Raw genomic sequence first — 288358 nt, 5'->3', positions numbered from 1 at the left:
AGCTGGCATTAAACTAGAGACAGCTCCTGTGGTCTCCACAGATTAACTAATAATTCTCTTGATAAGAAATACAATCGTGTGGGCATTGCAAGCCCCTTAAATCATAGCCTCCGGTCCAGTACAGCCCTGCCTTCCCAGAAAAAGGGATCATGTTTTATTATCCTCCCCCCCCCGTCCTCTTCGTCCAGTGCCCTGGCATTACAATGCCAAACACCTGCACTAATTGCATTTAAATCTGCACGAGACATGATGACAGACTTTCTCCCCGGCCTGTCAGTAATTTGCAGCATGTGCAATAGAACTCCCTACAGTCCAGCTGCCAGGAACTCAGACAAACAAGCAGTTAATTTAGAGCGCCAGGGCAGCCGCGATATTGGATCAGCAGTGTTTCCAGCCTTGCATAATTAATTTAGGAATTCCTCAGTGTACAGTGCTTTACAATCTGATGTAGACCGGGAGGGGGTGATTAAATTGGGCCCCGAGGGCCTTATAATGAGCCATTTGCCCCAACGATGATTAGTGATTGCTGCTTTGATTGTTTTTCTAAATAGCTACAAAGAACCCAATACCCAGAGCTGTCAGACAAGCAGTAAATTCAATCTGCCATTCTCGTGCACTGCGCGGCCAGGCAGGCTGCAGTAAGTTCTGAGGATGTCAGAATATGGTATGCTGTTTAACATTTCAACTCTGCCAGCCTCCCTGCTCTACATGTTTATAGACAGAGAGTTGAAATGTTTTGGATCCTGATCTCAATTAGAAAAACAAACAAAAAACAATTGCAGTGTTTAATCTTGGTTTAAAAATGCAATTGCATCTCCAAAACTAAATCATTTATTTTGAAATTCTAAAATACCAAATTTCTAACTATAATCCTAATAAACACCCAAATTACCCACATGCTGGCAGTGCACAATATCTGAAACAAGAATGGCCTGATTATAGCTGGCCTCAAATCAAAAGAAGCTGGCTTGTAGGACTGTATTAAAATGTGTTTTTATAATACAGTGATTTAGAAATACTAAAAGATACTTAATAAAGTTGGACAGACGCTTTGTCTGGAAGGCTTTCTCAATGTCTTCAGTGAAAGCTATATCTGTGTAGTTTTCACAGTGCCTGATGCCCTCTTGTCAAAGCCCCCCCCCCATATACTTGCAGCCCCCTCCCCAGTTTGAAACAAAATCCAATTTAAGACCCCGGGGAGGCAGGACAAGCTCAGACCTGCTTATAACATGAGATTAATGAGTGTGGGTTTTTTAATAAGCGAGCATGTAATAACCTGGGCTTTGCCTCTCTTAGTTCTCATTAGTAAACCAACAATCTCACGCGTATTGCCTTGTTGTTTTGTTTACCAGAATATATTGAATGTATTGTCACAACCCTACAGGCCCTGCCTTCTGGGATCAGGGGGGTCCAATTAACTGTTACACAGGAAGGGAAATGATGCTAATCAGGGCTTTCAAATAAATTGCTTCTTTTATCATGAGCAATTTGACCCAACTTTCTTTGTGAGGAAAATTTTTTTGGTACTTTTATAGAAATTGTTCAAATACAAGTAAAATAACTATTAAAAACTTTAATAGTGATCCATTTAGAAATACTCAAATAAAAATAAAAGTTTATTTTTGTATTTCTGAAGAAGCTGAATGTTATACTGCTGCTTTCTGGTGTCTACTCACTTCCTGTGCTGTAGGGCAATGTGCAGCACCCTATAATCCAATGCTTTGCAATACAAGTAACGCAAAACCCAGATTATTGAAAGAAGGAACCAAAAGACAAGTGCAGATTGTTCTCTTTTTAAGAAAATAAGAGTAGCTTCCTAAGAGTAGATTCACACAGGCAAACTTGCAAAAACATCATGAAGGAAGGGTTTCATCTGGGATTTGATTGGTTGTCAGTAGAGTTCTATTCTTAGTAGTGGGTTCCTGCATATTACTAAAATCGTGCCTGCTAACTACAAAGATGTTCATTCCATGCTTAGACCTCTAGGCACATTTCGTGAGCCAATTATACGAAACATGTCTTTTAATAAATGAAGAGTTTATTAAAGTTCAGGAGGAGGAGGGAGACAGTGGTCATCAAAATGATCATGTTACCATGTCATGTTCACACTGTGTTCCACGGCTTTTCTGTTGCACGCACACCTACCCTCAAACTCTTTTTTCCATCACATGTGGTTTATGTATCACCAGCCACATATGGAGGAAGCACCGCCCCAGAATGTGGTCCACTTGACTTGAGCCACAATGACCCTTATCAAGCATCTCTATTATGCTTCAGGAATGCTTTGCCCTTGTAAGGAATGTTAATAATCATTGCAGTGTTATAAAACCTGCAGTACACCATGGTAGAAGCATAGTAAAGGAAAGAATATTTACATGCATGTTACATACATGCCAACAGTCCCGATTTCCTAGCAAATGTCCCGCGTCCCGATGCATATGAAGATAGTCCCGATATTTACCCATAGAAAAAAATAATAATTTATTCTGCACAGTAGAGTTAGTGAAAACCACATGCTGTGCTCTTCATGAGGCTGACACATCTGCTGATCACTAACTTATACAAAAGTGAGAACGCTTCATTATGTCTATTTTTACTGTCATGATGGTCGCGTCCCACTGAACAGTTTCCAAATGTTGGCAAATATGATGTTATGTCACTTTTCAGTGGAAGTATGTTAGTTAGGATGTCCCTTATAAAAGTTTACCATAGTATTTTTGCACTATAATTTTGCACTTTCCCCATGCTGTGGTCATGGTTACATGATGCATTTTCCATGGTTTGCAATGTTTTTTTATGTGCTTTACCATCCCTTTCTGGGCTTTACAGTGCTTACCTGTGCTTTACCATGCTTTCATTATACTTTGCTATGCTTTTACTACGGGAAACTTACAAGGCGTAGATTTTATAAAGGTATTATGAATTCTACATTGTGCTCAATTCAAATAAAGTGTTCTCAATTTTTGTTTGTCGTTGTCAGGATTTTACTGTGAACTACATTCTTGCAGTAGACTAAACCTACAACCATGATTTCTAGTAAATAATAACAAAACAAGTGTAGTACATGCATGGTAAAATACACTATGGCTAAACTGTGGGATTGTGGGGTACTGCAGATTTAAACACAAACCACAAACTGGGAATCCTGCACCCAGTTCAACTCACCAGCACTTCTCATCAGGTGTTAAAATGACATCCTATGTGATTCTCCCCATCCTTAGCCAGCCCAGTCAAGGTCAGTTTAGAGCTGTATTCAAAGATTATGCTCTGCTGGGATTAGACTCTAGAGCCCTTGGAAAACATGTTATTGCAATTAACCTTCTGCTCTCTGCCTGGCTTCAGCTGAAATGTACCTGATCCCCATCAAGCCATGGAGGAAGGGCTGAGGCGCTCACCCAAAACATGCCGGCCCAGCTTCCAAGTGTGCAGTAAACTGCAATCCTTCACTGGCAGCCAGAAGTATATCTTCAAACACCATCTGTGTCACCGCACACACACACGCACGCACGCAAGCACGCACACACACGCACACGCATGCACGCACACACGCACACACACACACACACACACACATACACAGATTCCTCCATCAAGTATTGGGGCAGATGAATGATGAATGAATGGTTTCGCATTGTCTGATTTCTCACTCAGACCCCTAGATCATACATATGGGACAGATTGCTCTTTAAAATATTTTGCATGTGATGTAATAATGCACAGTGAAAGCATGGTAAAGCATAGGTATGCATTGTAAAGCACTGTAAAGCATAACAAAAAACATGGCAAACCATGGTAAACTATGGTTAATGCAAAGTAAAACAATGGGAAAATCTTTTAAAAACTTTTTTAAAATAATAAAATCCTACAGTATTAATTTGTTCCAAGATGTACCTTCATTAGTAAGGGAATTCTTTTGTTGGTCCCTAGACTTAACAGCAAGCTGTCATTGTGTCCGAAGGTCACACTGATTTGATACAATAAACCTGCAGGGTGTTTAAATATTAAACTATGTGGCCATTTCTCAATGATCACTGCCTTTATTTTTCAATCTCTTCCCCAGGATTTTTTGTTATTTGTACAGTTCGTGTGGGAGAAGTTAGACAACAAGCAGTGGAAGGGTTGAAGAGCATAGACAGCTGCGCTCTACCAGGTAAACTAAAACTCTGGTGCTTTCAGTTTGGTCTACTGCCGAGGTTGCTGTGGCCACTGACTGTGTACGAGGTTTCTTTGACAACAGTAGAGAAGCTGGAAGCTTTAATCAGTTCATATATCAGGAAATGGTTGGGAGTTCCACGCTGCCTCAGCAGAGTGGGACTTTATGGTAAAGGAATACTGCAGCTACCAGTCTCTGCTCTAACCGAGGAGTTTAAGTGCGCCAAGGTCAGACTGGAAATGACATTAGTAGAGTCACACGATAAATGCGTAAGGGAGGCAGCACCTGTGTTGAAAACTGGAAGAAAGATTGGTGATATCATGGGGCAAGTTCAGCATGGAAGAGGGGGTCTTGGTTTCAGTTCAGCTCCTCCTACATGGCACAAGGCAGCCCCAGCTCAAAGGAGGAAGCTGGTAGTCAACGAGGTGCAAAAGCAGGAGGAGAGGATGAGGTGTATAAAGGCCATTTCCCAGGCCAAGCAGGGAGAATGGATGAGATGGGAGAGTGTGAAACAACGCAAGATTGACTGGCAAGACCTATGGTCAATGGAACAGAGCAGGATCAGTTTCCTCATCAGGTCAACATATGATGTTCTCCCATCACCACAGAACCTAAACCTCTGGGTAGGAGAGGATCCCTCATGTCCTTTGTGTTCATCACCTGCAACATTAAGGCACATTTTGACAGGATGTAAGGTGGCTCTTAGCCAAGGACAGTTTACTTGGCGCCATGACCAGGTGCTGCGATGTTTGGCCTTAGCATTGGAAGACAAGCGTAACATGACCAATAAGTTGTCACCTGTTCCATCAAAACATTACACACAAAAGACAACATTCCTCCGCCCGAGAGCAACCACCAAGAAAAGGTGTTAAAACCAATCCTCGCCCAGGACAACTGGAAGCTGCTAGAGACTGGAAAATGCTGGCAGATGTTGGTCAACGGCTTATTTTTCCACCTGAGATTGCCACCACTAACCTTCGACCAGATATTGTCTTGTGGTCTGGATCAGCACGCCTTGTTCACCTGGTAGAGTTAACAGTGCCATGGGAGGATGCTGTAGATGAGGCGTATGAGAGGAAGAAACTGCGGTATGCTCAACTAGCCACTGAAGCGGAACAGCGAGGATGGAGAGTTCGGGTTTACCCAGTGGAAGTGGGTTGTCGAGGATTTGTGGCACACTCTACAACCCGGTTTCTCAGAGACGTCGGATTCAGTGGCCAAGAGTTGCGTCGCACAGTGAAGAACTTATCTGAAGCAGCAGAGAGGAGCAGCAACTGGCTGTGGTTGAGACGGAAAGATTCTGGCTGGGGATCTCAAGCACAATAGAAAGAAAGAAACGCTGATGTACAGGTAAGTAAGCTGGGCTGAGTTGAGTGGGGGACGGAGGGGGGTGATGCTGGGACGCCAGAATCACCGTCGAGCCCTCTTGAGGTGTCGTGGGCACTGAGGATGGAAGGTGCCCAATTGAAAACCCCAGAGATGTACCCTACTTAGCTCAATCCAGACGGTTGTCATGCTGATGCGCTGGGGAGGCCGCACTGTGGTTGATCCCCGGAGCCAGCATTGCAGACGTTGTGTGTGCTGATGCGCCAGGGAGGCAAAATAAGCTGATCCCTGGAGCCAGCATTACACTTCAGCCATCAACACCAGACAGAAGGATATCTACATCATCATATGGAAGGAAACGTAAATGGATGGAGACACATATGGATCACATTAGTTTACTGTAAAGCGACGTCTTAGTTGGTGCTTATCTTGGCGAGAGCCGAGTTCAAATCAGCATGAAGTTTTAACATCTACTCTCGTGTAATGGAAATCTTGGATATGGAAGCACCTGCCAGCCAAGCACCTCATGTCAACCCTTTATCAGCATTTGTGAGATTTGCTGTCTTGCTGACTGAAACTGACTTGTAACAGGGCTATTACAGCAGCTATAGGAAGAATAGACCCCAAGAAAAAGAAGCAATGTGAGAGCTAGCAAGCACACAGATTAGGAGTTAATGAGATTAACACACATGACCCAATGATGGGATTCAAAATAAACTGAGAGAAGGTTTAGGAAATAATATTATTAAAAGTTTTAACCAAAGTGATCTCATGGATTGAGACATGACAGTGGAGGTTCAAAATATCAGGCTTTTCCTCCTTAAATCACACTCTTCAAAAGCTGTTCACTTGATTTCTATTGTAGTCGTGCCAGATTGCTGTAGACAAGTGCGTGGGTTCAGAAATGTTATACAACATGCCAAAGAAGAGAGCTAAGATTCTCAACAGGCTTAATGCTGGCTCATAATGTGCAGTGGTAAAGCAGGGGCTTTTTAATGTCGAAAAGTTGTGTTTGAACTTTCTGAATTGCTGGCTCTATGCCCCCAGGAGTCAAAGCAGGCCGTCAGAGGCAGGCTTTCTTACTGTCCCATTATCTGCAAGCAGTAGCGGTGCTCCCTGTTAGCCAACCCCTCTGGAAATCTCTGGCCAGAGACATCAGGGCTGCTACCACTCTTTCACAGTCATCTGATGAAGAGACAGGAATCCCATTGGGATAGCATTCTAATCCCATCCCCTAAAGAACCCCTAGCAGTAACATTCAGCAGATCACAGCAGAATGACAAAATTGATTTGGAACCATACTGCAATGGTTATGGATTGATACCATTGTCATACCATTAGTTTATATGTTAGTTTAGATTAGTTTAGATGTTTCTAGTTAGTTCCCTACACATTTTTTTTTTGTTTGTTGATGTCTGATGTGTCGTAGAATACAGGCTGCAACACGTGCGCTCTGATTGGCTGAAAGATCCTGAGCTGTCTATAATTTCATTTCTCTGTTCTCTTGTCTGCAGGGAAGCTCACAAAGGTGAGTAATTATCAAATTAGTCTCAGTCTCTTACCTTCAGTCCCACACTGATGATGCAAAAGACTCCTTGTGAGGAACTAACTAGAAGCATCTTGTAACGGTCTTCAGTAGAGAACTTATTGCCATGAAACTAGCTGACTCAAACTTTAAAAAAGTATGTTTCAAGAATGATGAATAATGGAAGCAAAACATGAATTGAAAACCAAATACCATGAATGAACCGTGAGGGTAAAAATGATTCATTGTGTACACCCTATTTATTAATGAGTCATTTAGCAGACGCCTTTATCCAAAGCGACTTATAGAGACTAGGGGGTGAACTATGCATCAATAACTACTGCAGAGTCATTTACAATAGAACCTCAGTTTTACGTCTCATTAGAAGGATGGGATTTGTTCTATCTATTTGTTCTAGACACGAGCTGAGAGGGACCATTTCATTACAATAAGTTGTAGATTTGATAAAGAAGTGGGGGAATGTATTATTACAATCTGCATTTTTTTCTATTCGAAGCGGCCAATTCTACCCTTGTCATGTTGCGTCACTGGTGATGATGGTTCTCCACTGCCCACTGATAACATCGGGCCCTGAAGCAGCTATATTTGGAGTACAGTGAGAGAGAATTGCAACTGAATGAAAAAAATTAAAAATGTATTCATTCATACATGCATTCATTGAGAGTGAAGAAAGTTTGAAGATTCCCTGAGTCATATCATCCAGGCCAGTAGCAGCAGACCCCCCCCCCCCCCCCCCCCCCACCACCACACACACAAGCAATTTATACATTATCAAGAAAAGAGCCAATTACAAATTTAAGATTGATAACACAGCTCTGGGTTGGCAAGTCTCAATGCGCCTTGTTATAACTGCTAAACATCATCATGCGCTATCAAGTGCTGCTCTGGCTCTCTTAGGTAATGAGTTAAAAACACAGCATACACCCATTGTTCACATCTGTGATGCAGAACGATAGCTTTGATAAAATGCAATAATAAATTCAAGCTTATGTTTACCATAACGAGTGCATCTTTTGTACAGGGAAACATGAGACCTACGAAATGCTGTTAAGTATTAAAGATTTACTGGAATTATTTTGCTAGCTCTATGTATTTTAATAGATAATCATCTTCAAACACATACAAAATATGTGAAGTACTGCTAGCGCAGTGGTATGCTTAAATGTTACCGCTTTTCCAGGAAATCAGAATGTCTGGGTTAAGAAGCAACTCATTTAAACCCTATAAAGGTTTACCACAGCATTTTTGCATGTTCATTTCACACTCTTGCTTTTCCCATGGTTATACTGTACTATGCAATTACTATAGTTTACCATGTTTTAAACATGCTTTACCATACTGCTTTTGGCTCTACAATGCTTCCCTATGCTTTGCCATGCATTCACTGTGCTTTATTACACTGCTATAATAAATTTTGATAAAGGAAGCTGCACCGTCCTACAGCCATGTTGGAGTTTTGCACTAAAATATGCTTCCTGTTTTGGGCAGTCCCATTGTCCCTCACCTTTCAATTGCACTAAACTAACAAAGAAAGGCCTCACATCTCCAGATGCTGATAAACAGGCTTCAAGTCCTTGGTTTTATCCAGCATGAGTTCATTGAGTTCAGCCTGGGTTAAGGCTGCATGCTTTGACACAAATTACTTCTCCGAAGAAGTATCTACTCCAGGCTAGAGGAGTCACAAACAATTCTGTCAGCGAGATAAACAAAACAAAAACTAAAAAAACTAAACAAACAAAAAAAAGCACTCCAGTTGCTCCTTTCAATAAATCTTTCATCCTTCCTCGTCTTTTATTTTCCACAGAGGAGAGATGGCTCTGCACCAAGCTGGCATCTTTCTGGGAACAAAATGTCATGCCTCTGCCTGCCAGAGCTTTCCAGGAATAAGCAAACGTTTTCAAATATTATTTATTTATTTATTTATTTATTTATTTATTTATTTGGCAGATGCAATGCAACATTAATAATAATATTTGAATACAGTATAGTTTACAGTAAGTGCAAATAATACTACTAAATAATACTACTAAAATACAATATGAAATGGGATGCAACAAGTTAGGATTACAACAAGTTATATCTACAATGACATATTAGTAGTGCAATAGTGCAAGGATAGTGCATCAGCTGAGGAACCAGTAACATGGTGCTGAGGTCAGGCGAGTCCAGTACATAGTAGGAGGGGTAGATCAAGAGATCTACAAATGCAGTCTAAACAGGGGGTCTTGATGAGGCTGCGGAAGACAGTGAGAGATGAAGGAGTCCTAAAGCTCTCCGATAGCTGGTTTCACCACAGAGGAGCTAGGCAAGAGAAGAAGCATGGGGCGATGGAGAGTGGAGAGGTTATTTTAAAAACCGTGTATTTTTAATTGTTACAATATAAAAAACTAAGGGCCCTGGTAAACACTGAGTTTTGTCCAAAAATGAGCTCTTCACCTGGTCAGTCCTGACTTACCATGTTTACCCACTGACGGACCATGCTTGTACGTTTTTTAAATACTTATCTAAGCTGAGAACACATATGATATCATTTTAAACATTATGAAAATGTAGATGATTCCATGTATCTTTTCATACGGTTCATATATTTCAATGCATTTCTTTTTTCACCTTGCCTGTGCCTTTTTATGGTCTCCTCGCCCTCTATATCTGTAGAGGGGCCAGCAGAGCTGAAAGACACCATTGCCACATGGTTTGAATGCAATAAGGCAAGCTTGAAAGCAGGTCAAGGCAGATCTAGAGAGCAATGATAAATCAATGGAGCAATAGAACCCTGAACCACTGACAAAGATGGCAGAAACCATTACAAGAGAAGAGAAAGGTGAACAAATAAATCACATTTGAAATATACTTATTAAAGACGTGGGGTTGGAACAGGGCACAGACAAGGTTGCATAGTGGTTTGCTTAGCCCCAAAGCTTTTTAAAAAATCAATTCCCAGCTGTTACTTTCTGGGTTATAAGGGAGATACCAGGCTGTGCCAATGTGCTGATCGCAGCCTTTGTTTCTTTTTTTCTCACAGAGGTACAGTATTGGGGTGAAGTATATTCAGGGTCTAGTAAGTGTCCAGTGGTCAGTGGTTTACAACAGGAGGTTACTGGCACAGTATTTACCTTCCAGATGGTGCAAAGAAAAAGCTCCTCTCACACCGCTGGGCCACTGGTAATAAGGAGGATGAATTCACAGACAAGCCCCAGGCTACTCCATCAATCCTGCCCCATTAGTCTGTTTGTCTCCAGGCAAGAAGAGTCTTGTTAGGCTCAGTGAAGTGAGTATTGGAAAGCATTGAAATGGTATTATTAAAACCTTACCTCATACTAGACTATTTGCTCCAGAACAAGAGCAGTAGTTGTTTTGGCTTTTATCTTTATAAACATTGTTGCGTTTGTTTTAGTTACCACAACTGAGCTGCAAAGCAGGGGTTGGACAACAAAAATAGAAATGAGTCGGACACACACACACTTATTCTGTAATATATAAAAGCTGCATCTCCCTGTTGCAAATCAGCAAAACAACAGATTCCACTGATTTTCACAGAAGGCTGGTAGGTGTTCGCTTGGCAGGTGCTTCCATATTCAAGACTGCTCTGTGTGAAACAGGGAGGAGGCTGGTAACAAACTCTGCATGTGTGGCTACAGAGCATTTAACCTCTCAGCTCAAAATTTGCATGGCAGTGCATCACACAACACTGTTGTTCCACTTGCAGAAGAACTGACTGCAGATTTCCACCCTTTGCTGGGCCGATTAACACTGGAGCAGTTTAATGTAAACCAATTCATTGAAACTGACTTGCTGCAATATTTATTATTACTGATATATATCTTTTTATATGAGTTTCCTTTAAGGAGTCCATCAAATTCCTATTGTGTTGAAAGAAAAGGGTTAAAAAAACATTCAAATAACTCTTAGCTTTGTGAATACAAAGAGATAACTGATTTTAACAAAAGAGATAACTGATTTAAACAAAAGAGATAACTGATTTAAAGGTTTGGTTACAGCTTGTGGAATGACCAAGCTGCTAAGAGCAAACTGGGGTTTGTAAACCTGAAGGAAGCTGAGACCTACTGTGGCTTTTATCTTGGAATGATAAATGTACCTTTAAGCACTGATGTAAGAAGTGCAGAAACCAAACAAGCCTCTGTCCTGATTACTCATTTCCTTGTCTGCTCTGAACTGAGTAAAGAAGAAATGTCTGCTTGATCCACTGGTTTGGTTACATATCAGCAGTATAGACGTCTGCTATGTTAAACTCTGCAGGCTTTATGCTAAAAACAACTGGCTAGTAAGGATAAAGATGCAATATCCCCCTCCCTGAAGCATACAATGGATGATCACAAAGCTGATACAGGGTAGCTAGAGATAAGATTGCATTTTGTTTAACTAAGGAGTTTTAAACTGTAGCAAATCTAAAGAAACTTCTTTGTCTTGTAGTAAACTTTTTAACTTAATTGTCTTTTTTAATCATGTCCCATAAACAGTGGCACCCCATTTACCAACAACTGCTATTCATTTTATCCCCAAGAATTGCTTTCTGCAGCTGTGACTTCAGTTTATACAAGGACTAGCAATGTACAAAGAGCAAGATTATGGAATTATTTTAACAGCTTTGTGAACTTCAGCTATTCCATATATACTTATTTTATTTCCTTTGCGCCTCGATGATCCAACCTATTGAGGTAATGCTTCCTGTTTGCTTGAAAATGAATACTGCATGTTGAATAACTAGTCATTCGGAAGACATTTTAGCTTGGAGCTTGCATGTTTAAGCAAATTGTTTGCAAACATTCAGAGTCCATCTGTAAAGCCTGCTGTGTGCAAATAGCTGGAACAAAAATGATAACCCAATTTCCACTTATCCATGTGTTATTCAATAGTGTATGAACTACAGAACTGTACAGTTCAATTCATGAATACTGTTGGTCTGCCAGCAAAGTGAATAGGATCATTTAAGTGTGAAAAAAACCCAAAGCTGAGCACAGCAAGCTCCCATTCCCTGTGCGTTCTCATGTACAGTACATGTGTATGTCACGCTTGTATTATCCCCCGCGGGAGATGAAATCCCCTGTGAATGGGATCAAAGTCAAGGTGGCATTCATACATATCTCTGTAATTGCCATGAAACTAGGTAATAACATTATTTAGCACCTGTTATCCAGATTTCAGGGATATGGGATATGAAGGGTGGGGGGGGGGGGGGGGGCTGTATGTCTAACCATTCATCTGCATGTCACATTTACATCTTTGCATATATCTGGAAAACGGCCTATCAAGTTGTCATGAATCTTGGTATTGACATTATTTATAAGCTATTGAGATGATCAGATTTTGGAGATATGGGGAGGGTGTCTATCTGTTCATCCATTCGCCCATTTCTATGTGACATTTACATTTTTGCATATATCTGAAAAACATTTATCCAATTGTCATGAATCTTGGTATTAACGTTATTTAGCAAAAGTCTCAGTATCAGATTTTGTGCACATGGGAGTGTCTGTCTGTCCGTACATGTTTGTAACAATTGCATTTTTGCATCTACCTGGAGAACTGCTTATTGACAGTGTGAATAAAGATTTACTTGCTGTTTCTTATTCTATACTACCCTGTACATACTGTTGATAGATGCCGTGATGACTTTTCATAATAAAAAAACTTTTCATGTTTCACGCCACTGGTGCAGAGATGATTAGTGTGTCGTTCAAGCTCACCCCATACATGCTCAATTGGATTGAGATCTGAGCATTGGAGAGGCTATTGGAAGTGCCTGAAGCCTCTGTCATGTGAAGAATGAGTGCACTATTGTCTTGAGAGTAGCCATTGCCATCTGGGTACAAGTGCAGCAGAGTAACCTAATGGACTTGCAAGTGGGAGAAAGAACAAAGTGCCCATGAGAAATCTGGCCAGATAAACTGGCTTCACCTGTGTCTAGAAAAGTACAACCTTCACAAGCAGTGCATTAGACAACTTTACATCAGTGGGTCAATGCCACCTGTCTACTCTCAACCTGACACATGTCTGCTGAGGCTCTGAAGTTATAAATAGTACTAAGATCTTATAACAAGGTTATGAAGGGGTTGGGTAGGCTATGAACCCCCTTATATTAATCATTTGACTAGAATATTATGTTTTTAATATTATTTTTATTACTTTACCTTTATTTCATCCTAATTATTTTCATTTAATGCAAGATTAATAAGGCATATCCAAGTTTATGTTAATTCTGCACAGCAGTTTGTTAAGGAATGCTGTATGCTTTATACTGTGCATTGCCATAGCTTTCCATGACTTCACATACTTTCATTATTTATGGTTTATTTATGCTTTACTACACCTCGCTGTAACCGTAGGATACCACAGTAAACTTTAAGGACTGTTAAATTGCATGAATAGTGTAAATGTTGTGGCTCAAACTGTGCAAAGCCTTATAAAATGTTCACATGGTAAAAGCAAAGTCTTATAAAATATGGTAAAGCATACAGAGATACAATAAAGCATATTTATAAACATGGTAATCTGTAGTAAATGCATTGTATTGCATAACAATAGGAAAAGCAAGTGAAAGCTGCAAAATGACCATGCAGAATTACTGTGGCAAACTTCTGGGGAATGTACCGGCAAACAAACTGGAATGTAAACGAAGACTGCATCCTGGTGAAGTTGAGTGCACAGAAAGCTATTCACATAAGAAATCAACCACAATTAGGAATTAATCACACTTCCAGTACCTGTGTACAGCACTGCGGTCTGTAATCATTATATAGGTTAAATACTATTATTTGAATCTGCTTTTCAACATTACACACAAGTGTCATTTGATATATTTAACACATCATTCCATGCCCACATTTGTGAGGACCTGAAGGGCATATGCACTTTAAATAATTTAAATGGAATTTGTAGCTTGACTGTACATACTTTAAATTTTTTTTAAAAAAAATCAGAACACAAGGACGTAGGCCTTTGCCCCACGTAACAGAACCATCACTCCCAGCACAGGGGGTGAAGAGGGCCTGCCTGCAATGCTGGAGGCCCAGGTGCATCGCCTGGACAAGCCATCACTGCAAGCAGCTTATTGACATCAAAGCACAGTTGTGGAGAATAATAAGGCAAAATATCAAACACTGAAAAAACACAACAGCAGGTGCAGGAGAAACTGAATTAGCAGGACACTAATATGTTTTTAAAGGAAGCGCTGTTTTGTTTAGAATTTTTAGACTGACAGCTCTCCTGTTCTTTTTTCATTCATAAATTTCTGCACCCGGGTGACATGGATGTGTCCTAATTGTTCATGAATAAACCGAGGCTGCTTCCGTGGAGTAGCCCCCAGGCTTCGGGTTTGATTTTTGTCTGGTCTGATTGCAGTGCAGCCTCGTCGTCAACAGCAATCAGATGAGAAAGTCCAGGCCTAGTTCAATCTGAGCAAGGGGACCTCCTGCTAAGCCATCTTAAAAGGTGACCATTACACGCTTCATTGGTGGTCCTAAGTAAGATTAAGTCAGCTTTACTCTGTCCTGATACCAGGACCTCTTAGCCCTAGCACTGTTTTTACTCTGTGTGACTGCGTTTCAATTGAATTGTAGTATTGGACAAGAAACTGGAACCCCCTGCCAGAACACTGTTAGTCAATAGGGTAAAGTCACTGTGGGCAGCGAGGATGAGTGCATGGTGTCTACATTGTTTGAGAGGGATACATGATTATTCCTCCGTGATTCTTCTAACTTCTTCAGGGAAGTCTGGGGCACAGAGGCGTCTCCATATTGCCCTCATGAAACATCAGAAACTTGTGCAGTGCTGAATACAAAAGCATTTGTAAAACCCCTAAACCTCAGGGGTTGGACACAAAATAGAAACACCTATTGTGTAAATGATAGTCCCTCACATGATTGATTAATGTGTTATGCAAATAGGATTGCTGACATGTATTCTGTACTATATAAAAGTTGCATCTCTTGAAGTTTCACTCATGATAGTTGTGACCCCAGTTGTGACAGACTTTAACAAAGGGTTCATGTTAGGTGTTCAGATGGCAGGTGATTCCATACCCTGCTAAAATGTTTCACATGGAAAAGTAAATGAAAACCGATGACTCTGAAGAACAGACTGCTTCACATCTCCACTCCCAATTTCCCTGAAGGAATTCGAGGCTTTAATCTTTGAACACTACTCACAAATTCAACAATTTAAACAACTGTGGTGTATAACCGTGTTCTAAAATGCCAAGGCAATTGGCTTGGTTGTGGAATAAGGGGATTCAGTTCTACATGAATGTGTATTTGTGTTGTTTTACAAGACACACTGTGTAGACCCCGTGGCAACCTTCGCAGAGCCAAAGGGTTCTGGGTTTTAGAAACGTTGCCATGTATCAAGCATGGACAGGCATAGGTTAAGAATAGTAAATCAGGATGGGCCATGTTAATAAATCATGTAATTAATTCATAAATAAAAAAAAAGCATGATGCAAATATCTGGGACAAGGATGTTTTTATTTTTATTTTTTTCAGGACAGCATTGCACTTTAAGAATGAGCATACAATGTGTACAGCGATGGCAAAAAGACTTGCATCACCCTATAGAATAAACACATTTTTGCTACATAAAGTCGAATGAAACCTGCTGAATAATGTTACGTTAACATATTGAATTGAATACCGCTTTGTAGTTTTCCATATACTTAACGAGAAACTGACAGAAAATTAAAAATGTGACCTTTCAAAATCTAACATAAAATACTGTAGTACTATTATGGATTCTTGTAATTTTTCCGACATTATTTTGTAGTTTTTTGATTACATGATGTTAAATAAAACATAGTTTGTTTTGTGTTTTCTTTTCTTTTTTTTTTTTTTTTTTATAAATGATGTCTCAATCCTAAAATTCTAGGTAATGCAAAGCTGTATATTCCAATTACTGATACAGGAAGTCAAATGGTCCTCAAGCGTGTTTATATAAGCCAATTACCCAGAATATATTTCGATATTCAAAACATCCTTCTTGTTGTACAGCACAAAAACAACTCTATCAAAGAGCTCTTTGTTATTGTCGATTTCAGATTCACTGAAACAGGAAGACATCTCCAGTACAAAACAGATCACTCCCGTCAGCCGTGTCAAATAATTAGCTACGTAATCAGTGGTTCTAAATAAGACTCTTGTTATTCAGTTGCGTTTTATTTAATGACTACTAGCGCTTTTCTGGCAGGAAAACACACACACACACACACACACACACACACACACACACACACACACACACACACACACACATACACACAAAACCAAATAAATAAAGTTAAGTAGTTTTGGATAGAAAGATGTCTCTATATATGGGGGGGGGGGGGGGGGGGGGTGGAATGGAAAGTGGAAAGAATGTAACATTTTTACGATATGAAACTAACAAGGAACAACTCTGCATCGAGGAGCAGATACATATTTATTTGGTACTTTTATACTGTTAAAAGGGTTTTACTAATTTCAGAAGGCCCTTGCTCAATAGGCCCCACAATTTCAACTGGTTGTCAGTAGTAATAGAATACACTTACTTGCTTTACTATAAATTAGCCAAGGCTTTGAAAAACCATACATCATTATTAAAACGAATGTAGCATGTGGGACATTACGACCCTGGGGAGGTGGCTTAGCCTTAACTAATTAGATTATTGATTAATTATCGCCTGTTTGCTTTTACCTATAAAACGCCAGATCTGGCTGTATTCAGAAAAGGCTGCTTAGTTTCTTTGATCCTCTCCTCCTGGGCTGCTGTGTTTTCCGATCGGAGTTCCATCTGCGGCTTGGATGGGCGTGTTTGTTTGTTTGCGCCGTCAGGAGAATTCTGAAGTGCCAGCCACTGTTTCTCTTACCGTTGTTTTGTATTTAATTTTATTGTTGAACTGTATACTGCTTCGTTTGACAGTCTGTTTGTTTATTTGATTTTATCTCTTACTACTGTGCTATCTTACGGTGGCTAGCTCACTGATTTAACATTAATACTAAACAATTCTCGTTGAGAATACCCTTACCAAAGCTACCGAAGATTGTTTTACTCTGGTTCCTCCGACTGCACTATCAATCGGGATAAATTGTCACTTTAAACTCCGTTTGTGTGCACGTTATCATTTGATTATTATAGTTTAAATAATTGTATTGTGGTTTGTTTGCGTTGTTTTCGAGTTGTGCTGTATTTTACTTTACACGTTCGCTTTGTTTTTGGTGTGTGTTAATTTATTCTCTATTTTGAAGTTTTCCTGATAGGCGTATGGTCAGAGGGAGTTTCTAATAGAGCCACAGGTTTACATTCTCGACACATTTGATGAGCATAAACACACCTATGTTAACTAGTTAAAAGAAGATTCTGTTTGATACCTCATTCCATTCTTGTTTCACTCGATAATAAAAACTATGTTTCTGCAGTGCTGTCTCTGTTGTCCTTCATACATTTGAAGGGGATCTGAAGGTGTTATCTTTTCAACCTCTAGCCAGAGGTTACACGAAGTTATTTTTGCTGGAGCTATTTGTGTTTTCTTAGCACTTTTTTCACTTAGGTAAAGCCCATTTCTGCCTGGTTACCTAACCATGTCCCCTCCTATGGTATAGGTAATAGTTTCCTATGATCTCCATGATAAGTGATTTGTGAGGCTCAGGTGGGGTCTGTAACATAGGCTGTGGACTTACGGGCTGTGGCAGTTAAAACTGGCTTGTTTTACAGTAAGTCACATATAAACCTTGCTTATTGCCCCTTTAAAGCCAGGTTTTACTATATGGAAGTTCCAAAGGGCATGTTGTACTGTAACCAGATCTACTGACCTGCACCACTCCCTCTACTTGCAGGTAAATCACAATATCAGCAGTAGTTGTTTTTGTTCATTGATTGTGATTGTCAGTGTTTAATTATCAAATCACTGAATCATGAGGTGAGATCGTAGTCTACTAAATATAATGAGGATCTGATCATTCAAAATCATTCGCTCTAGTCACCAAGTAATGGCTTTGAAAAACCATTCCCCCTCTGAAAGATTTCCATTCCCTGTGCATTTGCCTTGCTTTACTATAATTTACTAGACTTAGCTATGATTCTACTATGGCCATTTAACGATACATCATTTTGATGTATTATTATTCTTGATCATGAAGATTTTTAGTCATGTTGCACCAAACCAAATGAATTCACAGTAATGATACAGAAATGATATAAGAGCAGGCAAAAATGAGTTCTTCTTTAATATAGAAACCACACATTAAAAAGATGTTTGTTTCATCTCATTTTTTATGATTCCTTTAAGGTATGTGAATCCCTGAAAGTTTATAATAAATACTGAGATATCCACTTTACAAAATAAGGCTTTGCAGTTGTTAGTCGTCAGTGTCAAAACCATTATCAATCTTCTTTATAATACATACCAGCAATTCTACACATTCCATGCGTCCCTATGCTCCTGACAAGGCCAGAGAGTGTGTTGTGTGCTGGAGGAAAGGCATTTGCAAGTGTCTATCACCTCAGATTTACTGATGTTGTTTGCAGCACTAGACCATGAATGAAGAGTGACAAGCAATCCTATACAGTATGTGGCCTCTGATGACTGGAAGTATGCCTGAGTAAATGAAATCCTCCTCTACAGCACAGATCATTTTTTAATAGAAGGCTAAATAATGTTTTCCTCATTAAAGATAACAGAAGGATCCGATGCACTTTTTTCCCCCATAAAGTCCTGTAAAGGTATTGTTGGTATATTATTGGTGTGACTTGCTTTGTGTGTTACTTGTTTTACTGTGTTGTTAATGCAAGTGTCAATGTACTCCCTCCCCCACATACACACAGGAGGGGGGTGGACAGTCAAAAACACTGTCACAGTGTTGGCCACTAAACCTGACCTGATTTTTGCCCTTTTAATTTAGAAATAGTAAAAGAAACGTAATAAATTGAATGACAAACGTTTTGACTACAAGTCTTCCTCAGTGTCTTCAATGTTGAATTTACTTTACAGTCACATACTTATAATTGTTTTAGGTTTCTTTTAGTATTTCTGCTTTAGAGATTACAACTCCATTGTTTATATAATAATCTATAATAATGCAGGAAATATGATAACATTTTCCATGTATTGTATTTGTATTAAATATATGTATATGGAATTGTATCAATTCCAGTTTAATACATATTTGCTTTATTTAAAATACATGTAATAATTGTTCAACAAAAGCATATTTACAAAAAACAGATCCAATACCCCCAAATACATGTGTCGATGCCACAGCTGAATCACAATTAACTCTTTTGGCTTGACAAAAAAGATGCCAAGCCCAACCACACTGTACACATCGGGTGCGATATGCGGGGGGTGGTGTGATATATTTCACTTCTTAATAACAATGACTCACAGCCCTTAAAAACCAACGCGTACTTTTTTTTCGGTTTCTAGTGATATGACAAAAATTGGCCAAACTTGCCCCGTTTTAACTTTGTCACGCTAAAGCGTTTAATATTAACTCGTATAATAGGTTATTATTGACAGTACGGTACGGTATCATAGCACATATTATTTGGAAAATAAAATACAAACATAATAATGCAGTTATTATTTGAAACTTATTTTATTTGTGTGATTTATACCTACACCAACTACACCGCTCTACGCACACTTACGAGAAGGAGAGCAGCACTTATTTTCTTCTGGGTTTGTTTACATCAATCCACTAACCTAGTTCCCTAGTAAATACAATGATTGGTTACCAAAACAATCAATCACACTGTATCGCCTTCTGATTCGTCTAAGTGGAGATGACTTTTCATATACGCCAACCAAAATTCGATTTGTGATTGGCTTCAGTGAATATGAATCACTGTCAGAATGTACCCCGCCCCCACCGCTTGACGTCAAGGTGCTGATTGGTTTCACGACAACCTTTCGACTCATCCTATTGGGTTAACTGTTCATCAATCTGCCCTAACCCCACCCACACTATTGCTGGATTTACACCCCCCCTCTCCCGGCTCTGCATGACGCGAAGGTCACGTGTTGTTTTTGCTCCTGTCCGTAGAGATGTGTATAAGAGAGAGGGAGGAGAGAGAGAGAGATTATAGAATCGAGTGAATGCTGTTATGTAGTAACTGGCAGCATTTGTTTGCTGGCAGACTGTGTTGGATACAAATTTCATTTTAAACGGAATTACTGCAGCGAATACGCAATTTGACGAACAAGATGGGATCAACGTTGATTAAACAGAGGTAAAGTGACCTTTATTTCTCTATATACTCATGGCAAATTTGATTAATTATCGAGAAAACAACGCCGCGATGTTGATGGTAGAGGCACACCAGCGCGCTAGTATTATTGGGTCGAAAACAACAACAACAACAAGCGGCGGAGGAGCGTCCCCAGCGAGGGAACCCACTTCATCTTTAATTCATATTAACACCGCGCATTTTCAGCAACACTCACCTCTCGCCCTCCACCACCACAACCTACAAACGCACCAACAACCACACCAACACTACGCCGAGGAAAACAACGCGGACGAGTTGCTGAGAAAATCATCCTCTACTACTTTATCCCGGGTGCACGAGGAAGCTGCTGTAAATACTAGCATTACCGGTACTACGACTACAACGACTACCACTAGCAACAGTGAGGGGAGTGATGATGTACGGAAATGCGGCTACTTGAGAAAGCAAAAACACGGTCACAAGAGATTCTTTGTGCTTCGGGAACCAAGCCAGCTGGGTCCTTCCCGGCTGGAGTACTATGACAGTGAAAAGAAATTTCGAAATTGCACCCGGTCTGCCTCTTGCCCCCCTAAGAGAGTGATTCCTCTGTACCAGTGCTTTACTGTAAACAGGCGGGCCGATGCCAAGAATAAATACCTCATTGCTCTGTATACTAAAGATGAGTGTTTTGCTGTGGTCGCTGAGAATGAGCATGAACAGGAAAGCTGGTACCTGGCAATAAGTGACTTAATGAATGAAGGGAAAAAGGGGGGGCTGGATTCAGATGAGCTGGACGACGGCTACGGCACCGTCACACCTGGTACTGTATTTAAAGAAGTGTGGCAGGTGAATGTGAAGCCTAAGGGACTGGGGCACACTAAAAACCTGACTGGAGTGTACAGGCTGTGTCTCTCCAGCAAGACCATTCACTTGGTTAAGCTTAACTCTGACACCCCCTGTGTGAACTTGCAGCTGATGAACATCAGGCGGTGTGGGCATTCTGAGAGCTTCTTCTTCATTGAGGTGGGTCGCTCTTCCTCCATTGGGCCCGGGGAGATCTGGATGCAGGTGGATGACTCTGTGGTGGCACAGAACATGCATGAGACCATCCTGGAAACCATGAAAGCCCTCAAAGCTTTTGCTGAGTTCAGGCCAAGGAGTAAAAGCCAGTCCTCCGGCAGCAACCCCATTGCTTTCATTACCACCCGCCGGCACCTAGGCAACCTTCCCCCCAGCCAGACCGGATTGCAGAGGCGGGCCAGGACGGAGAGCATGGCTGGCACACCCCCTACAAGCAAAAGTGGGGGCTACCGCTTCCGGACCTCCAGCGAAGGGGAGGGCACCATGGCCAGGCCTTTTAGGTCTGTTACTGGGAGCTTAATCCACCTGAACACTGCCAGGATAAACCTTGGCAAGCAGGAGGGCAGCGGGAGGTACGTTAAGGCGCCCCCTGGATCCGCCTACCACACGCGCTCAGCCTCCCTGCCAGTGTCGCACTTTCCCTCTACCACCAGCCCTGTCAGCGTTTCTTCAAGCAGTGGCCATGGATCAGCTTCTGACACCCTGACCCGCCCCTCCAGTGCCTCTATATGTGGATCTCCAAGTGACGGGGGGTTTAATTCTTCTGACGAGTACGGCTCCAGCCCTGGGGATTTCCGATATTTCAGGGTTAGAAGCAACACCCCCGATTCCCTGGGGAACACCCCACCAATCCGGGAGGAAAACTGCTTGAGTGAGTACATGTCTATGGATAAGCACACCAATGGGATGAGCAGCTGCTGTTACAGTAGCCAGGACGATGGCTTGAGGGATGAGTACATTGATGCTGAGAAATGCTTCAGGAAAAGGACTCACTCGTTCACCAAGCCGGGTGCCGTCACAGTGTACCAGAAAATGGCACAGACTACCTCCTCACTGGATGAACCCGGTGCAGATGCCAACCCCTTGGGCAGCCACGGCCATCTGTCATACTCCGCCTCCCCTAAATCCAGCTACCTCTATCCAGAGGATTACTGTGAAGCTAAGCTTCCCTCACCTTCCATCACCCAGCGGCAGGGTGCAACTAAGGACGATGGCTACATGCCAATGATGCCTGGAGTGGCCCCGTCCTGCCAAGCAGATTATATGCCTATGCATCCTAAAAACACGGCCCCCAAACAGATCGTCCACCCCAGGGCTGCACCTCATGTGGACTCCAGGGGCTATATGATGATGCAGCCCAGTGTAAGTTGCTCACCTGTGCAAAACTGCTCCAGGGGCAGCAGTGACCGGTTGCTCAATGGCGAGTATGTGGATATGTCCCAGAGCAACAGCACCCGATGCAAGCTGTCCAGTGACTGCTATTATGGTCAGACTGCACCTGATCTCCCTAAGTCCTACAGCTCTTACTTCTCTTTGCCTAGATCATACAAGGCTCCTGCCCAGGAAAACGGCAAACACAATGAATATGTCCCCATGTGCTCTCCTGGCAAGCCTGTCAATGCTGGACCTGAGTACAGCAGCAGATGTACTAGTAGCAGCAGCATCACCTCCACCAACAGGGGGCACAGTAGTTATACACCCGCCTCTCTCAGCCTGCAAAATGGGAATGGGGAAGTGTGTGGATCGAACCGAAGAGCTGTGAGACCCACCAGACTGTCCCTGGGCAGCCGCAGTAGCAACACAGTACCCCAGACTTCTGAACGAGCCCTGCCACCTGAGCCCCACAGCCCGGGAGAGTATATTAACATCGATTTTGGAGAGAAGGGCATTCACACACCATACTGCCTGTCTGCAGAGGGGTCTCCTCCTTCCCTGGGCTCCAACAGTGACCACAGGCGGTCCCCGCTAAATGACTACATGAGCCTGGATTTGGACGCCCAGTCACCCAAAGCAGCTGATGTGTCTCTAGCATGCTCTGCCACCAGAATGGCCCCGAATTCCTCTTCCATTGTAGATGCTCTCAGAAGCCAGCCTAGCAATGATTATGCTCGGATGGCTCTCGGGGACACACCTGTCACTGGCGGAGCAGGACGGACTGATGATTACACAGAAATGACCTTTAACCTGGCGCTGACCCCATCACGGTCAGGTGCCCCACAGGAGCCAGACAGCCTTGAGGCGGTGAGCCCATCTTCAATTGTGAAGCGGCTCTGTATTGTTGAACGGTACCCTGGGCAGAGCAGCTTTCCTATCCCACCTCCTCCTTCATCAGCACCCCCCTTTGAACCCAAGGTGATCCGTGCCGACCCCCAGGGCAGGCGGCGGCACAGCTCGGAGACCTTCTCCTCCTCGCCCAGCAGCTCAGCTAGCATCGCCCCCGCCAGCGCCCTCCTGACCGACAGCAGCAAGCGGCACAGCTCCGCCTCCTTCGACAGCGTCTGGCTCCGACTGGAGGAGGGACCCGACACCAGTGCAGGGGGTGAGTGCAGCAGCCAGGACGGCAGTGGGAAGATGTGCAGGAACACCTCGGCTGGCTATCAGAATGGCCTCAACTACATCGCCCTGGACCTGAGGGAGGACCTGAGGAGCTGCGAGCTCTCTGCACCACCCACCTCCCCCTCGCCGCCTCCTCCTGCCGAGAACAGAGCCTATGCCAGCATAGACTTCTCCAAGTCGGACAGAATGAAGGGCGCGCCGAAAGGTTGGTTATGTTTCTGTCTTCCTTTACGCCAGAAGCACAAAGCCCAGGAGATAAACTGTTTTCATGAGTAGTTTCAGTTGTGTTTGCAGGGAAATGTGGGCAGTGGGGGCACATTTGTGAAGTTTAAGATGCTGAATCGGAAAGGGCAGGAAAAGCACTTGTGAGTTTAGCTAATCGAAGTAACTGGGTTTATTAGATCACTTTTTGTTTAATAATTGTGCTGGTACTTCACCAGAACAAAAAGTAGAAAACACTGGTTGTTTGCAGCCTACATCTCTTTTGAGTGAGTTTCAAAGTTGACAGTGAATGCTGTACTGTTTGAGTGTTGCTTTTCATTCGGTGAGCAGTGGTAATGAATACTAAAAGCACAATGTAAACTGCATGACAATTAGGAAGCAGCAATATCATCTTGTAACTAATGGTAGTCACTATTCCAGCTCTATAAATGGGCATTCCAGTGTCTTGTTTATGCTTAATTCTAAAGTTAAAAAGCTTCCTGGATAACTAAGCAGCTGTGAAGTTGACTGTAGTGTGACCCATTGCAATGTGCTGTGGCTTCTGTTTGTATGTGGCTATTGTGTAAGGTATGGTAAAATGAGCTCACTATTAAAATGATACAAATGCAGCTGAACTATGTTGCCTGATTTTCAAAAGTATTTCAAATGGTGTGCCAGCTTGCTCAGAATTCAACAGCTTGGTGAAAAACTGGGCAAATGTTTTTCACTTGTGACTGAGCTGCTTTTACTGTTCATGTTCTGAATCACAGTAAGATTAATAGTTAGAAGTAGAGATTTAAATGGTTCTTGAGTGCCATTTTGAAAATAGGGTGACATTACTGGGGCAGGTTAAATGCTATATGAACTTACTGCATTCAAATCTGAAACTATTCTGCAGTATATATTTATAGGGCTACTGCATACTGTATGTTTAGATAACAGGGGTGGAGATAGAAGTTCAAGGCAAAATCCATGGCTGTTTTCTTAATCCTAGAAAAAACAAACTTCCCGTTTCTAAACCCTGCTACAGTATATGACATCTTTACATCCCTGGGTAATAGTCTAAACGTCTTCTTTTAATTTAATTTAGCCATTCAGTTTGCTGTGTGTAGTGCGGTGCCCCCTCCCAGTGTAAATGGTGTCATTGTGAAAGCAGACGTGTCTGTAAGTTGGCCTGTGCTGTCGACTCTGGTCAGGTCTGTTTGTTCATGGGAAGGGGGGCTGGATGCAGAAGAAGAGCTCTGTTTTTCACTTCCCATTTTACTGTCGCAGCAGAAGTTCTGCATTTCTGCCATGTTTCGAATTTCAAGTCTGTAAACAAGTGACACAGCGTTTTTTTTTTTGGTTTTTTTAAAAGCTCTGTTCCCCTAATTAGCCCACAGGGCTGTGTTAAATGAATGCAGAACAAGAAGCCGGTTTTTAAGGATTCTTCTGTGGATGTGGAGGCAGATCTTTCAGATCTTCAGCTCTTTACTGACTTTTTTTTTTCTTCTTTTTGACCACCCTTTTGTTTATTTAAAAAGCTGTGATTCCAGCAGGATAACCTAAGTGAGTTGCCCTGTCCCCCTTCCAAATGGTCTTAATCCACCCTGTGTTGTGCAGTAGTACATAGAGATGATGGGGACTCCTTTTCATTAGCACTTTCAGCCATTCCAGATTTTAATACAAGCTTGATGGAACAAACTTAGGTGTGTCTTTTTAAACTGATAGTAAAACAAGGAATGGATCAAAGTGCTATGCAGTGGCAGTCTTATTCCATCCTGGTTTATCAAAATAATGTGTGTTGATGGGTCCTACAAAAAAATGTATATTTTCAGATTGATATTGAAAAATGATCCAGGTAATTGTCCAGTGTGTTTTGAAGTGTTTTGTTTTGCTTGGAGAACGCACTCGTTTGGGGGATGGGGATATTCTAATATCTTAAGACTGCACCAATCACATTGCTGCATGGCAGATGGTTAAACTAATTTTGTTCTGAAATGAATCTTGCAATGAATTCTACAGTAAACAGTGATGGGAGGAGGCAAGGGAAGGGGTTGTGGTCTTCTTCTGTAACCAGCTTTCCCTGTCAACAGCTTTATGGAATAATGACCTTTAAAAGCTTCAAGGATCCTGCAGTTGAAAATCAAATTTAGCATTTTGGCACTACTGTACTGCAGCACTGCTGTGTTGGGCTGTGGTTAAATTTTTTTTTTTTAATATTCAGATGTTACTGTAACTTGTTTTGGGCTATGGTATGAATATAGCGTTACCATTACAGTCTTTAAGGACATTTCAAGATTGAACATTTCTACCTTTACGTTAAATGTTGTAACACATTTCCATTTTTACATTGATTTCTATTATAGTTTACAATGTGCATCCCAATACTATACTAAAAATGTGAAAATCAATGCAAACGGTTTCACGTTCAGTGAAATTCTAAACTATTTAGGATGATCCATTATTTTGTTTATATGTTTTAAAGTTTTCCAACCTAAATTCTACATTTTAAAGATGACAAATGTATTTGGCCCCCAATATGAATTTCAGTTAAAATATTTATATGTATATCTCCTAAACTATATTAAGCTGTTTTGTTTTTTTTGTTAAAATGGGCATTCGGAAGAATACAAAGTATAGGCCTATAAGTTTATTAAATATTCCATGCATAATGAGACTGTGTCATTGCCATCTCTGAATCATGGTGATAAGCAAGTGAAGCTTATCAGTTTTGCCAGAACCGTGAAATTGCATGGTAGGCATGATTTGCTCCTTGCTGTGGTTCTGCCCATCTTTCTCAGACAAAATGTGATCAATATTTATTTTGGTACTATACCAAAGGCTATGTCCTGTGAGAGTGGCTCATTTAAACAAGTGTCTGCTGCAGGTCCCTCTTTCTTTCTCCAACCCCTGTATTTGTAGAGGTTATGCTATAATACTTTTTTTTTAACCCCAGAACATTTATGCTTTCTACTGTGGTGTTGCCCCTAAACGCACACCAGGAATACAAACGCTTAGCAGCTAATCGTTGCCAGCTTGGCTATCTGACTGTGCTGTTCAAAGGAAAGAGGACAGTGGAGTATGTTAATTGTTTTTATTGGTTGGAATATACAGTAGTTCTGAACATTACATATCTGCTTTTAAACATACTGGATTTTGTCAATGTCACTTTGTAAGGCTGCTGTGGAGGGAGGGGGGAATCCTAGCCATTTTGACGATGTTGTCTTGGCAGATCGTGTAAAGTGCCCATATCACATTAGGCAGCAGTTCCGTTTCACATGGCCCTTTACGACATGTTGTGGTCATACTGTAATACTGATGCCCATCTTCTGGCTGAGAGTGGTCGAGTTTGTATAAGCACCCTATACAGTAGCCTAGCAGTCTTCTCTGTAATGCCAACTAAATTAAGCATCATTTTATTACCATTTTCTCAAGTTCCATTCTACTAAAGAAATGAGAGATGTGATCTTTAGTTTTTTTTTTTTTTTGTTTGGGAATGGCAGTATCTTTCTTCCTCAATTCCCTCTGAAGTGGTGATTGGTGCATGACTCAGCCCCCCTGTCTCCTCCTGACTCATCTGTTTGTTGGAGTCCCACAGGGAGGAGCGGGATGTCTATAATTTTTTTTTTTTTTTTTTGCAGCTTTGTTGTAATTATTTGGTTGGTGTGAAGCTCCTTTTATTCCTCCACCTGACTTGTTTATCCAGCAGAAATGTGCACGATTGAGTCACACTATTTGTTTTTCTGTGGGTTTGAAAGTATGTGGAAAAACAGATGCAACCCAGATTGCAACAGTTATTACAGCCGTTTGCCAGCTGCATCAGCATTTGCACAATCTTCAACTTAAAAAAGCAAAACCCAACTATTCCTAATTTTGAAAAGGGGCAAAGGTCCCAAGGCGCACAGGTCTGCCGCTTATAATTTGTCCTCCTCACCTTTTCGTGTGAAAATAATATGTTTAGAAAGTTGACCGGGTACAGTACAATGCTGTTGTGTTTTTGTAGTGATAAAGTCCAGAATAACTGCTCACTAGCATCTTAGTTGGATAATGAGTTAGAGCAGGTTAATGGTAAACTTGAGACAAATAGGATAGTTGTCGCTATTACTAAGCCAAATACTAAAAACACAGGTCTGTAGAGTAGGTCTTGTGAAGGACCATAACACATTTTACGGGTCTGTTCTGTTCTAATATGTGGTGGTTGATGATCCAAATACTGTTAAAATAATTAAAATAGGCAAAAACGCCTACAGGAACAGTGCATGTGGTTCTGCATTTCAGATTTTCATCTGCAGTCGTTAAGATTGCTCTAGTAATTGAATTGACCCCATTCTATTTTTTTGTTAACTATGTTGGTTGCCCAGTTAAAGGGTACATAAGGACCTTTTTATGTTCCCATGTGTTGCTACAACTGTTTACGTAAGGTGTGTGTATTGTTTAAATGTGTGTGTTTTTTTAACTGTTAAATTACATTCCCTTCCGCAAGGTGGCTTCACATATACCCGCATGGACCTCTCAGAACTACATTTCCCATCAGTGTTCAGTCCCCTTGGCAACATAATTGCTTAAAGTGTGTTTTTTTTCTTTTTTTTTCTTTTTTTTTTTTCTTTTATAGCTTACAGAAAAATTGCGGGTACACCTTGCATTCATGTCATAATTGAGCTTTTGATGTGGGGAAATAGTTTTGGTTCCACCAGATAGGATACTTTGTACTGTAAACAGACCAAGTACTGTACATCTCTTTAGAAAATATTTTAAAAAGCAGCTTTCATTTGTCTGGACATAAATGGGATGACCTCTGTACATAGTGATTCCAGTGTACCCCTTCAGAATGTTCTGATAAACAATTATGGGGGATGCTAACCCATTTACATTTCAGATAAAGGAGAAATGTGCAGTTCTCAAGTTACACATCTAAAAATGAGGTCAAGTCAAACACATTGCAAACTTCAAGGTGACTGATCAATGCAGGAAGGAGGTTGAGTAACCAGCCTTGGTCCACGTGAGCTGGAATAACCCTGTAGCCTTTTGTGTTAAGCAACCTGCTATGTTAAACCCCACGACTCCCATTAATTGGGTAGGTCACAGTTCAGATAGAGTATAGCCCAGTCATTAAGTTTTGACGAGCATGAACGTTTTTAGCTGCCTTTTTCCCTTCTGTGTAAAGTTGGTTTTGATAAACATTTCTGTTTCCATCTAAAATGCTAGGCTTTTTCCCTCCTGCTCTAGAATCCTCTAACACCTGGGGTACACACTTGTGCATTATACAGTGTGTCCATAGAGATGGAACCTTCGTACCCCAAATTCTCAGCACTTTCAGTTTTTACTGTCGTCTCTGTATTTATCTTGTACAAGGACCTCCCCACTCTTTCCCAGGATGAATTTTAAGGTATCGCCATTCAGCTGACTGCAGTAATATACTTTATTTAGGGACCTGAATTAATCCAAACCTGTCACCTGACCTGACGGCATCAGAACAGAGGCACTCATGAATGGAACTCATGGTGCCACTGACAGCACCAAAGGTCATCAGCTGCTCCAGGGGCCAGTGTTGAAATAGAACATGTGCTCTTTAGGATTGCTCCCCACCGAAGGCTAGCCAGGGATCTATCCAGAGCGCAGGGCTGAAAAGCAGAGAGCTCCTTTCGTTTATGTATTTGTGAATGGGGAGTGCGATCAATAGTACTAAACACCACAAGTGCTAATAATATTAGAAGTAAAGTTTTCTTCTTTTTTTATTTTTATTTTTTTAAATGCACATGTCCAGTCAACACCAGGGGTGGCCAACCGTGGTCCTTGAGAGACACGATCCTGCAGGATTTCCAAGTGTCTTTTAAATCATCAGTGGCTAAAGACCTGGGAAAATTGTAGTGTTGACCAATTAAGAAAATAATTGAGAACTCTGGTAGAACGAAAACCAGAAGACCCTGCGATGTTGACCTTTATTTGCATTTTCCATTTGCAATCCAGTGAACTACATTGTGTAGATTTAACAGGATCTGGGAATATGGATCCACACTACTGTACCTTCTTGTCTGTCTGTACTTGTACTGTACAAATGCAGCGCACATTTTTATGATTATCTAGAGAGCTTCTTCCTATATCCAATGATGAAGCTTGCTTTTAGGAGTAGAAGAGTGTGTATATAATGGGGGCCTCCTATACTTAATTTTCTTTAACACCGATGTGGCAGGGGATGTTATTAACATGCAGTAAATAGTCTTTGTAATACAGTAGTTCTTATCTGACTAACCCTATGGCAGAATCCAATTTTAATTATAGCACCACTATCCGTTATTGGGACTCTTAAAATGACCAAGCAACAAAACAAACACTAACTGAGGTGTTTTGTTTTTTTGTCATCTTTCTGCGGTGTTAAAATGAAAATTCCATGCAGTAGTTTATTTTGCCACTGTTTTTAAAGGATATCGGCACCATAATTAATATGTAAACCTGCTATACCATGAATACCGCTAATTGGATGCGGTCTGACAAATCAATACATGAAACTTCAGCTCTACTACAGCATATGCTCACTGCTTATTCAAAACAGATAACCTACTGTATCAAGGCTTCAGTTCAAATACATACACCGCTTTCATTATGCCAAAAACAATTATTGGAATAAACACATCCAATAGTTCAGACAGTTTTTAATTTTACAGTTCTGATTCCCTGTACAGGTTAACTGTTCCCTCGGGCGATCTTTTGTGCAATTATGATGTTAACCACCTCGAGACCCCTCTTCAGTTTTATGACTTGAGTAAATAAACCTGAATTGCACTCGCCCTGGGAGAGATGGCTTACCCCCAGATCCAGCGTAGCCCTCCCAGCTACAATCCTTATTCTATCTGCTTCCTTGCTGGCTCAGCAGTAGGGGTGTAAATCGTTTAGAGTTTAAACGTTAGTAAAGTGTCACATGTTTTTAATTTTGCTTAATCGTTTAAACTTTGTCAAAAATGTGCATGTCAAATATTAAGAAGCGGGTGTCTGCAAATAACGGCTACTCCATTTTTTTATTTTTTTTTTATTTCCTACCTTTTGTCATGTGGCATCATTGTCATTGGATAGTCACCCAATGACCAGCATGCTTTTGGTCACGTGACTAGTCTGCTTCTACTGAAGCTGGATCTAGCGTGGAGGAGGTGGGGCCCAGATATGCAAGCGAAATGTTAGGAAATGTGACAAAATTTGGGCTCAAACATAACACGGTTGATTATTGAGATGATCGTAAATGACATACAATCAATTACAATTGTGGAAAATACAGGATTCAACTTTAATGTCGTTTGAGCCAGATTACAGAAGGCTGTGTTGATCTTGTTGTTTTTTATTTATTTATTTTTTTTAAACAGAAGATTGCTTCCATTTTATGTTTATTTTTGGTCTTTTTTTCTACTGCTGCCAGTCAGATAAGTACAAACTATTGCTATTAGTAAATTATTATTTTTTTTAACAGAATATTGATTCTTTGAATTAACGTGATACTGTACTTGGAATAAAGTCAGTTTGGTGTGAACATAACTAGTTCTTGTCTCTTATATACAGTAAGTAGGATAAAATTAGCAATTTGGATTTTAGCACTGTTTGAATAATTAGACTACATAACATTTCTGTAATAATGCAATTAATGCTTGATAATGCAATTAATCTAAAAAGACCATTATCGTACCGTCAATGCTATTATTTTTTTTCATGTTGCTTCACTGTTTTTATACATTTATATATAGGGCTTAATTTAGTAAGTTGATTTAATATTAGTTTATTTTATTCTGTCAAACAACTTAATGGGATTTGAAATAGACCAAGCCTTCATTTTTCACATACAAACGAGATCGCAACATGTTAATAAGCGATTAATATTTATTAAAGCTATAATGAAAAATAAAGTGGAAGAACCCATTTAGTGGTTTCACAGAAAAAAAAAAAATGAACCAATTTTACTATTAACACATTTTTCAGTTGTGATTGAGATATACGAATGGATTAATAAGTATCAATTGCATTTAAGGAGAGTAGAAAAGCAGATGTAAAAAAACTATTTATAGACATATATGCTGTAATTTCTAGAAAGCTATATTTTAAAATGCTCTGAGCACTTGCAGCTAACGCACTTCCCCCAGGATGGCCGACTTCCGGTTTTCTCTTGCTGTTGAGACCGCACATCGAGGGGGACGCATACTACCCCCCCCTACACAGCGTCTTTTCAAAATGTTGTCAGAGGCTACATTTATTCAATGCCATTTCCATATACACACTACTGTACAAATGTAGTCCTAAAAAATGTTGCAGTCATTTAAGACTTCTGACCTTATTTGCTTAAGACATGTGTAAGTATGTTCACTTGTACATATTTAGACCTCTAATCTACTCGGCTAATAACTTGCTAATGACATTCTTTAGCTTTCTGAGCATATAAGAATCCAGGGATATCGGCATATATGTCTCACTTACTGTACCTTGTTATATGTACCTAGAGATAGTTCATGGTGATTATTTTCATGTTACTGGTGCTAATGGTCCTGATTTTGAATTCACAAATTCGAAGGGTCTGTAAGCAGTTTCCCTGGCTCCAGGTTGCAGCTTGCCCCTGGGTCATGGATTTACTTCTATTAGGCTAAGTAAACCCCAGCTAGGGATTGAGCCCGTGGCCTTCCAATCTGGAAGAGCCTCGGCTATGGTTGAGCAGCACAGCTATTGTACAATGTGGACAGGGCTGCTTTCAGCTTTAAAAGAAGTGAATGCAAATACATTCATGAGTTTAATTGTACCTTAACTGCAGTAGTAGAGCTACAGTAAAGTGTTAATTGTTCTTGAACGCACTGCCACCTCATGATCAAGAGGCAGGGGTTTTAAACTTGCACTTCATGATCAGCAGTCCAAGGTATATCACTAATGTATAAACTTATTTTCTAGTTCTTCTTGGGAACTCCAACTCCCAGCAGTCTTTGCCAGCAAAAATAAATTGCAGCGAGTAATCCCTGAGCCAGTGATTGTGGTGATCAGCTATTACAGTATGTACATTTAGCCTGTATAAGATGATTTCAGATTTAACTTTATTAACTTGTGTGTCCAGTGGAAATACATACTGTATGTAAGCCCTTCCATGCAGTGATTACTCTGAACCAGCTTAGGCTTTCTTAAATGTAACAGCTGTTCCTGTGTTCGCTGACTGCATGCATACCCTACAGTACCATAGCACTGTACCATAGCTCACACCACCACCACGCTGCTCGCCTGCACATTCCACCCTACTCTCACGCTGCCTTCCTGTGACATTCTTACTGTGGGCAATGAGGGAACTGCAGCATTTACAGGCAGCAAGATGTGCTGAATGGATGGAAACACAGAGCACAAGAATGGAGGGCTGTCTGATAAAGCGGAGAGGGAAGAGAGTTGTTTAACAATAATGGTCATTTTGGTTTTGTTATGTACACAATACATTTCTGCTCCCCCCCCCCCCCGATTAGGTTTCTTTTTATCTGATTTTGTTTCAATATACAGTATTACTGTAATGGTTATATTCAATGTCAATTTTGGTAGAATAAACACAGGTGTGTGTGTGTACCGAATTAAGAAAGAAGGAAAAAATATATATAGTATATATATATATATATATATATATATATATATATATATATATATATATATATATATATATATATAATCTATCTATATATCATGGACAGTATTTCCTGCAGTCATATATTTGTTCTTTTAAGATTCTGTTTTCTTTTATGACAGCACATTTTTATTTTCTTTATAACAATCACTGAAGTTTAGTGGGTCAAATGTAAAACAAATTAATATATGTGCATAATAAAATACAAATAAAGCCAGCCAACGGTCAGTGGAAATGTGATCTTTCCAGATACCTGTGGTTAAGAAGACTTGTTCTACAGTAAAAACATTTCAAACTTCACCATGCAATATTCTGATTAATTTTGCAGTTGATGACGCAGACATCCGCTACAACGATTTTAAGCTGTTGTGATGTTTGATTTTATTAATTTTGTTTTCTAGTGACAGTGCTTAATAAGAGAATGTATCCTAACATGATGTACTATGAGGACCCCAAAGCTTTTTTTTTTCTCTAACATATATTGGAAAAGAAACAGGATGCCTAATTTAACACTTTTGCAATGTTGCTTTTTGGCACTGACATTATTTTTAAAGATTAAAAGTAGTACATGCTGTTTACTGACATTATGAAGATATTTAGGTGGAAACACGTGACAGCTTTGGACAAAGAGTGTTTTACTTTATTCTGACTGCCACGTGACATACCAAACTAGATAAGTCTTTATTATTTCTTACCAAGTATCAGTAAGCAATGACTTATTTGGTGGGTCAATTAATAGATTTTTATTTAAGTAAGCTAACTTAAATATGGTAGAAAAAATAGGGGTTTATGTGTCTTGTCTGGTTTAATGTATATTGATCTAAAGTTATGCTATGTTTTAAAAAAAAACAAAAAACCATTGTTTTAGAAAACAAAGAACTGGCAAAAAAAGCCATATTTTGCTAAGTTTTTAAAATCCAAACTACCACTTGCTGATCCAAAAACATCTACTGTACAAGCTTACAAACTTAAACAACAACTTTGTTTTGCACACAAATTAATGTAATAACTCGCTGTACATGAAATGAACACACAAACAACCCTCTGGAGCTTTAATAAGTTTCATTTTTTTTAAATGTTTTTACATACCCGTAGCCTATTTTTTTTTTTTTTTCCCCTACAACCACTGGCAGCACATGATCCAGATGATCAGTGGAGCTGTTGGACGGTTATCTTTGTGTTTCACAATTCCCGAATTGAGTTAATCCGCTCTAGACGTGTTTGTTTAATTTAATAAATCAGGATTTGCATCCTGGATAGATGGGCACAATCAACATTGCCAGATGAAAGGAGGTTTAGGACGGAACTGCATAGTTTTCAATGCATTTAAGAAGTGGTCTGTTATATATATATAAAAACTGTTTGCGCTGCTGGGGTATTTTGCATGTGTTTATGAAACGGCAGCTACAATACCAGCGTTTTACGCGTTAGTAGGGTTATTCAAAATACAATTGGCCTCTATTAGTATTGCAATGATTTAAAAGGAAGTGCTGTACCAGCAATTAGCTGGCAGCTCCACAGCGCCCCTCTCAATGCCCGACGCCACTCAATCTCAACGTATAGTTAATAAGTTGCCTGCATTAATGTATAAAAACGAATGAAGAACCAAAAGATTCTCTGCTCCAATTAAAAGGAGTATCCATTAGTGGACCAATTTTGAAGCATTGGCATTAGTTATTATTTGTTTATTTAGCAGACACCATTATCCAAGGCGACTTGCAGTAAGGTCTTCTTTTTAGTTTCAACAATATATGAGAAATGGGCAGTGAAATGTACTGACGCTTAAGTTAAAAAGAATAAAAAAAGTCTTCAAAAGAGCAGTACAAACTTGAGGGATCCATGTCCATTTTTTTTTGTTTTAAGTCATGAAGGGAATGTATAAAAATACATTTCTGTTTGTGTTTTAATCTCCATTCTCCATCCTCCTCCTCTTCAAACAACATGGTCAGCGGATTGAGTCCTACACACACACACACACACCGCCTTGCAAGGAAGCAGGAAAGTTTAAAGCAGCTTGCAGTCGGAGCAAGTATACACACAGTATTGCGGTTCACCGTGTAACTGTCAACCCCAAGGACTACTCCTACCACCCACTGCTAACCACAGCAAAGCATCTGCTGCTGAAAACACTTCACACTGTCCTTCCTAAATTACCGTGCGGTCACAATGCTGCGCTCCTGAAGCATTGCGGAAATAGGATGTTTCTTCCGAGTCCAGCCCTCACTCAAACCTTCCTTTTCAGCTGCAGTCCTCCAAGTAAAACACCCAGAATGAAAACCACAGCTTGCTAAGGCTCCCACATTCTATTCGGAGTGGCTGAACATGCTAATCCACTGTTGCCTAAAAGTCCTCTATCGTCAACCTGAAGTTGAAAATAAGTTTGCTCTATTTCCAGTGATTCACTGTTTGTGGTTCAAGAGTAAATCCCAGGTGTGTCCAAACATTTTCCAAAATTAGGCTACTGCACCCATTTCGAAAAAAGACACACAGTAACGTAGCAGGAAAGCTCTGTACTTCCTTTTGCACACCGCTTATCTCTCTTAGGTGTGTATTGTGATACATTACAAAACTAGGGCTATATACTGTAGCTACTTGGAATGCACAGTTTCTTTTGTCATGAATAAAGTGATTTATTGTTGGTATGAATACATGTTCCTATTTCTATTAAGTCATATCTTATTGCACATCATACAAAGTATCCTGTCGGGACCATGTGTACAGTATAGTGATCCGTATTGTAACCTATATATTGTGACCTTAATGAATTGTTATACTCCAACCAGACAGGGGTTTCACTGCTGTCCTAGAAAAACTTGATACTGTATCTAACAATTTCAGGTGAACCTTATTTAGGTTTTCTGAGAGCATTTTAAAAAGATGTAGTTGAAAAAATTGATAACCAACAAACATTGAATTAAAAACGGCATTTGTTAGATAATAGGATGCAAGGGTAGTTTAAACAAAATGAAGTTGTGGGGTATCTTTTTCACCTCTTCCTCTGGTGTGGACAGCTATTTATTTCTCATTTCAATGCTGGTTGACCTGGGCACAGTTAAATGTAAAATGCATTTAGGTTAAGTTGAATGTGCTGTAGCTGGCGAATGCCTGCTGTCTGTTCCATCTGAGCTGTAATTTGCCGTGAGGAATGCGAGTAGGGGAGAGGGAAAGATTGTGTCAAAACAAGGTCTTCACTTTTTTGTAGTCAGGTTCTGTCTGTGGAAAATCCCAACAGCTCCTGAAAAAAAGACAGGCATTTGTACTTCAGACTTTTGTCCACAACCAGAGTTTGTTTAAACACGCTGGGTCTAAGGTCACACAGACGAAACCAAAAACAATCGCCACGATTTGGTTTTAGAAAAGCTAAAGAAAAACAGTTTTAAAATTCCAGCCATTAGAGATGTTGTTGAAAATAGTACGGTTTAAGATGAACTCCCTGCTAATCGATTTGCTCCTGAATTAAAAATGGCAAAAAGCAAATGTGGTGGATAGTGTAAGGTTGTTTTTTTTACAATCGTCACTGGATTCTCACAAAACCACCTTGCAGTCTCTGCTAACAGGCACAGGAAGCTGACTGCAGCCAGAAACTTTCTCCCTCACCTTTCACCAAAGTATGGTTACAGTGTTATGTTCAATTAGATTTGCTTCAGTTTTCCAACCCAAGATCCAAACATCCCACAATAGCGATCCTGTAACTGAGCCAGATACAGATCGCTTTGTTTCCCAGGTGCAGAAACGTGTTTGAATTTCACATTGATTTAGTGCAAAGATAGGGCTTGATTTATTTGTGTGTGCATTGATCATTTAAACTTGTCTGCGTTTGACTCTTTTCATAAATAAACAATGCTGTACAATGTAATGTTTATGGGGGTGGGGGGGAGAACAAGCCTTGATTTGATAAAATGAGCTGGGCAAGTACGTTTCTCATTTCATCAGTCACTCTTGTGCCGTGAGTACAGGCTGGGTGGTTGTTGTTGTTTCAGTCCTGACATTCATGAGATTCCACCAGCTAGGCACTGCGTGTTACATTTCAGTATGTTTAGGATTATGAGATGGGATGCATATTAAAAGATTATATTTTTTAATGAGGTCACGAGCATTACAAAAAAAAATTGAATGCAAAGTAGGAAAAAATGACCCAAAAATGATCATGATTGACAAGCGCACCTACATAGGATCCGATACACGTGGGGACAAAAATAATGTGGCAACAGGCTTTTTTTGTACAAGTGCTGTATACCGTATGTAGGGCTGCAACGAAGGGTACATTTTGACCTTCGAAGGTTTGGAACACATTACCGAAGGAAGGTTCGAACCTTCGATGGTACTCATTTGCATAATTCATTGGTGATGTCACCATAGCTATTAGTTTTATATTTCATTGAAAATCCTATTTTACAGGTAAGCCATATAAATGGAATAAAACATGCACATGTAGTTTAAAAGTATGTTAATTTTTAAATACAAATGCAGGCTGTTTATGTACACGTAATTGATGCTGCTTGCGATAGACTATACAATAAACTTGAATTGCAGCAGCACCAACTGTAGCGGACATAGGCAAAACAAAGCTTTATTTAACAGTAACTGTTCCAAACAGGTTATCGGTCACAGTCACATTTTACTACTAATAAAAATAATAGTAATAGGAACATACGCTTGTCAAGTGACCCCAGAAATTGGTTGAGCCTCCATGATACATCAACAGTCGCTAGCATAGTTTGCATTCAGCTTTAACAAAAAAATCCCAAACAGCAGAGGGGTTTCGAGACATTTCTTTTAGTACAGCTTACACTATACAATGCTTTGCTGTCGAGATGGCGAATGAAGAAATTAATGCTTTGCCTCTGTATAACACGAGCTGGAGGAGGGTGGGGTGGACAGTGCTCTGTGTTAGTGTTGGTGTATATTTTGTATGTTTCAAACATATTCTATTCTACCATAGCACTTAGTTTACACTGTCTTGTACACTAGGTATTCCATACATATTTTATTGAAGCACTACAACCGCTGTAGGTACCCCCACCCAGTGCTTTGGCATAATATACCCTGCTCCAATATGGAGTTGCTACGTGTAATGATTTTTTAGTGGATTTTAATACAGCAACTTTTGTTTAAGTAATATGCATTATACAAATCAATATCTAATTTTATTTTTTTAAATTAATTAATTTATTTTTTTTAATAATTTAGTCGTTGCCAATTTAGTTTTTATTATTTTCTCCCCAATTTGAAATGCCCAATTATTTTTTAGGCTCAGCTCACCGCTACCACCCCTCCCCTGACTCGGGAGGGGCGAAGATTAACACACACTGTCCTCCGAAGCGTGTGCCGTCAGCCGCCTGCTTCTTTACACACTGCAGACTCACCGTGCAGCCGCCTCAGAGCTACAGCGTCGGAGGACAACGCAGCTCTGGGCAGCTTACAGGCAAGCCCGCAGGCGCCCGGCCAGACTACAGGGGTCGCAGGTGCGCGGTGAGCCGAGGACACCCTGGCCGACCTAACCCTCCCTCGCCCCCGGGCGACGCTCGGCCAATTGAGCGCCGCCCCCTGGAAGCTCCCGTCCATGGTAGGCTGTGGAATAGCCTGGACTTGAACTCGCGACGTCCAGGCTATAGAGCGCATCCTGCACTCTAGCGACTGCTTTTACTGGATGCGCCACTCGGGAGCCCATCAATATCTAATTTTGACTTTTTTTTTTTTTTAAACTATTCCTCACACATTTTCATTATCTCCATATAGCTGTAGATTCTGTGCTGAAACTGCTTTTTCAATGGCTTATACAGTAATTCATAAACTGATATACAGACTTTGTATTTTTAAATGTTGCAGTAGGCTACATGCTGCTGAGAGCCCATTGCTTAGCAGTTTGAACCACTCCAGGTTTTACTATGAGATGTATTAGGTCTACTTGTACTTTACCTCTTTTTATATAACCTGAAGTGGCTCATACTGCTTTACTGTAACCTGTATTGCAGTATTTCACATATACTGTACTGTAGGTCCTAAACCAACCGTGCACAGAATACGATTTGTTTATCCGGAGTGGAATGGTTAATGAATTTTCAGGGAGTGCCCATCCCTTCCATCCCTTTTGATTTGTTCCGGGGCTACATGCCATTGTCAGTCTGACCTGGTGCTATTAGCATTACAACACTGGGTTGGAATGAGCCTCTTTGTGTGTGCTAGAACAATAGCGTAGATCTGCCTTTAGACCTTTCATCCAGTAGGATTCACACTGAGCCAAAACAATGCTGCAATTTTTTTTTCCTTTTAAAGTGAAAATGCTGCAAGTTTTGTGTCTCAGGTGCTGAAAAGCATCTGCAGTTGATACAGGATGAAACAGTAGCCTCAGGGCTAGGTTTGGTGATTTAAGAAGAGTTTAGCTTTGTTGACTTGTGTACATGTTTAGTCTGCGAGCCAAATTGCTAGTGGGAGAGGTTATAAACGAGAAGGACAGAGATCACTTTTTTTCCCCAAAATGTGTTGTGAACATTTGACAGTTCTGCAGTATTTTCAGTATGGATTTATTATAAGGTATTAGCTTTTGAACCTTCTTATGGGACTCTGCATCTTCCAAAAGTTCTGCAATGCAGAAAACTGCAGGGCAACACGGATCAGGAATATGAAGGGGGGGGAACCGATTTACACTTTTCAGAACTTCTTTCACTTCCGTGATCCATGTATGGGCAGTCGCTTAAATAGTCTTCCACATAAAGTTCTGAATGCCCTAGAAAGGAGCAATGCTGTGCGCTTGATGTATCTTTGCAGCGTTGGTAAAGTAACGAGTTACTTGTAATCGGATTACTTGACAAGTAATCTGTAATGGAGATTACTTTTGGTTACCTCAGTTGGAAATCCAATTAATGCTGGTTAGCATTAATTTAAAACTAAGCTACTGGCCAGTAAAACTCAAGTGCAAAAAGTTTCATGATGTTCCTATTATCTGTGTGTTGTTATGAGGAGGATTATTGGCAAAAGTAGCGTCATATAGTAGCAATGAGTAATATACAGTATCACTTCTATTAGAAAATAACTTAATATTTAGTTAGTAATCCATAAAATCCCTGTATGTAGTGAATGTATGTAGGAATGTGCATCAGCATGGTGCGTCAGCGGGGGAATGACAGAATGAGATAGATACTGTCAAAACAATAATGCCGTGATGGTAAACCAATGAATCACTCTGTGACATTAGAGCAGGGGGTTGTCGTGTGTGGACAGGACTTTGTCAGCAGCGCAGCTGTACTGAATCGCAGTGAAGCTGCCTGAAAGCACTGGCTCACACAGAGCATCGCAGTGTGGTGCTTGGAACACGAGATTCCCGTCGTGCCGGTGGAACAAGCAGCTCCCGCTGTGCTGTTCAAGCAGCCGAATGTCACCGAGGCACAGAGCTGCCAGCATGGCAGGGTGACGGTGGCACTGTTGGGCATGGGGGCTTGTCAGTGCGATACAGGGACGGGTCCGCTGAGAATAGCTGTTCTATTTGGAGAGCGTCAGCCAACACTGGCATGACTGCCTCCAGGTTGTTTAGCAGTGTGAGGTCTGAAATGGGTTGAGTGCAGGGGAGCTTCACAGAGAGAAACAGTCAGGCGCTGAGTGCAAATCGCCCTTGACGGTCCAGTCCTTTCTCTGCCACGTTAAAACCCTGGTCAAGTGGAACAAGTCATTCTCCTGGGCCTGGGTTTATGGGTTAAATAAAGTTGTAATTGTCTGCAACTTTGTTGAAAGCATTGTGAATAGAGCCCTCTTTGATAAACTCAAAAGTAAACTAAGCAGACCCTCTGCCACAAACACAATCTTTGTTTAGTAGGAATTTGTCACTTGGCCTACTGTACAGTAGGTTCCCCCATTCAGTTTTCAGGTTGTTGCATCTATCAGCTCTATGCTGTAGGTGTTTGCAAAATTATAGAGCTTGGGTGTGCAATACCTCCACCTAAAACCTCTTGTTGGGAATAAAAACTGGACAGTCAACAGGGTCTGTTGTAATGAGTGGATTACTGTATGGCATGTATTGGATATGCTTGTGGGACAGTGTTACTGTGTAAGAGGATTTAAAAAGGGAGCAATGTGCTTGTAATAAATAAACAATCCATTGTATTTATATAGCACCATTCATCATCTCAAAGTGCTTTTGTCCCGAGGCTAGGGCCTATTTCAGTTGGTGTTACAGTATATGACACAGTCAACATCTGCTTTAGGAATAAACATCCTTCTTAGGAAATAGATGAGTCTGATGTCAAGTGTCCTGACTTGTATTTAAACAAAAGCAATGTAAATGATCCGTTTCAGAACCCGTCTGTTTCCCTGAACTGCTCTGTTCCGCAGTATAATGTATCCATTGTTACCTCAGAAACGTCTCTGTTTGAAAGCTTGGGGGTATTCGGAAGCTCTGTGCGTTTTCAGGCAGAGGTTACAGTCGCACATAGAATTCATTAGGTTGTTTTGTCAGTGATATGGTGTTTGTTGTTGTTTCCCAGAACAATGCTAGTAGGCTGGGGTTATTCAGAGTGATTCCAGGAATTGATAACTCGCTGCTTTAACTGCTGTTGCATATCGGAATGGAGGAATATAGAAACAGGATTACTGTCAGCCTAGTTATTAACCCTGACCCTACCTACAGTAGTACACGGTAAGTTTTTGTTTCAGCCAGTGTTTTGAACTGGTTTCCAGTGTACACAAGACCGCACTTACAGAGAGCCTCAGATTTTAAACAGCAACTTCAGTGACTGCTCTGTGTCCCTCGCTAGATGGAACTGGTCTAATCCTGGGCCGGTTTGGTACGTGAGGACCAGGGTTTCAAAGCAGATCAAGAATTGCAAAATGGCTGATACAGGACTGCCAAACAAGAAGCAAGGCTGCTCAATTTATTAAAACTGCAGTTACTTGACTAAGATTGTGCACAAGGCCTACTGTAATTATCCGCATCTGACAACGTCATCATCCCTGTTTGTGTCAACTGTATTAGAGAAAAACTGAACTAAATTTTGGTGTACAACCATTGATTTATTTATTTTTGCTAAAAGAACACTGTCCAGCACAGAGAGCATTGGGAGACTCTTAATACGAACACCTGTGGACCAACATGTGTAATGCCATGCCTTATGAAAAGTTGACAATTCATACAAAAGGAAAAGATGAATTAAAAATAAATAAAATAAGAGCAGAAAGTGTGTCCTGAAGCTAATTCAGTTTGGGGGAATTGATTTAAAAGCCCTGCAGTTCTTCAGAGGCAAGGATATGTTATGCTTTGTGTGTGTGTGAGGCTTCTGATCAAATGATGGATGCAGTTTTACTTTTTATTGGACTGAGGAGGGCAGAGAATAGCGCTATTTACATTTACACTATGCATGGTAAATGGTTTCTATTTAAATGCAGTTTTTGATTTCCAGCCAGTAGCCTTTCAATGGCTTTGCAATAGAGAATCATTATTTTGCTATTAAGAAGTCCAATTTTGAATTTTCCAAATACAGTAGATGCCGGTTATTAGCAACCTTGATAAAAGACGACTTTCGGATATTAACAACGTTTCCCAGGAACCAATCCCATCCCATCTACTTTAATGTTAATGGAATTCTGATATTGGCAACTGCACACCGCTTATTGACAGCTTTATGACTAGTTGCCAGTGCTACAGAGCTCACTTGCATGATTTATGCGCATACTTCATGCAGCTTTTGTAACACACTGACTTCGCAACTGAGTATTTCTGGCGGACTGAGGCAGAATCGTGGCTTCGAAACTGGCTACGAAGCTGCACGTAAAATTTAGATGGATTTACAGCGGGAGGTGGCACTTTGTCCAACGTTGTCTACTTTTTAAAATTTCTTATTTTAAAATTGTGTTCTTCAGAATTGATTTTAAGTACAATACATTTTTTGTTTGCTTTATTCATTGTAAGGACAATTGTAGTACATCGTTGTGTAGTACTGTTTAAGCCAACTCCCTTTTTTGTTTTACACACTCATGAAGTAAACAGTTCTATGTTTGAGTATTTTGTGTTTCTCATGTTAATTTAACACCAACATTTAAAACATTTCAGTGCCATATTTGTACGACGACAGTAGGCCTATATCGTTGTTCCATATAAATACACTTAACTGGCGCTTCGCTTATTGGCAATTTTCGGTTAATGACAACTTTTTGCTGGGAACAGAGAGGTTGTTAATAAGCGGCATTTACGGTACATGTAAGCATGCTGTTACTGCTCCTACTGTCAACAACTGAAAACAGGTATTTGCAGAAATAACGCATGAGAAGAATGTACTTTACCAGTAAGTGATATTTACCTCCTATTCCTTCAGCAGAGCTACAGTAGATAAAGGTTGCCATATGTAGTGACCCCCAGACTTTTCCCCAGGGATCAAATACGAAATATAGCTATCCAAGGTGCAGAGAGGAGCTTTTCTAGAATAAAGAAGAAATGTGGCTCACCTAAAGCCATCATCATGGGTTTAAATAATTCAAAATAACTTCTGGAATCCTGGCAAAATATGCATTACTAATGGCAGATGAGCTGGGGTAAATCTATCAAAGGGGCAGAGAATTTTTGTGACTTTAAACTGTCTTTCAGCACCGTTGCGTTTGGAACTCGCAATGCAACAGTAGTTAATTCCTCCTCCTCCTCCTCCACCACCATTGCCATTTCCACATGAGACACACTGATCAGCTCCACAGCGTCTGGAGTGAGTGAGCAGAAAAACAACAAAACAGTTTCCAAACGTGCTCGCATTGTGCCTCAGCCGGTGTGCTTGTCACATTGGTATTACAGTATTTTTTCTTTCTACTGCGTCGCTTCCCACGTGTCCGGTGTGATGAGGGTTTGATGCAACCATGCTGGTTCTAATTTACTGTAATTCTGGCCTGTAAGTGACCTCTGCATTAACTGTCTGTGGGTGCCTGGAGTACAGTTTTAATGGGATGCTGTAAACAACTTTGTCTAGGTATTCATAGCCACTGACCCAAACAAACCGCTCGAGCTGGTACTGTAAATACAGGATGGCTTTGTATGGCTTACTTCTGCTATTTGTTGCATGCTTGGTGCCCGTTAACTGTGTTGGGAATGGTATGTCAGACTCCCTTTTAAAAATGATTTAAAAACAACATTAACTAAAATAAACTTTGTAAAATACTTTTATAGTTATGGTTGAGAATTAAACATTGTTTTAATTGAATTCTATACTGTGAACCAAGTTTAGTTTTGTGCTGCCCTTTTGCTCTTTATTCACAGTTCAGACCTAGAAGTTACAAAATGAATTTAACATTCGGCATCCCCACCATATTTACTTCTCCAAATTGAATGAAACATCCTAATGGCATTCTCTAGCACAGGTTACTAATCAGAATCTTGTGGTACTGTCCATACTGCCTGTCTGTCTCTAGGTCACAGTTAGAGAATAGAGAATGGTCCCGTATGTGCAATTGTTATTGGGTGTCATAACTTTTACACATCTGGAGAACTGCCTAGCCAGTTATGATGAAAAGGATATTCTTTAGCAAAAGTTTTTTAGAGTATCAGAATCTGTGGCCATACGAATGCATCTTTCCATCCTGTAAAACTTACTTTCTTACCTCTTATGATTTAACTTTACACTATTTCGTTTGGGTCAGGAGAACAAACCGATCTCTTACCCATCCTTTTTGGCACCAAAGTCAATGTCCCTCCTCCATAAAACCAGATGTCATTTCCTGGTCATTGTCCAAATTTCTCTTGTATTTGCTTGGGTTGTGTAGGCGTTCGAGTTTCTGTTTTTGGTTCTTGGTTTAAAAACAAAACATCTAGCTTTTAGCTAGTTACTTATTTCTGGGTTTCTCTTTTTCTTATTTGTGTGTCTGTCTGTACTCCTGTGTGGTTCCCCACTTTCACCATCTTGTAGTAGGGATCTGTGTTTAAGGTATGTCAGGCACGCCAGCACAGAGAGGACGGGCTCCATTGCCCTACATTTTCATGTTACAGATAGATCTAAGAGTCATTGACAGGCTTGCTTTTATACAATCAGGTTTTGTTTCCTTTTAAGTTGGCAGTTGTGCATGTTTACTTGTTCCTGTGATGTGGACATCCTTAAGAGGAACATTTCTGTTAAGTGTGTACTGTAATTTGTTCAATGGCTTATTGATTAAAATTAGCTGTCCTGGTCTAGCGCCTTATTAAACTGCTGCCGTCATACTGTCCTCCTATTAAATAATCACAGTACATTACAAATACCAGTAGGTTTTTAATAACTGGGGTGGATTTCACATTTCCATTACCTGTCTGTAGCGGTGACACTACAAAACAGCTTGTTGATCAGCGTGATTATTGTGGATTAGCTGTCCAAGTATGGAGCAGCTCAGGGGAATGGACAGATTACAATTGTAAATGGACAATCTGTTTGTACAGGTGCTAGGGAAGATACAGCCGTAGATCTCACGGCTCCCATCAGTAGCATGTGCGTTTTGATTCTAACAATTAGAAACTTAATCGTTAACCAGGTAAATGAAAAATAGCTTGGGAAATGGACACTGTACAATAGTTCACAGGTAGATCGCTGCAGACACAGTACAGCAGTACTGTATTAGATTTACAACTGTAGAGTTGCATTTCATTTTTGGTGGCTGATGCATTTATTTAGTAGTTACTTTAACTGTGCCGTAAGTAAACTTCTTAGTTGGCTGCTGTTTTCATGTTTTTGTAATTAAAGTCCCACACAGCCAAAAAAAAAAAAAAAAAAAACTACTACAAACTTTCCAGTACTACTTCTTGCATGGAGAGAACAACTACTACTGGCACAAACCATTTCCAACACAGTAGTGAAGTTCTAGCAGACTAAACTCAGTTGTTATAAAGTACTTTTTCTAATGATTTTATACACATGTACAGTTGACCCTAAGTGCACACTCTGTCCATATTAATAAATTGGTGTTCTCCAGTCGATTTGCCTTTGGGAAAGTACAGCCTTGACTTACTGTAAGAGGGGTGTTGTGTTCTGCAAACTCAGTGGGCAATTACGGTGGTCAGTCTTGGAGATAATGCTGCTAGGATTTGTTTATGTAACAGCATTTTTTTTGCCCCAGATTACCCCACAAATTCCATGTGATGTAACAGTTCTACTGTGACAATACCTGCGTCAATAAGCCGTCTTAGCCTTGTGCTGTTTACTACAGCACACAGAGTGAAAAGCTTCCATATTACCATTAAACAAATACTGCAGATTGTCAATATAGTACTTAAAGGTGCAATACCTCCGTACCCCACAATCATGTATCCGGGTATCTGCAGCCATTACCTTACACAGACAACACAGGCACTGTCAGTATGAGTATAAAGATTTTAGGCATTTTTAAAATAAAATTTGCAGCAGCACGATCATCCAGGTTTCCTCTTTTTAATCCCTCAAATAAGTGTTTAGTTATTGATAGGTTGGCAATGAACAGAGCTACAATTTTTTTAAATTCCAATTTGTTTTTTCACGACTGCCAACACTTCATATCAGCAGTGCTGCAAAACTGTGCATTGCTTCCGTGTTGATGTTGTTTGTTGCGTTTAATCAGATTAAGCATTGGCACTGTACAAAATCCTGTTTCTGCAGATGTTTTCCTGCTGCAGTCCTGCACGGAATCTGTATTATGTACAGTATTCGCACCTAATAAAAACAGCATGACCCAAGTTACTTAATCTTGTTGACAGGATGTATCTGATATAAAAGATTCTGCGTCTCTAAAGTTTTACCCAGGGCATGGCCTGACTTTTTTATAATAATGCTATTAAACTGTTAGTTCCCCTTTTTAAACTAATTACCCCCTCTTTATTCTTGTAAACCGGGAAGGTACGGTTTGTATTCCAATGCTGGTTATTCGGAGCAGATACCTGGAATATGGAAGCATTTGAGAGGAAATCTTCATTGATTTCCATTGATCTAGCACAGCCTTTGTATTCTATGGTGGGATGAAATGGCAGTTAATTTCCACTGACTGTCAGTTACACCTGCTAGGGTATTTCCAGTAAGCCTGCACAAGAGGTAATGGCATTAGGTATAAACAAGAGCTTTTGCCAGCAATAAGAGTTTGCATCAGGCTACTGTAACAATTACAGGATTACAAGTTCTTTGCCAATTAGGAAGGGAGTTTCTCTAATGAAGAGCAGGTGAGGGACCTTCTGGTTTAGACAAAGCAAGCAGCATGGTGTAAACACAGATCACATTGCAAGACCTACTGTACAGTATACAGGGTCATTGGGGGATGCTCAGTGAGGTTTGCTAAACTAAACAAACTACTTTAACTGTAGCACAAGTGCAGAGCTGTATGTCCAATGCTAACAGGAGGACAGTTTCTATTGAGAATTGCAGATACATTTCAAAATACACGTGTAACTACACTGAACTTCTGTTGTGTTATTTAATACAAGTACTGTAAAACCAAATGATATGGTCGGGAAAGTAACATTTTTAATGTATGAAGTTCCACTGTCACAAACACATAGTGCCTATAGAAAGTCTACACCCCCTTGAACTTTTTTCACATTTTGTTGTGTCAGTGCCTCAGAGTTTCATGCATTTAAATGATTTTTTCTACTTATCTACACACCATACTCTACACTGTTAAGGGGAAAAAAGTTTTTATTGAGAAAGATTATATATTAAAAATACAAAACTGAAAGATCATAATTGGATAAGTCTCCACCCCAAGTTAATACTTGGTGGAAGCACCTTTGGCAGCAATTACAGCTGTGAGTCTGTTGGGATAGGTCTCTACCAACTTTGCACACCTAGATTTGGCAATATTTGACCGTTCTTTACAAAACTGTTCAAGCTCTGTCAAGTTCCTTGGGGAGCATTGATGGACCAAGTAATGCCACAAATTTTTGATTGGATTTAGGTCAGGGCTCTGACTGGGCCACTCAAGGACATTTACCTTTTTGTTCCTTAGCCACTCCAGTGTAGATTTGGCTGAGTGCTTTGGGTCGTTGTCATGCTGAAAGGTGAACTTCTGTCCCAGTTTCAGCTTTCTTGCAGAGGGCAGCAGGTTTTCATCAAGGACTTTTCTGTACTTTGCTCCATTCATTTTCCCTTCTATCCTGGCAAGTGCCCCAGTCCCTGCCAATGAGAAACATCCCAATAACATGATGCTGCCATCACCATGCTTCACTGTAGGGATGGTGTTCTTTGGGTGATGCGCTGTGTTGGGTTTGTGCCAAACATAACGCTTTGAATTTGGGCCAAAAAGTTCAATTTTAGTTTCGTCAACAAAACTTTTTGCCACATGGCTACAGAATCTCCTGAGTTTCTTTTTTTTTTTCATACTTCAAACGGGATTCAAGGTGGTCTTTCTTGAGTATAATACAGGCCAGATTTGTGGAGTGCTTGGGATATTGTTGTCACATGCACACTTTGACCATTCTTGGCCATAAAAGTCTGTACCTCTTGCAAAGTTGCCATTGACATCTTGGTAGCCTCTCGGATCAGTCTTCTTGCTCGGTCATCCAGTTTGGAGGGATGGCCTGATCTAGGCAGGGTCTTGGTAGTGCCATACACCTTCCACCTTTTTGGTGTCTAGTGAATCTCTTCATTTGGAACACACTCATGCTTGTACAGTACAGTATGTAATTGATTTAAAACAAATTGTGCCAGCACTGCCTCATTGGTTTAGCATTGCCTTCAGGGGTTTAGCATTGCCTTCAGGGGTTTAGCTTTTTCACTGTGATGTACAGTATTACTATATTAATTAAAAGCATTCTATAAGCTTGCAGAGGTGTTTTCAGCCTGCTGTGATTTAACTGTAAACTGGTCCTGTGGATTACTTTTTCCATGCTGCTAGTTGTTGCATTTTGAATTGTGTGTATTTGATTTTGTTGTGAGTGTCAGGAGTTACTGTATTGTATGTCAGTTGAAGAACTTGGCTGGAGGCATGTTTACACAAGAAGTGTAAAAAACAAGACAGGCCTAGAACTGTCTTAAGGCATAGTTCTGTAATAGACTAGGCTTTAATGACCTCACATTATTGCAAGCTGAAAATTGTGCTCCAAAAAAGGTCTGTCCTTACCCAAAGGAAATGTGAAAGTTCTAAGTGGGTTACTCAAAAAGAAAGGGGAAGACCTAACCACCTGGGGGGGGAGCAATTTCAAAACTGCGAATCCAATCGGAACTGGTGAATTCTGGGGTTCTTTTTTATGTTGTCTCATGGTCTGGCCCACATTCGTGGAAACTCGCTTTGGAACATCTGCTGTGCACATGCTGTATCGAGTTTGATACACTGGAAAAACGTGGTTGTTGCATTTCTGGACTTTTAATGAGAAGTGAATGAGACTTCCCCAACACCCCTACTGGGAATAGAAATGCTTTTCTAGTGGGGTGGGTTAACACGGCAGAGCAGCTGTTTTGCAACCCTACACTATGGCTTGTGCTTGGGCTGTCCGCGTGTGTACGTGTGTTACAATATTAAAAACGCTAGTTGTACATCTTTATCAACATTTCCTCCTTTTAAACAAAGATGACAGCAGTTGGCAGTTGAAGAGCTTTACACTTGGGCTGTTTAATAGCTGGGGGAGCTTACAGTGAGGCCAGTGAAAGGTGAGGAGCGAGGATGCTTCCGTTTTACAGCAAGTAAGTGAATTAGAAGATTTCATGAGGCATCCTCTGATTAGCTGTGCATGGCAGAGTGAGTCTTCTCTTCCGTAAGAAGCCTGCGGGTTGAGGCAGTGCAGGATCCAACCCGCAGGATTGCACTGCACCACAACCACCATGTGAACCTGTGACACATGCAGGGATACCTTCGCATGGAACCAGAGTTCAAAGACATGAGGGAGGAGGTGGGAGATCACGAGCTGGGATCATTGGCAATATAAAGCCAGCTGTTAGATGGCAATCAGGCACAGCAAGCTATGTGTTCTGTACCTGTGCTGAACTTAATAAGGGACTATTGTAGATGCATTACTGTAGCAATATAAATCCATACTGTTATTTTACATTCTTCATAAACCATAGTAAAACCCATACTTGAAATGCTTATTATTCAGTTCAAGATATTTGCTGACTGTACTCCTTTATCTGAATATTTTTCACATGGAAACATTTCCAAAGAAGCCGTCAGTCAAGGAAATGCTTTTCCTTGTTTTGTAGAGGACGTTTGGCACAGTTTGCTGACTGCTGTAACATATTGTACAGTACCTGAGGCTCATCGCATGCTTGTGCATGCACACTACAATATCTGTCTTTGATCGGGAAAGACACAAACATTAGCAGGTGATGTCATTAAAATCAGCTTTCCGTAACTCCCCAAAGCAAGTATGATTCAGAACTGAGCATAGTCATCATTTTTCAATGGCTGAGGCACGTTGATGCAATGGTGGTGTATTTGTCGCAGCACTTATATTTTCCATATGTAATTAAAAGCTATACACAGTCTTGTACAGAAATATAATACAAAAAGTGATGGAGGGCTTCTGATGTTGGCTTTTCCAATTGATTACAAAACCATTGTAATTCTTTCCATAGAACTATTGAAACAGATAGTTCCACAAGTCCATGCTCCCCATAATCCAATTCCTGTTTTAAATATCAACTAGAGCACACAATTCCTTCTGTGGCATTACTGACCTACAAGGAGATTGTGTGTGCCAGTCCTGTGCTGGGATTTAAAGAATGCTGCAGTGTTCCCCTGTTAGTAAACACAGCCTGGGAGTTAAGAACACTGCTTGTGCAGTTTCATCCCAGAAAAGGGGAGAGAGCATTTCTTGGCTGCGATTCAGACACATTGCAGAATAGCTTTGCAAGGCCAGAGGCACAACAAGGCATTTCTTAGCTGTGCTCTTCCATCCCAACACTGAGATTGTTCTGTGTGAATAACACTGGACACAGAGTCTTTATCTTCTTTTAAAACAATAATGTTACAGGATGTCTCAAGAAAAACACCACCACTGTTTTCCAAACTTGGATAATGTTGTATGTTTGGTTTTTTTTTTTTGAAATTTTGAAACTCTTGGCCAAGTGTAATGAAATCAAAAGTACATACTAAAAAAAGATTAACAGAGCGCAAGCTTTGACATTTTGTCTTTTTGCATTATAACAAGTATCTTTAAAGTTTTGTTTAGTATTTTCAGTTACCCATAATGCCTTCCACGTGACTGAGTTACAGTTTGAAGTATACCTGCAGTTACTGTATTAAAGAAGACGCCCCGTTTTTAAGAAATCAAAATCAAATGGAGAACATGGTTTTATTCAAGGGAGAGACAAGTCTTAACCTGGTATCATCTGAAAGTTCAAGACGCACCCTGGGTTTGTTGTTGAATTAATGCCTAGTTTATGATGTATTTCCTGAGCATCCATTGAAGCTATAATAAATCTAGATCAACCATATTAACCGTTTTTGAAACCGTGTTTCAGTTGAATGAACTAGCTGCTTCATCACTCACTCCATTCAAAAGGTCAGAAGTCGTGTGGGTGCCTGTATCCCTTTTAAACTGCATTGTGTAATAATTTGATAAGCAACCCCTTGAAAGATTCATGATGTGTTTTGAGACCGTGTAAACCCTTTTCAAGCACGGCCTGTGTGTTCCAAGTTCACTGGTACAGGACATCACTCTGCCACGGTGCTAAAATAAGTTTGTGAGCTGCGCTGTGGTGTCCTTTTGCTTTCTCCTTGTGATTACAGCAATCTGCTATCTGTGTCATGCTGTGCTGGCAGAACTTTGAGAGTTCTGAGATTCTAAAACCAACGCTTCCGCACTGCACGGTACATGATGCTGTCCTCTTTAGACTTTACAATTTAAAACATGTGATGGAAAAACAGCATTTCCAATGCGAGCGTGACACGTGGGTGCTTGGTTGAATGTGATGCTTCAAACACACTAGACAAACGAATTTTACTCAAGAAAAACAACATTAAAAGATCTCACCTCAACCCTCTGAGGCCATCGGTCCACATCACAAAACACATCCAGGGTGGGGAGCAGATCTGCACGGTGCTCCACTCGAGAGGCACCCAGGACTGCTGTAACCGAGGGGGTGTGCAATACAGAGGAAGTGCATTTGCTTGCAGAGTTGTGAGGGAACGCTATCACACAGAAAGGGAATCTATTCATGGCTGGGACCTAGGTTATAAACCAAATGCGACAACCATTAAAACAGAATTGCTTTGTCTTTTGTAACTAAACTTGTTTTTGTATCATACAGGGCAAAATAAGGGCTGGTATCTCAGGGCAGAGACGTGACAGGGCCTTGAAATCAAAGTGGCTTGCACCCGTACCAAATTGAGATTTGTTACCTGAACGATCAAACCTGTGCTGCATCCCCTATGATTAACTAATCAGACTGATAACGTACCGTAAGGTGTCCCACCAGTAAGTCTTTTAAAAATGGACTGCTAGTGCTCCATACCATATGGTCTAATAATGTGAAACTAACCCCCAGTGTTTAGTTTAATTTTGTAACTTTGCTAATGCCCTGTGATGGAGTAGACTGGCATTAAAAGGAGGTTATCGTAGGGAACAGCACAGTAAACGGGTGAGGAGTAAGTCAACTGTAATCCATTCAGAGTGAACGGAAAGGATTATTAAAACAGTGCAAGGAGGGGCAGAGACGCGCCTGCCACCCACTGTCATTGAGATTACAGGAACACACACACGCTGCACTTAGCATGGCTCGAGTCGATTCCAACAAAAACTGAAATAAGAAGTACATGAAAGTGATACAGATGTGCGCAATCTACTGTACCTGTTGGTCCAGAGCATGCCCCACCCAACACCCCGTACCCTGTTGCTTTCGATTTGGAAATGCAGGTTGCGTTGATTGGGATGAGCTAAGCTCCTGAAGCCAAACCTGAGCATGTGGCGTGTAGCTAGTCGCATCCTGCTTTTAGAGCAGTTTTTGGTGGATAAATCGGAGTTTCATTTTGATTTGGGGTAGCGGAAGGTAGCCGACCCCAGCCCCTCCGCATCCTTCACTCTCCCCCTCCAAGGTATTTATTATGTGTACTGAGCCCCTGGTTTAGGCACCCTGCAGTACAGAGATTTGAGGTGTTACCCAACTTAACCCTTTAATCAATAGTGTGACCATATGGTGACAGCTCATTTCATAAATGAGTATTTATGTTATGTTACAGTGAATATAAAGCGGAGAGAATGCTACTGTAAAATACATTGTATACCATAGTATTCGTTAATTGTTGTTCTAACATTTACAGCTATAGGTTATATTAATACTGTAAGTTTAAACAAAGTTTAGAATTGTAAATTGTTTAATGAACAAATGAAATGCTGTGCGTTTTATGAAGATCTGGCATCAAACTTGTTATTTGACCATACAATAGTACGCCACTGAAGTGGTATTCTTCAGTTGAAGAGAATGTTCACAAAAAATGTAATGTCTACCTAACTTTAGATTTACAGCCTTAATTAACAGAATGGAATGTTTTTTCTAAAGAATACAGTTTATACAGAAATTGCTGCGCTACGTTTGTTCCTTTTTAGTCGGTCCCTTAGAGGCACTGTAACTGTATTGTAAACCCACTTTGCTTGCAGTCAGTGTTTTTAAAAGTTTATTCTAGCAGTATTTTGTTCCATACAGCACACCTCAATATAACAGCTTGACAACAGAAAGAGAAAGGTCCTGTTTACAGTGCATCCAGCTAGCATTATACTGTCATTCGTCTTGCCTATATGATTTCAGTTGTAAGAAATCAGTGATCTGTGCTGAATGCTGCCTGAGGACATGGAAAGCAATAGCCTCAATTTGGAGGACACTCCCCATAAGAATGGCTTGCTCAGATTCTTTATTGTTTAGGACTGGGAGGGGTAACCATATCTGTCATACCCAACACTGGAACAACTCAGTCATCTAAAACTAAAAACAGAAATTAGGAGTGCTTACTGTTGTGTAAACTTGCACAGGGAACTTCTGGGGAATTTCTTTGGGAAAATTCCTCCACACAGCATGTAGCTGGTTTACTCAACGACTGTAGAGCTAGCCTTCAATTGAATTCTATTGTAAACAAGGCATTAAAAATGACTGGATCTGTTTAAGCCTTTTCTACACAGATATGCGGTTTTGACTGGAATTTCAATTGCATTCCCATGTAAAATCCTGTTTTAAAACATATCCAAAATAAATACTACCCTTGTCCTGTGACATGTTTACTGTTCTAGAATGCCTTTGTTCACTTGTCACATGAACGGCTGTTTTCACAGACCCTGATTAGCACTAATCCCAGACTACCTAAAGTTTGGCCCGTTTCAGATGGTCAAGATTTCAGATTATTGCCAGTGGAAACTATATGATTACTGCTTGCTATTGTAGATAAAACATGCCATAGACTAAATGTTCTAAATTGCAATACACGGCTTGCTGTAAGAGTGCAAAGTCTGGTCTCCCCAGAGATCGTTTCATTTCCAGACCCCTCGGCCTGTGATTGACCCTGCAGTACTCTAATCCCTCGCCCATTTGCTCAGCTCAGCCCACGTACTGTAGCACACGTCTGGAGCAGTTATATCCCACAGCAGTGCCTGCACTGCCTAATGTAGAGCTGACAACATGAGGGGGTGGAGGCTGCATCCTGCTTTATGGGTTTGAAGTTCACTGCAGTCATGTTGGAGCAGGTGCTGGGGAAATAGAAGGGCTTCTAATGGGAGTGACTAGGTGCATACCAGCGTGGTCATTCAGAGGCAGGATTCACAAGAAGGGGAGCATGACCTGCCCCTTACTGTAGCTTCGATACCATGACTTTGTTCTATTAAAATATGTCCTTGTTATTGCCATGCACGCTATCAATTGAAGGTGAGGTTTCTTATAGTAGATTTAGCAGTTTAAAAAAAAGTTTAGTCGCCTAAGATTACTGGTCACTTGAAAAGAAAAAGTTGCCCAGGTTTACAGTTGCCAACCATTGCATTGAAGAATAAGTCATGTTCTAGATGGCACCCATAAGGGGCCCAGTATATATATATACTTCAACACTGTCAGCTTAAACAGGCCAGCACACAGTATCACTTATTTGTAGTTTGAGAAAGGCCACCTGTATTAAGCAGCTACAAAAGTTCAGTCTGTTTGGTGAACGGTCATTTCAGCTTTCACAATCCTGTGAGATGTATTAGATATACATGTACAGTGCCAAATCTCCAAGTAAAACCTGGAATGGCTGGTTTTCCTGAGAAACTTCAGAAACTATTAACATCAGTGGTGTAAATTTCTCTGGACAATATATATTTCTCCTGTCACCCTTCCAATCAGCTAGCAAGCAAGCAAGAAAAAAATAAATAATGCACATTCACAATTTTATCAGCAAATTCAAGCTGCGTTTTAGCTACACAGTTTCTCAGAACAGGGATTTGAATATTTTCCAATGCAGGACCCACCTAGTTCACAAGAACTTTAACACAGCTGCAGTTCTCCTACATACACCATATCTGTGGCAGTGCTTGTTTCTTGCTAAAGGTAGTCTGCATGCAAATTACTCTTCGGGGGAGGCGGGGTGAGCCTGCACCCAGAAGATAAGAGAAAGGTCAGCTTTGCATTGTGACACCAATGAAGTGTAAGTTAGTTTCCATTAGTAAGTAAACTGGATTCTGGTGTTCAGGGAAGAAACTTCCAAAACAGCACATTGCAAAAAACAGCAATGTGTTTCATAGCCTGCTGTGTTTTATATAATGAGGCAATAAAATGGGTATAAAGCAGCCATATATGCTGCGTTTCCTAGAATTAATAAAATAACGACTTATTACCTTTTACATTTGTTTTTTCTCTCTCAACAGACTGAAAATCAACCAGATGAAGAAATTCACAGCATCTGGAACAGCCAAGAATCAAAATGCAGCAGCAGTTTAATGCAAGACAAGTTGCCTCACTTCCCCAGCAATGGGAGGACAAACCTTTTTTTTTTTTTTTTTGGTATCTTTTATACCCCTGCAAGCAAAATCAGCATCATCACCAACTATAACTATTTAAACTGAACTGGACATAAAAAAAACAAAAAACAAAAAAAAAACACACTATTCATTGAAGCAAGTGTGCTGGCTTATTTGAAAGAGGTTTTAAATTAGTCATGCAAATGTTGTGGGTTTTGTAGCCCACAATCAATTCAGTCCACTAGCTTTGAGTGTGTGTCAATTTGACAAGGTTTAAAACAGTTCCGTCAGCTTTTATTCTAGGGCTGTGCACGTAAATCCATGTCCCTGTCTAACACATGGCTCCTGCAGTCTCTATTACTACAGTCCAAGGATGCTTGAGGCCGAGATGACGTTGGGAGCTTCTGTAACCAATTATCAGGCTCAGGTGCAGCATGCCCTGCATTCCTGAAGCTCTGGACTAAGGGACAGCAGCTACTAAGGGGGCTGGGTAGAGGGTTCTATACTTGGCCTTGTAAAATTCACCATCAGCCAAAATATCTGTTACTCTATCCTGCTTTGAGCGTGTGCCACCTTGAGCTAGGAGCTACCCAAAAACAGCTCGGAAAGGGCAGATGTTGGGCCATACTCCCATGACATAATGGCAAGTAACGCACCACACTACATTTACACAAAGCATGTGAATGCTAATTAAAAGTATAGTGAAGAAATGAGCTGCTGCTGTGGAAACTTCCATACCTTGCGTTACAAAGTAGCCAACAGGAGCCTTGCTCATATAAATTACCTAATTATCAAAATCAATGGAGCTTTAACAGCAGAAGTCAACAGTTAAACTGGGGTTTCACTGTGTGTACTGATTCTGGAAAATATGTTTTCAGTACAATTCCAGCTGAATGCACCATTCACTAGCATCCTAAATAATGCCACTACTTATACAGGCTGCTGGCAGAAATATATTAGAAAGCATATGCAAAATCGGCATCCTCCAGAAAACATTGTGGAAAACTTTGAAACATTACCTCACATACACTTTTGCTGATAGTTCTCTCAACAGCAAATTAGTCTCAACAATTTTATACCATGCTTTTTAGTGCAAAAGCTTATATTAAAGTTAGTTTGGATTAGCCACTTTTATTTACCAAAATACTTTAGATTGAAATAGCCAAATGCAACTATAGTACTGTTAAGAGAAAAAAATAAATCTTTTAAAATGCAGATCAAACCATTCAGCATAATGAACGGGGTTTACCCTTTATTACAAAACAAAGATGAGTGAATCCTTGTTTAGAGTTATTTATAATAAAGGAAGGCAATAGTTTTTGTTTTCAGATGCATGCTTCATGTCATTCATAACGTTATAAATAGGTTACACATTCAGAAGTAACCATGTTAAGAAAACACACCCTTCATGTACGTTTCAGCATTACAACTGCACAAGTCTCTTAGTGTGTTCTTCAGAATATTGGTACAAGTATCAAGTATCACAGTGGAAACAAATAATAATACGCAGAGCTAGAAATGTAATCACTTACAATCAATAGAACTCTGGCTCTGGGGGGGTATTTCTTAAGTTTGTTTTCATACATCAAGATCCTATTTGTTGTTGTAGTGTGGGCGAGTTGGAATTCCCTGAGCATTGCCGCTGCAGCTGTACAGCTGTGTGGTGGAAGGGTGTCTCAGCCCCGCTCCTTAGAGGCAGGCATGACTCAGAGCAATGTGTGCTGCGCTCCCACAGGACAGCGTGAATGGGTATTCACATTTTTATTTGGACTGAGGTTATAAGGCAGAGGCTGGGATTTCTGGCCAGCACATTATTAAGAAAAGAAATGACAGGTTTCCTGTACAAAATCTGTCATTTCTTGTTAATGCGCCTGTGATCATTAAAAAAAAAAAAAAAAAAACACATACAAGCGAGAAACACATAGCATCCAAACAGTCATTTATATGCAGTACATTTCCACATGCACAGCTCACACAGACTGGGGGCAGGTTGAGCTGGAAAATGATTGGGATCAGTGCTGTTTTGAAAACAAAACAATGAGAATTGCTGCAGGGTGAATAATTCTGGCTGCACACAATCAGCTGTGAGTTTATGAAAGGTATATGCAAGTTAAGGTACCTCTAATGCTGGCTTGGATTTCAATAAGATGTGTTTTGCTGTGATTTTTTTTTTTAAATAGAAGTCTACACAATGAGTACTACCTCCCACACAAAAAAACAAACGAAAACAATAACCTACAGTACTATTTCACCACAATCTTCCCAGTCCAGCATTTCAGAAAAACAAACACTCAGAAGCATTCTTGGTGACTGAACTGTGGCTTCTATACTTTTTCAAGACCTCTTTGTTTGACCACAGAGATAAGAGAAGTTAACAACATACAGGAACACATCTGCCTCTAAAGTACCAGGCACCACTTAATGCAAGACAGGGGGCTTGCGTGGCACACAGAACGATGAAGGGCAGTCCAGCCGAAATGGATGCTTCAAACATTTGCTCATGATAACAGCGTCTGTTTGCAGGGAGAGCTGCAAACACGACAACGAAGGACACAAGGCAAACAAGCTGGATAGCAAAAGGTTTGCACAGCGGGTGTAGACAATTTTGTGATAACTGCTATGCAAAATCAAGTTGTGTTTTGTATGGGACAACAGCATCGTATCTGAACTGTGCCATGCTTGTTTTAGGTGGCGACAGTATTGTGTTTTGCAGTATGGGTGATTTCAAAACGGGGTAAAGTGTTGTAATTTGTGGATTATGACACTCGTCCCGAATGCAGTGTATCAGTGATGGGGTTTTATGAACTAGCTTTCTTTTCTGATAGGACTAAAGAGGGACTAACAAGCTTTTCCTTGGGTATGCCCACAACCAGACAATTAATCGGATATGAAATAATGTGGATCAAGGCCGACAGAGGGTGAACATGCCAGCGGTACACAAGTTTGTCAGCAGCTGAACGCCAAATCCAATAGAGTATGGTTAATAGGATGCACAATAAATGGTTTGAAGACCAACTTTAAATCATTTACAGTTCGTGGTACTGAAAATGCACACTTTGACCTTTACATTTTCAAAGCCTAGTACTAGGCAGACTGAATTATTGAAGCAGTGAAAGTCTAGTGTAACTTCTCACTTTAGCTTTGTAGCTGAAGGTGATCTAATGGAAATCAAACAATGGTTATTGTACATGACTGGGAGATATAGAAAGAAAGGGAATGGGTATTGATTTAAAATGAAGCAGCTGCTCTGGAGGCTTGATATAATTTGTTGAGCCCTTGCCTGGCCTTTGAGTAAAACAATACATTGCAATAGATGGATCTGTGTGTGTCTGCCTAGTCATTGCAAAGTATTTTGGTGGGTATGTTGGGTTGTGTTAAGGTACTTTAATAACACCTAATCTTATTTTAAAAAGTCTTCATTAGCGTTAAACATATCGGGTGAGGGTTTTTCTTTTTCCTTTTTTGTTATGTTTAATTTTTTGCATTAAATTATGGTGTCGATTTGTAAACTAAACTTTAAAAAGCTGCCATTTTGTGGGATAAAGCACTGATTTAGATGAAAGAAAAAAAAATAACCTCAAACTACTACTACTACAAAGGCTTACAGGTACGGCATAAAAGAATATGCAATCATTTTTGTTATTAATCTGTGTCTCGTTTACAGAGCAAAACTACTTTGTTTCAGTATTGTGCCGAATGGGTATTTAAGAGTACAATAATAAAACACAACATATTACTAAAAGAAAAAAAAAAAGTTTTGCAGGTTTCTAAAAGGATGTTGTTTTTTATTATTTTATTTGCTGCTGTATAGTATAAATAACAAATGATGATGATGATGAATGGAAGGCTGTATGTTATGTTTCTTGTACAGTAGATTTCATTTGATAAATGGACATTGTTATTTAGACTGTACAGATGGAAGTGTACACGGATGATAGCTGTTCATTAGATTTGCTATTTCTGCCACAAGGGTGGGTTTTAAAGAGATGAAACGTGAGCCGTGTATCTGGCTGCGTCTTCCACTGTACATATTGCTGCAATGTTTCATGTTAATTGTGCCCTTGTTGGCATCGTTGTTTTCTTTTGGGAGACTGGCTTTGGAGCTCTGTATAGTGTTTATTTAAAAATCAGACTTTTTTTGCTTTCCATAGAGCTACTTGCAATAAAATGTGTTAATGTACCCACTTGCTTCTTTTGTTTTTGATTATTATACTTTTATTAAAGTCTTGGACAAAAATAAACCCCTGCAAATAAATATGTAAATGGCCTGTCCCAAACATGACTGAATCCACTTCAGGACAACAAACACAACGTTTTTATCATATCAATACATAGACTTGTTTTTTTTAGCAAGTAAATTGTAATCCCCATATTTCCCATGAATCATTTTTTATGTTTAAAATCTATTTCCTTTTAAATCATTTGCAATATTGTCCCTGGTTCCCCTTAGATAAACACTGCTTCTTGTTACTCAGCCCCTTCTTGTGATGTAGGTCAGTTTCATTCTAATGGAGTGACATACAAAATAGAAATTGATACCAATTGAATTTGATATCTTGGATTAAAGTAAAATGCAAAGAACCAAAAGATTTTCATTACAATAATAATCCTGTTAAGTAGTAAGAAAATTGGTTTCAAAGCCCTGGCTAGCATTTCTTTTAGTATGAGGAATGAAGGAGTTGAAAGGTTACACCACCAGCTAGAGCTGAGGAAAAAGATGGGATCTACTGCTGGGCCAACTGTACTATCTGACAGGAAACGGAGAAATGCAATACCCGTAGTAGCTTTTAAATATTTTAGTAAGGATGCCCCCTTTTTATAAGCATTTAAAATTGGATTAGGAGGAAATGCCACTTAAGCGAGAACAGGAGGGCACACCTACCTCGATTTGGAAAAAGGAAACTGCAACTGCAAGCATGGCTCTGTTTGCAGGCCACATTCGATGCACTAAGGTTTTTGCATACTTTTTACAACAGACTACACCGTTAATAGCAGTCCAATTCTCTACTGCTTGTAATTCCTGCTGAATATCGATACTTTACTGAACGGTGACCTCTGGTGGCAGACCTTGGTGGTGCATTAACCAGTAGAGTATGTATGCCTCAAAAACATTTTTAAAGAAATAATGTAATGAAACTCGATAATGACATTTAGCACAAGTTATTAGGAATATCATAATCCGAAGATACATACAGGCACCCTCTCTGTCGATCTGTATGCCAAAGTATATTTCTGCATTACAGTTAAACAATGAAACAAAAAAGGGTAGCCACAGTTCCTTCTAAAATTTATCTAGGTTATAAAAGGCAAACAAATAAAAGGTTTATTAATGTAGAAAACAAAAATAAATGTATTTATTCTTACATGTTTAAATATTTAGGATGAGAATCTTAACAGTTTGTATATTAAATCAAATTCAAACAAATGTCCATGCAAAGTTTGATCTTTTTCAGACAAACGGTTTGCAAGATGTAGACTCAGCCATTTACAAAGTAGACCTCAGGAATGACCTGAACACTAGTTTGAGCTAAACAATGTTCCTCAGTCTTGGATATTTAATTATTTAGCATGTGACAGACAGACAATGATGTCTCTTCTGTATTCCCATGTCTAAGGACATACAGAGGAAATGACAGATGTTGCCAGTGTACAGTAGACATGGTTACTAAGCAGAGACTATCAGCTCTGGAAGTTCAGAGGGAGTAGTTCATTTATTCTACGGTATATAGTTTATCTGTTGATTTAACTCTAAAGGTGTTGCATCTAACACAATACTTCCCTTACACTTACCTGTTGTGCACTCTCCTTCACTTTATACTGTAGTTATACTAAAGTTCTCTGTTGGCTTACCTTCCCAGGTAGGAATGTGTTACACCAGCACTTCCTTGGTCATTTCACCTCAGCAGAGCACCGCCCAGGGGGGCTGGGGGAGGGCTTAGGTTGGCCAGGTGTCCTCGGCTCACGGCGCACCAGCATCCCCTAATGACTGGCCGGGCGCCTACAGGCTGTAATTTAACACAGGGATTGGACGGAACAATAGTATCAAGCCCTGAAAGTATATTCTGCAGCATTTCCCATGACTTTAAAGATTACAGGTGCCAAGAATGCTGGTTATTTTTATTTATTTAACAATTTAAGAATAGTCGATTTACATGAAAGTATGTGCTACATATCCCAGTACTGGGACCACAGCTTCTTGTATCATCAAATTTCGCAGAGTGATTTTACTATGGATTAGCCCAACAAGAAGCATGTAAAAGCTGTACCCCACGAGCCTGTGTTATCATGAGGAAAGCCTGTACCAAGTTTCACCTCAATTGGATGACCGTGTGATTGCACAGCCTTTCACGCGATCCAATATCCAGGCTTGAGATGACAGGTGACACCTACTGCTGTTCTTCAACTGGAATCCATTTCCGATCCCTTTAGCAGGATCATGGAACGAATACCATAGAGTTGTTTTAGGCGGGTGTGCTTCATTTAAATTCTTCAATAAAATGTAAAATCTCATGATCACTGTCAAGAGATGCCTGCTTCATGAAAAGTAAACGAGTCAATGTTGCGATTGAATTGTTCTCAATGCAGTAGGGAAGAAGTTCTGTATACAATTAGAGAACTGCACTGAATCCCCTACGTTAGAGCATCTCAAAGTACAGTGCCTTGCGAAAGTATTCGGCCCCCTTGAACTTTGCGACCTTTTGCCACATTTCAGGCTTCAAACATAAAGATATGAAACTGTAATTTTTTGTGAAGAATCAACAAGTGGGACACAATCATGAAGTGGAACAAAATTTATTGGATATTTCAAACTTTAACAAATAAAAAACTGAAAAATTGGGCATGCAAAATTATTCAGCCCCTTTACTTTCAGTGCAGCAAACTCTCTCCAGAAGTTCAGTGAGGATCTCTGAATGATCCAATGTTGACCTAAATGACTAATGATGATAAATAGAATCCACCTGTGTGTAATCCATATAGTCTCCATATAAATGCACCTGCACTGTGATAGTCTCAGAGGTCCGTTTAAAGCGCAGAGAGCATCATGAAGAACAAGGAACACACCAGGCAGGTCCGAGATACTGTTGTGGAGAAGTTTAAAGCCGGATTTGGATACAAAAAGATTTCCCAAGCTTTAAACATCCCAAGGAGCACTGTGCAAGTGATAATATTGAAATGGAAGGAGTATCAGACCACTGCAAATCTACCAAGACCTGGCCATCCCTCTAAACTTTCAGCTCATACAAGGAGAAGACTGATCAGAGATGCAGCCAAGAGGCCCATGATCACTCTGGATGAACTGCAGAGATCTACAGCTGAGGTGGGAGACTCTGTCCATAGGACAGTCATATACTGCACAAATCTGGCCTTTATGGAAGAGTGGCAAGAAGAAAGCCATTTCTTAAAGATATCCATAAAAAGTGTCGTTTACAGTTTGCCACAAGCCACCTGGGAGACACACCAAACATGTGGAAGAAGGTGCTCTGGTCAGATGAAACCAAAATCGAACTTTTTGGCAACAATGCAAAACGTTATGTTTGGCGTAAAAGCAACACAGCTCATCACCCTGAACACACCATCCCCACTGTCAAACATGGTGGTGGCAGCATCATGGTTTGGGCCTGCTTTTCTTCAGCAGGGACAGGGAAGATGGTTAAAATTGATGGGAAGATGGATGGAGCCAAATACAGGACCATTCTGGAAGAAAACCTGATGGAGTCTGCAAAAGACCTGAGACTGGGACGGAGATTTGTCTTCCAACAAGACAATGATCCAAAACATAAAGCAAAATCTACAATGGAATGGTTCACAAATAAACATATCCAGGTGTTAGAATGGCCAAGTCAAAGTCCAGACCTGAATCCAATCGAGAATCTGTGGAAAGAACTGAAAACTGCTGTTCACAAATGCTCTCCATCCAACCTCACTGAGCTCGAGCTGTTTTGCAAGGAGGAATGGGCAAAAATTTCAGTCTCTCGATGTGCAAAACTGATAGAGACATACCCCAAGCGACTTACAGCTGTAATCGCAGCAAAAGGTGGCGCTACAAAGTATTAACTTAAGGGGGCTGAATAATTTTGCACGCCCAATTTTTCAGTTTTTTATTTGTTAAAAAAGTTTGAAATATCCAATAAATTTTGTTCCACTTCATGATTGTGTCCCACTTGTTGTTGATTCTTCACAAAAAATTACAGTTTCATATCTTTATGTTTGAAGCCTGAAATGTGGCAAAAGGTCGCAAAGTTCAAGGGGGCCGAATACTTTCGCAAGGCACTGTAGATATCTGGCTTCACATCCTAACTGGCCAATGCAAAACTACCCATTCATTGTGTAAAAAACTGCTGGGTACATTCTTTATAGAATGTCTGGGGATCAAATCTTGATGCTGAAACATACATGCTGGCTGCAATGCTAAAGCTGCCAGGCTACATTTGAACAGCACAGAGGTTCAGCCCTGGGGACCACAACAGTTGCAAATTTCCTCACTGGGTCTACTGCACCTCAATACAGCAGGATGAAAGCTGTTCGTTCAGGTCCAGTAACATTAGGAAAGTCACACAAGGATCAATAATGGGGAGAGAATACTAATGCTAAAAAGTACACTGTAGGTTGCAAATGCATCCTTAAAATATACCTCTCGTTTCTTAATTCCGCAGGGCCCCACAAGCCTTGTTTTATGTACATTGCTGGTAAGTATCACATCTACTTATTTTAATGTGATTTGTCTTTTCTTCAGTTTTCAGTTGGGGGTCCCCATTGAAAAATGTTTTTAAATAGGAGGTCCTCCCAACACAATGAGGTTTGAGAACCTCTGCTCTGTGACATTTGAACACACATGCATGCAACCACCTCCACTGTAGATATACAGCCCCAGTAATACAGTCTTAATAGTGGCCCCCTTCTTGGAACAGATTAGGCCACTGCAGTACTGTACGTGCATAGTAGTAAGACAGAGGGATCTAAACAGCTTGTTTTTCTCATGGGTTAACATAAGGAACCTACTCCTGATAAACAAAGCCTGGGAACTGTGTTTTGAGGAAATTGGAACTGGCCTGGGAGGGAAAAAAGCCAAACGTTAGCCTTCAACAATGTGCTGCTCATACACTCTCCATTCCTCGATGTCGTAGAACACGATCCCTGCGGCAAACAGTGGGAATCTGCACCTGATATTCACGTCACTCCTCGCGCTTGCTGATGGAAAATGTCTACGCCATTAGGAGATGTCAGAAGAGGTTTCCCAAATCCTTGCTGACAGATCCGGATGGGTTAGAGCACTGCCAACCAAACTGGCGGGAGGAGTGGCGAGCTACATTGAACACGTGTTTGCTGAGTTTCGTTCCTTAATTAGAGCCCCCCCGGAGACAGTGTATTTACCACTTACTTGAGTTTCATAACAGTGTACTAGAAAGCACATTTTAAAGATGTAGCGTCTTACGGAGGTTAAATTCTTCCAACAGCTGGGAGCATGACAAATGAAGCTGAAATGGGCAACTTGCGTCTAACATTCTTGACCTGAAAAGAATACTTGAAGAGGAGGAATGACATGACTTGGCGAGGGTCGAGAGAACCGTACACCCTCATCTGTTGTATTCACTAGGAACGTAGCACAGAGAAGTGACCCTAAAAGGATAACCGCAAGCTTCAAATCCTTTTAAAGGAGTGCTAAGCAAGTCTTTAAAATGAATTTGCTTGCGTCTTATTAGCAATAGCAACACTGTAACTGGCCCCTTTAAAGTAGTGCTTACCAAAGCTTTTGAAATACATGAACCCTTATTAGAGCTAGCAACATGATCACTGCTTCTTTTAAAACGAGTGATACCAAGGCTTTAAAATTGACATTTTAATTATAGTAGCACTACTACATTATACAGTTTTAGGCCTTGTGCAGTGTGCCCCCGCCCATGTGTGTATAATGTGTTCTTTGCTGTGTGTGATGTTAATGTCGGTGTACATATATTGGTGCATGGGATATAATGTGGGATATTTAGCACAAGTTGTTAAAATATATATTTGTATTTAGGCACAGGGATTGCACTTCACGTGCAGATAAAATGTGTATTAATATGTGAGCACAGGGATTGCACAGATTAGTTCACATGGTGGGGTTCAAGTGAATAAGTAATTAGTAATTGAATCCCAGCACAGCTGTATAAATATCTGCACAATTCACTCTCTCGGGGTTGTGTGTTCGAGAGTGGAGACTAAAACCAAAACACGCTACTTGTTTTGGGGTTCAGCCACCGTTTGTTAGTCTATTTGTTTTGGCCACCGTGGTATTTGTTTTGTTCAGTGTTTGTGTTTTGTTAAACCTTTTTATTTTACAATAAACCGGCGCATCAGCACAATTTCACCACTGGCCAGTCCTGTCTGTGTCCATTACTTCCTGGTCAGACATCACCACTACAGACTGCTCGTCACAGGCCTATATTTAACATGTGACACCTACATGGCTGAGAATACATATTGGGTAAGATTTACTGTTAGCTTGCTGTGCTTTACTATTACATGTTACAAAGTTGCTGTCGTTTCCTGGTAACTATTTCACGGAGTTGCATTAGATTTACTCCAATGGCCATGCTGCCATCAAATCACACCATCTACAGCACTGGAAATGAACCCAGTTCTACATCTGAAACAAATCCTTAAATATCCTTAAAGCACAACAACTCTTACAGCTGTATTTTAATGGATGCTTCGTTTCTGCTAGACCAGCCCAGAATCAGAAGCTTCAGATTCGTTTCTGCTAGACCAGCTCAGAATCAGAAGCTCCAGATTCGTTTCTGCTAGACCAGCTCAGAATCAGAAGCTTCAGATTCGTTTCTGCTAGACCAGCTCAGAATCAGAAGCTTCAGATTTGTTTCTGCTAGACCAGCTCAGAATCAGAAGCTTCAGAGTCGTTTCTGCTAGACCAGCTCAGAATCAGAAGCTTCAGAGTCGTTTCTGCTAGACCAGCTCAGAATCAGAAGCTTCAGATTCGTTTCTGCTAGACCGCCACAGATTAAGAAGCTTCAGATTCTATTCTAATTTTTCTGCAATTCATTCGGAATGGTTCTATTTGCAATGACTCAAATATTTTTTAATAAGTCTGTGTTCAGGATTGTTTTTTGTAAGTCTGTGTTAGTGTCTCAATAAACTAAGAGAGAGCGTGCCATCTAGTGATCTGCTACGTTTCCTTTGGTTTTGCTCGGTACACTCCTGTGCACTAAATGGTGCTGGTGCTTACGAATATAAACACACTTTGGCTAATCTAGTCTATATAACATATGTCTATGGCAGACAACTTGAACTAAAGAGCAGCTCCTGAATCAAGAATGTGTGTGGTGGAGTACTTCCAGTGTAATCACTTTGTTACCACACATGCAAATACAGCATTGTCAGAGACACCTAGAACACATTTCCACTTCCAGTAAACCTCACATTATATGCATTGCCATCACTGTATTGGTCTCACATTTCACGAGATGTTCCGCTGAAGTCCTGAAATATCCCGCTGATGTCTGATGGATGGCTCAGTATTTGTGGTAGAAGGACAATATAACTGGCGCATTTTACGTTTAAACCCCTCAACACTGACTACTTGCTTGAGACTTTCACCACTGCCTACATGTGCTCTGAACATAGCTGGGCATAGTTCTCTGCTGTTTCAGAGCCATCAATCTGAAATCGATGGACATGGAATACCCTTTTATGAGAGACTAGAGTAACTGTGCATCTCCAGTGTGGTTCCTTAAACATCGATAATCATGGACTACATCTTGGAAATGTCTTCAAATGACAGAATTTTGCAGTGCTAAAGGGTAACTAAAAAGGACTATTGTAGTGAGTGCCACACCTACGGCGGTAAACTAATTAGGAGACTTTTAGATTATTCTTCCCGTCATATAAAAATACCTGGTTCACACTTCTTCGGAAGCTGCCTCTCTCAGTATAGATTCAAGGATCTCTTACTTCTGTTTCTTCACTAGCTAGGAATCATCCCATCATAGATGTAGGGAATCAACATACAGCAAGCTTGCTGACTCCAAACAACTGGGGCACGGACAGAGACAGGAAATTGTGAAACAATGCAGCTTCACATCTTAGCTATTGCCAGTAACCTCTATTTCCAAACTAGCGGGACCAAGGGGTGTTCAGATAATCGAATTATTTGGATTATCAGACTACATTTGTAAACTGTTTATATGGGACACAAAAAAAAAAACCTCCTAAAAACAGATAGTACACCATGCACTGTACAATGGAGGACTGTATTAGAAAAGGAAACATTTTTATAACTTGACAAATCTGACTTGTTTTGGCTTGACTTGAGGCACAAGTGCCAGAGGGGGGCTCCCGAGTGGCACATCCAGTAAAGGCGCTTCGCGTGGAGTGCAGGATGCGCTCTATAGTCTGGATGTCGCCGGTTCGAGTCCAGGCTATTCTTTTGCTGACCGAGGACGGGAGCTCCCAGGGGGAGGGAGGGATAGGTCGGCCAGGATGTCCTCGACTCACCGCGCACCAGCGACCACTGTGGTCTGGCTGGGTGCCTACAGGCTGCTCTGGGTGGCTGCATGGTGAGTCTGCAGTGTGTAAAGAAGCGGTCGGCTGACGGCATGCGCTTCGGAGGACAGCATGTGTTCGTCTTCGCCCCTCCCGAGTCAGTGCAGGGGTGGTAGTGGTGGGCTGAGCCTAAAAATAATTGGACATTACTAAATTGGGGAGAAAACAATAAAATTAATTGGCGACCACTAAATTAAAAAAAAGTCATTCAGTTATCAATGTATTGAAGAATGTTAAGTAATTTAATAACTGGTTATTTTGTGTGAAAAACCCCAGTAAAAAAAACTCTCCAGTCTCGAGTACAACGGATTATCAATGACGTTTGCGAAATCACTGCTAGGGCTGTGTCAAAATCACCAACACCAGCCCTTTTTGTTCAATAGCAGAGTTGAAAGGTCCCATTGCCATGCTCAAATGGTAAGGGTGTTCAGTGCCAGCATTTAGGATTCATCAGTAACCACTTACAAGGATTACACTTCACTTAGTTTTGTAGGATTTTTACAAAGAATCAATAAAGCAATTAAATTTTAAAATATGCACTCTTTAATGCTGGGATTATTATTCAGGGATCCATTGTTAATGAACAAAACAAAATATAAATAAATCAATCAATAAACGAATCAATCAATCAACCAATAAACAAACACACAAGAGATCTTCCAAGTTTTATATATAAAAAAGTAGATTACTTGAAATCAATTAAGTACTTAGGGATGATTTATAGATTTGATTTTCTACCAATTATGCTATTATCCATAACTTCAAAACATTCAATTAATATGAGGTAAAAGTATCCAATTAACATTCTGGCTAGTGCCTTCACCAGTGACAAACGGACACATCCTCCATTTACTGCCATCTCATACTATCAATAAATTATGCTAAAGAATGTCCTTGCACGTTTCACCAGAATTGGACAAGCAATCCTCTGGATTAACCCACTTCAGTCACGTTTATTTAATTTCATTTTTAGAATAAAAAAAACAAACAAAAAAAACAAAAAAAGAAAACACACATTTAAACTTTATGGGGTTTGAGAAGTTGCCCTGAAAAAACATGTATGCATTATAAAACAGATTCAGAACTTAATTCTACACACAGTGACTGAAGGTGATATGGAAACACGTAGAGTAAATGTGACAAAGCCACCATATATCCCAGAACGACCTCAACGAGCGTCAGATTTCCTTCAGTGTACCGAACGTTAATACAAGAAACCTGGTCAATACCGGAGCCTCAGACCTCCACTCTTCAATTAAATAAACCACTAACATGGTTGTTCTTTTATGCAACAGCAACACAGATCGATTCAATATCTAATTTAAAACGTGTTGCATTGCTGCGATTACTTCAAAACACAGAGCTGAAACAACTAAAAAAGAATGAAATCGGGTGCCTCAGTAATTTGGCTTCTTCAGTCACACCTCAGTACTTTACTACTGCTATGGAACAAGCTCTGCATTTCTCGGAGGACAGATAACTAAACACAGTCTTTGATTTGAAGTTTGCAGTTTAAACCTGGGGGAGAACATGGGGACAGGAGAACATTTATAAAAAACGAGAGGCCCGTCAGTTAATAAATGCTGGTCCGGTTCCTAGCAGCCGATTGATCTTAAAAATGAGTCAAGTTGGTTCTTAAAGGATCCAGGTGATTGTGCCTAGGTAACCCATTCTACATCCTCACCACTGTGTGGAAGAGTGCCTCCCCCTCTCTGTCTCAAGTATAAACCGCCACTTCATTTCCAGCTGTAAGTTTAGTAACTTTATTTAAGCACTTATTATTGAAGTGTCTTGAACCCACGTGAATAGAGGTGAAATATACAACAGAAAATCAATAGTGGGCTTTTTCATTTCACATCACAGTGGTATCAGAGTGAAACAGCACTATGACCATACAAAGTCCAATCCCAACACCAAAGTGAGTGCCCCGTATGGCACTAAACCCCTCCCTCTAGTGCTGTATGGGCACAGCCTAGAGAAGCAAGTTCTCGTTTACCTGCGTGTCTCCATCCAGAGACTTGTCTGTCCAGCCACACGACCTTCATAACCCTTCAAGCAGACAGAAAAGGTCATATTAGAGTCTGTATTCGAGAGCCAAGTTTACAACACACACTAAGAATAGCGATGCTTAACAAGCTCAAGAAGGGCAGTTTATTGAATAAACAATGCACCTGTGATTGGTCCGTACAGTTCAGGTAAAATAAGGGGACAGGGAACCTGTGAAGTGTACACAGTATAGGACATTAAAGTGGACTATTCTCCATCGGTGCCCTGTTGAAAGGGCACAGCCTATACTGTAAACTGCAACTACAACCAACACCTGACCTTGACATTTTTCCAGTATGGTTTCTTGTTTGGGATTATTTTTTTATTACAATAAAATACACTTCGAAAATATATTTTGCAACAAAGTAATGTCAATTTACACTTTGACATTCAGCCATTAACAAGTTTAAGATACTGTCGTTGATAAAGAATCTGGATTACAATTCTTCAAAATGCAAACACAGACACTCCCAGCTATAAGATTACTCCGGTACCCTCTACTGGCCATTGCTAGTCACTGCATTGTCTGGTGCAAATCATAATGTGGTGTGCTTTACAGTTGGTGGACTTCTGTCCTGCTCTGAAAATCATCCAACGAATGTTTAATCCTAAAGGTTACATGGAAACATTCTGTACAAAAAATGCAAATAGCGGAATACAACACAAATTGAACAAACCGAACACTCCTTTTTGGTAATCCAACTGCTCTGCTCTAGCTGTCAGTGGACAATACCGATCACAAGAATATAAAAGGATCATTAATGACGGACTGCAGTGTTAAAAGACAAAGGTAAATCAGATAGGGGGAACAGTACTCCTAGCAACTATACATCTCTGTATTCAAGAACCTCAAGTAACAGCACGCAGAGCTCCTGAACACAGATCATGATTCACAAACTGTCACAACACGATACTGTTATACAACAGACTTCCTACGATAGGAGAGCTCCATTAAGGATGTGTCAATTACAAAAGCACCCCTCTGTGAGTTGAAAGGTCCCATAAATGACTTGAATGGAATGGCTAGTCAGTGTAGGTACTAGCAGGCTCAAAGCAAGACAGATAAACAAACTCAGAATGAGAATACTTCAGCAGCAGAACGTGGAATGATTGCAACATTTCTAACAATGTAAAGAATCACTTGAAATGACATCTGAAGATTGAGATTTGTTTTTTGCAGGGACACTGCCCATCTCCTCTCACAGAGCGATCACAATCACTTCGTTTTTGTTTTCTTTATTCAGTCTTTTTTAAAAGTTTACAACAACTTCTGAATAATACACATACAAAAACAACACAGATTTGAAATTATATATATTGATCCTTTGGTGACTGAATTTATTTAAAAGGGCTAGTATGGAAGTTAAAAAAATAATTTGCCAATTTTTTTGTGTTATATAAAAACCTAATTCAGACATTTAAAAATGTTTATAGTATGGCTAAAGCCATGGTTCTACATTATACCATTTAGGAAAAAGGATCAGCCCCCTTTTATAAAAATACATTAGTAAAATGGAGTACAGTATCTTAAAACCCTGAAAAAAAAATTAGACTACTATTTAGAGTACTATTTTATAATAAATTTTCAAAATTATTATGATTATTTATTTCTTAGCAGACGCCCTTATCCAGGGCGACTTACAATTGTTACAAGATATCACATTATACATTATTTCACATACAATTACCCATTTATACAGTTGGATTTTTACTGGAGCAATCTAGGTAAAGTACCTTGCTCAAGGGTACAACAGCAGTGTCCCCCACTGGGGATTGAACCCACGACCCTCTGGTCAAGAGTCCCGAGCCCTAACCACTACTCCACACTGCTACTAATAGTGGGATTTCTTGTGTATGTACTTGTAAAATCAGTAGTTATTTTTTACGATCAGAAAGTTATAAAAACCCTCCGTTGGCAATTACAGTTTACACCATTGAATATAAAATACTGTTTCCTTTCTAGAACGTTCACTTTGTACAGGCTGTGTGTGAGCGAGAAGCGTGATCCTCGATAACAATGCAAGTTGTTGACACTTTTATACTAAAAAAGGTGTTTACATAATATACACATTGTATTACTTACAATAAGAGAAGGGTTACATTTGAGTCGGAGATACAGTAGTGTTAGTAGCACCATGAGAGGAAAAAAACAAAACAAAATGAAAAAAATAGAACGCAGTCTCACTCTCGAGTCTTCAGTGCATTACTTCTCTGCGAATCGTAAAACAAAGTGCCGGTTCGGTAACACGGAGATAATTCCTGCTCCTTAAAAATATACCCAATGCACTTCTTTGCAAATGTGTTGCAACAATAAAAATAAAATGTAAAAACTTTTCAATTTTCTCTCAGCCTGTCTGAGAAAATGCACCGTACACATCTCCGCTACGGCACTTTGAGGTACGTTTTGGGTTTGTTCACTTGAGAAAGTCTGTGTTGAGTTGCACAGTAGCACCTTGTTTAGTTGAACTGGAAGACAATGCAACTGGGATTAGCACCCGGTTGCTCGTGTGCTCTGAAGGGTTACGTTCTCTTCATGCACACGTGACAGCGGCTTACTCGGGAACCCAGGTTTCCTGCTTTCAGAGTCTCTGACTGAGGTTTACTGTTGAGACAAACAAAGACAGAGACTAAATATTCCACACACAGTAGGAGAGGCTGAAGGGAATTCAGATTATAGTACAGCTACGGCCAAACCTTTTGCATCACCTAGAATTTTAGGACTGAGAATAAAAAAAATATATATATAATTTTAATCTTGTATTTAAAATCACGTAAAATCAAAAGAAAACTACAAAACAATATCACAGAAGTCTACGGGAAGCCATATTGGTGGTACAGGATTTCACGTTTCAGGATTTTCATGTTTCAGGATTTCAATTTTTGGAAATGTCAGTTTTTCATCAAGTACATGGAAAACTACAAAGCAGTATGTAATTCAATATATTAACATAATATTATTCAGCAGGTTTCATTTGACTTATGAAGCAAAATTTGTTAATTCTATAGGGCTGTATGGAGGCTGTGTGGTCCAGTGGTTAAAGAAAAGGGCTTATAACCAGGAGGTCCCCTGTTCAAATCCCACCTCAGCCACTGACTCATTGTGTGACCCTGAGCAAGTCACTTAACCTCCTTGTGCTCCGTCTTTCAGGTGAGATGCAATTGTAAGTGACTCTGCAGCTGATGCATAGTTCACACACCCTAGTCTCTGTACGTCGCCTTGGATAAAGGCGTCTGCTAAATAAACAAATAATAATAATAATGATAATAATAATAATAATAATAATAATAATAATAATAATAATAATAATAGCTGTATACAAAACCAGTGTCTCATTTGCTTGTGGTTAGCTACAAGATTGCTGGCTTGTTTCCCATATTGTATATACAATTAATTTCCTACTGTGAATCAGCAAATTAAAAAAGTACAGTGCAGTGGTCGAGGGGGTAGCAGAATTTGGGTACTAAATGCAACCTATCTAAATAAATATTCCTTTCACATGCCGTTTCTAATGTCTTCTTACCTGAACATTTCTGACAACTCGACAGTGGCCAGCCAGAAGCTGTAGGAGTTGGCGTAGTAGTTGCAAGTGCCGCGGCCGTGGCACTCAATGAAAGGGGCGGAGCGGAACTCCTCCAAACAGGAGCCTGGCGATGCCAGGGCCTGCCCGGAGCCCTCCGCGCCCGCACTGGTGTGCTGCAGAAACAGCGAGAGAGAGAGAGAGAGAGAGAGAGCGAGAGCGAGAGCGAGAGCGAGAGAGAGAGAGAGAGAGGCATGGCTGTGAGACACGCAGGAGGACTGCACTAGAACGCTCCCGAAGCGTCTGAAAGAATCAGTGTGTTCAATGTGTGTTTATTCACATGTGTACAGTATTGCATTACACTCATTGTTTTGTTTCTATGGCATGTTGTTTTTTGAGGAATTAAAAGTGTCGTTTCCCATTTCACTTTTGTTCCGCAGCGTTTATAAAAAGATAACTGTCTGCACTGTATTGCATGTTTCACTTTCAATGAATTGCTTTGTCCAACCTGCTGGAAATGCTAACAATGAAAACTACTGTGGGGTTTGAACATTTTTTGCAAGCTGGGCCGGTGTGATATTCAAAGCAGTACCATCATGAAGGAGTATCCGATCCAGAGTGAAGACCAGCCCTGAGGGCAGGAGGGGATCTGGATGGTCTGGCTGTGTACAGCGATCACCATGGCGGGGGCTTCACACACCGAACACCTGGGGGACAGACGGACACCCACAGACAAGGGGGGTGAGAAGAGAGCTCACACACAATGCTTGCAACTAAACACTCAGTCACAAACTGTGACAGTTATGTTTTGCACCAGTAGACGTTTGTCTACTTTGTGAAGGAACTAGGATAATGAGATCAGATTATGAAAAGGAGAGGGAGAACATTTTTGGAGCATTATTGCCAAGCGTATCTCTCCAGCAGCCTCACTGTCCATGCTTAAAAAATAAAATGTGCTTACAACAAATGAGGCTGCGTTAGACATGCAGCTATGCAGGTTATAAAAAGGAGGAGTCTGGCTGCAGCCTGCAAAAGGTAGGGCAGATTGCCTCCGCTCTCTCCCTCACACTCTCACCTGCTGATGAACGGTTGGATGCTCTCCCCGGTTACAGGTGCCATGCTCATCGGCATGGGCTGGGGGGTGGAGAGCCAGTAGGAGTAATCGTTCCTGGAGGCAAAGTTACACACGTTGTTGATGTTGCAGAACATGAAGGGCATGGTGCTGAAGCGACGCAGACAGCTTCCTGCAGTACCTGTAGGATAGGAGCAGTACTACAGTTACACAGGTGAAGAGCAGTCTACTGTGCTCCTGCACAAGAAGCTCTGAAAAGGAGACCCCCCCCCCCCCCCGCCCCCGCCCCCGCCCCCCATTACATCGTCTCCATTAACATGGCAAGACTGTATAATAAGACCTTATTATGATCATGCTCAACACACAGTTCTGTATATTATTGGTTCCCTTCAAAATGCAGAGATAAAACTAGAACACTAAGCAGGAGAAACATTGCAGCTACCATTTATCAATGTTGAAGGCATAAGCCAAAATCTTAAGGGTAGATTCAACGACAATTACAGCACCCGCGTTATTCCCTTGTTCTATGGCGCCATTGAAAGCATAATAGAAGTTTAATACACATTTTGCTTATGCAGTGGTGTGTTTTGATTGAATAGCGCCATAAAGCAGGTAACAATACGGCTCAGGGCATTTGAACGGAATCTCCCCCAGTTAGATGTAGTTTGGGTTATGAAGCCCAGCCTCACCCAGGTCCTGTCCATGTGCCCGCTCGTTGCCCTGCACGTACAGCAGGGAGTAGCCGTCGTAGATAGAGCTGGTGCCGGTCGGGCACTGTGGCACGTCCTCGCTCTGGCTGTGGCGGGTGATCAGGAAGCCGTGGGCAACAGAGGCGGACCCAGGGGGGCCGGGGGGACCCTGTAATCCATCGGGACCAGGAGGGCCATTGAAACCTCGCTGACCTGGGGGGCAGGGGCAAAGCAAAAGCGGTCAGTCACAATCCAATAGGCAGCACTGTATCTGCCCTCTAACACACGAACATGGAATTCCTGTGAACATTGCATAGTGTTACTGCATTGTAACAATTACACGTCCCCATTTTTTATCTGAGAAAAACCTGGTTTAAAAAGATCCTTACTAGGTATCATAAACCTGTTAATTAACAAACAAACAAACAAACAAACAAACAAAGGGATTCAATTTGAGTTATGGCTTGGCAAATATAACTAAATTATAAAAAGCCTTCAGTTATCTTTCTTACGGTAATTGTTATGTTATTCTGTATTTTTTTAAAACCACCATATTCAAAAGAATCCTTTTTTAAATGCAGTACATTTAGACAAAGTTCTTGACAAGGCTTAAGGCTTTTCAGATTTCTAAAAGACTGTTTAAAGACATTAATGAAATATTTCTTGTTGAAATGTCAGTCCAAATGGACCCTGGTACCACTGAACCTCAAATACAACTGCCATCAAGTCTGCTACTCAAGACACAGCATTATGATAATGCTAGACATACAGTTCAAGACAAACCCAATCTGAACCTCCACATTTATATGCATCTATCAATCCTAAAGAATACTGATTCTTTTTCCATGTGTAATATGGAACTACAAGATGCCATTGGCAATACATGACATTTTGCAAAAATAAAAGTTATGATGCTTCCATGGAAATGCCATTCCAAACATAATATTTTTTTAATTCAACAAGGAAGAACAGATAAAGAAGTACATGTGTTTTTCCCTACTCTGGATTCATGAAACAGACTGGTTGGGTTCTGATAACTATTTTGGACCCACACCATGCTGCACAGGGTCCTGTCCTCTAACCTGGCTGTCCAGATGGACCGGTGTCTCCTTTACGTCCTGAAGGACCATCGAAGCCAGGGAGACCTTCTCGTCCGGGATCTCCAGATTGTCCTATCGGTCCTGAAACAGAATTCAGATGCACATCAACAGTGGGCCAGCATAGCCTGTGAAACCTTCCCACAATTAGAAAGCCTCTTTATACAATGTGGAGATGGTGTTTATAGATTGACATTTTGGGAAAAGAGTGCAATGAGGAGAAAAATGAATGGCATTAGGTAGTACAGTACTGTACTTAAATAAAAATGTCTCTGAATGCGGTATTCAATTCTGCATCATTGGGAGTATAGAAACTTTCCAGAAGTGTACCTGGCAGGCCTGACTGGCCTGGGGGTCCTGGGGGCCCGCGACTCCCAGGCTGGCCTGGGGGCCCCGGAAATCCTCGCTCTCCCTTCAACGTTATGGGGGCGGCGGCTGGACCAGGAGGCCCTCGGGGACCTGGACACAGGGAATGGAAACAAAAATAAAACACACCACTGTTACCAAGGCAATTCAAGTTTAAGCTTTGAACAGTGCAAAAAATGTAATTGTACATTTTTGTGCTAAATATTGAATCCAATATGAACCATTTTAGATGTTTGCATTGATCTGGATATTGCACAGCTTTCTTTGTTCTTTCAATCCAGATTTGAAGATATGTATAAAATTTGAAATATACAAAAAGTAATACATGAAGTGTGTGTGTAATTAGTTTTATTATGTGTTTATTTAGCAGACGCCTTTACCTAAGAGGACTTAGGAGACTACAGTGTGTGAACTATGCATCAACTGCAGAGTCACTTACAACAATGTTTCACGCAAAAGACAGAGCACAAGGACTTGCTCAGGGTCACACAGTAAGTCAGTGAGTGCGCTGGGATTTGAACGGGGGATCTCTTGGTTACAAGCCCTTTTCTTTAACCACTGGATCACACAGCCTCCTAATATATTAAAGAGCCAGCTTCCGGGGGCTCCTGAGTGGCGCATCCGGAAAAGGCACTTCGCGTGGAGTGCAGGATGCCCCCTATAGCCTGGAGGTCGCCAGATCGAGTCCAGGCTATTCCACTGCGGGCCATGGATGGGAGTTCCCAGGGGGAGGCGCACAATTGGCTGAGCACCACTCGGGGTGGGGAGGCCTTCGGTCAGCCATGGTGTCCTCGGCTCACTGCGCACCAGCGACCCCTGTAGACTGGCCGGGCGCCTGCCTGTAAGCTGCCCAGAGCTGCGTGGTCCTCCGACTCTGTAGCTCTGAGGTGGCTGCATGGCGGGCCTGCAGAGTGAAAAGAAGCGGACGGCTGACGTTTTGGAGGACGCGTGTGTCTGTCTTAGTCTCTCCCGAGTCAGTGCAGGGGTGGCAGCTGTGAGCCGGGTTGAAATAAGAAAAGAATTGAGCTTTCCAAATTGGGGAGAAAAAACGAGAAAATAAAAAAATTGCCAATTCTAAATTGGCAAATTACAACACAACCCCCCCCCCCCCCCAAAAAAGAGCCAGATTCCTAATGCTTCAGTATGGTTTGTAGGTCTGGTTGGGAGCTCAGTTGACTTACCTTCAGGGCCAGGCCTACCGGGATCTCCTGTTAATCCGATACCACCAGGGGTCCCAGGAAGACCCTTCATCCCTGAGGGGGAGAAAAATAACTCACGGTTTTACACTTGCTACGAATTCATGACAATCTGAGAAAACCTCTTATTGCACAATCGATCCCTTCACCCTGAATGCATTGAAAAACATTTTGAATAAAATATAAAACAGTACATACACAAAAAATTTCAGATCTGCAATAAGGACATTGTGGGTTTTTTTCAAATATTGTAAGAAAAAAAGATCAAGTATCTTAATGAATATATAACTAGAATTGTTCACACACAAACATATGGCCATATTTGTATTTTGCAAAATCACTAACTTACCCAATCTCTCAATCATTGCTGCTGTAACCAACAAATATAAATGTTCGACGTTACTGACCTGGGAATCCTGGCACGCCTGGGAAGCCGGTGTCTCCTTTTTGACCACTTCCTCCGGGAATACCAGGGGTACCCTAGAAACAGAAACCGGTTACCTACCGCCCCCCACACCCACACCCACCAAAGGATCTTCACCATTACTGTGAATACAACTCAATTTACATAACTCTTTGGCAACCTATACAAATCAATAAATACTAAAGGAAACTCAATGACAAAACCATAAAAAACAGCACTGCTCTGGCAAGTGGCAGCATGGACTATTATTAGTCCCCTGACGGGGAGATGCAGTAACCTAATTTGGGTTCTTTCAAGAACCACCTTGTGTTTCTTCACGGACCATAGGCTGGGAACCTCACAGGTAGACCAAGAAGCCCACCAGTATTTCTACATCGCAAACACTACCACCTGGTGGACGGATGTGGAAGTCAATGGATCTGAACCCTTATAAAATGTTAATGGATCTCACTTACTGAAAATCCTGGAGGTCCAGTCTCTCCCTTGAGGCCTGGGAATCCAGGCTGGCCAGGACCGCCTGGGTTGCCCTTCTCTCCCTTCACTCCACCGCTGCCTGGGGGCCCGGGGGGGCCTTCTCGACCTGGTTGACCTTCACACGCCAGCAAGACACATGTTCGTCAACAAGCAAGCACACAGCAACAATGAAGCAGTGGACAAGCAGTGCAGTCAGACACACCAGTGAGCTAATGTGCCGAACCTCACTGCATCACTGTAACCAGCTGAACATTACCAATGGAAACTGTAAAAGCTAATTGGCCTATAGATTGAGCCATTCAAATGATGGCTGACATATCAATCTTCCACAGACCCATCTCCCACGAAGCAGACTTTAAAAGGGGGTGGGGGGTTAAGGGCCAATTATTAGGTTGGTAGACTAACACAATATCCAGTGTAATATAGGACCAGCATGGTTTAGAAGAAGTACATCAGTGATATTTCAGTTCTGCTGGCCCCTTAATACAGCATGAATAATGTGGGGTCAGGAGATCTGAAAAGACAGATCATGTGATTTCTTTTGGAATCAGGATATAGTCAATAGATGCTGGCCACTAGAATTCTTCAGGCACATATATTAACAGGTGGATTCCGATTCAGACAAAAATACTATATCGGAGCACAAGAATACATTAAAAAAGGGAAGTAAAAAGTGAACAAATAAGGTTACATTTTTACTGGTGAATGGCCTTATAAAAAGTTTATTTGTGAACGTGTGCGAGAGAGAGAGAGAGAGAGAGAGAAAGAGAAAGCGAGCGGAGAGAGGGGACAGAGAGAGGGAGTGTAGTTGTGCAAGTATATGTTGTTATTATGTCTGGTCAAGAGCCTTCCTAGAACAGGAGTGCACAGAGGCAAGTTTAAAGGAACTCTCTGCATCTTCAGGAGAAGGAGGAGATGAAAAAGTGCACAAAGTATGAACGTGTACAGGATATTGAAGGGTCTAACCTGGATGACCTAGTAGGGATCAAAGTTCACCAAGATCCAGGAGTCCCCGTTTAGAAGGGCCACACACAAACAGTATAAAATAAGATGGGTAGTTAGAATTGCATATGTAAAATAATTCAAAAAGCATACTACTTAGTAATGAAAAGCACAGACTGGACAACCGTTCATTAGTATTTAAAGAGCCAAACCCAAGCAAGACCACATCAATAGGAAACCCCTCCCCCACCACTATTTAGAAAGCGGTCCACTCCCATAGAAACAAAATAACATGCAGCTGACTCCTGCGGCAGACAGTCTTCTCATGAACACTTTGAGTAGCTAAAAGAAATACAAAGCGGCAGATTCTCAAAGTGTGCTGGAGAAGATGGTCTTCCAGGTAATAAGAAAAGGGAGATGAACAGACTTAAAATCAGCAAGAATTATAAACCCTTTATGTATGTGTGTCATGGGAGTGGGGGGGGGGGGGGGGAGCAGTACAGTATAGTTATCCTTCCTGCAATTTATCACACGGCTAAATAAAGCTGGTCCTTAAGGGGCTAATCTACAACGCAAACTAAAAGTCTTCAGAAAGGTTACTCCCATTTGCTCGTACACTTTAAATATATAGGTCAGGGTTAAAATGGAATGACCCAGGCTTTCATTAGCATTACAGTCTATTAGTGTTTGCTTTTGATCTCCATTTTCACGGCATTATTTTCACATTGACTCAGGTGAAATGTTCCAGCTGTAACACTACAAGTTTGATGAAAGCGTGACTAGGGGTGAAATGTGGACCTGCTAACATGGTGTACTGTATTGTGGGAAGGGTGTGAATTGTGTTCTATGAACAGGTTGGGTGTAGGGTGTCTTACGGTATAATAGCAGTCATCTCGTGCAGTTTGGGTGCAGGTTCTGACAGCACAAACTGTGAGACTCTACCACAATACAACATCTAAGAAAGCCCAGCATCACATGCTTCCTTAGCTGTATTTGCAGTCTATAGTATTGTTTACAGTATTCTATAGACAGTCATTGACAAATCCTATCCATTTAAATGGATCAAAACACAACCACTTTCCAGGGTTAGCAAAACCTAAATAAAAATGCATGACTACATTTTAAATGACTTGGTGTTCTCAGAAAAAAACACACTGCTCCACACAACTAAGAGGTATTCAGAGTACATTATATCATGTCTATTAAATGTACCAAGTTCCACAATCTTGTACTGTTAGAAAGGTGTTGATTATTATTTCAACACAGGATTTCGGGAACTCTTAATACCCTTCAGCTGTCTGGAGCAGTGTATATAAAAAGTGGTTTCCAAATGTCAGTTTCTTCACTTTGACTTGGAATATCAATATTTAAAACATGCTGTAGACACCAGGATTCCTGAAAGGACGCACTGACTATTGCTATTTTTGGATGCAGTAGTATTTTAACAAAGCCAAGCACAACAATACTGAACAGCCAAAAGATGGAAATCGCAGGACTCCCGTTAACTTTCTGGCTCGAGAATCGCTGGTTAACATACCGAAAACAAATTTTTATTCCTAGCACAGCACTGCAGCTCAGAGGCAAGCAAGTAGGGGTTCTGATTCAGATCTGAACTGTTCTCTGGTTTAAAAACAAACGTTAATTCTGCACGCACACAGGAAGAGGAAGTGGGATCTTATTTTCTGATCAGAATATTAATAAACTTTGATGTAATACATTAGAACAATTAAAATGAATTACCTGTAGCATCTACAAAAATGATCGTTGTTTAGGAAAAGTATCCTTTTAGAATACTCTGGAGGTATAGAAATACTGAAATTCAATACGCCAAGTCTTTCATTGTTTTCGGGGCTTTACCCTTCCAATCAGATCCCCTACGTTTGCACTGAGCTGACAGTAAGACAGAGTTCCCTACATTGTGTTCCTACAGCTCCTATTCTACAAGCATGCACAACGAGGTGGATAAAGCTGACCTGGAGAACCTGTAAAGGGTCAAAAGTCACCAACAGCCACCATTAGAAGGGTCAAAGGGCACACACCATGAAAAAAAAAGTTACAGGTTAAATAAAAAAAAATTAAACACACATGGCAGGTATTTTACGCTTAACATTACAATTGAAAATGCAATACAAGTAGCTCTTGAGTTTTCACAGGGTAAGCAGATTAGTCCAAAACCAATGTTTTTGTCACATACTGAAGCATAAACAATATCCATTCTGGGTTTAATTTGATAACAGACTACAATTACAGATTACACTACAATTTTCACCCTGCCAATATGCAAAACGTTGTTTGAAATGTATTAAGATTACACCAAGAGCTCGGAGTTTGAGAAGGTGAAGTCTTCTCGTTAAGCATTATTTGTAAGCGACAAAACCAAAAGTTCAGACTAAAGGTGTTAGTGATTGAAAAATTCAGGAAGATCGCAAACATGCAACTAAAGACGAACATATGAGAGATGAAATGGCTGGGCAGATTTTAAAAGTGGACACTTCTATCTTTGAAATAACAAAAGCAGAAAACACAGGGCATTCCTGCTTGATAATTGATCTGAATGTAAAATATTAGACTGTAAATCATTGCTACAGAGGATATCAAAGTTATGATGGATAGGGTTATAAGTCTATTTGGTTTAATTGTGGCACGTCTTTATTGGGAAGTACTGCATTCATCAGTAACCCTGTACAAAAGTTACATTTTTTTTATAAATGGATTCAAGGAGGTATTTCTTACCCATTTTACACTTCCACTTTTCATTTTGAAACATGCTATCGGGTACTACTTAAGGTTAAAGAAAGTGGCTTGCAAACTTTAAAACAAGTGTAATACCAGGTATGTTTTAAAATAAATATTAGAACATGCAATTCTTTCTAAACTGGACATTTGAGACCTATTGAGGAATATCCTTCACAGGCATGATTTGTGGAATTATTTTGTTGACTACAAATCGGTTTAACCACGCTAAACGACATTGTAAATCACACACCGAAATGTTCTGGAGCCTAAAGTATTTCACATCAAGGATTTGAAGGGAATAACTGATGCGCTGCCCAGGAATTCCATCCTCTCATAAAACGAACAAACTTGAACACACAGACAGACACATTCCTGGATTGGGACAATGGTGGTGAAACATATTGATCATTCTGATGAGGAAGAAGAGGAATCGGAGGCAGTGAAACCGTGAAGAAGTGACCGTGGGGATGAAGACACCAATATATTTCCATGCTGTGGAGGCAGCAGGCTGGGCCTCTGTGAGACTGATTTGTGTGTATGTTGTGGGCTGGATTTCAGTGCGTACTACATTCAGTGCACGCTAAAACATCACAATGATTTCATTCATGTGCTCAGTGATTTGTGCACTGTAAAATGAATGCATAAATAATAAAAACATGTTGCTGCCAGGCTTTAGTTTCTACATTTGGTTGTCAAAGATTCATAATATAATTTTCTAAAAAAAAAAAAAAATCAGTCTTAACACTGATGGCTGAAATATTTGTCTACTACTTGTCTTAAATATTACACCTCAGAGTTTAATGAGGTAATTTATGATACTGTTAAAATGTACAGGTCATTTTTTTTTCTCCACTGTGAATTTCTAAATGATCTTTAAGGGGTCTACAAACATTTATAGGTCTTCAGGTACAGCTGGGGTTTGAAAAATAGATTAGCTTCACCATGAAATGAACGAATATCTGAGAAAGAGACCAAGTAGGCAATACTGTTTTCAATAAAGATTTGTGGTAGTTTCAGCCTTGCTATGAGTGAGGCTCTAGTAAACACACCACACCTGTACAATATTGTATAGAGAAAGCCTGACAGCAAAATAATGAGGAAGGTGCAGATGTGACCTGGTTGTACTTACCACTCCTCCCAGGGGGGCCCAATAATCCTGGGTTCCCCTTGGGTCCTTCTCGAGGCTGGCCTGGGGGGCCAGGGGGACCAGGGGGGCCTAGCGGACCAGGCAAGCCTGGGAATCCTAGTTCACCTTTCTGACCTGGAAAGCCATTGCTACCTGGGGTGCCAGGGAAACCAGGATCTCCCTTTGAGCCTGTTGCACAAACACAGGAGAGAGAGGAAAACAAAACAAAAACACACTTCTATGAAACAAGTCATAGTCACAGTCATTTCAATTATTAGACCATATACACATGAAGTAAGATGAGACGGAAAATAAATAATGTTTGCTTTCTATAGCTTACTTCACGAAATAAAACATTTACAGAAAGATTACCAAGGTACATATTAGATTAGTTTACTGCTCTGTGGTTTTATATACATTTTTTCTAGACTTGCACAGGTCTGCTAATAAAAAATGCATCAAGAGAAATGACTCACTTTTTTAAATCAAGGTGATGTGCATATGGATTGCTTTGCTCCTGAATGAATATCAGTTTATTATATAATCCTTATTGCTACATATACAGTTTTAATGAAGACTATGTAGAAAGGTTACCTGGTAATCCTGGGAGACCGGGGGATCCGGGACGTCCGAAACCGGGCGGACCTGAAAAATAAAAAGGAAACAAACCGCTAAAGGGGTGACCCTTGTGAGCGCATGTGATCAAGGCATTCGCGGAAATGCTGGTCTGCTTCACTTAGCAGCAGTATACAGTTTTACCTCAAAATACCACAAACACCAAAATTACCCTGAAGACCGACAACCAACATTGAATACGAGGGTGCAAAATGAATGGTCAGTTTAAGGAGACAATAAACAAAAATCGATTTTTTTTTTTTTGCAGCGTTGGAGTCAGGATGCTATTGACAGGGCTGATCTGTGATTGGCAGCAAGACGAACCCATTTGAAGTCTGTCACTAGGAGTGAAGCTCTTGCTCTGCCTGAGTAGCAGTGTGCCGGTACCTGGAGTGTTTGATACCTTGTGTGATACTTCCACGTCTGCCTGTGATGAGCAGGGATATCACTCCCAGCTTCTGGGCATCTCAGGAATGTTACCAGGGCTGACTTACTGCTTTCGATCCAAACCAGCATGGGCATTTAAACTGAAGATAGCATGCGTTTACTCTCATGGCTTCACTTGCATCAGTGTGTGTGTGTGTGTGTGTGTGCATGTCTTGTTTGAGAGTGTGGAGTCGTGAGAGGAGCAGTTCTTACCGGGGTCTCCTTTGTTTCCAGCGGGCCCTGGAATGCCATCCCGTCCAGCTTGTCCCTTCTCTCCGGGGAGACCTGGACTTCCTGGGCTGCCTGGTGAGCCAGGCCGTCCAGGGGGGCCACCGAGACCAGGGGCACCCGGAGCTCCATCAAGACCCTTCGGACCAGGGATCCCAGAGGCACCTGAACACAAGCACAGCAGTCAGCACTCACTAACACACACACACACACACACACACACACACACACACTAACACACACTCATACAAACACAAACCCACACAAAAACACAAACCTCAATGTAAAACGGTGTCCTGTAAGCAGGATAGTCACTGTTTATGTTAACCAAATAAAATACCCAAGATTAAAAAAAAACAAAAAAACAAAAACAACAACATTCCTTCATGCTTTCCTGAATATCATATGATGGTTGAAGTTCTATTTTAAAGTGCAGGAGGAAAGAGCAGCATACAGTACCCTGGAATCCTGGCAGGCCGGGGTCTCCCTTCAGCCCGGGGCTCCCTGGCAGTCCTGGCAGACCAGGGGTGCCCGCTGAGCCCTTCGACCCAGGGGAACCAGGGAATCCGGGCTGGCCTGGATCACCCTGCAAACAAAACACGAGAACAAAACATTACTGCAACCGGGATGGCCAACAGAACAATCCAAGTTACTCACACAGAGAACAGCAAAGCAGTCATGCAATCAGAGAAATATATTGTTATTGATTATTACATTCATAAAAATGCAAACAGAAACCTAATTCAATGTCTTTATTTTGACTGCAACAGCCCAAGAGACATTGTTAGTTGTGGTTTCAGACTGCAGATTACCCAAAACACACCTTTTACTGTAAATCGATTTTAAGTCGGATCATCAACTGGCATGTGTTTCAATGTCCATTTGCCACTTACCTTGGGGCCTTGAAAACCTGGCACTCCCACACCGGGCAGACCAGGGTCCCCCTTTTCCCCTCTAAACCCAGGGCTGCCTGGCTGTCCAGGCTGGCCTGGCCTTCCTGGTCCTCCAGGAGAACCTTTAGTACCAGAAGGACCTGCGGAAGAGAGTGCACAGCTAGTTCAGCAGGGGACTGCAGCACCGAACAGCAGCACGCACACACACACACCTGGGAGGGGGAAAGAACATTCTACAGGTGGTCATTTAATGTCGCAATTGTGTGAACAGTTATTGTAGTTCAGTCTGTGCTAATCCTTCCTGCTTCATTTGATTATATATATCAGAATAATAGATGGGCTTCAGTGAGTTACAGGAAAATAATTCCATGTAGGGTTTCTGCGACGTCATAAATTACATGGATACCTTGTGATGCTAATATTAAGAAGATGAGGTTCAGCAGTTTTTTGTTTTTTTAACATAGTGTTTCAGTGCTGTACAGATGTTCTATGTCGTTATCTGTTGGTGCTTCAGCTTTATTTGGATGATTGTTTTGATTTCCCATTCCTCTCCAGTTTCTCTTTACATAAACTCACACATACACACACTCACACATGCACTGATGCACAATGAAAACGCAACAGTCTAAATTTCACATCAATAGCTCATTGGGCACATACATAATGTTATTTACATTTTAAATAGTGAGCAGTTAGGTTTGTTGGTTGTTTGAGTACTATGGTTACTTGGGATAACAAAATATTGACCTCAAGTCATGTCATTTCATAAACGCCAGGTTTGGTATTTGAGTGGAGTTAAAATTGCCAAAAGAAGTTGATTAAGAATCTGTATGAATAGCCATTCGAAAAGACACAATTTTAATTAATGCAAAAACAGCGAAAGATACGACCATGCCCCGCTTGAGTAATGAAGATCACCTGGTTGCTATTGGCATGATTGAAGGCGGGATAACGCAAGACCACACAGTGCTAGGATTACAATTAAGTTGTTTGCAACTATTAGCCAAGGGAAATATCTACCAATTAGAAAAGTTAACCAGACATTTGGAGGTAAAAGTACATAAATGGGTTTGGTATTTCTAAACTGCAAAATTGTGAATTTCAGCTGGTTGCAATACTACAAATTCACACACACTTACTCCTACATATATTTTTTGATTGTATTAGTTTAACCCTATTGACCAGAAAAAAAATCATAGTACAGTTTGCCTTTTGTTCCGTGTTCCATAAATGCCGGTACCTACCAGGGAAGCCCATCTCTCCCATGACACCCTTCTGTCCTGGAATGCCACTGGATCCTGGCTGGCCGGGGTTTCCTGGGTCTCCTTTGGGACCTGGCGAAGAGTCGAGGGTAGAGGAGTTACCACGGGGATAAAATCATGCTGAAGTTCTGTGGATGATGCCAAGAACTGTTCATTTAGAATGAAAGGGGTTCTGATGATAACTTACCTCCTGGACCTGGTAAGCCCGGGAGACCATCCTGCCCTGGCAATCCAGGGTCACCAGTTAGACCGGGGAAGCCCTTCTGACCAGGCAAACCAGACGAGCCTTGAGAAAGAATAAAACACGTGAAAAAATATCCAGCCTAGGCATCTGCTTTGGTTATAAAAATGCATAGGAATGGATAATACTTCGGGGTGCTTCTGTGAGACGATCGACTCAAAATAATTAGTACCCAGAATTGAACACGCAAATATTTGACAGTGAAGCAGGAGGATAGAATCTCACCTGGCAGGCCCGAGTCTCCTTTCTGCCCCTTGTACTGCTGACCGGGGTCCACTTGTGCAGGAGGGCCAGGCAGGCCTGATTCACCCTTGTCCCCTTTCCCACCAGGGAATCCAGGGGTTCCTTTCTGACCGGGATAGCCATCGTCACCTGAGCAAGGAGGAGAAATGAGCCGTAAAACCCAAACAACGACAACAACAACCACAACATTACACACTGCAGCTAGCACTATTCTGGGACCTGTAAAACACACTCAAAATGTGTACATGCTTCTGTTTAGTTTACTACCACTAAGCATCATACACTGGCACTACACATTGAAACACATATATCCCACCTTATCATTCTGCATTGGTAGTGAATGGATAACAATATTACCATTTAATATTAAGCCATTCACTTAATATTTAGCTAAACTCATCCACTAAATTCATTCAGTAATGTACCAGTTGTCTCATACTTCTTGAACAGTTTATTTCTAGTACATGGTACTAAAACAGGGAGTAGTGCTTTAAATGGAGAGAACTGTTTTACCAACTCTTAGCTAGTTGTCCCCTAAATCATACGTCTTTGTGAATGTACTATACTGGACAACAGCAGTTACTTTACATGTCCTGAGCAGACCATTGTAAAGCTGTTTTTGTGCATCAAGACTTTTATAATGTGTTTTCAGGTTATATTTTGGACTGGACCGCTTTGAGTTCTTTAAAATGTATGCTGCCATTAGAACAAGATTCAAGCTTCTAGTCTTGTCCCATGAGCTTCTAGTCCTATTAAGGAATGTACCAGTTCTCTACTAGAAAGCTGATTGGCCCAGAGGGTTACAATGACTTTGAGACTCACCTTTGGGTCCGGGGAATCCATTGGCTCCAAGGTTGCCTGGGGGTCCCTGTGGGCCTGGTGTTCCCATCACACCCATTTCACCCTTCGCACCTTAGAGGGGGAGAAATCCCAGGTCAGTCCACCCATTCCTGGGACACGCTCCAGCCTCTTTAAATTACATCCTGCACTACAGCACTGCTTACTGGCAAGGTCTAATCTAGACAGTGGCCCTCAAGTTTAGAATTGAAACTGAAGAAACATTCAAGCAGCTGTTTGTTCAATTGCTTCAATTGAATTAGCCTAACCATCATCTGTCACACTGCTTAATGTAAATAGATTAATCCAAATAATCAGCTTGTGACACACTACTTCTTTATAACATACGGGAGGCAAAACAAATGTATGGACAGTTTGGAAATGCTGTGAAGCCCTGAACCATTCTAGAAAACCAAAAAAGTATAGCGCAAAATAACTAAGTATACAGGATATATTACACAAAAAAGATATTTTGATCATCATCATCAATAATAATAAACAAAACCAACAGAAAGTAGAACAACTACATTTGTTCATTGTGAATGGGCTGAAATAAAAGTGGTAAATGAACGGAGATCTTAAAAGGGAAAGATCTTTTTAGCCATAACGTTGAGGTTCCTCACAGTGGAGCTGTGAGCTTACCTGGCAGTCCCGGCAGTCCGTCTCTGCCGGGCGCGCCGGGCGGGCCGGAGGATCCCAGCTGGCCTGGAGCTCCAGGGAAGCCGGGGCTACCACGGTCACCAGGGGGGCCGGGGATGTCCAGCCCAGGGGGGCCGGGGTCGCCCTTCTCTCCGTTCCTGCCTGGAAATCCTACGCAGATTAGAAAGTGTTTGTATTAGCATAGCAGTGGAAGACTTAATCTTCATGCTTCTATGAAACTGTCTAAAACAGAAGACAAGACTGTTGATAAAACTGCATGTCAGTAAATACAAATCAGAGAGATTTAAAGGCCATCGCTGCCTACTGTTGTTTCCCAATCTGCTGTACGTTGAAGCGAACACCAATATGATGTACTGTAGGTTGGCGAGTGTGACTGAAGTTGCTTGACTGAGCTCCATGTACTGAAGTTGTAATTAATTCCGTAGAGTACTTTGCACACCTGCATTTTACCTGTGGCGGACTGTCAACAGCGTGAAGAAATGCTGTACCCACTCCTCAGAGGAAATGTATTAACAGAACCAAGTACAATAACAATCTGATTTATAACATGCAATGATAGTATGCAGCCACCAAGTGGGGCTATGCACACAAAAAGAACGTAATTAAAAGGAAATATTTAAAAGGGAATATTTTCCCCTCAAAATACATGCATGTATATTTCTTTGTTCAATAAAAACCTAGCTGGATAAACCACACAGTACCTTGATCACCTGAGGGTCAAAGGGTCAGCAATTAGGGACCACCAGGAAGTTGAGGCACCAAGAAGTTAGGAGTTTCAAAACAGGCCAGAGAGCCGACAAAGGTTATAAAACAGGGTAAAGCACATAAAAGGTTATAATATTATAGAACTACAAATCTAAATATACTGTATAGTTTAAATATTGGGTCTAGTTAACCCCTCAAGGACCGGGAATATATTTGAAAATCTGCTATGCCAATTATTGTATACTGTGCATACCGATTCAGTCCTTAAAGGGTTAACACTTTAAATAACACCAAAATATTAGTGGATTGTTTTAGTGAATCATGTAGTAGAAAATAAGGGTGCACATGCTCATTAGAAAGCAAAACCCCTAATTTTCATGGAGTGAAGACAAATATTGATATCTGAAAAAGAGGTAAACTACTTGCTGTAACACGGAGCTTCCATGAAAATCTGATTCCAAAAGAATGTGTGTAAGCTTGAACTACAACTCATGATTGAGTAGCAGGGAGCAGCAGACACTTAATTTATATCTGATGTATCTGCATGTTCCAAATTGAAGTGGAGAACCAAAAATATCTGGAGATAACACTGCAAGTGCTAATAGGTATTATTGGTTTGGCAGGGGGCATTTAGTAAATATCTTGGCGTCCCATATTTAAACACAGGTACAAGTCAAACATTTTAAATCCGATTTGTCTGAAATGCTTGCTTTTGTTTGTTTAGTTATGCAGAAAATTCACCCAAATCTGCTGAATTAGTGTATATGCTTACACTAAAATGTGCGATAGATATCAATATTTAAACTAGCAGTTTCCAAAACACACTGAGATGTAAAGTCTGTAAAAGAAATACAGAACATGCAGAGAGAGAGAGACAGAGAGAGAGAGAGTTAGTAGCAAGAGGTGGTTAGAGTATATATCCACTCAAAAGTTCATAGTTTCTAAGCACAAGGCTATATGTACACACACACACACACACACACACACACACACACAATCCAGTATACCACAGAAGTGCATGTTAAAAGGATGCAGTTCATTCTCAAAGCCCTTGTGAATGCTGCTCAAGTGAAGACGCGTCATTCATGTGAGCCAGTGTGCCATCCTGTAGTGCATGTGCTTTTGTGAAGACGCGACACAGTAAAACACCAATAAGTAAATTAAATTCTCCCAGGCCATATTCCAAAATACGCCAGTCAAATGCTGAGCAATTATAATGTAATCTTAAAACATTTATTAAAACACACACACATTTATCAAAAGGTAATTTCTAGCTTGAATTTGTGATGTACAGCTTCCTGCATTCAATAGAATTTCGACACACGAGTCGGTTTGATCAACCTACCCCTGGATAAGACTTAAGATTTTACTGGAGCAATGGAGGAATCCCCCTGGAATATGTGGCTGTTGGGTGCCCAGTGCTGTCATTTTAAATGTTTTCTTACACCATTTACATGTACAGTATATGATTAAGGATATGATTTTCACGGAAATCGTGAAAAATGTGAATTTGAACAAAAGTCTGTGAAATCTTGGAAATGGATGCAAAAACACATTGGTTAGGCACTTCCTTTAAAAATGCAGTGTGTCATGCACTGAAAGTACAAATCTGTGAGTGTGTAAAATGTTTGGTTGTGTATGCACACAGCATTTACGTGTAGCTGTGTAGGTCAGCAAATGAGATTTGTATTTTGTAGCTGAGTGAGCATGTAAATGAACACAGATCGTATGTTACTGTAAACTCTTGGTTGTGATCTTCACATACATACGCTTGTTTATTTAATTTTTTAAACAAAAAAAGTGGGCTTGCATCTTCAAAAAGTATGAATCAATACATTATTTCTTTCATACACTGTAGTGCACAAGTAGTCTGTTGAAAATACCTCACCTTTCTCTAAAGCTAAACATTGCTAAACAATACTTCAGACTGCCGCTGAACATCCTTTTTTTATTTCTTGCGATCTGTAGATTAAAACGAGAGGTTGATCTGTTTTGTAGTCCATTTTTCTGATCTTTGTGATGTCCCGCTTCTTGGACACGGTGCCTGCCTGTGTGATTTGACTATCTGTTTTTTTTTGTTTGTTTTTATTTTTAAAAGGGGCAGTGCTCTGTAGGCTACTCAGAAACATGTTGTTCTTATTATTGAAGAAAATATATATACCGATTCATTTTAAACATGGCAATAAAAACAAATTGCACATGTACATTTAAGCAGGACACGCACAGAGAAATAGGAACAGTTTATTTTAGACACCGTCTGTTTCGCTTCGTGGCCTGTGTGAAAGCCTGAATAGTACAGTATTCTAAAAATCATTCATATATATATATATATATATATATATATATATATATATATATATATATATATATATATATATATATATATATATATATATATATATATAAACTTTGGTGTGAAACTACCTTTAACTGAGTTTTGTACTCTAAAGTAACATTTTAACTTGTCAAAAGCAATAGTCTTTATATTATTGGTTTTGGTGTACTATTTAAAAGCTTGTGTATGTTGATGTAGCTAAAGCTACATTATTTGGTGGCCTTTCCGTTAATTCTTGTCCCCCCCCCCCCCACCCCCACCCACCTCAACTGTGAAATGTACTAGAATCACCATGCCAAAATCATAGCCTTATGTATCATGTACATTGTAATGTATTATTGCAGCTGTTCTGTGCGTCCCCTCAGAGAGGTGAGCCTCGCAGTTTGAGACCCCCTGGCAGAGGTTAATCAGATTGACTCCTGTTCAAAATCCAGTTAAAACCCATTGGATCCTGACTGCTGTACAGGTTGAAAAACAAACAATCTACAGGTTCAGATTCTAGAGCCTCTTCGTGCCCTCCTTTAGGGAGTCCTACACAAGTTACTTCATTGAGAGGTACCTGGTGGGCCGATAGGTCCGGGGGGCCCTGAAGGTCCGGGGGGGCCCTGAATACCAATCCCTGGGGGGCCTGAGGGGCCGCGGGTTCCTGGTGTGCCAGGAATGCCACCGTCACCTGGGAATACACAAACAGAATTCAGCGTGGATGAATCATGCATTCCGACGGCATAAGACTGTTCACAGTGAGTTTGTTGTGCATTTGTTTGTGGACCAGCTTATCCTATTTATGGGCTAGAGCAGGTAGAGCTTCATCTTTCTCTGTGGTTTGCAGTTTTTATAACTCTGTGTACAAGCGTATATAATATAACACATAGAAATGAAGCACTCACCTATTCATTGCAGTTTACATGGTCTGGAGCACATACAGGACGTGCTCAAATTTGTTGGTACCCCTCCACAAAAAACGAAGAATGCACAATTTTCTCTGAAATAACTTGAAACTGACAAAAGTAATTGGCATCCATCATTGTTTATTCCATATTTAATAGAAATCAGACTTTGCATTTGATTTTTTATTCAACATAATATTGTAAATAATAAAACAAATGAAAATGGCATGGACAAAAATGATGGGACCCTTAACCTAATATTTTGTTGCACAACCTTTAGAGGCAATCACTGCAATCAAACGATTTCTGTAGCTCTCAATGAGACTTCTGCACCTGTTAACAGGTAGTTTGGCCCACTCTTCCTGAGCAAACTGCTCCAGCTGTCTCAGGTTTGATGGGTGCCTTCTCCAGACTGCAAGTTTCAGCTCTTTCCATAGATGTTCGATAGGATTCAGATCAGGACTCATAGAAGGCCACTTCAGAATAGTCCAATGTTTTGTTCTTATCCATTCTTGGGTGCTTTTAGCTGTGTGTTTTGGGTCATTATCCTGTTAGAGGACCCATGACCTGCGACTGAGACAAAGCTTTCTGACACTGGGCAGTACGTTTCACTCCAGAATGCCTTGATAGTCTTGAGATTTCATTGTGCCCTGCACAGATTCAAGGCACCCTGTGCCAGGTGCAGCAACGCAGCCCCAAAACATAACCAAGCCTCCTCCATGTTTCACTGTAGGTATGGTGTTCTTTTCTTTGAAAGCTTCATTTTTTCGTCTGTGAACATAGAGCTGATGTGACTTGCCAAAAAGCTCCAGTTTTGACTCATCTGTCCAAAGGACATTCTCCCAGAAAGAGTGTGGCTCGTCAATATGCATTTTAGCAAATTCCAGTCTGGCTTTTTTATGTTTTTCTTTCAAAAGTGGAGTCCTCCTGGGTCTTCTTCCATGGAGCCCACTTTCGCTCAAAAAGCGACGGATGGTGCGATCAGAAACCGTCGTACCTTCACCTTGGAGTTCAGCTTGTATCTCTTTGGCAGTTATCCTTGGTTCTTTTTCTACCATTCGCACTATCCTTCTGTTCAATCTGGGGTCGATTTTCCTCTCGCGGCTGCGCCCAGGGAGGTTGGCTACAGTTCCATGGACCTTAAACTTCTTAATAATATTTGCAACTGTTGTCACAGGAACATCAAGCTGCTTGGAGATGGTCTTGTAGCCTTTACCTTTACCATGCTTGTCTATTATTTTCTTTCTGATCTCCTCAGACAACTCTCTCCTTTGCTTTCTCTGGTCCATGTTCAGTGTGGTGCACACAATGATACCAAACAGCACAGTGACTACTTTTCTCCATTTAAATAGGCTGAATGACTGATTACAAGATTGGAGACATGTGTGATACTAATTAAAGGAACTAATTAGTTTGAAATATCACTATAATCCAATTATTTATTATCTTTTCTAAGGGGTACCAACAAATGTGTCCAGGCCATTTTAGAATATCTTTGTAGAATCAGCAATAATTCATCTCTTTTCATAGCTTCTTTGCTTTATTCTATGACATACCAAAGGCATGCAAGTATACATGATAAAACAGCTTTTAATGTCATCACTTTTCAGGAGGAATGAAGCACTATTTCAATGAGCTGTAAGGGTACCAACAAATTTGAGCACGTCTGTATATTCTTATCACAGAACTTATATACTACTAGGGTAACAATAATCATCATCATCTAAAACATTCAGGTGATCCATCTTGTGGGTAGGGGAATTTTTATACATTTGAAACACATTATAATGGTGTTTTGATTTCATATATGTACTGTATCTATAGGATTAATACTAATCGATTTTTTCAGTGCATTTTTACCTTTAGGCCCTGGTGTTCCATTGAAGCCTGGGCCCCCTGGCTGGCCAGGGGATCCAGGGAATCCGGGGTCTCCCTTTGGTCCTGGGAATCCCTTTGATCCTGGAGTTCCTGGGAGGCCTGGAGGTCCAGGAAGGCCAAAGCCTGGCTCTCCCTAAAAACAGACCGTTGTCAGAATCAGCTTTGTCTTGGAGGCAATAGCTTCAAAATGACTGCAATAAGTGTTTGTTTTTCTTGTACAATATCAACAATCAAATAGGACCTTAATAATAGAATACAGTTGTGTGCCAAGTATGAAGCCAATAATGGAAAGCGTTTTTTATAGTGGGGATACTAAAGTCACATGACCAACGCAGAATATATGAAGCTGGCATCTCAAATGGTCTGTGAGATATCAGTAGTTAAGATTGTTGCAGTGAAGTCATGTATAGGCTGTTTAACAATCAATCAAATTGATCAAGCAAATAAAAAGATTAAATAAGTTATAGCCTGAAAATATGTAGATCTGCACAGTTAGACTAGGTTTCTGTACCCAGATAGTCAATGCAAAGAGAATTTGAAGACGTTTATTGCAAATGTACTGTATAGTTCCAGTGGGTCACAGAATGACAGAGAGCTGTGGAGCAGGTGTCTCTCCCTTACCTTGGGTCCGGGGGAGCCTGGTGTCCCGGGGAACCCATCGAGGCCTGGTCTGCCTGGGTTTCCTGGTTGTCCAGGTGGGCCGGGTGTTCCTGGGAAGCCTAAGCAGATCACACAACCTCTTGTATTTCACTCAGCTCAATGTTTGTTCAATTAGAGCAGGGGTATCCAATCACAGCCCTGGAGGGCCATGCCCCTAGGTTTAAAAGGTAATAAACTACTTCAGGGTCTGGAATGAGATGTATTTGGTTCAATTAAACAGTTTAGGACAGGATGGGAACAAAGACCAGGACTGGAAGGGCCAATTTTGCCCAACTCCCGTATGCGGGGGTCCAAATAGCATTTTTCATAAAACACATTGTCAATAGAACTGGAGGAGCTTTTTTCTATGTCCCTGAAGGGATTCTTCTGTGAAAGGTTACCATGGCAATAGATTGGAATTTCATATTTGGGTCCAGCCTACTGGAATGAATAAGACCTACAGAAGGCGCGTTGCTGTCTTGTATTCTTGCCCACTGTCCCACTCAATGTCTATCAAACTGTTACCTTTTTGTCCGGCGAGTCCTGGAAGACCTATACCCGGGGGGCCGGGGTCACCCTTCTGTCCTCCCACGCCTGGGAATCCTGGCTGTCCTGGCTGTCCTGATCCACCTTGACCAACACCACAAAACAGGTCTTTAAAACCAGCTCCCAAGCCTTCAAACATTACTCAAAACAGTCAAGTAGACACTAATACATTGATTAAGTCATGGAACCAATATGATAAGTGGTTTTACACATTCCCCTTGCTATTTCTTGCTGTTTGCCATCATGCTGAAGTTGTCTGGTGTTCTGGTGCACCAATATTGAGTTGCCATCTAAAAGTCCACCTGACTAAGTTGTCTATTAAAGTGCCAGGACTAAACACACTTCCCCATTCCATTCAAATCATTGGACAATAGGACCATTCAACTCTGCCACCCCTCCCTAGTGTATCATATACAAAGACTATGACAATTGGCCATTCACTTATGAAGTCTCTGTAATCATGTCTGACAGAAAATATTTTTTTGCACTGCTATTGTTCTCAAATAGGACATGCTCTCTTTATACAGCCATTAGATTACATTTGTAAACATGAACATTTGGCCAGAGACTAAAACAAATGTGGCACCGAACAATGGAGAATACTGCTAATGAAACCTTTATTGAGGTCCACATGAACAGGGTCTGGAGATTCCACAACACTGAAAATACAAAGTCTGCATCTCAAATAGTTTATGAGATATTAATGGCTGAAGTTCAATACATCAGTACATAAGCTGGAGCAACAGAACCACTCACAAACCTGTTTCTCACATTAAAAAGTGTACAACAATTAATCCAACTGGTCCCAGGGTTCAGGAGAGGTCATCTTACCTGGACTCCCTGGAAACCCGGGATCTCCTGGCGGCCCTCTTGGCCCAGGAGAGCCCGGTTCTGACACTGTTTGGCCGGAGTCTCCTTTAGAACCTGGCAGGAGTCAGAACAACACTTTAAGTTATTTTTGATGCCGGTTGTGCATCATCCAGTAGAACCTATAATGCAACAAATGACATTATATTCTAAAAAGAATTCAACGTTCTTCCTTTGCCCTAGATGGCAGCAGCAAGCATGAAGGTTGTCCTGAGACAAAGCTGCGTTTGCCTGGGACCGATCTTTATGAACCATTGCATGGCAGTCTGAGCCAATACTGGTTTAATAAGACATACCCGAGCTTGTTATTTATACACTGTGGTTAATCAAGCTGGTATCAAAACCTGGAATGGGTGAAACTGCAATGCAATAGGTTTATTATTTCCATCCCTCGGCTGGAGAAATTAGGAGCCAGCGCTTATGAAAAAGCATAACAGTGAGCTACATGCATGACACATACAGTACATGTAAAAGGTGTGAGATGTCTAGCAAAGAGGAACACATCGAGATCATTTGGATGTAATCTATAGGGTGTGGCCTCATTTTAACAGAGCATTCTTGGCATAACATATGATATTGCCTATGGTGCCTGACATACCCTGTATGTAAAAAATATGACATATATGTAGAAGCAGTCCAAATCTGAGGGAATATATGCAAAAAACTGAGTAAGATATCGGCGGAGTGTTTGGCGAAGCATCTTGTGTTTAGTATTTGTATTAATAATGGCTTATTATTATTATTATTATTATTATTATTATTATTATTATTATTATTATTACTACTACATTTCTTGTAAATCAAGTAAACAATCAAATCAAACAAATGTATGGGTTAAGTCCTTCAAATTTACTAGATCAAGCATTTTTAAAATCAGTCAAATCTTTACAAACTTACAAAAACTTACATGAGACCTGAGAATTAACGCCTACTTTTTGTAGGAGACAAAACATCTGTTAATTTTACAAAACTAGAACCGAACCACTAAGTTCTATATTTCAGGTCACTTTAGCAGTCTGTTTATGATAATTATGATGATGACGTAGCTGTAGAATACGGTGACTCTGTGGAAGACTGCGAATTCCGTGATTTCCATTATCCTCAGATTGGGATGGCCTATACATATGTAGGTTAGGGCGTGTTAATAGTTTAAAGTTAAATGTTAAATGATTCAATTTGTTTCCATCTGAATGACACATGCTAAAGAATGTTCAACTGGATAAAGTATGCACTAACAAAGATGTATCACAACTGGATAATTGGATGACTAGTTCTTTATATGTATATAAAATTCATGTCATACATATGTAGACAGGCAGACAGCCAACTCTTTATAAATCCATATTCTGATACTGAATAACTTGTGCTAAATATACAAACCACCTGGATTAACAGTCCAAAACTACTATGAAAAACAGGTTTACTTTTTATTGAAAATGTCTGTATATGACACTTTATACATTTACTCTTCTAAAACGTAGATATACAGCTTCCATTTTACTGCCCGGATCATTCAGCTAAACAGCATCAAGTGAAAATCCTTCGGACAGGTTTTCTGTTAAGCAGGGTAAGTGTTTGAGCAATGAATAGGAAGAAGGTGTTCCTATTCATTTCTTGAGTGGGGGGGTCTCCCCTGTGTGTGTCTCACCTCCCAGACCACCTATAAAGCTCCTGCTATAGTAGCTGTCCCCAGCATTGGGGTAGGGGAGGCATTCTCCAGGGGGTCCTGTCAGCAGTGTTAAACACAGCGTCAGCACCCGAGCACAAGCAAGAGCCATCAAAACCAACGAGAGCAGCGCCAAGACAGGGGACACCACACCCGAGTCACAAAGCTTTAAAAGTGCGAACCAGCATTTTCAATTCCATTTCCTTTACCCCCTTTTCATCTGTCTTTGCTTGGATTTTATACTTCAGTGTGGGATATAATTCAAAAGACAACGTCACAGAAGTATAAATGTTGCTTTTATTTCCTGGTACCCATCACTTCCTGTGCTGTAGTTCAGTCACGTGTCCTACCACACAGGAAGTGACTTGATACCAGTTCAGGATAGTACCTTTTTTTAAATTACAACATTGTAATTTTGTACATGTATAACCTGAATTAAAGTATAAAAACGTCAAATCAACAAGAAAACAGGCTACCAATGACAATGTTATGAATCGAATGCTGCTAATACTATTAAGGGGCAAGGCAATTATTTGTATTACCTTGGCTAACGTTCTTCTGTCCGTTTTGATTAAATAAGTACTGTTTGAAATACGGTGTGATATTTCTAAACTGTTGACTACTTTACCACTTAAGACTACCAAACTTTCTCAAAACAGACATTACGTTCAGTTACTCATGAAGTTAAAGCTTTGTGAACAGGGCCTACTGCAGCAAAAGAACAAACACACAAGCAAAGACATGAATTACAATGAGAGACAACACTTAACTCAACAACCACAAACTGCACAAAACAGGACACACTCATTCTTAATATCAACTTCGACTCAAATACAGCTCTGCAGAACGTCCTGGTGACTGTAAAAGTAGGAGAAAGTGAACGTACAGAAATGAGGACGCTGCAATGCAATGGGAGTGAAGCGCTTACCTGGAGCTCCGGGAGAGCCCGGACGACCAGACACACCCTGGACCCCCTTCTCTCCTGGGGAACCCTGGGGCCCGAATCCTGGAGGGCCCATCGGACCCCTCTCCCCAGGGAAACCTGAAGGTCCTGGGTCCCCTGGAAGACCTCTTTCTCCTTTGAATGCAACGGAACCCTTCAAAAAATATTCAAATATTCAGTGTGTATGTTCAGAAGTTTCTCCCCTTACCCAGAAACTCTCTGAATCCTCAAAAGCAGAGGCGTAGAACACATGAGCTGGAAACCAAGAAAAGGCTGCTTGTGATCCTGTGTCAATTGGCCCAATACAACACTTGTACACAAGTTAATTGGCAACGCATTCTGGATTTCTATTGACTACAGGACTTGTTTTACTGCATTTTCTTAGACAATTTGACATTTTAAAAGTGGTTGGGTTAGGAATTGGGCTGTATTTCGGGCTTGTTTAAATTCTCGGTTTACCAAAAAAAGATAAATATTCTATCATGTAAAACGCCTACCATACTCCCCAGTAAAAGACAAATAAAACTCACGGGATCCCCTTTGGCCCCGGGACTTCCTGGCTGGCCGTCCCGACCTGGTGTCCCATCCAACCCAGGCAGGCCCGGTGACCCCGGGAATCCCGAGTCTCCTTTGTCGCCCTTCATCCCAGGGAGCGCGATGGCAGTGCCGGGATCACCTTTAGGACCAGGAAAACCAGGAGTGCCTGGCATGCCGGGCAAACCCTGAAAACAAGCAAGAGAACGTCTTAGAACGTCTCAAAATCAAAGCCTTGCAGTGCGTCTGATGAGAGATCCCACCTTCACGTGTGGTGTAGTAGGGTGCCTAGAGGCCATGCTATTCGTGTTCTGCTTGATACCGAGGAGGACGGAGCAAACAGAATGGCATTATGGGGTAAATGAAGATACAGCCTTATATCCTTTGTATAAGAGGGTGGTCTTGTATCAAGTTAGCTCTGAATTGTTATATAAAGGCTGTAACAGTTGAAAGGAACTGTGACGCCTGCTCCGAGCGCTCTGCATCAGAAAGCACTGAAGACAGAGGGGTATATTCAACTGATCTAAAACAGTGGCAGATCTGGTGTTAAAGTTAGTAAAATATCAGAAAAGTTTAAATGGTGACGGAATTTAAATCCAATTGAATAGTAAGTTCAACCTTTAGAAATCTATACAAAAACCCCCGAATTCTATTTTATACTGCTTAATTATTAAAATACAAGCAAAAAATCCAGCTATTTGTTTTCTGATCATTACCAGCCTGTATTTAGTCCATTGTCAATTAGATCACAGCAATATTTTGTGCACTTGTGATTTGCTTAAAACAAACAAAAAAAAATGTAAAGTTGCCATTCTTACAGCGGCATAGCAGGATAAGTAGTAATTCTCTTATTTACGTAAATGAGAAGATACAAGGTAGGCCTGCCAGACACTCCAAGGCATCGCTTCAGCATTCAAAAGAATGAATGACTTACTGGAGGACCCATAGGCCCTGCTCCACCTGGGAACCCTCTGTCTCCTTTCTGCCCATTGAATCCAGGAACCCCTAAAATAAAGCAGCAGAGTTTAACATTCACACATGATTCTCGTGACAGTAGTGTCAATCTGCATTTACTCAGTCTTCTGTCCTTTGCTTAACCAACAGGCCATTGTTCCAAGAGAAAAAGCGACAGCTGTTAGGTTTCCACACTGTTGCCCAACCTTCCATATTAAAAAGATCATAGCTGTAGTGTTCCAACCCCCTTACCCCATATCATAATATTCCTCTGACCGACAGCTACATTGTTCCAAAGTACTTACTTATTAATGTATTTACAGGGTCTACCAGGTGACCCCAGGAAAAAGATAGTAAACGCATCTACAACTATATTGTATGGCAAGACATGCAGTATTTTTTAGTATTACTACAAGACAAGCTCTCTTTAAAAAGAAAAAATGCATATAAAACTTGCTTACAGTAACCCATGCAGTCTCCATATCTCCAGTCTAGTTGTTTTGGTCTTTGAATAGAGTTAGAGGTCAAAGCACCTGGCTACGAACAGGGCAATGCAGGGATAGTTGTTTATTTTGCTTTACTCAATCCTAAACTCTAGCCCTACTCAGCCGTAGAACCATTACAAGTAGATTCTCTGTGAACCCAAGTTGAGTCCCGCAGGCGTTCAGCAACCCTGACAGCCCCGGTCCCTCCTCCCGCCTCACCTGGGGTCCCTGGTAGTCCTCGGGGTCCTGGGGGACCAGGCACTCTTTCAGAGTCCCTAAAGCAGTCGATGCAGGTATCGCCCTTTACACCTGCAACAATGTGCACATGTTCAATAAATCACAGTACCTATACACCTTTAAATTTAAGAGCTTGCTAAAAAGGTAAAACATTTTCAATTTTCAATCAATCATCTATATATATATATATATATATATATATATATATATATATATATATATATATATATATATATATATATATATATATATATACACATACATATATACACACACACACACAGTTTAAAACTACAGTATAAATATTTACTAAATAAAACCAGAGGAAAAAAAAAAAAGACTAATGTTTTCTCTCCGACTTGAAAGTTACAGGTAAATGGAGCCTTACAGTTTAGTGCCATCATGACAAATGGGGTACTAAAAGACATAAGGCCATATTCAGAAACACTTGTGTGAATTCTCACTTTAAGTGTGTTTTCTTAATATGGCAAATCATTATTAAAGGGTTGTTTCAGAATATGGCTATCTGAGTGTACGGTAGCTGTGTGAATATATCTGGTGATACTGTACCTTTCTGTCCTGCCTCTCCAGGAAATCCTCGCTCCCCCACCTGCCCAGGTAAGCCAGTAGGACCGGGCATGCACAGGACATCTATAATCACAAGCAACAGTCGTCAGCAAGGAACCACTGAACAAAGCACAAGACACTGAACAGTGCAGTGCAGGGACTGATTTCAGAGCCTACTGCATCGTCCCATCAACAATGCAGGGGACACCGTTCACAGTTACAGGCAAACCTGAAGTTAAACAAACTTAAAAGGAAAAGTGGTGCAGTCTTTTTTTTTTTTTTTTTTTTTTTTTAACAGTTTACTTTTAATAAAACTAAAAAATCAAAGCTAATCCTTCTTGTGTGCCCACTGTTAATGCTTCAACAAAGACATTCAGAAATATTTTCCACTGTACCTATGCAATACATTTACTAGGGCGTGGTCAATATGCCCCAGTGGACATTACAGGCCATCGATTATTGATTAAATCCAGTCAGAATTTGGGACGACTGCTAACTGGTGATGATGTCATCATCTTTCCACTAGAAAAGTGATTTCTTGTGCAATTTCTTGATTTCATTGTGTACATTTTATAGTCATACACAAATTTGTTCATACAAATGACGTCATTTTTCCCTTTTGCTCTTTTAGCCCCCTGGTTTGTTCTGGGGTCTCAACTGATCCGTTTCTGAGGGAGGGTGGCACGATCTACCTGGAGTGGTGCCTGCAGTCCCTGGAAGGCCCGGCGGGCCAGCAGGGCCAGGATCTCCAGGTCTCCCATCGATCCCAGGAGGGCCGGGACGAGAAACTCCAGGCGGGCCCTCATCTCCCTTCTGCCCGCGCTCTCCGGGGTAGCCAGGCGGACCACGGTTGCCAGGCAGAACTAGGCCTACATCAGAGAACACCACAGACGTGATTAAACGTTCCTGTCTGCGTGTCCCACTACATTTGAATACATAATTCTGTGTTCTGTATTGTTTCTGATTAGAATTATACAGAACACGAAGATAATTAAACAGGCAAAAATATGATATACAATATTGTCAAATGATGAAACCAAAAATCCCTTTAATTTGATGTATTCACACATTTCTAAGAGAGAGAAATAAAAAAATAAAACTAATAGACAACTGTTTGGAGTAATGCATTCTCTGCTAAAGATACAACAACTTCTAAAGAAAGTGATGTGAGAGTTTTAGGTTTAGGCAGCCCTTGAGAATCTGAGGCACTGTATCACAGTGAGCCAGAACTAGTCAAACCCAATGAGGAAAAAAAAAGAAAAACCCTCCCCTCACTGCTGCACCTTACTGGGAACCTTATTAATAGTTTAGAAATTCTTCTTACCAGGAGAACCGGGCTGACCAGGAGGACCTTGCAAACCTAGATTGCAAAAAAAGAAAGAAGTTCTAATATTGTATATAAAAACACCATGAAACCATGAAGGGTAAGATACAGTATATCATTGTTTCTCACAGAAGCATTGCTGGCACACCTGTCAGCACTGCCACTAATGCACAAAGCATCCGACTCCTTTCTCGTAATTGAGGAAGGACAATGAAACTTGCCTTTCAAAAAAGTCTGGTGTCACACACTCAGATTGGTACCAATTGTGGACTGCAATACCTAAGGTAACATTGGGTAGTCCAAGATTAGAGCTAGCGGTGTCTGTGAAACCAGCCCATAGGGTTTAGTACATTAACACATGCATCACACACACACACCACCCAGCACACCACCCAGCACACCACACAGCACACTTCCTAGGCAGCATTGAGAGTTTAAATATAGAAATTATATATAGAAATACAAAGTAGTGGGCAGAGCCAATGGTGGGCTTATCAAGACTCACTCATACTTTGACAGTGTTTAAATGTTTCTTGATTTAGTGCATCATAAGGAAAATGTACTGTATTGATAAAAGTTACACGGTAAAGTACAAATAGAACAGCTAATAAACTAATTACCAAAAAAAAAGGAGAAAGAATGTAAGGGGATGCAATATCTCTAGCCATGCATAAAATAAAAGCAGATATTTACCAGGCAATCCACTTTCACCCTTCTGCCCAGGGAATCCTGGGAATCCACGATCGCCTTTCTGTCCAACTCTATCTGAACCAGGGTCACCGACAACCTGGAAGAAACAAACAGCACGGCGTCAGTGTGAACAGCCCCTGCACAGACTGCAGGACTGGGGTGAAAACAAGAAATCCACAGATAATACATTCAGGCAATATACTTACAATTCCAGGAGGGCCAGGGTAACCACGGTCACCCTTCTCCCCCTGAAAGAAAAGATAAACATCAATTAGTTAATGTGCAAACATACGAGACACGGCCTTTTAATAGGACTTCAGAGGGACAAAGAACAATAGCACTGAGCTGACGATCAGGAGTTCATCAATAAGCTTGTCAAGCGAGCATTAAAAAGCACAGAAATGTTCATTCAATAAAGGTGCACGTTGTGCTGTGGCACTCTAAACATATTTCTAGGTACCAGAACAGCATTGTCTACAACAGTGTTCATTAACAAAATACATGTTCAGTCAGTACAGTACTACGCCACACAATTCATTAGCCGTCAGCCCTAAATCAAAAGCAGCAGATTTATTGTGGTGCTCAATGACGGCACATGAAGCAAGCGACAGACAGCCCAGAGTCTCAGCTCTGTGAGCAGGGCCATGCTGCTGCTGAAAGAACCTGCCAGCTGAAGTAAAGAAGTCTGCTGGCCCAGCAAATGAAGCCTGGCTTATCAGGTAAAGCAGACAGAGTCCCTGATCTCAGTCACTATCACCTATCTAACGCGAAGGGCGCCGACATTCATTGCCAGCAGTTCATGATGCTAAATTGAGTCTGTGAGATTGTTTAGTAAAGAATCTATACTATACACCACAGCCACAAACAGAGGCGAGTTTACATGGTTTAATAATCAGTTGGGATCATTGAAATAGCAAGACTGTTTAAAACAACATCTAACATTGTGTATGAACGGCTCCTGTTTTAATGATTTCAAATCAAATGAAAGCGCTGTGACTAGGGCTCACCAGCTCGCCGTCTCTTCCTGGTAGCCCAGGTAATCCAGGATCCCCCGGCTGACCCTGTGCGGTTAAAACAAAGAAAAACATCAAGAAAGAAACATGAGCTTGGTTGTATTCTTTTGCTGTGTGTGTGTGTCTATATATTATTATTATATATATATATATATATATATATATATATATATATATATATATATATATATATATATATATATATATATTCAAGTGTTACATCATAGAAACAAACATCCAAAACAGGAAAACAAGTACATAATCTGAAAAACAACAACAATGTCATTGCTACATTAGGTGGTGGATACAACAGGGAAACTCCAGTTGCAATGATAATGCAGTAGATGCAATTTGTATTATTACAAAATGGATTTGAGAACTCACCGGAAAACCTGGTTCACCGGGATCACCATCTTTGCCAGGCTTCCCCTTTAAAAAAAAAAAAAAAGAAATTAAATAAAGCAGGCTTTAGACTATAATATATATATATATATATATATATATATATATATATATATATATATATATATATATATATATATATATATATATATATATATATACACAGACGTGCTCAAATTTGTTGGTACCCCTCCACAAAAAACGAAGAATGCACAATTTTCTCTGAAATAACTTGAAACTGACAAAAATAATTGGCATCCACCATTGTTTATTCCATATTTAATAGAAATCAGACTTTGCTTTTGATTTTTTATTCAACATAATATTGTAAATAAGAAAACAAATGAAAATGGCATGGACAAAAATGATGGGACCGCTAACCTAATATTTTGTTGCACAACCTTTAGAGGCAATCACTGCAATCAAACGTTTTCTGTAGCTCTCAATGAGACTTCTGCACCTGTTAACAGGTAGTTTGGCCCACTCTTCCTGAGCAAACTGCTCCAGCTGTCTCAGGTTTGATGGGTGCCTTCTCCAGACTGCAAGTTTCAGCTCTTTCCATAGATGTTCGATAGGATTCAGATCAGGACTCATAGAAGGCCACTTCAGAATAGTCCAATGTTTTGTTCTTATCCATTCTTGGTAGCTTTTAGTTGTGTGTTTTGGGTCATTATCCTGTTGGAGGACCCATGACCTGCGACTGAGACAGAGCTTTCTGACACTGGGCAGTACGTTTCGCTCCAGAATGCCTTGATAGTCTTGAGATTTCATTGTGCCCTGCACAGATTCTAGGCACCCTGTGCCAGGCGCAGCAAAGCAGCCCCAAAACATAACCGAGCCTCCTCCATGTTTCACTGTAGGTATGGTGTTCTTTTCTTTGAAAGCTTCATTTTTTCGTCTGTGAACATAGAGCTGATGTGACTTGCCAAAAAGCTCCAGTTTTGACTCATCTGTCCAAAGGACATTCTCCCAGAAGGATTGTGGCTTGTCAATATGCATTTTAGCAAATTCCAGTCTGGCTTTTTTATGTTTTTCTTTCAAAAGTGGAGTCCTCCTGGGTCTTCTTTCATGGAGCCCACTTTCGCTCAAAAAGCGACGGATGGTGCGATCAGAAACTGACAGACCTTCACCTTGGAGCTCAGCTTGTATCTCTTTGGCAGTTATCCTTGGTTCTTTTTCTACCATTTCGCACTATCCTTCTGTTCACTCTGGGGTCGATTTTCCTCTTGCGGCCACGCCCAGGGAGGTTGGCTACAGTTCCATGGACCTTAAACTTCTTAATAATATTTGCAACTGTTGTCACAGGAACATCAAGCTGCTCGGAGATGGTCTTGTGGCCTTTACCTTTACCATGCTTGTCTATTATTTTCTTTCTGATCTCCTCAGACAACTCTCTCCTTTGCTTTCTCTGGTCCATGTTCAGTGTGGTGCACACAATGATACCAAACAGCACAGTGACTACTTTTCTCCATTTAAATAGGCTGAATGACTGATTACAAGATTGGAGACATGTGTGATACTAATTAAAGAAACCAATTAGTTTGAAATATCACTATAATCCAATTATTCTAAGGGGTACCAACAAATGTGTCCAGGCCATTTTAGAATATCTTTGTAGAATAAGCAATAATTCATCTCTTTTCACAGCTTCTTTGCTTTATTCTATAACATACCAAAGGCATGCAAGTATACATGATAAAACAGCTTTTAATTTCATCACTTTTCAGGAGGAATTAAGCATTATTTCAATGAGCTGTAAGGGTACCAACAAATTTGAGCACGTCTGTATATATATATATATATATATATATATATATATATATATATATATATATATATATATATATACTGTATATACAGTACTGTGCAAAAGTTTTAGGCAGGTGTGAAAAAATGCTGTAAAGTAAGAATGCTTTCAAAAATAGACATGTTAATAGTTTATATTTATCAATTAACAAAATGCAAAGTGAGTGAACAGAAGAAAAATCTACATCAAATCAATATTTGGTGTGACCACCCTTTGCCTTCAAAACAGCATCAATTCTTCTAGGTACACTTGCACACAGTTTTTGAAGGAACTCGGCAGGTAGGTTGGCCCAAACATCTTGGAGAACTAACCACAGTTCTTCTGTGGATTTAGGCAGCCTCAGTTGCTACTCTCTCTTCATGTAATCCCAGACAGACTCGATGATGTTGAGATCAGGGCTCTGTGGGGGCCATACCATCACTTCCAGGACTCCTTGTTCTTCTTTACGCTGAAGACAGTTCTTAATGACTTTCGCTGTATGTTTGGGGTCGTTGTCATGCTGCAGAATAAATTTGGGGCCAATCAGATGCCTCCCTGATGGTATTGCATGATGGATGAGTATCTGCCTGTATTTCTCAGCATTGAGGAGACCATTAATTCTGACCAAATCCCCAACTCCATTTGCAGAAATGCAGCCCCAAACTTGCAAGGAACCTCCACCTTGCTTCACTGTTGCCTGCAGACACTCATTCGTGTACCGCTCTCCAGCCCTTCGGCGAACAAACTGCCTTCTGCTACAGCCAAATATTTCAAATTTTGACTCATCAGTCCAGAGCACCTGCTGCCATTTTTCTGCACCCCAGGTCCTGTGTTTTCGTGCATAGTTGAGTCGCTTGGCCTTGTTTCCACGTCGAATGTATGGCTTTTTGGCCGCAAGTCTTCCATGAAGGCCACTTCTGACCAGACTTCTCCGGACAGTAGATGGGTGTACCAGGGTCCCACTGTTTTCTGCCAATTCTGAGCTGATGGCACTGCTGGACATCATCCGATTGCGAAGGGAACTAAGCATGATGTGTCTTTCATCTGCTGCAGTAAGTTTCCTTGGCCGACCACTGCGTCTACGGTCCTCAACGTTGCCCGTTTCTTTGTGCTTCTTCAAAAGAGCTTGGACAGCACATCTGGAAACCCCTGTCTGCCTTGAAATTTCTGCCTGGGAGAGACCTTGCTGATGCAGTATAACTACCTTGTGTCTTGTTGCTGTGCTCAGTCTTGCCATGGTGTATGACTTTTGACAGTAAACTGTCTTCAGCAACCTCACCTTGTTAGCTGAGTTTGGCTGTTCCTCACCCAGTTTTATTCCTCCTACACAGCTGTTTCTGTTTCAGTTAATGATTGTGTTTCAACCTACATATTGAATTGATGATCATTAGCACCTGTTTGGTATAATTGTTTAATCATACACCTGACTATATGCCTACAAAATCCCTGACTTTGTGCAAATGTACCTAGAAGAATTGATGCTGTTTTGAAGGCAAAGGGTGGTCACACCAAATATGGATTTGATTTAGATTTTTCTTCTGTTCACTCACTTTGTATTTAGTTAATTGATAAATATAATCTATTAACATGTATTTTTGAAAGCATTCTTACTTTACAGCATTTTTTCACACCTGCCTAAAACTTTTGCACAGTACTGTGTGTATGTGTATATATATATATATATATATATATATATATATATATATATATATATATATATATATATATATATATATATATATAAAGCATTATAATGTCATTTTCCATTAATTTGTCCTAAAATTGAATTCTCAAATATCAATTAGTTCAAGGGGAATCCAAACAACACAAACCTTCTGGGTAGCAAAAGGAGATTCCCTACACCTGTACACAGCTTTGCAAAATACACCCCTAAAAAAGTGGGTCTCAAGGGTGGGGGGGGGGGTTTAAAAACTGGCATTTCAAGGTTTGACCCCCAAAATTCAGAGCCAGCTTCTTCTAGATGTGAAGGTCAAAGCAAAAAACTATATAATACAGTGATTTAAGAGATTTAACCGATGCTGTTACAATTTTATTAGCTTTACCGGTATTACTGGTCCCCATTTTCTCATGCTGATTATATATATTTTTAATTCAAGGTTAAGCAAATATTTCAAATACAATGCCATAGATAAACTGCTACATCCTGGTACTTTTGCTGTAGGTCATATTGTCGGATTACAGCTAGACCATTGGCGTGAGTTTGAACTACAACACAGGAAGTGATTAGGTACCAGGAAACTGCAGCAACTCCATTTAACTGTATAGAGAGTCTGAAATATCTGCACCAGAACTTATGAAATAGAAGTCCAGTGATACTGTTAGTGCCAATAAGAGGAGAGAAAAGGGATTTCAAAACCTTAACACTCGTCTGAACCCAGCAATGCCCAGTTTACCTACCCTCTTTCCTGCTTCACCCAGCTCCCCTTTCTCACCCTTTGGACCACCGGGGGGACCCTAAAGATAAGAAAATAAACTGAATTAATGAATTGAGGAAGACATTTAAATTGAGTTCAAGTCATCGACATGGCAAGAGGTTAAACAAGGTGGCAGTGAAACTGTTCATGTGTAGAGAGCATTGTCTGTAACAGAGTAGGAGAATCATAGAAGACAACCGTGTACCAACTGTGAAGAAATTCAAAGTGTGCGGTCTGTATCATTGATAAAGCCAGTATGATCTTTCAAAATCCAGATTAATATTTCATTACAGCCTTGACAAGGAAAACTGTATCATTTTAATATAGCAATGGCTGGTTTAACAGACCTTGGTGAGCAGTAATCTTGGACTTGGAAAACCAGCCCTTAATGTCTACAAAGTCTGATTCTTCAGGCAAACACAAACATGCAGCAAATCCATGCCTCCGCTGCCTAGACAGCTCTGTTGACAGTGTTATGGCAGGTGTTGTTTTGGTGTCTGGGTTCTCTGTGCTCTGCTGCCCCCTACTGACCCAATCTAACATTACATATTCATTTTGTAAATGGGGGAAACGTCCTAGACAAAAGTAAATGGAAGTGTACTGAAGACACCATTGCACTGATCCACAGTGCTGCTGTTTTACTTACTGGATAGCCTGGTTGCCCTGGAGCTCCCGGTGGACCAGGTGACCCAACATCACCCTGAAATAAAATAAATTAGGATTCAAAATACAGTCTGAACGACTACATTGAAAAACATATTTAGATAACCTCCTTTATTACATTTGTTATTTTTTTGTTCAAATTTCAAATCTGCTTAAAATTCAAATTGAATTTTAATGTGCGATATCATCCGTAAGAATTAAAACGCTGAATTTAATAGTTAGAAATACTGAAAAAAACAACAAACATTTTCACTAGAAGTTTTTCAATGTCTTACTGCACTAATGTGAAAAATAAAATCAGATAAAAAGTGGATTGTGTTTCTGAAGTCTCTGCTTCCAGTCTGTCAGTAACATACATTCCCCACCACATCTATAAATAGGTGAAAATGGCTGTCAATATCAGTTTTATTACACATATCAAAGTGAATAATCCAGCGAAATCTGTGATGCTTTCTGTTCATTGTGAGGTGGTGTCAGAGGACACTACTGTAGAGCAATTTTTGGACAACAGCAAAGGGCAGTTGGGAGGATATTCAATCTAGGGTTTAATAATGATTACTCCATCATTTGGATAAGCACAGATGTTTCCCCAGGGTCCCTGGTACTGAAGGGTGACCCCCATGTCAACACAACACTGACCTTGTCTCCTCTCTGCACCTCGGCCCCGTTGGGTCTCTTCTGTTCCCCTATCAACCCAGGGGGGCCGGGGGGCCCCGGCAGACCCAGATCACCCTGCAAACATGAGGAGAGGACAGAGTGTGAAGTGTCATTCACATGTATTGATTTACTAGCTTGAAAGAGCAGGCTCTCCTAAAAGACCAAATCTACTGTAAATGAACCATTTGAAAGTGACAATAATAATGAATTACCTGACATGTATTTCTTTTATTGAAGTTAATAAAAAAAAAAAACACATGACAATGAAAACGTTAATGAATTAGTTAAAAAAAAAAAAATCATTTGATTTATTGTGTGAAACTTAGTAAAGTCGATTCATTGCTGCTTGGCAAGGGATTTAGAATTTCTGGCAATTGCTTTCAATGTACCGTACTCAGAACTGCAGGGTCCACAAACTTCAAACACATTTTTGAGGTCTATGTCCCCACCTGCTGGTACAAAACTAAATTACAACCAAAGCAGATGCAAAATAAAACATCTGGGTGATATTCAAGCAGCAAGGAGTTGGTGTTCATTCCAGCTCAAAGGATACAGGGCTACATGTATCACTTGCCTGTTCCTAAAATTAACTTAGCTTTTAAGAAATGAACCCTTTACTATTGTTGGGGTTTAATCTATTTTTAGACAACAATATTATTCTACAATACATTCACATCCATAACCAACGAACACATGCAATCGTGTTTAACAGGGGTTGAAAATTCTCTTAATCTTACCTTTTCACCTTTAGGACCTTGGAAATTTAAGCCCATATTACCCTAAAAAATAAACAAAATACGGTAAGAAACACAGATTCCAGGGCCAGGACAGCCTTCAGTGGGAATGGCTGCAGCAAACAAGCTAAAGTCTGTCACTTGTTTCACATTTTCTTATCTCTCATTAGAATGTCGTTTTCCTTGTGGATCTTACTCGACTCCGGCGAAGCCCACTTTTCAGCCACAACACCATAAGCTTACTTTGTGTTACACTAAATACAGCACCCCATCTGCACCTTACCTTGCAGCTCAACAATATGGGGTCAGTGGGGGCGAATAACCTGTAACACAGGAAGTAACACAGTGTGTACTTCGAACCTGTGGCAGGAGAAGTGAACCTCACTAGAGAGTCGAAGTGAAACAAAGTAAAACAAGGAATAGAAGGAGCTTGAATTGTTTCCAAGGGTCAACAGATATGTGAAAGTATCACATCTCACAGGGTGTCATCATACTACACTGCAGTTGCTTTATTATCGTCGGGGCAATGTAAATTAATGTGAGGACATCTGTGTGTCAAACACCACAGTACGGTACTGCATGTATACTATAGAAAAAAATCTGTGACCATAACTGTGAAACACAAATACAGCATCTGGCAATTTACATCTAGCATCCCAACACAGTTTACTGTGTTAACCCGAAACAGAAATGCAGTTTAAAAAACAAAGAAGTACACACACAAACGGGCTTTGCAAGTCAGCCTTTGGTAAACATGTTTTTAAAAAAAATGCCTTCAGCAAGAACCCTCATTGAGGTATCAGGGGAAACAAATCTACTGAACTTTGTTCCCCACAGTTTTACTATCTTCTGTGTGTAAAGTTATGAATAAAGATCCATCTTACCTTGGGGCCAGGAAAACCAGGGGGACCGGGGGGGCCCTGCAAAACAAATAAAACAGCATGAGATCATCCTTAATGAGAACACAAGCCTGGTCAGAGGCATGTGTAACGAGAGCAAGAGCGAGAGCGAGATACGCAGATATAGTATGGAGCTCATCATCATACTGCCTGCTTCCACTTATATCTGCAGTTTATAATCTGCAACCAGTGATGAGATCACACACCCCTACTCCCAACAGTATATTCAAAATGACAGCCTTCCATTCGACTTAAATGTTATTTCTGCAGGCAGTGGTTTAAAAACTGTGTTTGTGCTTCCTGAAGAGCGAGCTGGCCATACAGCTACAACTCTAACTGGGGCAGAGAGAGGCTGAATACAAGTGTGTGAGGATGTGAAAACAGACCCACCTGATAACCTAGAGGTCCTGGGGGCCCAATGGGCCCCGATACACCCTGCGGCCCTGTATTACCCTTGAAAACAAGAGAACACAACATTAACAGCATCCACTACACATAACTGCTTTTTAATGTACTAGGGGAGCTACTGAGCTCAAAACCAATATAATAATGACATCAAAAAGAATGGTTTGCTTGCATAACTGTTTAAACAGTCAAAGAAATATGCATGCATCTGTCAAACATCAATGCAGTTCTGGAACAGTTAACTGTGAAACACACACAGGGCTCTGTCCTATCCATCTCTCCCCAGTTCTCATACTCTATCTTACCTGAACCCCTGGGAGCCCGGGCAGGCCTGGTTCACCTTTCTGTCCATATCGACCGGATGAGATCAACTCGCCTGGATCACCCTACAAACAGAGAGGCAGCACTTTGAGGCAGGAGAGAGGGCACAGGACAAGGGCACGCTGCAAACAGGCCTTCTGAAACATTCCCAGTAAGAACCGGCAAGAGACTACAGCTCCGGGATGGCCCAGCATCATAACAGAACCCAACAGAGCTCTTCAGTGTTCTACAGCTCCGGGATGGGCCAGCATCATAACAGAACCTAACGGAGCTCTTCAGTGTTCTACAGCTCCGGGATGGGCCAGCATCATAACAGAACCCAACAGAGCTCTTCAGTGTTCTACAGCTCCGGGATGGGCCAGCATCATAACAGAACCTAACGGAGCTCTTCAGTGTTCTACAGCTCCGGGATGGGCCAGCATCATAACAGAACCTAACGGAGCTCTTCAGTGTTCTACAGCTCCGGGATGGGCCAGCATCATAACAGAACCTAACGGAGCTCTTCAGTGTTCTACAGCTCCGGGATGGGCCAGCATCATAACAGAACCTAACGGAGCTCTTCAGTGTTCTACAGCTCCGGGATGGGCCAGCATCATAACAGAACCCAACAGAGCTCTTCAGCGTTCTACAGGTCTGGGACGGCCCTTTTATTTAACATGCAATCAAAGAAACTAGAAAATGATATTGCAAAGTGTACCGGAAGCCATATTTCGAAATATCAGTTTTTCGTAAAGTATATGCAAAACTACAGAGCAGTATGCAATTCAATATGTTAACATAACATTATTCAGCAGGTTTCATTCGACTTTATGAAGCCAAATGTGTTAATTCTATAGGGTGATGCAAAACTATTGACCTATCGCCATGGCCAAAAGCTTCACAATAACTAACTGTCTGCAAACATATATTCATTTAAACTTGTCTATTACGTCATGCATGCACCAATTGAAGGCCCCCACTATACACAATGAGGGGTAGGCAGTGAACCAGCACCTAGAGGTTTCTAGGCTCTGGGATATACATATTGTGTACAGGTTTCCACCATATTTCTTATACCATATTTTTCCTGGATACACCCGCAGGTGTACAACAACTTCTCTGTATAAAACAGGATATTTCACAACCCTATTCTATTTTACAATCCCCTACACAAAAATAATGAAAATAAACTCACCTTGGATCCTGGTATACCAACTGGACCCTGAGTGAAAAAGAAATAAAAAAAAAACAAATAAATATATTAGACCAAAAACATAAGCTCACATTGTCAGTTTAAAATGTTCGGCCTTAAAGTCAACGTATAATTCTTGCATCACACTACAAGTATCGTAACTTATGACAAATGGGATGTATCTGCCAAAAAGACAACAGCATAGTTTGGATAAACAAACATCACAAAGGCTCCACTTTACAGCAGCGCGTAGCCTGCCACTAAGTGGCTGATTCCATTGACTTTGTGAAATTGTTAAAATCCATCACTTGCCATACAGTTGGTTTAACATCAGGTCACTTGAATGCAGCATGTTTTCATTGAGATATTAACAGCTGAAGTAGCGGTGATGGAACTACTCTACAAAAAAAAAAACAACATACTGCAGGCGCTCGCCCCTCTCAGGGATTACATGCTGAAATTTCATATACCAGTTCAAAGAGTTATTTAGGAAGGGCAACAAAAGATTGAAGAAAATAACCAGTGTGTTATAATAATAATTAAAAAAACACATTTAAGAAAGGACAGTGTAAACTTCATGCATGTGTAGTTACAAGCAGGTTCGACTGCAGTAACTCCAATCCATACTGGGTTCAGGGCCCCTATAGAAATGGATATCGAATCTCAAAAGTCAATTTAAAAAAAGCACATACAGGGCGATTCCTAATGCATGCAACATTGTCGGAGCAGCTTGAAAACTGGAAGATGACATGCAAAGGAAAAAACATCTGACAGAGACACTGTGATGCACCATATGGCCACCAGAGGGGTGTTTAATAACGTCAACATTTAAGCAGAACTGAAAACAACGTTGCACACATTTTGAATCGCCCTGTATATTAATGTCATTATTATTAGGCTTAACCCTTTGCGGTCCTATGTCGGACCTGGTCGGACATTGCAATTTTCCCTTTCCGGTCCAAAGACGCAAAAAAACAGGTCTCTAGTCATTTTTTCTCCGGAAAAAGCCGAGAAAACCATTCAATGGCGTATCTCATGAATACTGATAGACCCGACACCACATAGATGACACGGACATAAACAAACAAGATAGCTGCTTCCGCATCCAGCACTCAAAGAATATCACTGACATTTGCAGAGCTTTGGTACCAACACATTGTATAGTGTAGGAAGGTAACAGCTAATTGAATTTGAACTGGCTGGTATTTAACTTACCGGAGGACCCTGTAAACCTGGGAATCCTGGGTTTCCTGGGAATCCTCTTTCACCCTGGAATGAGGGGGAAAAAAATCAGAAATGAGTTTCCTATCTCAATTGGGAGGTTCACATTTCTTTCTTTAGTAAAGCACAGATCAAACAAATCAGTGTCATTAGTTGTCTAGAGCCAGTGGCAGATATTCCTGGACTTTTGATTTCTTTAAAGCAAGAGACAATAACAGCCATAGAGCAGACATCCCCTTTATAATGCTGCAGTCAGGAGGCTGTGCAATTTGTGTTACACCATATGAGAATTCAAGTGGCACTATGAGGGAAACGGGAGCCATGACTGAACCACTTACAACCTGTTCTGCAGTATAGAAAAGTGTCTTATAAAGAGGATGTGCCGTACAGTGCATTGGACAGACAGACAGTCAAAGTGTTTTCATCCACATGATGCTGATCTCCGTTAAGTTTTGTTGCAGTGTTTTAGGGCTCTGATCCAGCAGTACCTTCGTTCCGTTGCACCCTGGTGTACCCACAGGACCCGGGGGCCCATCCTGTCCAGGAAGACCCTAGAAATGGAAACACAAAAAATGTTATCCCCTGAAAAATTGTACTAATAATAAATACATTAAATGCTAACTTCAAGGGGGCATAAGGTTCAACCTTTGAAGTGTCACTGCTATTTTTATTTTGTGTTAATATTTCATTCGAACAGGGTTACAATCTGGTGGGTTTATTTCTTGAAATTCTATTTTACAGAGGACACCTGCCATCTAGTGGCCAGGATATGTAATGGCATTTTCATTGCAGCTAGAACAACTAGCAACATCAACAGGCCACTCGATTTTCCATTAGTTTCTAAACACTGAAAATATGAAAATCAGCATTTGGAATGGTTTATGAGATTCATGCAGAAATGTCTACTTGACTTCCTTTTATAGTCTATGCTGGAATAACCGTCAAACAAAGCCTTTTTGATGCATTTTTTGACAAGCCTAGTGTTTGAAGGCAAGCTACATTAAACTGTCAGCATGCCTTCATTTTCCCAAGGCTGGCGCCCTCCAGTGGCTGCATGTACTACGTGCAGTGTCCCGTCCCTGAATCTGCAGTGCACATGACCATGTGACCACTGAAGTCCTGCACCCCGGGCTGTACCGGTTACTCTCCCCTGGGCAGACACTCACACCGAGGGAATGCTTTTACTCACTGGAAGTCCCGGTGTTCCTGGGAATCCTGGCAGTCCTGGAGGTCCCTGGGAAGAGGAAATAAAAGCAGCAGCTTCAGAACATATTCAGAGAAATGTTTCCAACAACCACAAACTCACATTTCTATAGGTCTTCTTATCCATTGATAAGAGCTTCACAAAAAAAAAAAAAGAGACGTCACCGTGTTAACTCTGTCAGTTTTTAAATGAAATGTATATAATGCTGCAGCAGCTCAAAGATACAAAAACACAAAGCCATGTTTTACAATGACCAAATACCTTCAAAAGTTTTATTGTGTTTTCAGCCTAACTAGAAGGTGTGTGTTAAAATGCATTTATAAAAAAAACACAGAATGTAAAAAATACAAAGCTCAATAATCTGTTACATCCAAGAGTGCTGGCTCATTTAACATTGCATTTGGAATATGTGGCCTGCACATTTTGTTAATGTTAATATTAAAGTAGGGGAACTCTTCAGATGAAGCCATTCATACTCACTCGGATTCCTTTGGGACCCCCTGGTCCTGGTGGCCCATCATCCCCCTAACAGACAATGGGAATAAAAGAGAACAGTCACACCCCTTCAACTCAACACACACACTGCAAGCATGATGAGAACCTGCACCTCTGTCAGCTACAAACTCATAAATTCAACCTTTCAACTGGTTTGTGTTTAAAAAGTTGTTCTAATGGGATTTCAGCCTGGTGGATTATTTATTTGAATTAAACTATCGCCACCTAATGGCTAGGATGTGTAATGATTTTATTTTAATCCACACTTCAATTTGAACTCTGTCTCTACCCAACACAAGGATAACAGCAGCACTTGGGTAGCTTGTGGCAATTACAGTACCTGCCTTAAGAATAGAAACCAAACTACGGTTGAAAATGTATGTTATACTTGGTTTTATAGTTTATGATGCCTTTTATGGATTTGAATTCTTTGAATATTCAGCTATGAGACACTTCGATGCTCAATGTGATGGCATGGAAGATTTGGTTCTCCCAAGCCGCTCCTCAGGTCTGGTTTACCTTCACCCCTCGGCTCCCGATCGGTCCCTCCGGGCCTGGGAATCCTGGCAGTCCCAGTTGGCCTTGTAAACCTGGGAAGCCCCTCTCTCCCTGGAAGAGAAGCACAGCGAGTGAGCAAGACAGAGCCAGAGTCACAAGGTGGACCTGAATACAAACAGAGAAACTCTGTACAAATGTCAAAATAACACCCTGCGCACTTAAAACTATTTTAAAAGAAAATAAAATGCACCATCACACAGTGACTGAAAACAGATTACAAAACGGCTGGCACTGCAAGGGCATGGTTCTTCTGCTCCCCTAGTGGACATACTTGCGTACTGCACATGTAAAGGATCTGCCCTGTGGAACATTCAGTGGTAGAGTTGAGCTGTGGTTTGCTGCAGCAGAGAGTGCCTGAAGGATAACGTCTATACATGCAAGGGTGCAAGAATCAAAATAACATTGTTTTTGTTCAATGTAAACGTCATCTGTACAATGCATTTTGTTTTTTACCTGTTTTAATACTGTTATGTATATTTAAAAAATGAAAGGCAGTTTAATCCCACTAGTCTATAATGGGGCTCACACCTTCACCCCCCAAAAAGCTTTTAATAAATCACACAGTAGCCCATCACTAACCTAGACATGTTATATACAGTATACAGTACAGTAGTAAAATCAAATGAATACCTAGCGCACTTTTTAACTTTAGCCTACTGGTAACACAAAATAAATCATGCTGCTGAATTGTACACATGGGTGTACAATGTGAATAAAAAATTATTTAAAAAAATGTAAATAATTGTAGTTGTAGTTTTTTTTTATTATTATTTTTAATTAATACTTAGTAGCCTAGACAATTAACACAAAATAGATCATGGTCATATACAGGTGCCCAGAATGGAGCTGAAGGGGTTAGTGGCACACATGTGCAGTCTACTGCTCCCAACACTTGGGGAAACCAGAAATGTGTTTTCAAGGCTTGTAAGTGCACCCTGCCTTTCATGAAAATGAGGTACTTGGGTGTTCACCTCAAAAATGCATTGAGCACAACTGGCAACGCACGAGAAAAAGCGACTGGGAAATGTCAGCAACAATTGCGACTGTTTAAAACATGCTTTCAAAAGTTCTTACATTGATGCATTTCTAAGTGTTGCAGTTGCCGGCAGCTTTAGTACATCTCATTATAATATTTGAGAACCCTCATTTGCATGATCTCTGCCCGCTTTTTGCAAATGTATGCATTCCCTAAAAAGTTGCCAACAGCATTGCGCTTGTTTAGTACATTTCACCCTAGACTTCCGACTCGTTTGCAGATGGTTTGCGACAGTTACAACACTTTAGTACATCTACCCCTAAGCCTCTGGAACAATTGAAGCACTGGACTGAGTTTCAACAATCATGTCATTTATTTACTAGTCTGCATCAATGTACAGGTGTTGGCAATCTACCAGGGAGCTCCCAGAGATGTCAATAATGGATATTAGAATGGAGGCGAATCTTAATCCATTAAGTACCAAATTCATTTCTTTGAAAAAAATACAAACACAATCTGTATTTATGCAATTTGATACATTTAGACAACTTTTGTGGTTAACAAAATTCAAGTTATGGGTTAAGATGTGCTCTCTTTCCTACCTCAGCAAGAAACCTCGTTTGGAATTTTTTCGAACCCATAAAATCAGAAATACTAAAGGAGACACGCAACACCCCCACCCCCTAGGTTAACAAATGTACTGTACAAAAAAAACATGTTACCTGTTTAATGTGTTGCCATACACAACCTGTGTATGTTCAGTAGAATGTTCTGCAGAAAGCAGTAAGCATTTTTAATCACCCCAATATGTGCAGTGAACCAATACCCTCCTGCTAATTAAATTGGATCCTCCTGTGCTCTGTGCCTCATCCCACATACAAACAATGGGACCATCCTCCCTCGTATTTCTCTTGGCCTTGGTTACTCCACTCCTGCTTTCTACTGAACTCAAAAGCAAATCCTCCCACAATAAAAAAAATTACAGCTGGATTTTTCCCAGATCTGATAAAGTGTGCCGTTTTAATATAAACAGCAGGTGCACTGTAGACTACTTGTTCCGTTGCCATGGCAAGCGCTTGGAAGCAGATTTTCAGATGCTGCCGCCAACGGAACAAGCCTGGGCAGCGAGGCCCCTGGGAGTCATGGGATCTCACAGCAGCCCAGGAAAGATTTCCTCCAAAACGACACACGCCCGCCCTCCATAGGGAAGGGAAAGCCCCTCTGGCTGCCAACACCCAGGTACCGTTTGTCACATTCCTGTTCTTTTACTATTCAGTGTTTGCAATCATGATGGGTTCTCTGCTAGGGCTGTGCTGAGACTCGTATTCTCAGAGTGATTACCTTGAAGTAGTATTTGCTAGCAGAGAATAAATAAATACATCAAAACACTCCTATTTATTTGTTGATTTCAAACGAAAAGCTGTCCTTCCCTCGCCTTTACAATTGAGTACCAATCAATGCACTTCAACATTGAGTGATTGGAAGCAAATTTCTCTCACATTCCGGGGGTGCTGATATTTTTATTGCTGTACTGAGGCTGTAAACCAACAATGAAAATGTGCTGCAAAATTAGTAAATGCAACCGATTCTTCCCGTAAACGTCTGATATTGTATGTAAAAATAATGTGATATCTGTATAATGTGAAATAATGTATAATGTGATATCTTGTAACAATTGTAAGTCGCCCTGGATAAGGGCGTCTGCTAAGAAATAAATAATAATAATAAACCTAACTGTGGGATATGTATGTCTTCAGAGTCTAAATCAGAGAGAAAACCTTGCCCAGGACTGCAATCCCACAATCCACTGAAGAAACAACGCATTTCAATGGAAACTAAGGAAAATGAAAAGACGTTTCATATCAAAACGAGAGACAAATAAATCACTTATAAAGTTATAAAAGGGTTAGTTAGTTGATCACAACAGGCTCTATATTAAATAACACTGTCAGATTGTTATTGATGGATAAACGTGGTTTGGGCAGAGCGGTTCACGATCTAGAGGGCTACCTCTTTATCAATGGGTTTAAAACAGCTTGTAGAGATGAAGTTTAAATGGTCCTTTAATCCAATCCCTTGACTAAACAAAATGATCTTCAGACTAGAGGTCTTCACGGGTCTACCCAGACTTGAGACACTCGGATTGGGTCAGGTCCGATTTACTCAGTTATACACAAACTGTCAATTACTATTAAAGAGGCTCTCTTTGGTACTAGGAGGCTGTGTGGTCCAGTGGTTAAAGAAAAGGGCTTGTAACCAGGAGGTCCCCAGTTCAAATCCCACCTCAGCCATTGACTCACTGTGTGACCCTGAGCAAGTAAGTTAACCTCCTTGTGCTCCATCTTTTGGGTGAGACGTAGTTGTAAGTGACTCTGCAACTGATGCATAGTTCACACACCCTAGTCTGTAAGTCGCCTTGGATAAAGGCATTTGCTAAATAAACACATAATAATAATAATAATAATAATAATAATAATAATAATAATAATAATAATAATCTCTGTTTATAATTCCTGTTGCCTGGATTGGCTTCCCCTGTAGCACATGACATGGCTTGCAGACCGCAGCAGCAGACACGTGACCCGTATCAAAGGGGTTTCTTTAGATCATTCTGAAAAGTAGAGTAATGGATTTGTTTATGAAGGACGTGGAAAAAAACGAATTCCATGAACAAAAGCTCACAGAAAAATGCAAGTCTGCAGCGTGGGAATCATTTGTTGTTATCGTGGACAAAGAAGGAAAACAAGTTTTGCAAAACAAACATTTTACATCTCAATTCCATTTGCTCTTTTAAGTTTCTAATAAAATCACACATTTATGAAATCATACTTCATCAGTTCATTTGATTTTCAGATAATGTATTTATATTTTACACAAATACATTATATATTTCATTTTACAGTCCTCTGTGTAGGTTCATGATGGAATAAACTCTGTCTGTAGTTCAGCCAGATTTCCAGGTTGACTGGAAAATCACACTGCTTTAATACTGTATCTAGTCAGTGCATATGCTAAGCTGGGGAAAGGAAAAGTGTTTCACTGTTTTTTCGGGCCGAGTCGGATCCAGGTCTAATAAGAATTTTACATCAGGTCGGGTCGGGTAAATAATTGTTGGTCCGTGGTCGGGTCGGGTTGATTCATTTGGACCTGTGAAGACCTCTACTTCAGACAGCCTTTGTACAAGAGAGGGGGGTCTTCAGATTGACAGGGAATGACAAGCTATTTATATAAAAGCACCTCTTGTGGGGTTAGCCACCATCTCACTGCACCCACCCCACCTCATTATGAAAGAATCTTTACACTTCAATTGGTTTTTAGATAGCGTGGCTCTGCACAGATCAGGAGTTAAGAGAGCCTATCACTTCCCTCTCTTCTTACTAGGCTTCTTACTAGGTTTACTTCTTGCCTTTAATCTGCATTTTATTCATGCCTGTTGTTCATGCCAGTGTAATTAAGGTTGTAATGGCACTGGATCAGCAATCCAGTTAACTTGTAGTGCTTGAGTATTAAAACATGTTTTATTTGAAGTTCCCATCTCTACTACTGTAGGTTACTACAAGCAAAGGGTGCAGAAAAGAGGCAATGGCTAGATTATTATACAGCCTATGCATGAACCTGCCTAGAATTCTGTAAAGCAATGGCTAGAATATTATACAACCTATGCATGAACCAGCCTAGAATTCTGTAAAGCCACACAAAGCTGTGGACTGTTAACCTGTGGAATGTGTGTGCCTGTATATTAAGTATTTAAAGGAAGGGAACACAGATGAATAAAATAAATCTGCCTCCCTCACTACAGACAGCTGGGCTGTGCGTTCTCTTATTTGAAATCTCAAAGTTAACAGGTGAGGAACCAGCTGTACGTTATTCCCAAATGGTGTTTGAGCTACTGAAGAGAGCCACATGCAAGCTGGAAAGAAGATATCTGGAATGCATTAGTAACCCGTACTTCTGTTCATGTCAAGGGAACCAAGCTTGCAAGTCTGCAGAGTTTCCTATGCTCGTTATTGTTGTGAATGTATGAAAATCCAACAGCTGGCTCGTTTTCAGTTGTGTTGGGATTCAAGGTTTGTCACACTCAATTGTGAGATAAGGAGAACACTAAAAGAAAGCAGTAAAAGTCTTAAGAAATAATTACTTTCTTAAATGGATAATACTTTGAGCTTCCATTTTTCAGTGTTTATTCCAATTTTAGCACTTATAGAAATGTTCAGGGTTTATTTCAGATTATCATGGTGTTTATGAATATACTTGAGTTCTCATTACCACAGAAACTTTGCTGTAGGATTTTCTTCCCCAGCTTTATTTTCACTGAGGTGATGCCACAACACAGTCTATTCCCTTTCCTCCTGTGCAGCGGGTATTAGGACCCCAGCAGAGCTGCACAGTCTGGGTGTAACAGGTCAGGGGCTGGGTGCAAAGCTGTTAAGCTCGTTTCAACGACAGCAGACGGACTGCGTAATGGCAGTGCTTCACTCACTGCCTGCTCCACGGGGTGTGAACACCACAGTTCAGAACCGAGACATTGTGGGAGGAGCGATCTTGTGTGGGAATGCTGACTGTACCCCTACTGTAAGAGAGGTCTCAAAATCAACATGGGGGTCGACACTGCGAAAGAAAGGCAGCTTACCTTTTCTCCTTTCACTCCGCTGCAGTCACACTTTGATGCCGACGCACAGCCATGGCAAGCCTGACAAAGAAAGGAAAGACTACATTAGGATTCAGTCAATACTGGGATACGCTGCATCGTCAAAGGAATCAGGATTTCTGAAAAAGTCAATTTCTTTCAATGTTGTTTTACTATTAAAAAACTGGACTGGAGACACCCCCTTTACAGCTGCACAGGCCTTCGTTATAAAAACACTTGGATAAATATTTAGACGACCACACAAGCAGCAAGGGCTCATCACGTCTTTATAGATGATGCGGCCACTTCTATTCGGCACATCCCATGACGGGGAGAAACAGTTAATCTGCTCTCACACTTTGACTGGGCGGAGAGGTTTTACTAAAAATCTCTCAGATACGCTTTTTCTTGGTTTGCAAACTTGCAGGGCTTACATTTAAAAATAAACACACACACACACACACACACACACACACACACACACACACACACACACACACACACCAACAAAATGATTACAGTGAAAACAAATGCTGGTCTTCAATTATTTTTTCTGGCTCGTAGCTCAAACAAAATTAGTTCACCAACAAAGGTCGCTTTTACCTTCCAGACACAGAGTTAAGATGAGAAACATATTTCTCTAAACCAGCTACAGGAAGTCGGGGGAAAGCAGGTTTAGCTAGGGCATTTCCAGGCAGAAGTTTGATCTTGCGAAAGAAATTAAAACCTACCACGACCACTACAATTGTTTGTACTTGGTGCAGAGATTCTACTTGTCATAATTGTATCGTACATTTGAAACAGATTTACAGTTTGGTTAGACGCCATTACACAATTATTCTTTGAATCGAAACCTAGACAGAAGGAGACACTACGGAAAGGTGCTAGTAAAAAACACAGGCTTTTTAAAAAGGAACTACCAGAGCCTTTTACTCCCATGCTGATTGGAGCTTCCCTTGTGAAGGCCTCTTCAAATCCCTTGTTACACGCAGTAAGACCCATGGGAGATTTCTCTTCACCAACTCCCTTCAGAGCTCATTACTGCGCTATCTGGAAACACTCACAGGGATAATACCCTGGACCCTGCATTTCCTCCAAGAGGAGACTTGACTCGTCACTTACCTGGCATTGAGCTGCACCATGGCGCCTTTCCTGTAAACATCACTGAACCGCAATTATAAATCAACAACCTGCTATCGCCTGGCTTTGCAGATCTGTACTGATGGTAATTGTGTTGCGTTCTGTGCCAAAGTGATCCCTGCCAACTTCAAAAACAACATGCTGTGCTTTTAGCACTCATGAGTTTATTGCCATTAATCACCTGAATGCAATGCATGTGTAATTAAAACCACTTTGTTACAGATTGAAATTGTATTGAGAGAGAGAGAGAGAGAGAGAGAGAGAGAGAGAGAGAGAGAGAGAGAGAGAGAGAGAGAGAGAGAGAGAGAGAGAGAGAGAGAGAGAGAGAGAGAGAGAGAGAGAGAGAGAGAGAGAGAGAGAGAGAGAGAGAGAGAGAGAGAGAGAGAGAGAGAGAGAGAGAGAGAGAGCTTGTTACTATCCCATATCTAGAAAAGGTTAATGTGCCGCTTGAAAACTTGTTCGAAAAACACAACGTTGCGCCAGAAACGGAATGGGAACATGAGCTGCTAGTTCAAAACACAATACATGTTAATTTAGGAATATGTTCTGCGAGCAGGTTTACTAGATCCTTCAAACATGCTCAACTTCTTGAGGACACAGACAGACAGCAGTTTGAACTATGTAAAGGTATGTTCGGTTAAACTGCTCGTCACTCAGAACTGGACGGGTGTGCTCTCAGTACTACCTGTCAATCCGGCAGGAAAAAGTAACAAACCTTTAAATCAACTCCAAAAAAACTCATCAAGGCCAGTGGCTTCTGGGTCATTCAAAACAAGACCAGTCAATTCTGATTGGAATTCCACCTATTTCTGAACCCAAGCCTCCCCAGGTGGGGTTGAGTAACCTACCTTCTGAACCTCAGCAATGATTTCTTCATCTGTCAAAGTCTACCAGAGGAAGCTGGCTATTGAGAACTGTCCTATCATTTGTTAACATTCTTCCTCTTCAAAAATAATTATAGGTTGCAGAGGATAGTATTCAGCAGAGGTAATTGGTATGAAGATGTTAACATGACTACCTACAGCAATACAAATGAATACATGAATGTAGGGCAGGTTCCAAGTCAGGTTTAAATGCAACTGCAAACAATCATTGAGTCTTGAGGTGAAACCTTTCAGAAACAGGTCGATACTGATAAAGGCATCAGCCGTACTGGTTACACAATTCATCATCACAGCAGTGCAAGCAACTCACTGTAAAGACAGATTTTAAAAAGATCTGGCGTCTCTTCCCAAGTACGTTTATTTTCTAATCACTTTATTCATCAGTGCGGTCACATCGTGCAAGGACCAAGATCGGTTTTGCTTGTTGTGACCCGGGATGGAAGCAGGAGTCCCTTTGCATAGCAGCTGGATCCAATTCCTGGTTTTGCTAGGAGTTTAATAAGATACACCCGTGTCTGTGGCTAATCAAGCTCATAATAAAACCTGGAATGGGTGAAACTGCTATGCAAATGGAGGTCTTATTTCCATCCCTGGTTGTGAATATGAAGATACGTGACTGGCAGACAACTGAACAGAATGGGTATGACTTGTTTTTGTTCAAAATGACGTGTTTGTGATTGAGGGAGGTGGGAGGAAGCGTTGCTGCAAGGTTTTTGCTTCTCAAGTTAGTGAACACAAACATGAGCAGACGCAGATTGTAAATGCAAATACAGCATTTAATTGAGTAAGTAGTATTATTTTATTACACTATGTAACACAATTTTTGTTCCTGGGTAGTAAGTGTTATTTCCTAATTGCTTATGCCTCAAAAGTATAGAAAATGGCTATTATTCCCCACAAACTTTGCTTTTGTGACCAGGACAGTGATATTTTGAAATTTACCTATTTCCAATGAGAAAACAGGCGAATTGGTGTCTTTTCGTTCACATAAAGTCAGAAAAAAAAAACTTATGAATCCAAATTAACATGTATTTATACAAAAGTAATACAAAAATGACTACAAAAGATTTAGAAGCGAGTAGTTTTTCGAGATTTACGATTATACTGTAAATCACTTTCACGAATCAGCCCCCAAATGTAGTCTCCCATCATGTTCTCGTTATAATGTCCTTGGTAGCGGCGTTCAAAGTCCAGTATATCCTGGTGGAAGCGCTCGCCTTGCTCCTCCGAGTACGCTCCCATGTTCTCCTTGAATTTATCAAGATGAGCATCAAGGATATGGACTTTGAGGGACATCCTACAGCCCATTGTGCCGTAGTTCTTCACCAGAGTCTCAACCAGCTCCACATAGTTTTCGGCCTTGTGATTGCCCAGGAAGCCCCGAACCACTGCGACAAAGCTGTTCCAAGCCGCTTTCTCCTTACTAGTCAGCTTCTTGGGGAATTCATTGCACTCCAGGATCTTCTTTATCTGTGGTCCGACGAAGACACCGGCTTTGACCTTTGCCTCAGACAGCTTAGGGAAGAAGTCTTGAAGGTACTTGAAGGCTGCCGACTCCTTATCTAGACCTCTGACAAATTGTTTCATAAGGCCCAATTTGATGTGCAGTGGTGGCATCAGCACCTTCCGGGGGTCCACCAGTGGCTCCCACTTGACGTTGTTCCTCCCCACAGAGAACTCGGTCCGCGGTGGCCAGTCCCGCCTGTGGTAGTGCGCCTTGGTGTCCCTGCTGTCCCAAAGGCAAAGATAGCAGGGAAACTTGGTAAAACCGCCTTGGAGACCCATCAGGAATGCCACCATTTTGAAGTCTCCTATGACCTTGATGCCATCTCAGAAAAATGCAGATATGTATCCACTTAGGCAGCTGGAACTAAACTGAACTGGTGGGCTTAAGGCCCCTGTATTTATACTACTATTTATATTACTGGAAAGTTCTAGAAGTTACTCCAAGTTTACTCAGCACTGAATCTATCTGGAATGTTCTGGAAAACAGGTAAATTTCAAAATATCCCTGTCCTGGTCACAAAAGCAAAGTTTGTGGGGAATAATAGCCATTTTCTATACTTTTGAGGCATAAGCAATTAGGAAATAACACTTACTACCCAGGAACCAAAAAAAAAAAAAAAGAATTGTTACATGGTGTTATTATTATTTTATGCAGTGATTGAGGACAGGTCTCAACCCCCATTGCACTAGAGCAGACATTTTGAAAAGGGCTTTGAAAGAAGTTTGAAGTGTAAAAAGTTGTCAGGATGTTATGAAAAGAAAATACAGGTATGTTATTTAAACTGGTGGCGATGTAAAACTATTTTTCGGAACCCCGCTACTTATTCGAAGTCATGTTTTGTGCCATTGTGATAACTGTATTATTCCCCTCAGAAAAACATGCCTTGGCACTTGCATTAACTAAAGGCTCTTTTAAGTACTGTGCACCACAAACACGTGCCTATTAGATAACATTGCCGTTGCTGTAAATTAAAAAAACAAAAATATATCTTAAACATTGAAAACCAACCTGATCCATTTAGGGCCTGTTTTATGAAGCATTCAATTCAAACTTACAGCCTGTTTTGAAACAGTCACCTGTGAAATGCACAGAGCTCATTGGCTCAGAAGCACTGACTAGTCCTGTTTACAGAAGTATAAAATCTCAGATTAATCCTGTCTGGTTCCCCTGAATGCAGTCTGCTCCCACACCCTCAATCACACCGCAGATAACGCTTAGTGTACTGAGCGAGAGAAACATGCCTCTGCAACTACATCAAAACCAGCTCAAAGGAATGTGTTCCTTCAAGCGATAGTGAGCCAGCTCTGGGTTATCCAACCTAGCCCCAAATTAAGTTACTATAGGATATTGTGCTTCTGCTTATTTGGGAAAAAAAATAAAAACACAGGGCAGAGCTGCCTTTCACAGTGATCAGCATGCATACTCTAGTGTTAATCAGATACCAGAGATTAGGACAGACCTCATTCTCGCAGAACGGCAAACTGAAAGGAGTTCTTTTCCTTGATGCCTTTGGCATGGTTGAATTAAACTGTACACCTGTTGGATTATTGGAGATTGAGAATTTAAAATTCAAGACAGGAAGCACTACTGCAGCGTTCAAGTTTATATTGCAATCCGAGATGCACACGCATACGATGTGCACATATACTACCCAAGATGGAGAATACAGGCTGTAGCTAAACTTTGAGAACATGTGATGGAGATAGATCTGCTTTGGGTTAGCACTGTTATCCAAGCACAGAATCTCCCAGCCCCACTCATTGCTGCAGGGCACTGCAACAAGGAATTTATAACAGATATGATTTGTACAGCTTGTTACCGTGGTATTTTCTTACAGCACAATGCAGCTGGACTCCATTACTGAAGTTCGAGGCTGCACATGTATAACATCTATACAGCATTGTTACAGAAACCCTGTAGCCTAAATAGACACAACAGTAAAACTGAGTACGACAATGTAACATGTGTTCCATAAATCACTCAAAACTACTGGTGAACCCAAGACATTAGTCTGATAATGATTTATAAACCAAACAAAATGTTTCATTTTCAGGGATTAGCCCAGCTACAGTGTCAAAACACATTTTCACACCAAAATAGTACCCATTTAGAAAACTAATTCACACTTTATTCTGTGCACTGTACTTAACCAGAAACCAGACCAGCAAGCAAATGGCACATTTTATTCCGATATCACTTTACACTCATGCCTAAATGTTAAAGTATGTTATTCAAGACGGTTTTCCTGATTGGTCACAGGCATTGCAAATCTTGACTTTGAAATGTGTTTTTAGTATCTAAAAATGTCGGAGAACACACTTAAGTCACATTCAAATTATTGATCTGATAAAAATCAGCAACAGCATTGATTTAGGTGAGGGCATGCTCACAATTACTGCTCTTAAACTGCAGTGTCATGCTAACACAAAGGGGATTGAAGATGGTTCTGCTAGGTGATAGCAGCTTTGATCACTTTACGGTACCCTTCTACCTTAAATCACCTTTGTGACATCATCTATTGAAGGCTGTAAATGACACCTACTAGGAAACAATGCAAACCAGATGGGAGCGACTGATCCATCCTCTTTCCCTGGGGTCTACAATGATTATTTCAGACAAGCAATGGTAAATAACTTAAAGCTGTAAAACTGGGATAATGGCATTGCTGTGGAGTGTTACAAGGTAAGAAGGGAACTCCCTCATTCAAATAAGACTTCCATTATTACCTCATAACTTCCCACATCCATGCCATTATTCCTTAAATTTAAATGGTTACTGTGTGACATTTTATGGGCATTCTTGTTTTAACCCATCACATTTTTCTTCACTTTTCCATCAAAAATAAGTGGCTATGACAAACTCTGCCAGTAGGTGTCACTTTGACGGCAGCAGTGAGCTCATGAGTCACACTTGAATGCCTGCTCTGTATTTTGCATAGCCAGAGCACACAAAACTCATTGACACACTACCACTCCCTTTCATTAGTTGCAAGTGACAGTTCCAGGAGTTTGTCCGCTAGAAGTAAACCTCAATTTGAACTGCACCCCCTGCCCTTCCAATGACAGCCTCTTCCAAACTCCAGTAAACACAACATGCGCCTGGGCCTTGTTGTTTGGACTAAGGAGCCTGGGATTTGCCTGTCTCAAGCCTCCACGTGCTAGCACAGCTGCTTTTAATCAAAAAACTTCCCTGGTGCTTTTATATTATTTATTATTAGTTTATTTAGCAGACACCTTTATCCAAGGCGACTTACAGAGACTAGGGTGTGTGAACTATGCATCAGCTGCAGAGTCACTTACAATTGCGTCTCACCCGAAAGACGGAGCACAAGGAGGTTAAGTGACTTGCTCAGGGTCACACAATGAGTCAGTGGCTGAGGTGGAATTTGAACCGGGGACCTCCTGGTTACAAGCTCTTTTCTTTAACCACTGGACCACACAGCCTCTACTTATAAAGAGGTTTGCTACATTTGGTTTGCTTTTTTTATACCAGCATCAGCTCTGTTTGAGGAGGGCATTAAAGAATGTGAGACAGTTGTGAATTGATGACGGTTAACCACCAGTCTCTGGAAACCTCAAGGAGAGGTTTAAAGTCCACACAAACTCATGCAGGCCACTTTGTAGAACTAACTCTCATTGCATTTGCAGTTTGTTATTAGTGTTTAAGGAGGTAGTACTGGACACAGTGTCGAAGGAAGATCCCTAATTCTGACGTGAAGGCCACCAATATTACTTCTACCAGGAGGTTGTAAAATCACAAACTAAAAAAGAAATACATTTTTAAAAATCTGAACCAAGCAGACTGGGTCACTGGTCCCTGGTGGCTTTCCAGACATCTGGAGGCCCCTCAACCTGCAGCAGATTTCCAGGGCACACACGTGGAAGCACTTGGCCAGCCTAACAAGTCTGTGTTTATACAGCACACTACAGAAACCAAGAGCCTTGGCTGAGACTTGTTGCAGCATTCTAACCAATTCTGAATGGAGGAAGGTGCTGCAAAAGGAAAGCAAGACAAGGAATTTTTCAGGCAAGCCTGGACGAACTGATCTTTCCAAAGCATACCGGTATAGCCGAGTCAATTTTTTGACAATGTCTTTGGGGTCTATCTAAATCAGCGGAGTTGAGCCCTATTAATCCAGCTGGGGTTTTACAGACCGACTTAACATTCCTCCATATATAAACCAGATCACGCACATAGAGGGTCCTCATAACCACATACCAACCTCACAGTACTGTACGAGAACACATACAAACCAAAGTGCTGATCGCATTCTAGCCAAACACAATCGGAAAGTCCACAGGAGGCTAGGATTGCGTGATAATCAAGGCAGTTATCATGTTCACCACGCAGGACGTGACAGGCAGATGTAGGGACATGATCAGTGGAAGCTTGTCCATGTTTTATGAATGACTCAAAGCACAATGGAATTCGATTTTTTGTGAAAATTCCGCCATTTAGATCATTAAAGCATATATTATGTGATAATCTAATAATTGTTTGATAAGATTAATACATTACATTTTATGTAGACAAAACCACTGCAATGTGCCACCACAAGAAGTTACATTTTATGGTATGGCAACTATCAAATTCCTGTGGTGCATTTAACAAATCAAGCACTTTCCTCTAAAGAAGGCTAACTCAATAGAACGTTAATGCGTATCACCAGAGGTGGCCACTGCTTTCAAATCAATTCAAATTTAATCTCATCACAATTTCAAATGGGTTCATACCTGTGATTTATTTAGTAAAATTCTACAGATTACAGGACATCTAATGCATTGTACACAGTCAGTGGCAGCAGCTTTTCATCTTGAGTGTTTAAATGATCTGCACATTGCATCCCTACCTTCAGAACAAGAAAAAGGAGGTTGGTGGATAATGCTGCGCTAGGGCTACAGAGGCAAGTTAAGGAATTACAAGCATTCAGACAGTCTTTGTCAGCGTGTTTCTTGTTATCATAACCACATCACAACTACAGGTCTCACTCTATTCTATTACAGCTATGTCGCTTAGGATTAGCTCTTCTGTTTTTCTGGGTTTATCCCCCCCATTTGGGGTTATTTTCACTTACTATTTGTACATGCCACATGACAATTGAAATGACCGGTTCTTTCTTGCTGTTGCCAAAAAGAGATCTTGTGGAGTTGTGTCGAGACGAGACATCCTGAGAACTGTTCTAATCAGATAACAGCACAGCTGGGAATCAGTGTGTGTGCTGTACCTGTATGCAACAAACACAGTCAACTGCACGATAATCTAACACAAAGCAAGCAGTGTTCTTTCTGGGGATGGGATAAACAAGGCTTTATTTTAGTTTCATCGCTTAAGACCGAACATCAGATTTGAAGAAAATAGCGAAACGCAGATGAACACATCTGAAAGGCTGTGCAAGAGAACCCCCCCTATAACAAAGCAAACACTCCATAGGGATTCTACTCCAGCTCACTCTATCTGCTTGAACAGGTGCCACATCTGACATTCCACACATACCAGACACAAGGACATTTCTTTAATTGGCACCCAGAGAAAAAGAATCTCAGCCTGGTTATACCTTATGGTTTGCAATGAAAAAGGACTACAAAACATCCATTCATCACAGCTACAATGACAAAGCAGACCACCAGCTGATAGAATGTCCTAAAAAATGTCCTTACCAAGTTTTATAAGAACTGAATAAGCTGTTCTGTATCTACAGCTTAGGAGAAATGGCCGATATACCGATACAGGTGACCACTACTATATCAAAAACTATACACAACTGCAAAAAGTTAAATAAAATAAAGAAAACCCAGAAGGAGCAGACACGGTTTCTAACCCTTGGAAATCCACAAGCCTCCCCTTTAAAACTGTGGTATTTGTGCTGTGTTAGTCACCGACCTTTAGACCCCTTCCAGAAGTGCAGTTCCCTCAGAAAGTCCCACTCACAGGACACAGCAGGTCTCCTGACTCAGCCTTCCTGAGCTTTACAGACAATGAACTTTCAAAGACATGCTTGGATACACAGTAACCTATTGCTGGGTTACAGCTGCGTGCGTGCCTGCCTCCCAGTCTTATCCAGAGAATACAGTACGCTTACAATCTACACAGCATGTAAAAAAGGCTGTGCTAGTAGGTGAACTATTTTATAGCAATAAGATGATAATATTACTCTTAAACATAGCATGTCATTACTTCTTATAATTGGTAACTAACCACATTTAAGAGTACCGTGAAAAATCACCATGACAGATAAACTAGGATAAGAAGGTAGAAAGGTACACCCTTGCTTACACTATATGTACCAGAGTAAAACCTCAAATATCCAAAGTGACGGGAATAGAGGGTGTTTGGATAAAAGAACTGTTCAGATAAGTGAATTACAACTGTGAAATTGTTTATATGACTTTCCCAATCCAACCTCCTAATTAAATCAACCTATTTACCTATAAATAAAAACATGTCATCACTGCAGTGTTCTGTACATACCAGAGATTGAGGTCAGAATAGCATTCTCTGTGACAACAGGACAGAAGAGCGCAGCACACAAGGGTCTGTTTGGATAATCAAGGTGTTACTGGACTTGTTTCACTTCTGAAACAAACCGTATGGCCACACTGTGTGGTGGTTTTGTGATTTATGTGGAAACCAAGAGGTTGACGTGATCAGCCTATATCATGCAGGGATATGCCACAGCTGCATTTTTTAGAGCACTTTACAGCACTGGGAAGAGTGGCACATGCAATTCAGGTGTATTCCCTGGTACTGTAAAATGATCTAAAAGGAAAAAAAAAACAAAAAACAGTAGTGTCCTGGTTTATTAAATCGACTCCTAACTTGAAACCACCCAACTATCTTTGCACATTCGAGACACGTGGATTCAAATCCAGGCACCCAGCAGTGAACAGCATAAAAAGGTAAAAGCAATGACATCCAAGTACAATGTCTAATTCGAGCGAGTGGATCTCAAGATACAGCCACAAGACAGAGTAAGCCTATGGAACAACCTAGTTGGATGATGAAAGGTAGAGGTTGTGGGCAGAACTCCAATAACAGAGTTTGCTAGAAGGTTCCACGTAAGCAAGTGCACACAAGTGAATGCGCTCACTAGGCGTGGCTCAAGCAATCGGAAAACACCAGGACCTCCGCAGGCAAGGAAACACACTATATCTATCTTCACTCTCATTACAGCATGTTAGGATGCAAATATGCACCGTAATTACAATGGGATGCACTGTGTTCTCCAAGCCTGCAGACCTGTACATGTTAATACTGGTCCTGGTTCTCCAGCAATATCTGAGCTGGTCTGCAGTAATGCTGCAAACTAAAACTGTGAGTGTAAGTGGAACATGCATACAAACATGCTCCACTACGTATAACCAAGATACTCAAGGCCAAGTTTCATCACAATCGGATAAGCAGTTCTCTCAAATGTATATTTACAGCCTTATGCAAATCTGTAACGGGCAACATACATATGTGCACTATATCATTATTCACAGAGCAACATGACTTGCACAGAGTAATGTTCAGACATGTAGCTCACGTAGCCATGCTGGCAAACCCTCCACCCCTCACTCCAGTATTACAGCTCTGTTCTGGGCTGCTTCTTATTTCTGTCTGGGAGGCTGATTTAGTATCTTGGTGTAATGTACAGGCCGGGAGCAGGATCACAGGATACCTCTGGCCTCACCCACTAACTTTAGCACAGGCCTGCAACTCGAATTCCAAGCTGGCAGTGTCACCCCGAGCCACATTCACAGAGGAAGAGGATTAACACACACACACACACACACACACCATTAGCCCACTCCCAAATTTAAAGCCTGCTAATGAACGCCCCTTCACTCTGCCTAGTAAAGTGATGGTCGACCTTTCACGAACACAGCAGGTTTGTGTTCTTAGCTGGAATTAAAAGCTATAAAACCTGCATTAATTTCTGCCTAGGACTAAGAGCTGAAGCTAAAGCTTCCTTGTTACCCATGCTAGGCCGCGTGACAGGATTGATTCAAAGGTTCTGACTAATCTGTCCTTGTTCCTAGATCTTACAAGTCACCATCAGTCAGACATTATCCAAGTTTAAGTCTCTGCTGGTTTTGGTCATTTCAAACTTATCACAGGACTTGCGACTGGAAACTGACTGGACTGGAAACTATCCCATAACTTAAACCTAGAAGCTATCCAATCTTGGCCAAGTTCACACAGTGGGATCGAAAAAAAAAATTAAGGTCAAAACCTTGAGGTCAGCTCAGTAACGTGAACAGGACTTCATGCTGCTACTTATTCTGGGTAAAGGTGTAGAGAAAAAAAGAATTCAGCACTACTTGAGTTTCATCATTTTCTTTACTCTGCTTACAATAAAAGCATGACTGTGTGCATGTTCTGGTTCAGACTTCTTTTGGTCAATCAGTATAAAACACAGAGGGTCTATTCAGTTTATTTCATTCTCCAAAAATATAGAAAGAACCAGGCATGGCTATTTTTTGAATGATTTTAAACATCTGTATGGAGATCTGCTGCCGTTTGATCAAGTAAGCGTGTATTGTTTTTGACGCTAAGCAAGACAAACGTTTAGACATTGATGGTCATTGATAACAAACTAGTTCAGACAACGCTAAACAAGAATGCGGCTGTCTGGAAAAATAAGATATACTGGTAGGCGTATTTCAGCCTCAACGTAACCACCAGATACAGAGTTAGACTTGAGGCAGGTAGAACATGAAACACTGTTGGCATAAAAGCAGGTTTATTACCAGAGGAGATATCTGACACAAGTCAATTTACCGAGTAATCCGAGATAATACAACTCCTGTTTAACATAATCTTCATTTATTTATGAAGTGTTTTACTCAACGATTATTCCTTTTTTAAGCTTTACGGATATCAAGTTGCTACTGTTGCACCACTATTTATAGATATTTGTTTTATCAAAATGTAGCGTACCCAATTTACAACATCCAATCATGTCCCCCCACCACAGCTCAGAACTGAAGCTCAGTGGTCGTGTCCTTCGATTCCCCAGCCAATCGGCTCCACAGCAGATGTCGGCAAGCTACTGCCCCCTGCAGGGCAATAGTCAGCCCTGCAGGCGTCTACTTTAGCACACAGGGAGCCGAGGCAGTCTGTGCTGCAGAAGGGCAGGGAGAGACTGCTAGGGCTGCAACGAAGGTAGATTTTGACCTTCGAAGGTTCGGAATACATTACCGAAGGAAGGTTCGAACCTTCGATGGTACTCGTTTGCATAATTTACTGGTGACGTCACCATAGCTACTTGTTCATATTTGATTGAAAATCCTATTTTACAGGTGATCCATATAAACGTAATAAAACATTCACTTGTAGTTTAAAAATATATGTCATATTAGAACAGTATTCATCTTTTTAGAATTTTTTTTTTATATACTCGTAATTGAAGCTGCTTGCGATATACAGTAAGCTTGCATTGCACCAGCACCAACTGCAGCAGACAAAGCTTTATTTAACAGTCACTGTTCCAAGCAGGTTGTCAGTCACATTTTACTACTACTAAAAATATTAATAATACTAATAATAATAATATGAACTTACACTTGTCAAGTGACCCCAGAGATTGGTTATGCCTCCATGATACGAGTCGCTTGCACAGTTTGCGTTCAACTCTGTTTTTGGTCGTCTGGGAATTTAATAAAAAAAATCATAAACAGCAGAGGGGTTTCGAGACATTTCTTTAAATAAACGCTTATGCCTTATGCTATACAACGTTTTGCAGTCGAGATGGCGAATGAAGAAATTAAAAGGTTTGCCTCTGGATAACATGAGCTGGAGGGGGGAGGGGCGGACGGTGCTTGGTTTTCGAAATTTAAATTATTAGTGTTAGCGTATATTTTGTATGTTTCAAACATATTCTACCATGGCACTTCTCTTACACTGTCTTGTACACTAGGTATTCAGTACATATTTTACTGAAGCAATACAGCCACTAGAGGTACGACCCACTGCTTTGGATACTATACCGTGCTCCATGTGGAGCTGCTATACGTGTAACGATTTGGTAGCGGATTTTAAGAACAACTTTTGTTTACGTAATATGCATTATACAAATCAAAAGATCACACTTTTCATGTGAGTGACATTTAATGTGTGATTTATAGTATTCACATACTGTCAAACAGTTTCTGTTAACAGAAAGAAAAAAACACTCGGTGCATGATTGGCATCTGACGAACCTTCGAAAGTTTATAACAATCTTCAAATCCCCGGCTAGCGAACAAACCTTCGAACACAGCCCTAGAGACTGCCATCAACAATTCTGAGGAAGTGGATTTTGCTGTGCAGAATCTTGATGAATCTGCAGATTCATGAAAAGGGTTGTGTATTGAAGCTAATTTGTATGATTCATCTTTTAATCTAATTATTTATTTAATTCTGGTTCAACGGAGATCAGTGTCACAGCTAGCTGGAATGTTTTGAGGAATCCAACACAGCGGGGCTGACAATAGTCATTGCGAGTATCAGATAACACTGCATGTCTTTTATAACATCCAGACCACTTGCTGTTGTTGCCCCCTGTGTATTGTTGAAAATGTATTAATTGTTTTATAATTCAAATGTGACAAGGATTGCTCCCAAAGTAAATCCCCTGTTTTAGATAGTCTTCTCAGAACTCCATTGAGCAGCTCTCTTTCCATGATGAAAGCCATGGTCTTCCATTTCTACACAGGAAACAGCGTCCTTCAGAGGTACCACGCAAACCAACTACAAATATAGGACTAGCCCCAGTGACTGACACCACTGAAAACACGAAGGAACTGGAAATAGACCACAGTATTATGTAGTCTATTATAAGGTCACAGTGATCTAAGTTTGGACAATGATGTTTCATTCGCCACAGGATCCCGTCTGCAAGAATCTGAACCGGACTGTTCAGGAACAGGAGCAGTTTACTGTGATCTATTCTAACTGAAGCTTTATACTGTCACAGAAACACCCAATAACAGCACTGCATAGTGCTCTTGTAAGATAACGAGCTACACTGTGCTAGTACAGTTAATCATCCTCTGACATGAAATATATCTTAAATCACTATTTTAATATCGCCTATTGCCAATATATACTGTAAAATAGGAAAAATCTGCATCAACTTCATTTTGTTTCAATGGACATATGTACAGCAACAAATGCTTATGCGTGTCAATAACATACTGTATATAAACTGAATTGAGTAATTATGCAAATGTTGCTGCATGTATATTTTGCATATAAAAGTGAAATTAGTGAACATTTCTTGCCAGCTAACACAGTTTTACAGTATTTGATTTCCATAAGGTTACTGAACTAATATCTGGTTCAGGAACCTGTGCCAATGAGACCCGAGGAGACAGATATTACTTCTAATTTAAACCCAGGCTGCAAAGAAAGGAGGGCTTCTCAAAGAACAGTTTCCTCGCCAGGACAGACCCTCGCATTGTGACGTCTCTCTGTATAGCAGCGGTGTCTTCAATCTCAGCAGAGCACATAAAAAGAGGGCAACTACCTAACCTTTTTATTTCACAAAACCAACCCACAGGACTGGTTTTAAAGCTGCAATGGAGGACATCACTTTCCTATCTAGTACACGCAGCACTTCTGATCTTCTGTGGCACTCTGAAGCAGATAAGATTACCTCAGGTCTGAGCAAATCCCACTGCCTCAAAACTGCTACAAAAAAATGCAGTCTGACGAGGAAAACTGCTCCTGGGGCAGCCAACGGGGAGGTTAACCCACTGCAGGGGACAAAACTAAATTTCAACAGGATTTATCTCTTTAGAAGCAGGGACTAACAATCTACCGAGTACCAACTTTTTAAAACACATTTTTCTATAATTAGTCTCTCAAAACCCTCTGTAGGGATAACTGCGGCTTCATACTTAGTCTGGGTGTTCAGATGTCTAGGGCTGTTCTCTTTTTAGGTTAGATGATGAAAGGTGCTGGTGCTGTACTAACTCAGCCTAACTAAAACCTTTCGTTAAATATAAATTTGAGAACTTTGCATGTTTTTTGGGGGGGGCTGACAGCAGGCTCGAGTTCTAGCTATAGTTTTTTGCCAACAAATCTAGATAACATTTTAAAATTAGAAGTGTTTCCTCATCAGAAACTCTTTTAAAATCCTTCCAAACATCAGTCACTTTAAAGCCAACATCTTGATTAAATAATCAATTTCGAAAACCAGGAGCTGCAGTTCTACTCAGACATGATTTTCCGCTTACAACCGATTGTGGCGACAATGGAGGCATCAGGAAAATATTACAGTAAATAAAGCATTTTAAGGTGTCATATTACATTTCTACAGTGTGTCTAATTGTGTAATATTTATAATCAGTGATGTATAACACTGTACTCAGCTTATCTGTCACAGCTTAAAAAAAAAAAAAGAAAGAAGAAAGATGACCTGTGTAATAATGGTACGGCCCGTTACCTTGGTTGCGCATTTCAGTTTTACTGAAAACCGACTGGATGTCAAAAACAGCTGAAAGTGTATCAGCAATCATAACTGACTTGCATCCCTCTTTGTGATGGATACATTTCTTTCCAGAATACTATAGCAGGAGTTCAAGAGCCCAAGAGCCCTTGCTTTATGCATGTTCCTCCTTGTAATAAAAACTAAAGTGCAATTGAAATGGGAGCCACAAACATTCTTTCTTTTACCCAGTTCTGTACTGTAACGATGAAACCTTGCTATATTACTTCAGGTCACGCCAAGCCCCCCACCACTGCACCTAGAATATTCAAACTTTACATTTAAAAAATGCAAACAGCAAATTCCACTTGTGTCTGCCGTGATAATCCTGACAGATAACATGGAATTCACTCCGTCTACCATGAGCAGCATGCTCAACACAAAACAAAAGACACAGCCAAAACAATAGCCGGTTGTTAGATCTCAAGATGAAGGCCAATTACTTTAAATGAAGCAGAACAATAAGCCCACTGTTCCATGGCGATCTCAGCATACCCTTATGCTATAGAATGGCCACCACAAGAAATTACTGCCAGGTTCTAAGCATCTTTACATAACGGAAAAATAATGCCGACACGCTGGTAAAGACTGTTGAATGAAAATGCACAATTTATGCTCAACAAGTCAAGAGTATCCTAACTGTGCAAAACCAACTTATTTTGTACAATAACTCGTGCTAGAATGTCCTTACCAAGTTTCATCAAAATAGGATAGGAATTACATAGAAATGAGAGTATAAGAGAATCTTATTCATCTCCCCTCCTCCTCTACAGATCACTGCTTGACTTGAATGCAAGAACACTTCTTTAGTGTAGAAGGCATGTTTTTGCATGCACAGGCAACCAGACCGACAGTCTTTTATATTGTATATACCGTACACAAATCCATCACCAAAAAGAAATCTCCTTGAAACACCACTAATCACGCTTTGGCAATGGTCATTATCCCATTCTGATTTTGCACGTAATCGCTGGACAATTGCTTTGAACATTGGGGGTGAGAGGTGAGCTTGATTTGATCAACCTATACTTTTTTTCTATGCATTTTCTTTTTTTAAATTACACTAAAAATCTTTGACAAGTAAACCATGTGACTGCACTGTATTTAGCAATAGGAGGTTTGTTCTTTTTAATCCCTTACTGGCTCACCCTGACTAACCCTTTGAAAATTACTCCACAAACTTTGCACTTTTCAGTTCTGTATATTTAATCTAAAACCAGAAGCATTAAATCCCAAGTTCCCCGAGTGAAGCATTAAGCCTCTTTCCATCTAGATCTATTAAAGGGTTACAAAGGCACCGTTTAATAGATCTAGATGGAAGGCCTGCACTGCATTCTACACAACTCTCTACCCAGAAGCATGTAATGTCAAGAACACACACACACATATCCCTGTCCATGCTGGAAATAGAGACATCGATAACCATTACAAAAGCAGACCACTATAACTACTGCATAGTTTAAGGTAAAAGGCACCTTCACATATCCCCTGATTCTGATACCCTACATAAAATGGTAAGAATGTTCTTAAGTGATTGTAGCAGGGCGGTAGAATATGTTGTTTATTTCAGAACAGGGTACTCCCTGCGCATTTGTATTATTTTGTATTTGTTAATTATTATTGTTACAATTTCAAATGTATCGTTTTGGTTATTTAAACAGATGATTTAATAATGTATTGTATGATTTGAATGTATTTTGTGTTTCGTTCAAAACACGCTGTTTTATTATTATTACTCATGATTTATTTAGGTATAAAATGTTTCGATTGTTTATTAAAAAAACATCTTGTATAGAAGGTGACCATCTCCCGAGTTAATTCATTGATTAATTGCTGCTAATCGGAAGATGGTCACCTGTATACAAGCCTGCAGCTCTCTGCGCTCGGTGTGGGTGTTCAGAGGAGTGAACGAGAGCGAGAGGAAGGAGTTTAAACAGAAACTCCAGGATCAGTGAAAGCGATCGCCCAGCCTGACCTGAGTTTGGTTGTGTGTTATGTGCTCGAGATTTGTTTTTCTTTGAATATTTATTTTGCTCTGTGAGTAGTGTTTTTTGTTAAAATATTTGATTTGTCTTTTGCACCGCAGTACTTGCCTTCTGTTTTGTTCCTGCTTCTGGCCTGACGTCACCACTTAGCCATCCCTGTCACAGTGATGAAGTAATGTAGTTAGATAAATGTAAAAATCAAACAGTGACCAATGTGAGCCTCTTCTACGTCTCCTTTGTGAGGAGATGCATCTCCTGCACAGATTATTTCAAACTGAACACGGCCAGTCACGTTCTGAGTAGAGCGATCATTCCTACAGGTAGCTGCCCTCTTAAAAGCTAATGGGACTTTAGAATCTTGAAACTCACTTTAAAAAGTGACATACATTTCACGCACCATTAGGTGATCCACACCAAAATTAATTACGAGCCCTGAATCTTTCTTCTGAGGGTTTAAAATCACATTGTCATTCCTCACTGGTTTCCAACCTGTTCCTGAGACCTGCTGTGAAGCAGTTGTGTTGGATATCCTCGTTCTCAATTCACATGTTATGTGTGCAGATTGTAAAGTATAGCGTGGCTAAGCTAGTCTGACAGTCCCCGTCAAGGACGAAGAGCTTTTCATCTGGAAATGTGTTGTTATTCAGGCAACGCTGCTTGGATGTGAAGCTTACAAAGCCTCAAGTATGTCCTCAGCCAATCAGCTTCAGAGAACCACATTCGCATCCCTTCTGTTACTACCCCCACACGGAGAGCCCTCCTCCGTGCCCCACACGGAGAGCCCTCCTCCGTGCCCCACACGGAGAGCCCTCCTCCAGCCCCACACGGAGAGCCCTCCTCCGTGCCCCACACGGAGAGCCCTCCTCCGTGCCCCACACGGAGAGGCCTTCTCTTGTATTCCTGTGTTGCTTTACCAGGAGGCAGGGTGCTTATTATTCAGAAAACAACTCTTTACAGTGAATATGAAAAAAAATTGAACTCACTAAGGGATTGCGATCCAGTATATTAAAGCAAACTTCTTATCTGATACTAGAAGTCTTGTTTGCTTATCAAGGTCTAGGAGTCAAAATGTCCTTCAAAGCTGCCAAAACTATCCACATGTACAAATAGAAATGTTTTATAAATGGAGAGAAGACAACCACAAAATATAAATATCCCAATGCATTACTAATTATAATTGCCAGTACTGAAGGACATTTAATTGCTCTAACTTAAATCAACCAGTAATTACCAGGATCAAATTACAGTTAGCTACTCTGCAAACTGTGTCCGAAAACATGAAAACTAACATTTTAGCACAAAAGTAACCAACTGTATATTACCACTTGACACGACTACACTGCAAATGTGTTTATCAAAGCCAGTTGATATTGGACAACATAACTGGCAATGATAAATCAAACCATTTCTCACAACGATTTTATTTCTCCTTGTCAAAAGTGGTACAAATGCCAGAGATGCATAAAGCTCTGACAAACAGGAGGCTTTGGGTCATTTCCTAGAGAGTGTTAGGAGCACCACAGACAGACTACATTTCCATACATGGGCAGTCTTCATGTGAAGTCTTAAGGAGCCGACAGTGAGAAGCACAATTAGCAGAGTAAACACTGGGCTCTTTGAACCCCTGCACTGCCACTCTATGTACTCAAAACAGCATTTAAACTGCGGTCTCACCTGGGCACCCAGCTCTAATGAACACACAGTGCAGAGCAGAAGCACACACTGCTGACAAACCCCACACCTGCAATAACGGACCCTGGTCTCTTATCTCTGCATGGGAGACACTTCTCATAGATGATGCAAAGAGGGTTCAAAGGATCCTCTTTCTCGCCAATCCTGCCTCACTTCACCCAGGGAAGGGGTTGCCTCCCTCTGTTTGCTTGGGTATGTTTGTCCTTTGGTGTGTGACAATTTAGTGCTCATAAAGACACAAGGGCCTATAAAGGTGGGAATCTGGCAACTTCACAGTACAGTGGAATATATAAAAACATTAGGGGAATGTACATTACAACAAACAGTTCCTTCATTTGAACTCAGCGTCCCTATAAAATGCAAAACAAAAAGACACGATACAAGTATTTACCATTTTAACAGATTCGCTGCACTTTCAAGAACCCATCCACTCACTTTTAAAATGACTCAAGTATGCTGAGCTTGACATTTACAACACCCTGAAATCGGGTTAGCATGGAGTGAAATTCCAGCAATGACCAGCACTGGTGTCTGCTAGTCAGAGCTGGGGGTTTGATCAGGTGGTCCAAGAAGATATAGGTCCATTAAAAAATCTGTTTAGTGTTAAATTCTAAAGAGTATTTGTTGTCTACTGTCGTGAATGATTTGCTGTAAACCTGGTTTGGAGTTTAATATACCTGCTGAGTGTCCAGTAAGAGGCTAATACATGTGTGTTGCTGGTTACCAGCTCATCACACCCAAGACCACAGGGGAAATGTTGGCTACAGTTAAAACTTGGCCAAAATCTGTCCATGCACCAACCTGACAAACAAAGGTAAAGCCCCAAGATACAAAATCAAGTAAACCACGAAGTACCTCATACACACTTCGTGCAGGGTCTCAAACAGACGCTTGTGTCAAGCTGAACAGTAACAATTTTGTGGAAGGGCCATTCGAAAAGGTCAAATGTTTTGGCTAATGTTTTTTTACAGTGTGTTGAAAAAGCCAAGGGAGACATTTGTCTGACGTTTGTTTACTGAACACATTTTAACTCATTGTCATGGAGAGTTTAGAGTAATGATTTAAAAGTTGAGTTTTGACATTATGTAGCTCACAATTATTTTTTCTTGTTTTCTCCCCAATTTGGAAAGCCCAGTCATCCTTTTATTTCAACCCGGCTCACCGCTGCCACGCCTGCGCTGACGAAGACGGACTCACCTGTCCTCCGAAACGTGTGCCGTCAGCAGTCCGCTTCTTTTCACTCTGCAGGCCTGCCATGCAGCCACCTCAGAGCTACAACGCAGGACAACGCAGCTCTGGGCAACTTACAGGCAGGCCCACAGGCGCCCGCCAGTCTACTGGGATCACTGGTGCGCAGTGAGCCGAGGACACCCTGGGCAACCTAAGCCCTCCTCACCCGGGCGGCGCTCGGCCAATTGCGAGCCGCCCCCTGGGACCTCCCATCCACGGTCGGCAGTGGAATAGCTTAGACTCAAACCGGCGATCTCCAGGCTATAGGGCGCATCCTGCACTGCACGTGGAGTGCCTTTATCGGATGCACCACTCAAGAGCCCCCCTCGTAGCCCATCACTTCTAAGAGTAGGATACACTTTTCATTTGAGAAAGACTGCTGTTTAGAGAACCGAGACAACCCTCTTAGAAATTGTTTTGTGTTTAATGATTCGGTTGCCAGGGCAGGCAATAAGATGAAGGGCATCATCCTGTAGGTTTTTGAACAGCTATAAAAAACACAGAGGTTTTAATTCAGGGTTTGGAAATCAGAGTACAGCTCTGTGCCAACTTGCCTCAAATATACTTTAAATTTCTTAATGTGTGTTTGCTATAAGCTATTCATTTAACATTATAAAAACAAAAAGCTACAAACATACTATTACAGACCAATTACTTACAACTTGTTCTGTACTGTTGCCAGGTTTAAGAAATCAGCACACACTATGGCACCAAAAGAAAACTTTTTAAATGGAAGCCAACTTAAAACTAAACCACTACCCCTTGAAATTCATCAAAAATAAATACAGCCAACAAATGCATAGCTCTGCTTGGTTAATTTTCAAGCACATCTACATAGGAACCCAGTGACGCAAATAGATAAATTTGTTATCTGCACAGTGCCATGGAAAAAAGCCATGTTGTTCAGTCATACCTATTTTCTCCCAATTACAATCTTGTCTAGTTTTCCTACATGTTATGGCTACATCCTTGCTGCCACAAAAGCATTTCTCTTCTCAGATATGCCTAAGCCCCTCCCTTCTAATCTCTCCCTTGTTTAATAGCTAGGGGCAAGAAACATCACACCCCAACCTACCCACAATGAATGCCCTCTGCCACTAGGTGGCAATAGTGAGTATAGGGCTGAATAAGTGCCCACAGTGGGGCTCCAGATTGGTCTCAACCAGTGAACGAAACAATGCAGAATACACAGAGATACACCTTAATAAAGCATCTGATGCAACACAACTGCTTCAAGGTGTCCACAAACACTATGTTTACTCAAATACATTACATGCAATCAAACAGAAAGATGTGACCATTAACAAGGCACATGTACTGTGCTGTGCAGTGTCCACTGAAGACCCAAAGAACACTTCACCATGTTGGTCTAAGTTAGCAAGGCACCATGGGAGGCAAATCTTCTGTTAAAACCTTATAGCCACTCAACATCTGTAGTCTTACCAGACCGGAATCAGTGTATTACTGCAAATGCAATGGCATCGGTCTCTGATGCACAGGCATATTTCAAGAACACAAATCTGATTGCAATACAGTATTGAGCCTTTTTCGGGGGTCCTATCTGGATTCATCACAAGTGAAAAGGACTGGACACTGTATGTAGTGTAGCGGCTGAAAGTGCTACACAGTCAATGCAGTTTGTGCAATACAACCTTTCATCACATCACAGAACACTACTGTGCGTCAGTTCAGCATTATAACAATTTAAAACCTACTTCAAAAAGGTGCTGTGGTTTGCAATAGCTGCTCCACGGCTGGCAGCTTCGGGAGTACAATTTGCCAAATGATATATTTCATTAACTCACCATGTATGCTACAGGACTAAAACATTCAAGACTATGGCAAAGACACTTCATTTTAAGTAAGTTTTGGAATGTGTTCATGAAGTTAGTTTTCTTCAATTATTGAGCCAAAGCTTTCACACATTGTGTTTCAGCACGCACCACAAAATAAGGATTCTTCCCAAAGAAAGACCTGCCACTTAAATCGTTTTACTTCTGGCCAAAAACCCAGAGGCACAAAATACTTTTTTTATTTTAAAATTGCCTAATTAAATAAACCAAGCTTTCTTCTCAACACTGTTGTTTTTTATGACATGTAAAAGTAGCTACCATTAAACAGCTGTTTTAAATCTGCATGTTCAAGTAAAGACTACAGTGTAAAGATGGAAATATTGTAGAGCAGTGTCACCCATTCCAGGTTTTAATATGAGCTTGATGAGCCACAATGTACAGGTAACAAGCTCAGGTGTGTCTTGCTAAACTCTTGGTAAAACCAGGACTGGATCAAACTACTATGCAATAGGAGCCAATTGTCATCCCTGTAGTGTATTAAATCAAAATGGGTTAATTAAGGGCACCTTGGAAGACTAATAGTTTATATGACAAAACTTAGTAGTCATTCAAACCAAACGCTGTCTTCAAAGGCATGTTAAACTCGTACTGATATCCACCTTGGTAAGGTAATGACTTCAAACAGAACACCATGTTAGATACTGATCTGTGCTCCTACACCGTTTGGTTTCAATGAATAAGAGAGAGATGAAGAGCTCCTCCCCTCGACTCCTCCCTTGCCGTTGGGGGTTGACAGCCCCTTTCACGTGTAATCTGAACACACTTTGGGGGAAAAGATTTTACCCCAAGTTTCATTTGCAACTCTTCTTTCCTAAATAGAATAAAACACTGACCATATTTTACGAATACAGGAATAAATACACCCACTGTGTGTTCAATTACAGTAAGCACTCAATTAAGTACAAGGTATTTGGTTTTTACTGGTTATTCTTATTTATTAGCAGACTATGTAACAGAAGGTTAAGTAACCGAAGCATTTCCCCGCTTTCTGAAGGGAAAAAAAAAAAGAAAATCGACTACTCGTGGAATCTACACCACAACAAAAAGCATAGCAGCGACAACACATACGAAACTTACGCTGTGTACTTTACCTTTCCAATACACATTGTACTGTTTGTCATTAAACAATAGATTTGGGGGTAAAATACAACATATCAGAAACATCATGTATTATGAGACATACATAGCAATTGTTTAAAACGCAGCTGTCATTCTAGAAAAAAAAATACTGATATACATTTTACTGTACAAACTTTCATTCATTTATTCTGGCAATTTACAAAATGCACGATACTTTCTTTTTAATGAGCAAGGTAAATAAACTAAAATAAATAAATAAATAACCTGCCAGATTTGTGTTTTAAATAATAGGCAGAGTCGGCTTTGTTGAATCTTGCATGTTTCTACTAGCCGTAATGAATCCCGGACCCTCAGAAGAATGATTGTGATGTACGCTACATTACTGTATTAAAAACATGCATAAGACGTTGAGCTACTTTAACAAGTCAGTCATTATTAAAAGACCTGGTTACCATCTATAACATAAGCTGTTCATGTCTTACATTAACAGTGTAATGCTGTAAAATGTACAAAACAAAATCTTCTAAAACAACAACTTAAATCGTCATTCAAATGCCGTGTTGTTGTGGTTAATTGTTTATAGAAGAAATCGGAAAGTTACACCTCAGTTATAAAGTAAGCGTAGTCTATTTTTAAACTTACGAAATATACGCGCAAGCACGGTTTAAATTTACAATGCCTGTAAGTAATTGTATCATTTTTTTTTTGTTCAAGTAGGCCTATCAGAAAAAAAAAGTATAAAAGACAAGCACTACTCACCGCAGATTCTGAATTCTCTACCCAGATGCATAGAACTAGAAAACAGAGAGCAACGCTTCGAAACATGTTATTAATATTCATTTTCTACACTATGCGCCTACTCAGCACTGACATATACAACTGCATGTGGGACTTGACATATTCTTAAGAACACTTAGAAGAACTTTTCAAAAAGTTACAACGGATACTTAAATATCTACTAGCACTTCTATGGAGAGCCGATTCTCTTCTGCAAGCACTGAGTTCTGTTCCTAGCTCCCTAACCTGCCCCCCGGGTCTACTTTACCAAATAAGGATAGGGGAGAGCCTTACGCTCAACACAAATCTAGTCCGCTAACATTTTAGAACTTTTTTTCCCCAAACTCCACTTTTTAAATCTGTCTGTTGCATAAGTTATCGTTCAATATAGACTATTACTGCTTCTATACTTTTATGTAAAATAAAATATAACCGTTTAGATTTAATTTTAGACTTTAGACAAAGGGTGGCAAACTATCGGCGGATTGATTGAAGTACAAAAGTAGATGTCTGCCTATCAATTAAAAAAGTAATCATTTCTCTTAGCCCCTGGGTGATCAGTGAATTTCTGTGAACGTGTTTAGATTCGTGGAATTTACCGTTTTAGAAGGTATTTGGACTGGTTAGACTTTTTTTCTGCTAGGCATCTATGAAATGTGTAGATTTGTGGGGATAACAATAAACGGTTGATAATATTGTAGTGCGTTTATACCCTGTGTTCTTTAGAGAAATATAGTTTATTTCTCGTTTAGACCCAACGCGTGGTGTGACTACCTTAAACACAATGCAGGAATGTGTAACTGTTAGATTTCAGGATTATTTACAAAATATGTTGTATTGCTAAAAGTTTAAAAATGAAAAATAATACACTGTAAGTGGTCCAAAATACCTACAAATACTCCATGGAACGTTCATTCCGTCTTTAAATATATGTTTAATATGTATAAAGTCAATATCCCAGTTGTGGTAAAGCACAGGCTACCAGCGTAGAACTTTTAACGCATATTATGCTCACTAAATTGATCGTGTACCTTAATGCAAAATATATCACAGATATATAGTCTGTGATTTACATTTCTATTAAACAATCCATTAAAAATGATTCATGGAATGTGTACGAAGTTAGTGTAAGACACAATATCATTGATCCAAAAAATACAAATAAAAAAGTTCACTTTTTCAAAAAGACGGGTGGTAAAAAAAAAACGTGATGCATTTTTGTAGTGATTGTTCCATCTTTACCAGTAAAACTATTGAGATCAGGTTCATATAAGAACAAACACGGGTTATTCACAAGGCGCTGCAACCGCGGGCAACATGTGGCTGAATTAACTTGAGTGGCAATCTTAGCCTTTTTGTGCAGTATCCTAGTTGCGTGCTATAAAAACGCGTTTCAAAGACAGACAAGAGTATCTAATCTTGCGATGTTTTATATTTAAAATAAACACACAACAGTGCTAAAAGCATGCGTTCAGATATATATATATATATATATATATATATATATATATATATATATATATAGATAGATAGATAGATAGATAGATAGATAGATAGATAGATAGATAGATAGATAGATATAGATATATAGATATATAGATTCTAAATTGTTTCTTTATATTACATATTTATACAGCTGGCACTCTTTTCTAACGTGGGTGGTCTTTTGTGTATCCAGTCGTATACACACAGCTGGGTTTTAACGGGACACCCTTTTCTTTTCATATCACATCTTTACACAGCTCATTCATTGCTCTGTGCATTTTGGTCGATTCACTCATTCAGTAGTAGTGAACCTGTATAATGTAGGTACAACGTGTATTTAACGTGTGCAAGATCCAGGTTAGTTTAACTGGACAACAATACATTTGAAAAGAAGTGCGATTCTGATATATGATAAATTATATGCAATTGTGTTTATCTATTATTATAAAAGTAGATCAAACAGTGTGCAATAAATAACACTTAACGGGAACTTCATGAAAAAAATGTACGCTTTCCACACACTGGGACACGAACGGTTTTTGTTTTGTTTCTTGAAACATGTTCAAAGTAATTTTTTACTTTAATTATCAAAATTACAATTTTTTTTTTTTTCAAAAGTATATAATTCCCAAGCCATGATAAATAACATTAAGGTTGAATATTAGTTCTTTCTTTGGGGGTATTCTGATTGACAGCTAAAGACTCCTCCCCTTCCTCTGCTTCTAGCGATGGGCTCAGGTCGGTCGGGAGACAGTCATGAGACGAAACTTTGTGAGTCTAACTTCTAAACCTTTCTGTCTTTTATAACGGCGCAAACACCTGCAATGCTTTTGTTTTCTACATTATTGCCCAGTTCTCGCCCCTTCTTGATTATAACGTTGCTTTTTGTGTATTCTTTTCATTTTTCTACAAAGTGTCTGAACCCGAATTAACTTTTTGGAAGATACTTCAAATGAGTGCGTTTGCGACTGTTGGTTTGTGCTGAAGAGAGAGAGCGAAGATCCCTGTAGCCTGTATTTTAAATCAGAAATCCAGGCAAAATGAAGTACAGGTACGTTTAATCCCCCGTTCTAATTTAAATGGAAGATAATTATATTTATTTTATAAAATCAGTAACAAGAGAACTAGCGATTGTTATTTTTTTTACTTGTTATAATGCAAAATACTGTAGTTATTTTCAAATTTGGGCGTTTACTTAGTGTTTTTTTTTCCAGGATTTTGGTCTTATTTGCTGTTTATCTAGTAGTCGATTTGGTCCAAGCGGTAAGTTATTATTATTTTGTAATAATGTAATAATGTTTTGTTTTTAATAGTGTAATATATTTGTTGCGATTTTTTAATTCTCAGTTTCGTTGTGACCTAAGGTCCTAACCGACTGAAGTTATAGAATTGCTTTATTTTTAGAATGTTAACTGTGATTCACTTTTTAACACGTTGTTTGGAAAGGCATTTTGGTTTACCGGTACACAATAGGCTACTGTATTCTCACACGTTGCGAACCAGTGTTTAAAAAAAAAACAAACGGTACACTATACCTGCTATTGTACGTGGACATCATTAATAAAATCCGGTTGTTCTGTCAATATCCGAACGTGCTTTGTTTAGTATCAGCTTTACAAAGCATAGCGTGTTCTTTGAACACATGTTTAGTATTTATAGACTCCAAGTCCTGTCATACAAGATTACAGTAGCCTATGCAATAGAATGCACACAAATCTGACCTCTATCTGTTTGATACAACAGTTGCACGTTTTTTTAGCGTTGGTTTTGCACAATTACTGTAGCAGTGTTAATCTCTAAGGCAGTGCAATAAGTATCGTGCATATCGATAACAATTATGACGCGATGCTGCTTGCCTGCATGCAGCACAAAGAAATCGGATACAAAAACAACTTTGATATTAAAGACAGTAGTTGGAAATTTCTTGCAAATGTGTTCATATTTGAAGGCTGCAGGTTTGTCTACGCTTGTAAATCAATTGTCAATAATTTTTTTAAAAAAAAACCCAAAACGAGCAAAACAGCAGTAGTTTATGATACTTGCTACAGCACCTCTTAATACATTGTTTGTAAACCAGACACAGCATCTTCCCGACCTGTCTCTTATGACGCGGGGATTGTGATAGCTAATGGCAAATGCGTCATGCTCACCATAACCAACCATAGCTGTGTGCATCACCGATATTGTTGTTGCCTCTACAATTGAAATGAAAACACTTTGCATTAAATTGTCTGTAGCCTATACCCACTCTTATTACTTTTCAGTTTTACATTTCAATTCAGAAAATGCATAAGAGAACCAGATTTCAGACTCTACAGGCCTTACTCTGAAGTGGGAACAGGAACAAATGAACTTTCTTGCAACTAAGCTGTTGTGTGTGTGTGTGTGTGTGTGTATGTATGTATATATATGTGTATATATATATATATATATATATATATATATATATATATAATTATACAGTATATACTTTTACCATTTTTCACCTTCAGTAAATGCCATTTGCACTAAAATAGGGCCCTATGTCTCACAAGCATTGCAGGACAAAGACTTGACTTTTTTGCATCCTTTTTTTCTAGCATTACAAAACACCTGTCATGACCTCCTGGTAAATAGGCCCAGCCTTGTTTCTTTCACGTGGTGGGCGGTGGTGGTGTGTGTGTCTCCCTCCTAGGTTGGAATGACCCCTCCCTCACACTATGAGAAATTATACAAACTCACTCTGATATTTCTTATGTGTGGTGAAGTGCATTCCAAAGCGTGTGTTGTAGTAACACACTGCACTATTAAACAATGCAGAACTCTAACCCTTTAAAAAGTATCCAGTCTATATTGTTTTGGGTGTTTTACAAAACTGAATTGCTGAAATGAACAAAAAAAAACAGGTTTAGGAGCAACTTGATATGGGAATTAAATATCAGAGCTCTCTTAACTAATGCGTTCCTCCCGTTGCTTTGATTCGCTTCTTTTCTTTGTCAGTCATCTCGTCATGGCTTCTTTACCCCATGTGGTCTGTGTAGAGCTCTCAGAATCATGTCTAACCTCAGAGTACAGCAGAGTGTAACCATTACCACTTGTTTCATATGGCACACCTTCTGATGTATTTCTTAGACCCATCAGGGGAGGGGTGTTGCAGGGGGACAGTTTAATGGGTACACTCTGGTGTACCTGCTTTACTTGAAGGTTAGACATGATTCCTAGAGCTCTTTTGAGCTTGAGTTTTAAAGTCACCGGGGTGACTAAAATAGAAAGGGTTACAGAGATCGTGTCAGTTAAGATATGCCATGAATCTGGTCTTAGATATTTTTGTCCATACGATATTTGATATTGCTTCTTCAGTAAAGTGTAAATATGATAGTATGATTCATAAAATTAAACTTCGAATCAAACACAATAAGAAAAAAAAAAGCTGTCTCACAAAAGGTCAGGGTGTCAGTGTTTTACACAGTTTAAAATATCTAGTTATTAGGGGCTAGGTGGTGCAGCTGGCTAATTCAATAGCCTTTCAGCTCCGGAGGCTTGAGTTCAAACCCCTCTCCGGTTACAAGTGGAATGAGCTGGGTGGTGTCAGTATAGACAGCAGGGGACGTTTAAGCCACAAAACCATGGGACTAAACAATTAGGCTGAAACTAAATTCAAAATTGTATTTTTTAAAAAGATTACATTTTGGTTTTAAAATGCTCTTCCAGCGATTAATCAGCGTGGTGAAACAGGTGAATGCCGCATGGGATTCAGTGCTGGCATGCAGAGAAGAGAGATAACGGATATGGCATTTGCACAGACAAGGAAACGATGCAACCGCATGTTGTTCAACTGACAATCTAAACAAAAGCATGTGTGTTAACCTTTATAGATACGCTACCCTGATACTAAAAAACTACTGCAGTTTGAAAGTAAAAACCATACCCACCACACTATATTAAATATTTATGTAAAAGGAAATAGATTAATACTATCTAATACAAGATACCATTACAGTATTAATGATATAAAATCAACTGGTGTTTACCCATCAGCAGCTTGATCACTTAAGTGAAAATGAGGTACCAACCCTTTATTTTCATTATTCTGTGTGGTTTTCATTAAAGCAAACGTTTGGAACTCTGTTAAGATTCTTGGCACAAACCTGATCACGGTAGCAATGGTGCAGGCAAGCGAGACCACACCCTGTTGGTTCAGTATTTTGAATGATTTTATTTCTCTTTATTTTGTCAGCGATTATTGTTTCTTCTAATGTTCTGTTGACAGTACCTGAGCGCAATCGTCCTGTCTACAGGAGGGTTGACATCATTCCAGATGCTTGTCAGCTGACCAGCTGTAGTCTAATTGGTGGTTTCAATTTGCTAGTATCTTTGGGGGTCTGCCTTCATTTGGTCAGCATTGTTGGAGTAGAGCGTGTCTTAAAATTGATATTCGCAGGCAAGCAATAGTATTTACCAGCTCAAATACAAGGTGGCTAAAAAATTGACCTTTTTATTTCAAAATGTTGTTTATCAATTTCAGAGCCATTTCTTTATGTATGAAATGCAGTGCTCCATAATCCAACTCCTTTAACGCTGTAACAGTATTGATTAGTGTCTGCTTACTCAGTATCCCGGAGGTTAGCCTCCTGTGTCCTCTAGTCGGACAGAAAGCAGTCACGTTGACAGTCAAGTTGGTTTACGCACCCCTCAGGCTGTTTTAGCCTCTCTCCCCTTGAAACCAGCTAGCAGCTAAATCGGGCAGTGAACCAATTCTTGTATATGCTAATTATTATTTTTTTAAACGCACTGAGTATTAAAATGGATGCATTCCACAGTCCACTGTTAAGACATGACCGCATGGTATGTAGGGTCATGCAGTCGGGAGAGCGCAGGTTTGCATCCAGCTGGTCTTAGTTGGGGAGCCTCCTGCATTGTGGGTAGGAAGATCTAGAGGGGCGGATTCTCCCTTCATGATAAGAGCACGTTTCTCTTTGTGTTTTGTTGTGCAGTTTTCCACTTTGGGGTTTTTTAAGTCTAGTTGATTACCCCTGTTAAGTATCATCTTAAACAGTTACCGTGCCCAGTGCTGTAAGTAGAGCTATCTTTCCATCTTCCTGTCAAGTCTTTAATCTGTGGCACTGTGTCTGTAGTGGAGATGCTTTAACTAAGAAAGGAACATAAGCAGCATATTGAGGTGCAGGTAATGTCCACCCCACAAAACCAGGAAATGATTGATTTACATCTAGTTTTGTGGCTTCCTAATTAACAATATTGTTTGTAAAATAAAAACCAAGATGAAAGACTTCAAGCCTGAATTGGTTGATTGTTTGCCATGGTAAATACCAGGAGACGTGTCTCTTTGAAGTCTCTGCTATGCATTGTGTTTCTGGCATTCCATTTGAACATTCCTTCCTGGCTTGGTGGAACTTGTTCAGGACCTCTCTGCCTAGACCTTGCTTTCTGTGTCTCCTAGAATTTCTCCCCCCTTGCAACTTAACAGCAGCTGATTGGTTGCAGTGGCTTGCACTCCGCTGGCTGCCTGATGGCAATGTAACAATTTGCCAGAAAAGAAAGTTGCTCTGTGTTCCACCACCCTGATGGAAAGTTCAAGCCAACCTTCAATGGCACTTATTATTTATTTATTTATTTGCTCAGACCTTCTGTCAAGCAAACAGGTTTAGTGGAGCTGCCATGCATGTCTTTTAAAAGGGGTGTTCTTGCTGTAATTCTTTAAATAAGACCACAAGTATTATTCATCATGCAAGCCCGTGCATCTTTTAAGTGATCTTTGTGTATTTAAAAAGAATGATTGATCTGCCCTCATAATTGTTACAGCAAGTCATGAATTATAATTACAAGACTCCTGCAGGAATACTCAAAGGCCACTCCCTGATACCCAATGAAAACACCCTGGGCCTGCAGAAAACTGCTGCTGAAGCCACAGCCTGTCTGTGCTCTTGAGTCAGCAGCGTTTGCCATCCTTGCTGGGACTTGAACTTCTGACACTGGGGTGAAAGCGCTGGCACAGCATGGCTCCTAGCTCTTTAATTACCCAATACCGTGGGCAGAGCTTGCATTTTTCAATTGAAATCCACACCACAGTGGTCGTCAGTATACATGGTTTTGCTGCCACAGTTGTTGCATTAAAAGATGGGCAGTAGGACTGTAAGCACTGGGTAGTCTCAGTGGACCCCTCAGTCAAAGCTGGCCTGTATTTTCTTTGAGATTGTGGATACCTTAGTATAAGCAGCTGTGTTTGTACATGTTGGTGGAAGGCTAGTATTTATTTTATAGATTGTTACAAAACTGCTATGTCCTCTGGTTCACTGCTGACCCTCAGTGGCTACCTGGATGCATCTGCAAAGGGGAAAGTGAATGAAAACCTATTGTCATACATTATAAGGTTATTCAGCTCTCAGTTTGTGAATGTAGTTTTATCCAGAACACACACTATCCTAAACTCTGAGGTGAAACTTGTAAGTCAACCAATATTTTCTCAGTGGTGATTTTCTTCAGGTTTTACGTCCATAGCTTTTAACAATGATGTTTTAAAGTTTCAGATAATGCCTTGTTTAGATGTGTAATACTACTGCAAGGGAGTGCTCGAAATGTTTATTTTCTGCGGTTCAATAATGGAAGCATAGCAAGCAAAGCCCTCCAAAAAGTGTATGTCTTGGAGGCAGGCTTTTCAACAAGTGGAAATGCACATTCTTTACATTGTTTTGTTTCGGAGAATTTTCCTTGTGTATTCAGTAGTGTAAAACTTGCCCCTCAGCTGTTTGTACCTCTCTCTAGAGGAATCTAGAGGTCAGTTTGAACATTTGTAATTCTAAGGTAAGAAAGAGATCTGGAACGCTGCTAGCAATGATCTCTCTGAGGCGTGCCTCCCTGTCTCTGCTGTTTCCAGGTGTTCACCTCGGGCGATGTTCATTCATCTCCGCCCAGCCTCGTCTTCCTCCTTCTCTCTCCAAGAAAAGCAAGACAAAAAAAAGAGATGTGCGCGGCACACTTACAGCATGGTGCCAGATAGAGCTTTGTGGCTTAGTAATTATCTTAACAAGTTCTAGAAGCTTTGTGTTTTCTGTTTCCTAAATCCTCTCTTGACTTGGTTGGGAGGAGATGATGAGTCAAACTATAATTGGCTGTATAATAAAAGTGGCAACTCTTAGTTTGTGCTGAGCATTACACTGCTTTAGTTTATGTGCTAGTCATCACTGTCCTGTCTGATTGTTTTAGTGTGGGGTTATGGGATATCTACTGCATGTCAAGGTGAGGGAAGTGGCTTAAGGTTGTGTTTAGCTCAAATGGCTATGCAACAAGTCCATATGCAGCTTTACACAAGCTGTCTAAAAATAAGTATTCTACGCCCCTTCTGGTGTCACTATTTATTGCTTTCTGCCATGGAATTCTTGTCCAGTGATTGTGTTTGTATTTTTGTACACTGATTTATACTCCAAGTAGCTCGTAATAGAAGCCGTGCAGAATCCTGGCTAACACTCAGGTTTGAGCATCTGTTTGCTTATTAATTATCAGTGTGTTCTAGAGGATACTGACTGTGCTGTAATTGCCCTGTTACACCAGAGCTCATTTTCTCTCGCATCTCTAAAACCTTGTCTTGTATGCGAGCCAGAAAATCCACAATGGGCTGGAGAAGGGGGTTGCCCATTAAAACAGAGCCACAACAGGTTTCTTTTCTCCCCAGTATTAATGCTCTTACTGTTTTTGGCAGGAGATGTTTGGTGGTTTTCAAGTGAGGGCTCATTGTTAATCTTATAGGCTTGAAGTGCCTGAGTCCACTGTTGGCAATTACAATGCAACCAAGAAGTTGATGGAAGGAATTAGTCCTACATTTTTTTAGATTTTTCAGGGTTATTGAATTACTAGCACATGTGGAACTGTGTGTCTTTAATCTCTGCAGTCATTAAACAACATGCAAATTAGTTTGGTTCCCTGTTTACATTGTTAAACTTGAACACCAACTGCTCAGCAGCAGTAAAACATAAATCGTCTCTCCTGTGGGGCTGTGCCTCGACTCGTCTGGCACTGTGGAATCCCCTTGAGGAAAAAGAAAACCTGAATGATTCCAGGAACTATTATTATTATTATTATTATTATTAGTGTTGAGGTAATAGGAAAATGTGTTATCTTGGCACATTCTTTTGATGAGAAACCTAACAATAAAGATAAAACAAACGTTTGTCTTTTCGCAGCAAGTAGAACACTTAATCCATCCATTTGTTCCTCATCATGTCGATAGAACAGCTTCCAGTTCGTTTCCTGTGCGGCACAAGACCAAGGATTTGCTCCTGGTGTCGGTCACAGGCTGCTAGTTAATCTCTACACACAGAAGTAAACGATCCTGTTCAAAGTGAAAGAAACTGTTTAAAAAAAAACAGGTTAAAATGCAAATGAGCTTTGCCTCTTTAAACTGGCAGGTACAGTAACAGTTCTGGAGTATCTCTTCTACTTTCACCATGACAGAGGATCAGCCCTTCCTGGTAGAACATGTTGATGAATGTGAAATGCACACAGTTAAGGCAGTTGAAGTTTTAATTGAATGAAAGGTAAACGCAGCTTAACAAAACTACAGACATTAACCTGTGGACCTCACTGACCGCAGAGGTCTGTGGGAAAGGGTTTCCTTGCCAGATTTGACTGTAGAAGGTCTGCTGTGTGTTTTTCTAATTAAGGACTGGAGTGTTTTGTGGTAAGCCATAGACGCTGCATACTTATGGTTTTAGTAGTTCTCTGTTCTGGAAGACTGCTGGCTGGTGTTCTGTTTGTGACTCTTTCTGGAACTCTTTTAAAACTATTTCAGTGTAGCGTTGTGCCTCATAACTTTCAAAAAGGAGTTATTTTATCATTTATAAAAAATATAGCAACGTGTCTGTTTTGTAAAAGGGTTTTTGTTTTTCCTGAGATTACAACTGTGCTTGAAGAGGATATTAACCTTATGCTGCAAGTGATAACAGGATCATTCTTGTTTAGGTCACAGAGTGACATCATGACAAAGGAGAGAGGAAGCTTGTGTAGCTGAAACTGTCTTTAGGGGAATATAAACAAACTGGAAAGCCAACAGTTTCTGAAGTAGAGTACATAGAACGGTAAAACTATCAGAATTTGAATTCCATCAGCAGTAACGGTCGGTAGCTATGGGTTACTCGCATTCATATCCCACAAACCTTGTTACAGTGAATCCGATGACACCACTTTATTGTTATTTTTATGATAAGTAAAAAAATTGGAACAGTAGCAAGAATGTAAATGAAAGTATGCACAGTAGTGAACTATAAAAAGGAAGAAAAACCAGTATGTATAATGTGGCCCACATAGAGGACAACATTGCTGCCTTCTATTATCAATGCTGTATTTTCATCAGCCTAACATGATGGAGAAACTTGGCACACTGTCCTTATTCGCCGTACCTAGCATGTGAGTACTGGAGTACACTGGCTTTGGTTCATTACCTCCTCCAACATCGATAAAACTTCAAAACTCTCACTGCATCTGAATACAGGCAAGGAGAGAAGCTGCCAATATACAAAAAACAACCTTACCTGTCTAATGACTGCGACCTGTGGTCTACCTTTCACTTAAGCAAAAATCGCAGTGTGTTTCCTTGTTAATTCCGTAAATTAAAAATGAAACAATGTCTGAAGAGGTGTTTAATCCAGACATGGAGCTTGGTTGCTATAGAAACACAAGAAAGAAAATATCTCAAGCAGGCATGAGGGTTTGGGCGTGTGTGTGTGTGTGTGTACTTTTCTAAATACTGATTCTTGAGTCTGCAGTTTTTTTTTACAGCTTCGTAAGTGACCCTGGCATTGGTGACAGAAAAGCACAATAAAATGCTGGGGCTGAAACCTCTCCTGTGGGGAGATACTTCTTGGTTCTTCTATTTTTCCCTTCTTTGACGAGGCCCTGCGATATTGCTCCAGCTTTCATGTCCCGCCTTCACATACTCCAGACAAGTTCTGCACATTTCTGGGAGAGGTAGCGGAGGAGAGGTGAGCGGGGGATGAGTGGACAAAAATGGACAAAGCTGCAAAAAAAAAATGTAATCCTTCAGGATGTTCTATAACCTTTTTATAGGATTGTGTAGTTGTTATATGACAGCTGTAAAGCTGTGGATGGCTAGGTATTAATTTGTAATTGCACAGGAATAACCTTTGTCCTATACGAAGTGGATTATTAATAAACCGTATATTGTAAATCTATAAAAATTATTTAATCTGGATGAGGAATCATATTCAGTCCAAAACTATCTATAGATTATAATATATCTATAAATCTATACCATCAAAGCAGATACACAGTTTAAATTGATGAAGGCACTAGCCTAAACTTTTGTCTGCTTGACTTAAAGATTTTAGTATTGCCTGTGGAATCCTTAAAAGATCACATGACTCAAAGAAGACACGCTGATTGGAAGTTCCCATCCGCTATTGCAAACATCGTGAAATCACCTTATCCTATCCACATCACCTAAATAATGCTTGATCAACACACACTGGAACCGCAATTGCTATTCAGTCATGTTTTCAAAATGTGATGATCGTGCTTTTTTTAGCGATTTTATATATATATATATATATATATATATATATATATATATATATATATATATATATATATATATATATATAATATAATGAACTGACTTTTTTTTTTTCTTTGGATGTACACAGCTAAAGAAGGGCTTTTGTCCGAAATGTCCTGAAATACATGATTTTCTAAAATAATTTTAACTTTTTGTATACATCCAAAATACAAACCTTTTTGTACAGTAATACTTGCTATCTATCTATCTATCTATCTATCTATCTCTATCTATCTATCTATCTATCTATCTACATACACATTGCTTAAAATATATATTGTGTCGTGGTGTGTGGGTCTGTCATTGTAATTAATTTATATTTACACTATTCATTTTATTTGTTGGCTATGGTAAGGATCCTATCTGATCAGAAAAAAAAAACTTTAGAAGTCACTTTGAAAGCAGGTTTATAATTGTTTTGCAAATAGGTTGTTGGAAAGCTGCCCAGACTCAAAGCTGCTCAACAAATCCCTAAATTATACTTTTAAAAAGTTTGCTTTGGGCACAAACGGCAAAACAAAAGCAATATAGAGGGTACAGTTTAAACCCAGTGGGTATATATTTTATACAGTGTTAAAACATGTTATCAAAAGCTTCTGAAGAAATATGCACAATGCTCTTGCTTTTAAATCTACATTATAAAAAAAAAAAAAAAACTTTTCAGGCTGTGCAAATTCCTTCAGCAAAGACTTTCCTGTAAAGTAAAATTTGAAGACAAAGTCCCTAATACACAGACCACACACTTTCACACAGTGTCTTTTTTATAGTTGGTAAACAACTGTATTCTATGATTCTTTCAAAGCTGCAGTACAGCTGGTGTCCACTGAACTGATTTTTTTTTCATTAAACTGGCAATAAAACATTCACCAAGGGGATGCTTACCGTACCAGATGTCATCCGATTTAAAAAAAAAAAAAAATTCGTGGAATTTGAAAAAGCCTTGACTGTACAGCTTAAAGCTTGGAAATGTACAGCTTAAAGTTTTTTTTACAGGACAATTTTCGAAATCTGGCTGCGAGTACATTCGTATATCCGTGATATTGGGACTGTCTCAAGACCACCTTGGTGATTTTTAGTCTGTAATGCTGATGTTTGAGTGACATATTCATGGCCAGTGACATTGGTAAGTAATATGTCCCAATTACTTATCCAAATTAAAACAAAGGTCGAAGTTAATAACAGGATTTTCCATTTTGCTGTGTTTTTATTGAGAGCATTTTATTTTTAAAAGACCGGTCATTCTGTACACGGAATGACACTGATACACAACATAAGAGGTATAGGAATGTTTGGAAATGCTGCTCTGTGATTGGCTGATTTCTCATATGTGATTTATAATGTACGGTAATAAACACTTTCAATCGGGTTGGTTTGACAGGGGCAGCACTTGATTAGTTTTGATTTCCACTGGCAATTTCCAGTTGCATCACTCAAGAAGCATTCCACTGTGCCACAGTGTCTCAACACTGTCATCAGAGCCCAGCTCCATGTAGGATATGATCATGTCGGCAGGCAGTGTAAATTCTGACAGGGAATAAGAGCCAGGTAGATAGGCAGTGCCTGCAAGGCAGAATGTAATTATTGTTGCACATTCTCCCAATTCCAACACTGTGAAATCATGTGCCAGTGGAGCTGCTGGTCTCGTCTCTAAAGAGCAGGATATCAATCATTTGTATAGCAAGGTGACTGGGGGAGGAGTACCATTTGGATAGGGAAACAAATTGTTTGCTTTACATTCCTCTTGATAGACCGTATAGAGGTGAACTTGATATATTGGCCTGACACAAAGTAGAATATTCATGGGAGCTTTTGAGTCTGTGCCACTTTGAGTACGTCTCTTTTAAACTGAAGACACATGTTTGAATAGTCCTCCTGTTTAAATTTACACAATCAAATGTAGATTTACTGCATAACAGACCCAGTTCCCGATCATGTGATCTTCTAAATTAAGACATACGTTGGTTTCCTTTGCATGATATTGTGTGCAAATGTAGTTATCTAACCAGTGATGAATCTTACTACCACTTTTTAACTTTAATTGCTGCTACCCCCCCACCCCCCCAAACCCTCAGGGGTAATTCATCCACCCTGTTCTTAACATTACTACAAATACAAATAATAGAGTGAAATAAGGTCTGAAAGTCGCTTCCCCCATTTTGAGACTTCAATTTTAGGAAAACACCTTTTTTGTGTTTTAAAATACTTTTTTGGGAATTTTATTTTTTTTTCCTACATGCTCAACACCGATAAAGAAAGAAAGATACACAGGTTTAGTTTCAAAATAACCCTTGTTTGCAACATTTTATTCCATTAATAATTTTACAGTGTTTTTTTGTTTTTAGTTAAACTGCTAGAAACTATTCCGTTTTTCAAAGTTTCTAACATTTAAAAAGTAATAATAAACAGAGCGTAAAATCAAGTTTTACAATCGAGCATCACATCTGTATTAACCTAACAATATTTTATTTTAGCTTATCAAGTCCCCAGACAAGTTCAAGCACATATCTTCTTAGCTTTTACTGGACATTTCTTTCCAAAACCATACTTTAGACAATAGTTAAAGCTACATGGGCTTTTACAAATGTGTTTTATTAGTTCAAATTTAAAAGAAAAGTATTAAACAGTGCTGCAATTAATTAAAAAAGCAAAAAAACAAAACAAAAAAACAATAAACTAAAGAGTGCGTTATCTAACAACCAGTAAACAAAACATTTGTGTTGCATACAGTGCAGTACAATTGCATTCAATTTCCAGTTGTACAAATACATTCATTTTGTTTTGTTAATCAGAACCATAACCACACACATACTTTACAAGTGTACCACTGCGTTGCACTGACATGTAGAACAAGTTACAGTATGTATTAAAGTCATTCAAAGTACTCCATTCAAACAAAATGTTTTCTACATCGGGCCATAAACATTTTCCTCCTCTCTCAGCTTGTTTTTCTTTCACTATTTTAAGTTTGTCTCTGTTTCGTCTCCAGTCACGTGCTGTTTGTTCAGCATTGTGATTACCATGTATTTTTGCAAATTCAACAACGCACAATTTGTTGAGAAGCATTTTCATTTTTTGTCTGATTGTCCTACTTATCCAGTCTCAAAGTCACCTGCATTATTATAGAAATGCAGTTACAACAAACAGAAGACTTCATAAAGTGAGTTCAGTCTGAATGTTGACAAATCAATGGCTCGTGTGGGTGGGAATAAGGAAATTCATAGAGACTGACAGCTATGGTGTTAACAGTGAAGCAGTATAGCTGTGACGTTTTCGAGGTCAGTCAAGAGTCTGAAAGCTTGCGTGTAACATTCAGAATGACTAAGGGTATTTAGATAACTAATTAAAACTTTTAATTAGAACAGTGGTTTTGTGTTTCTACCTAGCAACACAACCTGAATGCCGTAGATCCTGAAAAAAAAATCGGGTTGTTGACAGTTCAGTTTGTGTGAGACATGACCGTGGCTGTAGTAATCCCATTGTGGCGCTGGTACAGTAGTTTAATATTAGACATACCGGCGCATACATCGCACCAGTGTATTAATCGCTCCCCCCTTTTAAGAGCCACGCAAAAATGCCTAGAAAATCGACTTATACGTTTTTTACGGTAATCTGGTTTAGATATTCAATGTACTTTTTTGTAAATTTAGTGGTCGCCATTTATTTTTATTGTTTTCTCCCCAATTTAGTAATGTCCAATTATTTTTAGGCTCAGCCCACCACTACCACCCTTGCACTGACTCAGGAAGGGCAAAGACGAACACACACTGTCCTCCGAAGTGTGTGCCGTCAGCTGCCCGCTTCTTTACACACAGCAGACTCACCATGCAGGCACCCAGAGCTACAGTACAGGCACCCAGCCAGACCACAGGGGTCGCTGGTGCACGGTGAGCCGAGGACACCCTGGCCGACCTAGCCCTCCCTCCCCCTGGGCGGCGCTCGTCCAATTGGGCAGCAGTGTGGAGTAGTGGTTAGGGCTCTGGACTCTTGACCGGAGTGTCATGGGTTCAATCCCATGTGGGGGACACAGCTGCTGTACCCTTGAGCAAGGTACTTTACCTAGATTGCTCCAGTAAAAACCCAACTGTATAAATGGATAATTGTATGTAAAAATAATGTGATATCTTGTAACAATTGTTAGTCGCCCTGGATAAGGGCGTCTGCTAAGAAATAAATAAATAATAATTGAGCGTCACCCCCTGGGAGCTCCCGTCCTTGGTCGGCAAAGGAATAGCCTGGAGTCGAACTGGTGACGTCCAGACTATAGGGCGCATCCTGCATTCCACTCGGAGCATCTTTACTGGATGCGCCACTCGGGAGCACCCTGAAATGTACTTTTGTCTTAAGGCTGAAACAGAGTCTTTACAGCACAAGATGCTATTCTCTCTGCTTGCGTGTTTCGTAGCTATGCAGTAAGAGGCGGGGATGTCTGTCAGTGAATGGGGTTTTGGTCTGTTCTAATTTAGTTTTGAGACTTGTAACCCATGCAGACAGTAAGCTAAAAATAACTGGGCAACCCCTCTCCCCTTGTGTGCGTTACTGTACTGGGGGGACTGTTCCTGACACAACTTAGAGGCGGCTGTCTTCTACCACTTTCAGAAGAGTAAACTATAAATCACACCAACATCAGTGGTTCACATGTCCATTGACATTCTAAGTTACACTTTAAGTCCTCTGTATTCCAGTAAGAATACCTTGCCGTCTAATCAATTGATCTAGATCGAAGTCCCATCACTGTTTTTAAATAATGAAGGCCCAAATTTATGAAAATCAGATATGCCAGTGGTGCCTCTCTTTAGTTTAAATCTGTCTGTAAAAATATGAAAAAAGGAAGGTTTGTATTTTGACGGTGGAAGTTGGAGCTGTTCATAATGGAATCCAAGAAAGACAACATTAGATATTTCATTGAAATTGATAGTAATTTACAGGGATCATTTCAGTTCCTTAAACTTCAGTAACCTCATTGTTTGTACTTGTAGACATGTGTGATGGAGTCCCAGCTTGCTGCCTTTGAAAAGCGGTTGTGACAGTCTGAGTAGTTTTTCATCCAGTTGTGCTTCGGGTACTTAGTCAAAATAGTGAGAAAGTGGTATATTTGCTAATGTTGACCTTTCAGAAAAGCATGTTTATTCACAAGCCCACTTACATTTCTAAGAAACTTGATGTTTTTCCAAGTAAAGAAAAATGTGATTTGAAAGATGCTACACCCTGTGCAGAGTGAAGGTTATTGAATGACTTAATCCTCTCAAATGCCAAGCACAGGCTTGTAGAGATCTGTATTAAAAAAATGTATTAAAAAAAACAACCCTTTGGTTACTGGAGGCTTGGTTGGTGAGGCCCTAAATGCACACGTATGAAAATCAAACAACTTGAAATGCCTTCATTTTGAGATGCATGAGGCGTGTCAGTTACGCATTCTTTTCAGATGGTGATGCGTTTGAGACATTCCTCGTGTCGCGGTGTTGTAAGAAGGTATATGCTCCTGTTTTGCCCTTCACGTACTGACAGTTTTGCCCCCTCCAGAAACGTTGTGCCCTATTTAAACAAAACGAAAATACTTTACTGAGATGTGTGCATTGAAAGGGAGATCCCACATGTCTGACAAGTAAGAAATGCCAAGAAATACATCAATTTAATAATGTTCAATTTAACATTAAAATAACATTTTTAAATAACAATTACTTTGGCTTTCTATTATCTGTTAGTCTGTTTCCTTTAAAGGAGAGCCTACCAATGCTTCAAAATCCATTTCCTCCCACATAATAACTTTAGTACCATTATCTCTGGCCTAAGATTTAAATCAGTTCTTAATTCCAAGACATGCACACCTACCTTTTAACAGTATGGTTATGACCTCTTTATGAAAACAGAGCACACGGGGTAAGTGGTGTGGTACAGTGGTATCAAGAACAAGCAGTGGCTCAAAGAGAACGTTCATGTGTTTGAAGGAATGTAGTACAGTTTTACACTGGCTCATCTTTCTGCAGCAGATAAAGAACGTGGCCTGTTTATTCTGCTGAGAATCTCTTGGTTCTTCACTTATTTGTTCATGTTTGTTTAAGATATTCAGATATTTAAAACACATTCTAAGAGTTAAAACTCTAAGAATAGGTCAATGTTAAAGTACCAAAGACATTAAGTGAAACATTTGTCGACTGGCCTTACCCAAGGATTAACTGGAGATCACTTTATTCGGTACCAAACAACAAAACAATCTGATAGCTATATGCCCTTATTTAATGCTTATATATGCTTTTGTAATGACTATTTGAAAGGCGGCGCATGTCTCATGTGTCCGAGGGCACAGGCCGATGACAGTTTGGTGTGGAGGTGGGCCGTGTTGGAACAGGGAACTGTCTCTGAGCATTTCTCACTGCTGTGCAAGGAGGGAGAGTTTATTAGGTGCTGGCGGAGGCATTTCTCAAGCGAGCGACTCCGCGGCCTGTATTTGTATGTGCCTGTTAAACAGAGCTGTTTGTTGTTGTGTCCACTTCAAAGCAGAAATGCAGTATATTTGAATGTATATACACAGGGACTGCTAGCTCTGGTGGTTATAGGGAGCCGGAGAAGTAGGATGTCAGTGCTAAATTGTGATGGGTGATTTGTGGGGGAAAGAATGGTTGGCATTTCCTCAAAAGGATCAAGCAGCAGTGTGTCATGGGTAATGTGGCCTTTTGGTGGCAGGGAGCTGAAAAAGGGGGACAATGATTAATCTGACCTAGGTTACTAAAATGGGTGGTCTGGTATTGGTATATTGTAAAACTATCCAATTTGAGTAATCCTCTTTTTTTTTTTCCAAAATACGGTAAGTACAGTATATCAACTGTCAGCAGTTTAGAGGTGCAGATAGAGAAGGTTTTGTTTACATCTCATAAAACCGCAGTTTGTTTAAATCCTGTTCAGTTTTCTACTGCAAATATGACATTTGTCCTTGATTTACCTTCCGTACACTCTGCTGCTTCTGAACAGTATTACCAAAGCACTCAAACTTCTACTGTCCTGTCATGAAACTGAACGGCTGTCCTTCTGCTACTGCTGGGGCGGTGAATGCCATAAGAAAGTGTTAGCTTAGGGGAGGTTAAAGTGACCGACAAATTGCTGTGTGTTGCTGAAGAAACATTCATATTATTTGTGCACCCATGGGCGGTGAATAGGGCAGGTGTTTTCTCCTATTTCAATTCCAGTAGAAGTGAAAAAAATGCAAGCAACAATCCCACAAATTACTACACAAGCACAGTTCAGACACCCACATTCTGATGTTATCTTCTAATCCATGTGTGAATGTAAGCATTTCACTCAGTGGCAGCTGGTCACTTAACACATTGTAAGGGAGTTGGGTTTATATATAAAAATCTTTAGTAGCAAAAGTTTTGCTTTTGTGGATGAGGAAATAAGTTACAAGAAATAGATGTCTACAATTATTTATTTCAGCAATTTGCCAAACTCTAAAAATGCTAATTCAAAAGTATTCATACCCTAATAGCTAATTGAGGCACCTTTAGCAATAATAACCTCTTTTAAACAATTAGGATATTTGTGAATGAGCTTTTTGACCATTCTTCAATGCAAAATTGTTCCAGTTCATTCAAATTCCGAGGACTTTTCTTGTGCAGAGCCTTCTTCAACTCATACCAAAGATTCTCAATCGGATTTAGATCGGGACTTTGACTAGGCCATTCCAGAACCTTGATTTTATTCTTCTTTAACCATTCTGAAGTAGATTTTGATGTGTGCTTGGATCGTTGTCACGTTGGAAAGTCCAGTTTTGCTTTAAACCAAGTTTTGTAACAGAGGGTTTCAGATGATTGGCCAATATCTTTTGTGACAGAAATACAATGATTCTTGGTAGTAAATCTCCCTCCCGACCCGTGAGGGCGCTAAGCAGTGAGAACAGAGTTCCTTGGACGGGCTGGCCTGACAGTTCTTTCCCAGGGTTCAAGGGAAGTCCGCTAGAAAGGGGGCGGAACTCCGGTGCATTAACGCATCGACCCAGAAGGGAAACAACGTGGCAGTCGCAGATTGGAGGGGCGGCTGCACTTGTTTACCAAGGGGTCATGTGTGACGGCATAAAAGGGGACGGAGAGACGCCTGTTGCCAAGGGCCAGCACAAAACCCAGAACAGCACTTCACTTTTGTCACGCATAAACTTGTATCACCCACCACGAGCACTACAGCACGCACCCAGGACTGGTGACCATGTTTGTACATTGTAAGAAAGATATGTGTTTATTATTTGGGACTGCAACCCATTTATTTGTTCCAGTGCATTACACATTGTTGTGTATTGCCTGGAGTTATTGTTTGGTCCCCAGGCCAGGATTATAATTAAAACAACCCTTTCCAACTGGATTACAACTCACTGTCTGTTAATTACGCACTGCATCACTCCTGCACCTATACTTTTGGTATGCTATGGAATCCATTTGACCATGTATTGGAACTACATTTCCTGTGCCATTAGAGGGAAAGCCCCATAGAAGGATATTACCACCTCCATGCTAGACAGTAGGTGTTCTTTTCTTTGTACGCCTCACCAGATTTTCTCCAAACATAACAACTATCCACATGATCAAGTAGCTTGATTTTTTGTTTCATCACTCCACAAAACCTTTGACCAGAACTCATGTCCATCATTCAAATGCCATTTTGCAAACATTAAGCGATTGTCCTTGTGATGTTTTGCTAAGAGTGGCTTTTTCCTTGACCTTCGACCATTGAGACCTTCACCATGCAATACTTGACGTATGGTTGAAATGGAAACCCCAGTCCCACTTGCAGCCAATTCACTTTGAATACCTTTGGCAGTCAATCTTGGATTGCTACTAACCTTCCTCACAATTCTTCTTCTTGTTCTTGGTGAAAGACCCTTCTTTCTTCCAGACCGAGGGAGCATTGTGACAGTACCATGACTCTTGTACTGCTGCTTTGCGTCTTGCATCAATCAAGCGTTTTAAAATAGCCCTGTTTTTTTTCTTACAGTTTCATTATGTTTTGCAACTTGAATTCAAGCGCTTTCATCTAGAACATGTTCAATTGGAGTTTGGCCCAATAGCTTTCACCTCAGAATTGATGTGCTCCTTTGATTTGGTGTGCCGTTTCACTACACGGTCCAAGTTTTTAAAAACAGCATATCTGTATTTTATCCATGTATGCGTAGATGAAGAGATATTAAAAAGTAAATACAGCCAACAATACAGGCGATTTGTAACAGCGCTGCCAGTAAACCAATCTACTGTGTCATACCAATTACATTGAAATAACCAACTCTTTCCAGAATCTTCTTGTACTGCATTTAGTCTAGGCTGAGGCCTTCCTGCATCTTTTATGGAAATCTTCTCTGTGTACTCCAGCGTTCTAAACGGATTCTCTATCAGTCGATCTACCATGTTCTCTGTTTCACTTTACATTTTTCATTAACACTGTATCTAAATACTGTATTTCACTATTGACTTCTTACAAAAGTTCTGCAGTTGGGCGGGATGTTGTCTGAGGCACCAATAGCTATCCCATGACTTTCGCGCGTGCTCAGCACAAGCATCATTACATGACAGTACACCCGAGACATGGGAGGCTGACCTCCTCTATGAAAAAAAAGAATGTGATTCATCCAATAAAAACCTGTTTCTAGTGTCAGGTGACTGTTGGCAACTTGCATTGGAGTATATTGGAGATAGGGAAAACCAACAGTCATGCCTCTGCCTAACTGCATAGTGTGAATTTAAGGTGTTGATATAATCATCATCATCATCATCATCCTACTACTATATTATTATGATGATGATTGATATTTTTGGGGAGGCACTGCCTCCCTTGCCTCCTCTAAGGAGCCACTACTGTTTCTTTGACTAGATAGTTTGTTAGCATGTACAATAATTAAACTTTTTGTTGGTTTGTCCTCCACTGTTGCAGTCATGCTTTAGCTACCCTTCATGCCAAGAGCAAACGGTTCCCAGAGGACTTTTTAAAGGTTTAATAGGAATATTAAACATGCTTGGCTTTTTTTTCTAACCCTGCGGTAGCATCCCTATTGAGATTGTGCCTCGTTGTCATCTGTAAGGAAGGTCTCTCTCTCCCGTGCCTGTGTTTGGACTCTGACAGTACAGTATCTGTGCCCAGCTGTTCAGTAATTTTGTTTGAGGAACCTATTCAGAATCTGGAGACCAGACCAACTAATGTAAAACCAAATAAGGTGGGTTTAAGAAAGCAATTTGATTAGAGCCCCAGTGTTACGCATTAAGCACCATTAAGATACTGTACTTGCTTACCATCCACCAGGGTAATGACAGGGGATAATCTAAATAATGACTCTGGCAGACTAAATATTTGGGACTGAGGGATGAGTTGCATTGAGGTCCTTATTATACATGCCACAGTCATTGAATATGGATATCTAAAATTGTTCAGTGGGTAAAATGCGATACAACGTTGCTAAATATACATGACAAAAAAACACAATTGTTCTGCGCTTGCCTGCTGCAAAGCAAAAAGGGTCTGGCTTTGCATGTGCTGTAGTGTGATTGTGACAGGGGTCTTTCTCAGCTGCAGTTGTCTGTGGTGGTGTGGAATGCACTTAATCCTGCCGAGAGTCCTGTACCCGGAGAGAGCTCAGTGCCACAGAGCTTTGCGGTGAGTCAGCCACACACACTGCTAAAAATAGCTTCCCAACCAAAATACTGGCAAACAGAAGGAGCAAGTCAGGGTGTCGTATTCCGACCACAAAGTGCACAGTATTTGAACTTACTTGTGATAAAAAGAACCCCTCTCCCCTTCCACACCATTACAGACATGAGGAATTGCAGGTGCTTTCTAGGCCTATTACAAGCTGTCTCCTCAGGCTGGTTTGTCATAATTGATGGCTGATAGCCTGTAGTTTTTTTCAACTCAACCTGATTGCTCAACACCTGGGGTAGTGGGTGAGGGGAGGACAGGCAGACAGGATTATTTTCTTCTGTTTCACTGCTAAGGAATGTGATTTGACATCGGTCTCTGAAGAATACCTGGGGAAAGCAGTAGAGGCCCTCTCTCGCACTATGTAAAATGCCATCACTGTAAACAGAGCCCCTTTAAAGATGAGTCCTTGTGTCCTTTTTTGGCTGTTTGAATGTAATGTAATATGCTGAAATTGTATATTACAGTAGAGTACTATTAACTGTACCCCATCAAATTAACTTACAAGGGAGAAACCCCATTTTGAGCAATGGTTCGGGTTCTGTCGGTACAGTAATTGTCTTCCAAGGTAATGCTCTCTATTCGGGGTTGCATTGCTGTTGTAGAAAATGGTAGATATTTCAATATTAAAAGTACATTTCTTAAATAACTGGTACAGTGTTGGTCTTTAAAATAAATAAATAAAATAGGTGAATTTAAGCTTTTTCATTGGTGGTTGAATGTTCTACAGTTTCTGATGTTCTACAGTGGTGAAAATATCAAACTAAAGTAAGGCAGACAGACATTTTAACACTTTTCATCTCCGTTGAACATAACAAAGACAGCTGTTGCTAGTTTGAGGCTTGCTGAAGCATTACCAGTACACTCCCCTCACGTAGTCGTATTGACTTGTGTTTGTTGTCTGACCTGCAGATACTGATCATTAACAAGATTTTTTTTATATATTTGCATGGTCTGCCAGAACACAGCCAGCAAATATATTAGCAAAGTGATGCTTGACTAACGTTTTCTTCGAAATTTTGATAGCCGTTTAAGCCATTAGTAGTACTGTACGTGAAACTAAAAGCACAGTGAGGGAGGGAGATTACCTTGGGTGAGCAACTATCATTGAACTGTTTGGTAACTGACATTAAATTTAGCTGCTTTCGAGAATTCTGAGTTAAGGAACCTGTCTGTCTATCCATGTGTTTATCACAATGTTATATACATTTAGAGAGTCCAATAACTGTGGGGTTGCAGACCCCCCCCCCCCCCCACCACACCAGTGTGTACTCCTCTGCTGGGGCAGAAGGTTCATCCAGGCCTGTAGTGGCTGTGCTTCAAGGCTGCAGAGTAATTTATTGCATCACCTTCCCCTCCGAATTCCTCAGTCTCTGCTGTTCTCTCCAGCTGGCTTCCATTCGAAGACTGACAGAGCACATCTGCTGGTATGTCTTCAGTCAGCCCCAGAGCTTGATTCGGGTTTAAATGTTCATCCAAAGCTGTAAGTTTACATTTAATAGGTAACACTATAAGTCTGTTAAAGTAGGATTTTATGTGTTGAACATTATTGTATACATTTTCAATAAAAATACTTTTACCTCGATTGCTCCTAGGCACAGCACCCCCCCCCCATTTTTTTGAGAATGCAACATCGACAATGGATAATTGCAAAGCATATGACATGGTTTGTTTAGATTTCCAGAAAGCTTTTGACAAGGTCCTGCATAAAAGATTAATTCTCATACTAAACACAGTAGGGATTCAAGGAAATACATGCACATGGATTAGGGAGTGGTTAACATGTAGAAAACATAAAGTACTGATTTAGAGGAGAAACCTCAAAATGGAGCGAGGTAACACAGGGATCAGTATTAGGTCCTCTGCTATTCCTAATCTACATTAATGACTTATATTCTGGTATAGTAAGCAAACTTGTTAAATTTGCACATGGCAAATTACATTTAATAGAGAAAAGTGTAAGGTACTGCACGCAGGCAATAAAATGTGCATTATAAATACCATATGGGAGACACTGAAATTGAAGAAGGAATCTATGAAAAAGACCTAGGAGTTTATGTTGACTCAGAAATGTCTTCATCTAGACAATGTGGGGAAGCTATAAAAAAGGCCAACAAGATGCTTGGATATATAGTGAAAAGTGTTGAATTTAAATCAAGGGAAGTAATGTTAAAACTTTACAATGCATTAGTAAGACCTCATCTAGAATAGTGTGCTCAATTCTGGTCACCTTGCTACAAAAAGGATATTGCTGCTCTAGAAAGAGTGCAAAGAAGAGCAACCAGAATTATCCCAGGTTTAAAAGGCATGTCATATGCAGACAGGCTAAAAGAATTGAATCTATCCAGTCTTGAACAAAGAAGACTATGCGGCGATCTGATTCAAGTATTCTAAATTCTAAAAGGTATAGACAATGTTGACCCAAGGGACTTTTTCGACCTGAAAAAAGAAACAAGGACCAGAGGTCACAAATGGAGATTAGATAAAGGGGCATTCAGAACAGAAAATAGGAGGCAGTTTTTTACACAGAGAATTGTGGGAGTCTGGAACCAACTCCTCAGTAATGTTGTTGAAGCTGACACCCTGGGATCCTTCAAGAAGCTGCTAGATGAGATTCTGAGATCAATAAGCTACTAACAACCAAACGAGCAAGATGGGCCGAATGGCTTCCTCTTTTTGTAAAGTTTGTAAACTTTCTTTTGTCCTTATTTGAAAACTTTATTCAGGTTACAGTTCACACTGCACTTACTTCTTTAAGCAGAGGACCAGAGTTAAAATCTCTTACAAGATTATCTTTAATCCTTTAATGCACAAGGGACATGTGTGTCCTACCAAACAAATTATGCTAGCTTTCTTATTCTTGCAATGATGGTGCACAAAACAGGGTTTCAAATTTACTGATGTGTTGGATCTGGTCATCCAAATCGTCAGTTTCCCCATGATACTTGAGTCACACACAAAAGTATTTTAAGAAGAAACCATTTGAACAACCGTGCAATTCCTTGTGTACCTTGAGGGGTAATGTCACACAAGTTAATTCTTAAATGAGAAGGGTGAACGCTACATTCCAGCAAGAAGGTTATTACAACTTGCTGGAGCAAGGTGAGCAAAGGAAGGCTTGCCTAAGGACTGCTTACTAGGTGGAATGTTGAAGTCTCAGTGAAGGGGATCCCTGCTTAATAGAATGAGGCTAATATCTTGGGCAGAGAGGCAGGTGTTTCATTTTGTACACTGAGCATTTATTTCTAGGCCACAATCAAATTTTAGCTCCTAAATATTTGTTCTTTTTTAAGTATATTTATTGCTCATGTTTCTACTGCACAGATGTGTTCTTTCAGTACATTTTTCAATAGATAAGCAGAAAGTGTTATCTTCATACCAAAAATATACTTTCAAATATATTTGCGTCGCCAAATGTAAACAAACCCGCCTCCCACCACTTGCCATGGCATCTGTTTCTTTTCTCTTCTCTGTATTCCCTCTCACTTGCTACCCAGAAAGAGTTTGTGGGACAAAGGGTTCACGTGATGGAATGCAAAGAAAGAATCACTCAAGTCTCTCGGAACTCCACCCCATTAGCAATTTACAAGGAGTTATTCAAATATCCTTCAAATGCAGAATTATGAGAGGCAGTGTTTCGTGGTACAAGACTGGCCTCTGTCCTAAAAGGTCCCTCAAGCTTGTAGGTTTGGAGGTCAGACGGTGATTAATGAGATATCTTCCGCTTACAACTCAAGCCGCATCCTTAACTCAATCCTGGCCTGTGTTCTTTGGCATTTCCAGGAAAGTAACAATGCAGGTTTTAAAGCCAGTGGCTGATGAGAACACATGGGACCTTCCTAGTGAAGATACTCTGTGTTGAATAAATGTTTGCCTTCAGAATACACTGTGCCATACAAATGGTCAACCAAGTTAAACGTTAGAATCATTGATGGAAAAGTTTTGCAACGTAGTTACAATTTGATTCTAAAGTATTGGACAAGGTTACAATCTAAAATACCTTACTATCTACAATGGCAGCTACAGTGGTATGATGCTGTGGTACTACTATGATGACCTTCATTTCTTTATGCACATATGGAACCAATACATATTTTGATTCAGTTGTGTTGCCATTCCTGGTAGTGCTCTGTTCTACTCATGGCTCTGCTATTTCTTTCTTACACTGACACAATATAGCATATATAAAATGCAGTAATCAATGCTTTGAATTGGGCATACATTTTACCATGCATGTCATGCACATTTTTCCATATTACTTCCATATTTATTAGTAGTCTTTTCTATACTATACGTTTGTAGTTGTAAATATTAATAGACAAATTCTATAAACCGCAAGAGGACTAACACATGCTGTATTTCTTGTATGAACTATAAGTTGACTCATTTCCTGTAAAGATAAATTGGACAAAGTGGTAAAGCAAACAAAAAGCTGAGGTTGCTGAGATAATGGCATCAGGACCCAGCAGTTGCAATGATTTTCCATTTTACTGTTACGACAGGTTGGTTTAGGAAAGTGTTGCTGCTGTAGATATACTACAAGCCCACACAGGTCTGTAAACCAGGGACTGCTTTATAAAACCATTTATTGATGCTTGATTTTTTTTTTCAACCTATAAAAGCTAAATCAAACCACATACTTCCATTAAAGAGTGTGTTTTATTAAAGAAAAATCTGTGGCCTAAGGATTTTCCGATGCTTAGCTCAGTCTGTGGTACATGCCTGTCATGCATTCCTTCGAGACAAACCTGTAGTCCACATTTCTGTTAAGAATAGTGCAGTAGTACAGACAGCTGCTCCCTGCATGTTTTTTAAAGTAAATAATCTTATTGGTCTTTTAAAGAACAGACCGAAGAAGACATTTTGATAAAACAGGAGTAAGTCAAAGAAAACATTATGTTGAAAGGCTGAGTGCAGCTCTGCCTGCAGACAGATTTCCTGTCTTGGTCTTTTGGTGGTCATAATGGAGGGATTCCAGCAAGCTCAGGGCCTTGTTTTTCTGGAGGCCTGCAGGGAAGGGCTTAACCTGTGTGTTGCTGTTGCTTACGATTCTTGTAGTAATCCTTCCTTGATCACAGGCCTGCTTCAGTCTCTCCAAACCTGGTTAGGAGTCCCGGATTAACCTTCTTATTCCACCTTGACTAGGGCTTTGAGCTGAAGGAACGGAACTTCAGCAGCTCAAAGGGACAGGTCTAAAAGCAAGCCTCTAGACTAGCCAATCTAAGGCAGATGAGAGAACTGAGGGGGAGTGGGAACCTTTTAACCTTATTTTTCATTGTGTTGCTTTTATTAATGGAAGCGTCTTTTTTCCATTGGGGGCAAAATGCAGGCAACCTGCCCACTCCAAAGGAAATGTAGGAAATGCCAGATTTTTCCCCACAGTGAAAAATGGAGACCAGTCTGTTTAAATTGTTCTTAAATATAAGTGCATTTAAAAAAAAACTACTACCAGAAGCCCTCTGCTGTATTTTTTTATTATATCCCTAAAACGTAGTAATTCAGACAATCGTTTCAACTAATGAAAACATTATGTGTTACAATCCCCTGGTGGCAGATTAGCAGAGCTCTTTTAGTCTAGAGGAATGGTTTCCTCACCACAGGGATGCTGCAGAGCTCCGGTGTGTGTGCCTCGTTCCTGTGTGAGCTCACTGGTGCCTCTTCACAATCAGTAAGTCAGAACAGCCCCGTTCCTCGTCCTGTCCCATTTACTGTGATCGCTGACCTGACAGTAATGCGGTTGCCATGCGCATTTGCCCTGTTAAATGGCTCTTTAAAGAGATTAATTCTGATTGGAGAAAAAGGTCAGAATTAAGGCCATTACGATTAAGGAGTTCCTGGGCAGTTTTTTTAGGTTGTAGTCTCGGTTCGGCTTTGATGAATAAAGCCCTGCCTCTTGTCCTTTCTGCTTTTTAATTAAACCCAGCTCCCTTAACATATGAAGTTGACCCTCCCCCCCCCCCCCCCCCCCCACACACACATTTCTGAGTACCTGTTTTGGATTTGTATGCTCGTCAACAATTCATTTTAAATACAGAGCTTAAAGGCTACATACAGACCTTTTTATTTTATTGTGTTTCATGTTCCCATGTGTTGATACAACTGTTTACATAAGGTGTGTGTTTTCTTTTTTTTTTTTACATTTTGACCACTTTTTTTAACTTTTAAATTGCATTCCCTGCCTCAAGATGGCTTCACATGTACCCGCATGGACCTCTCAGAACTACATTTCCCATCATCCTCCTGCTCACTGGTAAATCCATCGCAGTTACATATGTGAGCAGGAGGATGATGGGAAATGTAGTTCTGAGAGGTCCATGTGGGTGCATGTGACTGTCCACATCAAATCATAAACTAGAGGGAGCACTACAATGTTATGTTCATTTCAAGTAAACCTGCTCTCCAGCCTTATGCATATCTGTTGGTGAGAGGCTTCTTTGCTCTGTCACTTTGTTAATCTAGCCCGGATTGACTGCTTCACCTCAGATGTCTTTACACAAAATATTTGTGTGTTGTATGAATGAGCAGGATGGTTTTCAAACGTCTAATTAGCAGCAGCCATAACATTAACCAAAGGTAATTCAATACACTGCCTTTAGACAAATTCTCATAGAATCATCAAAGAGAGAGAGATGGAAAACGTTAGCAGGGAAGTTGAGGGGTCTATAGGGAAAGGTCAAAGGAAACTGAAGACTCAGATGCCAGTTCAAGGAATGGATTATTGTAACTGAAATAGGTGTTGGGGGAAGCTGATGGACAAAACCAGGTTACGCAAAGACTACAACAGTGTTGACACTAATCCTAGAACAAAAAGACATCCAGGTATCCCTGTGCCAAAGTGAACCAATGATAACTGTTCTACTTAGATACCTACTTGCCAGCCAAACTATTTAGAGGAAAAAGTATTTGAAATGTTAGGAAATCAAACCGTGATCATACAGAAGAAACAATATTGATGTTGATGTCTTTTAATATACAAAGTATAAGTTAAAAACACACACCTTTCAACAAGACCACATAGGTACTCTAGTGTGCCTTTATCAGGGAAAGCTGGGTTAAAACGAAGAAGAGTAGCTGTTTTATTTCTTTGTTTTCGCAAACCCGGTTTCACCTGATCACGGATCCCATGCGTTCTTGAAAGTTTTAACCCGGTGGTCCAAAAAAAGGTATTAATATTTTAACACAGCTATTGTTTAACAGTTATACAATTGTTCACTTTGGCATGTGGGAATTCATAAATGAACTGTGGTGTTTCAGCCCTGTGAAGATCGGGTAGAATGGAGTCTTGCGTTTTATTACTTTAGAAAGAAAAGGGAAAGCTGAGGCTGGTAAAGGTGCCCGTATCTTACACGCTTCACTAGAGCTTATGGAGACTGCATCAGGAGGAAAGCCTCTTATCAATTCATTTGTGAACAGAAGTGCTGAGGTCCTGCATAAACATCCATAAAGGAATGCTATCCCAATTTATAGAGTGAGTAGAGCACATAATACTGACATTTCATTCACTAGTTTGCACCAAGTCAGGATGGAGAAATAGTAATGGAGTAAACATAGTTAATTACTGTACAAGTACTGTATATACAGGTTGAAGCTTGTATATATTTGAATATATTTGTTTGGGAACAGAAATCTAACCTCATTTTCTTGATGTTGATCGACTATTTTCTGAGCTAAAGTCTTATAAAGAATCGCAGCGTCTGAGTCTTTCTAAGAATTTACCACCAGTACTTTGAACCTGTGCTCGTGATTCTACAGTCCAGAGTAAACTGTTTATGGTTATGTAGAGAATCCAGCCAGCAGAAAATCAATTTGTACCAACAACATGACGTACCTTCTAATATGACCTTTTAGTTCATTCAGAAAACTCCAGCTGCATGACTTTGATTATAGCTTTCTGTGAACCATTTTTTAAACAAGATTTGTTTAGTCTACCCTGATTCAAGCGAAGTTTAAGAGACAAAAAAAGAATGAAGTTTATCTTACCTTTGTTTGGTCTATAGTGACATTCTGGCTTGATATTTAAAAAAAAAAAGCTTTTCCATATTCAGTTATAGGTGATTTGGGGAGTTTGCTGTTGTCGTTTTGTTTGTGGTTTAGGCCTCACAAAGATGCGATGTCTGTTGAATGTTTGATGGGTATGTCTGATTTTGTTAGACAATCTATAATTTGCTCCTTGAATTTCCAGGAACATTATTTTGCAAGTGGATTGACGTGTACTGGTAAAGAATGATAACCCACTTTTAAACTCCTTGCACGCAATCACTAGATATATGGTTGCTAAGTTTTAAACGCTTTTTGATTTATAAAGTCATCCAGCCACTTAAACGATTATGTGAAACCTGACGGCACCTGCAATGGTAAAACCTTCCAATGAGCTGAGCTGTATACAGGATCTAACAGGATACCCAATATATAGCTCGCTAATGTGTAGACAAGCTAATTAAACCCAGCCACGGCTCTGTTATTTAAAACCCTCCTTTATGAACAGAGGCTATCTTAACCTCATCTAGTATCACCGACAGGGGACAGGATCTATACGGGACAGCGTCACACAACACTGCCCGTTACATGAACTTACCTGCAGAATTCCATAGCTTCTGGTCAAACAGTGCAATTGGCACTAGGTATATGGTTGCAAAGTTTTATATGGTTTTTGATTTTAAAGTCATCCAGCCACTTTACTTGAAGAAACCTTTACTAACAAGCCCTTCCACAGTATCTTCATTTTCTAAACAGCAAACCAACGAAGATATGATCAAGTTATTTTCCTGCACTCTGCTTGGCTTCTGATAATTTTAACTCAGTTGCTCACTGGCCTGTCACATTACGAGGCACCCCTGGTTGCTGGGCAACCCAGCTACCACATAAACATCTGAGAAGTTAAACAAGGTTCGAAATGGAAACGCTATTTATGGTGGCTGAAATGATAGACCTGTAGTAGCTCTGTGTAAAGCAGGAGTTTAAGCATGTTAGTCAGCCATGTTTTATTGAATGTGTTGTTTTTACAGTTTTATAACAATTCTAGGTACAGTATTTCCGTCACATTGGATATGATACATAGAAAATGACACGCTAGCCGCTTGAAAGATATTTGTTTAAGTTTGTGAACGCAGCAGTTCACCCAGTCCAAATAACACAGAAGCAGTGCCACAGTTAAACAAACAAAGAAGACGCTTGTTTTCTGAATTCCATGGAAAGCTGACGTTCCCTCCAGGAAGTCACGTCACCTCAAAGATGGCAGAAGGTCTCCCGGGTGGCAGGTGGAGCACTCAGGTAGAGGTTTGATGGTTTGAGCACCTGGAGGTGAAGCAGCTGCTCCCTTCCTTTTTGCTTCAGAAAAAGAATCGCTCTGTCACATCGTGTCAAGTAGTTTCTGAACTGCCAGCACAGTAGTTTGCCTACAGTGCTGTTATTGGGTGAACAGGTAGGAGTGTGTGCTTCTATCTGCTGCCTAAACCCCTCTGCATTGCAGTGCTGTAAACATGTGCATTTCACAGAAATGAGAAATATATGTGCATTTCTTACACTACCAGACACTACTGCAAGATATATTGTGAATGCATTGTGAAACTCTCTCTCTTATGTAAGCAGTAATAGATCATGATTCCAACTTGAGCTGTGCAGGCAACCTACAGTACCAACTGGGCTTTAGCTTGGACAGATCCTTTCTCTTTGTGAGCTGGAGTGTCTTGAAATACGCTAGAACTTATTAGTTGGTGCTACACAAAATACCAGTGTGGTTATATGAACTGGCACAGGGAATAATGCAGCGTATTTAGGTATGAATCCCCCCCCTAGAGACCATATCATATTTTTTTCCTTCAATTTTATGTTTTTTTAATAAGTCTAAACGTAACTCTTCTTCATTCATTCACGGCTGCCCCTGAGAAAAGGGGGATCCTTGTCAAACTGAGCGTTCGAGATCTTCGGAAGTGCCCCTGTCAACAGCTTTAAATACTGCTCACGAGGAGGGCTTGACCTGGGAAACATGGGAAATGTGCCATCAGACACTGTCTGTCAGCCAGACTGCTGTCCTAAGGCAATCAATTCTAACAGCACATGCAGGCTTGTTAGATTGGGGTGGCGTAGTGGCACCAAAAAACATGCAGGCAGTTCCCCTAGGATTCAATATCAACAGACTTACTGTGAACTATAATACAGAAAGCTAAGTACATGTCTCTAAATCGCCCAAAATAAAAAGAGATCAATACTGTACTGCAAATGAGAAACGAAATACACAGTTAAATATACGTGACTGGGGGAGCTAGAAATTACTTAATTTCATTATTCAGATATTTTAAATGGCACGTCTACACGAGTGAAAGACACACAACGTTGATTTGAAAACGTCAATCGAATAATAATCTTCTGGGTTCATTTATAATGTGAATTTTGGGGTTGTCAGCTAAAGCAATGGCCAAGAGAAAAAGGTGTGTATTACAGTCTGCAGAAGGAAGGCAAGCGGTAGTTAGGCTTGATATGTACAGCTACTGCTTGAGAGTTTTACACAAATGAACGATGGATACTGAACTTTAGGGAGATTGTCGGAGTAAGTGTTGGCCACTGAACTTTGCAATGTTTCCAAGTGTAAGAATGATTTAATCATCTTTTTTGTTAAAGTTGTGTGTTCACATGGTTCAGGTCTGTTTGTTGACAGCAAAGGCTTACAGGATACTTCTGAGCACTCAGTTAAGGCATGCAGGTAGCTTTGCTGATACAACTCATTCACTCATTCGTTCTCTGAATAAAAGGGAAAGATTTGGCAAGGGAACAAAGGAAGGCCGAAATGTACAACAGACCTTGGTCCTTGAGGGCTTCTGAAAGGAAGTATTGTTTTGAAGGCAACAAAAAAAAAAACTTTTGAAGGTAGCCTAATAAACCTTGAAGTTGCTATGGTGACAACATGCTCCCTCAAAGTAGCTGTTGCAAGAAAACAATGACGGTGGTTGAGTTTTCTTTTTTTTTTCCCTGCATATTACGGCAGGTGATTTTAATGAGTGGGGCAGTTTGGGCCTAGTGACTATTAGGATAAAGATGATTTTTGTGCAGAGGTATGTGGTAATTCAGGGGAGTATTTTCTACAACCTCACAGTGTGTACACCCTATTCCTAATCATGTGGTAACTTGGTGATGTTAATGTTCTCCATATCAGAAAGTGTATGAATGATGATGTATGGGACAATGCATTGGAAATGAATGTAGAGGTCAACAAGCTGAACAAATGCAATGGTGGAAGGTTTCACTATTGCTTGTGTGTACGACACATGTTTATTTGTGGAAATAAAATGTCTATATTGTGAAATTGGAAGTAACAAAAAAAAATAAAATAATAATAATAATAATAAAAATAATTGTGTTCTGATGTTTACTGGCTGGGAAGAACCAGTGACTGTTTAGTTTGGGTGTCCGCAATGCAGGGTTTGCTGCAAATTAACACTAATTTTACCAATTTTAATTCATTACATTAGCACAAGAAGTCGTGAGCTCACAAGCACAGATTAAAAGTTGAAAATATCACGCCCCCTTGAGAGAGATATGTGCTGTTTTTAAAGCAGAGAGATTTAACTTGGAGAAAACACTTGACTTTCGAATGGAAGGCAGGGGCACCTACTTTATCAGAAGATATGAAAGCCATACTCTGAGCTGAATTTGCAGGATACCACAGGCTCTGCAATATCCTTCTGTGAAATCCATGTTCAAATCTGTAGGCCTGCTTCTGCCTCCGTGGTCAGTTAGGCAAGTAGCTTCTCCTTTCTGCTAGTGCTTTGTCCCTGCTTCCCTGTGTCCATAAATCTGAGCAGGTGACCTGGTGTCAGGGGGTCGCAGCAACTGAGAACACATTGATTTGGTGTCTAAATAGGGTACTGCTGAGGGCAGTCCTGCACATCAAGAGTTCTGAAGGGTTTAGTGCATGCAGAGTTTAAGTATCCAATGAAAGCCAACAGCTGGTTATTTAATTCCAAGTTGGCTTTAAAAAGTCAACTAGCCACCTACAAGCCTGGTGTGAAGTCCTTAGAATACCAACTGTGGAGGCTGGATCTTTTACCAATTTTGGTTAATGTTTTAAAATTGCTGTGAGTAAATTTCACAAGTTGATCATTACTAATTTAATTTGAGAAGTTGATTTACAGTCTCCCATTGTCTCAACCCACAAACTACACACCTACACACCTACACCAAATATGTGACTTTAGTTTAACCTTCTGCCAGAAGTCATGCACAGTCTGCCATTCAGTCTTCATTTACTGGGTGATTGAGTAGTCTTATAATAGCAGTTATCTTACAGATCTCTACCCATGTAAGTGACAGGGTTGTATCACAGAGCAGATGTCCCAAAACCTGTAAAGAGAATTTCAGTTCGCTGCAAGAGGAGTGGGTGCGGATCAAATGAGATTGGAACATTAGTCTTTGCTATTTTGGATTTCTCAGAACCTTTCAGCAGCTCCTGTCCCTGAATGGAGGAAACTAGCCCTTGAGGGAATGGTAATCCTGGAATGATCCACACATTCACAACCTGCTTAGCAAATTAATAGGACTTATGTGGACCTTAGAGGGGTCAAAGTTGACAAATAGACATACGTTTCGGCTAATGCCTTCATCAGTAGATCAAGAGATACTGTGAGTAGCTGTGTCTTTTCATGTTGAATGGATATAATGATTGCTGTAGGTAGTTAATAACTCATAAATGATCAGGTATAATTGTAAATCAAGCTGAGAAATGTTTTGGCTAATGCCTTTGGTAAATTCTGAGGTGAACTTAATTGTTTTTCTCAATACTGTACATGGACTACTACTCTCTGGTAACACCAAAGGCAATGGGGTCTTATCTTAACATCATGTTCCCCTGAGCTAATACATTCTCACCTGTGTCTCGTACAAAGGAGTCTCACGCCTGTAAATAGGAATGTGAATTTGAAACAATACAGAGCAGTGAAATTTACCCAGATGATTACCGCTATGGGTTACACAGTGCAATGTGGTGTATCTGATGCCTGTGAGTTTTCATGCATTAACAGCTTATTACAGACACGATTTATCTCATATTCGAGATAACATTGAAAACAGCAGAATGCACCGTTTCACAGGCACGAACACCTCTTGACAGACAACATCTTTCAAATCTGTTAGTAGTGGGGTGGTTCAGTCTTACACAGTGACCTTTTACTCTGTCTACATTTTGAAAGTATTTCATTTCCTATCTCTATTCTCTATCATTATTAATGTGCCTGGTCAGTGTTTGACATGGTTCCTAACTATTCCAGCAAAACATGCGTCTAAAAAGACTCCTTAACGCTGTTTGTGAGAAGCGAGGTGGGGTATTAGCTTTGCACTGAAGCCCATAACTGGCATGCTTTTCACTTCACATAAGCCTTCAGGTGAGTTTTCAGAACCAATTTTATTGCCCTCTTTTGCACTCTCATTACACTCGTGCCTGGATACAGACAGAAATAATGTTACTGTTTAGTCACCGCATTGCTTTTAAATGTGGCCTCTGAGCAAATGAATCACAGAGCATGCCCAGACAGTGGCTGTTTCTCTACAGAAACGGGGTGCATTTCATATGCAGGTGCTTGAAGAGAGAACCAACTGAGGCACTGAAAACTCTGTAGCAAAAGTTAAAATTAAATAAACATGGCACGCTTGACCATCCTGATTTGTAAACTAACATAGCTTGTCTGGTTTTGTCATTTTGGAAGAGAACCAGACATGAAGGTAAACTGCTGACTGATAATGGGTGTTGAATGTCACCTGCCTCCTTGCATCCCTATATCCAGAGAGTAACCTCTTGGTGGGATGTGCCCTGACCACACAGATACAATGCATCATGCTTTTCCCTGTTATTCAGTCTTCACACTCCCCATGAAGAAGCATACCTTGCTATCCTCCAAGTGGGGATTGCTCTGTTTTTTATTTACTGTTTTCTGATCCCAGTACGAATCAGAGAACTTCATCCAATCGGAAAGCAAGAGAGGCAGATTTAATGCATGTTCGATGTGTATCACAGTTTTCAGTTTTGTGGTCCGCAGTGATTTATATGTTCCAATTTCAGATTTACAGCTAGGCCCTTGAGTTTGACAACACGTCTAGGGGGTTTCAGCTGCAAACAAGCAATATGCCCCCCTTCTTGAACCTTCTTGTCATTGTCAGTTAATTTCAGAACAAAACAGGCTTATTTTCTGTTACTACCTGCAGCAACAGGAGGTTATGAGGGTCTTCCGCAAGCTTTTAAATAGCTCAGAGAAGCAAAACAGCATTACCCAGGAAAAAAAGTGGTTTTGGCCCACTATACATTTACTATCGAATGAGCAGTTTGCCTGCAATGTCCCCATAGTGGAAGATACAGGCCTATGAGTTGATATTTTCTGTGTTGTTATAAGGTAATGGCATTTATAAATATGTATTATTTGAAACTGTATGGGGCACTACAACTTTAAGTTCTAGTGGTTGAGGAATGTTTATCTTATTACAAAAAAAATAAAAAATTAATGAATGCCTACAAGGGTAGACTGGGGAACTCCCAGCAGACAGAAGTGCATAGACGTTCTGGCAGAAAAATATCTGAAATAACAACTAACCCAGAATACCCCACACGGAACATCCTGTTTCATTAAATGATACAGCTGTCGGAACAGGGATGTGGTTATTAATGCAGCATGCTAGTGCTCATGATGACGTATTAACTACCATTCCCAGACAAAATGCACCAATGTCAAAATGTGTCTGTATACTTTATACAGGGTGATTTTTTTGTTTTAGTTTTTTAATTTTCAGTAGGACAATTCATGCTGCTTTTGTGTGTGTGGTTGTAGGGACACATTTACTGTAACACAATGAAACTGCACAGGAGGTGACGCCAAACATTGGGCAACGCGTGTCTAGGACTGCCAGCACAGCTTGTAGCACATGCTTACTACATATCTTAGTATCCTTGTGTAGATGGTCGTCCCCACTTCAAATACACACACAAGAGTTCAAACAGTGTAGTGCTACCACACATATCTATTTACTACCAATGCAGAACTACTGATGGGGCACCAAAGGTGGCTGTTAATGGTGCACCAGTATGCTTATGTTTCACCGTGAACTTCAAACTTTAAGACCACGAATCCAAAGATAATTCAGGGCTTGGTTTTTACTTTTGCTTTTTTGGGCTGTTTTTGTGAAAGCCGGGCATTTTCTCTTCATCTCGTATGGATTCTTCTGGCAGCTGTGTCGAAGCAGAGCGTGTGCGCACACGTTTGAAGCTTTTCGCGGTCTACTGTTGAGTATCAAAACTTCAGTGTTGGTATGAAGTGGACGTGAAACGCCTGGGGTGATGGCTTTAGAGCAGAAAGAGGTTCACATTCCATACATAAAATGTAATCATTGTTACTTTAAGTGCTACATCCAGACCTTCAAAATGTCATCATTTCTGATGTAAATATAAGAAATGCCACTTCTCAGAGCTGTTCATAACAACGCAGATGTGAGACGTTTTTGATCCACATTTGGTTATTGTAAGTTGCAGTCAAACCTCCGAACTTTGATTTTAAATCAAATCTTAAAACACAGCTGCAGGAGGAGTGGGTGCGGATCAAATGAGATTGGAACATTAGTCTTTGCTATTTGGATTTCTCAGAACCTTTCAGCAGTTCCTGTCCCAGAATGAAGAAAACTAGGCCTTGAGGGAATGCAAATTCCGGAATGATCCACACAAGCACCCACACATTATCAGCCTGTCATACAAATGAATAGGCCTATGTGCCTCTGAGAGGGGGGGAAAATATAGTAGACAAATGTTTTGGCTAATACCTTCATCACTGTAAGTATCCGTTTCTTTTCACGTTGAATGGATATAATAATTGCCGTAGGCAGTTAATAACTTCAACCACTCAATTGCAAAGGTCAGGTATTGCTGTAAATCAAGCTGAGAAATGTTTCAGTGAATGTCTTTGGTAAATTCCAAGGTGAACTTAATGAAGGCATTTGCTTAATTGTTTTTCAGTGAGGTCTTCTCTTAACATCATGTTCCGCGGAGCTAATACATTCTCACCTGTGTCTCGTACCAAAGAATCTCCTAACCTGTATAGGAATGTGAATTTCAAACTTTAAGACAGATGATAGAGACGAAAGAGAAGGAGAGGTGATCCCTTTCATTGGACTAACTATACAGTTAATCACCAAGCTTTCAATACTTCTTCTTCCACCTGCAGAAGAGACCTTTGAGGTCTTGAAAGCTTGTGATTAACTGTTTAGTTAATCCAATAAAAGGTTTGACCTCTTCTTCTCTTTGTGTATAATGGTTTAAGACAAACTTTGATTTTAAAGCAAACCTCCTAATTCTCCATGCTGGCATTGCGTTTTCAGTCTCTAGTTTGTTTGTTTGTTTGATTAAACCTCAGCTCTTTTTCTCCTGCTGTAAAGAATGCAGTTGGAATTCCGATCTATTCACAGAGATATTGGGATTCTGCAAATGACCAGATCTTGTATGAGTGTTTGAACTTCTCTCATCATCCCTGGATGTCTCCCTGGGCTCACTCAAAGTCGAGCAATGTCTTAGCAGCTTGGGGATCTTGACTTGGAAAAGCAAAGCCTTGTTTCCTGCACAACATGAGCTTGAACGTTTTCAGCTTTCAGTAACAATTTGAAATGAGTGTTGCTTTAATAACGTATAAGGTTACTACGAATACACAGTTGGCTAAAACATAATTAAAATGTTAGCGGTGCCTTTGGCAGAGTTTCAGATCCCTGATCTATCCCCATTGGAGGAAATGTTAATACTTATTCCCTGGAGGTGGTGCAGTGATTACAGACCCTGGCATTTTCATTATTTCTTTGTGATTATTGATCAGGTAGAAACATCATTCACGGAACACAGAACCGTGAATATAAGACGTAATATTGCAGATTATTTTTCCCCCACCTGTTGTCTTTGGTTTCTTTATTTGAAAGGGTTACAGAACTCCCTGCAGTGCTTATACATTAGAGACATTACTTTACCTTTGCTCTACCCATTGCTGTCTGTCCTGCTGCAATCTTGTTTCATAAATCAGCCAGGGAATAAAACTGAGAATATTTGAAGGATTGAGGGAGACGCTTAAAAGAGAAATCTCTCTCTGGAGGATGCGAACGAGTGAAAGTTGACACAAAAAATAATAAGAACGAGTTGGAAAACAAACATGCTTACAAACCAGCAGCCCAATGTTAGCATTGAGGTAACCAGATGGCTCCAATATTGGGGTAGGTTGGAAGTAAAACTTTACCACCCACTCACGAATGTTACTAAACCCAGAGTATCTGTTTCTGTCATTATCTGTAGTTCATCCATAACTATAAGAACACTCAATGGTAGCATATATTGTGATATTAAAATAAACTTTTTTACGAGAAGTGTACCTGTATGTCTTCAGTGAGAAAGACTTTTAGTCGAACCATCAAAAGTTTATTTAGTTATATATACCTTATTGGTAGCAAGAAGGTAGAGTTTATTTAAAAATCTTCTAGTCATTTTATATACATTAGTATACCGACATATATCCTTATATTTAAACAGCAGATAAAGTTACAGTACTTAGAAAGTGTACAGCATTTCATTTGAGTGATTTTTGTTATTTTTTTCAGCTGATTTGAAATGAATGAATATTCAGCAATACTAATATGAAACACCCTTGTTTGTTTAATCCTTTCTTTCATCGCTGTGGCTGTTATTGCTTTAAGACCTGGCGGTGATGTTAACTTTTCAAATGGTCCTCAAATGGAAATTACTGTTTCCTTCCTCATCCCCCGGAATCCATTTAGCAGCCTGAGAGTCTTTCCCAGGGGACTGGGTTAGCCCACCACCCTGCAAGCCTGCTCTCCCCCTTCCGATCAACTCTCCAGCATACCAGGGTCTCCCAGCTACTCAGACCTGCAGTAAAGGGCTTCCTGTGAGCTGATCCCCAGCCTTGCTCTTCTGCCAACCTCCTGGTTTCATAGGCCTTGGCAGGCCTTTTTACAAGTGCTCCCACAGGACTTCGTGGATCCGGGGCAATACCTCTGATTTTATACCTGGAAATCCTCCAAAGAAATGTCTGTCTCAGCTAAATCGACATAGAGACTAAAAACAGTTTAGGAAAGTGAACCCATGAAAGTTTTGCTCTGTGCATTAATTTAGGGAATTAAAAGATCAAATAGTACATAATTACTATGTAATTGCTTTAATAGTGAATATTTTGTGTGACCCATTTGTACCGTAAGGGTCTTCTCCAACATGCTTAAATGTGTACACTCTCTATTTATTAGAAGTCTAGTTTAGACTGAAGATGACAGAACGTTTGGCTAATGCTAATAAGAAAAGGGTTGTCTCTTTTGGTATACTGCTTTGTTTGATCAGCATATACTCCGCTGGGATAAGTCAACCCTGGATTTTATGGAAGAGTGTCACAAAGACTGCCAGAGTGGGTTGCGTCAGACCAGAAAGGATTTCAAACACAGAGACGGTGGTTGTGATGAGCCGAGTGCAATGGCTGCACTCAGCGTTTAATAACAAAATAAAAGGTTTAAACAACGGAATACAAAACAGGACACGGCACTTGACGCCAAAATAAACACACAGACAAAACGACTGACACTTAACAAACGGTGCACGGAGACAAACAAACACGGTGAGAACAAACACTTATATTTACGATCTTTCGCTTTTAATTACTCCTCTCTCTCTCACCCGTTCTCCTCTTCCGAACACCCAACCCCGAGTGACTAACCGTGCATTTATTTATACTGTTTGTGCTGGGATTCAATTACTAATTAATTATTCACTTGAATCCCAGCACGTGAATTCATTACGTGAAACCCCGTGTTCACATATTACATTTAACCAGCACGTGAAGTGATTTGTGCTCTCCTCGTGCCTAAATACAAATCTACAATTTTTAAATACACGTGAAACACAGACCCGTTTATATCCCGTGTACCAATGACTATACACCAACATTAACACACGCACGCATACATACATACACAGAACACACAAATGCACACAGGGGCGGGGCACTTTGCCACAAAGAGTCATCAGGATTTCATCTAGATTTCATCAACCGCCTGTTTTTAGTGGGATTCCCTGGATAGCCACAGATCCAGGGTGATTCCCTAGAGTTGTAAAATGCAGTGTCTTATCCTGGAGGGACGGCTTGATAAAATCTACCTCATAGTTTCTAATCGTTTTATCTCAGAACTCCCGTTTGAGTGTTTACAGTTATGATCAAAGGCAGTCATTTTTATTTATTTATTTTTAATTTTTTTAAAAATTTTTTAATGGATGCTGCAGTCAAGAGGTCATTTTGGAAAGCTGCATTAAAACTGGGATTCTATTAACACTTTCTGTTCTTCAGTTTGTTTGACGTCGCGGCCCTGTTATTAAAGCTCTGTCAGTGAGGTAGATCCAGGCTAATAAAAATGTCAAACGTCAGGAGGTTTTTCTGTTTGGTACGGTAAAAACAGGCATCTTGTTGTGTGAAATGAGGTTAAAGGAAAGAACAATTCCCAGGTTAAAATCTGTGTATTGAAAATGTATGCGTCCCTGCGCTGTGCACATTTACAAACGCAATTTATGGGGTTATTAAAACTAAAATTATTTATATCATATAAAACTCCAGATAAGGAATTAATGGTTTTATTTTTGCACACTAACTCTGTTAGTATCTTCTGTTTGGTTTTTAAAAGGATATATTTTTGGGGATGTATATGTACATACATTAAATATATTGTAAATATTTTAATTTTTTCCCAGCACTAGTGTATCTATACAGTGCGTGTGTCCTACTTCTAAGATACACATGCATGCTTGCTTATTGCAGCACATGCACTTTGTATATAAATATGTGTTGTGAGCTTTTCCTGACCATCTATAAAAGCTATTGCTGCCAAATAATTTTATGCTTGGAATGTGCGTTTACTTTCCTTAGATTTGAACTCATAGTCTTGATAAAGCTGTGTTCATAGCCTCTGGATAAAAGTTTTGATCCCTCTAAGTTAGCTTGATTTATCCATCAACAGTCCAAAGCACCTTTGACCATTGTTCCATAGTCCAATTTCTGTGTTCTTGTACATATGTTATCCTTTTAGTCGTGTTCCCCTTTCTTTACAGAGGTATTCTTACTGCAACACATCCTTTAAGTCGTGATTTAAAGAGTGACCTTCGTATTGTTGACTGATGGACAACTACACCTGTGCCTTCAGCCAGTTCTGTTGTCAATTCAACGCTTGTCTTCTTTCTATTCCTTAAGGATATTATCTTCTTTATGCAATTCAAGGTTGTTATAATAGTAGAAAACACCAGTGGAGGCTTTGAGTAAATTGTTGATGCAACATTCTAAGACTTTTGCACAGCAGTATATATATATATAAAACATAAGTCTATAGGGCCACTATGGACAGCCAGAGCCCCAATAATATAGTGTTACAGCAAGTCAGTTTAAATTGTTCTGGAGGTGTGAGAGAATCTAGTGCTCATGAAAGGTGAGGGACAGTGGCACAGGCTACAGTCCGGTACAGTGCAGGCAGGCACCATGAGAGCCAACCATTCAGTCCTGAGCCTAACTCATGCTACTGATGGAGCCACATTGTGTGGTGTTTGTTTACAGTAAACAGTGCTGAGACCACCAAACTCCTTTTGCCTGTGGAGGTAGATTTGAACCTGAGCCTCTTGCCAGGGCCTGCTGTTAATGACCGACCCTGTAAAGTTTCTGGAGAGGACTGTCATGAAACCCGTCGACAGTGCATCTGGGGTCAGAGTTCTCACTTTGGGTGGTGATGTTGGTTCTGTTGCTAACTCAGCCAATGTGAAGGAGGAGGGGGAGTGTTAAAGATTTATTTATAGACCCAACATCTTTGTCGTATGTAGTTTTACACCCCCGCAGTCAGTGTTCTATTAGCACACAAGTAGTAATAGTGCCTGGCTGACGTGTTTTTTTTTTTTTTTTTAAAAGGCGAACTTTGCCACTCAAACTTGGTTTTCGTTAAGTATGGGATCGGATTTTCGTTATAGGATATTATTTACGTGACTTGTGCACAGGCAATACCACATACATCGCTACTGTAAACTACACAAAGCCACTGTGAGCACTGACAAACCTGCACTATTAATCAGTCATTGTCCAGTGTGGTCTTTCCTAATCCGTGTTCATGTTTACTATTGAAAGAGGAAACAACCTGTGAGCTGCAGTGCCCCCCTCCCCCCCTCGCCTTGCTGTCTGAGCTGTAGATGTGGCTCTGTCTGAAGTTGCAGCTCTCTTCCGCTTCAGTGAAATACCTGAGATGTGTCCCGCCTGGGCCGACGCCAGGCAGATTCAGTTTCCTTGCCCCTCGGTCTCAGCAGCACTCAGTAACCGTGTCCTGCTTCTGTCACGCTGATTAGGGGTGGAGGGGAGATCACAGGGGGAGAGCAGCGGGAAGTGCAGGCTTTATTAAATATTTTTTACTCCCAGTGCTATAATCAAACAAGAGGGTCTGAAATCCTTCTCTTTTTGGACCAGCATGTGACTTCCAGGTTCAGTCACAGAGTCACTATCAAGCTTCTAAAATCATCAGTATGCTTGCTGTGTATGCCCCACATACTAGTTTACCAGCTCTGATACCATTTCCTTAAGACAACCTTTTTTGATCTCTGCTCTAGGTTTCAGATCCTAACAGTCCTTAAACTCTAAAATATATATGTATGCATTTTAACAGTGCCGATTTAGAAAGTTTAAACGGCAGCTTTGTGGTACCCTATCACTTCTTGTGCTGAAGGTCCACTTCGTTGCCTTTGAGAGTGCCCCTTGATTAGATGCTATCGCAGTGCAGTATTTGTATTGCTGTGTGTGGTGTTCTACTAGCTCCTCCTCATGTTTTATTCTACCTCTGCATCTCGACAGGGTACCAAGTCATTCCAGGGGCCTTGTGGAGGCAGGGACTGCAGCGGAGGATGCCAGTGTTTCCCTGAGAAAGGCAGTCGGGTAAGTGTGCCCTCTCTCTCAATGAACAGTCTGAAAGTGTCCCCTCTCTCACCTTCGCCTTTCAGAGTAGCTGCTCGGAGCCTCACTGACTCCTGTAAAAAACACAAGCTCACTGAAGGTCTTTGAAGTAAAAGACACATCCTTTCTATGAATATTTCTGTAACCCATTCACACACATAGTGGCCTATAATATATTAACTCACATTCTTGGGTCCAAGCACTGCAAATTCATGTTACAGGCAAGCCATTATGTTTTGTAATTTGAGATCTATTTGGCAAATGCATTTCTCAATGTCAGCTCTCATTGCATTTCAAGGAAGTACGTTTAACCTTTTGTTATTAACCAGACGAAATGACAAATAGCAGTTATATATCTGTTATTCTTGCAGGTGTCTGTATCCTGGTCTGCTGGTTATTATGAAGTCCCAGCATAGCTGTCAGAGAAAGGGATTCTAAGAATCTACATGTGCGTTCTAGAGTTTTGGAGATATTGACTGTGCATAGCTTTTTATATTGCAGTTAGTTTATACCCTAGTCCTGCTTCTGAATTGCAGAATCCTAAAACACGATGCTGAACACACATTAACGTCTTCACAGACTACATTAATCAGTAGGTTAAAACATTTGTATAAAGTACTGTTTAGGGGTGTGTGACAATTAATGTATGTGTGATCAAAGTTTGTTATGATCACGTGAAGTGTGACAGACAGCTGGAGAAGATCGGTGAATACGCTGTACTTGCAAATATAAACCAGTGTTCAAGTGTGCCCTGATATGTGCAGGAGAGTTAAAGCAGAAGACAAATGCAACCAAGAAACATGCATAGAAACAGAAAATAATATTAAAAACATCACTAATGTACTAGGGTTTGTTTAGGATCAGATGAGCCCAAGAATGTCAAATACAATTCTGCAAGAAATAAAAATCCTCTGTACTGTAGTAATAATTTCCAATCATAATCATATTTTACCATGTGCTTGTGTGCTAATATAAACACATGCACCCATCTGTGAATAAAAACAAGAGGACAAATCTAGTGGGGGTCTACATTTTGAAGACCCTAAAAAAATGAATGCAGTTTCCTTAAATCCCCCAGCGTCCCCCTTACAGGGAACTGCCAATCCATACAGCTCACCTAAAGATGATTCCCGAGCGAGGAGACTAGCTCCCCACACAGGGCGGCTGCACACTCTATAGAGCACAGCACACAGCTGGAGCAGGCAGCTTCATGCCCCTACCTGTCAGCCAGGGGAATGTGCTGCCCTGGGCAGAGAGAGCCCCCCACCCCCCCACACACCTCCTGCACATTCCAGCTGCTCAGAACGGGTGTTGTGACTGGCTTGCCCATTATTGACCTTGGAATGTTCATGCTCCATTGATTAATCTTTTGTTGGAATGACACGACCACTTTGGGCTGTTTACACTGCCAACCTGGGAGCACATTCATTCTGGGAAGGGGTACTTTCAGTGCTTTAATCCTTCACAATAATAGAAAGTAAACCAACAGAAACTTTACAAGACCCGCTCGATCTCTGGAAACAGAACCAAAAAAAAGCCATTTTGAATAAAGATTGGACTTTTTTATTTTCATGTTTTCATTTTTATCATCCTTAACTATTATAAACTTGCTTTTTTATACTGCCAGAAAAAATATTAAAGCCCTGATCACCCATTTTTTGTAATTCAAGAAGATAAACACTGAAAAGGTGAATAAATAAATGCTGACAAAGCTGTAACTATAATAAAATATAAAAAAAAAATTAACAAACATCTTAGAAACATGAACTGTACCGTCAATTCCATGCACCGATAAACACATAGGGGTATTACACAACCTGCACACACTGATACTGACTGGCTGCAATGCGATCGTGTAAAGGGATACGGTAGTTCTTTTCAGGTGCGTTTTTTTGTCACAGATTCACTCTGCAGATTGATGGGTGGGACTACCTTGATTCCAGGGTGTGGCCTGGCGGAATGGGCTTGCTGAGAATAGTTGCAGGTCTGTCTGGCCCTTTGATCTCTGCCCAGGGAAGTGAGGAACATTCACAGCTCTTCCACCCACTCCCTCCCACCCCCCAGACCCATTTATTTACAAGCTGGCTCTCCTTGGCCTCTGTTCGCAATATATATAAAGACTTAGGTGGTGAAGGATTTGAAAAAGAGCAAACAGAATTTATTTATGAGCCCTCATTTTGGGGTGCATTTCCCCAGGGACAGGAATTTAGTGGAGGCAGCAGTACGTATGGCCCTGTGTCACACTTTACAGTTTTGCATATTGAGAGAACCCCCTTATCCAATTGTGATGAAACTTGCTAAGGACTTTTTTTCTTAGTTATTGAGACTGAATCTGAGGCTAATATGGAGGCATCTGTCGATCAGCCTATATAACAAAGACTAAGTGTTGATGTTGCATGGGATTTCTTATCTAGTTTAAAATTGTTATGTGAGCAGTCCTGAAGAAACGATGTTGAACTTGGTACCTTTTTCTATAGTGTTACCAACATACAAAATGTACAAGCTTTCAAGACCCCGTAGGTCCCCTTTATCAGGTAAAAGTGGATTGGGGAAGAAAATCGATTCGAAGTTGAGGAATTAGAACTAGAAAGATTTGTGTATTTTCAGCTTCTTCTTCAAGCTGAGTAAAGCACAGCACAGCTTTAAGCAGTGGTTAGCGGGTCAGTTCTCTCATTCAAAGAACTTAGAATGTGTTTAGATGAAGCGTCAGTGTTGTCTTGTGTCTCAAAACAGTAGAAGCCTGTTAGGAAAGCCTGGGGCGGATTCACGCTTATCAAATAAAACACCTCCTTAATTAAAATACCCTCAGCTTACTAATTAGTGAAGTGGCAAACGTTTGCGTGCTTGTCAGTGCTGCAATGCCATTTTCCTTTTGCTTTATTCTGTAAAGACATTTCTATTATCGTTGCAGTAAACTACCATTTTACTTTTCAACCCTGTGGTTATCGGACCTGAGAAGGCTGTCATTTCTTCTTTTAAAGCTCCCTCTCGCTCTCTGTGCTGTCTTCTGCAGTTCTGAATGTATTTTAGTAGATAGCAGGTTTCCTGGCTCAGAGTTGAAACCCAAGACACGTTTTGTTTGCACTGTAATACGGTGCAAGCATGATATTTGTTTGTAGTGATTCAACATAACATACGATTGCAATACAGTACAGGTAGTTTCAAGAAGTGCTAGCTCTTATTAACACTACCATTTTATAAGTACATTTTTTCAAATAAATCCAAATCGATTCCCCACACTCGATCGCTTGCCACGCTGTGTTCCTCATGATCTGCTTTAATTTTGACCATTGGAGTAAATCTGACCTACATCACAGGAAGCAATGATCACAACATTAGATCGATCTGCTTTACATTTTAAATACTTTTAAAGTAAAATAAACAAACCAACAGATTATTTTCAGTTCTGACAATGTGCTAATGAGAGATAAAACAGTCGATTGTAAAGCCCTATCTCTCCTTTTATCAGCTTGAGCTCTTCAGAGCAAGTTTTGGATTGCCTCTACTTATCTTATCACTTCTCGGAAACACAGAGGAATTACAGGGAAATTAGTGGATCATAAAATGGTTGCTAACCCTAAAACACGAGTGATAAAGTTGAGTAAGTAAGGTATGGTTTATGGCGTTTGTTGATATGAAATCATTGATCTCTGAGGTGGTTGTAGTCCCGTCAGGATTAATTCTATTGTAGAGTTCACTAACTTGACCCAGCTAGTTATCCACAGTATACTGACCTATTGATAGCTCATTCTCTTAAATGTAATTACCCATTTGCAATGCAGTTTCATATGCCCCTGCCTCCTTATACCATCTGTTGCCTTTTGATGCTACAGGACTAAAACCTCATAATGCACGTTTTATTAAAACCCTTGCTCTATAACTGAATACAAGTATGCTTTACCCAAAGGGCTAGGATGCTGGTCCACTAACCTCCTGAGGCCTTTCCCCTTGGTCCATTTTCAAATCTGGCTGCACTGGTTCAACATTTGGTGGTGTCAGTTTAGCCTCCAGTGGACATTCAAACACCACACAGTTCGACACTGCCAGTCTCTGCTTGAGAGAGGCCCAGGACTGAATGTCAGCGTTGGGGCTCACATGCTGATTTGCTGTGAGGGGAAGCTGTTATATTTTCATTAGCACAGGTTATAGACAACAGCTAAGAAACAAAAAAGATGGCGAGCTGTAACTTGTTAAAATTGCATTACTGTGTGGGGAACCATGATTATAACCTGCGTTTCCACACTGGATGTCGTCTTTTGTGTAAAGGAAGGTTTCTTGTCAATTATAGACGACTCTGTTTCGGTTTTTTATTTTTTATATACAAGAGTTGACTGAACTGCCAGTTCCAGGTAATTTACATAGCAGTTATTTTGACTAACAGCTTGATAACTTAGCTAAAGAACATCTGGGCTAAACGTTTTAAATGTTATTACGCTTTGAGCTAAGTATACAGCCCCCAGATCCGCTGTGTGTAATTATCCAGACAAAAACGTTGCTTAAGGAATTCAACCTTAAACGACTAATTAAGGCTCATGTAGAATATATATAAAAAAAACATTCAGTACTTTCAAAACTGCACAGAATGTAGATCATTTTAATAAAATTGTACTTTCTTTAATGGAGAAAGTTTATTTTATATCGTATATAATCAGTAAGTAAAAACATACGTTCTTAATTTGTCCATAATTAGAAATCTGTGTTAATGCCTTCTTCAAGCACAGACCTCTCACCAAACGCATTGAAAAGATCACTCAATCATAAACCCTGAGGTAAAACTAAAAAGTATGTGTTACACAAAATGTTTGTCAACTTCAGCAGGAGAACATAACACAAAATGATGGTTGTGTAGCAGCGTAACTCCTAATATCTTTATACAGGATAATTTAGGGTTCATGACATACAAAGACAGCACAAAACTGTTATGTCTGTAGCAGGGCTACCATGATAAAAGTGACCTCTGCTGCATATGTAAAGACATTTAAAACATCTGGGTTACATAATTGACACAGTGTAACAGAGGGAAAAAGAATCTTTATCAACATTGATACAATACAAATACAATCCCCAGACGCTGTGGACAGGAGGGTGTTTTTTCAGTGCGTTTGTTTTCCCAGTTGTGAGCAGCGGATGTGTTCAAGGGATGGCTTTGTATTTCAATCCCAAGTCAATATTCCAAAGGGCTACTTTTTAAGTTCCTTATTAGTAGCATACGTACATGTGGTTGTGATTTACTGTTATCAAAGCTGGGAGAGCACAGGTCTCCCCCAGTGGCCTCTAATCTCAGGCTGTCCATCCATCTTGTTCATACGGAGTGTGGTTCCCATTTAACTCCTGCAGCTCGCTGTCAGGTTGTGTGCTGTGTAGTCGTGGCAGGGTTACCTGTGCTCCACAAGCTGGTGGTACAGTATGTGCAAACCCCTGGGGCAAGAGTGCAGTAGGGTTAGAGCAGCAGGAGCTGACAGCAATGAATCATTCCCATTCAAGGGGAAAGTTCACAAAGACAGTAGTGGGAAAAGTGTAAACCCACAAGTTACCCAAAACACGCATAGCCTCTCAACGGGGTGTGTTTAGAATTTAAAAGCATTTTCTGTTTTGGTTTTATTTATTTATTTATTTATTTATTATTATTATTATTATTATTATTTTTATTATTATTTATAATACATTGCCATTTTTTTCTATAACCTGACTGACTTTCTCATGCATTGCCCTTTGTCAAAGCTGTCTTTTATCTTAAGTCCCGGAGCTTTTGAAAACGTATACAATGATATCAGTTTACTATTGAAGATGACGGCATATATTGTTGGGTGGAGATTGTTCCTTATACGAGTTACAATACAAAAACATTCCAATGCCTTTGTTCACTGCAGTGTGTGTGAATTTAGCATTTTTCAGTTTTTTCTTTTGTAGTTTTATAAATAACTTGACTCCTATAGGACCGTAACACAAAGGAAAAAAGTAAATAGTTTTACCTGAGCATTTACCTTTAAGCACGCCAACGAAGCATAAAAACCTGTATCATTTTCAGGGTTTCTTATGTTACAGCCATTTAGAGATTTAGTTTATTCCCCACGTCTGTCTCATCTTGCAACGACCCCAGTCTAGGAAAAGCCTTATCCTGGATTGGTTATGCACTGAGAAGTGGAACCCCCTTAAAAAATGGGGCAGGGGTTACCCAGTTTGCCTGGGGTTTACACAAGGGTTTTTTAGACTGATACCCCTTTAATAAAGGACGTCTCCCAGTGCATTGCTGTTGTGCTGAAGTAAGAAGTTGAATTCCAGATGCTTCTATTTTGTGTCCCTCTCCGTCCTTGTTTTTATGCTTCAGCCCAATTACACTATGTAACACAATTTTTGTTCCTGGGTAGTAAGTGTTATTTCCTAATTGCTTATGCCTCAAGTATAGAAAATGGCTATTATTCCCCACAAACTTTTGCTTTTGTGACCAGGACAGTGATATTTTGAAATGTACCTATTTCCAATGAGAAAACGGACGAATTTGTGTCTTTTCGTTCACATAAAGTCAGAAAAAAACAACATATGAATCCAAATTAACATGTATTTATACAAAAGTAATACAAAAATGACTACAAAAGATTTAGAAGCGAGTAGTTTTTCGAGATTTACGATTATACTGTAAATCACTTTCACGAATCAGCCCCCAAATGTAGTCTCCCATCATGTTCTCGTTATACTGTCCTTGGTAGCGGCGTTCAAAGTCCAGTATATCCTGGTGGAAGCGCTCGCCTTGCTCCTCCGAGTACGCTCCCATGTTCTCCTTGAATTTATCAAGATGAGCATCAAGGATATGGACTTTGAGGGACATCCTACAGCCCATTGTGCCGTAGTTCTTCACCAGAGTCTCAACCAGCTCCACATAGTTTTCGGCCTTGTGATTGCCCAGGAAGCCCCGAACCCCTGCGACAAAGCTGTTCCAAGCCGCTTTCTCCTTACTAGTGAGCTTCTTGGGGAATTCATTGCACTCCAGGATCTTCTTTATCTGTGGTCCGACGAAGACACCGGCTTTGACCTTTGCCTCAGACAGCTTAGGGAAGAAGTCTTGAAGGTACTTGAAGGCTGCCGACTCCTTATCTAGAGCTCTGACAAATTGTTTCATAAGGCCCAATTTGATGTGCAGTGGTGGCATCAGCACCTTCCGGGGGTCCCAGCCGTACTCATCATACTTCAAGGCGTCCAGCAAGGTCTTGATGCTGTTGTAATCCTCTTTGAGGTGCACCGAGTGAGCCAGGGGAAGAGACGGGTACTTGTTACCATTATGGAGCAGCACGGCTTTGAAGCTCCTGGATGAGCTGTCAATGAAGGAAAGTATAACGAGAACATGATTGGAGACTACATTTGGGAGCTGATTCGTGAAAGTGATTTACAGTATAATCGTAAATCTCGAAAAACTACTCACTTCTAAATCTTTTGTAGTCATTTTTGTATTACTTTAGTATAAATACATGTTAATTTGGATTCATATGTTGTTTTTTTCTGACTTTATGTGAACGAAAAGACACAAATCCGCCCGTTTTCTCATTGGAAATAGGTACATTTCAAAATATCACTGTCCTGGTCACAAAAGCAAAGTTTGTGGTGAATAATAGCCATTTTCTATACTTTTGAGGTATAAGCAATTAGGAAATAACACTTACTACCCAGGAACCAAAAAAAAAAAAAAATTGTTTTCTTATTTAGTCTGATCTGAAACCTGCCAGAGGACTTGAAAAAGTTCTGAACCAGCCCGTTGAAGCTCTGAGATGTTGTGTTGCTATTTAAAGAGCTGCCGGATGGAATCTTTTAGGCACAGATTATTTAGTCTGTTATCAAGTACCAATATTTCAAAGCTGTCTTGATGTTTTCTAGGAATCCTAAATATTATTAATGTCATCTTTATAAGTTGTTTTGAACTTGTTTCCTATAATTTATCCAGAACTATTACATTTAACTTGCTACATCTGGATATAGTAAAATAAACTAAATGACATTCAATGACAAACATTTGATTAGAAGTCTTTCTAGATGTCTTTGAAATATTCAGTATAAAAAAAAAAACAAAAAAAAAACACCATTTCAATTTCTGTATAATATATATAACCCCCTATTGCAGCATCCCTTTTTGGAAGTGGAAGCTTCATCTGGGGAACATAAACAAACTGGACAGCCAAAAAGGAAGAGACTGATTGCGAGCTTCCCAGCAGTTGAAGGTGTTTTTTGTGACAGGGTATTTGCAGCTATAGTTGCGGGAGCTGTTTCAGTCCTGGTAATAGGTGTATTCAGGGAAAACAAAACTGAAATAACATGTTTGTGGATTGAAGGTGGACATTAACCTGAGTGAAAATGCTCTTGTCTGGAGAATTGCTTTAAATGACAGGGCTCACCTGGCGGAAGACTGACGCATGAATGGGTGTTAGGAAGTGTATTGTTAAAATACATGTTATTAGTGTAAGACATGTGTGCTGTTGCATGTGCAGCCTGGTTCAAAGGTGTAATCGTGTTTTTTATTCACTCCTGCAGCAGTTGCTTATCTTCAAGTCCTCTTAGTTGTCTTGGCAGCACAGCCCCCCTAGCCAGGAAGAAGGGTAGCTGGAACATGGTTCTGCCTTTTCAGAAGGAATGGTCCTCTGGGTTTCTCAAAAATCCAGCTGTCAAACGTTAGTTTATATTATAGATTTTTGCTCCGATAACACTTACCTACATGTGTTTCATGTTACGATAACATAGATTTTTCAGGTAATATTCAACATGAGTGTCACAAGTTTTCATTTCTATTTAAGTGTGAGGTCACCTGACAAACATTTTCTTGAAGGCATGCCAGCTGACAAACGGTTGTCTTTAACATTAAACAAATGCAATGAGAGACATAATCAGAATTAAAGCACTAGTAAGTGAGCTTGTTTAAAAAAAATAAATAAAAAAGCCTGTATGTACTTCAATGACATTCAGAACATTCAGCCACAGGAGCATTTTAATAAATGTGCATCCATAACTATAAAACTCAATTTCACTTTTACAATCGGGAACTGCATATTTGAATTGATTCTTGTTTTTAGGTTCATAAAATCTGAGTAAAAATAAAACCTTGTTAGTCTAGCAGACCAGCATTTCAACAGGAATGACACTTTGGTTGTCTATTTGCTACTACATATTGGTGATAATCCCTTTGAAGGTCAGGATGAGATCTGCATTTTAGTTATTAAACAGAAAGGGGCACTGTCCATTTACATGCCTTTGTGGTGCTGCACATCCATCATTTTACCATTGATTAGGCTGTGAGGCTTTACATTCCACTTACACTTCTCTATGTACGTACCACAAAGACTTTCTATGTTAGTATTCTCTCTCTCTCTCTCTCTCTCTCTCTCTCTCTCTCTCTCTCTCTCTCTCTCTCTCTCTCTCTCTCTCTCTCTCTCAAGAATGATGCCCCAGAGCTATTTAACTAGAAAGGTGTTCTTATGTAGGAGTTAAGCTGCAGGTAGCAAGGCCTTTTCCCCTTTTCTGTCCAAACAGCTACCATTAGGCTGCTCAGAGAAAAATCTAGCTTGAGGCTGTAATCCGGCCTACGCAGGCTGAGATTTGAAAAAGACAAGGCTGTGCACGTGTGGAGAGGTGCCAAAAAACAAATGAAGGAGATTTCTTATCTTTTTCATTTCTTGTTTGTTAGACCTGAGGTTAATGATCTTGTTGTTTAATTGTCCTTCTTGCCCCACAAACGAGCAGGGCAATTATCAACAAAAACAACTAAGGGGTAGATGTACTAAAGTGTTCCGTCTGTCGCAATCGTTGCAAACCAGAAGGAAGTGTAGCGTAAAATGTATTGTAATGAGATGTACTAAAGCTGAACTGTAAACGTATGTGTGTGTGATTTTTATTGTATTGTTTTTAAACCCGACACCTCCTTATGTCAGATAAACATATCTGGTTTAGCGAGGGGCTACTGTATGATTATGAAAAGCTTTTTGGGGGTGAAGGTTGGGGCGCCACTACAGAATCTGATGGGATTAAACTTAATTTTTTACATATACAACAGTATTAAAGTAGGTAAAATGAAGACAGAACAGAATGCATTGTACAAATGACGTTTACATTTAACAAAAACAGTGTTATTTTGATTCTTGCACCCTTGCATGTATAGACGTTATCCTTCGGGCACCCTCTACTGCAGCAAACCACAACTCAACTGCCGCTATTTTATTTGAAAAAATGTTGCACAACTCTCGCAAATAATATTTAAATTAGTATAGTGCGGCTCTCTTCATTAACATATTTTTTTCTTAGTACATACAACAAAATGTGCACTTTGCGAACTGTCGTAACGAAAATGCAAATTGCAAATTTGCCCTGCGACTGGCCCATCTTAATACATCTACCCCTAAATGTCTTACACATTCCCCCGAGGAAACCCAACAGGCTCATTGAATAAGCCAACACATACTTAGTAAAGACATGTATAACTTAATTATGATGGTTTTCTGTTCACTTTTGCCAACATAAGAGACAGTGGAGTATTTTAATAAACAGATGAAGAAAGTTAATCATTAAAATGGGCTGCAGAGTCATCAACACATAAGAAGTACTGTATTACTGTAATATTCCACTATTCAGGTTCAGGGTTCGTCTCATGATATAAACCTCTATGTTGAAACTATAAGACTTTGAGAGCAGAGGGAGCACAGATCTAAAGGGAAAATGGGTTGATCTGGGAGTCTTGGTGATGCTGTGATGTAAAGCATACTGTGACAAAAACAAGCTGGGATTACAAAAGCGAGAGGATTACCTTGTTTGTTTGTGGTGAAGACAGAGTACTATTACAATCTGGTGAAAAGCAGTGACAAACAAGGAGCTAGTAATTGAGGATACTGGGCCAGACCCGCCAAGCAGTTCAGTTTAAGAACTGAGTTGAGTTATTGTAGTCATAGCGGATCAAAAACTCATACCGAAGGTTCCATAGAGCCTGATTATAACTCATCTTGGACAACCTAATGCTACCGCAGGGTCTATGAAACCACCATACTGGCATTTTAAATGATATAAGTTGGAATCCATTAGACTGTTATTGATGGGGGGGGGTTCTTCAGGGTAGTGTGCTGTATCTTTTTAATACCGTCACCGATATAAAAATGTTTTTTTCTTTTAAAGTACAAAACTGTAGCAGTGTGCTCAGCAAGTTAAAAGCAATAAACAAGATTGCATCAAAGCTTTCCACAGTGAGGCCTTTTGACATTGCACAGGCACATCGAACAGCTGGCTTTTATTTTCACACTATCTAGATGTTCTGTTTTATATACACTGCCTTCACAAAGTCCCTGTTAAACTGTAAGATATGGGGCCTTAAAGTATTTGAATCCAGTCTCTCATTAATTACTATTTTTTAAAAGGTGAAACTCAGTGCTACACATTAATAATGGGTGTTGAAGAGAGTGAGTACCCAACCTTTTTAAAATGTGTTTTTAGTTTCATTATCACTGTCAATATTATCAAGTGTCTCCTGGCTTGTTTAAAATACAAACGCTTTCAAGTAAAAGTGTCACTCCTGTGGGGTACCTTGCAGGCCTGTAAATGAAACTGCTGGAGCAGGTTTGCTTCTATTCTGGCTTTCCAAACCAAAATAACATACAAATAAAAGATTCTGAATCTTAAAAAACAATGAGAGACAGAACTGTTTCCAGTTTTGATCTCTAATTAACCCTGTAATGCCCATGCATTTTTTAAATGAGAAACGCTACTTTATTTCTACAACTAGATTTTGTTTCTTGTACAAAACCTTTTTTTTTTTTTTCCCCTGTCTGGGAACACATAATGTACTGCATGTGAAACATTCTGGCTTGTGAGGCTGGATTTAAAAAATAATTCGAGGGGTGGCTAAACGTTGTATGATGTATGATACAGAAATGGGCGCTGCAGGGTTAAAAGCAGGTTGGATGCGAGTTCGTGTGAGAGCCCTGGAGGTTTGCTAGCGATTTAGACGTGGCTGGGGCTGCTGACTGGTTTTCAGCAGTGTGTAATTGGATAATGGGAGGCAGGGGCTTCTGTGGTTTCCGCAGTACTTTTTTTTTTTTTTTTTTAACCTGTCACAAACAGTTACAGCTCATACAAGCCAGACCACTCTGCAGAATTACTTTACCAGATTGACCTTCCTCTTCTTCTAAGCACAAGCTAACCCAAACCAAACAATGATGGCTATTTGATTAGTTTAATGGAAGGTTACTCAAACAATTGCGCAGGAGACTAAGAGATGGTAAAACCTACCACCCAGTGAGTGCTGCATCATCATTTTCTGGGTACTGTCCAGAACAAGGCTGTTTTATAGAGTGGGCTTGGGGGTCCAAAGACCCTGCAGTAAATTAGAGGTGACTCAACAAAAGTGTGTCCTAAATCATTGGTCCATATTCTCAGAGTTTTTGACAACTTTAAGTTGACTTTTTCCACACTGCATACCTATACCTATATAGGAAGGATAACTCCACTCAGAACAGCAGACCAGGAAAATAATCCAGCGGACTAACATGTATAGCATGCTGTGACAGAGACAGAATGATTCTTGGTGATAAATCTCCCTCCCGACCTGTGTAAAGGGAACAGAGTGCCCTGGACTGGATGTCCTGACAATTAATTCCCAGGGTTAGGTGGAACTTGGCCATATAGAAAGGGGGCGGAAATGCGGTACACCAAGTCATCACCCCAGAAGGAAAGTGATGTGGCAACCTTGGATTGGAAGAGAAACAGTTGCACTAGTTAACCAAGGGGGCGTGACTGACGGTATATAAGGGGACGTAGCAAGGTGATCTGTTCCGTTGTTATGGTTAAGGTCGAACCGCTAAAGGACAAGTGAAACGTAACCGAGAGTGTTTTATTTGTTTGTTTGGTCTAACTGTTGCATTTGTTATTTGTTAGACGGCTAACACAATTCTGAGCTATCGCTACAGGCCAGCACAAATGTCATTCACAGATAAATTGTATTTGCACCACTAGCACTAATAGCACTCACCCAGGACTAGGACTCGTGTTTGTGTATTGTGTGTGTGTATTTAAATACCGTGCTTATTATTTCGGGACTGAACCCCGTGTTTATTTAGCTGAGCAGTACACATCATTAGGTACTGCCAGTCCTCCATTTATTGTTTACTGTTGTCATCAGACTATTGGATTACAAAGTTCACCAGTACTTTGTTGTCTGTCGTTATCTTGAACACTGCATCACATCTACATCTGCGCACTGCAACCCCCATTGCCACACATGCTCTATTTATTTATTTATTTTTTTATAAATTTGGAATCGGCAATTATTTTTTCTCATTTTCTCCCCAATTTGGAAAGCCCAATTATTTTATTATTTCAACCCGGCTCACCGCTGCCACCCCCACGCTGACTCGGGAGAGACTAAACCATCCCCACCCAGGCGGCGCTCGCCAATTGTGCGCTGCCTCCTGGGAACTCCTGTCCACGGTCAGCAGTATCATACAGAGTCATTGTAATATCGAGCTGTCAGTGCATATTCAATGACGTGGGAGCTGGTCAGGTGACACTGACGTTTAGATAAGCAAGGTTTACAGTTTCCCATTTAAGATCTTGTTTCCTAGGCACCAGTGCCCTGTCTGCAATGATTGATCATATTAACCTGGAGGAAGGGCTGAGGAGTTGTGTTTACTCCCGTATTAACTTGACACATGTGAAAAGTTTGTCTCATGGCGCTTTGTATATACGAACACACCGGTTATCCGTCAAAGTGAAATGTGTATAAACTGGGGAAATGTATCCAAAAAAATACCAGGTGTGTCTCTCGAAAGGCCCCTCTACCAGCTGCACTAAAGTTGACATTAGCAATAATAATAATGTTGCTAGGTTGTATGAACACTTCTACATTCACTAAAACATCTGTGAGGTTTGAAGGACACTGCAGGGAGGGTAGAGACTTTGCTGATTGGAATAGCTTTGGATTTTAAAATGAATTATTCAAGCGGACTCTCAGTGCACTGTACTTGCAGCAGTAGGAGGTTATCAACACCACCTCCAAACTGTGTGCCTGTTAGCTTTTTTTCCAAATGGTTCTTTTGTTTCATTTGACACTTTTAAGGACCGTCTCCAGGACAATTGTCAAATAGTTTTCTCAAATAGTTTAAAATCCTTTCTTTTTTTTAAACTGCAAACGTGATTTTTATTAATCAAAATGGGATTTTGAAAAATAGTCCTAAACAAAATGTTCCATAAAACAGTCCTAAAGTACATAAAGCTGGTCATGGTGATGAAATGCTGGCAGTTTAGTAGGTACTCTCTTTTCTATCCTGACCTATATGAGGCATGCAGTTATTTTTCTGTACCTCATCAATTTTCTTCCCGACACGTATCCAATAAATTGAGAGAATAAATTATTAGCAAAGGTTTTCCCCAATGCATATTCTTTCATTTGTTTGAATATACACAGATTCAATCCCAGGGATTGTAATATCTCAGCTGCATGTATAAATGTACCATGTTAAGTTTCCTATCTAGTCAATACTTTCTAACTTATCATACACCGTAAAGTTCACAAACAGTTTTTAAACTTTTCTAAAAACGAGTTAAAAGAATTGTGAAGGGACTATTTATTAAAAAAAATGAAATGGGAGTACCTTACAAATACAGTCCAGTTTGTGACCCGTAACCTGTTTGCTGAATAAACTTCTAAAGTTGATTAATAGGTAGCACTGACCCTGGTTCTTATTAGTAAAGGTCATCTCCATACTCTCGTTGCTGGAACTTGCCAGACCTCCTGCTCCACCGAAGTGCTGCTGGATGACCGTCTTTATATCACATTGCTCATCCTTTTCTATATCAAAGTGCTTGGAAATCGTCTAAATCTCAAGCCTGTAGCCCAAAAACCATCACGCATCCAATAATCTGTACCTTCTGTTCTCGCTGCTTCGAATCTTCATACCATTTTATTAGCGGCCTCCCCTCCAGGTGTAGAGACAGGTTAGCTTCCCGATACCCACCATGCTCTGGATTTATGAGTAGAGGAAAAAATGAAAAAACCTTTTAAAGGGTTTTGGGTTCATGACCCAACTATCCTTCCTCTCCCACTCATCTCCAACCGTAACCAAGCTAATACATTACTTTAGTAAATCATACCTGGAGTGCAGTGAGTGGAATGGACAAGAGATTCCTGAATCACAGCTTAAATATCACAGCTTAAATAAAACAATTAGAGGCACTGATGTTGAATGTTTGCCCCAGTCATGCCGCACTTATCTCCCAAACATCTACCCAGCCCCTAGCCTAACCACATGCATTTCACAAACACCTCCCAATCTGATTGAATAGGATGTTTATTTCAGTGGAGCTATCACATAAATATTCACCCCATGCCTGCTGGGTGTTCTGCCTTATTTATTCACAGATCTGACTATTGCTGGAAAGCTGTAAACAAATGCTGATAGGGACCTACCACCTTCCCTTAACCTTTTCACCTCTGCAATAGTCTTTATGACAGCCCCAGTGCCAGTACTTCGATACAGTAACGAATGCATGTCCTAATAATCTGTACCTTGTGCACTAGATGATGGTAGTTCTGTATAGAGCGGTGGTGCTGATCCATTGTCAGAATGGGTGGATGATAGGAGTTTAAAGCTTTTGAACAGCTGAAGTATTAATAGGTCTGGTCACAAACTTTTAGCTCATTTGAACTTTTTGATGAAGTAAATAGCTGTTAAACCAGTTGCAGAAGAAGAGCGAAAGAACGTGTGCGAGAGAAAAGAACAATTGTTGTAACGCTGTTAAATATGAGATTCAACATCAAATTGCATTGTTGAAAATATGACATGAAGTGTTTCATGAACTCCAAATAAGCAAAACTTTCATTAAATAACTAAGTAGCATCAGGTAACTCATATGGATATGCAACAACATGGGTTTCACATGCATTTGTTTTGGGGTGTGCATTGCAGTCCGCTGGTTTGAAACCACAAATCTCATTGTGCATGTGAGCTGGGCAGCCGGATTGGATTAGATGTGCCCCTGCTAACCCCCCCCCCCCAAGCCACAGCTCTGCTTACTACATTGTGAACGTCATCAGTGTTTAGCACACCCACCTACATCTTGTCAATATCTAATGCTCCTAGCCGTCTCTTTCACCTCACAAAAACCCTCCGTTACCAATAATAAATGAATCAGATAAAGGGGCCTGCCTTTAATTTATTGTTTTATGGCTCTGACATATTGTAAATGATTATCTCTTTAAACAAACTGATAAGAACCCCTCTCTCTACCTCAGCCCTCCTCCCTCCCCCGTCTGGCATGCCCAAACAGGACAGCTCTCTCCTGCCTTTGAAGTAACTTCTCATTTTCCAGAGTGTCATGACCCTTGACCTGTGGGGCACAGTGCCTTTTTCACAGCTGGTAGTAAGAGGGTTGCTTGGGGCTGTGTCGTTTGATTCTTTACCCAAACGCACAAAGTAGGTCATTGACAAAAAGTTGTAATAATGATTAAGGGGAGGAGTAAGGCTCTGTTTCAAGTCTGCTTGTTGCCTTTGGGGTCAGCCGGTGAAGAAATAGTTACATTTAAGTGACCCCCCCCAGGCAGATTTAGTAAAGCTTCTCGATTCTCTCTGCTAACTTTAATTATGGGTTTTGTGTTGTAGAAACAAAACATGTTTATGAATATATATATATATATTTAAACAGATGAAGGAAAGACAGAAAACACATCGATTTATCATGTTTTCAAGAAATTGTTACAGCCACGATGATATTTGAAACAAATACATGCTAAAAAAACATACCGGTAGGATATCAGAGTGTACAGATACATGTACAGTAAAATGGTGGTAAGAAAGAAGTTCTCCAAGATACTGTAAGTGGAGAAACAAGAAGCACTCCCAAATATTTGTGACCTCTTAATGTTTTAGCACTTGGTAAGCCCCAAGTATCGCAATGCAGTATGCTCTGAGGATAATTATAATCTGTGGATGTTACTTTATTGTATAGAAGATGCCATCACATGCATTTTGAGAGAGAGGAGTCAAAACTGTGCAAAATGACATCTCTCTTAATAGACACTCTACACGCAGCATCTTCACTTATTATAAACACAGATGCAACACTTTTACTCGGGGGAACTACTATTAAATAAATATAAAGGCTTGTTGTTTTCTTTTTACTTTAGAAGTGTGCAGTAAGTGCAGGACGACTGGAATTGTCCTTAACAATGATTGGTTGATTTCTTGTTCATAATTTATAAAGGTAGTACAGTATGGTTTACTGTATATCATGTATGATGCATTTCTCTATATTTAAAGTATTATGGATTTTCTTGTTGCTACTGCATCTTGTGAAGCGCTTTGTGATGGTGGTCCACTATGAAAGGCGCTATATAAAATAAAGATTGATTGATTGGTTGCACAGGTGCATTCTGGGTTAAAGAGGCTTGGGCACAGTGGCAAGACAGAAATCCTGTTGGCAGCCGGCAGTGTCCTGGCAGTGGTTTCCTACCCTTCGTGCCTGCCCGACGGGTACAGGCTGCAACCTTCAGTGTCAGTCTAACGAATATGTCAGAACTCCGCTGTCGTTTGGAGAGCCAGATAAACTTGGTAACAGCTCCTCTGTACCCAAGGAGAGTGAAGAGTGTTCTGCATGTGTGGTTGAGAAGAAGGAGGAAAAAAGACTTGGTAGTGTAACCGCTGTTTTTTGCTATTTTATCCTTTTTCATGTGAATGGGTACCTGTTATAGGGTCACCAACATTGGCAAGAACTGTTTTCTTGTTTCATCATGCAGTGAACACTTGAGATACTGCTATGAAACTGCCTGTACTCACAAGCCTCCCCAGCACCTTGCTGTGTGTCTGTTGAGAGAATGGATCAAGATTTGGGGATATAAGGAGGTGCCTCTCCATCTGTCTGTACTTGCGTATGTACATACATCTAGAGAACCACTTTTCAGGGTTGTATGTACAATAATGTGGATGCACTTGTTACATATGTCATGGCTTGAATTATTTTTTAAAACCAGATTCACTACACTAACTGGAAATAAAACATCTGGTGCTGATTTTGTTTGCTTTACAAATGCAATTAAAAGGCCTTTCTACTGCTGCTTATTATCAGTTGAAACGCACACCAGTCTGTCTGCTGCACGCTTGAAGCGCACCCAGTAAACTGCCTCATTACATGACTGTTCTCTTTCTGCTGATCAAAACCGATTGGCTAATTTCTCTGTAATCTGATTAAACTTTTATTCACCCACCTTTCCATCTTTTATCTGGCTTCTTAAAAGAAAAAAAACGCACAACCATTTTTATAACAAATGTTTTTAAAAGTAAATCTATTTTCTTATTAGTTTTGCGTCCACACTACTTATGTGAGAATTCTGTCGGTTGACTGGACAGTAATCTCCACATGATTTTAATGTTCCACATCTCAAAGGGGTCAGCTTCTGTTATTCTTTCATAACTGCTTCAAACAGAACCCTGCTGGGTTCTCTAGAAATCTCACACATGCATGTATACAGAAATAGGGACAGGCATCTCTTTATAGCCCCAGGTTTTGAAGACAACGTTTGTCATTGAATTTATTACGTTTAGTATTTCTAATTATGGTCAACTGCGAGACGATCTTTTGGAATGTTTGTGAATCGGAGTACACTGATTGGCTAAGAGGGACTTGAGGGATTCTAATTCTTCATAAAATTAAACGAACCAGATGAAAATTGTTTCAAGACAAAAGGAAATCTAGCTCATTTGTATTTGTATATTTCCTGGAAGAGGTAGAAGTATTAGGTAATGTCGCTGAAACATACAGTGAGGCATTGGAATTCATATTGTCTGCTCTACATCAGATTTGAAATCTTTCACTTACAAGTCAGTCATGCTAGTGTTTTCACCACAATGTTCATGTAGTCCATTGACGGCTCATAAAACAGGGCTGACTAATCTCTGAACTCCTCGTCCTCCTGAATAAAGAAGCTCTTTTAAGAGCAGCCCTGCCAGCACAGATGAAAGAAGAGCCCTTTGTTCAGTGTTGCTTTAAAGTCAAGGCAACACCAATCCAGAATGTTGTTATGTAATAAAACCCAGTAATAATTGTGAAGCATTTTGCACTTGGAGTAAGTGATAAATCTATTTGTCTTATTTAAAAGAAGGACTTTGTTTCCTTTTTTAACGTAGTATTATGCAATAGAGATCTGGTGTATGTAAGTTCCCTGCCTTATTTGGAAACAAGTCTGCTTAGTGCACATCAGTGATGCGCTTCATTTGAAGTGTCGGCCAAGATTCTTGTATTGAAGTGCTTTCTACATGAATAGCCGCCAGCCATCTTTTTTTTCCATCTATCCTAGTGTTTGTACAGTCTGTGCGTGCCAGATAGCCAAGTTGGTTACGTCCCTTTCATTTCTGTTTATGTCTTTCCCAGAAAATGTGATATTTTGAATCTAGTAATTGTGCAAATAACTCATTTTACAATTGCATACTAAATCACAGGTATTTCTGGTCATGCAGACCTACAGGGCCAGCTGTTAAACATGGTGTCAGAGACACTGAGTTATTCAGGGTTGTGATACACTGTACTAAAGTTTCAGTTCAGTCAATGTAAGAGAACTGGTACCGTGTGAGCCCATGTTGAAAATATTAGCTGAATTGTCAGTAAAATATTTATGCTGTTTTGCCTGTTTAGCTAAATCTGTTTCGCTAGAACTGGTATATCCCCTTCGGTCACAATTTAATTGAGTTTATAAAAACTGTTTATTATGTGAAGTCTGTGGTGCACGAGAAGTTGCCCTCCCAACAATGAAAAAGCATACATGCATTTTAAAATCGAGCATTGATCAGAAACCTAACATGGTTCAAATGTATAACCTCCAACTGCTGTTAGTAGTGGCAGCAAGAGCATTCACATTTATCTAAGAGTGGTGAGTAGGGGCTTGGGTCCCCAGAAAAAAAAAACCTGGGGAATATACATAAACAAACTGTACTGTCAACAAGGTCGGCAAAACTAGACGCATGCAGTAAATAAATATTATGGGACAGCACTGCTGTGAGAGAGGCCAGACTGAGATTCCAGAGCAGATAAACAGCCTCTTATCTCCCTTCCTCACCTTATCCTTTAGCCCGCCATCACAGCTTTGATCATTTGTTTAACTTAAACCCTGTTTTTTAGCATCTCTGCCAGGGTTTCACACTCAGTTTGCCCTTTTACACAAAAAGCTGAGGCAGCCGAGTTTTGTAGCTGTTTGGCTTGCTGTCTCGCTTGCTGGGACAAGGGGAATTAGGTTATCAAATCCGGGTCAATGATCATCACAGCCCCTATGTGTCTGATCTTGAACAGACGCGTTTCCTTGCGCCTCTCGTCAATTTCCAGTGAGCACCGAGTGTGACACGCAAAACCCTCCCCAGACCCTCGATGCCCACGAACAATAGGTCCTCCTGAATCCCCGGGCCTAATACGCTATGTTGGGAATCTGTCTGGTCATGAATTCGTGGTGTATGTTAGCAGGAAATGGGGTGCATGTTGGGTAATTGTGATAGAGGCCTCCAAAGCCTGGGATCTTTTGTTTCATTGTATGGCAGGGGATTTGGGACACAAAGCAAGTCAGTCTAGTACGGATTAATCTGACTGGAAGTCGAGTTTATACAAACAAAACAGCCCGGCGAAAAGGCTTGTTAAACACTATAGACTTAGTCAAACAATTTAAATGATGACAAGCCACATTGGAGGCAATTATGTATTCAGCATAGATGACAAGCTCCAGGTGAAGAGTTCAAGGCAGCTCAGCCTTGAAGCCTGGGGTCTGTCGAGCGAGGAGCTGAAGTTACCCTTGAATCAAGTGGCCAAACAGTGCTTGTAACATGTGTTTGTATAGAGTACAGCACCTAGTGGTTGATCATGCAGTTCTAAAACATACAGGACACTCAATTAAGTAGATTTAACATGTCATAATCTATGTTGTAAATTCCAAATTGAATCACTGTGAAGGATTTCTCAACAGTCCAGTACATCTTGTGTATAGTTGTCATCCCGGGCATAAAATATATGGCATAGTCCTAATAAATGTAATAAACGACACTTGTTCTTAATAGTAGTTCATGAGTCTAGTCTTGTTTTTTGCGATTTGATTTGTTGTGCATAGACTGTTTCTTCTTCTTATTATCTACTCTGCTTCATGGTCTCCTTACCCAAACTGCACGAGATGACATCTCTTGCAATAAGAAGAGGTGCCTTTCATACATGCGCATTGATTTAGAATGGAGTGTTTTAAAGTTCTGGATAATGCAAACAGAGATTTCCCCTCCAACCACTTGAAATGCTTAAAACAATAAATGGGGCTTGCTCGCTACTTCCTGTGCCACAATAGCGGAGATGTGAAGTGTTTGGAAGAAATGAATTCAGTTTTAATACGTATAATGACATTGAATTTATTTTATTGTATTCCTTAAATATTTCAAACCTTTGTCTCAGTACAAGATTTTCTACAGATAAAAGCAGTTTGCCTTCAGAAGCTGTATAATGTGTTTCCTTTGCTGTGTAGATGTGAAATGACGTTAAAAAAAACTCAATAGAACTTAAACAGATCCTTGAAATGCAACCCAGTTCACCAAGGTCCACGGAGACAGGGAGATGCCCAAAGGAGATGCTGCTGTTTTTCATATTTTGAACACATTAGTAAATGTGTTGCCTATCATTACTACAGCAACTTTGTGAGTGTAAGGCTCAGTGAATTTATGGGGTTGTGGTAAATGGGCTTTCAACAGAATCACAAGTGATTTGTGTTGGAATGCTAGGGAAAGATAAGACAAATCCAGCTGGATAGCTGAGCCAATTGACATATCTAGTATTGGGAAGGAATTGCAGCCCAGTGGTATCTGTGCCTTACAAATCAGCTTGACGCACTTAATAAAGGGCTTGTTTGAAAGATTGAAAGCAGCATTGGTCCTAACACCAGGATACAGCTGGACGATATGACGGATCAAAATGTCTGGAATTCAGATAGAGCCCCAAAACTATGTGACCATTTTACCACACGTGCAGGGGAAGAGCAGAAGATCATCTACCTGGGGCTCTGCACTGTTTCAAACCCAGAAAGGAGAGCGTGGGAAGACGTGTTCGTGAGCTGACGGGTGATCTATTGTGTGCCAGGACTGTGTGAGCACAGTGTCTCTTCCTAGCAGGAGGGTGAAACGTTATAGAGAGCTTCACACAGGTACAGCAGGAGTTGGGAGATTTTCTTTGGCATGACTTACTGTTATAGTGACCTGGCTGTTTTCAGTCTACTGACTTTTCATTAGTTTGAAAAAAAGGGTCTGTTGCATTTTTTAATACAATGAAAAGTGCTGCATATGAAGCCAGCTAATATTTTGTCAATTTCGGTGATCATTTACAATAAGGGACAGTGACCCTGTCTGCAGTCACAGCTCTGATGTAAGCCTTTCCAGACATTAGTCTAGAGGACATTAATCTAGATCACAACACCAGCACACAATTTGTCAAAGATACCAAACTCATTTGACCTGTGACCTGAGCACAGACTCAGACCTCCAGAGCTGAACGGCATGAGAATCTTGTAAAGCAAGCAGGTTAGAATACATGTTATAATATATAGGCTTTAGTTATCTGGTGAAAACACAAGTGGGTTGTCAAGCTCCAATCTACACAATTTCAGTGGTTCCCATTGCTCTCTATGCAGCGGGCATTGATTCTTGTACTAGCACTCAATGGATACTGTTTTCAGTGCAAACACGACTGATTCATTTCATGAAAATCTGTTCCGCTACCCTATTCTTGATGAGAAATACCACTGGTGGTTTGTGGCTTTGTAAACCTTTTATGTGCATATAGAAACACACACACAAGGGTGAGTCTAAGTGATTTATTTCAACCCTTTTAATGACTAAATGTTTTAGGGCAGGGCTGCATTTCCATTCCAAGCTTCGTACTGCACTGAATAAACAGAACATTCTGAACCTAAAGCCATTGAAGTGCAAATTGCTTCCTCTCTATCTGAGCTCATTTATCTGCAGCCTATTCTCTTAGATAGCTGCGCTCCCCTGAAAAGAATCCACCTGTTGCCCAATTGTGCTCCCAAAAGCCATTGTGATGGAGGAAAGTGATGGGTCACTAAAGAATGAACTCCCGGGCAGAAGAAACTGAGTGAGGAGACTCGATGTGTCATAGCACCCCCACCCCAGCTTCTGTCTCATTGAGTGGGACTGCTCCCTATAGTGTGGGATCCCCATGGTGAAGATATCCTGGAGTAATCACTGAAGGAAAAAATGGAAAGGTACTTTCAGTTGAGGTGATTCCCAACACTAAGTGGATGGAAGTTAGTGCAGGTGGTGAACCCCAGTGTGGTGTTTAATGGTTCTGGTTGAATAGAGTTTAACCTAACAAAAGACACAGAACTGTGTTTAATTGAAACTGCCTCCATTCAGTCGTCACTTTCCTTATGGGGGAAAGACTGGGGGGAACCTGCCCGTAAATCTGCCTTTCAGATTCATATCAAGCCGTCTGAAAGAAATGGATTTAAAAGGGGGATAATGAGATTTTGATGGAACAGCGGCAGTTTTATTACCCCTTATCTGTCTTTTTTCAGCTGTTCTTTGGAGTTCAGACAGAGGTTCAGGGCAATAAAAGTCCCTCTCTTGTCTGTTGTGACCCTCTGATTTCAGCCAGCCTTGCAGTGTGTCCTTTTGAGCCCCTGCAGCAGTGGCAGAGAAAGGGGGCTGGGTGGGGTGCTTTGTCTGAAGTGCGGTTTTAAATACAGCAGAAGAGGCTCTACCAACGATTGGTGTTTTTAGGGGGGTGTAAGGTTCCCAGATTGCCCTTTTCTGAGGAATGCGTGCCTTAAAGCAATGAGAGAATGTGCCTTTGTTATTAAAGAGCTTTATCCTGGTTTCAAAGTCTAAAAGGGTCTTCTGTTTAGTGGTTAATCCACCTCCAATCTCCACGTGGTTGGGTTCAGATCTTTTAGGGGGGGCACAGATTCTCCATCCTCGCCCTCCTTGGACCAGGTTTCTGTTTTATCTGTTTGTGTTCTAGAGTCATTTTACATACGGGAGCAGTAACAGGTTAAATGTAGGTCTTTGCCTCTCGCAGTACTAGCAGTGGGGAGTCAAATGGTATGGTAGCATTCCCCTAGCTGGTTTAATAACCCTGGACATAGGTATAAAATAACTGAACAGTCCATTTTAAATGTTTTGTACGCCTCCTGTCTTTCAAAACCCATTTCCTCTGCATTTTCTTTGCATTTTCTTTCATAAAAAAGAAAAAGTGGATTTACAGTTTAGCACACCATAGAGTGTTTAATCCTGTTTGTTTTGCCGTCAATGATAATTTCACACGTTTTCCTCGAAGTAAGAGCTGAATTCATTTACACAGTAATGATGTGAAATTAATTTCTACAGCTTGCTGCATTTCTGAAAGTAGTGACGGGTTCCCCCCTGCAGCACACCTCTCGCAACAACTTCAGTGAAACTGATAAAAATTTAATAATGTGACATTTCGAAATCCAACATGAAATAAAGCACAACGTCCAGGGAGATATTGGGAAGCAAATTAAAAAACATGGCCAACCATGGTAAGCTATGTTAAATGCATTTTAGGAAAATAAGTAATCTTTTATAAAGTTTGAAAAGTCTTTTTATTTTTTTTAAAGACTTGATTACTGGTCCCTTAATGCGTGACAAAAAAATGTGCATACTCCTTCACAGCTCTGCACAGCTTGCAACATTCAATCTGAATAGTTTTGTTGTCATGGATAATTTCAAGTAAGGCCTGATTTAAGTTGCACGTATACCAGACGTGACCTGAAACTTTCTATCGCTGGCTGTGTTTCTTACAGGAGTGACGGGTGTCTTCTACAGCAAGTGAAAACCAGTTCCATTAAGTACCCGCATATCACTGAGAAAAAATGAACTCAAAATAGCTTCAAAGGTTCAATATATATTTTTGCCAAAAAAGCTTTGAAAGGATTGATTACCAAAGCAATATATTTTCCCTCTTATCCCTCTTATAGCGTCACTGGTCTCCCTGATGCTGTCGATTTGCCTTTTTGGTTCTTGGTGTATTTTGCTGCTGGTCAGGCTCGCTCTCATGGTCTGGCCTTGCTCTATGAGATTGACCTACAGCACAGGAAGTAATCCCTTTTCTACATGGGTGTGCAATCTGTAGGGTGGTGTTGTACTTGAATAATCTGCATACCACGACCATCAGAACGTTACCAAAAGATCTTCACCACTGCAGAAGGGAGCCCAGTGAAAAGTGTTCTCCTTCAATATTTTATAATACAAGAACAGCTTTAGGGTGGGGTGGCGAAAGTGAGAGCATTTTCTGAAAATGCATGATCTAACGTTTGTATGCAAGTCTAGAGAAGGGAAACAAGGTGTGAATCTAACTTCAGTGCGGTTTAACATCTCTGACGAACACTGATTCAAGCTCTTTTTACATCCGTTGTGGTTTTTCATAAGCTTCACACTTCTAACACAAACCTGTAGCATGTTGAGTGTGTGGTGGGTGAGGTTAAGGTTTTAAACATGAACTCCTTTATGAATCATCACTTATTTAAAAAAAAAAAAAGAATCTACATTGTAGACCTTAAGAAAGACTTGTGGCTGGTTTCACAGTCCCAATTAACACTAATATTAGACTACCCAATGAAACCTTAGGTACGGTAGTACCAGATTAGTACTAACCAGGGTCTGCGAAACCAGCCTATAGTCAAAACATTAGAATTGTAATGTTTATTTTAGTATTACTACATATACCACCATTGACTGTCCTATAGTTTTGGATGAAACATTTTGGGAATGGAGAACTGCTTAGAAGACACAGCAATTGAAAGGGCTCAGAAAGTACATCGCTCCAATAATAGGGTAATCGTCAATTCAGAGCTCCACCTCCAGCTTCTCACTTCTCTGTTTACAATAAACTAACTCAATACCCACTAACTCTCCTGAGCTTTCGTGTTATTGTTCATCTACACAGAGCTAAGCCACCCAAGCTGACCAGTGTTCTTGGCTGTCACTCATTTTGGTTTGTGAATTCAACTTAAAACAGTGGCTGTTTCAAATTCTGCCAGGCTGATCAAGAGAAATGTCTGTGCTGCCACCCAGCAGCTAGATTTAGAACAACAAACGAATACTCTTTGTCTCCCTCTCTTGGTAAAGGGTTGATATTGAAGTATAAAATGCCTGGTAAAGTGGCTACAAAGCTTGGTAATGTTTCCCACACATTTTACACTGCAGAACATGTAAGGTCATGTTACTTTGTGTTCCATAAAGATCAGAAACAATAGTGAAAAAAGAATAATAAATCCTGTACTGTTTTACAATGCCTCAGTCTCATCGCATTGCTTTGTTTTTCGTTCCTGGGCTTAGTTAAAGCCATGAAAACACAGCTGGGACATGTTATTGCAGTTTGTTGCAGCTTGTAAATTTTAAGTGAGGGAAATGGCATTGGCTTCAGTCAGGCACAATGCTAGCGAGCGTGATTACAGCCCTGCCTTGACCTGAACACCCCCGGGCCCCTCTGAAACAGGGACTGAGCCAAAGTGTGTGCAACATTACATGCAGCGTCGGTCCTGTTACACATGCACCACGTAGCTGTGTTCTGAAATTCAGAACTTTTCCACTTTGGTCTCCACGTGTGGACTTTGGTAACTACTGTTTTGTTTGTGCGTCGTTTCCTCTATCTATTAGGTCACTCTCTCTCTCTCTCTCTCTCTCTCTCTCTCTCTCTCTCTTTCGTGGTCTGCAGGGTCGGCCAGGTGCCTTGGGGCCTCAAGGGCCAGAGGGGCCCCCAGGGTTTCAAGGTCCAGAGGGGTTGACTGGACCAAAGGGTGATAAGGGGCACCCTGGACTGCAAGGGCCAGGCGGCCCAAAAGGAGACAAGGTGGGTGTCTGTGCTGCTACTGAGTTCAAGTATATTGACAGAACAGCAGATTTATTACATTTAATCTTTCTTTCTTTCTTTCTTTCTTTCTTTCTTTCTTTCTTTCTTTCTTTTTCTTTGATTGCATTGAAACCTAATGTGGCCACCAGATGGGGCTGAAACAAAAGTCTCATCATTAGATTATATAGTAGAGGAGATTTGATAATGTTAGGGTTTTTTTTGTATAACGTGTTTAATGAATCGCTGTATTTTCTGTTTGTTTCTGTTTGCAGGGACCAATGGGTGTTCCAGGATTTCCGGGTGTCAATGGCGTTCCAGTAAGTGCTGCTGTATCACTTTCCTTATCATTTCTGTTTTCATGTTTTCACCAGATTAACATGTTCTAACAGTAATGTAAAAACATGTTAGACTTCTAAAAGTAAAGTTTCGAAACCATGTCCAGATAGTGTCCCAACGGGGCCCCCATAAGCAATGTGCACAATATCATGTTTTAAATAGTGAAAATAAGCAACAAATAGTTTTGAATTGAAAGAAGAAAAATGCACTTCATTTTTGCCTGTTGAATCAGCGAGTTTCACATCACACACTACTGCCACCTAATGTACAAAATAGGCATTACACCTGCTTTATTTGCCAAATGATTTCAGAGATAGCATTTGTAACACCATCTCTTTTTTATGTTATCACAAACACGACAAAACCCTAAAATACATGTGAAGTATTTTCTTTGGCTTTTCAGTTATCTAGCACCTAGAGTATGGGAATGTCTTTCCAACTGACACAGTGGATTAATAAAACTTAGTGGTGTCTTTTAGAAATATTTCTTAGCTGTATGATTTATACAGATATGTGTATTCTGGTACCTGGTATTGTAAGAAAAGAACTAATAGTATATAGTACCCTTGTAATATGTGTGTGTGTGTGTGTGTGTGGTGTTCTGGGTGTAAAATGCGCACTGATAACACATTGGAAATAAAAAACTTGAAAAGCTCTACAACAGGTAATATATTCCATCCGTTATGATTAAAATAAACATATTATATACAAATGTGTTTAAATATGAAAGGCAGCTAGTTTAAATGTTCTTTTTATGAGTGAAACAAAGTGTAGATGGCTGTATCCTCTAGGCCCTCATTCAAACGGCAGCTCCTTGGGAAGAGTCATGTTGAGCAGGGCTCTTTGGTAGTTTTCACAAGCTTGTTCCTTTCTCTGCTTACAGGGTCATCCTGGCCAGGGCGGCTCCAGGGGTCTGCCAGGCCTGGACGGCTGCAATGGGACGATGGGAGACACCGGGACTAGGGCGAGAGATGGGATCCAAGGATCACCAGGCTTCCCAGTAAGTGTTGCAGTGACCTGCCCCCTGCCCCTAATAATCCCAAATATTGATCTCATGTGCAGATTCAAACTCTTTCAGCAGCAAGTAAGTAACTTTACTGAAAGAGGACTCCGGGATGAAGAGTTTTATACTGAACAAGTTTTCCTAGATCTGTATGCAGGTGTACAGAGCATAACAAATTCAAGGTAATCCAAAACCAATTTATTCTGCTTCTGTTTCGATGCACTGTGTATGTCATTATCCGTTTGTCATCCTGGGGACATCTCTAGAACTCAGAAGTTTGAAGCACCCCGTGGCCTCACAAGGGCTTTCAAGCGTGTGTCCAGCTGGGAGACGAGAACCCTGGACCTGCCGTCCCACAGCACTGTCCTCATGGGTATAAAAAATACATCAGCAAGAAATAACACCCAGAAGACATGCAGTATTCCTTACATCCACTGGGGGCAGTGTTGCGGGTGTTAATGGTTGCACTCTGTACCAGTCGATATCAGAGAGAAGACAGATGACTGAAACTCGAATACAAAGTAATTCGAAGCAACAAGGATATCTTCATGAAGATAACTAGTATTTCAGACCCTCGCTCTTTTAAGCCACACGCTATCAAGACAGTATCTTAAGAGGGTTGGCTTTATTTGACACAATTATTGCAATAGCAGCTTCTCTCTAATGTGGACAGTATTTGCCAATATATTTTCTTTAGACTTCAGTCTGTTTGGACTATACTGGTCAGAGCCCTCCTAATAGCTTACAAAATGGTGCATTTCTCTTTTAAAATAACAGCGGCTTTCTTTTTCATTACTATCATTGTCTGTCACCTAGCAATTAAAGGCAGTGTAGTTCAGAGCTGCTAATCCCCTTCTCGTTCTCTCCCCATTCAGGGTCCCACTGGTCCAAAAGGTCAGAAAGGAGAGCCTGTCTTTGGGGGAGGAGGCATTGGTTTGAGGGTAAGAAATGGTCTTGAACTCCAGTATTAATACTACAAGCTGCAGGCTTCATACAGCCTCAGGCTGGAAATAAAGACTGGAAATGCAAATTAAATTTCACGACAACTTCATAACATTTCTTCTTCTTGTGTTCAGGTAATAAAAACAAACAATGAAAAAAGGATTCCAATAATCATGTACAAATTGGTTAGATCTCTTAAATGTTTCCTTTACAGTGTACATTGTAGAATCACTGGTCATTTCTATTGTAATATTCAATTACCAATTGCTTTTTTTTAATTGTCTTTTTTTTTTCTATGAGCACTAGCCTGTAGATTTTGTCAGCTTGGTCATTACAAATAGGTAGACTTTAAAAAAACTAAAATAAATAATGATAGCTATAATTCAATAAGTAACCATGGTTTCTGACAGATTGAGACAGTGGTGATACAGCTGGTAACAGCTGTTCTCCCTTAAAGGGAAGTCTCTTCACAGCATTGGTTAACGAGGCCAGACAAAGTGCAGCCCTGGTATGAACCATGGAGCCACCTGCTTTGTCACTCGCTCATTCAAGACAGCCCCTCCTACTTGAGGGAGTGACCAATGAATGACTTCTAGAAGTGCAACAATGAACACATGATTGTGTTGTACTTGGAGCCTCACACAGCTACCCAGCAACACGTGCTGTACTTGTGTGTTGCTAGACTAGAGCTCGTCCGACTGTTTGCTGGTGAACATTTATCTGAAAATCAGATATATTCTTGCTTTTTATTAATAAAAAAAAGTTATAATAGTTTTCTCCATGCATGCGTTAAATGACTATGTATAATAATATGCGTTGGGCTTTACTTGGTCATATAGCATGGAATTAACATCTGATGAGATCAAACCATGTTTCAAATTAACAAGGTTTACCATTTATCAGTTCCAAATACCCACACTGCATTCTACATGGAACGTTATTGTCTAGATACAGTACGTGCCTCTAGTATTAACAGACATAGGCAATTGATTGGGTTACCTGAACCCCTGGAGAGAGAGCCCTCAACGCCATGTCGATGGTCCACGATGATGATTGAGGTATAAAAACCTTCTCTAAGTGTGTCACCTCCATGCCTTGTATGTAGATTGTAGTGGCTAAGAGCATACGTGACCACAGTCTGTTTCCCTCCTCTCACTAATCATCCATAGAACCTCGTGCTCTAGATTTTACTCCATTCAAACACAACCAATCTACCGTATCACTCCTTCCATCCCTGCCCGTGACCCATCTCTCCAGTCATTTCAAACCTAAGAAAACTGGTTGAACGTTCCCAACACATCTTACTCTCACATGATTACCAATACGTTTTCTCTCCTATGACCACCAACACATTTCCACCCTACACTGTATGAACTGGACAAACAGTTCAGTAGATGAGATTGCAAAGCAGTGGGTTTTAATGCAGCTGGAGCCTGTCGGCACAAGTGATGGAGGGAGCTGTGTCACAGTGTGCAATGTGTATGTGTGCTGTGGGAGGGGTTCAATAACAAACGAAAGGTATGGAAATGATTGGGGAGGACAGAGGGTTTGGGTGTGATGATAATGCTTTTAAAACTGATAACAGATCTTTTCATTTGCTAGAATGTTTTTGTAGGCAATTACTATGGCTTGCTGATTTATCTCTTAAGGAACTGTCAATCTTGATTGATGTGTGTGTAATTGTACGTGTCTTTAGAAGTAGCTCAGAATGGTTACATTTGCTGTGTCATTTTGGGTTGTGCTGTAAATCAAATATCAGACATTGCGAGGTGGAAACCCTACTTCAAGCTCGGCTCTGTCATTCCTGGTTTTAACCACTAGGTGGGGGGGTGTGAGACTCACAGTCTGTTAATGGAAGTTTCTTTTCTTTCTTGATTTCCATCTCTATATAGACATCATTTATACATTATTTTCAAATCTAGGTTTTAGCTCAATTTCATAAGTTTGAAATGTTGTTGTTCTTCTTTTTCTTCTTCTTTTTTTATTTTTGCATTAAATATTTGACTTGCTAACTCTTACTACACAGTGCTACTTGTGAATAAGCAGTAATCTGAACATCTTTTTATTGCTCCCGGTGGTTCACAGATAATCCCCGTGCTGCAGTCTTTTGTTTGAGAGTGTGCGATTGAGAATGTTTTGTGTTTCTCTTGATTTCAGGGAGAGTCGGGGCTGCCAGGTCTAGACGGTTTGACGGTGAGTCATTTTTATATATACCGCAGCACAGAGCACTGTTGTTTTTCCATAACTATGTATTCTTTTGCCGTGTAAATGTCTTGGGAGCTAAAGGCAGTTTGTCGGCTTCCTCTCAGCACTGGGCCTGGTGAAGAGACACATCTCATGCCTTGATGTTTCCTGTTGTGTCTCCTCAGGGTGAGAGGGGTCCAGCTGGCTTCCCAGGGCTGGTTGGTCCGAGAGGTCGCACTGGTCCTGCGGTAGGTACACTGCATTGATACTGCGTTGTCGGAGCTTGTTTTATAAACCATTGGTTCCACTTGTGTTCTTACCTGTTGTAGATTGAAAGTTGACATACTGTATACAGGGTGTACCGTAAATGAGGCCTAATTGTTTGTTTATATTGGTTGTCTCTCAATTCCTTTCATGATTTAACAGAAAACAACCTAATCGTCAGAATATATGCTGGATTATAAACTACGTCCTCATTATCTCGTTTCATACTCGAGAGGACTTGTATTATCATTTTAGAGATGCAGTCCACAGCCACAGTGGTCCTCAGAGTTTTGCTTAAACGTATTACCAAAAAAAAAAAAAACACTTGCATTTTGATATTCAACTTTGATTTGTTCAAGAACAACTTTACATATTTCTGATATGGAGTAAGTGAATCTCCCTTCATAAAACACCCAAACAAAACTACAGATACTGAATAAACAGACTTGGAACACACATCACTGTGGAACACTGCAGGCTGAGACCAGAAAGGGATTTCTGAGTTCAGCTGGGACATGTATTTTGTCTTCAGCTAATACAGGGCTTCAGACCCTCAGTAACGATGGTTCTGGTTTGTTCTTTGTTTGTTTCTAGGGTTTACCAGGTCCCCCAGGCCTCCCAGGACCTATTGTAAGTATTTATTCGTGTATGTTGTGTGTGACTTAGTTTCTTTTAGTTTTGTGTATGAAGTTATGGAAGAATTGTATATAGCACTGCAAAATCCAATTAACAAGAGAAGAAACCAGTACTTTCTGCCATTAGGCAGCTTTGCTTGGCTGTATTGTTTTACCTCAGAATCAGGAATGGTCTTCCTCTGTCTGGTAAGATTGTTACAAGCCTCTGGTGTCACAGGTTTGCAATTGGCACTAACCTTGGACTTGCCTCATGACTCATTGGGGCCTGTGAAACCAGCAGCGCTGAATTTCAACACAGTATCCAGACACCTTTTAGAAAAAGGAAATTTACCAAGTCAGGTCTGGACAATGAAACCATTTAATAAAAACAATCTAATTTAGAAAGTGAGATTTAAATCAATTGGGTGTTTTTAAGCGAAATTGTTTTGACCCTTATATAAGTCAAGAAGGAGCTCCTTTATTGAGTATACAAGAGAGCAGGACAAACACGTATTTTATATTTCTACACAAGCTCAGACTGAGACCGAGGAGTCCCGTTTGGTTCCAAGGTGATTTCCGATGGCATGTGTTAACATACAGCACTGATATCGGGTTAAACAAGAGTGTGCGATGACATTTTAACATCCAAGTCACATGCTGCTGTTATTATCCAAGGGCACCTGCAATTAGATTGGAAGCTTCATTGCTTGTGTTCGGTTCTATTTCTCTGAAACGATAAGGTTTTATACTGCCTACAAATATGAAAACTGTTTTCTAGGGCAACATGGGGCTTGGTTTCCAGGGAGAAAGAGGAGACAAGGTAAGTCCTGTGAAAAATGAAATGTCTGTAATGATTAACTATGAATGCAGGTTGTATGTTACGTAAACATTCTGTGATTATACAGTGGTTCAGCAAATACAGGCCTTCAATTAGGAGAAACAAACTGGCATTAAACAGAGGCTTGTTATACTTCACTGCATTCAATATTGATACCCGACAAATCATTAAGCATGTTCTATATTGGTTAGTTTGTTGCAGACATCTTTAATATTCTGAGACGTTAAGAACGTTGCCATGATATCGTGTAATATGTGGCACTTAGAACGCCATGGATACTGAGGTTTGCATGGGGGTGGAGATGGGGAGTGGTGCATGTGTTTATGTGGTGTGGGGCGCTCTCAGATAGTGGTTGTGTTTAATCTGGATTCCTGGCTGGTGTGGTGGTGGGTCTTTGCTATAATTGTAGATGCTGCGAGTTAGACAGACTGTCGAAGAGGAATAATCTATTGCATGAAAACTTTGATCACTGCAAAGAAGGGCTTCCCCTTGCACTCCTGTGTGATTTCACCATGCATCCTGCCAATAATTGTTCTTTTTTTACTCATCTACCTCAAAGCCATCATGTGTTGCATTTATTTATTCATTCATTCACCTCCCTTTTTTTAAGATTTTTTCATTTATTGGTCACATGACTATAGTGCTGCAGCGATTTGAATAAGAAAGTTATGTTTTGTGCTAGTTTTTGCAAACCAAAATACATTCACCTTTTCAAATCAAGAGAGACAAAAACATGAGCAACTTGGTGTGGAGGTCAAACATCAATCCTAATTTCCACTGTTTAGATGCACTTTATATCATTTTCAGTTTCAGTCCCCTTATCCTAATAACCTTTTAAACCTCCCCTGTGCCATCAATAGAGCTCTGAGAATCACGTCTGACCTCCAAGTACACTAGAGTGTAACCATTAACCTGTCCCCCTGCAACAATCTGCTCCCTGTTCCTATAAGAAAATACCACATAAGTATTCCTTACTGATGCAACTGTTACATTCACAAGGGACACAGTGTTGCAGGGGGACTGGTTAATGGTTACACTTTGGTGTACCTGGTGTCCTGCCAGGGTTGACATGATTCTGAGAGCTCTATTGAGGCCACAGGGGTCATTGTCAAGATGTGTAAAGACCAAATTCTTAAAAAAATAAAATAAAAATCTCAAAGTATAAAGTGCTTACAGTTGATTTCTGCATTTTCCTTCAGCTTGCAACAGTCAACTCAACACATTAGCAGTGAGCTTTGACTGAAGAAAACTGAGAATAAAATAAATGCAAACTGTATCACACAGGCATGCCACCAATCAGACAACACCTTTCAAAAACCCTTGTTTATAAAAAGAAAGAAACCAGAAATTATCATTCATTTGCATTAAACCAAATCATTAAAAAAAAAAAAAACACATTCATTTAAGTACAACACACTTTTTCCATTATAAAATAAAAATGAGAGGCTAGAGCCAATCTTTACAGACCCCTGAACTAGCCGGTCAAACCCCAGAAAGAATTTGGCTTCAGTACAATGCAATGACAGAGACACTTAAAGCAGGTTCTGACCATTGTGTGACCAGGTGATTCAGGAGAGACTGCAGTCAATTTCCCAGCCATGTCTGAGATATTAACACAGCGATCATGCAGCGCTAGAGGAATGTTTCCTGTGTTTATTGTTCATGGCAGTTCAATGATTTATAAGTAAACAGCCTCGCTACAATGTTAGAATTTGTTTAACACAAGCGGTTTTAAAAAGCAAAAAGCAGAACAACAAAAAAAAAAGTCCAAAACATTACTGTTATTAAATCTATGAGCTGCCATATTGTTTGCTAAAGTGATGCCATTTTGACTGAATTGTGCATTGTATTGGAATCACCTGCTCCTGCATCATGTGTGATTTTATTTCCATTTGATTTAATGCTTTGAGGTGGGGGTGGGGGTTCTTTCGGGGGTGGTGTGTGGGTTTGGCAGGGGCGGGTTTCTGTACTTTTGCATGATGAACACCAATCCCAGATCTCTTTTTCTGCATGGTTCACCAAACACACTAACTGAGAGTGGAGCTACGAAACAAGGCCTCTTTGACATGTGTGCCAGTTCTAAAGCATTGCTGCTGTGTTCTCTTATTCAGAGACATTGGTCCCCAGTTTGTTCAATTCGATTTGTGAGAGGTGATGAGGGGAAAGCCAGCTGAAGCTGTTTCTTAATTTCATTCCCTTGATAAATTTAGAGGGATACCAATGATGTTTATTGTACAGGAGAAATGTTTTGGTACTATGTCAATTTTTTAAGCGGATCTTAGAGAGACTTTTCATTGACATTCAGTGTATATATTTCTGTATGTGTCTATAGTGACATTCTGATGTGTAGTGCCCCCTGGTGGTGTTTTTATTTTTTATTTTTTAAATTCAGAACCTCCAGAAATATGGTGCCCCCTGTGGTCTGCTAATGTCAAACAAGTTTCCTGTACAATAAATAGAAGTTTTTGCTGTCCAATGTGCAAAAAAACACTTTGTTAACCCTGTACAACAACTATAGCATAACATCATGACAACCCATTCAAAGATGCTATGTAGAGACATGAGTGCAATTGAATCCTGCGGTAATCTCAATGCAAGAATAGGTCAGCATTACATTATTAAGAATAAAAAAAACAAAAAACAATGAGAACTAATTTACACCCAGTTCTACATAACAAGTCTGAGTGTTTCCTGAACACCCCTCAGTCCTGGGTCTCTCTCAGACAGAGATTGCCAATTGGGCTGAATTTGGTGGGGTTTGTTCTGTTAATTACATAAATGGATGGAGGCTGGATTCAAACCCAGGTCTCCACAGGTGAATGGCACAAGAGGCTAATAACAGACACTAATAACCAAGAGGTTCTGGTGACACGATAAACATACAAGAAAGAGCAAGGATTCAGAAGCAGGAGTGGTGGTGCTCACTGAAGTGTGCTTTATCAATACGATTTATTTTAACTTGGGCACTATTAAGTAAGCACCAACACTTCAGTGGTGTTTCAGAACCAGACTGCAAGCCAGGCAACTGGAAATTGTACCTTCCCCTTTTCATCCGTTGTCTGGCCCTGCTCTCGTAATGTGCTGTGAGAGAAATGTCTTATTCCACACAGTGTGAGTTTATTTAATTTATTTTTTTACTCCCCTTTAAGGTGTTCTTAATGTATGGTTGCGCTCAGTGGAGGTAGAGGCACTGACTTCTCTCGTTCCTTTCATTTTGAATTAAGTATCTTATTCTGCTCAAAAGAAGTTAATTGCACCTTAAATGGGAGTAGAAACCTTTTCCCCCCTGCCTATTAAAAACGCAGTGAGGTGCATAATCTGTTGCAGGCTGACCCAGTTGACAAAGACACACAGACCCACAAACCCCAGAGCTCTTGAATTGTAAATGTTCGGTAGGCAGCGTGTCTCAGGACTCCAGAGTTGTGACGTGAGACTGGGTTCCTCTGTTCTTTAAAAAACAAAACTAATGACTAATTGTATTCCTCTGGATCTCAGGGAGAGGTGGGCCAGTCTGGCCAGCCTGGCCCCCCAGGGAAACCAGTGACGGAACCCTACGTAGGCGCGCCGTCAGTAAGCATTATCTTCAAAGGAGATAAGGTAACACAGATTGGAGAGGTGATCCCAGGCCTTGGGGATCGCACGTCAGGGGAGCAGCCACCCTGCTCCGGGTCAAAGGGTCAGGCAGTGCAGAAACAAGGCATGTGACACGGGAGCGCACCTTGTATCATAAAATAAGAGAAAACCGACTCTTCAACTGATGATTCAGTCAGACCTTTAAAATAATGAATAAAAAGCCCCTTCCTTTGCAACTGCCCATTGTACTAGCTCTGACTCATTGTCAGTGTCCGATGCATGGTTAATCATGGGTGCAAAACGTTTTCTTACCTCTCGTCGGCCTAGCATTCTCCCTATGCTGTGCTTCGTTTTCCCTTTGAAAGGCATTTATTTTTGCCACAGCTGTCTATGTTTCCTCTGTTACCATATTATACTCCCTAGTCCACCATTTGCTATGAAGGAAGTAAAAGGGACTTCAGGATAAATGGGAGGCAAAGTAGTCTTGGAAAATAAATCAATCAAAATAATACTAGTGAGGATGATATGACAATGAGAGGAACCACTTTTGCCCAGTATTTTACTGCAAGCGCTATAGTTCAGATCCAGGACTATGCAATGCAGTCAAAGCGTACGTCAAGTACAGGCTTCCCTGACACGCACACTCCCAGGGCTGGAATTAAACAGCCCCTCTGCCTCCTGCCCTGCTTCAGTGTCCCTTTACCCAGAGCACTGCCATCCCTGCGGCCCCCCAGAGTAAACTAACCCCTTCCTTGGTTACTGTATCCAGGGAGACGTGGGCCTGCCCGGTGATCCAGGCCAGCCGCTGGCCGTTGACATAGTGGAGTTTGTGGGCTTTCCCAAGGGGGACAAAGGAGTAAAGGTTTGTGAGAACAGGAGCTGGAGGAATCGCCTCACGGACTCTCACAGGGACTGACGAGCTCCAGTCTGCTTAAGGGTTAAAAACGACTTGACTGGGTGAGGTGGGCCGGGGGGCGGGGAGAGGGGAGGAGGGATGCATTGGGAAGGATTAATTTTAATTTCATATCTTCCATACCATTGTCTATGGTGTTTGTGTGTGTGTGTGTGTGTGTGTGTGGTTTTTTTTTTATGTGAATGTTTTAATTATTGTTTTAGGCTCCCTTAGTTAGGGGGATGAGACCTGATGTGGGTACCAGCATCACAAAGTGAACCAATCTTTATGCTACCTTTATATAAGTATTGGGACAGGTGAATACCCCCTGTCCACTCAAATATAAGCAGATTTGTAGGAATGTGTCTGCAGGGTTGGCATGAGGTTCAATGAGGTGTGAAGTCGTGGCGTCAGCAGTGCAGAAACAGCACAAGCTGTTCAGCATTTATTCATGTGTGCCAACACTTACTGGAGGGAAGTGTATGTCACAGTATTACAACTGCTGACATGTTTTTTTTAATTATTATTTGTTATAAAGTTTTAAATGATTATATGCCAAACTGAAATAACCAACCTAACTTTTATTTTGACTTTTTTTTATTTTTAAATTTTCAAATTCAGCAGCTGTAGAAATATGACATGTTTGGTTGATTTTGTCTTTTGAGGGTTAAGCTTCCAAAAAAGCTAATTTGACATATTGAAAAAATATGTGTTTTAAAAACAAAATGACCTGTTGTCCGGTACTGAAACTGTTGGTTGTTGTTGGTGGTGTTAGTTCCTTAATCGACACTGCCTCCTAGTGGAGTACAGTGTCGCTGCCATTAGTGTCGTTGTTAAGGAAAATCTGTGCTGAATTGTAACTTGCCTGTTGAGCTGTTTAACTCCAGGCTTTTGTTTTGTAAAGCACAAGTTTTAGCCGTCTGTCAGTGGGCAGAGCATGTGAAGACATTGCTCAGGAGCCCCTGTTCCTTCTCCCTTTGAAATTCATCATCCTCTCCTCTCTTAGGGCGAGCCGGGCAGCTTTGGCTTTCCTGGGCAACCTGGTCTTCCTGGACTCCCGGTGAGCATGTCATATATAACTGTGTTATACTGAAGGCCTTTCGTAAGCTGCAGAAGCTTGTGTATACCTACCTGTGTTACTTTGGAATTGTACTTCAGTGAACCAAATATGTGTACGATGGAGAGCAGTAAACGTAAGTGTAGCAGTAAACTGATATCACAAATCAAAAATACGTGTGGATTACTGTAAAAGACGACTGCATGACCACTGACTTTACAGTAAGTCCTATCATTACTGTTTTAAAAGCCATAGTCGTGGTGTACTATTTATTGTTGGACGTTAATTTTGTGATTTGATATGCTATAAGCTTGACCAAAATGAGGATGCTAATTTGCAAGAGCATCTACTGTGTGGCTGTTTATGGTTTACAAAGTTTTGAAGAGGCCTGTTGTTGTCTTCTTTAAAATCATGCAGTGTTGGATTACTAGGAAAGGAAGTAGACTCTGCATGGAAGGTACTTGGTTTCAATAGCGTATGTTTGGAATTGATGTTTGTGGAGATGGTCGGGTCGATTTGGGAATGCCAATATTTCAAAGGTCTCAGGCTCGGGTTGGGTTCAGATTTGTTTGGTTGAGTTTGGATCGGATTTTAACTTTAGGCCTCAGCAGATCTCAAATTACACACAGTGCAGTGCTGTTCCTGAGACGAGAACAAGGGGGCAGTGTCAGGCATTTGAACGGAATCTCTGATAGGTTTATTTACCCCTTACTGGCTCACTGTGAAGAGGTATTTGTAATTGTTACAGGGGCCCTATGGGAGAGGTGGAGAGCTGGGTGAAAAGGGCATCATTGGGCTGCCAGGACTTCGGGTAAGAAATATTTCTTTATTCTGTTTGTGTACTAGAGCACTTCTGTTAATTTCAATATCACCCCTCTGAGTAGTAAAAAAGGTTCACTTGAATGATATATTTCATCAAGTGGATGGACACCTCAAGACCTGTCTCCTGTTCTCTCAACCCAGTATGTGAGTCACATTGAGGAGGCTGGTCTTCAAGCATGTATCTGTTTAAAACCAGGGCAAAAGATACCCCCGGAATTTACGCTGTGAAGACTAAAAGAGGCCTTGCCAAATTAAACACATTATTGTTCATTATTTCTTTGACCTAAAGTGTGTATTTTCATTGTGGAAGTTAATGAAGTGTTTTATATCCCCCAGTGGTGATGAAGGAAATGTAGTGGAGTGCATGTGTCTACACTTCACATCCATATAACTTATCCAGTGTAATGAAACCTGGTATTATCGTTGTTTAGATTACGTTAGTGAGAATATCAAGTTATGGGAATATATGGAGTGTGTGTGTATGTCAGACCTACATTTTAGCATGTACTGTATCTGCAGAGCTGCTTATCCAATGACACTTGATATTAACATGGGAACTTGGTATTAAGCTATATACGCTTTCAGTTCATTTACAGGAACTTGCAAAGAAACTAAATGGGCCATTTCTCACGATCGTCTTTTTTTTTTTTTTTACACAGGGACCGGCTGGATTAGATGGACAGCCTGGCTTTCCAGGAGGAAAGGTATGGTTCACGAGCCAGTTTGTTTTACATGTGTTTTTATTTGTTTATAGTATTAATGTCTAACATCAGCACTAGATGTGGTTTCTAGAGCCGAATGCTGAATTTGAATTTGAAATATGGCACGTCCATCTTTATACAGTGAAATCCTAGTCAAGAGACCAACCAAATCTGTCCTTTATAAGGGGAGAGCTTTTTTCAGAAGGTAATTTTTTTTTTGGTATGTGAATCAAATGGGCAATTGACACCATTTACATTAAGTTGTCAGTTTGGTTTACATTGCAAAGTTCTGGAGCTACACTCAAATCATCCAGTACACACCTAGTTATACATACTGTACATTCAAACAGTGATAATGTACAGTAAGCCTTCTCCAGTGTGACTGAATTTTGTTTAATTTCCCTAACAGGGTCAACCAGGCTTCCCTGGGCAACCAGGAAGAGATGGGATACCAGGACGAAAGGTAATGATTTGAGGTGTTTACTGTGCTGTAGCAGTGGGAATTCCCAGTGACTGGCAGAGTAAAAATTGTACGTTTTTTGATTTTCCATTTCCAATTATGCAAGCAGCAAACCAAGTCAAAGCCAGTGTGATGGCGAGGGTGAGAGGTTACCATGCTGTTTAGAAATGGGTTACAAATGTTTAAGTTTATCTTTATCGATTTAGAGTGAACTGTGATTTATTGCATTTTTCTTTAGGGTTTCCCAGGGGAAGCTGGTCCACCTGGTCCATCTGTATATTATAACGGAGACGGAGCTTCTGTAAAAGGTACATATCAGCAACCAGGATGGGATGAGACTCCCATTGCAGAGCAGTCTGGTTCATTCCAGGTCTTTCTGTTAACCCACACTGTGTTCTTTCACACAATACTTCATGTGCTGTTTAGGGTACATGTGCCAACGGCAAATCGCACCCTGCTTTAAGATTATCAAAGACAAATGAAATAAGTCACTGTGGTGACATTTTGCAAGTGAGATCAGGTTATTTTAATACTTTTTAAGATTCTATATATGAGCTATCATTAATATTACACAAACAATATAATGTGTCAGTAAGCTAGTTTGTATTATATATGAGCTACTTACCTCAATGTAGCTTAGAAGAGCTATTGGTACTGCTAACGAAGTACTAAGATAATTAGTTTATACAGCATACTGCCCCTAGTGGTTTAAGCTCTGCTATGTAGGTACAAAGAGTCTGTCCAATGTAACATTCAAACCTAGTCTAAAAGAAGTAGAGTAAGATAAATTCCAAACCCGTTTTGAAAAATGTTTTTAAACTGGTATATATTTCAATTGGGAATTGTTATACGTTGTTAAATCTACATTTGTATTGCGAGACGAATCCATAACTAGAATGTTTCAAGTGAAAGAATTCGAAACAATTCTTGCAGTGAATGCATTCGTTTTCTTACTGTCCAAAGTATATTTTAATCTCAACATTTGGTTGTTGATTAAAAGTGAATCCATTTGTTTGAATTTCACTTTGGTACCTCAATAGCAGAGAATGCCTCTTAAGTGAGTGATGTTCCCCCTCAGCATTTCTGTACGCTGGTCAGGTGAGGTTTGAACTGCGCTGTGTTTAAAGGGGCTCTTCCTCCCTGTTTTAATTGCTTCTGCTTGTTGTTCCTCCAAAGGCCCTCCAGGAGATCCAGGCCAGGATGGGGCTCCAGGAATCCGAGGTGATCGAGGGTTCAATGGGCTGCCAGGACAGCCAGGCCTGCCGGGGCTCCCAGCCACCCCAGGTAGCACAAAGCCGTGTCATACTTGCATACCAACACACTGACATGTCATTCTTACATACTGGACTGGAGCGTCTTCGATGTAGGAACAAGGATACTGTTTTAATAAGATCAGCTCAGATATGTTACAATGAACACGCTAGCTTTCGAGACCGTAAACGAAAAGTGTAAATTGGCAAAGATATTTCATTTGTTTTGAGTTGTCAGTTTCCAATTCTCACCTGAAGAAGAGACTTTTGTGATCTTGAAAGCTCACATGTATGTGCCAGCCAATTTAGAAATGTACCACGTGTTGATATGTTTAAAAACTAGAAATAAATCATTAATAGAAGTCCTTGTATTTTTTATGATTTAACACACAATGCATTTGTTCTGCAGGTCCACCAGGCACCCCAGGTTTCCCCGGTGTCTCGGGAGCCAAAGGAGAAAAAGGAGACTCCGGGAGACCTACCTTCGGAACACCTGGCTCCCCTGGGAAACCGGGAGCCCTAGGATCCCCCGGCCCACCTGGACTCCCTGGGACCAGCCGTAAGTCACTGTAAGGGGGGTAGAAATGTGCCTTGCACCCCTACACCACACCAACTGTCTCGAATACAATCACCTTCCAGTTATAATCAAAACTTTTAAAACAGTTATCACCTTCATTTGAGCTGTGTAAGGGACATGCAATATGACATTTAATTTAACTTGAGAGTAAAGGAACATATGAAATGGTTGTATTTAGAGAGAGTGTGTAAGTGTTAGTGAGTGTTAGAGGTAGTATCTGTAGAGGTAGCATCTTCAGAAATGCAGCTTTTTTTCTAATTGAGAAATATTTAAAACATTAACAGACTTTTCTTTCAAATTATCTTCAAAGAGAAGGAGATGTGATACCTTTTATTGGATTAACTAAATAATAATTAATCACAAGCTTTCGAGACCTCAAGGTCTCTTCTTCAGGTGAAAGTAGAGTAGCTAATTCGTGATTGCGGAGAGAGGGAGATCTTTGTTTTTGACCTGCTTGCGGTTCATGAACTAGTGCAGACTATATCAAAAGAACATCAGTCTACCCCGTAATGTCATACAGAAGAATTTGAATGGACGCTTTCTTCTTGCCTTTCTTTTCTATCAAGTCAACTCTTCAGAGTGCCAGGTGGTCTCCATTGGCCCAGACGGTGGCATTGTCAAAGGTATCCGGCAGAACTGAAATATTGCAGTCACCGCTGTAATATTCAAACCAACCAAGACTAACCAAACATCATGCTTTATATAAGAGTCGAAAACAATAGGTTATGCAGTGTCATTCGTTCATTGTATTGCAGTGACTGTTGATCCATAGCCCTTCCCTTCTTGGACTCTGAATAAAGCATGAGACGTATTTTGTCATTCCGAAATGCCAAGAGGAATACGTCCACCAGCAAATCGTTGTGCAGTTTAGATTTGTTAATCTACTGTGCGTTGCAACATGGCTAATACATACTGACCAGTGCATTGACCAGAGCTCCTAAAATCCACGAAGAAGGGAAATGTAGGGACGATTCATTACGAAGCTGCTGCAACACGTTTTTGTTGAACAGTTCTAGGTAAAGATGGTTCTTGCAGTGCTTCTTTGTTCCAGTAGGTGGCAGAATTCCCTCAAGATGTGCTAGGTGACTGTAGTCGAGGAGGAAGGGCTTCTTTCCCTCGAACTGTGCTAGGTGACTGTAATCGAGGCTGGGCTTCTCTCCCTCGAACTGTGCTAGGTGACTGTAATCGAGGCTGGGCTTCTCCCTCGAACTGTGCTAGGTGACTGTAATCGAGGCTGGGCTTCTCTCCCTCGAGCTGTGCTAGGTGACTGTAATCGAGGCTGGGCTTCTCTCCCTCGAGCTGTGCTAGGTGACTGTAATCGAGGCTGGGCTTCTCTCCCTCGAGCTGTGCTAGGTGACTGTAATCGAGGCTGGGCTTCTCTCCCTCGAGCTGTGCTAGGTGACTGTAATCGAGGCTGGGCTTCTCTCCCTCGAGCTGTGCTAGGTGACTGTAATCGAGGCTGGGCTTCTCTCCCTCGAGCTGTGCTAGGTGACTGTAATCGAGGCTGGGCTTCTCTCCCTCGAGCTGTGCTAGGTGACTGTAATCGAGGCTGGGCTTCTCTCCCTCGAGCTGTGCTAGGTGACTGTAGACATGGAGGAGGAAGGGGAAGGAAACTTTTCAGAGCTCTGGGAAAAGAAAGACAACCTTGATAATTACGCAGCGCTTGCCACTTGTACATGGCTGTAATGCCCTGGCTGGGTCCTGACTTAATACCATCTCTGTCTTCCAGGTCCAGGACAGCAGCCCCAGATTCTTCTGGGAGACCCGGGGCAGCCAGGATTACCTGGAGGTCGAGGGCCTCCTGGGAGCCCAGGGCCAAGCGGGCTCCAAGGTAACAGGACCTTCGCCATTAGAACATTAGAGAGTGCTAAGTGCAGCTTCACAATCCTAGCATGCATTATTAATGGCTGCGTTATCACTGTTACCATTTATCCTTGAGCAGGGGTTCTACTTGTTTGTTCAGGTTTTTTTAAGCCTTAAAAGGAAGGTATGACAATTGCTGAAGTACCATGCTGTTGTTTTAGAGCTAACCCTAAAGGTTGCTGTTGGTCTTCCATAGTGAGGCTGGGACCAGGCAGTGAGCACAGGAAGTAGAGGGGGGATCCAGGAAACAGCACCCTGTGTCTATACATTCTGTTAATATGTATAAAACTCTGTGGTTTTGTGACAAATCTGCAACTTGTTTATTTTTACATGTGAAATTACATCAGGTATGGACTGCTGGTATTGACACATCTCTGGGTATATTTTCAGTGCTTACTCTGGTGAATCTCCTCATACAGTCGTGTGCACGTTTATTACAGCACCCCATTGCTTCTTTAGTTGTTATTTGTTGTGCATATGAAATCAAACCACTTTAACTGAAAATCTTGGAAAATTGTCAAAATAGGCAAATTAGTGGTTGTCTAATTTAATTGATGACTAATAGGCCACACGTGCAATTAATTTAAAATAGTAAGAGAAAAGGAACACATAGCCACAAATGGTAAAATGCATGAGACTTTTTTTAGAAGTTGTTTTAAGATCCCCAATTAAAGCACAGAGTGGTCTAACATTTTCACATATGAGTGCCTAGTGTGTCTATATCACTGATTACTGAGGTTTTTATGCAGGTGGATATATAAAGGATATTAATAACACATCTTGAGCTGTTCTAATAAATTTGCACACTACTGTATATTTTTGGAAAGGCTATATAAACACCTCAGTTTAAGCAGGTGTCGGAGGGAATATGTCTGTGTGTGTGGCGGCCCTCCTTGGAACAGTTTAGGAACCCCTGGCTTAAGCAATCTCACAAATTTGTTAACTTGTTTATTTTACTTATAAAAGAATAGTAGATTACAGACGGGAGGAAGCACTTTGAGAACTGAGCCCATGATGCGCTGTTTCTATGCTCTTGACAGGGGATGCAGTATGTTAAATACTGTACTAAAACCTCTTGACTTTTGTAGGAGACCCAGGTGACTGCCTCTGCCAAGGAAGAGGGGATAACGATTTCAACTTCCAGGGCAGCCCTGGGCTCCAGGGCCCACCCGGTACACCTGGCTTTCCTGGAGTGAAGGGAATGACTGGAGACCGAGGATCAGAAGGCCAGGCTGGACCAGCAGGCCCTCCTGTAAGTCACAGGTGGAACGAAGAGGAGGACAGACCCCTCTCCTGAAGCTGGCTCCTTAGGGTGCTTAACAAGTGGTGCTGGGATCAATACTCCATCAAACGCTGCTTAAAACATATTCAGTCATGTTGGTTCATATAACAGAATTTTGACCGAAAATATTATGCAAAGGAAACCGATGCATAAATGATGTCTGAAACAAAAAAAAAAAACATTGTACAGTTAGCACTCGGATATCCGTTACCCAGATACACGTCAGTCGCGTTTTACTGCCCTTGTATTAAGAATAAAATCAATCCCCATTATATATATATATGTAACAAATTAATGCACTTAACCCGTCACACGCGATTTTCGACGCTGTCACCAGTTTTCTGATACAAAGCCCACTCTTCAATGTTACAATGTACTTTATCCGTCACAGCCCTCGTTTTCTTTTTTTTCTTGCATGCCAAATCAGTCTGTCTTGATTGTGCAGTTTCACAGAGCTTCCTTCAGTTTCACATGATGAAAATAAAGCAAAAACAAAGTGAACAAGACCAGATACTGTAATGTAAAACAGTTCATCATTAAACAGTTTTAGATACTGTGATACATTTTTTTTTTAATCTGTGATCTTGAGTTGCGTTTGTGCATTTTCATTTGCAAGTGAACTGTAACATTAGGGCCTTATCAAGCACTGTATTCTGCAATTTTGAATTCTGACTTTAGATACTGTTTTAATTCTGGAAACTGGTGCCTTTTCTCTTTTACGCAGTCCTGTGCATGGGTGACATTTTGATTTCATTTTGCTGTTGGGGTGTTGATGGGGAATTTTACATACTGCTACAATACGTACCACATTTAAAAGTAACAGCGCTGAGCTGCGGGGTTTTCAGGATATAATGAGACAGACAACAGATGCGGTTCAAAGCAGTAGGCAACCGCTGTATTTATTTATTTTTTAGCTTTTAGTGAACAATGGCTCTCATTCCTCTCCTCTCCTCTCACTTGTACACTCAACCTCTTCTTTCAACTCTCTCTCTCATTCAGACTCATCTCCACACACACACCCAAGTCCCTCCCCGTTCCTCACGCATTGGTCCAACACTCCCTATCTCTGATTGGTCGTGTCAGACCTGCTCCCACCTCCCTCAGGGATGCACTCACACAGGCAGACTCAGCTCTGAGTAACACAAGCACCAAAACATACAGAGAATGCTAACAGATCTGAACAAGAATAACACAGTTTACAAACACACATTATTTACAGAGTACTCCCATCCCCTTTCCCAGTCCCACAATCAGGCCCATTCCCACATTGTCTTGCAAATCAGCTGCCCCCCCCCCCCCCCCCCCCCCCCCCCCGCTACAGTATGTACTGTATTACAGTCCACGTGTCGTCTCTTTTGGCAAGTGATATTTTCAGTATCATATCGTTTGGAATTAAAATACTTCTGTTAAAAATATAGTACTGTACCAACAAAACCAATTACAGTACATCTAAATGGAAGCCTACTTATTTTAAAACAGTCCTTTTGAGCTGTGTATTTCTTACATTGTATCTCTTGTTTTCCCTGAAAAAATTGACAAGGGTTGGAACGGGCCAAAATGCAATAATCAGATTTGCCTCACACTTGTTTAACCGTCACTGAAGTCAGAATTTTATAGGGTCGGATATGTGAGTGCTGACTATACTATACCAAAGAGCGTTTCTCTTCTCTCTTTAATTGGTAACTTGATGCGGTGCAGGGAGATTTATTTTACTGTAATATAGATAATATTATTATACTTTTGATTTGTTGGGAATGCAGAAATTAAAGAATCGAGTATTCTTTAAAATTTTAAATAAAAAAATTAAATAATGTTTGCCCCAGCACGATTAAAAAGTCACTTGGGGACTGAAGCCTGGTGTGCCACAACTTTGCCGTAGAGGGTGCTACACATCCCTATATTTTATCGACTTGTATTAATCAACACCTGCAAAGCTCTTGGTGTGCTAACAGGTTAGCTGTGTCCAGCACAGACATACTGAGTTTGTTTTATGCCAGTGAGATCCACTGCTGTTTTTATTGTTCATACACCAGTGTAGTGTGTTGTATTGCATTATAATGCTGAACTTGCTGTCACACAGGGTGTTGCAGGGGAACGTGGCTACAACGGACTCAAGGGACAGAAGGGAGACCAGTACGTTCCAGTGAGCAGAGGCCCTCCAGGAGACCCAGGGGTTCCTGGACTCAGAGGCCCCTCAGGCGAACCAGGGAGATCAGGCCGAGACGGGCTCCCAGGCTTTCCAGGCCGACCAGGCCCACCGGTGAGTACCTGTCCTGGGCACCAGTCTGTGTAATCGTGAAGAACATCCAAGTTGGGATCAGTTTTCATCTTTAAATTTCAAGGTTTTTTTATAGGACCAAGGTACAAATTGTTTCCTGATGTTCTCTTAAGTTTTGATTTGTAAGGTGCTTCCCATATCTTCCATATTGTGAAATATCGGACTTGCAGTATACTTTCAGCCATTGTAAAAAGTGTCTATTGCCCACAAAAACAGCAAAGGTACTGGCAAATAAAACTGAATCAAAAACGTCTGGCAGAATTTCTCTGGTGTGTACCGCTGCTGTACCATTTCAAAATAGGAAGCCCATTGGTACTAAAAACTGTCAGTAAGGTAGAATCCCAGAGTTACGAACATCAAACTTACAAACTGACCGGTCTACTGAACAACCCACTTTCAACCAGGAAGTATAGACTCAGCCATGCGTGTAATGCAACCAGATACTGTAGGCTCTCCTGTAAGTGGTGTGCTGGTCATGGAGAAAGCACAATTACTGTATCAACAAATGTAGACAGAAAGGTGAGGCAGATTTTCATTACAGGCATTACAGATAAACAAACACAGCAGAATTACACGGGGGAGTGAATAACAGAGCTGTTCTGTGTGATTCTAACCTGTCTTTTTGCAGGGAGACACTAGCCCAGGTCTCGTTGGAGACAAAGGCCTCCCAGGATTCCCCGGTGCTAATGGGCGCCCTGGGGAGCGAGCCCCTGCTGGGATCGGTTTCCCTGGTCCGGCAGGGATCCGCGGTGAGCCTGGTGAACCGGGTGTGAACGGCATTCCAGGCCTGCCCGGCCAGCCCGGACCCCCAGGTACGTGTCCCTCCAAAGGGCAACAGTCTGGCCAGAAGAAGGCCTCCGAAACCACAGTCTAGTCGGAAATCTGCAGGGCTGGCCTTTGAACTCCAGGGGGCAGTAGCAGGTATTCACTGTAGAGCTCTTGGGTGGAAAGATGCAATGGGCTTGGTCATGGGTTCAGAGGACAGTTTTCCTGAGCCGGGGATTGCTGCGCTGGGAGAACATAATTGGACAAAATGAGAAATCTGTATAAGAATCAACATTTCCACTGTGCTGTTTTATTTCAAAATCAAACTCCAGTATTAAAACATGCCACAAAAGGAAGTATTCAGAAGGTGTGTCTGTGCTGCTTTAATACACTGCCATGATGATACTAGGAAGCTTTGGGCAGCTGCTAACTTTAATAAAACCGCGCTTTATCCGTATTTGTTTTTTTCTGGCTTGCTTATCTGATATCCTTTCACAAGCACCACCGAAACCTTTTTTTTTTCACTGATTGTATTGGAAAATGAATTTATTGTACTAAGCTAACACCTTTATGTTAATGCAATTAATATACATTTAATTTTCTTCCAAATAGCTTATGCTTTGTAACCAAATTCTTTTGTCATTGTCTGCTCCCAATTTTTATCTTTTTTCCTCTCAATGGCTTGTGCTGACTGTTTGTTTGTTTTTTTTATTTTTTTCAACCTCCTTGCATGTTTGTTTGGGCAGGTGACTGTTGCTGTGGTGGAGAGGTTGGTAATGGACTCTTAGACACAGAGGGAGGTGAGATGTCAGGTTGCCATAGCAATGATGACAGGGATAATAACTCCCCTTGCACCATTGCTGACACATTCCTAACACAGAGCCTGCATGAACTGGGGAAACACATTGGTGTTACTGTGAGGGGTATCCTCCCAGTCAACCATGGCTTTGGGCATGCTCAGTTTAGGGTTAAAATATTCTAATTAACAGGTAAGCTCTGGAAATTAACTGTACATTACAATGGTGTTTCAATGGTATAAATACATTTGACCAATTATACATTATCAATGGTTGACGCCTTTTCAGGGCTCCCTATAAAACTAAAACAAGCCATGACAGCCGTCGTACAATTACACAGTTAGACAAGAGCTTGGTCCCGATTCATTTTCAAACAAAGCTGTTCTCTTTTGCAAGGCACAGTGCAGCTGCTGTGACGAGGCTGGCTGTGTAAGGCAGTGGCTGCAGATACCAACATGCTTTATATTAGTTATACTTACTGAATTATACTTCTGTTTTACAGTCGAGAAATATTTCTGTAGTAAATACATCCAAATGAACTAGAGAGGCACTGTGCCAGAAGAAAGTGTTTTAATCATTTCAGCCAGAGTACTTTAAAAACATTAAACAAATATACAAAATGGATTCAAATTCCTTTCAGAATTTCAGACATGTTTCAGTTTAATCCCCCCCCCCATACCTTTTAGCTTTGTTTTCTGAGCATGCCCAGAAGATCTGGTTAGTTGATGCCGTACACATGGCACACATGGCATAAAGGTTTTGATACATTTTCAACCAGATATTGATTGGAATTTTTACATTTTCAAAAAGTATTTCAGACCGCTGTGCTTTAAAACACTTTTGTGTTGCCATCTTTTTCATATTATCTGTAGTGGTGGGTAGGTGTTTGTAGATCTTGCCAGTTGTCCTGTGATGCAGTGTTGAACGAGGGGACCATCCTTTCCAAACCCTGTCATTTTCTTATTGGACGGGTGTTGTTGAAAGGCAGTTGGGGTCCTGATGCAGCTCTGCTTGTTTCTAGGTATCACGTTGCCTTGTAAGATTCCTGGAACTGAGGGTGCACCCGGACTGCCTGGACTCCCAGGAACACCAGGTAATAATAATGAATCAGTCATTCAGAAGACGCTTTTATCAAAAGAGATTTACAGAGACTAGGGGGTGAACTCTGCTTCACAACTGCTGCTGCAGAGTCACAATAGGACCTTGGGTTTACACCTCATCCGAAGGACTGAGCACAAGGAGGTATTGAGGGACAATGCTGGTCCAGACTAATCGTGGGGTGGGGGGTGCAGTTTGAATTAAGAACCCATCAATGAATGGAGTGTACATACAATCGTGTTGATAACGACAAACTACAGTTTTTTACATTTCCCAGTGATCTTGCATATACGTGTTGTTTTGCGGGTTGTACAGTGACTGTCACGGGTCTGTGGGTTTTAATGTTAATTTGCGGGTCTGACCCGTGAAATGCAGGTCACTGGGATGGTCTAGGTACACAACCTTCATCTGTAGTCCAGGTCTTTAAAACAGCTATGAGTTTATACAGTGGTTTAACTCTTTCAAACAGCTATGAGTTTATACAGTGGTTTAACTCTTTCAAACAGCTATGAGTTTATACAGTGATTTAACTCTTTCAGACAGCTATGAGTTTATACAGTGATGTAACTCTTTCAGACAGCTATGAGTTTATACAGTGATTTAACTTTTTCAGCAATAAGTAACTTTACATAATGGCTACCCCATGGTAACTAATCAAATAGCTTCAGTGTCAAATGCTGACAAATACATTAAATTGGCCATCGATGTACATATAAATGTATAAGGTTAGTTTACTGGTCTGCAGTTTTGAGTGCAGTTATCTTCACTATACTACAAGCGTGCTCTGCAGTTTTAAAGCCCTTCTTCTATCCAGACAGCTCAAAGCATGAACACTACTGTTATTCAACCCACACAGCTGCAAAGGCCAAGCAATAAAAATGAAGACAAACCGACACTGCAACATTAAGATATACATGCTATGGCCAAACCTAATAAGTCTTTAAGTTCATTTTGAAGTGTTGAAGGGATAAACAGAGTTTGAGTCCCAAGCGGTGTGCTCATGCTTGTCTGTTTTGTGCAGGATTGAAAGGACAACCAGGTTTGCCTGGCACGCCTGGATTGCCAGGGTTTGATGGACAGAAGGGAGAGCGTGGTAGCCCTGGATTTGGAGGGCAGCCAGGACCCTCAGGTACAGTGAAGCCACTTTCAGAAGCTTATAGACGCCTGTCTGTAATGTTAAACCCCTAATAGTTGTTATTGTGAGTTGTTACTTGTGCATTGGATGGAAAGAAGGCTTATGTTGTAAAGTAAAAACACCCCAAAACAAAATGGATTTTAAATCCTTTATTGAATATTTGGGATGGTCTGCAGCCTCTCTGCTGGTGTGAAACAACAACAACATTATTACTTTTTTATAGCGCCTTTCAGGACGAAAGTCCTCCCAAACCGCTTTACAGCAGGTTCATCAAACAGTTTGACCCAACTAACTTGAGTCTGCTATTGAAAAAAAAGCTTGTTCAAACAACATATCTTCAGATGAAATCAAAATACAAGACTTTGCCTCCCTAATATCCTGTGGCAAGACATTCTGTAATCTTGGAGAGTAACAGCTAAACACTCTTTTGCTGTTTGTATGAAAATTGACTCTAGGAAGCTTTAACAAACCTGAATCATTAGAATGTACAGACAGGGACATATGGACACAGAACAATACAGATAATACCAGACACTGAAAACAAAATACAGGATCTAAAGAATACCAACTGGTAGGACAAAAGAGTGTGGTTGAGCATGTGCATGGTGGGGACCGGGACCGATCAGGAAAACAAAATCTGTTGCTCATGTCTGTCTGTCTGTCTGCAGGTTTCCCCGGACCGAGAGGTGATGGGGGCACCCCAGGTCTCCCGGGTATGGACGGCAGAGAAGGGGCTCTGGGAAAGAACGGCTCCCCAGGGCTGAATGGACCGAAGGGGGCCCCCGGAGAGGTGCTGGGAGCAGAGCGAGGACCCCCTGGGTTTCCAGGCCTGTCTGCAGGGCCCGGAGACAAGGGGCTACCAGGAGACCCAGGGCTGCCAGGACAGAAAGGTAAGGAACCCAACTAGGGCCTGAAACTTGAGCCTGGAGATTCTTACTGAGGAGGTTCAGCTGGCAGTCTTCTTTTAAAAATGTACATACAGATTGTGGCCTTGAGGTCTTCATAACAACCAGGCCCGAAATTAAACTTCCTTGACAATGCAAATCATAGTTTTTAGTACAGGGTTGCGAGATCCAAAAACCCCCACAGGAAAAAGTAAAACCAAGTAGTAAATTTAGTTAGACCCCCCCATAAAAAAGAGTATTTCTAAAGCATTTCTAAATGTAACTTTCTCTGTTTCACCTTATTATGTTTTGCGTACATGCAGTAAAAAGTGTGTTTCTACACTCTCCTCAAGGGAGGTGTTCAAGTGGCTGAGTGTGTGACAGCACAGTACAGAAATCACGGTCACTATGGTAATCTTCTGCTCCTCATTGCTTTTCCAGGGTTTGGTGGCCGACCTGGCATTGCCGGTGCTAAAGGAGAGCGTGGTCAGGACGGTTTCCCAGGTACCCCCGGTTTGCCTGGTCTCCCGGGGACTGGGGGTTTGGACGGCATTCCCGGCTCTCCCGGACAAGCCGGGAGAGTAGGCTTCCCAGGAGCACCTGGTAAGTGACATCAGGACCAACGCAATCCCATCCCATTCAGTTGAGAAGATGTGTATTCCATCCAGTCTTTCTTACAATATTAGAGCTAAAGTGGTTTGACCTTTGGCTTAACATGTAGAGTCTATTTATGCCCAGTGCTGTATGTAGCCTTTGATATCATTTAGCAGTGTGGAGTAGTGGTTAGGGCTGTGGATTCTTGACCGGAGGGTTGTGGGTTCAATCCCAGGTGGGGGACTCTGCTGCTGTACCCTTGAGCAAGGTACTTTACCTAGATTGCTCCAGTGAAAACCCAACTGTATAACTGGTTAATTGTATGTAAAGAAATGTGATATCTTGTAACAAGTTGCTCTGGATAGGGGCGTCTGCTAATAAATAATAATTTAAAAATAATAATAATAATTAAAATTCAAAAAAAGCAAGACATCTTCCATACAAGAAAACTATTAGTGCTAATGCAAATAAGACTGATATGGATTTTAAAACCTTGGTTATCAGTCTTGATTTTTGATGCATCTAACTGCAGTGACAGTTTTAAGTGTAGTAGTACCAGGCTTGTGGTCTAACCCCAGAACACCAGTGACATCATAAAGCAAAACTAGCTGAGGCTCTAAGGGGGCGGGGCTTGCTTTTGGAGTTAATTGTCACCGCCTTTTCATTATTACATATTGATATTTTTAATGTGTGTGTGTTTTTCTTCACCATGCGTCTGTCCCATCCCCATTCCCATCATCCTTCCATTTCTGGTGTCGCTCTGTCTGGGTGTTGGGTTTCTACCTAGGCTGTGAAGGTGAGAGAGCTGTTGCAGTAGCATCAAAGCAAGTAGGCCTCTGCTTTTAATGCTATGAGCAGTGGAATGACTGTAGATGTAACCTCCTAGAACCTAACACATGACCGACGTGCTGCTGTGAGCATGCTCTTCAGCAACCTGAGGAGGGCGCCAAAGTCACTCCCATTCCTTTTTTTTTTTTTTTTTTTAAACATGAAAAAATTCAGTAACATGGAAATTCAAAACCTAGCTTTTTTTCGGTTTTCTCCTTTTCCTCTGAAGGGCATGTCTCATTTTTGCTTTCCTGATGTTTACTATCTGTGTAGGTTAGCAGTAAAACTCTTGTCCGCGTTTATTATCCCCTTGTCGCTCTGTAGTTCGTGTGCTCATAGTGGCTACAGCAGAGCCTTGTGGTTCTGCTGAGCCTGCTTTTGTGATTGCTACAAAGCAGGTTGGTGTCTAGAGCTACAGTAGGAGGCTCTGTTTGTCTGGCATAGACAGTACATTCACAGTTCAGTTTTTTCAGCTGTCAGGTGGCACATTCTGCTATCTGTTTTGCTGGAACACATTTGAAAGCCGTGTGGAATAAGGACAGCTGTGAACCGCTAGAGCTGAAGCAACCCATTCAAATAGAGAAGATCCTAAAATGTGATTCTTCTTGTATCTGTATTTCAGATTAAGTAAATTCTTCCTGTCATAATACTCTAAAGGTAACTTGTTCCTGTGTTGCGGGTAATAGGACCCCATGTTCTGAGTTCAGGTGGGGTGCTATTATATGTAACACAGGAAGTGAATGGGGAGTGTTGAGGCAAGATACACAGGCTTCACCATCACCTAGAAAACAAATGATATTAGGTTATTCTGCTTATGAGAAGATATATATTTAAGCCTATCAGCACCTTTTAATAGAAAACAGAATAATAATGACCAAAGTAAAACTAAAGAAACTTGGCAGTTGATTTATAAACCTGTCTTGTGAAACACCTTTATGGCTCAGATGTAGAGTTTGTTTGTGTGTTAAACTGTAGATGAGCTAAGATGTTACCCAAGTACAGTTTGTGAGTTTTCAGGATGTAGCTTCCAAAACTCATCTCTTCAGTGACCCTCACCTCACGTGGTGGTGGTGGCTGTGTGTCTCTGATGATGACGTCATTAAACCTCTGTTTCATGGTCATCCCCACGAGTCCCATCATACATGTGTGCAGTTTTGACATCACATTGTTTTACATGTCTTCTAACATGCCATGAGTCCAATAACCATCCAACTAAACTAAACAACTGGATTTCTGTTAAATGCTTTGAGAAGCATTAGCAATTCAAAGAGGTAAAACAAATCCACACTTTCATGTGCCAAACTGCACTTTATTTAACAAAATTCTCACATTAAAATAGCATATTAATTAGCTGAAGTGTACAATAAAGTGATCGTTTGGGTAATTTCTGTTACTTGTTGCCAGTGATCTCCTCTTTCCATAATATTGCTAAATGAACATGCTGTAAAACAGTACTTGGTTGTTAGTGCTCACTTAGTGCTCTCAACACAAGCACCAACTAAGCACGCTTCAGTGAGCACTGACAAACAGAGTTGTTTCTAAATTGGACCAACATTCTGAAAGCTCAAACCCAAAGGAAGGGATATTGGTATGAAATCGAGCCAGAAGAGGCTTAAATCTTTATGTGTACATGTCTATCCCTGAAGCAAGGATATGTGTTTCAGAACAGCAGTATTACATTACATTTAGTAGACAAGTATGTGGCTTAGTTAGGCAGCTATAACACTGTTTTGGTATTACCAACTTCTGTTGGCTTATAAAACGATTGACTTGATCAATGTAGTTTTAGTTTGTCAATAGGCAGACACAAAAGTACTACAGTATTACTATTATAGTAATGTGCTCAAACACCTGCAATAGTTTAGCAGCATTACAGGTTATTGAATCCAAAATATACAGTCATTTAGTGCAATATATTTTTGTAAAATCCAAAATCCTGCTTTTTTTTACTGCAGCTGTACTCCTTTTATCCTGTAGTATATTTTTGTAAGGATATATGAAGTAACGACCTTGCTTGATAATTGCCCCGTCTGTTTCCAGGCTTCCCAGGGCTCAAGGGCTCATCGGGGGACCCTGGCCCCCCAGGGCCCGCTGGTATGAAGGGTCTACCTGGGCTCCCCGGGGCCTCAGGACTGCCAGGGCAGAAGGGGTTCCCTGGCCGCCCCGGGCCAGAAGGGAGAGAGGGCAGGCCGGGAGTAAATGGAAGAAATGGTAAAAAACTGACAATACCCTGCTACCTTCCAACCTGCTTATAAAGACCACATTGAAGAATCATTTTAGATATAATTAGACTGTGGAATATGTTTGTAGACTGTTTATGTACCTTCCAAACGTAGTCAACTTGCTGAATTATATTTAAATATAACTGTATCAAAACAAAGACCGCCTTTATGGATAAACTAACAGTAAATATATACATAGATTTTTCATGAAATTAGATGAATATTATTGTTATAGTATTTATTTGGTACTTTGTTATTTTTCTTGTAATTGAATAGTAAAGCAAAATGGAGCATTCAGAAGTGTGATTTATATTGAGGATTTTGGTTAACAAATCTCATCAAAAAAACTGAAAAACAAGTCAAACTTGCAATTGAGTGATATTTAATTATCTGAATCATCAAAACAATGAGTTAATCCACAAGAATGACGCAGCTGTAGTTAAACTTAGCGATACTTGTGGTAAACAGAAGCGCAGTAAAGTGTTTCATCAGGATTCTGTGTTAACAAGCTGGGTGTTTGTGTTTGTGGCAGGTGAAAAGGGCTTCCCTGGCATGGTGGGGTTTCCGGGAATGCCCGGCACCGCGGGACGGCCAGGGGCCCCGGGGCTGAAGGGACCGCATGGGTTCCCCGGCAGGGTCGGACCTAGCGGAGACAATGGAGGGCAAGGACAGAAAGGTAAACGTCACACTGTCCTGTTTGAGGAACTGGGGAGAGGTTATTCATTCTGAACGGTTCAGAGTTCAAGTTGGTTTATCATGTACTGGCTGCCATTTCATTTACAGACCTGTGTGGTTTTTCCAGTGTTCATCATGTCATTTCGTGGGGCTTCCGTGGGGCGCAGGATGTGCCCTATAGCCTAGAGGTTGCCGGTTCGAGTCCAGGCTATTCCACTGCCGATTGTGGATAGGAGCTCCCAGGGGGTGGCGCGCAATTGGCCAAGCACCGCAGGGGGAGGGGGCGTGTGTGTAGGGTGTCCTCGGCTCACCGCGCACCAGCAACCACTGTATGCTGGCCGGGCTCCTACGGGCTTGCCTGTAAGCTGCCCAGAGCTGCGTTGTCCTCCAATGCTGTAGCTCTGGGTTGGCTGCATGGCGGGCCTGCAGAGTGAAAAGAAGTGGTCGGCTGACGGCACACGCTTCGGAGGACAGCGTGTGTTCATCTTCACCGCTCCCGAGTCGGCACAGGGGTGGTAGTGGTGAGCTGAGCCTAAAAAAAAATAAAAAAATAAAAATACAATTGGACAGTTCAAATTGGGAGAAAAACGGGGTAAAATCAATTGGCGATTTACTAAATTTTGAAAAAAATGTAATAAAAAAAGAACCTGCTTCCATACTTTACCATTGTTTGTGCAGTGAACAGAGTTAAAAAGTCCCAATGTAATGTTATATGATACATGTTTATCTATTGAATGAATGCTAGTTTTAAAGTGTAATCACTGTAATCGAGTGCTGCAGCCGTTTCCTTGTTTCTCTCTGACTCTCTCGTGTGCGCGTGTGCGCGTCCATGCAGGTGACCGTGGAAGCCCAGGTCTGCCCGGTGAGAGAGTGGTCCCGCTCCATCTCATGTCAAAAGGAGAGAGAGGAGATGACGGATATCCAGGAACAAATGGATTCCCCGGGCCACGAGGTAAGCCTCAGAGTAAACCTTCCTCTAGTACATGGCAGTAAGTGACACTAGGCCGATCCAAAACACAAAACAAGAAACGCAAAGGAACTAATAAGACTTGAGTAACTTAAATAAAGTTGGTTTGTTATTGAAGCTTGTTTCAAGGGCTTTCCAGCAAAAAAAAGTATTAATTGATGTCATTGAGGCAGGGGCTGACACAACCCACCCACACCCCCCCTCGGTCCACGTGAGCTTGACTGTTGAGGAGTTAAACACCAAGCCAGCTCCAAGCTCCTGCTGAGGGCTTGACGGCCTGTCCTGTCTGTGTTTATGCCCAGGTGATAAAGGGCTGCCTGGGCAGGGAGGCCGCCCCGGCCGGCCTGGTCTGCCGGGGTTCCAAGGGAAGGAGAAGGGCTCTCTGGGGGACCCAGGCTACCCAGGGCCTAGCGGACAACCAGGATTCCCAGGACAGAAGGGCTCTCCCGGCATCATCGGCTTCACAGGGATGCCAGGGGAAAGGGTAGGAGCACAGTCTTGTTCTATATTGTTGTGTTAAAGACTAATTCGCTTAAAATGTAATTTAATATATATATATTTTTTCATGTTGCGCACTATTTTCTGATGTTTGCATCATTCTGAGCACGCACGCTCTGAGCCAGGCAAAGGGAGATTAGAGAGAGATGCTAACAATTTAATATTGGAGCAACAGAACCCAGAACCACTAACAATGATTGAATCATAACATAGTAAGAGAAATGACAAAAACAAATAGTGACATTTGAAACTATTGTCTCTTTTAAAGGGTTTGTGTTGAACAGTACTTGATAAGTCTCTCTTTTTTGAATCCCAAGCCCCAAACATTCTGTAAGGGTTCAGGGCTTGGCCTAGGTAGTGATACATGCTTCTGGGGTTTGATACTTTGATGCATAAAACTTCAATTTAAACCACTTACTTGAGAAAACATTTACCCACATCGATGGCTTCAGTTAGGTGGACTCGGTTTTGTTGACCTGTATTCTTTAACAAATGAATTGTATATTAAACAAATGGCCACCATGTGATTGTATCGTTCTGAAGATCGGTTTCTGCATTGCTCTCTTCCTCAGGGTTCCGATGGCTTTCCAGGACCTCCTGGATTTCCAGGCAGTCCGGGGACACCCGGACAAAAAGGTAAGCGTTACAGTGCTGTGTTGCCATTGCAGTGCCTCTGACTGTACTGGAGTCAATTGTACTAATATTGCTGTGTTTGTGTCATGTTTGGCATGCAGTACACTTACTGCTTCTGTACAGTCAAACCCGCTAAATATCACTTCAAAAGGACTGAGCATACATTGTAACAGTAAGAAGAGCTGACATCATCAGGAGCTCATCAGTAACCGAACAAACCAAACGACCACGTACACATTCAAGGTCTCTTAAGTCCTCGTGCTTTCCTGTATGCATTCTTTTAGTAGTAGAAGTCACTTAAGAGTTGTGACAGGCGCTCAAAATTCCTGCACTCTTTCCTCAGGTGATTGCTGGAGTGTGTAACCCTGCTAACGCTGCACTTTTTCCTCAGGTGATTGCTGGAGTGTGTAACCCTTCTAACGCTGCACTTTTTCCTCAGGTGATTGCTGGAGTGTGTAACCCTTCTAACGCTGCACTTTTTCCTCAGGTGATTGCTGGAGTGTGTAACCCTTCTAACGCTGCACTTTTTCCTCAGGTGATTGCTGGAGTGTGTAACCCTTCTAACGCTGCACTTTTTCCTCAGGTGATTGCTGGAGTGTGTAACCCTTCTAACGCTGCACTTTTTCCTCAGGTGATTGCTGGAGTGTGTAACCCTGCTAACGCTGCACTTTTTCCTCAGGTGAGCGTGGCGATGGCACCGGATCTCCTGGAGCCCCTGGAAACAAAGGATTCCCCGGCCAGCCTGGAACTCCTGGTGAGTGGAGGAGGGGAGAGTCCTTGAGTTGAGAAATATGGTACTGCACTTTCTGTTTGCTGATACAGTTTTCACACAGGATACCCTACATTGTAATTCTGTATTCAGTAGGTAATGTGCGCTGACTACTTTAACCATGCCATCCCTCTCAAATACTCTTACAGGATTGAGTTTGGTTTTTATATTAAACAGTGAGAAGGTTGGTTAACTTTGTCAGTATTTTTGCCTGGTAGTTTAACCTTCGTCTCTTTTTTCAGGCACGACAGGTAACAACGGCCAGCCGGGCGACGCTGGTTTCCCTGGAAACCCCGGAATCAACGGACAGAAAGGTTTCCCTGGAGACCCAGGCCGCTCAGGACTGCCAGGTAGGTCTGTGCTTACCGACCTGAAATCCCCCATGTTACACTGCTGCCCCACACTCTACATGCGAGGCAGGCGCTCCAGGATTTCAGCAGGGCTTCCCAAGTATCAGATAAAGATTGTTTTACTATAGGGGAATGGAATGGGTTTGCAGTACCCTTCAAGAAAGCCAAGTAGAGTCAGTAAAAAACAGAAGAGGCTGTAGGAGATGAAAACGGAAGGGAGGGAGGTCCTGAAAATAGATCATCATTGTGTGTATGTAAAGAGAGTCTGTGATACTTTGTCTGGTTTAAGTCAGTACTGTGGTAGCATTAAGCCTGGTGTTTTGTGTGGTCTGTGTTTAGGTAGCCCTGGTTTCCCCGGTGCTCGTGGTAATCCTGGTTTCTCCGGATCAACTGGACTGCTTGGATCTCCTGGATTCCCCGGCTCTAACGGCACCCCCGGACAAAAAGGTAAAATGGGGAAAAGATACTGGACTGAAGTTTTGTCCGTCACACACAGCCTGCTAATTTGTTTTAATGAAAATACTATACAATGCAATAGAATAGAACTGCAACTGATCAATAAGTAGTTAAAACATTTGTCGTTTGGCATGTGTAATAGTCACCAGCATATTAGTTGTGGCAGCCTCTGAGCAAGCCTGAGCTAGGTGGAATTTCAGTAATAAGGCCAGTTTAAAAATGACCACTAGGTGTGTGCAAAACAGTTTGTAGGGTATTTCCCATTTTAAAACTTCAACAAACTCAGTGACGGTATCACGTTGAGAGGATATGAAGTACCCCTTGTGTTAATGTCCTGCAGGTTTCGCTGGCCCCCCTGGTCTGGATGGTCTGAACGGATTGCAGGGGCCAAAGGGCCCGCCAGGAACACCAGGTCAGTTTCTCAGTTATTTGACCACTTTCCACTTTTATAACACGTGAGGCACAACATAAGAAAGTTTACAAACGAGAGGAGGCCATTCAGCCCATCTTGTTAGTTTGGTTGTTAGTAGCTTATTGATCCCAGAATCTCATCAAGCAGCTTCTTGAAGGATCCCAGGGTATCAGCTTCAACAAAATTACATGTCATGTTATCACCTGATTGGACCAATCAGAAAATAAGCAATTAACTTCCCTCCTGGCATGTTTAAAGCTACCCCTTGGTCCAGTGGATTACGAGAATCTATACTGCCTCATCTGGCTGGGAAGGCGGTGAGCCCAAGAACCATGTGGGTTTGAGGCAAATAGTGTTTTTTGCTTTCTTGTTGCATAGTCATGAGTATTCTAAGATTCAACCTGAACAAATTCTTCACTTCCCAAGCCCTTTGAACACTAGATCTGGTCGCGTGTCTCAGTAGATCTCGTGGTAAGAGTGTGTCTTTCTAACCCAGCTCGGTTGCTTTCCCAGGTCTGAGTGAGCCTGGGGCTGCTGGCCAGCCTGGTGCCCAGGGACTCAAGGGGGATCCGGGCACTCCGGGAGCAGCGATAGGGCAGCCAGGCTTCCCTGGGCAGAAGGGTGGCAAGGGAGAGCCAGGTGAGTGAACAGGGGAGTCTTTTGGTTCTTGTGAAATATTCCCCAAAAATACAAGCAAAGACCACACTGTCGATGAAAAGCTGTTGCTGCTTCCTGGTACCTGATCACTTCCTTTGTTGTTGAAACACTGTCCAATGTCTAGATGCAATCAGACCATGTGACCTACAGCAAAAGCACCAGGATGCAGCAGTTTATCTATGTGATATATATGTTGTACTTGAAATATTTGCATATCCTGAATGTATATCCAAACATAGCCGAAAGATTCTCAGTACTTTTTCAATCATGTCAGTCACTGTCCTCTTTAAATACAGGGGATTAAACTGAACACTGTTGACAGACCTCAGTCAAAGCAGTCCAGTATGTGTGTGTGTGTGTGTGTGTGTGTGTGTGTGTGTGTGTTGACCTGAGCATGTCTTCCCCTCTGTGTCTCAGGTTCTGCTGGTGTTCCTGGCTTCCCTGGGCTCCCCGGTCCTGCTGGGATCTCCCTGCCCTCAAACATTCCCGGGAGACCGGGCGATATGGGCCCCCCAGGGCAGGATGGGGAATCAGGTGCGTACCCCGACTGGGTGTTCTGTGACCAGGGTTCATTGCTCTGGAACAGGTGTATAATGCAAGAGAACAGGGTATGATCTAAAATGCAGTGTGAAGTAAATAGGCATTGTAGCAACTGTATTGATCGTACAATTAGACATACTAAAAGAATCTAAATCAATTATTTTTCAATGTCTTCATCTAACCAATACGTTTGTCATGGAATTCATCAAGTTTCTTTTTAGCATTTCTAAATTTAGTACTATTGAGTGTTTGATGATTGATCATACGCCAAAAATTAGAAACTCCCCTTGTCTGCAATGTGATGAAATATACGCAGTCACATAACAAGTCATGTGATCCATTAGCCCTTTGTGGTCCTATGTCGGACCTGGTCCGACATTGCAATTATTCCTATCAGGTCCAATGTCGGACCCTGTCCGACATCATCAAAAAGACGCAAAAAACGGATTTGTAGTCGTTTTCTCTCTGGAAAAAGCAGAGAAAACCATTCAATGGCCGAGTGGGAGTGACAGGGGCCGAGACAAGCCGAAAAAAAAGGGCGTATCTCATGAATAGTCATACTTGCCCCTGGCATATGATAATGGAGGCCATAAGGAAACAAGCTGGATGTGATTGCATCAGCGCTCGGAGAATATCATGGACATTTGCAGAGCTTTTTCAAATGTTATAGTAATAAAATAATGACTTGGATCGCATTATTGAGGCGTTTGGTGATAAAACGAGTGATCAGGAGATGATTGATCGGTATGTACGACTATTATTATTATTATTATTATTTATTTCTTAGCATATGTGAAAGCTATAGCGAACAAAAGGGTGGGGCGGGGCTGGAGATGCCTAGTGAGTGCTTTGTTGATATGCAGGGCCTTTTAAACCCGTTTGACTGTGGGGAAAAAATATACTTTTAAACAGCACGTCTAAAATTAACTGCGCGTGTGAAAATAAATTGGACCTGACGCGCACTTGCAAAGGGTTAGACTTCTAAAAGCCGTGTCTTGTGCAACTATTCAGCAACAAAAACAGAAAAACAGAAGGATCTCTGATTTCACAAGGGGCATGACGGTGACCAGCATGTGTTTCTCCAGTGGCACCGTTTGTAGAAAAGTATCTCCAGAAAACACAACTCCAGTCACAGATAGGGAATGCCGAATGGAGCCCGCAGAGAAGCACCAGACGTCCTTCAGTCTTGAACTCAAACAAAGGCTTGTGGGTCAAGTGGTTCTGCCCACAAGAAGGTCATTCCTTAATGTCTTGGCCAGTCAGTGGAACAGTGTGTTGCCCTATTAGTAAAACACTTCCACTCTGTTCCATAAAGCTGTGAAGACGGCAAACAGACACCAAGTGTTTGTATCTTTTGTTGTAAGTTGACGACTCCAGGGCTAACAGGTGTGCTGTATCTGCCCTGGTCGTGCAGGTTTCCCAGGCAGAACTGGCCCCCCCGGACCCCCTGGCCCTGGGACTGCTCAAGGAGACAGAGGGGACCCAGGCTACCCCGGCCTGCCAGGATTACCCGGGTCAAAGGGAGACCCCGGGACCAGCGGGTCTCCGGGAATCCCAGGGGCCCCCGGTCTCAAAGGTAAAACTCAATCTGGAGAATCATACTACTGAGGCTATGAGCACAAGTTTGTAAATGTTTATTTTTCTTTATGATTATGGTTGCAACCTTACTAGAGCTAGATGAACGTAGGTTATGATGAAAATTGACAAATTCTCAATTGTACACAACATGCTAAGGGTCTGAACAGATGGTCCAAATAGATGTGTTCAGATTGTGTTCCAATTGATTGACACTGGTCTTAATGGTGAGCTGGTCACAAGCAGAGAGTGGATTTCTAAACACCATGGCCATTCCATCCATCAGGGATAAAAAGATGCAATGGTACTGAATAGGGGTGTACCGATTCGTGACACTTTCTTTACACAGTATATTGTATTGTAATAGAAGTACGTATCGCTTACATCGTGATACAAGACCAAAAGCACAGCATAGCTCAGTCCAGATCACCAAAGATTTCTGGAATAAAGAATAAGTGTTTTATAGTTGGTATGGATACATACTCTCCCTATCTCATTACATTGTTACATGATCCATCATTTAAATGATTATTTAACTTCTAATGCTTCATAGGAGTAGCCAGTCAGGACAGTTCCACGTATCGTGATGCATGTGGTATCGCAACCTGCATGTTGTGATACACTATGTATTGTATTGGAAGATGAGTGTATTGTTCCACCCTAGTCCTGAGTTCTGATACTGTATGCCATGTCCCTGGCTGCTGGTGGATGTATTGGAAATGCTAACCTCTCTGTGCTGTGTACTGCAGGTGGCCGTGGAGACCCTGGCATTATGGGAATGCCAGGCACAGATGGATTCCCAGGAGACCCCGGGTACCCAGGACCCAAAGGTCAAACAGGAAGTCCAGGTGAGGAGACATGAAGCATGACTATGCAGGCAGCTGCCATTGCTTCCCTGCTTACGAATGGGTTTGGATTCCACTCCGTGGGTCAGTAAGGTGTCGTCTTGATCCCTCTTCCAGGTAACAAAGGAAGCCCAGGCCCACCAGGTCAGACGTATCGTGCGGAGAATGTTGTCACTCCTATTGGGGACTCCGGCCTGCCCGGAATCGATGGGCAGTCCGGAGAATCAGGAATCCAGGGACGGCCGGGAGAGATGGGGAGGCCAGGTAACACCCGGAGACCTCTTAACGGAATGCAGACACTTTGGGACAAAGCCTTTTGTCCACAAGACAGTTAAATTAAACATTCACAGTGCATCCTTACTTTTATTTTATTTTTGTTCTAGACACACACACATGGATAAACACAATGGAATAGATATCAGCGCAGAGTTGTACATACCATTTTTTGTGTAAGAAGTGGAGAAATGCTCACATTGACATCTTTAGCATCCAGGCAAAATCATATCTCGGTTGCCAATGGAAGCAAGACTGTACTCTGAAGCATTTTACAGTTTAAATATAATCCAAAACCAGAATCTAACTTCCAGAAACGGAAGCCGCAGTATGATTGCTATATTTAAACACCTGTCGTGAGAGTCTGGTTTATGCCTGATGGTTTGTCTTTTGATTGCGTTGCAGGTCAGAAAGGCCTTCCTGGTATCATTGGGAAGACTGGGAGGAATGGGAAGCCTGGCCCTGATGGTGTTTTGGGAGATCCTGGTCCCGATGGCATTCCCGGGCCCCCTGGTTTGCAAGGTCAGTATTGTCTGTCTGTTTGAATATGTTTGCATATTGGACCTAGAGTTCTCCAATACATTTTCACATACACACCTATTGGTCTGTGTTTTCCACTCAGTGTGAATTGCAGGCAAATGCCCACTCCATGGTAAAACTGAGCCCATTTTCATAATAGAGAGATAATCCAATAATTGTTGTTTTCACACATTATATTAATTACATCCTTTTCTATGAAGTGTTTTTTTTTAATTTATTTTTTTTACTATATTTGTTTTTGAAGAAGCTTAGTTGAAAACAAATTGGTGATTGACAAGTGATTTCTCATTTTTCAAACTTCATAGCACCCACCATTCTTTGCTTGAAATTGGTTTATCGCAAGTGCAGTATGTGTAATATGTTAACACATCACACTTTGCTGTTAAGAGCAGTGGATTGGGAAAACCTGTACACTTTTAATTGAGCTTAGGCGATCTTCTGCGATCATACTTCACACATGACCTTTCTCTTTGTATTAGATTTGCAGGGATGATGAAAATGCAAATGACCTAGTAGTAGTTCCTTTACTGTGCAGTATGTGCTTTTGAAGCATTTGTTTTCTTGACGTGAGCTTGTTCTAGTTCTCCCTCAGTATTTGTGAGTGAGTGTATGGGGCTCGTGGTGCCGCTCCATGCTGACTCTGTCCCTCTCCTGGTTCAGGTGCCCCTGGGAAGCAGGGTGGAGCCGGCCTGCCTGGTAACTCTGTCCGCAGCGTCAGTGTCGGCTATACCCTGGTGAAGCACAGCCAGTCGGACCAGGTGCCCCCCTGCCCGCTGGGAATGGACCGGCTATGGGACGGGTATAGCTTGCTGTACGTGGAAGGACAAGAGAAAGCACACAACCAGGACCTGGGTAAGAGAAATGAACTGCACCAATACAGGGCAGGCCAGTCGAGACACATTGATTGCCATCGTTAAAGGTGGTTTTCATTAATACATGAAGTCTGGTATCTTGAATCACTTGAATGCACTTCGTTTAGCAAAACTGAACTGAATTTTTTGAAATAGGAGCTCTATTTTATTACAGGAAGATGAGAAGGTTTACATTTTAAGTCTGGCTTCAGGGACTGGCTGGGAGCTCATGCTGGTTAAGCTACCAACAGTTGAGCTGTGACTGTGTAATTGTCCGAGTATTCATGACCTGCAATCAATCCCCTGCCTCTCTCCCCTCCAGGTCTTGCCGGCTCCTGCTTGCCTCGCTTCAGCACCATGCCGTTCATCTACTGCAACATCAATGAGGTCTGCTACTACGCCAGCCGCAATGACAAATCCTACTGGCTCTCCACCAGCGCGCCCATCCCCATGATGCCGGTGTCTCGCAACGAGATCCCGCAGTACATCAGCCGCTGCTCTGTGTGCGAGGTGCCCTCGCTGGCCGTCGCGGTGCACAGCCAGGACATCACCATCCCGCCCTGCCCCGCGGGCTGGCGCAGCCTCTGGATCGGATACTCCTTCCTCATGGTGAGAACAGCACCGGGATTGCTTGAGATCAGTGGTACACAGTGTTATTTGTAACAACCGTACCCTAATTACTTAAATGAACCTGTTACACTCTTCAGGTGTTAATCGTGCACACCTGATTTAGATCATCTATAATAGTTACCCTACATTAGATAGTGAAATAAAGTATTGTAAGTGTTGAATTCCTCCAGTTCTGTACAGAGGATGGAGCAGCATGCACTTCCTAAACCCCTGCTGTCTTCCTCTTACAGCACACGGCAGCCGGTGCAGAAGGGGGCGGTCAGTCCCTGGTCTCTCCCGGCTCCTGTCTCGAGGATTTCCGCGCCACGCCTTTCATCGAGTGCAACGGTGCCCGCGGCACCTGCCACTACTTCGCCAACAAGTACAGCTTCTGGCTGACCACCGTGGAGCCGAGGCGGCAGTTCGTGGAGGCTCCCCCCTCGGAAACACTCAAAGCTGGGCAGCTCCGTACACGAGTCGGCCGCTGCCAGGTCTGTGTGAAGAACTTGTAGCAGAGAAACCTCCACTACCACCAAGCCTTTATTAAACAGGGCTCGGGTGAAACATTGAGAGACTGCTAGACTTCTGCCATCCTCCCGTCCCTCAGTGGACCGAGGGTTTGGTTTGGGTGGCTGACAGGAGTTTAAGCTTGCCAGGTTTTACGCACTCTGACCGCAAGCTTCAGTTGGGTCTAACGTAACTATGAGAAAAGGGGCAAGGGGCTTGTGTGATTATACTGTGTTAGTTATTTTTTTTCGAAATGGTGCTATACTTTTAAATGTTTTAATTAATTTTGTTTAAAGTGTTTTATTATTCACGGCTACCTCGGGAAGTAAATCAATCCGCTAAACATTTTTTGAATTGATTTTAAAAATGGAAAGGCACATGAACGCACTGATGGCTAGCAAAGGAAGCAGCACACCTTTTACAGCTTACATTTTTATTAAGCCTCTACAGAATACAGAAGGATGTGTATGCATTTCAAATGGTAACCCACGCGACAGGACTTTATAAGTCACAGATTACTTCAGGCATATCCGTAAAGGAATGGTGGGTTATCAGGGAGTGTGCAAGTTGCTCAAATCCACAAAGACGTTGTCCTGTTAGTGTTATCAAATTCCTCCAAAACTAGAACAGCTTTCAGTTGACTTAGGTACAGGGATGCTAACCCAAACTCAGACCTTCAAACTGTGGATTTGTAACCCTTAAAGCTGAATTTCTTACAATTGTACTACTATGCATTCTACTTGGCATGCAGACTCTATTAACAGACGCTTGTTTGCATTTCTCTGGGTTTGCTGTTAGGTCCATGAACTGCTTGCCACTGTGTCATCATCATGTTCTTTTACAGCTAAAGAAAACCGGAAATTGAAAAACAAACCTTTTATTTTTGCTTCTCATGATGCTTTTATTATACTAATGCTAATGGGCAACTTTCTGATCAAACATATACTAAATAAAATAATAATTTAAAACACTTTTTAACTTCTTTATACCTGCCCATCTGTGGTGTACATATTTCATCTTTTTAAAATATTTTTAATATTCCGTTGGCTTTATATAGCTCTTGGTGTAGATCACCACATTTATTTTACTTGGCAGAAAGGCTTACATCCAAAATCTGCTGTCATTATTTTAATCTGGCTTCTACTGATTTTAAACTTACAAGAGGGGCTGATTCGTGACCACTAGTCTTTCACTGTAACCTTTTCTTTCAGAGGTAGCCTTGGGTACACTAGTTTTGTAAGTATCCAGATGGTGTATAATTTTACTATATTCAAACCCCTAGCTAATACATTGGCGTAAATAAAAAGTTTAATACTGTGGGGGGTGTATGTACATTTGACCGCTAAAATCACTTTTTTAATTGTACCTGTATTACATTGTTTGTTTTATAATTCCATTTGATTTTTTATTGATCAGTAATTACAAACATACACTTAGCAGGGTGGTGTAAGGATCCAGTCTGTACTGCTGCTTGTGCTGTACCACAGTATATTAAAAAAGAAAGGAAAAATAAAATACCGGGCTTTGATTGCCACGCAGTCCGAAGACGTCTTATTAAACATTTTATTATCAGTTGAAGAATATTGGATGGATTTCAGTTTACATTTCGTGTACAGTACTCTTGAGAGATATTGGCTCTGAATGGTCTTGTGTAAATTTTGAAATAAACTTGTCAAAGTTTTTTTTATAGTCATTTTCTTGATCTCACCATTAGGACCACGCTCCCTCCTTCAGCCCATCTGTAACTAACACTCTCAATGGTTGAGTAAGAGGGAGACGCTCGCTAATCCGAACCATGTGAGACTGGACCCTGATCAGATTGGTGTAGTGATTGTAATCTGTACCATGTTAAAATGATTAGTCCTTGTTGCATGCTTTTCATACTTTATTCTTTAATCACAAAAACATTTCAATAAAAGACAGCTGTAAAATATTTTAGAGTCACAGACGTGTGATATTGAAGTTTCTACAGCTGCTAGCAGCATGCACTTCATTATGATAGGTTCGGATTATAGATGAAACCAGACAGTTTAAATAACGTGTCCAATTTTACTTGGTAAAATGCAATGACAACAGTAATATTAAAGTGCTACTAATTCACAGAAGTCTAGTGAGACCTGAACAGAAGTTGTATCATTACCCACAGATCAGAAATCTGAACATAATACAGTGAGGGGGAGGAGTGTTCCAAAACAAAAACCTTGTTAGAAAGTATAAATATGATGCAGTTAATTGACCAGATACTCATGCAGAACCACACACAATTTAATGATGTACAACTTGCTAGACCTGTGACAGGTGTGCCAAACTGAGGTGAATTATTATTATTATTATTTTTTTTTTTTTTTTATTCAGAGCAGCATACCAGTGTCAAAGCTATGGTGCCGTCTGGTAAATATGTAATGATGTGTTTTATTGGTAAAGCGTTGTATTGCCAAGCAGTATTTTCTGCTGTTGATTTTACATTATCATCACAGTGACCTGAAGTTTTTTAACAGTAACCGTAATCCTCAGTTTCCATAACCCTCAGTTTTTACAGCACTGTATTTTGTTGTCTGCGATATTTCTGCATAGATTGTTTGAGGATTTATGTTCCTTTTTAGAAAATAACATGTACATATTTCATTTTTACAATATAGAGACTATATAGTGGTATTCATACAGTAGAAATACATCTTTCAGTATACATTGTGCTTACATCAATCTACTGTTTCATGCTTACCACTTGACATCCAAATCATTTGCTTTCAAAAGTTTCTCTACATTTTGCATTCAGTAATCCACATGAAGTAACCATTTTCACTGAGGTGACCAATGTCTTGAAGTGTTTTATAAAAAAAAAAAAAATGATTTAGAGCAACAAAAATCAAGTACATACAAATAAAACAAATAAATCTGGCCATGCCTCTCCTAGCAATAATAAGGTTTTACTGTTTCTTTACCTGTGTGATTGAACCAAAATAGACCAGAAATGTAATAAAATGACTTTGGGGACTAAACAGCATTGGTGTAGGAAAAGTATACATTACAGAAAGAGCGGTCAGACATTTGGTAGTCAGTTACCACACTGTCACAACTTCCACTGTGGCACAGAGGGGGACATCACTTACACAGACTTGCATTAACCACCGTAGAAAAGGCAGCTTTTAGTGCACGGACAGGTTAGTCGTGTCCACAGCATGACAAATGCTGACCGTGGAAAAGTGAAAAAGCCTTGCATGCCTTTATAATAACAGAAATAAAATCCTAGTGATGCTTCCAACATCCTCCCAGGAACAAGTACTGCACTGCAAACAGATGTAAACCTCTGTGTACATCTGGGGGCAGCTCTGTCTACCAATTGCCAGTGCTTGTTGTTACCAATGCCTTTCTCCACTATTGCTCCACAAGTAGCTAGCCTATCAATTTGTAATAACACCAGCAATGTTATCACTCCTGTTCAAGATCTTTTTTATAACCACGTAACCTTTGACACAGGTACCAGGAAGGATATCTATAGCATTTCATTTACAGACATCTGCATATCATGAACTAATATTAAAAACAATTGAAGAACCAAAATATCTGAAATGGGAAAGATCATAAAATCGATTTTAAAGCATTGTTCAGCACTCCTTGAAGATGTCTTTTTCTTCCAAGCCTAAATAACTTTCCCTGACACATTTTGATGCTTCAAACGTTTTATAGCACAATCTTTTTTTTTTTTTTTTCTATATGGGCTTGGTCAAGCTAATAGGGCTAAATAATATGGCAAATGTGACAATGTTCAGAAAGGCTTTTGTTCCAAATTATTTGAAAGTCCTATCAGTCTAATGTTCTGATCCAGAGTAGAACAATACTAAATGATGTGCCTTTTTTATGTCATGGGCAACGCTCCAGATAAGGTTTTGAGTAATTTACTCTCCAATTTAAACACTATGTGCGTAAAATCTATATTACCTTGAAGTCACAAGTACTTCTAATAAATACAGTACATACTTTAATGCTAACTTAGGAGGTATGCATTAACTACAGCCTTACATCTGAACTGTAATGTTACTTTGAACTACTGTACAAAAGCTTCCAATAACAACTTCCCTTTCCTTATTTTCCACCTGAAGAAATCCAGCCATGTCTTTGTTGCAGCCATTTAGTCCTGCCTTAATAATATTATTAATATTATAGTCTGTGAAGTTGCTTCTCTTGATGTAGTTTGCTACTGCCCTAGTATCGTATTCCTTATTGATCACCTTGCTACAGCAATATAAAGCACAGACTCTCTCCAAACACAGAATATTCTATTTATTATATAGATTTACCTTCCAAAGATTCGGTTGACAGATTGGTAGGTTAGGTTGAGAGAGACTAAGACGGAGCAGAGAAATCCTGAATATCCAGTCGGTTATTCACCCGTCACAAACCGTATTGATTCAACTGTACTTTGTTTTTTTATAGAAAACCCAGACTTATTGGTCACTTGTTTCCGGCATTTCTATGATCCATTGTCTAGTTACCGCTTGCAGTATGTTCACAATTGACCATTGAGACACCGGGAACCAACGCAGTACAAGAAGCTTGATAACATGACAACTCAAGCTGTGCAGAAAGATTGCTATTATTGTATTCGTTGCACATTAAATTTAAATCTAATGCGTAATTCATATTTTTTCAATGTGTAAAACACCCTTTACGCTGGCCATGGGGTTTTATTATTAAGACACAGTGTCAATAAATCCATATCCAATACATGTGTTTGAACATTATATATATTAGCAATGCAATATGAAATTATAAAAGATTAAATAGGAAAACTAAATTTGAATAGTAGACCGCTAATTGTTCCTATTAGTGTGACCCAGCCCATATAAAAACAGTAAATGCTCACATTTTCCCTATGTTTCATGCTATGCATGACCCAAGAGTGTAGGACTCAAAGATGACAGACGAGGAAGGGCAGACCAGCTTTATCATTGGATTCTATGGAGTGTGTGTGCCAAGAATAAAGAGTAAATGGTCTCTTCATTGCTATAAACATGGGCAGATAGTACGCTGTGATGGTAAAACGCAGGCAGGATTATTATAGTTACAGCTGTGCTTTACAAATTGAAAGACTAGGCTGACAAGAAAACACTGCCACTTTGCTTCACCTTGAAGTCTTTAAAATAGCAATTAGAGAAACAGGTATGAAATTAAATATTAGAGAAAATCTAGATCATATAATGCATGCCTTTAAGAGCCTTTTCTTGTTTTCTTATGAAACTGACTTCAAGTACTCACAGGTTCAAATTGTGAAATACATTTTTGACTTCTGGTTTCATATTTACATTTATGAATACACCTTATTTTTGGCACATGCTACTGACTGCAGCTGCTATTTTTTTAAAACAAGGACAGATCTTCAGTTATTACACCACCTTCTGTAACTACAATTATGGCAAACAACCAATCAAGAACGTTGCAGTATGATATTTTTCACAGTTAGGCACTTTTATATACCGCTTTCAACCAATATAGGATTGTATCTGTCATCTTATAAGCAGTTTTCCTCCAACGTGCTTTCTTGGAAACCTGGTTTATTCAGCCTTTTTCTGCAGAGGGCAGTCCAGATATTTAAAGATCCATGCATAAAATAATACCTACTTCAATATTTCTTTTTGTGAAGTCAGGTTCCGTACGGTATATCAGGGCCAGCATGACCCCTTTGTTGTAAACGAATGTGAACCCCTTGAAAAATCTGCAGAAACTGTCTCCCACGGATCTCCTTCCTATAACAGAACCGATTCCATTTCCGATGCTGTTTTCAATGGGTTTTTTTGCAGATCCTTTCCAGTTTGTGCTTTGTGTGAGCGTGGTGGGAGGCACTTATCGGTTAAAAGGCAATAATATTAAAAAAACAAAAATAAGTCATACGTTCAGGATTTCAAATTCTTCTTCTGATTCAAACAGCTTGTCCATCGACTCGATGAGTTCTGTAGAAAAGCCACAAAACACAGTACAGTATTACCATTAATGACATAGGCGGTATTTCTCTTTTCTATCTACAGTGTTGTACATAGAAAATAGTGCAATGAAATTCAGCACAGTAAAACCTCTGTAATAAAAATGAATTGCAACCAGAGGGATAATCTAATTAAAACTGGGACATCTTTACCAATCCAGAACCCCCTAAAAAACATAAAATACAATCCTTTACCTAAATATTTAACATACAGTACCACTGTACTGTAAATACCAGAGATTGAGGGCTGGTTAGCGCATTTTCTATGACAACAGAGCACAAGGGCTCTGCACACAACATGACAGGTTACCAGGGGGCTGTTCAGATAACAGAGATGTTTGGATAATCAAAGTCTTACTGTAAAAGGCTTTGAGGTTTTTATCATCTAGAAACCAAAATCTCAAAGTTGACAGACATTTGAATGAAAAGAAAAATCTGTTTCCAACAATAAATAATATTAAAAGGATGAAATAGGGGCCGATGTTTTGAATAGCTTTAGTAGCAGCTTCTGCTGTAATTCTAGGATTACAATGGCATCTTTCCCACTCCTTCACTGCTACACACAGGGACTGTGGAATGCTCTGTGTAGCTGTCGTGTCTTTAGCAAGCCATATAAGGGCTTAGTCAATGTCTCTGCGCAACACTACAGCCCAGTGCAATGTGCAAATAGATACTCTCTTATATGTGGCGAGATTGTCCTATTGATATGATATGTGCAGTATTTTATGCCTGCCTACAGCATACTTTATTAAATACTGTATATATTTTTGATATTCTTATTAATTATCCATCTGCCAACAAAGATACTATGTGTCATATTTACAAACTTTAACCTATGAGTTTATTTATTTTTAAATAATTTAGCATCACTGTAGAGAATAATAGAAAACTTTCCATCTCCCCACAACAGCCCATGAGAACTGAAAGACAGTTGGTGTCCTCCGATCTACTGTAAAGAATAAAATGAGAAGGTGAATTAATCTTCTTTCGGTTGCTTTTAGGTCCTTGAGATACAAACATTGCCTAAAGCAGTAGAAAGCGCGGAGCCATTCCCATCCCAGTCCTCTTAGCTCTGCCCAGTTACCTGCTCCTGTCGTCTGTACCTCTGGTTTAGTGGGAGGGATGAATGGAGGCCAGTGGGGAGGGTGCTTCTCAACCAGCTCAAACATTCGCAAACATCTTTTCTTCAAGATTTCCTGACATAAAAAAGGCTATGTTAGAGCTGAGAGACCAAGCTTCGGGGGCTTCTGAATTTCCAATTCCAGAATGCTTTGGAATTTTCCTATTAGTTTTAGATCTAGAATTACACTACCATAATAATAGTAAGCTACTGAGTAAATTAGACAGGCTTTGTAACAGTGCTGTGCTTTATATCTAAACAACTTTATAATATTTTGCTTAAAATACTGTATGTACAGTATATACTTGAATGTATTGGCTCATATTGTTACTCTGTTTTGCTTTTACCTGGTTAAATAGGAACTGAATTAAATTGCAAATACTAATACATCTCTTCATGTCTTCAGTCCACAAGCAGAAATCTGAACAAACCCAATATAAATGAAACAGCCTACATATTCTACCTGCTGTACAAATGTGCACCACCTGTCAAAATCAGCTTCAGTCTTGAAAAAAAATCCCTGAAATAAAAAAAAAACAAGTACCACATCTTAGTAGCATACACTAGTAACATGTGTATAAATAAGCAGATATACCAGAATGCCAGCATGCATCCCTGTCACAAAGGACATCCTCCATCAGGAATGTCATTACCAAGTTCTATAACTACTAGATAAACAGGTTTCTAAGTGTGTGTACAAATGTGTGGCGTATGTTCCTACATTCTAAAACTCTCAATGTCATATGCATAAGAATGTCCTTACTAAGTTGTACCCTAATTAGATTAAATATACATTGGGCCTGTGACAGCTGAGACTCTGCACATGGGGATACGTGTGTGTGAGTTTGGTGGCTGGTGGCCATCTTGGTGAAGGAAGCTGGAACCAAGATGGCCAATCTTGCACAGCCACATGGCATTGTTTGATTAATTGAGTGAGTGATTGAAGTGTGGAATGTGGCCAGGGGAAACTGACTTCAATCATGCAATTGCCCCTGGCCACAATCCACACTTTTCCAATTATATTTGGTATTTATACTGTGGTGAAGCTCAGAGCAGCACAGTACTACTGGCTCAGACTATGGGTGTCTTTGAAGGTGTCCAGCCAGGTCTGCATCCTCTTGAAGCACTTACTACAGCCACAGAGGGGTCCAGGTTCAGGATTTTCATTCTCTGTGGCCTCCGCTGGCAGTGGTAGCTCTGGTCATCCACAGTCCCATCAAAGTCTGGATCCACAGCAGCCTGGGTTGTGTGAGGGTCTAAATAGATCAACTCGTCTCCTGAACACAAATTCAAACCAAGAATAACAAAGCTGGGCATTCAAATTGAGAACCCAGTCTTCAATGAATTTTCCATACAAAGAAAAACCCAACCACAGATATGAAAATGGTGTGTGTTAGCCGCCTTTCATTGAACCTGTCTGGAATCTAATTCCTGCTGTTGCTTTAATGCAGCGACTGGGTTATGTGATCAAAAGAGCTGCACATTTTCCTGTTAATAAGAAATCCATGGCTGTGATCCAAATATAATAATAATAATTGTGTTTTTTTGAAAGTACAATGACTTTAGTGCGTGAGAAAGCATCTGCAGGCCACCAAATCAATCATTTGAAAACAATGTTTGCACTTACCAATAAACCCAATGAAATAATATGCAAGATTTGGTTTTCCACCCAAAACACCCAGGGACTGTGGCATCTTAAAACACTCCTGCAAGAAAAAGAAAGCAATACAGTTCGATTCTGGGAATAACCCACCCATCCTCACCACTGCTCCACTATACTTGCACTTCAGCTTTACGATGGTTTCTGAAGTGTCTGAATCGTTTTCCAAATACTACAAGAACACTTTGAGCCACGGTTGAGAACTACTGGGGTGGGGTGAAACATTTTCACTTATTTTTTAAAATATGGATTTTAAAAGTGCTAACAGTAGGCAGTGAACACAAATAATAAACTTAAGTCAAGTACAAAAATGTAAGTTTTCCCTTTTGTTTATATTTAGCACAGCAGGCATTCCTGCTTGATACATTACCATGATGACGTTTAAGTGTCCCAACAAAAAAAGAATTCTTGCAGCAACTAAGTTGTTTCTCGCTGCCTTTGACTTTCTACTTGCTTCAGTGTCTGCTTCTGGTCAATTACCTAGCAGGAATGCCCACAGTGGAGGATAACAGTGCTATTATATTTTTTTATATGATAATATATATATACAGTGCTACCCCGTTATAATGTGACCTGTTATAGTGTGGAATCTGTTATAACATGGTAAGGTCCTGGCTCCCATTTCCCCCATAATGCAATCTGACTTGCAAACGTTGGGTGAACGTTCCAGATATACAGCAAGACAACAGATAGACAGCAAAAAACGAAAATCTTTCTGTTAAAATGAAACTCGATGCGGTGGACAGAATAATAAAAGGTGAAACTCAAGCGGCAGTTTCAAAAGATAGAAATGTTGCACAATCTACATTACGTGGATGGCTAAAAGATGAAGACAAACTACAAGGTTTTCTTGAGGAGATTGACTCCAAAGAGGGCTGCTCTAAAATATGCTGCGTTAAAGACAATGAATTAGACTCTGCTTTATTCACTTAGTTTCTGCAGGAACGTCAACAGGGGGGCGGGGACATGAAAACATACAGGTGGGGTGCCCACATCAGCACGGGCAGAGCCGAGTGAGACAAGCTGCTGTGTGAGTGTGCTGCTGTGAGAGAGCAAGACTGTTTGTTGTTTTTGGTGTGGCTCAGTTTGACAGCGGCCGGAAATAATCATCCCAATAAACTGTGGATTCGAATACCTGCAAACTGTGTGTGTCTCCTTCCTTCATTTACCACTGTACGCTACAATATTAATTTGCCTTGTGGGCATTTTAAATAATTTCGGAAACAAAAATGCCAATATTCATTATAATGTGAAACAAAAATAATGCGGTCTCCTAATTATGGACCCTGACAACCACATTATACCAGGATAGCACTGTACGTTCCTTTGCCCTCCTTGTGGGGAGTAGAGATATTACTCCCAACGTCTGTGATGAGTTCTCAGGCAGGTTAGCAGGGGTTACGGTTTCTATCCAATCAGCTTGCAGGTTTCCCTTCCACTGACATTAAACCACTGATGAGAAGATTTAAGCAAAGATGACACACTTCAAAGAATTGTAAGTGAGGCTGTAGTTCTGCTCACAGGTTCTTTTAGCAACTTGACTTAGTCCGCAGACACCATTACCTTCAGAGCTTCAATGTAAACAGGGTTGATGTGGTTTATGCCCATGCGCAGAGGTATGATAAGTAACAGTGGTTTCCAGCCTGGGTGTGAGCCGGGGGTCCCCTGAGCCTGAGGGCTGAAATGCCCGAGCATGCTGCCCATTGCCAGGGGCTCTACCTGCCCTGAGCTGCTGGGCTTTAACTGGCCCTTCATGGGCTGCAGCTTGCACAGTGTTTCTGAAAAAATGTAATACAACGGTAAAAGCATCAGGGATGAAGCAGCATACAGGATTTGACAGGGCTGTGCTCAGCCTTGATTAGTTAAGTACTGAACATGTTTCTTTTAAAACAGCTTATTCAACACATTTTCAAGAGCTTGGGCAATGTCAAAGTTATGCATGTTGTCTAGGACACTAGAATATATGTTACTACCAGTCAATATCAATCTATTGGGATTGATTGATTGCTGATCTTGAACTGTTTAGGGTTTGTTCTATCATGAACATGAAATGTCAGCTATATACATTTTTTATTAAAAAATATTTATCAAGGCTGTTTCTACTGAGAGGCAGCAGAAACAATCAACGAGTTGCAATACAAGTCAAACCGCATTGAAAAGCCCTTCAGCCCTTGGATGTAGACTCTAAACAGAGTTGATTTCAGAGGGTCAAGACTTACATTCAGAAACCTTGATATGACCTCACAGAGTAAATGCTGTTTACAGTAACAGGATACAGACTTCCTCCTTCAGAAATTATTACTAACTTCACCTCATTTGGCCAACACCTTTTCCCATTAAATATAACGAAAAATACCTAAGAAATAGTATCAGAACAAGCTATGTATTTTTACCTCAAACCAATGCATTGAACTTGTGGGCAGTATATGCATTTAGCCATTATTCAACCGGATTGATATGGCATATCTATTTACCTGGCTGTCCTGAGAGAAGTAATGAATGCGTGTTGGGATACATTTACTAAAAGACGGTTCCAACACATATATGAAACTTACTGATATCTTCAATGACTACAGTGTTGTCCATGGAAACATATACAGCCAAGGAATTCCATTCATCAAACAGTGCTAGCTTCCTATAAAATATAACAAGGCATAGTTCTCTTAGAAACCATGTATTTAAATACTTTAGAAAAATGTCTGTTTGAGATCAATATAAATAATAATCCTAAGGTAAAAACATGGCTTACTTTAACACTTGAGCAACTGTGTTTGGTCCATACCACTCTCCGACTGACTTCCCCTCTCCTACCCCCATCTGAGCTGTAAAGAAGGACAGTAAGGTGCATCATCCTCAAGTTCTTATTGCAACATCACACTCAGATAACTTCTTTATCTGTCACACGGATACACTATTTTACATGTAACTAATAGTATTCAAACAATACAATTCATTCGTGTTTTTTTTAACAATCAATACAATAAAATTAGATTATTGCCCCAACCCCTGTTGTCAAACCTCTCCTCTTACCCATCTGATGGATAGAGTAGCAGCAGTCCTTCCTGTCTAGGAAACAGTGCAGGATCCTGTGATACTCCTCGGGCTGACAATTCTCCTTCTCCCAGCGCCACTCTGAAACAGGGACACAGTACACTTTCTACAGCTATGGCAGAGAATTTCAGGATTGAGACAGAATTAAAAAAAATAAAACTATATGATCATAATTTAGATATTTTATTTAAAATGATGTAATCAAAGAAACTACAAAATGATATCGTAAGTGTCTACCGGAAGCCATAATAGTACAGTAACGTTAGATTTCAAAATGTCAAATTTTCCAAGTTTTGTCAGTTATTCGTATATGGAAAACTACAAACCGGTATGCAATTCAGTATGTTAACGTAACATTATTCAGCAGGTTTCATTCGACATTATGAAGCAAAATTAGTTAATTCTATATATTACTATATTACTTATTTTTCAATTGCTGAACAGTCTGAAATAAATGAGATTTGATAGCAAACAGGAGAATTCTTGGTTAATAATTAGAAGTAATTATCCTCCACAGGGAATAACATGTTGAGAGTCTTGTTCCCAACAGTTCTTCTGTTCTTCTTTAAAAACCACAGTCTTATAGCTTACCTCTTCCTAAATGTCTGTAGACGAGGGCTTGGGCTAAGATCATCTGCCCACAGCGCAGCATGCAGCCCCAGCCAGTGTCCGAGCAGGGTCCGGTACCCCCTGTAAGTACGAGAAACAAATTAAACCTGAAAAGAGCCTGACAGCAAGGACCTCCTATACAGGAATTAAAAAACAACAGAAGCCCCGCTGAACTGTGTTCACTCTTTTACCTAGACTGTTATTGAAAAAGTGAAATAATAAAGAAAGGTGTCGGTGTCCAGGAAGCTTGTGTGCCTGCACCTATCTCTGGAAATAGTTCACCAGGAGTCATCCTTGAATGTACTTTCAAATTAAACATGATTGTGGGATACTGCAGCTTCAAGTCTGAATTCAGTTTTATAATTTCAGTATTTAGATTTATGAGTGAAGGGGGAAAAAAAAGTGACTGCTTACATTTTATTTTCTACCCTTGATTTACTTTAAGTATCATTTACATTTTAAGGAGCTGAAATATTTGAATTGTAACCCTTATACAGAGGCATCGAGTTAAAAATGGTCACTCCATTACCCACCGATCGGACAGAACTTCTTCCGGTATGTAAACCATAATCTCGACCTGATGTCTGACAGCAGCTCAGATTTTTCTATGAAGAGAGAACAGAAAAATAAAGCCATTTCAAATAAGAAACTCAGTCAAGCAGAGAAACATTATTATCAATAGCAACAGCATGGAATGAGTGGAACAGCAGCCTGGAAGCTGCAAGCTTCATTTGATTCCTTTGGAATCACAAAGCAGCTACCCGGAAACTAGGATTCTACGGGCTCAGACAATACCAGGGGATTCTGATGCAAAGAAAAATAAATATGGAAATGGAGCAACAGAACTCGGACCACTCCGAATTAATGCAAACTAAGGTTTCAATGCTAGTAATAATTAACTTGCACAAAGAAATTCTGATTTTTTGTATAAGTGTATTCTGATCTAGTTTTGAGACAGTTTTTAACACACTTTGGAAATGTTTTTGTAGGTTGACCTTTACAGTGTGTGACAACAATATTTGCAGACTTTAAGCCCTTTGTACAATAACATGTCAAGTACTATTTTTAAAGTCCTTAAGCACACAAAACCTGTTCTTGTTTCTAGCAAACCACACCTTGCTACATGCATGAGATTTCAGTTACAGTTACCTCACACACTAGGCCTCATTTTAACATCTCCACATTTATTACTAAACACATTTTTGGAGTTCAATGGCTTCACATTCCATTTCAATTTATTGTATTAACATTTCTATGATGTTTTCAATCATTCTGGTTCTAGATTCTGTTGCTCCAATATTGACATGAATATTTGTCTCTATATCTGTCTTCTGGCTTTGAGCTTGCTTCCAGAATGCTAACTGCCTGGCATTGATCAGACTTTCTCATTCCATTCACATAATGTGATAATGTGAGCTTTCAGCTCTGCTGGCACCACCTGCGCTGTTCTTGAAATACTTATTTTGAGAAACCTAATTACAGAACATTTTTTAAATGTGTTTGCAAGAAAAGCCAAAGAGAAGAAACAGCTGTAGTTATTTAGCATTGGACAAATTGAGCAGAATCATGATGATTTTAGTATTACTAAAAATGAAAGTTAAGGCACTATGAAACGAGGATGGGTAAAAGGCACAAAAAAGCCCTGTAGTTTGGTTATGTAATTTGTGTGATGAAGCATCTGGGTTTACAGTTATCTGTGTCAAAGTACCTTAACCAAAACTGATTGTAACAAGCAAACTAATTCCATTCACTATAGGTCTGCAATGTGCAGAATTTTAAAAAAAAATAAACACATATCATGGCAAATGTGTATTTTGATTTTAAAACTATCTGGTACTACACTAGGTTCAAGAAAGTACTCAGTATGCATGCCTTATTCTCAGGAAGTCTGTCACAGCTGCACTTCCTAGGTCATTATCTCAGCAGTGTCTTCGGCGTGAAAGCATGTTTCTGGGTGAAGCATAAGTGTAGCGTGTCAGTCAATAGAGGAAACATAAATGTCTCAGTGTAGCACCAGATATCATGTTAGAATAGAAAACCACATGTTTCTTTCAAAACTGCATTTCCATTACAGTGTATGAAAATGCACAACAGGTAAGGGTTAAACAATTATTTTGAAAGCTGCAATCAGTTTAAGATTTTAAATGACAAGATATACAGCTATGGCCAGAAGTTTTGCATCACCTAGAATTTTAAGATTGAGACGTATGTTTTTTAAAATAAAAAAAAAAACATAACTTAGATCTTATTTAACATCATGTAATCAAAGACACTACAAAAAGATATTGCAAAAGCTTACCAGAAATTATAATTGTAGTACAGTATTTCATGTGTGATTTCAAAATGTCACATTTTTCAATCCTTATCAGTTTTTCATTAAGTAACCTATATGGAAGGCTACAAGTGGTTTGTAATTCAATATGTTAACGTAACATTATTCAGCAGGTTTCATTCAACTTTATGAAGCAAAATGTGTTAATTCTATAGGGTGATGCAACACTTTTGGCCAAACGGTATGGGTCCAGGTACATGGAAATTCAAATGGGTATTTGAAAAAGGTTCAGGCAATGCCCCACTGAAATGCAGCTGAAAAGAGCCTACAGCCTATAGCCTGTATCTCACCTGCTTTCACACAGTACTGCTCTCCTAGAAGCCAGACTGGCTCATCACTATCTGGGAGGTCCTCTAGGAGGTCAGAGAAGGCATTGATCTGAGTTTCACACTGAGCTCTAACTAGAAGGAGAAAACAGGAAGGAAAAATACTTTTCAGATGTAGGCGTGTGCCTTGGACTTGACTCGGGGCTCTTAATTTGGACTGGAAGTGTCTTAAAATGTACCACAAAGCTATTTATTCCATAGCGCCACCCTTAAAAAACTTAGCTTGCTGTAACCTGACATCAGGTTGTGTACTTAGATAGGAGATTTTTTTTTTTTTTTTTAAACGTGTGCAAGTTAAAACGTTTTCTAGTCTATTTCGGGTCATCAAAAACTGTACAGAAATGGTCTATACAGGAATAAAATACACATTATAACATGAACAGGTGCTTTTCTCTTTTCAGAACAATTGTGCTAATGCAGTACAGTAAAACTAACAGTACCAGTAAAACTAACAGTGACATCTTTTACATGACTTTCCCAATCAAGAAACTTCCTAAAATGATATTCTGATAGAGGTAGCCTATTGTCTATCCTCTGCTTTCACATTGAGAGCCATTTCTCTTTTGAGGAATTCTGTATGCATTGAGCCTGATTACCAGTATAATGGTCCACACTGTCATCACTGTTCTTCTAGATAATCATTTATGGAAAATGAAGCACCAACCAACAGAGCACCGATAATGTGCCCTCAGTAAAAGTCTGTTAGATCTAATGTCTTGCCCTGACTGAAACCGATTTGCAACAGGGAGATGGTTCTTTTATATTAGTCACATCTGTTAAATGTTTCTGTTTTTTGTCAAATCTTAACCACCTCAACTAAAGCATTCCCGCAGAAACAGGCTCAATAAGACACTAGCGATGCAAGCCTGTCAGTGATACAGCTGTTCAGCCATTCAGACAACCTCCATACACCCTAGATTATAATACACCTAATAACTTCAGCCAAAAAAGTCGCTCAGCAAGTTTTACTTAGAAATACTAAAAGAAACATAATTCAATGACTAGCGTTTCGATTAGAAGTATTTGTCATTAAAAACGTTTGTCATTGAAACACTTATTTACTGGCGACCCTCAATAGATAGAGCACACATATTTACTTTCTACCCAGCAACTGTGTTGCAGTCTCTTGAAGCAACATGACTAGTTAAAAACTAGCCCGTGGTGGGATTGTCAACAGCGTCTGCAAATATGTGTGACGCATTAGGGCGATACAGAACAAGTTCATTATAGTTTATAGAAAGTACCGTACAGAAATGCACCCCTAGAAATCGCTTTTTTGTTTCACTTTTATTTCCACGTATTACAGTAGCTTCAATAAAACGCTAAACTATACAGCGTTGAAGCGAGTCAGCAAAATCAGAAAATGAAACATGTATATCTACTGCTCCTAACACTAACAGTACGGGTTTGAATGTACATATATCCGGTTTTGAAAGAGCCGTATTGTGCTGTTCAGCAAAGAAAACCAACCAGCTTTTGCTTTGCAAAGTTTTTAATAATGTGGCCCAGGTGGGAACAATGCAAAAGTTATAACTCAGTCTCGTCTGTCATAAACTGCATATGCAAAGACACTTCAATCGATTTCTGAACCTGAGCTGTGTAAACCTAACCCGAATTCCAAAAGCTATTTACTTTAACATCTTATCACATTAAGTTTTTTCCTCTCATAATGTCCCATTTACTTACCTGCTTCCATCCTCCGGCTGTCACTGGGTTTAAAGGGAGATGAATACAAATACAACACACTGGTGGCTGGTAATTGTAGTTATTTAGCTACTTTTGTCCAGGTAACACAGCAGAGCGTGGACTGCAATTCCCATAATACAGCAACAGAATCAAAGGCGTCCTCCAGCAGGAACATAATAATGCCATGCATTCTGGGTGCTGTTGTTTTTTCCAGTATGAACTGTTCATAATAAACTACAACACCCACACAGGCCGCTGCCACGAAATGTTTGCATACTTGAGGCGTGTTGGAGAAGGTTTTTTTTATTATTTATTTTATCACGTCACTTTTAATTTAGTTTATACAATGTATTTAAAGGGCCACAAATTAACACAGTTACATTTCCCAGGTCAAGTAAACTATAATTAAAATGAGTATTACTTCCTCACAATTAATTATAAAAAACGACCTCCGAACTGGGCTGTTAAACATTTAAACTCTCATTAGAAATCCTATTTTCATCCAATAGGAAACATTGTTAATATTACTACTGTAGTATTGACAACCAATTCATATTGTTGAGTCTATTGCAGTAAAGCTGTATCTTGATTGATCTAACATGCTCAGTTTTAGGGTACTGGCATGATTTAGCGTCCTGGGAAGGCATATTGAATTCCTCAAAACCGTGTCATCTCTTGAGTGTAGTACCATTCAAGGATATGATTTTGCCATCACTCAAAATGTATTATTCATTTTAGTATAAGACACTGATAAAATTAAAATACAAAGGAGACTTGTATAAATGTGCTCAGATAATGCAAGACTAACATTCAATGCTGCTAACGCTAACATATTTTCGGTGCTTAAAACTCCACTGCCATTAGTGCCAGAAGCATGGGTTGGTGCTTTTACTGTTTTTTTCCGACATTCTTTCTGGATCATCAGAAGAGAGATTTTAGCTCTATTTGTAGAAAATGTATACATATCACAACATTATGTCAATTTATGTGTGTAGGATGACACATGAAAAAAGAATTAAAACTCTTGTGAACCACCTTAAATTGGCCTGCTCGGGATAATGACCTGATGTAACATTTCTGCGGAATCTCACTTGACTTCAATTTGCAGTAGACTGAAGGACTCATCTCACTTGACTTCAATTTGCAGTAGACTGAAGGACAGCTACTAATCAGGCACGAAATGTTTACAAAGAGCAAGACATTTATTTAATTGTATTTAGAAGTTTTAACTCACTAGGATATCTTTTACAAGAGGGTCTCGTGGTGCAGCAACAGGCACACACTGCAATGTGAAGAACATCAGGTGCAGGTATGTTAACTTACTAGAAACCAGATTGTATCAATTATAGTAGAGATATGCCAGTGCCACTATTATAAGATGAATGAAGTCTTTTGGTTTATTGTTGCTGTCTTTCCACCGAACTGAGTGCGGTTCAGTTAGTTTTGGAATCATGTGAATGAAGAACGAAGAACGAAGTCCCTTTCTGAGTTCGTTTTAATCAAATCGGACTAAGTCCTTCTCAAGAGGTGGTCTCTAAAAGGAATTTGGTGTGTTTGTTTCAGTGCAATGTGAAGACACAGTCAGTTCAGAAACATGTTGAAGAGAACCAGCACAAAAGAACCAGTCCTTTCAAAGTGAGTTGAGTTCTTTTGCGCTGAGGAACTGAGTTATTTTCCTCCAGAGTTTGTTTCCTAAACTCAGTTTAGTTTAGAAACTAATCATATGTTTCTTTCTTGTTAAAATTAGGCAATGTTCCTTTTAAATACTGTAGGTGCAGTAGGCATATTCGGAAAAAAAAAAACTATGACTGGATGTGTAACCATAGCAATCGCACTTCCCACTGCCGTGTTTTTCCTGGTGTCGTAAAACAGATCCTGTCGTGAAATCATCAATTAATTTACGATTGCTTTTTCTCTCTCCGTCAACAATAACAACTCAACAAGGAGAAGACCGATTTTTGCGGCTTTGTTGAGGGAAACCATCAGCAGGTAATTTTATTGGACCAACAAAACGGATGTATAGCATTCGAAGTAGCGTATTGTAATCTCTTTGTGTAAGCAGTAGGTTAAGGGCGTATTGTATTGCATTCTTTTTTCAGTATGTTGTGTTGTTCTGAGGTGTCGTACAGGGCATTTGCCAAAATGATCCACGTCTAAATCTTTTCTGGTTTTCAACAGCTCATTTTGCCATTTAGTAATGAAAAAATAAAAGTACAATTGTACGTTATGTATAATTGTTTATTGTACACTGAGATTATCATTACGGTACCGGTAGCTACTGTAACCTACCGGTGTATTGCCAGAAAGTGGTACATCGTCAAAATGTGGTACGGGTATAAAACTTGACCCGTGTAACGACAGAAAATGGCACGCGGTCGGTGCTGTAATTGAGTACTGCACAAATCAGTACGAACAAGGCAACTTGTTTCCAATTTTAAATAACCCAATTTGTTGCTAATCAGTCAAAGTCACATACATTTGCTGAATTGTGAAAACAGTTATATTAAAAATAACTTTAAGGGCCAAACTCAGTACATCGTGCCCCTTGTTAAAAGTGAAAATGTGTTTATTTATTTGTGTGCTAAACTGGTATTTATTTTTTAATTCGGTAGCTGAGATAAACCCTAACCCTATCTTCCTGATGTACTTTTTCATAATGTGCACAGTGCGATTCATAATAAGATCAAATGATTGTTTAGTGATGCACTATTTTATTAAAAGACATAAAATAATGGGGAGAGCATGTGTTCATACAACTCGAAACAACACTTCATTCAAGGACCATTTCGTGAACGACAATGAGTTGTGTTGTGCTTTGGTCTTGTATCACAGTGCAAATAATACCTACCTCTATTACAATATAGTACTGTGTATCATGTAAGGAAAGAATCTCAATTCATGGATTCACTTACAAGAAGGGGGGCATCAGCACTGGGTTCCTGGCCCACAGCAGAGCAGGTTGCTACTGGATTTAGATTGTTTTTATTACTAGTACTGAAGGTTAAAGTTGGCAAAGGATTAGGATGTCTGCCAAATATAGAAGGTATTTTTTTTTTTCCTTGCAGGTAAACTGGACTTTACAGATACCCACTCAGACATGTCTTATGTCTTTATCAACGATTCGTGCCAGACAAACGTCCCGCTGCTGCAAGCCTGTATCGACGGGGACCTGAACTACTCAAAGCGCCTCCTCGAAAGCGGCTTTGATCCTAACATCCGGGATAACCGCGGCCGTACAGGGCTGCACCTGGCCGCCGCCCGGGGCAATGTGGAGATCTGCAGGCTTCTGCACAAGTTCGGGGCTGATCTGCTTGCCACCGATTACCAGGGCAACACAGCTCTCCACCTCTGTGGCCATGTGGATACCATCCAGTTTCTGGTTACCAATGGACTCAAAATTGACATCTGGTAGGTAAACTTGCAACAGTACATAAAGGGACACTTTATACCATCTACAATTTATTATTATGTATTTTAGATAATTCTCTTATAGCTGTTTCTGCCTGTTTTCAGCCACTGAGTTTGCTTCAAAAAGTTGAATTTTTGAAGTGAAAAGTGGTTTTAGAAGTGTCCTCTAGTGGTGTGCAGCAGTAATTCCTGACCCCTCTGCAACTGTCACAGATTCAGAGGGGACATATATTTCAACTGCTCACCTTGATCGTTTTTCAGATCAACTCTTTAAAAGGAAAATGGCTATTTTGGCTGGAATAGTTATTAAGCATGGCAAATAATGATCTAAACAGTAATAGAAAATTGTAGTTGGGGTGTAACGATACAGTAAACTCATGATACTACACATATCATGTTATGCAGGTCAGGATACGAAGTATATCATGATACATGTGATTGTCCTGATTGGATGTGACGTGTAATAAGATCAAATGGTCATTAAATGATGGACCATTTTGTTAAAAGACAACATTTTAATGAGATACGGAGAGTATGTATCCATATCAACTATAAAACACTTATTCTTCATTCAAAGACTACTGTGTTTGGTGATCTGCGCTGAGCTATGTTGTGCTTCTGGTCTTGTATCATGACACAAACGATACATACTTCTATTATGATACGATATATGTAAAGAAAGTAATCATGATTCATCTATACACTAATGGCAGTATGTAAGTGCATATGAGCTAATATCCCATGAAATCCGATTGCTCTGGTAATCAATTGCAGCATTGCAGAAATGGTTTCATTCAGAACCAATTTGTAGTCCTAATTTAGGCTGTTTCTTCATTTGTGCTTAACTCCATATGAGGTTTTGCTTTTATAAGAATTTTCAAAATGAACAGCCCTATTTTACAATGCTGTTTTTTTTTTTCAGGTGATATTGCACTGTCTAGATCTGTTCACAAGAATAATGGCCTTCTAAAAATGAAAATGACTGAGGCCGTATCCTCAATCTGCCACAAAGTCCCTGAGAATAGACTCTCTGTAGTGCATCTATCTGTTGTAACTCGGCTGGGGTTGTGACTCTAGATAATGTGTTTTTTATCATTAATTTTATGTAGCAATCACAATGGTGCCACCCCCCTGGTGCTGGCGAAGCGCAGGGGAGTGAATAAGGATGCAATCCGCTTACTGGAGGGCCTGGAAGAGCAGGAGGTGAAGGGGTTCAACAGAGGAACCCACTCCAAACTGGAGACCATGCAGACTGCAGAGAATGAAAGGTGGGTTTCACTGGGGCAGGTGAACCTCCTAGAAAGGATCAATGGAATGTACACTTTAAATATACATCCCCCGTCCGCCAAATTAGAACTTGCAGGATAATGAAAATGTAAAGCCAAGACCGACCTGGTATACATATAAAAAAGAAGTGGACACTTGTGTTAAAGAATATCACTAGCAAGTTTTATTACAATTAATTCGGACAGACAGACTGCCCCATCAATAATACATTTGCAGCAGAGATGCAGAAGGTGGCACTCCTGTTGTGGCTCTAGACATGCAAAGATGTAGTATTAATAGATACACATGTCACTCTACTGATAGTTCAGTTTAGATTAGTAAAAGCTGGTGTATTAAGTTTTTATGTGAGCTAGATTACTCATAGCTATTTGTCTTGCACAACAAATCATGCCTTGCACTTGATTATGCTCCTAGATCTATTAATATCCAGTGGTTTTCTGTGTTTTAGGGTAATGCTTTGTTATAATAATATATGTTTTTATTGCCCAACCATTTTGAAGGTGAATACAGATTTTCAAATCAATACAGTGTGTTGTCACAAGCTTTCATAGCTGACTTCCAAACAAATGTTCCTCTGTACAGAATAATTACAGAAAACGGTATGCGTGCTGCGAGCACCTGTCTAATGCACTTGAGTAGATGTGTCAGGGGGTGGGCAGGGGGTTCTGGTTTAAAAGGGTCTAGTGATGGCAGGAATTTTGTTTTCAGGTCAAAACCGATGGATTACAGGGGTGTCTGTTTCCGAGGAGAAACGGTATATTGATTCTTTGAGGACTTGGCTCAGCCATAGCTTAAAAAGCCTGCTGCAGTGCTAAATTTGTGTGGTGTTGATTGTTTGCAGATACTGCAAGGTGAACCTTTATGTCTATTATACTGTATAATGCATATTTAGTGCAGGTTATTTTTGTCCTACAGTGGTTAAAGCTTAATGCCTTTTTTTCACATGTCATTAAACATGTTTGGCACTGCTGGAGTGGATTTAAAAGTTTGCTTTCATGTAAATATTTCTGCAGTGCAAAACACTTCTTCAGTGAAATTTAGCGATGAGCCTCTTAAAACAAGTTTGACCCCCTTTAGATCTGGGATTATGTAGTTCTTGGACCTCCAGTGAATCCCCCAGCATCAGGAAAATGTATTTATGTCTGTCCTATCTAGTTTCCTACCTGTCCATGTCGGTACTTACGTCACACTTTCATTTTTACAGATACCTAGAGACCCTCATATCCAATTCTGATGAAACTTGGTAAGGACATTCTTTTTCAAAAGTTATTGAGAGTATCAGAATCTGAGGATTTAAGGAGGTGCCAACAAACACATGTAGTGAACTGCTTATCTAATTGTCATACAACTTGGTAAACACAAAAGAGTGTAGAAATCAGGGAATATTGAGGAGTCTGCCCTTATCTATGTAAAAAGGTTGCACTAATTTAGCATTTACTGCTGTGCAACAGGAGTCTAAAGACCAACGCAAAATTATTCTGACTTGGTAGTGTACTACAGTATAGTGTAGGGTAGAATTCTACATAGATATAGACAGTACTGCATAATCTTGTCGGGTCTTACGCATACATTTGTGTACATTTCTCAAGCACTTAAGGTAGTGCTTTCAAGCTATTAACTAGTAACAATAGTGCCTAGTTTGATTAGTTTATCTAGAGAGCTACTCATCAAATTGTAATGTAACTTGGTAAGGATGTTCTTTAGCACAACATATTGATAGTGTCAGGATTTAAAAATATAAAGAGGAGACTCTCTCTACATATAGATGCTGATGACTCTTTTTCTGTATTAAAAGCTGTGGCTGGGGATTGATGATACTAACATGCTTGTTTTTGTTGTCCTCAGTGCGATGGAGAGCCACTCCCTGCTCAACCCCAACCTGCAGCACAGTGAAGGCGTTCTCTCCAGCTTCCGCACCACCTGGCAGGAGTTTGTGGAAGACCTGGGCTTCTGGAGAGTGCTGCTGCTCATCGTGGTCATCGCCCTCCTGTCCCTCGGCATCGCCTACTACGTCAGTGGGGTGCTTCCCTTCGTGGAGAACCAGCCCGAATTAGTGCATTAGGGGTTGCTTGAAAGGACCAGCTTCTCACCATTACAACAGCATTCTTTCATGTACTTTCTTTGCAGCAGGTATTAGGAGCCAATGTGTTGAGCTCACATTCAGTCTAGGACTCTGACATGATGTATAACTCACATGGGTTACAAACACTGCATAACGATCACCTCTTATATAACTCACACCTCTTATAGGCTACCCTACACCACTGTGTACTATGTAGTATGTTATAACCAGCGCACATGTATAAAACATGCAGGAAATCCTCCTAAAATGTGTAAGTGTGTGTAAAACTCTGAGAAATACGGTATGTGGGGTCCTAATATCTGCTTCACAGGAGGTTAATGTATAGTGAGTGCGGTGACATTTTACTGCACACAGTCAGAGCAAATTAACAAGTCTTTAATAATATGCAACTTCTTGTGAGAATGTTGATCTAATAAGGTTAGAACATTATTTAAAAGGCTTGGTTATTAACCCTCAAAAGTAATCAAGGCATATAAAAAAAATCCTATCTGTCATTAGCTTAACTTTCTTACATGTCCGTTCCTATTATACTGTTGAGCTTTGATTTTCTAGACTAGCTTTGAGTCATGGGAAGCCCATTTATCCTCTCCCCATTAACAACCCACTTTTTGATACCCACATATTGTCTTGAAGCCAGTATAGAACTGGTGTAAGGCTCGGGTAGGACCCTGTTACCTGTAACACAGGAAGGAAGTGGAATTGTAGTGTTGTGGTTGGAAGAATGAGCTACACTTTAGTAAAAGAGAAGAGAGCAGAAGAGCCTTGGTTCTCTCACAAACTTCCATGTCAGAAGTGTGAGCCTGACAGTGACCAGGGATCAGTTCACTGGCCAGAAGCCAAGCTTTTTTATCGAGGTTTCAGAACCACAAACAAAAAAACCCTTTTCCATTGCACTTCACCAACAAAACAATAATGGCTGGCAGTCAACGTGTTAAAGATAGATGGCGTAATTTTTGTTCAGCATTGTTATAGTTTGTGCACGTTTCAGTTAAGCAGTATGGTAGTGATACAGCCTGATCATTGCATTCTCATTTCTGGTAGATCGTGCAAGCCAAATGAGGCCTGTCATTTATTAGGTAGTGTCTATAATCACGAATTTCAGATAAATACCTCTTAATCCGATCAGTCCTGAAATAGGGATTGGTAGAATTGGAAATCACATTAATTGCTACTGTTCCAACCATTCAATGGTCCTAGTAAAACACCTGGAATGGCTCAAATTGCTACAGTTGTCTAAAGACTAGCATACACAATAATTTGTCTTTGTAGCTTACTGCAGTGTAAGGTAGTGTTTTACACTTGTACATAGACAGTATTACACTATATTACACATTTGTGTACATTCCCCACTGTAGCAGTTATTATAAAACCTAGCACTTCAGGTAGTGCTGTCCAGCTAGTAATATAAATGGTGTCTAATCTGATTGTTTCATGCATACTACATGCAGTATTAAAATGGGTTAAATGGATCATAACCAAGGGTTTAAAACACAATATAACAACATTCTCATAAGACCCTTATTGTTTTGCTATGAATATTTTTGTTTCCCATACTTTATTTTTGAAGCAAATTTTTCTTGTCATAGTTGATTTTTTTGTTTTCATTTCCTGGGTTACATATAATAAGACCCCACTTGAGCTTTACAGCTGTGTACTATAGGACACATAGGAAACGTTGCAGCCAGGTGGAATCTTATTACACGTAACACAGGAAGTGAATGGGGAGTGGAAACACAGGACATCTACCAACAGTAATGTGTTGTATGAAGAAAAGTTGTGAAAACAATCAAATCAACAGTGAACCCATACTCTTAACTCTTGTGAATGTTGTTTAATACAATTGAGTTGTGTTTTAAAGCTATGGTTAACCCAAAAGGTAATATATACTATTTAATTATGTTTGCATTTTTGTAAATAACCCAAAACACACTGTGATTGTTTCAAATGTAGTTTTGATTTAGTGTTGCTAGTTGAGTGAGACTTCTGCTCAGAAGAATTTACAAACTGTAAGTACAGTAAATGGTCATTTTATTTCAGATCGTTTTGGAAATCTTTTATGAATTTGCATATGATTTTAAAAAATATCAGGGCAATACCAAGTTAATTTTTTTTTGTACTTGATCAGATTCCCCAAGTAAAAAAAAAAAAAAATTCAATGCTGTCTACTTAACTTGATATAGTTGTCGGTGATTCATTTTCACTATGTATATATTTTCATTAAGCTAAGCACTTTTACTTTTTTGTATTATAAAAGAAAAGCATGCATAAGCTCATCCATTCTTGTGTTTGTGTTTTTGTAGTGAGATCATTTCTTTACATTTTTGCAATCACACCTACCAGCCTAGAGAAGTAGATATGCCTCAAATTGCAAATAAGGGTCTTAAGCAGTAGGCAGAGCTAGGGTTGTAACAATACACTAAGATCACAGTACCATACACATCATGATGTGCAGGTCACGGTACAATTAAATATGTAGCACGATACATCTGAGAGCTACGTTGGATGATGTGTAATTAGGTAAAACGATAACTGATGATGGATTCTTTTGTAAAAGACCAAGACCAGACAGGAGGAGCATATATTTATACCAGCTATAAATCGCAGGTATTCATTCATGAACCACTTGGTGGACTGAAAATAGCTATGCAGTGTTTTAACTCATGTAACACGATACAGACCTCTAATGTGATATAATATGATATGTAAAGGAAGATTCACAATCCACATATGGTGCCTAGTCAGAGCTAGAACCTGCAAGCTGTTTTTACAATCACAGCCTAGCCTAGAGCGTGGGGGTCTAGACAGATAATGTAATTGGTGGTGGAACAAGGTACTGCTGTTCTTTAAAAACTTTTATTAAGCAAGCTGTCTGAGTGGGGTAAAGTCGTTTTGCATTTCTGCATCTGTCCCAAAGCCTATTGAAGGCTGGTGTTGGAAGTGCCAGAAAGTCCAGTAGATTACTAACTTTGCTTACTGTGCAGCCTGATCTAGGAAAGGGGAGAGAAGTGTGTGCCTAGAGGCCACGTTCTAAAAAGGGCATGTTCTCACTGGCTCAATTCTCAATTCAGTTCCTGTGGTTCAGAACACTGCATACATTCGTTTGCTCACATAAGATGCAGAAGATTTAAATGTGTTGTAGTGCATTGTGGGTTATTTACTTGTGTTCAAATGGAATTAGCTACCTTCTAAATTCCGGTTTGGATAAAGATTGAATTTTTTGTATTTATTTTTTTCTGAGATGTACAAAAAATAATAACGCATCCACTTTAGACACTGCGGTACACTGAAATAGATACACGCCACACCACACATACCCACTTTCATACAAACCCAGAGTGAACATGACCAGTCTTTACTCTAATACTGTATAGTTACTGTTCATATCTATTTCTGAACATTTTCTGATATCAAGCAGTACTGTTGCACGTTTAAATGCTCTGTAAACCCTTCTAGAGCTTATGAGAGTTGAAGGTTTTTGTTTTGCACATCATTGTAATCCGTATTAACCCTAAATGCATTTACAGTGTTAATAAGAACATAGCAGAATGTCATATGTATGCATTGCATTAATCAAT

General features: G+C 40.4%; 5 protein-coding genes across 12 annotated transcripts; 3 read left to right on the top strand and 2 right to left on the bottom strand.

Annotated features, from left to right (window-relative positions):
- Positions 1 to 20029: 20029 nt before the first annotated feature.
- On the top strand, positions 20030 to 60422 carry LOC131701771 (insulin receptor substrate 2-B-like). Its single transcript, XM_059001643.1, has 2 exons — positions 20030 to 23841; positions 56150 to 60422. Exons 1-2 carry the CDS (start codon positions 20271 to 20273, stop codon positions 56152 to 56154), a joined length of 3576 nt encoding a protein of 1191 aa, XP_058857626.1. The 5' UTR covers positions 20030 to 20270; the 3' UTR covers positions 56155 to 60422.
- An 11623-nt stretch (positions 60423 to 72045) lies between these two features.
- LOC117963365 (collagen alpha-5(IV) chain-like) lies at positions 72046 to 149530 on the bottom strand. The gene is made up of 51 exons (XM_059000833.1): positions 149279 to 149530; positions 124698 to 124757; positions 119053 to 119142; positions 118519 to 118563; positions 118024 to 118068; positions 117323 to 117385; positions 116829 to 116882; positions 115617 to 115643; positions 114427 to 114507; positions 114107 to 114169; positions 113702 to 113737; positions 112821 to 112862; positions 112066 to 112158; positions 111410 to 111463; positions 110747 to 110803; positions 106525 to 106569; positions 106135 to 106188; positions 105334 to 105375; positions 105131 to 105224; positions 104438 to 104473; positions 103806 to 103982; positions 103117 to 103197; positions 102529 to 102618; positions 101805 to 101875; positions 100867 to 101058; positions 100322 to 100490; positions 97692 to 97784; positions 96840 to 96944; positions 96297 to 96394; positions 95658 to 95808; positions 93470 to 93583; positions 89853 to 90020; positions 89196 to 89285; positions 88356 to 88502; positions 88077 to 88175; positions 87872 to 87961; positions 86628 to 86767; positions 86194 to 86320; positions 85720 to 85899; positions 85060 to 85110; positions 84469 to 84654; positions 79643 to 79776; positions 79171 to 79243; positions 78749 to 78820; positions 77532 to 77660; positions 77187 to 77285; positions 76105 to 76317; positions 75419 to 75596; positions 74936 to 75050; positions 74347 to 74519; positions 72046 to 73427 (listed from the first exon to the last, which is right to left on the bottom strand). The coding sequence occupies exons 1-51, from the start codon at positions 149357 to 149359 to the stop codon at positions 73346 to 73348; spliced, it is 5049 nt and encodes a 1682-aa protein (XP_058856816.1). The 5' UTR covers positions 149360 to 149530; the 3' UTR covers positions 72046 to 73345.
- A 1916-nt stretch (positions 149531 to 151446) lies between these two features.
- Positions 151447 to 262924, top strand: col4a6 (collagen, type IV, alpha 6). Of its 7 annotated transcripts, none has more exons than XM_059000829.1 (47): positions 151447 to 151552; positions 151696 to 151832; positions 151996 to 152044; positions 193880 to 193960; positions 220694 to 220828; positions 221101 to 221145; positions 222048 to 222164; positions 223043 to 223108; positions 225267 to 225302; positions 225479 to 225541; positions 226152 to 226187; positions 226950 to 226991; positions 231352 to 231444; positions 232481 to 232534; positions 233280 to 233342; positions 234013 to 234057; positions 234464 to 234517; positions 234753 to 234822; positions 235691 to 235798; positions 236174 to 236323; positions 238071 to 238172; positions 239293 to 239456; positions 241567 to 241746; positions 242393 to 242576; positions 243276 to 243329; positions 244348 to 244419; positions 245446 to 245553; positions 246228 to 246449; positions 246885 to 247046; positions 249906 to 250076; positions 250620 to 250763; positions 251598 to 251714; positions 252032 to 252213; positions 252800 to 252863; positions 253540 to 253614; positions 253872 to 253983; positions 254323 to 254426; positions 254776 to 254847; positions 255361 to 255486; positions 255922 to 256038; positions 257459 to 257620; positions 258369 to 258467; positions 258582 to 258728; positions 259143 to 259259; positions 259938 to 260129; positions 260451 to 260737; positions 260989 to 262924. In XM_059000829.1, exons 2-47 carry the CDS (start codon positions 151822 to 151824, stop codon positions 261247 to 261249), a joined length of 5115 nt encoding a protein of 1704 aa, XP_058856812.1. In that variant the 5' UTR covers positions 151447 to 151552; positions 151696 to 151821; the 3' UTR covers positions 261250 to 262924. The 7 variants fall into 7 exon arrangements, with proteins under 7 accessions (XP_058856812.1, XP_058856809.1, XP_058856813.1 ...); XM_059000826.1 differs by lacking the exon at positions 231352 to 231444 and adding an exon at positions 230505 to 230606; XM_059000828.1 differs by lacking the exon at positions 231352 to 231444 and adding an exon at positions 230505 to 230606 and having other exon boundaries at positions 151470 to 151552; positions 151725 to 151832.
- A 1132-nt stretch (positions 262925 to 264056) lies between these two features.
- On the bottom strand, positions 264057 to 278090 carry LOC131701658 (cysteine protease ATG4A-like). Its single transcript, XM_059000834.1, has 13 exons — positions 278006 to 278090; positions 276284 to 276394; positions 274195 to 274266; positions 273644 to 273742; positions 273032 to 273133; positions 272751 to 272823; positions 272557 to 272636; positions 271565 to 271779; positions 269969 to 270047; positions 269473 to 269618; positions 268805 to 268861; positions 268306 to 268417; positions 264057 to 267192 (listed from the first exon to the last, which is right to left on the bottom strand). Exons 1-13 carry the CDS (start codon positions 278013 to 278015, stop codon positions 267128 to 267130), a joined length of 1221 nt encoding a protein of 406 aa, XP_058856817.1. The 5' UTR covers positions 278016 to 278090; the 3' UTR covers positions 264057 to 267127.
- A 1030-nt stretch (positions 278091 to 279120) lies between these two features.
- On the top strand, positions 279121 to 287056 carry LOC117430777 (ankyrin repeat domain-containing protein 46). Of its 2 annotated transcripts, none has more exons than XM_059001070.1 (5): positions 279121 to 279314; positions 281071 to 281413; positions 282523 to 282681; positions 283905 to 283943; positions 284546 to 287056. In XM_059001070.1, exons 2-5 carry the CDS (start codon positions 281103 to 281105, stop codon positions 284760 to 284762), a joined length of 726 nt encoding a protein of 241 aa, XP_058857053.1. In that variant the 5' UTR covers positions 279121 to 279314; positions 281071 to 281102; the 3' UTR covers positions 284763 to 287056. The 2 variants fall into 2 exon arrangements, with proteins under 2 accessions (XP_058857053.1, XP_033907128.1); XM_034051237.3 differs by lacking the exon at positions 279121 to 279314 and adding an exon at positions 279856 to 279994.
- Positions 287057 to 288358: the final 1302 nt, after the last annotated feature.

This window comes from Acipenser ruthenus, chromosome 26 (assembly GCF_902713425.1).
Source record: "Acipenser ruthenus chromosome 26, fAciRut3.2 maternal haplotype, whole genome shotgun sequence".
In the NCBI taxonomy this organism is placed as follows: domain Eukaryota; kingdom Metazoa; phylum Chordata; class Actinopteri; order Acipenseriformes; family Acipenseridae; genus Acipenser; species Acipenser ruthenus.
The sequence above is the reverse complement of the archived record's forward strand: the minus strand, read 5'-3'. Positions and strand labels throughout refer to the sequence as shown.

What these genes read in the sequence shown, in the direction of transcription:
- col4a6 (XM_059000826.1), top strand. An exon ending in TGGACTCCCAGGAACACCAG is followed by an intron (nt 244,420 to 245,445) that starts GTAATAATAATG and finishes TGTTTTGTGCAG; the next exon opens with GATTGAAAGGACAACCAGGT. An exon ending in AGGGCTGCCAGGACAGAAAG is followed by an intron (nt 246,450 to 246,884) that starts GTAAGGAACCCA and finishes TTGCTTTTCCAG; the next exon opens with GGTTTGGTGGCCGACCTGGC.
- LOC117430777 (XM_059001070.1), top strand. Translation starts at nt 281,103, where the DNA reads ATGTCTTATGTCTTTATCAACGATTCGTGCCAGACAAACGTCCCGCTG. An exon ending in CAGACTGCAGAGAATGAAAG is followed by an intron (nt 282,682 to 283,904) that starts GTGGGTTTCACT and finishes TCATTTTTACAG; the next exon opens with ATACCTAGAGACCCTCATAT. An exon ending in TCCAATTCTGATGAAACTTG is followed by an intron (nt 283,944 to 284,545) that starts GTAAGGACATTC and finishes TGTTGTCCTCAG; the next exon opens with TGCGATGGAGAGCCACTCCC.
- LOC117963365 (XM_059000833.1), bottom strand. Translation starts at nt 149,359, where the DNA reads ATGAATATTAATAACATGTTTCGAAGCGTTGCTCTCTGTTTTCTAGTT. An exon ending in CCGGGCTCCCAGGGGTTCAG is followed by an intron (nt 114,170 to 114,426) that starts GTAAGATAGAGT and finishes CTTGTTTTCAAG; the next exon opens with GGTAATACAGGGCCGCAGGG. An exon ending in AGGACTACCAGGGACCCCAG is followed by an intron (nt 101,876 to 102,528) that starts GTGAGGCGGGAG and finishes GCTTTATTTTAG; the next exon opens with GGGTTCCTGGATTCAATGGG.
- LOC131701771 (XM_059001643.1), top strand. Translation starts at nt 20,271, where the DNA reads ATGGCAAATTTGATTAATTATCGAGAAAACAACGCCGCGATGTTGATG.
- LOC131701658 (XM_059000834.1), bottom strand. An exon ending in TGTAGTCATTGAAGATATCA is followed by an intron (nt 271,780 to 272,556) that starts GTAAGTTTCATA and finishes ACATTTTTTCAG; the next exon opens with AAACACTGTGCAAGCTGCAG. An exon ending in TTATTTCATTGGGTTTATTG is followed by an intron (nt 269,619 to 269,968) that starts GTAAGTGCAAAC and finishes ATTTGTGTTCAG; the next exon opens with GAGACGAGTTGATCTATTTA.